Source organism: Ciconia boyciana, chromosome 1, assembly GCF_034638445.1.
Source record: "Ciconia boyciana chromosome 1, ASM3463844v1, whole genome shotgun sequence".
In the NCBI taxonomy this organism is placed as follows: Eukaryota; Metazoa; Chordata; class Aves; order Ciconiiformes; family Ciconiidae; genus Ciconia; species Ciconia boyciana.
Window position 1 is genome coordinate 98895389 of NC_132934.1, and position 274986 is coordinate 99170374.

The 274986-nt window shown below is 42.2% G+C and overlaps 6 protein-coding genes and 1 long non-coding RNA gene across 19 annotated transcripts; 6 read left to right on the forward strand and 1 right to left on the reverse strand.

The window, feature by feature from the left end:
- Positions 1-3303: 3303 nt before the first annotated feature.
- CD96 (CD96 molecule) lies at positions 3304-35686 on the forward strand. Its single transcript, XM_072852351.1, has 16 exons — positions 3304-3587; positions 7066-7202; positions 10214-10639; positions 14506-14615; positions 16102-16324; positions 20550-20605; positions 22935-23025; positions 23374-23550; positions 24776-24829; positions 26673-26717; positions 27596-27670; positions 30409-30486; positions 32254-32334; positions 32965-33054; positions 34183-34306; positions 35371-35686. Exons 1-16 carry the CDS (start codon positions 3304-3306, stop codon positions 35477-35479), a joined length of 2160 nt encoding a protein of 719 aa, XP_072708452.1. The 3' UTR covers positions 35480-35686.
- A 9521-nt stretch (positions 35687-45207) lies between these two features.
- Positions 45208-69222, forward strand: PLCXD2 (phosphatidylinositol specific phospholipase C X domain containing 2). The gene is made up of 4 exons (XM_072884795.1): positions 45208-45420; positions 58891-59351; positions 60540-60781; positions 63514-69222. The coding sequence occupies exons 1-4, from the start codon at positions 45282-45284 to the stop codon at positions 63674-63676; spliced, it is 1005 nt and encodes a 334-aa protein (XP_072740896.1). The 5' UTR covers positions 45208-45281; the 3' UTR covers positions 63677-69222.
- Positions 69223-83563: 14341 nt separating this feature from the next.
- PHLDB2 (pleckstrin homology like domain family B member 2) lies at positions 83564-194743 on the forward strand. 11 transcript variants are annotated; one of them, XM_072884807.1, is made up of 23 exons: positions 83564-83717; positions 85381-85702; positions 87899-88042; positions 130180-130354; positions 133551-133660; positions 137052-138400; positions 147291-147674; positions 149999-150142; positions 151019-151156; positions 161934-162062; positions 166436-166591; positions 167356-167466; positions 168200-168289; positions 171796-171939; positions 173653-173793; positions 174378-174477; positions 180197-180232; positions 182023-182230; positions 185323-185413; positions 185862-186008; positions 188560-188779; positions 191972-192057; positions 192801-194743. In XM_072884807.1, the coding sequence occupies exons 5-23, from the start codon at positions 133612-133614 to the stop codon at positions 192939-192941; spliced, it is 3864 nt and encodes a 1287-aa protein (XP_072740908.1). In that variant the 5' UTR covers positions 83564-83717; positions 85381-85702; positions 87899-88042; positions 130180-130354; positions 133551-133611; the 3' UTR covers positions 192942-194743. The 11 variants fall into 11 exon arrangements, with proteins under 11 accessions (XP_072740908.1, XP_072740961.1, XP_072740980.1 ...); XM_072884860.1 differs by lacking the exon at positions 180197-180232; XM_072884879.1 differs by lacking the exon at positions 171796-171939.
- On the reverse strand, positions 97150-102085 carry LOC140661974 (uncharacterized). 2 transcript variants are annotated; one of them, XR_012045955.1, is made up of 3 exons: positions 102002-102085; positions 101049-101219; positions 97150-100569 (listed from the first exon to the last, which is right to left on the reverse strand). It is a non-coding gene; the product is annotated as an uncharacterized lncRNA (long non-coding RNA). The 2 variants fall into 2 exon arrangements; XR_012045956.1 differs by having other exon boundaries at positions 101049-101222; positions 102002-102051.
- Positions 194744-196119: 1376 nt separating the features above from the next.
- ABHD10 (abhydrolase domain containing 10, depalmitoylase) lies at positions 196120-204146 on the forward strand. Of its 2 annotated transcripts, XM_072884920.1 has the most exons (6): positions 196162-196296; positions 198982-199105; positions 200034-200217; positions 201054-201165; positions 202081-202218; positions 203306-204146. In XM_072884920.1, exons 2-6 carry the CDS (start codon positions 199102-199104, stop codon positions 203645-203647), a joined length of 780 nt encoding a protein of 259 aa, XP_072741021.1. In that variant the 5' UTR covers positions 196162-196296; positions 198982-199101; the 3' UTR covers positions 203648-204146. The 2 variants fall into 2 exon arrangements, with proteins under 2 accessions (XP_072741015.1, XP_072741021.1); XM_072884914.1 differs by lacking the exon at positions 198982-199105 and having other exon boundaries at positions 196120-196296.
- Positions 204147-204281: 135 nt separating this feature from the next.
- Positions 204282-225400, forward strand: TAGLN3 (transgelin 3). Its single transcript, XM_072884934.1, has 7 exons — positions 204282-207108; positions 208290-208383; positions 209503-209562; positions 214249-214430; positions 215289-215463; positions 220579-220681; positions 224879-225400. The coding sequence occupies exons 1-7, from the start codon at positions 207106-207108 to the stop codon at positions 225018-225020; spliced, it is 759 nt and encodes a 252-aa protein (XP_072741035.1). The 5' UTR covers positions 204282-207105; the 3' UTR covers positions 225021-225400.
- A 16989-nt stretch (positions 225401-242389) lies between these two features.
- TMPRSS7 (transmembrane serine protease 7) lies at positions 242390-273468 on the forward strand. Its single transcript, XM_072851472.1, has 18 exons — positions 242390-242455; positions 246923-247121; positions 247991-248121; positions 250575-250642; positions 251443-251636; positions 252551-252589; positions 255955-256183; positions 257581-257711; positions 258949-259061; positions 260721-260827; positions 264878-265014; positions 266175-266282; positions 266926-267036; positions 268166-268282; positions 269810-269987; positions 270166-270434; positions 272303-272439; positions 273298-273468. Exons 1-18 carry the CDS (start codon positions 242405-242407, stop codon positions 273466-273468), a joined length of 2490 nt encoding a protein of 829 aa, XP_072707573.1. The 5' UTR covers positions 242390-242404.
- Positions 273469-274986: the final 1518 nt, after the last annotated feature.

Sequence of the window (274986 nt, forward strand, 5' to 3'; positions counted from 1 at the left end):
TCAGGCAGGAGGGAGAGCGGTGTTCATCTGAGTGGTGCCAGTGGGTTGGTAGATCAGGAGCAGGCTCCCAGGAGCGGGTAGGTCACACACCAGTGACTGGGATGGAAATACTATCTAGGACAAGGGGTCGAACTGGGAGGAGGTGACTACCAGCCTACTCTTGGTTCACAACCAGAACTCCAGGCCAGGTGACACCTGAGAATGATTTTTATGACAAGATCGTCCCTCCCTATACTTTGGACAATAAACATGTGATCAGTGACTCTCTTAAATCCCCACTAGTTGGGATACTGTGTTTCACTGAAACAAGGAGAAGTAGTGCGGGCCCTTCCTAGTATTGTTTCAGGAGGTGACAGACTCGGCTAGAAACTGAACATCTATTTTACATGGACAGTGACCCTTACAAACCAACCAAAAGCTAGAAATCTTTCTTAATTTTAGTGGTGGTTGAAACTTTACGAACTCATATTGAATGCTGAGAGAAGTGTTATCGGTTGAAAATTGTCTTAATTCCCTATCCTTTTCTTCAGCTACTTGGCCAAGAATGCCCTGGAAGGAGATGGGTGTGCAGCACACATTGCTGCGCTAACAAGTCCTCGCAGGCTCCTTAGGGTAGGTTCACATTATGCCTTGGCGCACAGATTGAACCAAAAGGATTCACATCTGAAGTAGCTAAATGTTAGTCCGCTTGTGGTATGGAAAATATTATTATGCAGAAATATCAGAGAAGTTTCCTATACACCGTTTTACCTTCTAGCTACTCCTGTGCTGTATTCATTCCACCTAACTGCAGGCTGTTAACTCTGTTGAGATACCTAGATTTAGGAATGCACTTGCTCTACACTGCCCAGCTCTGAGTTGCCTTCTGGAGGTGACCCCGCTCTTTCCAGGACCTGGGTGAGGTGTTCCGCTCTGCAAGGCTCCAGGTTAAAGCACCTCAGGAGCCCAGACGTGGGCTCCACCGACTTACAGTTTCTTCTCTGCAGAGTCAGGCTTAACACTAAAAACAACAGCTTTGCTTTTCTCATTTGTACTTCACCGCCTTTTCTAAAGAGACATGGAATTAGGATGTAGTGGACAATTTAATAGATCATGGATGTGATGGGAGAGATATCTCACTTCCCTGTGGTTGCTTCTGACAGGCTGATAGCATGAGAGGTATTTATAGGGCTAGAAAGATACTGCGTGCAAACAAACTCGTTAATGTCTGCTGCTTCCAAAGTATTCTGTCAAAAAAAAAATCCAAGTTATCGTTCTCAATGTCACTGTAACTTGGCCTTTTATTGCTGTAAATTATTTGATTTTTTTATAATGAAAAGGCAGCTGCTGCCCTCAAATTGTCACTGCTACTGTATCTGAAGTTACCTTTTACACCTTTAATCTTTTCTATTTGATGTATTTCTTCAGTGGTGAATTCTAACCAGTCTGCTGTGTTGAGCTCTGGCCAGGCGGCTGTGTGTCTGCGAGATGGTATTTGCATACAATAGTATGGAGGAATTTAAATTAATCAGGGAACAAAATCCATTAGAGACAGTCTGCACAGTGAAATGAGCTGCACAACCCATCTAGGTTTACAGCACTTTGGATGTGAACTTAAGCTTTTCATTTCTAATTGAGTGGTCTGTTGCTTGTCTTGATAACTCCCTCTTTCACGCAGACCCCAAGATAAAGCCCCACAAGCTGTGTTTATGAAAAGCCCTTTCTCAAGCAGAGTCCTGTTCTCTCTTGCTGGCATGATTCATGAAAGCTGCTCCAAGCATCGTCTCTGAAGCGCCTGCCAAAGTGACCAGGGGATGACATGGCCCTTCTGGGAAGTTTCATTGGAAACCTCACCCTGGTAGTCTAACATGAGCAGAAGTTTCCCAGCACTGGCAGTGGGTTACCCTTTCCTAACAAATGCCTTTTAAAGCTATGGGTGCCATTACATTTCCTTACAGAGTTATTAACCTAGTTAGAAACATTTTCTTACAAAATGTGGAGGATGAGATGTACAAATGAAAAGCCTTAGCTGATGCTGTGCAAAACAGGAGGAAGGCATGGTTTGTGCTGTAGCTGGAAAAGAGAGCAACCAGTGAAAGCAGGGCTGGTCTCACATGTGCCTTCCATTTTATTCTGAAAATAATGACTCTGTGAAGTCTTTAATTTTTTTTGAAAGGTCTGGCTGGCTTTCACACAGTGGTTTTTCATTGGTGTATAGTTGTTGGGTCAACGTGCTTTATATTTGTTTTGTTAGTTGGTTGTGCTTTTTATACTCTGCTTTTTCAGTAACTTGCACTTTGCACAATGCAATGTTCAACAGCTTACACTGACGGACCATCGTTGATCAGAAATGGCATTAAATGGGAGCAGAGGACCACAGGGACCTGTGGCTGGAATGGTATAGAAGGTGAGGGACCTGATTCTCTTCAATTTATCCCCAAACATACGCTCTCTCTGAAACATGACCTGTAAGTTAGGCCTTCTAATTAGAAGAACTACTGCCAGCTTTGGCAGTCCCTTTCTTATATCACAAAAATGGAGAGTCAGAGATGTGCACACAGAGGAACCCAGCACTAGATCACTCCCTGTGATCCTCCTGCTTTCCCAAAAGGCACCCTGTTGACTTATCTGAAAGGCTTTGTAAACATGAAGTGGTCACAAAGAGATTTTTCCTACAGACAGCAAGAAGAGAGGATTTAAGGGCTGTACTCCTTGTCTATCCTTGCCTATTTGACTCGTAGTCTTGGGCGAGACCACTCAAAAGCAAGTTCCCTGTTTACAAAGTGAAGAAAGCAGTATTTACCAGTGGGAAGAGCAAAAGGCATAATTAAAGAGTTGTCATCCAGTTGGATTTGGCTCCAAAATGTCTGCAGGACTTAACAGCAAATGGAATATTTGTAGAAAGGGACATCTTGAATCCTGCTGGTGTCGGCACCGAGAGCAGCGGCGGAGCTGGGGAAGGCGATGGAGCAGCCCTGGTGCCAGGGCAGGCCGGGACAGAGCAGGGGGGCAGCCGGGGCTGAGCATACTCTGAGCTCTCAGTGAGGGAGAAGGGATGAAAAGTCTGTTCAGATCTTTAAACATCTTTCAGCTGGAAAAATTGCTGTTGGGAGGGAAGAGTGTGCGCCTTTTGATGCTGCCTAAACACCCCAGCTGAAACCAGGGCTGCGTTATGTCAAACACAGCATGCGGACGTGTGCGTGTAGCCGTGAGAGAGGAGGAGGAGGAGAAGGAAGCAGAGTGAGAAACCCCCTTCCCCTCTCCTCCCCACATAGAAGAGAGTGCTGCAAGCAGGCAAGAGGCACAAGAGCTAAGGATGGGGAGATGAAGGAAGCAGGGGATCAGGGGATCCTACTGCTCCATTTGGTGTCAGGATCCCCACCAAAAGCCCGGTGGGGATCCTACCATCGCCTCAGTGCCCTGTCCCCTGCCACACTGTCCCCTGAGCCTGTGCCACCCACTCGTCTGCCCCCCGCCCCCCGTGAGATGCCGTGGGCAAAGTTGCCTGCTAGCTACAGAGTCATTAGTACAGTTTTCAAAGAAGTTCAAAACCAAAACACAATGACAAAGTGGCGGTTTCTGTGCCAAGTGCCAAGCGAACCTGAAAGGTTAGTTTACTCTTTAATGAAATTCCTGCTTCAAAGTCTCCATCTCTTTTTCACGGGGGAGCAGCGCTTTCTTTAAGCAATGTTTAGAGGACACCAGTCTGCAAGGGTAATCATCCTCGCCTCTGGCAGGAAGAGCTGGCGCACTAGCATTTCTGAAAAGGCTCTCTTTGTGAATAATTGAATTTTTCTCTGGAGTTCAAGTTTCTTTTTCTGTGGGACTGACTGCAGCTCCGCTTCTTCCTTAGGTGCAGCTTACTGTAATTGAGGCAGAAGAATTGTATTGCAGTCGAGGGTTTTGTGAGCATGACGCATAATAGGGGTGATTGCCAAGGAAAGTGTCATTTGTAGTGTTCAAAACACCTCCTCCAGTGGTGAATGGATCTACAGAAAATAATTAGAGGACCCCCCACTGCCACCCCCACTGCCACTCAAGGGGAAAAAATGAATGTCACATGTGGCAGCAGAGGTGTGCTTGAGCAGTGGGCAGAGCCCCACGTTGCAGTGCACTGCCGGGGCCCCCTCCCGGGGGATGCTCAGAGCCCCTCCATTCCTGCCAGCACTGCCACTGCCTGAGGCACAGGGGAGGACCAGCCAGGCCAACTGCTTGGCCAGCCCAAAAGAAAGCGTGGCGGTTCACATATCCCCTGACAATGTGTGTGTCTTGTCTGGGCAGAGCTTCTTTTCCTTTAAAGCCTCCCAGCCTTGCAATGGTTTCTGGGTCTCTCCAGAAAGGCACGTGTAGCATGATGGAAGAACATCCCTGCAGCTGCCCCACCAAGGAAAAGCCCATTACAGATATGTCCTCCCTCCAGCTACCAACGAGGTCCCCACCCCTGGGCATGTGTCAGTACCTCCTATCGTCCCCGCCATCCATAACCGGGTGGGTAACATCCCACCGTGGTGCCTACCAAGCTGCCTGTGAGTAACTTTTCAGGGAAGGGGTGGTGGGGGAGGAACCTCTCATAATAATCTGCACTGCTGTGAGTGGGACCTCGTGTCTGGCTCCAGGGAAGAGACAGCTCCCTGCCAGTAAGCTAAGTGGTGTGTCTCAGAAGGGTTTTTTGATGTCATATGGAGAGGCAGGGCTTTGCTGTTCACGCACATCAATGTCAGCAATGGGGTGGATGACTATTTCAGGCTTTGGGCTTAAGGTAGGAATTGGGGCAAAACACAGCTCTGAAGTGAACAAAAATCCATCAAGCCGGGAGGTTTCTTTCTTGTCTGTCTTTCATCGCTAAGCTCAGCAACAACGCTGGGTGGCTGCATTCAGCCAACACAATGTGACACGGCAGCAGTATATTTTTAGGATGTTATTTTGGGTGGGAAACAAATTCTGAGGGCAAGACATAGTGTTCTAGTTACCTCAAGCTGCGCAGGGATTTCCGTGGCTGTTGAATATACCACACGGCACTTGGGCTGTCTTGTTGAACTGTGGTGTATTTTTCAGATCGATAAAAAGGGTCATTTGAGATATTTTTTTTTCCCCCACGTTACACAAAATATATTCTCTCAGGGTACAAAGGTTGCATGAACTGATCAGCAGGAGAAGCTAAGGTAACTGCACTCATGAATGAAAGCCCAAATTCTAGATTGAAGTCCAATTTTCTTGGACTTTAGTGTCCGCAGATAATCTCTGGGTTCTTTGTGGTGTCTGCTCTGAACTGGAAACCAGAACATATACCTTTAATATTTTTACTCCCTTCTGTGGCTGTCAGTTACAATGGCTTGAATATTCTGTTCATCCTCAACTTCAGGACTTCTTGATCCTCCAAGACAGATATTTCTCTGTTAGGCTTCTGAGTGACAAGCAGATATTTCATCCCCAGAGAGTATTCCCTTAGCAGTAACCTGGGCATCCAGTGCATTTACCAAGACTGCTTTTAGTGTGTTTCCTTAGGTAGGGGAACAAGGCAAACAAAAAAGGAACCATGCAGCAGCACTTATCCTCCAAGACATGTCTGGAGGCCTGACCGTAGCCTGGCCAGCACTACCAGCTGTTCCAGCTGGAGACGTTAGCCTGCTTAAACGTGCTACCAAAAGATTGCACCTGCACAAATTAGGGAAGTGGTATAGATGTTGTTTGCATCTGGTAGTGCATAAAATAGGGAAATCATCAGTGAGGTCTTTCTTTATTACCTTGAACTCTCTGTGCCTTAGCTGGAGCCATGGGGAGCTCCACAGTTAGCAAAAGTCGATAGTTGGGGAGGAAATGGAAAACAGTTGGGAAGAAAATTGCAGGCGGTGACTGGCAGTTTCCGTCAGCCTTGCCTGAGCAGCAGAGAGGGCTGCCATAAAAGAAAGGGGCTGACAAAGGCACCAGGCCCCCTAGAAATGCTTTCAGGAGAGAAATGTCAGGACCAGGATCACCCAAAGATAGACCAGCCACCCGAGGGAGACCACTGCTGGTGGAGAGAGGTGTCCATTGAAGGGACTGTGTCATCCAGGCCACTCTCTTTCTCTGCTCTGGTGGATGGGCTGTAATAGGCTTTCCCTGGAGTCAAAGGGTGGGTTGTCCTCGGGCCCCCAGGGAGGGAGCTATCAGGGGCAACCAGACTCCTGCCCAGCTGCGCTTCCAAACACCCATCCTGTCTCGGGAAGAGCCAGCAGATAACATACGCTCATGTTGTGTATGTGAGGTGTCCTGCCTTGCTCTTTTAGTTTTGGGAAAAGAAGTGTGATAAGCAAGAACTCAAACCTGTTGTCTTTCTGAAAAGCCGGCAGCAGCAGGTCCAATTTGCATAAGACCTGTCTGCAATGAGATGCTTTGCTGACAGGTGTATGCCTAGTTTATGGAAATGCAATATGCTTTTGAGGACACTTCAGAAGGATTTACAGGTGACCTGCAATAAAGACAGGTCACGGGACTGGCTGGAGCCACATGCCAACACCAAAGCTAGCAGCTGAACAGAGTGAGGTATGGGGGTTAACCACACCAACTGATGTTGTCATGTGTGATGCTGTAATTCTTCATCCTGCAGGAAAATAACTAATGGTCTCCTTCTCAGAAAAAAATGGAGTCTGGAAAACTCTCAATTCACTCTATTTTAATTTAGGGGGATTGGTTCTGTGATCTTGCTGTTTTCTTAAAAGATAGCGAGTGTAGAGAGTCTGGAAATAGTATATTTGAGTATTTTGGAATAACATGTGAAGGAAATGAAGCAGGGGGAAAAAAAGGTCAGCTTTTTTGTACATTATGTACCAGATATTCAGCTTTAGACACCTGACAAATTTTCAAGAGAGTTTAACCCAGTAAACTGCTTACTCTGAGCTTATCTGAAAAGACAAAGGAAAAAAAAAAAAGAGTAGTCTTGAACATCGACTTGCAGTCTATTTAGTGTTTTCAACATGAAGGTTTCACAAGATGTACTAATTTTATTGCTCCGGCAGGAAACTGAGGCTTTTGCATTTAATGAAGCATTTCTTTGAAGTCACGCGAAAATGATGAGTGTGACTGTGTTGCACATCTGCCTGTCTGAAGAGGGCAGACCATTTTGACTTCCTTTTCCGAGGAGCAGGCCAAGAGAGCTACGTATTCACCAAAACTTCATCAAGCGAAGATGGAAAAAAGGTGGCTCTTCTCCCTCTTTTGCTTGCTCTCGGTGCCCAGTGTTGCAGGTAAGGGTGGGACGCCTTGACTCAGCTTACGACGGAGGGTGGAGAGGGGCAGGGCGGCATGTGCAGGCGGAGGTTGCTGTGTCTCGCTAAGGCAAGCTGTAGCTACTGGTAACGATTTTCTGTTTCCTGACAACTTTCTAACAACCCTAGTTATAACGTGCAGCTAGAAAGGAGTAAATGGCTTGTGCTGACTAGCAGATTAGTTTATTCAAAATGCCTAACCTGTTTTCACCAGAATAATCACTGAGACGAGCTCACTTGTATTTAGGGCAACATGTGCTCGTCTCCAATGGGCAAAAAGGAAAACTGTTTTCAAAGAGCAAGTAAAAAATATCAATCTCCCTCTCACACACACACATACCTGTGTATGCAGAGAGAGGAAGAGCTGAAACACTTAAAGGCAAGGATAAATTGTACAGCTGCAACCCCTTAAATAGATTCTTCCCTTCCTCTTCCCCACCCAGCCCTACATGCTGCATTAAAGGCTTGAGAAACAAATTTTTCGTTGGGAGTAAAACCTTCAGAAAAGTTGAGTAAAGAGAACTGCATCCCCATCAGAGGGAGTTTAAACCAAAAACGATCTGAGGAAAACCAAGAAAAAGCCTGATGCTCACAACCCTTCCTCCCACCCCCCCAACAGGCTGACCATACTGAATGCAGGAGTACTTATTACCAGCTAGGAAGACGAATTTTGTAGAATACACCTTTTTCCAGTTAAGAAAGGAAAAAGTTCGTGTATTTGACTGGCATGGTAAGATGCATCTCAAAATCTGGCATAGGCTGTTCCTATTTTCTACATCACTGAGGCAAACTGGATTTTAAAAGAAAGGAAAGTATTTCATATGTGTATTCATAGAAAATAAAAGTTCTCAAATGCAAAGAAAGAACTAGAAGCCTCAAAACATGCACATGCAGGAAAGTAATACTATTTAGGGAAAAATAGGACTGTTGTTTTTTTTCCCCTGAGGATGCAATCCTCACTGAAGTCACTCAAAGGTGAAAGTGGACACCACCATGCCCTTTGTGGAGATCAGACATCTAAATGTCTGGGAGTTACTCTATTAAATTTCAAATAGAGCACAAGTATGGGCTAATGAACAGCATTTGATTTGGAAAAATAAAGTTGGCATAAAATGAGACTAATTATATTGAGATGCTAACAAATAAGTTAAGAACACTTTTGCATGAAAGGGTTTCAGTTAAAATAACCTAAAGTGCTAGGCTACTAACAAACAACACAAATTAAAATGTTGTTTCTACATATGTAACTTTTTCATCTTGATATAAAATATTCAAGTAATTCTTGGCAGGCATTCTTTATGTGGTCCTTTGACCTCAGTATGAATGGCATCAGTATGAATATGAGAGATAACTTGCTAGGTGTCCCTTGCCTGCTGGTCTGATCACAAGATTGCTAATCGCTTTTTACTTAAGTTTTACTGATGCAAAACTTGCAGTGAAATCAGTGAGCATTTGCTATAATAAGCTCCCTCGACTGGCAAAAATAGTTTTCAGTGATTTTTCTCACAGCACTTGTCACTCAGGCTTATTTTTATTTACTCTCTTACATCATCCCATCTCTTGGAAGTCAATTAAAAGATGAACAGAGCATGCACAGCAATAAAAAACAGACATTAGTGTTGACCATGGCCATTCAGTAGCTTTGTTCTCCATGCACCTAGTCTCTACGTGTTCATGTCACACTTCAGTGGTTAGGTACCAAGTCTCAGCCAGCTCTGCGGGGATGTGGGACTCTGCCCTTGTTCTTCTTCCCTGTCAAACCGGAGCTGCGGGTGCGCCGGGTCCCTGTCTCGCTCCTGGCTGAGCTGGCAGAGCGCGGGGCATGCCATCCTCCCTGCAGGCGCCATCGAGTTGCCTGGCCCCTGGCAGGGCATCCCCTGGCTCAGGCGCCCCAGAGCCCCGTACCACACGGCAGAGCAGATGTCAAAGCAAAGAAATTGATACCCGCTTTTTTCAAGTAAAGAAGGTGAGCAGTATGCACTTGCTGCCCTGGGGAGTCAGCAGTATGGCTGGTGGAACTGTGGGGCGAGTTCCCAAAGCAAATTTACAGTGATGTTTTGATACACAGGGAGGATAAACTCCAATGGAGATGGTGGGTGACAAGTCTGTACTCAAGGACATCTGCACAAACTCATTTTTTCTGGGGACCCGCATGCCCTTTTGAAAAAGGGCCTTTTTGTGTATGGCTCTGTGGGTGTGATTGATTACTTGTCTCACTACGACTCCCCCATCCACAAATTCTTCATCTCCTTGAGTCTGTCAGTGCCCTGCACACAGGGGTTTGGGGACTGCGAGCCTCTTGTTCACAGGACGGAGAAAGGGAGAGAAATCAATTTTACTACCACAGCAGCAAAACCAAGTAGTACCGGCTCACACTGAAACCCCCTTCATTTCACTGATCCATTACTCCTTTATATGGCACACTAAGGACTGCTTTATGAAATTAATTGAGGAAGAAACCATACCTACCAGGGCAGGTTGCTCTGACACTGAAACAGACACTTGTTTAGGCCATGCAGAAGCTGTTTAATAACGTGGAGGTAAAAGAGCAGCTTTCTCTGTTGAAGCAGCAAAGGCAATGGCAGTGGGCAGGGGGAACAGTGCGGGGCAGAATTAGCCAGCAGGGATAACTCATTTGTTCTTGCAAAAAGAGCTGGGAAATAAGTGGGGCCAGCTTCTGCTTTATTTATATCACTTGAAATATTTCCATTTTCACAGAGGCCCTCAGAGTTCCCCTTTCTCCCCCGTGAGTGCAATGGGAGATCCCCACCCTCTTCCAGACAAGTACGCGTTTGCTCTCCTGGTTCTCTCTCTGCAGTTTGTACTGGTGGAGATCTGCTGTAAAGCTCCTCACTGGAAAGCTTGTTGTCACAGCTGTAGGATCTTCGTGGTTGTCTGTGGCTAAGGCACCAAAGCATGTCAAAGACGGCTTAGGGGAAAGCTTGGTTTAAACGTTACTTGCCCTGAAAACGGTCCTGTTTGTTTTTAAGGCCAGCCTGAAGACATCATTACACAAACAGAAGTGGTCCGTGCTTTGCCAGGTACTGACGTGACCCTGGTGTGCAGCTTCCCAAAACCACACACCACCTACATAATACAGACACAGTGGTCCAAGACTGATGACACCCAGCTTACCAAAATAGCTGTTTATCACCCCGATTATGGCACCCATTACTTCACATTTCCTGAGGCTTCTTACAACTTTTCGGTGTCCTTCAGCATGAGGAAGTGCTGCGACTGGGATGCTACAGAGGCTTTGTGTTCCCCCAATCCAAACATCACATATGAGTGCAATCAGTGGGCTCTGCATCTGAAAAACATTACCGTCTCCCTTAGCGGGCTGTACGAGTGCAGTTTTGCTACTTACCCGTATGGGACAAAGGCTGCAAAAATTCAACTTATTGTCAAGGCAGAAGGTAAGTGATTACGAATGAGATGCTGCTTTTTTGTAACTGGGGGGATGGGAGGGTAGAATAACAGGATAGATGACCATTTCTTGGTTGGTGATGGTGACTTTTTGGGGGTTTGCAATGGTGCCACTGAATGCCACTGTCTACACAGTTTCCTATTTACCAGGCACCCTTTAGCTGTTGTTATCCACCTCCTGCTTAGGAAACCTTATTTGTTTGGAGGAATACAAAGTTAGATAGCAAGGAAAAAAGGTAGTGAGACGGGCAGTTTCCAGATTTTTCATTTTGGAGGAAGATGATGCAGAGACTAGGCGAACGGCTCAGGAGATGGTAGGCCCAAGGATGCTGGGTCTCCAAACCATACTGTGCTGCTGCTATTAGCGTGCAGCACTGGGCACACGAAAGAGAAAACACCCTTGCCTGGCTGAGGCTGAGGGCTGGCATCTGCAGGGCCTGCTGAGTGTTAGCTCAATGGAGGGATGTGTGTCCCCACCGCCAAAACCGAACTGGAGTAAGGTGGGGGATTGCTTAGGACGACCACGGGAATGGAGACTTGGCTGCTTCTGTCTGCCATAAGGAAAGTGGAAAGCAGCTTGACTGCTTTTGGTAAGTAAGCCTCAGGGGAAAGTGTGAACTCCAGGGAGGATATTTAAATTATCCTGGCAAAGGAACAAATGGGTTTAAATAGGATGTGAATGGATTTGGCTACAAATTAAACAACAGTGGCAACCATTAGTGCAGCAACTTTGGGAACAGCTGTTTAATGCCAGCAGTGAGAGCAAAATTCCAAACTGCCATGAAGATGGAGCTGGGCGGGGATGCTGGGCAAGTTGGGCAAGCTTGTTGTTGTGCACGTGGGGGACTGGATTTGATGACCCCAGAAACCTCTTCCTGACCCAGGTTTCTGTTAACAAGCCAAGAAGGATTAAAGTAAATGCAACAAACCTGGCACGGTTTCAGTTCAGAGCTGCAAGGCCAGCATGCTCACCCTGCTTGTGCCCAGGGCTGTAGATGCAGCACATGTTCAAGGTTTAGAAGCAGGGTGGGTGCAGGTGATAGGGGGTAGCAGGGGCAGCAGCACTGGGGCAGCAGCATCCATGGGCACAGCATTCCCACCACCTCTTTGGCCTGTGTCGTGAGGCCAGACCAGTGGCAGGAGGGACATTGGTCCTCATGCTGGATCACATTGGCCCTGCAGCAGAAGGAGCCTTGACTCCATGGGGTCAGGGACAGGGCACGGCTCCTCAGCAGCCGCAGCAGTGGCCCCCCCCGAAGCAGGCTGGCAACTCTGGACAAACAAACTCCAGGTCCTATGCAAGCCTCATACACAGGGATGTTTAACCCAAGCTGCCGCCTCACTCCCTGATGGCCCCTGCATGGCAGTGGCTCCAAGCATTTCAATGCTGTTATCCCAGAGCCACATCTCGGGTGACCCAGCGGTACCTTCCTGCCCTGATGAACTTGTAAAGGCAAAATTATAGCCAGCATCTCTGCATGTCCCATAGAGGATGGGTGTGTTTAAACAGTACATGCTGGATAATTGTGTCAAGGATGAAGCTGCCGCTTTACCTGCTGTACAGGGGTGTGCTGCGGTAGTCTCCCCTTTGAGAATTTTCCTGCACTTCACAGGGCAGAGGGGCTGGATCAAGCAGAAAGCAGTGAGGCACAAACAGTGCTGGTAACTACGTGAAACCCTCCATGCTTCTTTCTTCATGGGATTTTTCCTCTGTTTCTTCCTTAATACAGTAATAGTGCTAATCAGGCATTGCTCCTTTTCTTTTGCTGGTGCCCTTAGTTGATACTAGCATGTTCAATGCCATTATTGCTATCTACATGTTAAACATGGGCAGCTCTTGTTTATATGAGCATCATTATGGCTTTTTTCAGCAACTGCATGATGTAGCAAGCTGTGCTACTGATAACTGTTTGCTAGAGAGAAATAAAAAATTACGTTTGCAACATACCTCTTGCAGATTTGTATTTTAAGGCACCCAGATCTTTTGCAATGAACTACTTCCACTCCAAAGAAGGCAAAAGACCTTAATCCAGCCTACGAATTGGATGGAGAAGGGTGCTAGTCATTAATGAAGTACAGCTCCCAACTACATCAAAGTAAAGTGAATCCAGATGGATTCAACTTGTAGATGCAAAAAGCCCGCAGAGCGGCAGGCCTACATAGGACTGACAAACACGGAGGACCTTAGCCAACAGGCTGTTAATGGAGATGGGAATCAAAGACGGGGGGGAAAATAAGCAGCTGGGACGTGACTGTGAGAACAGGCAGGGGCTGTTTGCAGGCTGAGCTCCTGGGGTGACTACTCATCTTCGTACTTCTCGTACACTGCACGGCACTTTTGCATGGTAGCTTGTCTCAGCAAAGTCTTCTGTGCAGTTTTCTTCCTGGGGAAGCTATAGATTTGCTTCCTTTGCCCTTTCTTTGTCCTTTCTGCACTATCCAGCCCCTTTAGGGCTTGTGCACTCTGTGTCCCACTGTGCTGGCTGACTCACAGCTCACTCTGCTGCTTCACTCTGGTGGAGAACCAGAGAACCTCAGCTGCTTGCTGAACCAGAACCTCTCTGGTGCTGAAGCTTGCTGAAACAGAACCTCTCCGGAACCAGAGAACCTCTCTGGTGGAGAGCCAGAGAACCTCAGCTGCTTCACTCTGGTGGAGAACGGAGATGAGCTGCTTCTGCCGCTGGGTCTTCTGGGCAGCGCTCTGGGCGCTGCCTTTCTTCGCGTCCCTGTGGCACAGGCTGCGTGCTGGCACTGGCACTCCGTGCTTGGGTGCCAGATATAAAGGAAGTTACAGTCACCAGGAAGTCCCCACTGCCAAATAACCTAATGGTCTGGGACTGCTAGATATTCTCCCTCCCCTCAAGATAAAAAATAAATAAACAAAATATATATCTATTCTATTTCAACATGCAAGCCAGAGCTACCAGGGGAGCAAATTTCAAGAGTTTCCCTGTGGTGTGGGCTCATGCATGCCCACCAGGAAGAGGGAAGGCAGGTCTGTGCAGCACAGCGGCGGCAGGCAGGCTGCAGCAGGGAGGCTGGCCGGCACGGCAGGCTGCATGGCACCAGCACCCGCTGCCAGGCTGAGGGTCGGAGCGATCAGCGCTCACCAAGGCACTCGTAGCATCTCCTGGCCATCACCACTGCTCTTCCTGTTTAAATGCACACACACACGCACGCAGAGCCGATGTTTGGACCGCAGCTGTGCTCTGTTCGGTGCATCTCTCTGCCCTGCCACAGCTGGGCTGGAGCCCTGGACTGGGAATGGGTAGGGTAGGAGGTGCTGAAATGCTTTTTTAAATCGATGAGAAAAGAAAGAGTGACAAGTTCTGTGCTTCTGGTAGCAGGCAGGTTGGAGAATAACAAAAGGAGCATTTACACTGAAAAACAGAGTTAATTTTAACCTGCCTGACATGCCGAACACCTTGTTTAGTGAAAAGAAGGTCTGCGGATATCTTCAGAGAAAAGGAAATACAGGAGCACAGAATGGATGTGAAGGTTTATTGCTACAGAAAAAAATTGTAAGAGAAAAATAGAAGCTTCAAATTATTCTCAGCTCCAAAAGAAGACATCTTGATCCTGCAGTTAAGCAAAGGTTTTTATGAATTGCCCAAAAACTCAGGTAAAGCCATCAATTAGAGTCATGAAACTGCATCTAGAATCGGATGCAGGGCTTTCACTTAACAAATGTGTCTATGGGTAATGGCTGAAAATTACAGTTCCCTTCTAATCAAAAAGTGCCTGTTCCTTGAACAGAAGACTAGTCAGCATTGGTTTTTAAAGCACAATGAACATCATGTTTCTGATTTTCCTTCCTGGGCTTTTGTTGTTGTTGTTGTTGTTGCAATGACAAAAGAGGAGCAGCACTACGTGAAGGAAGTATGGTTAAACCAGACTTTAGAAATTCCATGCCTTGAGGACACGACCTCAGAAAATTTGTCCAACTACCCTTTGAAATGGCTAGTGGTAAGTATTTTTCATCTCAGATATAAATTGCAGAAGGAACTACAGGGTATTTTTGCAGATTGAAATAGAAATGTTAGACTTTACTGTGCCCTGTAGAATCCACTAAACAAAAGGTATCAGTCATGTTGGATTGTGATAATAAAGGGAAAAAATACAAATATGGTTTTGCAACATAGACACCGCAAACAGTATCTGTTAAAGAAACAAAGAGGGAAAAATCCATCTTAATTGCTTTTAACTTTCAGTACATGTAGAGCAGGTCTGTGGAAAGTAGCAAATAACCTAGCAAATGTAACAACTAAAATATGCCTTGCATTGGATTTCTCAGGGATTTTTGCTATAGTGAAGCTTTAGTATCTCTGAAAAATACACGGCTACTGTGAAGGGTAGTGAGATATGAGGCCACTTCGAAACAGAAAAAAAAAGGGGCTGTCTGTAATGTTTTTTGTTTTGTTAACCTCTGTGTCACAGATGCACGCTGAAGACGTGCAAACCCAGTTATCTAGCTAACCACATAAAAACTGGTTTTAAGCAATTCACTGTGAGATATAAAGCTCGAAAGCTCATTATTTTTTTGTACTGCATCTCACTTTCTGGATAAATATTTGTATGCATGTTTTAATGTAACCTTTTAGCATTAATTTCAGTATGTAGAGATAAGTATCAGCCAGCAGTGTCCTCGAGCTTTGCCTGTTAGTTTCTACCTATTGTCACCGAGGAGCTGTAACTGTTGAGGGTTTTCTTAAATGTGGTTTTCAAATATTTTAGGTTTGTTAGTCTTTTGTCCCAGCTCATTATCTATGTAGATCTCCCCTTTGCAGTGCATTCCTAATATTAAAATTCTTAAAATTTTTGTAGGGAACAACCTTGTCCTTACTACTTCTTAATGTTGCTAGTTCACTCTACAAAGTAGCAGAGGAAGGGGGAAAAAAACCCCAAAGGTCAGCACAATGACATATGTGGGTTACCATGCGTCATTCAGAGTACAGCTTGCAAATATGTACCGAGGCACAGATGTCCAGAATGTGCCGGCTGCACCTATACCTAAGGGTGGCTGGCACACAGGCATTAAGAGGAGATGACTTTTAGCTATTATTACCAGGTTCTCGCTATTTAAAATCTAAAAAAGCAAGGATTTTCTTGGAATTTCAATCGTATTTAATACGTATGGGATGTTCAGCATAACTTAAAGATTGCTGCAGTGAGAAAGCAGCTCTGTTGCCCTCCCTGCAGGCTACAGAGATCAGGACTCACAAAACACAGCTATTTACTCCATGTTTATTAGTAAGATGATGACCGCTATTGGTTTTGAAGTTCTGGGAGAGAATGTATTTCGAAAAAAATAGATGTTGCAAATGTCCACTTACTACTACACGATGCTAGGGATTGCAAGGGAAGATTTTCACAGTGGGAATAGAGCTGTTGTACAAAAATATTTGGGGGGCTGTCTGGTCTTCACACGTTGTGTGGATTGCTCTTTTCCCAGGGGGAAAATGGCAGGAAAGAAGAACTTGTGACCAAGGAGCCCTCCTGTCCTGCAGTGTACAGAAACAGCAGCGCGCTGTACAGGCAAAGAGTCCGCCTGGGTTTGAATAACACTTTAAAGATTTTCCCCACCAAAATCACAGATGATGGCAGGGTGTTTTCCTGCCACGTGGTGTACCACCCGGAGAGAGTCCAGAAGAGCAGCACCACCGTGAGAGTATTCGGTAAGGGGCTTACGCCAGCTGTCTACTTGCTTGCACTTGGAAAGGTAACACTCCTGGCTGGTTCTGAAAGCAATAGCTTTAGAAATACACTGGGTTTTTTTATATATACATATTTACATTGTATTTTTTTCAGCTGCAATAAGTTAAAATGTTAGTAAATAACCCCATAGTTCTTAGGAAGAATTTGAGGCCATTCCTTCAATTTCTGGCATCAAAAATAGTAGATCCATTGCACATATATCAATGCCACTGGCACGCACATTGCCTCTACCTCACCCCGATGTGTAAGCTTGTGTTGGTACTTTGCAGGTTACAGGCAAATACCTTGGTCATCAAGATCTCCATGCCCCACCTACAAAATGACCACGCTGCCTGTATTTAGGAAATCATGGCCAAAATCTAGTAAGCAGCTAAAGCAGTTTGGAACTACCATTGTTGCAAAGTTGCATCCTTGATGGCGTGTGATGTTCAACTGCTGCCAAAGGCTCCGGTTCTGAAAATGAGGTCCTGCCTGGGGGTCTCAAACTGGTCAGGAGTGGCAGCACCTGTGTACTGCAAACATGTGAGCTGGTATTTCATGCTGGAAGCCTTCTCCATCTTTAGTTACTTGCTCTGTCCCCTTTCTAGTGGCTTAGGAACTACCCTACAATCACTGAGGTACCACCGAATCAGAGCAATGCTGCCCACTGAAAACCGGGCTGTATTTTCTGCTTATAGAGCAGTGGGTCTGGAAAACATATTTCCAATGCTCCTAAAATGAATGGGTATCAAACAGCGGGTCTGACAACAATCCCTTGACCGTAGCTGCTTGCCCGAGGAAGCCCATGGCTCAGGGACCAGCCATGTGAGGCTGATGCTTTGAATGCAAAGAAAGATTCAACAGGGAGCAGCACAAAAAAAAAAAGCAAAACCTGTGTCTGGGGGCTGTTGATCACTGACGCAAGAGAAATAAAAATAGAAGTTAATGATCTGAAATTTCCTCTTGCATGATTCAGACATGGGTCTTACTTTTAAAAATCAACATTTGTCAGATAGCTACAGTGTTACCTGGGTAATCGTTCAAGTATACTAACATACTCAAACTCTCATCCCCTCCATCCCTGCTGATGCTCTGGCCTTGGTTTGCATACCTGTTAGCCTAAGAGGTTGCTTTATTTGGCTTATTCTCTGAATTACTGTCACACATGTGGTTGTCTGTGCATGCACCCACATCAGCATATTGGTACAACAGGGGAGAGAGGCAAACAAGAGAAAGCAACCGTGGCCCTTGTTGGGGAACAGCCTGTGATGCTCCCAGTAAGTGCTGGCTGGCTTTGGACTGGGGTGCTGTGCCGTCTGCCTCTCTCGCAGGTGTCCTGAGGGCAGGGTTAGGTGGAGGGGCTCCCTGAGAGCTGGTTTGTGGTGGGTGCTGAGGAAGGTCTCCCAGATGTCAGGCCAATAGAGTCCAGATCTTGGAGGAAGTGCATTTTTGTGCTCTTAGCCCTTTCCCATCTGATATTTTGCAGGCAAAATAACTATTTTGCATGCTGTCTCACTCTTTTCTGTTACCATTCGCTGAAGCCACACTGCTTACGATTGCATCCTACCAGCTTTCCTCCATTTACCTCTCTTGAGCTGCAGCAGGAGGGTAGACCGAGAGCAGGCGGTCTGGAGCCGCCCCTGTGCCAGCCCACACGCCCATGCACTGGCAGGGCAGGAGCTGGCAGAGAACAGGCGGGGGCAGTGGCCAGAATAACCCAGCAATCTCCAGCTGACATCTGGGGACAGACAAACAGCCACTTCAGATGACAGCACCTCTCTTGTTCCTTGTGCCAAAGCTGACCAGGGAATGAAGAAATGAACATTTAGGTCCTAGCAGGTAGACCCAGCCTCAAATGGCCAGGGCAGGACCTAAAGCATGATAGTAAGAGTATACAATGTCAACAGCATATTATAATGGTTATATCTGTCGTTGTGGCCATTAGAAAGGACGTAGCTAGAGAACCAAGGCCAACTGACACCTGGGGAGACCTTCCCATCTCAGCAAGCCTGCATCTCCCCTGTCACCCAAACACTGGTGCAGTTGAACCCCACGGGCCGGGTGGCATGAAAGAAGGGCAGGGAGGGCAGGCAGCTAGTGCACCACGGTGCTGTAGGAGGCAGAAGGAGAGGAGGGAAAGGTACCGTTGCCTGGGGAAAGCTCCTTGCGCAGGATCCCTCTGACAAATGCGCCAGGGCTAAACAGAGCGGAGCCAGCCCAAGTCTGAGGGGCAGTGAGGGCTCCTCCCCACAGATGCTTTAGGTGGCCTAAGTATGACTGAGAGCTGGGCAGGAGAGGATGGAGAAGGCAGGAACAAGTCTCTCAATGAAGTTGAGAGTCTTGATAGGTTGAGTAAAAACAGACATTCAATCGAGAGAGCTTTTTTTAAGAGGGTACTTTTGGACTGAAATGCTTTAAAATATTTATTTTCTAGAACAGAGTTCTTCAGATACCAGTTTCTGAGAAAATGCATGGCCTTTTCACATCTAACTTCGCCAAATATTGATTTCTCCTTTTTGTAAGAGTAAAAGCTCAGCAGCAGAAACTACTATACTAAATATTGAATTTCTGCTAGACCCAAAACATTGGTAAATATCCTAGCAAGACAAATGAATGTCAAACTGTTAACAGGGGCTGAGATGTTAAATGGAAAAGATCTATTAGATCATTCAGAGCTGTGCTTGAGAGCTGCCTGCCAGGATAGTTACCCAGCAAACATGTCTTCTGAGAAAGCAGAAGACAGCATCCAATACGGACGTTGAAAAGCATACCCGTTCTCTTCAAAAAACAAAAGAAAGAGCAGGCACTAGACTAGATGTTATTTAGTCTCCCAGCCAACTTTTAGCTGCGATTAGAAGATCCAGTTTACCAGACTTTTTCTTATGTCTGAAAAAGTATGGGTGTCTTCTGCCAGCCTCACTACCATCTGTACAGTTTTGGCACGGCAGAAACAAGGATGAAATCTTAAGACATTCATTTTCTGATAGGAAGGATCCACCAAAAAAAACCCCAAACCAGAGGAAAAAAAAAAGAAATTCCACCCAAAAAGTACCCTAAGTCCAGAAAACCATAAGGCCATGATGATTAAATACAGGCCATTCCCTGGCATAATCCATCAGCAACACTAGGCAGAAAAATGGAAATTAAAAAAAAGAAGGCGGGAGAGGCCTTGGTGGATTCGCTATATAAAACAACACGGAAAGTTGAGCAGTTCATCTCAGAGGGGAATGTAATGAACTGAGGTGACCCTATACCAATTAACAGGGTTAGAAACAAAAGAAAAAAAAAGAAAAGAAAATTATCTTAATGGCAGAGATTAAAGTGAGGTTTAGGTTGGAAAGAGAAAGAATTACGAATCTCCTAAGTAACCCAGGGGCTGCACTTGTTTCCAGTCCAGTTTTAAAGCTCAGAAAGGGCCAGAAGCACAATTTATCCAAGGCTTTTGAGATTTGCTATATGTTAGCACAGTTTCAACAGTCCTTACTTAACGAGTCAGTTAATATTACTGCAAACCAGTGATCCCAATGGCTAATTTAGAAATGCCAACTTAGAGAGGCTAATGGTACCTGATAGCTTTGATCCACAGTCAGCTGCGCCTAGAACCAAAATGCTGTGAAAACAAAAGAAAACACTTTTTCCATTTCTTGTGGATGTGGTCATCGGAGACCCACTGCTCTGACGTGAAGGTGAGCTCTGGGCTTCCTGGCAAGGCAGGAAGCGTCTGTGGTGTGACACTGTCACACGTCTGCCCAGGCAACAGCATGTGGATAACTGGTACCCAAAACCAATCAATGTTTTTGGGGATGGCTGAAGCCTTTGCAGATGACTTTGACTGACAAGTACCCGGAGGAACCAACAACTGGGGAGTGTTTTATTTCAGCAGGCCCGGGAAGGGAGGCTTTGCTGCCGGAGCCACGACTGCAGGATGGCTTGAGCTCACTTCTCCAGCAAAGCCACCCAAGAGTAGTTTAGATAGGCAGTGAAATACATCACGGATCTTGCGGTAGTAGCTGCTGATACATGCTTGTAAACCACTTCCCTGACCTCAGATCGGAGCTGTGCAAGCTTTTATCTTGCTAGGTGTGTGGGTGGATGTAGGATTTAATTTTTACTCTTTTTATGAAACTAGGCTGTTAAGTCTCATTAGAAGCTGTTAGTGTGACCTTTGGTATCCATTTCACTAATACATTTCTGTTTGCTTTCCAGCCAACCCTGAGATCTCTGTTAGCCTGCAGGAGGGCTCAGCTGGCACCTCGCAGAAGGTGAGCAATTTTTGGAGTGAAGAGTAATGCCCATGACCGTCACCATGCCACCCCAGCAGGGCCGGGCAGGTGAATCAGACATAGGCGGGACCTCCAAACTGACCAAGCTCAGAGGGCGACAAGCGAGTCAACGAGTTAATGTCAGCTGTTCGTGCCCTTTCTTCTGAGCGATTCCCATCCCCGCAGCAGCAAGCTGCTTCAGTGAGCACAAACCAGAGCTAGCTAAGGGCTCCTCCATGGTGTGGGCAGAATCTGATTTTGCGCTAGCCCTAGGGAAGGCTCCGGGACAGGGTGGAGAGGCTGTGAGGAGCTGGTGCTGTTGCAAGGGGCTGCGACGCTCCCTTTGCTTCACCATCTGCTGGCTACCGCCCAGCAGCCTTGAGCTGCCCTCTCCACACTGCATAAAATCCCTCTCTGAAGAAGGCCACCCACTACCTGGGATGCTGCTCCGAGGGGTAGACAGTGGCAGCCCCCAGCTCCCCTGGGGACAGGGAGGAGCAGGTGCTGTGGGAGCGGTGCTTGGGCACCGACATGGTCTAGTGCGTCTATGGAAAGGTGATGATCTTGTCAGGCGTACTGTGTCATGCTCCAAGCAGAACTCAGCTGGAGCAACCAGATGCCGATGGAGGGACTGGATCTCAGTCTGAGGGCCCCTATTGAGAGCTGAGCACTTACACATGTGTTTTGGGGCCTTTGCTTTATCACCGGCTTGGCAATGGCAAAACCTAAAGGGAAAGTCTGCTGTACCACACAGGCCGTACTTGGCATAAAACGTATTTGTGGCCCATATGTCTGACTAGCAAGCCGCTCTGGCTACTAGCTATGACACTTTGCTTCCTGTTGCATCCATCCAGATTGAAGCTTTTGATCTGTGAGCATCCCAAATTAAGAAAGTTTTCCTTGGAATCAGCGCTTGTGGGCGGGCAGAACCTTGTGTTAACCGGTATTAACTGGTTAACTAACAATACCTGTTGTCAGACAAGCCATGAGTCAGTTGGTTCTGCAAAACCAATAACGTTTTCCTGGTGGCCTATTTCCAGGTGTGGTGTTGGACATTGCGGACTTTTGTCTGCACTGTCCTGCTGAGCAGAGCAAGGGGTGCTGCTATCATGGGACCAGGCAATAGAAACTCTTCCAAGAGCCTCTGTCCGTTCTTCACCTCCAAACAAACACTGACTCCTTTCCTTCTCTTTTCCACCCTTTCTTGCAGGGCTTAAATCTACTTTGGATATCAGATTTGTATTTCTTCATAGGAAGCATTTATAAAAATATTATGAACTAAAAATGGCTGAAAAAGAGGGGAATAATGAAGAGAAAAGAGGGGAAAGCAATTACACTATGAGTTCAGAGGTTATTTACCATGGCAAGGAAAGAGTTTCAGCTGGGTAGTTTCAGTCTTCATACTGAATGATTGACTTCTGCTGGCTGCAATACATCCAGCTTGCTTTCAACTAAATGTGTGAACCACTTTCTTCGAAAGTGGGAGCAAGAGGGTTTTGTGCTGCATGAGTAGCACATGCTTTTTTCTTTTTTTTTCTTTCTTTAAATGGACAAGGCAATTTCTCTTAATGCCATAAGCTGCTAAATAAACGTAATTGGGAACATCCCAGCAGCATGAGGATGAGATCTTCCACCCTGCTAGTGCCCAACCCTTCATCCAGCCTTGATTTTGAGATCCCTCCAGTCCTTCCTATCTATTGCTTGATGAGAAATTAAATTGAGCACAAACACAGATTTTGGGGGCAATTGGCATACAGCCAGGACTACTGCATCTAAAGCATGCAATTCTTTGTGACTTCTGGAAACCTCTTACATATCGTACCCTCTACAAAGGTAGCTAATTTTGATTATCAGCATATCATTGTGCTAGGCAGTCTTTTTCATGGGATTTGCCTCCTTCTCTGCCTAACAAGGGAAGGATTTACATGGCAATCAGTAGGTGTCTCATTCTCCCCACACTCACCGTGCCCATTACCAATGCCAGTGTTTCTCCATGCGGGTGTTTGCCCCCAAGGAGCTGGGCTGGGGGTGGGAGTGTGTGGGGGGTCACCTTATGTCTCTCCGGCCATGGCCACGGCACAGGACTGGAGGATGTTGGAGCCCCATCACCCTACACTTGGCCCAGGGCGATGGGAGTGTCCCTGGGCTCTCATGCAACAGTGTCTCCAGCCAGAAAAATGGGGGGGGAAGACATGCAACAAAGAGGAAGCCAGTGCTTCCTTCCCGAGCGGGACGGTGAGTAAATAAGCTCTGTCTGTAAGGGATTTTGGAAGCTGGCAGCTGGGCGAGAAATGCCAGAGGCTAACAACTAGCTTTTACTGCCCCATAGCCAAACGTGAGCTGCGTCGTGAGGAAGGCATTTCCCAAGCCGAGCCTCCTGTGGTATGTGGACGGAGCGAGCATGATGGAGCAGCCTGGAGGTAATGCAACCTGTCAATAGGACAACGGCGCAGCTGTAGAAGTGGTTCCCAGGAAAAGCGATGGTTGCTCATCCGCTCCTACTGTGGGGAGCCTGTAGGTGTCTGTCGGGGTGAAGGGGAGGATCAGACCTCAAAAGGCGAACAGCTGTGACCATCGCCCCCTGCATCGGCAGTGATGGGAACTTGGCATAACTGTGCTGTTCTTGCCAAATCTTTGATAGCGTCTCAGCAAAGAAACCTGCAGCCATATGAGCTTGCTTTTCAGTACCAATATTTTGCACAGCTCTGATTTATAGTTTGGAGTGTAATGAGAAGGTCTTGCAGCTTTTATTTTTTTCTTTCTTCAAGAAATTTCTGTTGAACAAGAAGACTCACAAGACAGTGAAGGTTTCTATCAGCTGAGATCAACGCTGATGTTGCAAGGGACCCACCAGACACATAAGACGTTCTCGTGTGCATGTCTGTTTTCCTCTTTCAGGAATGAAACATGGAATATTTCATCAGAAGAAATATTTATTTCCCTTGGTAGGTTTTTCATAGATAGGATGCATCTGAAACGTAAAGCGTTAAGAACATTGAACACATGTATTCTCTGTTATTTAAAATAGTGAAGAAATGTCAAGTGTATAGAAGGGTTTTTTTATACAAGTTCATCACACAGCTTGAACTTTCTCGCAGGTTTTTTAGCTCAAGTCTTTGCTCAAGACTTGAAATAATCTAAGAAACTCCTGCACAAACATAAGATGCTTGCTGTTTATTTAGGCAGTATCTTGCTGCAATTCCCATACCCAAAAATATACTAGCTTAGCCACATGGCACCAGTGAGCTATTATAATCATGCGTTTCTCACTGAGCACTCCTGGCAGAAAGTCTGCGAGCGTGCAATGAAGCTTTCTGGAAAATCAAACCCACAGAGTCAGGGATACATTGTACCTCTTCAGTGAAACCTGCAAAAGGCCCCTAAAACAGTTGAATCATTTTGGGCAATGGAGAACCTCCCCTATAACCTGTACTATAAGAGTTAGCTACACGATTAGGGACGTGTGAGGAAATACTATCTCAAGTAGTTGGTGAAAACAGGAGATGTGTCCAGATGCTTACGGCATTTCTGAGGATGCAGTGTGGGCGGCGAGAAGGGCAGACTGATTTCCTTTAGCACCCTCTTGTGCCTGCCTCATCTTCAGGCGCAAATGCACAGTTACACCTTTTTTTCTACCCCTTGCTGCACAGACAGTACAACTGAACTGCTGCCCCTTAGCAACCTCCACGGGCACGTCACGTACCGTGGTGACTACTTGCAGCTCAGCTGTGTTCACTTGTGGCTGTGGATACTCTTGTTCGTATGTTTTTCCACAAAGAAAGATTGCATCAAAAGCCAGAGCTTACTCCCCTGGAAATATAGCTTCAGAGGGAAGGGAGATAAATGATAATTTTTCTCCAAAATGACTCATTTCACCCAATTTGCAGTTTTGTAGAAATGTATTCAAATCAGAGAGCCGTCAATTAAAGAAGTATACATTCTTGCCTGCAGGGTATACTAACGCTAGGATAGATCCACTCTGTATAAAAATGTTAATGTATCTAGACATGACAGAAAGGAAAGAATTAAATTAATTCTCAGCTATGTTATGTGAAGGTGCCATACTCATGCACAGTATGACACAAACCCCAAACTAAATTTTCAGCCTTTATAACAAAAGCCTAACTACCTTTAAGAACTGCTTTCATCTTTCTTTTTTTTTCTTCACAGACAATAAGTCTAATGAAGCCTCATCTGAAGCTTTTACAACCACGGCTTCAGAAGGTAGGATAAATTAGAGAATGAAATAACTTGCGTTATGTTAGAGGTGCGTCTATAAATTCCTAAAGCTGTTGGAGAAATGGTTTTGCAAACTTGTTTCTGGATGGGTGGTAAAGTACCCCCTTCTGCACCTATGACTTCAGAGAAAATACAATAAACAGATATTTTGGTGATGTAATCTATCATAATTAAGCCCAAGCATAATTAAACTCCAGCCTTGAAGGGCACTTAATGTTATTTCTGATACTTCAGCTGGCATTTGTACATAGCTCTTTCAGCACTGAACTGATAATTAAAAATAACAGCCCTACTAATTGTTCTACCTTCTGCTTAAGTACACAGCCAAGATCCTCAACACTTTTGCCTAATTAAAGAACTGATGGAATGTTTCTTAACTTGTGTAAATTTGGTAAATCTGCGCTCTGCCCCTGCAAGTTTGTCTTATTATCAGCTTATTGCAGACAGATAAATCGTTCCCTCCACACCTCAGCTGAAGCCCTTTGGAGATGCCTCTCCTGGGGTGGCTTGCTCTGCTCCGCACAGGAGGCAGCTGCATTTCAGCGGTGGGTTACGTGAGTGCGTCAGAGAAATGCTGTAGACAAACGGCATGGAAAGAAGTGTGGTTTTCTGTGTAAGCTTGCTTCTGCGAGTGGAGGTTGTGGCAGACCCTGGGGCCACAATACCCTATTGGACACCAGAAAGTCATCCCAGGTTCTGGGGGTCCCTGAGGGAGATACTTTGTCCTCCACTGGCCTCTGCAAGGGGATCTCTCAAAGCAGCCCCTGCAGCTTGCGTCAGGCCACCACCCTGCTTCGCCTTGCACACTCTGCAGTAAGGTACAGGGACCTGGGCACACCTCGAGGTGCCCCACTACCCTGGTTTTAGACCCACTGCATCTTTGGTAAGGGATCCTCTTATGTCAGCCAGCTACTCGAAATCCCTGTTAGCACAGGTGAGGCTAAATGAAGTGCAAATGGAAGAGCAACATTCAAAACAGTCAAAGGAGGTACAAATGCTTGCAAAAGAAAGCAGCTGGAGAGTTGATGATTATCTACGTATGCTAAGATCCTGTCCACAGAGGGTCACTCCCCGTCCAACACCCTCCCAACATGCCTGACCACACAGGGGTACTTGGGCTGCCTTCCCAGACATGTTTTTCTAATGAGGTGTGTGAGCTTTCATGGTTCACCTCCTTCATGGAGCCCTTTGGGGAGATTTAATCCTTCCTCCTAACCTACTCAGGGGGCACTTTGCTTCACCTCCTGAGGAAAAAAAAAGTGAGACAACTCTTACTCAGGATGTAAATACTGCTTGGGCAGGGCGGTGTGTCTGCTGTGCTTGGCTAGCTGGTTAACAGTCCTTTAATTACAAGGAATAAATCCCTCTCTCTCCCTTTGAGGACTCAGCAAGCACTTTTTAGTGCAAAGTGTCCCTGAAATTTCTTGTCAGGGTTGCAGTCTCTGAAATGCCTCCGGATGGAGCTATGCAGGTGCCATCACCAGGTCATATATGTTATTTCAACCTGCATGCCAATAAGGTGCCTCTGTTTGTATGGGTAAAACCATGTAAATCACTTCTGCTTTTTGATTTGAGGTGCAGACTGGAGGTGCCCAGGGCTCCAAACCTTTTTCCCCCAAACCTTTATTTCCCTAGGGATTTCACAGCACAGTTACCTCAGGTGCTTCCTGTTTCTCACTGGACCACTTGGTTGGGTTGTGCATTGAAAGATTATTTAGAAATTAAGTGTGATGCACTCACTCTTGAACCCTTGAATGACCCACTTTTCTAAAGCAGAATAAACACCTTTCTCACCCTGAGTAAAAGTGTTTGCTTTGATTTGTTATAGACCTTGGAAATTCAGCACTTCCATCAGCTATCATGACTACCTCAGGTAAGGGGGGGGAAGAAAAAAGCCCTCTTTATTACTCAGTCAATAGATGTATGATCTCTGCTTGACCTGTGCTTAAATGTTGTGCACACAGTGCCAGAGGCGTGCCAGGGAAAGGTCAGTGCGCTGCTGGACAGGGATTTGCAAGTTATGAAGTTACCCAAGAAGAGATCTGACACAAATCCTGCTAAAACTGTCATGCTAGGACGGCATGTAAAATGGCATGCTGAATATCACATATCATTCTTATGCCTTTTTATAAAGTGGAATAAAAACCCCTATACAACTATGAATGAATTTGTCCTATTATGATAGTGAGGTGCATGTGATAGAAAAGTTAAAACCACCACTTTTCCTTGACCCTATAGCAGTGCATCATTCCCATTCATTAATAAGATAAATACCACTGCTTTACCAGAGCATGCATATGGATAACTATATAAAACTATCTTCAGCAATTGAGAGGAAAACCCGCAAGAGCAGGCAATCTCCTGGGCTTATACGGCTGTTGCGCGTTGCCAGAACCATTCCTGGCAAGGCCCTGGCTAGGTGGGGGAGCACCGCCATCAAGTGCATAATCCACCCCACAGCAGTTAAACTGAACCCTGAGCGTAAAAATGCAAATAAATAACACACACAGCTAGCCCATGTGAAAGGGTCTGCATCAATAAAGTCAGCTGTCTCTGATTTCCCCTTGAATTTGTGGGACGTGTTTTCAGCATTTAACCTTAACTCTGACAGTGGGATTTCTGCCCCAGAATCCGTATTAACCAAACAGCTACTGCAAGCTCTTTGATCCAGGTTGTTTTATGATTTATTAATATTATTTTTAAAAGACCCTACCGACTAAATGTGATACCGTGTAATCTGTTTGTCTTTAGAGCGTCAGTCGACATCTTTGGCCTCTCTAGATTTCACAAGTCAAGCAAGCTTGGCTCCTGCTTCCACCACACAAGGTAATCAATTCAGCCAAAATGTTTTCTCTATTGCTTCAAGAATGTACGAGAAAGATACATAAACACAATAACCATCTTGAATTTTCGGTAGCAAACCATTCAGTGTCCACTGAAGCCCTTTTCCTAGTGCATTATACACTAGGAATTCCACAGTTCAAAAATAAATATATGAGAAAATGCTGTCTTTATGTCACCTTTTTTAATGCTCTGTTCAGGATATATGCATTAATTTCAGCACGTGAATACACATCGAGCATACATTTTTACAATCCTTATTCCTTGTATCTCTTTAATTAAATATCATACACAAATAGAATGACATTAGAGCTAGAAAAAGTGCAACCCCAACATTGGAGCACAGGAGTACAAATACAAAGCACTGATAAACAAAATATTTACAGCAGATGACTCAACTCAGTGATTTCTTCTCCGGGCTGGTGACACTGAGGCCAGTGAAGGGCAGGGTTACTCACTTGGAAGGGTCTAACCTCGCTTCCCCAGGGACAGGTACGTGCACCAGCAGCCGGCACGCAGTGGACAGCGCGGCAGCAGCCTGAATCAAGAGCAGGTGAAGCTGTGAACCTCCTGCCTTCTGATCGCAAAATAAAGGGTTGATGCCCGCCAGTCCCAGTAGAGTGCATTTTCTCACAGCACAGCCTGCCTGCAAACACTTTTTAAACTCTCTTTCCATTTTGAAGCCCAGCTGTTGATCCCTGTAGGACTGGTAGGTTTTAAGCAGCAGTTAGAGGGGCGTTGGAGCTGCCCTCACCGGCAGCAAGGTGTGCGCTCACTGCCACGTGGCCTGGATAAATACAGGCATGGCACACACTCCTATTTCGGAGACAAAACAGCCCGTGCCAAACGGCAGTGCAGGCAGCACGAGGAAGAGGCAACATGGCAAGTCAAATGCTGTCTTCCCCTCCACAGCAGCACCAAAGCTTTGGCTCAGAAATGATCCACCATTGAGGTGGCAGCCGGCAAGAGTGAATTTGGCCCTTGGTATTTGCGGTAACCTTGTTCTCTCAAACAAAAAAAGTAAATTGCAACAGACTAACTTTCATGAGCCTGTGGGGCAATGAAGGTCCTCCTTAAGCTGTGTAATTCAATCCTGCAGTCTTCACTTAAAGTAACCTATATTATGCTATAGCAGTATTTACCCAGAGATGCGCAAGTAACGCGATGGGCAGTGTGTGGGGTAATACTGGAGGAAGACGCTGAACACAAGGCTTCATCCTGCCCCAGCAGAGTGCTGTCTGGGAGCTGAATTGCTTAATATAAAGCCCTGGGGCATGAAGAGGCTAAACCGAGATATGCCAGGGCAGGAACAGAGATTGCAGCGGCACTGAAATGGAAGTTTGCTGCTTCTCACGCTGCCTTTCCCATCCCCAAAGCAGAGACACTTGCCCAGCCTGGCTGACAGCAGGGCAGCAAAATGCTTGTCCAAGTGGACTGAAAGCCCTTCTGTCTCAACAAACAACTTCACGACAAAGCCTATAAATACACAATGTGAACAGAGAGGATTCTCCTTGCCGGATTGTACATCTTCACTGGCTGAGGAGGTACGAGGTCAAAGTCATACTGTAAGCCAAAGCTGAGCCATTTCTCTCCTGTAAATAGCCCAGGAAATATCTGTCTTTTAACCAATGCCCCTGACATGTGGCAGTCATGGCGTGCCGACCATGGGTTAGTGCTTCTCCTCTCTGCCTCAGTGCTGGTTCCCACACCAGTGCCACCATCAGCTTCTTGAGCAGATCCTTTGGGCTGCAGCTGAGTCAGGATGCCAAGTCCAAGTCTGTCTTTGTAAAAAGGGTTTGATTCAGTTCCTCTTATTTTGCAAGTTTTTAATGAAAATCCAAGAGACAGCTGGGGGTTGATCAGTGGGAAGAGTGCACAGATATAGACAGGAGAAGGAGGAGGGGATACAAAACCAAGGCTGTTAAAACTGCAGCCTGATCTTTGCTTAGCTTCCACGGTAGCTCCATCTCTGGGCCCAGAGATGCTCAGGCTTTGAGAGCTGCATTACAGCTGCATTTCACCTTCTCAGGTTTGTTCAGATAGCTTAATGGTACTTTTCCAAAAATGAGACAGGTGTTAGGAAAGATGGACTCTTTTTAGTAAATGTGAAATAGTACTCTTGGGAAAATAGAGGTCTACTTGCTAACCACCATCTGTCTGTGTTTGAATATCAGATAAATAGCTAGTTCAGCTCTAGAATACTTAGCACTTCAAAAAAAGATTAAAGGAAAATGTTAAATAAGTTGGTATTTGGCACCAGCCTTTGCAGGTGTGACTCCTGTACACTAACTTCTTAAAAACTTCTCTTTGCTAGTTGGGAAAACAGTTTTGTCTCATTGGAGCTGGTGCAACCCTGTCTAAATTCTGATTTATGTACGTTTGTTCATCGCACGCTATTGGCTTCAGGTCAAAACAAGCCAGTGCACTCAGAACTACTGAGTTTCAGCTGAAAGTCAGCTGAAATCCAAAAACACATGCTTAAATACCCCATATGTTTTCTCAAAGTTTATTCATCCATCTCACTAAACTACTCTTAAGTTTCTAGCTTGTGACAGACTAGACACAGAATTTTGTGGTGCTTGTCTGAGGGAAGCCAGCATCTCAGGTGGTAGGTTACAACTCTTTGACCTCTTTAGCTAGGAAACAGGAAAGAAAGAGGGAAAAATAAAGAACAAGTGATAGGGTCCTCTACAGCAATCTTTACAAGCTTGTGTGTTTTTCAGCAGAAGCGCTGATTTCTACTGCAGAGACAAAAAGCTATACCAGTGCCACAGCATTCAACAAGAGTTTGACAACAGCATGTGAGTAGATGATGTATCTCCTTTACTTCATAGGACTGTTAACAGGGGAGTTATGTAGCTAAATGTAGCTAAATACAGGTGCTGCAAATGCGGCACCAACTTAGGGAGTGTTGGGTTGCAAATCTGCAGTGATCAGGAGTATCTTGCAAAAAGTACAGCAGCAGGTACTCAGCTCTACGTGGTCCTCAGTTTGTGATGCCTTTGCCAAGAACATTAGCTCTGCGGTGCTTATTTTCAGCTGCTAGTTGATAGTCATCACATCGCCATGCAAAAATTATTACTAAACATGGAGAAGTTGTGTCTGAGCAGAGGCCAAAAGTCAGGTGGTGTAATCTGTACCAGCTTTTCAGTGCTTCACAGGAGCAATTCCCCTGCTGAGTTGCACTGAGTTAGAAGATAAAGACTTGAGTCTTCCAAGCCGTCAAGGATTTGCAACAGCAAAAGAGGAACGAAAAGCGTTTGAGTATCCTGGTTTTATTAGACTTATTTAATTTAATAATATTAAAATTGAGATAGTTGCTAGGCAAATGTAGTGAGTACTGAGGGTAGTTCATAGACAAAAGAAATTACTGGAGAAGCTAAATAAAATCACAGAGCAGCAATGAAATCATGAGATAATGTGGGGCAATAAATGCTGGCTAATAGAACATTGAAAGGCAGCCTCATTAAAGATCAATAAATCAATCAAAAAAACCCTAGGGGTGGACATTTTTTCACATATCTTTCCCTTTAGAAAATCTCTGCTCAGCAGTAGAAAGCCAGAAGTTACTTTCGTTTTTAACATCTTAGTTTGTCTTTGTGCTTTCGGAACAGGCAGGACCTGTCAATGCACTTTTGCATTTGTATGGCAGTCATCTTTTGGCTGAAGCACAAATGTAGCAGCCGCTTTCCATTTTCTGAATATATTTTTGGCAGCACTCTGGTGCTTATTTACCAGCATATAACCCACAACCACGCATTTAGACCGAAACCTTGTGATGACTTCTAAAGCTTCATGATCCTGCTTTTGCACAGCTTGCTGGTTTCAATTTTTGCTAAAAGCATGCTGAATTACACTACGATTTGCAGGAGGGCAATTTCAGAGTGCATGGACACCGGTGCACCTGCTGAGGCATACCAATGTGTTTCCCTGTGCCCTCCCAGGGCCACCGGGCTCGTACAACAGGGATTACCATTATCAGTTCAACCCTCTGAGGCTCTAACACAAGCCATTATGTAAATAATAATAAGTAGTACTCGTCGGCATGCTGTATAGAGCAGTGTTGCAGGATCTCTAAGTGTATGTCCTTTTTTTTAATATAACTTTTTAAAATACCAGATCTACCATGCTTATCCCCATAAAATTAAACACCTAATAAACACAGAGAAAAGAAGAACTAAATTGAATTAATGTCCAAAACTCTCAGTGAATTTTCAGAGTGCCCTAAAATTGGACTGATTTTGGTAGGGCTTTTTAATACATACATATATCTCTCTATATATATACACATGCTTGAGTGCTCAATTTCAATCAGAACCAGCATCTCAGGAGAAAGAGATTTTCCTGGCTCTGTCCAGTTACTCATTTACATCATTTAAACAATGGATTTTTTTTCTTGGGTTTATAAATCAGTAATTATACTAGAGACTTTCAGGTATCTCTGTTATTTCATTTGTTGTTCACATCAGAGAAAAACAAAGGGTATAAAATAGCCACAGTTAAACCTAATGAAGCAGTCACGTACAGGCTTGCAAGATAATTGAAGGATATTATTTCTTTTTGTCCAGATTTGAATGATTCCACCACCGAATCCCCACAAAGCCTCAGGAATGCCACGCGCTCCTCCGAGAATACAACCCTGCCGCATCGTAAGTGCCGTGGCAGCTCTGGGAAAGCTGTGCCCTTGTCTAGTGACATATTTTAGCTATTATTTCAGAAGATGCAAACACAGAGATGGCTAGAAAAAACAGGAATGTATCCTTAGGCGGCACTGATCTCATGTAGGTAGCTTAGCCGTATTAAGAAAGGGAAAATATCTGTCTACAAACAGATGAAAGATTATTTTTGTGGTTCAGACACAGTGCTTGACAGAGCAGACTGAGGTTTCACTCAGTCATGGCAGAGGCAGACTCTTTGTGTTGCTGCTAAGCCACTTAATATCTTTAGCTTTTTCACTACCATCAAAGAAGCTAAAAGCTTATCATTCTCCCAGACCACTGTGCAGCTCAATGCTGGCTTGCTGGAACATCTTAATAGATGTTTTCTAATAGATGTCTTTCTTTCTTCTAATAGTCTTTAATTTGATAAAAGCACATTTTTTTGTCTAACACCGGGTTGTATGCCAAAAATGCAGACGTCCCAAGTGAAGTTTGACCCCTGGGTTCTAGAATTTGATTTCCAGTCCTCAGCAGGGTGAATAATGGTGGCTTCTAAACACAACCTTCATTAAAAAACCCCAAATAAGTTACTAAAAATGTTCTGTGCCCATATCCTTTCAGGTAACCTGTCTTTCAGCATCACAGACCAGCCAATTTCAGCTACCAAGGGGAAAGATTTCTTTACTACCAGCAGTCTGCTCAATAGTACTGGTGAGACATCATCCTGCAAATGCCCTTCTTTCAGCGTGCTGTTGCAGTAAGCAAGAAAAGTAGAGAAGCACGAAACCTGGAGTATCATGTAAATCTGGGCAAGGAATTCCAAAAAAGGGAAAAGGGATGGAGTCACAGCAGCTGCATCCCTACATGGTGGGTTGTTGCAGGCTTTTGGCATTCCTGCCTTCTCCCTGCCTCTGCAAGCAACACCCCAGCAGAAGTTTTCTTCCAGCAGCAAAATTTGGCTGGTCACACTCCTGCACCCCAGGGGCCACTCATGGCTCATGCAGCGTGGTGGACTTGGCTGCCACTGTGGCTAAGGCTCAGGCTGGGTGACGTGCCAGTAGGACCAACCTTGCAAAGGGTCATGACACCAGCACAACAGGAGGTGACACTGGGGGGGTATTGCCTAGTGACACTTGTGCTCCAGCCCTCCCTGGCACCCAGCCCACTGCTGCATCCTCCTCAGCAGCTGAAGGAGGACCGTGCTCCTCCTCTCCTTCCTCCCCATAGCCAGGACCCCAAGGGCACCTCTTTCAGCCACCAGCACCCCCGAGGGTGGCTGCGCAGGAGGGGGCACTGGGGAGATCCCAGCACTGCGGTGGGGAGGGCAGCTGGGGCGAGGTGGGGATGCTGCGCCGCCAGCGAGAGCCCACTCCAAAAGGCGGCTGCGCCCTTGGCCAGGCATTTCGGCAGGGTTTGGTGTCAGCAGCATGAAAAAGAAGCTGGTGGGAAGGAGGGCTGGGGTGGGCAGCTGTGCCCGGGCTGCGCCACGCCACGCTTCCTCTTCTCGGAGCCCACGGGGGAACAGAGAAAACCAATGGTTTTCAGATGAAATGCTTGCTGGGCTGTGCCTGAATAATCTCGTTGTGTGAACCGATGAGTGGCTCATCGGTTCTGACATCAGCCCAGTCAGAACAAAAGTGGTTCAAGTCCACAAATTAGAGCTGCAATGCTCAGAGTTTGGGATCCTCAGCCTGGGAACCTGGCAGACTGGTATTGATTTGGGCCTGGGTTGTCACCAGTACTGTGCCTGGGAGGAGCGGCGAGCCACAGGCAGCAAGCACGGATTTCCCTCCTGCCCGCGGACGTTCGGCTGAGCTCTGTCTTGTGTGTCCCTTCCAGGCGGCACGAGGAACACGAAAGCCAGTCGCTTCCCCTGGCCGACAGTGGTAGCCGTCCTGCTCCTCTTCTGCAGTTTTCTAATAGCTTTAGGCATCAGGAAATGGTGCCAGTACCAGAAAGAGATGTAAGTACTAGGGAGGGGAACCGCAGGGGCGGGAGGGGTGGCACAGGGGACAGCACAAACTCTAACCCAGCTGTTTGGATTGATGCATTTTCATTTGAGACGACCCATAGCGCACAAGGCCTTTAAGTACATGGATCGCTAATGCTGTTTTTTTCATACAGAGGTATGAAATGTGGAGTGTTCTCAGTCCTTTCATCTGTTCTTTGGGTTATCTATAAAATAAACTTAAAAAAAAGAGCTGCAGTGCAGCTTCAGGGTGTGAGGGAAGAATACAAGTCAATTTTTTTCCCCAGAGCCGCCCACTTCTATTAGCCTCCCTGCCAGTTGCTTTTGCTCTCTCATTTTGCATGGTTACTTGAGGACATGTTTTAATGAAATTGTACTTCTAGAGCAATACAGACTATTTGAGTTGTGAATAATATATGTGAAAGTAGGCTACCTGAAACTTAATCCCAGTCAAAAAAGCATTGAGTTTGTAATTATTACCAAAGTTTAATTCCCTACTAAAGGACTCAGAGATCTACTGATGAAAGCAGTATCTAAGAGCCAATTATTTTTAATCTTACTAACATTACTAAAATGTTTGAAAAATCATGGTCATCATCAATCATTTGCAGTTCTAGAAGACCCTTTTGAAACATGACTGCGAATCCTGTATATCAAAAGTAAAAATGGGATTGATTTATTTCACTGATTTGGGATGGGACCTTCCTTTATCTTGGCCTATAAACTGACAAAAAAGTTATGAGTCTTTAAATATACCTTCAGAGAGCTGTGTGAGCAAAAGATCTCTGTGAGGGTTTGAATGGTTCACTAGGACCATGATCTGTTTTTTTGAAGCATGAATAAAGTAAAATTGTGAGGTGGGAGCTAGGAAAGCCAAATGAATACCGGCAGGTGCATTGGGGCTGTAGAACAGAAACAGGGAAGTTGCAGCATGTAAGAGCAGATGTCAGGTGCTCTCACCATGATTTAGTGGCCATCTACCTCCTCCTGCGAACATTTTACGACAGTCTTTTGTACAGCTTTTGTGTGATAGCGCATTTTTTTCTCTTCTGTTTCAGTATGAACAGACCTCCGTCTTTCAAGCCACCGCCACCGCCGATAAAGTACACCTCCATGGTGGAGTCTGATGGGACTCCCCCATCCTGCCACGAACTGGAAAATCTGTAACATGGCCTGCACCCCTTGTGTAGTGCGCAGAAGACTGACACAGTTCAAAGGCTCTGTCTTTAAAACAGTGATTCCAGGAGTTTGGTGTTAATGACCCACATTAAAATACAGAGCGCCTAAATGACATTCATGTTGGAAACCGAGCACTCCTGAGGACACTTACTTCATCCCGTCTATCTCTATGTATGCGTTACGTTAACACCGTTGTGAGTGTCACCGTGAGATTACACGTGCTTAATTTGAATTGGGTGATCAACTGGGAATTTGCTGTCTTGTTAATGGGAGCAGATTAACACATCACTCTGTCAGCCTGCCTGAAGAGTGTTGAAGCTTTTTGTTTTACTATGTGTATAGAGACGACAGCTCTGCCATATGGACACCACGATTACACGGGAAACGTTGGCTTAACACAAGCTTTTTAATACCTACATGAGCCATTCTTACAATTATTATTTTTTACTGTACAAATATTGACTAATATGACCCAATATATAATTTTCTATCACTGTGAAACTAAACAAAAAATAATGAGCACCTTACACGGAAATAAAATAGTCTGCATCTGTTGTCACCGGGGTTGCAGCACAAGATCGCACGGAGGCGTTCGTGAGATGAAAGGGCACTGTGCCAACCCGTTGGAAGTGTTTGTGAAGACTCAGTCGCTGTTGGTGAAGTCAGAAGAAAGAGTCAGCTTTGGGCTCATTTACAAGCCACCTGTGGACCAGACACTTAAGGACTGAAGTGAATAAGGACCTCAAAGATAACAGAAAGTGCCAGTCCTTCTGGAAGCACTGTGCCTTTGAAACAATAATTACTCCTGAGTCTGCTTTTCAGAAATTATATTTACAGTACACGTGAAGAAAAAAAAGGAATATAATAATTTTATGCTCCTTTGTCCTTAATGAGCTTCTGCCATTTGCTATCTTCACATTTTTCAAGACCTCAGGGGTAGTTTCCCAGGTGGCTTAAGTCTGTGGAAGGGACGGTCCGGACTTACCCCTATCCTGCCTGGGCTGCTTATTTCTTTGCATTGACACTAGCGATTAAATGACCGTGCCGAGGGTGGGATCAGCTCAGCCCGCCGCATGGGTCTCAGCCAGGTCAGCAGCTGTGTGCTCACTAATGCAAGGCACAAGAGATGCAGCAGGAGCACTGCTTTTGGCAGCAGTGTGGTCTTACATTACCTCCAGCCAGCCAAGAAGCTGTCCCTCCAAGCTTGTTTGAAAATGTATTGTTACCACAATGGTATTTCTGTAATTAATGCAAATCAACTAAAATTCAATCATATCAAGCTTAAAATTGGTATTCTGATTTAGGAATGGGATTTGCCTTATTTACTGCTAAACACTGCTTGATGAGTATCAGGGTTCAGAGCACTGTATTTCCTGGGACTTTAGACGAATTAATGACTTACTGGAAAGAATGATTTGACAGGCCTTTTTAAAGTATTTGGTAGTGTTATTTACCTTATAGCACAAGCAGTTCTAAATCCATCACCAAGGGAATATCTGTCCTCAGCAGAAAACATTTTCCTTCCCACAAAACTACACAGACTTTGCATGCACAGAAGGCTCAATATTAATTTGCGCGTTTCTTGTCCGTATGGATTTGTAGAAGCAAGGTAGTTTAACTTCTGTCATACTATCAGTCACTGCAAAAGGAGGCAGCTTTTTGTTCTTCAGAAAAAGAAATCAGAAAAAAACCCAGCTGGATAACCATTTTCCAAGGGATGCGGGGAGCCAGGACTTTCTTCCTTGTCATTCGATGAGGATGACTGTCCGTCGCATACCTGTCAAAGAGGGGTTATTTTATCTTCTCAGCTATTTTAATCCCCTCGGTTGCTTCGTGTCAGAGCTGTTCCCTCCGACACTAAGGTTTTGCAGGGCGTCTAGAGAAGCGTTCAGGCTTGGCGTGCCTTCCACCGCTACCTGCTGACGGAGCCAGACTGCAAGGAGAGCTACCGGCAGCTTTGTCCCGCTCCCTGACCCATCCACCCCATCCCCGAAGGGTGCTGCTGCTTCCACAACTCTGGATCAGCAATGGAAAGGTCTCCAGGCGACCCCAGCCTGGCTGAGGCACACTTTCAGCCTCTCCGGGGGGGTTCCTCGGCCCCCCGCCCCGATGGGGAAATACCGGCGGGCACGGCAGCCGCGCTCCCACCGCCCACCAGCAGGTGGCGCCGCAGCACCGCGGCCGGCGGCCAGCGCGGCGCGGGGGGTGCTGGGGGTGGCGGCCTCGCCCGCCCGCCCGTGGCTGAGCGGGGCTGGCGGGGGGGACGAGGAGGATTCGTGCCCGCCCCCGCCGGCTCCAGAGAAGAAACCGTGTGGGACCTGGGCGGAGGAAGAGGGAGAGAAAAGCCCCACCTGCCAGCCCCCATCCTTCCATTTTTCTGCAGCTAAATCGAGTGCAGAATCGTTTATATTTCTGCTCGACTTCGCCTGCTCCTCACCAGGATAAGCGTGTAGCATACGGTGGCTCAAGAATTGTGATTTGGTTCAAAATTATTCCCTGCTTTAATTTAAAGATGAAAAAAACCCCACCCCTTTCAAGCCATTATTTTTGACACCAGCCACCCCAGTATGTGGGCTTAAATCATTCAGCTTGGACTTCGGTCCTATCAAAAGAATTTGGCCCAGATTAGAGTTTAAGTTATCAGATGCTTGAAGATGGCTATGGGAGTGTCAGATACAAGCTCTTCTGTGTGAGTAAGGTGTTCAAAGCTTGCTGCGTGGATATAGAAAAGATTTTTTTAAAAAGAGACTTGAGCGTTACGTTGCTAAATGCAAATCCATGACACAATGAAACTTGTAAAGCAGACCCAAGTCAGAATCTGAGGTCACGTATAACACAAATGTAATACTGTGAATTTATCTGGGTCTGCTGTATGTGGTCTTTTAACATGTGCATTACGCAGCTGTAAAAGCAACACACTGGAAAGCTAAGCAGCAAGCTGGTTTTATGTACAAGTGGTCCTCACCTGCTTCTGGGGAGAGAGCAAATGGTCTGGGACGGGGGGGAGGAAAAAAGCAATAAACTTGTTTTCAGCTACTGCCATGCCAGTGAAGTCAGTGGCAGGGCCTGGGGACTTCAGTGGAGCGAGTGACTTTTCCCAGCGCTCCGCAGTTTGTATTCCTGCCTGTTGCATCCAGGTGATGCTGGGCCCTGCCAACTGGTGGGCAGGGGAAAGGCTGCCAGCCCGGAGCCCGTGGGGTGTGTGGGGCAGGCGGGTGTCCTCAGCCTCTGCCTGGTTTCCACCTCCATGACAGCAGAGGAGACAGCTGTGAGCTTAGAGGATGCCTTGGTACTGGCATGCCTGCATCTGTATCCCAAATTACCTTTTGCCTCTCTCCAAATCAAGTGTCTTCTTTTAAACAGCATTACAGTGGCTTTTCTTACAAGGCACCTTTTGGTCCTGCGAATTCATTAAACGTGGCTTGTTTATTTAAGAAGCACCCTTATAGTTTGCATGGTGGGCTCAAGTCATTGCCATGCAGGCGGTAGTGCGGCGGTGCCTGGGAGCAGGCTGTGGGAGAGCACGGGCTGCCTGGCAATCCCAGAGCCAGACTCATTAGTTAACAGTTGCTCATAATAGGCTTTGCCACCTGGGACTTCCTGGGGAGACAGCCAATCTTAATACAGACCCAAAGAGTTTTCTCTTTTTGGGAGATGTTTTCCTCATTGCAGCTGTGTTGAAAGCCTTGGGAAGTGCTCCGGCTTCATTTTAATGCATGTGTTTGTTTTAATAAGCTGTGTACAGAAGTTATACTTGCTAACCAGAACAGGGTATTAGTTACCTTACATAGTCGTTGTTGAATTTAAAGCCATCACTTATTGAAGCAGGCAAACATTAGAAAGATCTGTGTACACTAAAATTCCAAAAGAAGCCATGTAAGAAGGAGAAATTTTCTTTTATTTATTGTTTATGTTAGTAGGTAATTCTTCCTGACTCCGCAATTAACTTTGAGCAATAAGCCAAGGAAAGCTTCTAAAAAGCTCTGCAGGGGGATAATGATTACATAATCCTGTCTAAGGAGATTTTAATGGAAATAATATAAAATCATATTACATTTAAAATTATTCCTTATGGACAAGTCAAAGCTTGGGGAAGTCCCCAGCAAAGATTATTTGATTTCAGAGAACATCGGATTATGTCTTTAAAACTCCTCTTCCATCTGTTTCCTAGTGTATGATGTTTCCTCTCTTTCCTTTCAAAGTCTCCTGTACCAGGTTGCTCCAGTAAGATTTTTAATCAGTGGAAAAAAAAGTATCTGTTCACCCCTTGGTTCCTTTCCAAACAGGAGGACTTCCAAATTAACTCTGGCATCCTACACAGCTTGAAACACCCTCATGTGGTGTAAATGAAGTATTGAATAGCTGGCGATTGTCAAACAGGTCCCTCGCAGATGCCAGGACTTGGCTTAAAGAAACGAGCAGACAAAGGTGAGAGAGAGAAGCAGGTAATATATTGATATGAGCTGACACCGAGGCTATGAGCGGTGGACAGAGAAAGGGGAGGAAGTCAACATTACAGAGGGTATATTATATGATAGACATCCAAGTATTTGCAATGGACTTAGGAAATGCAGAAAGTGCTGTGATAGTCACGGTGTTTTTCTGACTCCATGTAAAATGGGAAATTGACACCGCTATTTGGTCTACTGCACTTGAAGAAGCAGCATTTTAAACGCAGTGATGGCTGCACAGCTTTGTGATTGAGTGTGTCTGATGGTTTTAAATGTTAAATAATTCCATTACAGTCAGGGTAAAAATGGTAATGAACAGCTTGGAAGAGTCTGAGTATACTTACATGAAATGTTGAGCAATTAGCTTCTCTCTGTGAGAGTGAATCCTGCAGTTTTCTTCCCATCAGTAGCAAAGTGACCTTTAGAATATGCGGATGACACAGAAGCCGTTTCAATAACTTATTTGATCTATTATCTGCTGATAAATTGCATGTAAGGATTTGGAATTTACATGGCACAGTAGATTTTGGACTGAAATGGAAGATTTTGAAAACATTAACTGAAAGCTTTTTAACAGCAGCAATGTGCCCTGTTGAATAATGGGACGTGTGTTGTTAGGGTATTCAACGTGGTAAGGAGAAGGAGGCTACGCTCCTTAGTGTAGCACTTATGTTATCAACTTGTTTTCAGTTGCTTTAAAGCACTTTTAAAAGTTCATTGTTCTGGCTTTATATTCTGTATATGGCAGCCTGAGAGCCACGTGTTAAAATTGAAATAAAACACATTTGTGTGTTTGGAATTGGCTAACAGCGAAACCCATATGCCTCTTAGTGCTTAAATAGCATCAGCCTGATCCGCACAGCTGATCTTTTTACTATGGATTTGAAAATAGGAGGGTTTGGGGTATAGGAATGGGATTTGAGCTGCTAGATTGTCTGGGCTGCCCATGACATTGGCTTGTACTCTGCACCGAGGCACAAGGGAATAGCTGAGCTCTTTCAGTAAATCCACATAAGGCATAAATATGGCTATATAATCCGTGGGGAAAAATGGATAGTAATGTTTTAGTCAGGCCATCCTCACTGCTGAATGTGCTTCATATGTGAATACTCCAGAAACATGGAAAAATACAACAACCTACTGACCTTGATATAGAATTTAAAAAAAAAAAGTCAATACTATGAGGTTTTTCCTGCCTGCTTAGGCATTCGTTTTTGCAGCCACTTAAACACATGCTTGAAGTGGAGCATTTGAACGGTCTCAAGTGACAAGACCCTAGATAATTTGTGGGTTTAGTCTGTGGAAAATAAAATTGTATTATTAATGCACATTTGTTCCCTCTGGCCATTGCAATTAATGTACATCATTGCAGGGTTTGGTACTGATTACAGAATGAAATTACAGAGTTTTGCAGAGATGGAAAGAGGTTGTAGAATAGAATCATAGAATCTTTAGGTTGGAAAAGACCTGTAAATCATCAAGTCTGACCATTAAGGTTCAAGTTTTGGGGAAGGGAACAGGCAATTTAATGCTCTTCTTTTCAAGAAAAGCACGAGAAGGATTTTTGGAGCATGAGAAAATTCTTCTAGCAGTTACTGACGGCAAGTGTCTGTGCATCGCATCTGATGCTCACAGCCGAAGTCTCACCCTGCAGTGCTGAAAGGATGCATCTCCTCATTCTCTCATGATTCTGTTTTCGAGCTGTTAGCGTCCCACATGGTCTAAATGTCTTTTGCCGCTTGGAGGTCTAGAAACCATCTTAACCACAAGAGCCAGGGTGTAGTCATGCTGCACGTCATAGCATGGGGATGCTGAAAGTAGCTGTGAACAAGTGAGAAAGTCGCTGTGCTGCAGGAGCACTGGAGTACCCTGATGCTGTCACATGCTCCAGTACTGTTAAAAAGTGATGGCAAAGGGTCAGAAACTTTTGGGAGGCTGTGAAGGGAGCGGGTTTGAGACTCTCCCCACTCCAGCTTTAGCCCCCCTCTTTTCTAGCTGATCTGATGGCAGAGGACTGCTAAGACCTATTCTCCTGGCAGAGGCTACTGCCCACGGTGGTGGCAATTAAACTCCTTTTCCCACACCACAGCACACCCTACCTGCTCCCCTTCAGCCTCTGCTGTCTGTCGTACGCATTCCATCTTCTTTATGTCATTTGAAAGATGGGAAATGCAGGATGGGGCCTGGCAAGAACACCAAGAGTACCATGTCAGCGCCCAGCCCTAATAGTTTTGGCTCTAGACTGGAGCTTCAGTGTTTAGTTTCAATGACCACAGTGAAGTACTGCCCCAAACGCACAAAGATGTCCTTGAGAACGTACCAACCTTGGTGAAATGGCTACCCCTGTGCTGCAAAGCTTTCCTGTCCTGGAAAGCTACGCTGTAAAACAGCCATGGTTGCCAACAGTATTTAAAAGAGCTCACATGTGCTGGGTGGTCCCAAGCTGCGATGGTGGGAATGTGAGAAAGAGAGTGAAGTAACGTAGTGATTTAAAGAAGATAGACTTGCAGGGATACAGACCAGTAGTGTCACCAATGAAAAATGTTGGAGCTCCCACATAACAATCCCCCTTTCAATTCAAGATATAAATTTAATTACAAGAGAAAATGTTTATGAACCCATACCTATGGCTTTGAATAGCGTGGCCTCATCTCTCCTACATCAGAGGCAAGCATACTAGGCGGTCTTAACAGGAAGGGGGAGCAGAGCTGCAGGACAGTGGAAAGCATGCCAAACCTGTCCTCCATGTTCTGCCTTGAGCGTGAGGAGTCCTAGGCCAGGAGTGCTTTGTGAAAAGCTAATACTGAAATTGCACTATTTTTAAGGTTGTTCAATATCAAAGCTCTAAAAGCAAAATGCCTTTGTACCCTTCCTTGAAAAGGAAAATGCAAATTTATGGAAGGAGACAGATTCTGGTTGTATGAGGTGAAAATACATACTTAACATATAAATATTTACAGATACATTAAGTTTATACATACTTTAAATATATAGTTCAGTTATCAGTTTTACTGTGTATTAATGAAAACATTATATGACTAATGTGCCAAATGAATACACCAAATGAAGAATACCTATTTATTTAAAAAATACTTCCTTACAGACAGAACAGAGGACTTCTGAAATATATATCCTTGGTATTTAGTATTCAGCCTTTAGTAATTTGACAGTGAAAAATTATCTTTCAGAGCAATGTTTGGGGGTTTTTTCACTAGCATATGAGGGAGTAGACTTCAGTGTTGTATACCTGGTCATCTCAGTGTTGTATACCTGTGTGAAGAGTATGGAAATAATATGTTTGTACTATTTGTAAGAAGCAGTTAAGAGAACTTGCTCACAAAGCGTTATCCTTCAAAGACATGTAATAACATGAGGGAGAAAAAATATCTCTTAGAGGATCCATTTTGTGTATCACAGCAAATCCAGAGATTGTTTTGGACAAAATGCTTTACCTGACAGCTAAATGCAGTGAAAGGCAGAGTGTGAGACTGCCGGGGAAAGGGAATTGCCGAAAGAGCAGGTGGAAGGGATTGAGGCTGCCGCATCTTGATCCTTAAGTCTTCCACTGTGGTGTTGACTCGTCAGGTGCAGTACATAAACTGCACCAGCTAATACACTTACTAACCAGTCGACATCGCGAAACCATGGTGTTGGCCCTCTGTATTGGGGGTAGCTTCTCTGGTGCTACAGTAGAGTGAATATCAGAATCCAGGCTCACAGCCGTTTCCTGGTGTATGTGGGGTAGCTGCATGTGTGTGTGTGAGTGCCCGCACATCCACGTGCACGCTGCACAGGTGAGCTCGTCCCCAACAGCGTATCACCACGCAGTGCGGTAGTAGAAAGTCATGGCTATGTGCAAAGCTTCACAGCTGGTGCCATCAACGGCAAAGGGAGAACCAGCTGGCTCAAAGGACTTTGAATTTCAGGTGACCCCGAAATTCAAAGAAGCCCTATGTGGTGCTGCCTCCGGCAAGAGGACATTTAGGCCCTTGGCTGACATGTCTCTAGTCCCAGATCGCACTGTTACTCTCCTCCTTCTCTGACCTGGTCAGACACTATGCCGGTTTCATTGGTCAGGTGGTACAGAAGGAGAAGAAAAATGATGGTGATGGTTACTTCAGTTGTTGCAGATGTACTGTGACAAGTACTTCCCACGACAGGGTCACAGAGAGGTGGTTTTACCTTTTCCCTCACAGGCAGACCCATACAATGACATCAGGATGTGCATCTGCAGGTGTCAAAATGTACGTGCCTGATGGGGTAGTACAGAGGAAGCCTGAAATGCAAAGTTCATTGTGCTTTACTTACAATTCCGTATGATAGCTCAAAACATTGGAACGTGTATGCAAAGCTGGTGTCGTGGTTTAACCCGGCAGGCAGCTAAACACCACACAGCCGTTTGCTCATTCCCCCCCGCAGTGGGATGGGCGAGAGAAATGGAAAAAAGATAAAACTCGTGGGTTGAGATAAAGACAATTTAATAGGTCAGAAAAGGAAGGGAAAATAATGATAAAAGGATATACAAAACAAGTGATGCACAATGCAATTGCTCACCACCGACTGATGCCCAGCCAGTTCCCGAGCAGCGGCCCTGCCCCCCAGCCAACTCCCCCCAGTTTTCTGTTCAGCATGATGTCATATGGTATGGAATAGCCCTTTGGCCAGTTGGGGTCAGCTGTCCTGGCTATGCCCCCTCCCAGCTTCTTGTGCACCCCCAGCCTCCTCGCTGGCAGGGCAGGATGAGAAGCTGAAAGTCCTTGACTTAGTACAAGCACTGCTCAGCAACAGCTAAACCATCAGTGTGTTATCACATTATTCTCATGCTAAATCCAAAACACAGCACTGTACCAGCTACTAGGAAGAAAACTAACTCTATGGCAGCCGAAACCAGGACAGCAGGTTATTGATGGGAAAAGTAAAGGTCCACTTCTTTCTTCCTGCGCGGCTTTCTTGCTCTGCCGGCTCCGCACCTGCAAACCCTTCTCCCGAGAGGAGAGCCGGATGTTGCCAACCCGCAGCTGCAGGAGCGTTTGCAGGCCCTCCTTCCAGGAGAGCGGTACGCCTCGCTATTTCCCGGGCCGCGCAGCCCGAGGAACCGCACCGAGACCGGGGCTGCCGCGGGAAAGCGGCCGACCCGCGCAGCCGCCGCGCAGCTGCCCGCCCGCCGCCGGGGCGGGGCGAACAGTGGGCAGCCAATGGCTGGCCGCCGGGCCTCTGTGACGGCGGCGCGCCTGGCCGCGCCGCACCTGTTACATAAGGGGGCGGGCAGCCGCTGCCGGCTCCCACCCCGCCGCCCCTCGCCGCTGCGGCCCGGCCCGGCCCGGCTCCCCAGGCCGGGGATGAGGCCGCCGGCCGGGAGGGAGGGCGGCCGGCGGCGGCGGCGGGCCGCGGGGGCCATGGCGGAGAGCAGCGCGGACTGGATGGGCTCGCTGCCGGCGGCGCTGCGCTCCTACCCGCTCTCCAACCTAGCCATCCCGGGTAGGGCGGCGGGGTGGGGAGGGGGGGGGCTGTTTGGGTGCCGGAGCTGCCGGGGCCTCTCCCTGCCGGCAGGGCCTGCGCCCGCCGGGGAGGCCCCTGGGGTGGCGGGGCCTGGCGCTGAGGGGAGACGCCTTTCGGCGGCGTCGTGTCGCCCCTTAGTAAAGCGCTTTCAGGTGCTTGGGCCAGGTCCTGTTGTGTCCGGTGCTGTCCCTGTAGGCTGGGCCCCGAGGTGTTTGCCCGGGCTTGGGAGCCGGAGGTTGGGTGTTCGCTTGAACTGTAGCAAGCGTGTGGAAAGTCTGTCTTGAGGCGTCAGAGCCCGGTTGGGCCTGAGCACCTGGCTGTGAATAAGGGCTGACATGAACCCCGTCCCTCGCAGGAGAGGAAGGAGGGCTTAATCTTCTGTACATACAGCTGTGAGTCTCTAACCTGTTGACCTGCTTGTTTTCTTTTCATTGGCTTTAAAAAAGGTAGCTGTGACCTCTGGAGGTCCTCTTTAAGGTTTCTCATGTTGTTTAAGCAAGGCTAAAAGCAGATAGGGAGAAAAGTTTGTTTATGTTGACCCTAACAACTGGAGGTTCATCAGATGGAAATGTCTTTTATGGCAGAACCTGTGTATGGCTTGTCAGAGGAAAAAGAGTACAGCGTGGTTATGAAATATCCCAATGTGTGATGTTACGCTGAAGATGCTAAAATACTGTACTTATACAATTTTCTCCCTTTCCAGCTGAACTTTAACTAACTCTAGCTCCTGCGCAGAGCTTCTAGTTTAATAAATTGGCAAGGGTAAGTGTCATTGCTTCTGGTTTACAGATAGATAAACTGACAAATGAGGAAGACAACAGATGACCCTAAAGTTACTTAGGAATGAGGCTGAATTTCTATCTGTAAATAGCAAAAAGTAATCTAGTATTGCTTGTAGATGTCAATGGGGAAGATTTTAGGGGCAGCTGCTGTAGCAGCCCATTCTGGTACTGGATATTAGACTCTGGTCATTACTGGTGCAGGTTTGATTTTCACGGTAGTGCCCTGGCTTGTCAAAACCCTTTGGGTATGTGTTATATAGAGGACATGTGGAGACACTTCCCTAGAAACAGAGTAACTTCTTTTGTGCCAGCAGAGATAGCCAAAGGACATTTGAAGCATGTAGAGAAGGGGCTATGCACCTCCTGTGGGGTACCACAGCACTCACTGCTGTATTACCTGAAGTAGAACAGCTCAACTGTCTTAAAGCCATGTTTTAATCAAAAGTGACACCCTTCCTGCTGTCGTCTGTGTCGTGTCCGTCCGTGTGTGTCCCCGCCCCCCCTCGACAGTAGCAAAGAGATTTTGTGTAACCCTGTTCATTTGAACAGGGAAGAGGGACAGAAGGGCAGTTCAATGTTCCTATAAAATTCAAGCAGCTGCAGATTTTGAAACTTCTGGCAAAGAAAACATTCTCTGTTTTAGTGAACAGTAATAAATCAGCTTTTTGTTGCTGTAGCAACTTAAGGGCTGTGAAACTTTGCAGGATGTTATGATGTAGATTGCATTAGGTGCATTGCCACTGTCAATCACTTACAATAGTGGTTGCATGATGTTTGTAGCAGAAGAACCAAGAAAATGAGTTGTTTCAGTAATACCATGGTGCTTTTAAAATGAGTAGTGTTTTTTTGAAAATGCTTGCAGTGTATGTTTATTTGAGGTTGAAGTTGGTGTATTTTCCCACCCCTTTCCTGCATGTACTTCATGCAACCTGTGAGCAGGGAAAAGACTTTTTGGGTAGATGTTCTGGGAATTTTTTTTTATTTTAGTCCAATGATTCTTTTGCTGAATTGAATTGTTTGTGTGGTGCTTGACAAAGCAACCTTTTTGGGAGCCAAGGTGATGTTACTAGCAGTGTGCAAGGAAAGGATTGTACAAAACAGGTTGCAGTTGAGGCATCTGTTTACAGGTGCTGAATAGCAATGAAAGCCAATGCAGTCTTCAAAAGAGAGATGAAAGGTAGGCTTCAGGTCAAATGAGAAGCATTTTTGTCTATGCTTAATACCTGTGTGTGCATGTGACAGGTGTGGCTTGTTTTTGTCCATCTCTGGATGCATTCGTTTTCACCACTGGAATGATGGACTCAACTGCTTTTTGGATTTTTTTGTTTCTCCCTCTTTCCTCCCAGTCACTCTTTGTAGGTAGGAATAGAGATGTAACTCTAGTGAAGGTGCTGGAGCAGTTGAAACCTTAAATAAAGTCAACACTCAAAATCTGAAACTGTTGTTTGGTTTTGATTTTTTTACCTAGTTGGACTTGGGAAAAATGCAGCATTTGAAGAATAAAAGATTCTACTTTTATTTTTTTTTAAAGGGAGAAAATGTTGGCATGATGGGGCTATTTAAAGTGAAAGAATTGATAGTATGCACAGGAAAGAAACTGCTTAGACTTAATTCATTGTATGGTATTGTAAGTGGGAAAGTCTTAATAACCTTCTTGTATGAACCTAAGGATGGCTGTATAGAGTTCTGCTTCTTTATCTGTTGCAAACAGTTGTGCTTTGAGATGCTTGTTTTCACTGGCTTTAAAAAAGGTAGCTGTGACCTCTGGGGGTCCTTTTTAACATATTCTATGATTCTCTGAGCTATTAAATGTCGTGTGAAGCATGCTACCTGAGGACAGACAAAGTCATTATTTGCTCAATCTTTAGAACTGACTGGTTACAAATAATGTTTAAGATGGGTGTTTCATGAGATATACTAGTTTGGTGTTTACATGCTGATTTAACTCTGTCCTCAAAACAGAGGAGAGACTTTGAAAAATTCAGAGTCATGCTCCAAGGCTTGGGTGCAATCAGTTCCAGAGTTCAGGCTTTTCCGTTTTTTCTATTGGAAAAACTCTAAATTCTAAACCAGTATAGTCTCATCCAAGGAAAAGTGATGAGGTTTCCTGTGCAATGTCATGAGAGAAGGAATCTTTTGCAATAAGAAACTGTGAAATATCAAGTAACTAAAGTGTCATCAACTTACATGCATACGATATAGTCAACAAAATTAACCACCTTCAACAAGTGGTGACCTTGTGTGACACTCTAGAGGGTTTTCTCTTAATTATACTCCAGACTAATCCTCTTTGAATGTGGGTTTAAAAATGAACTCTTAAACATTTTGATTGTGAGCATGACCCTTGGCAGGGTAATGTATTGTATATTATAGTATGTGTTTAATCTCAAGCTGGTTTACTTTAAACAATTTTATGGAATCATGTACAACTGTGACACTTACTACTTTCCTTGGTTGTCTCTTAATCTGCATCTGTTGGTTTTCTTCCCTGCCCCCCCAAGAAATGGAACATGAGAAAAAGCTGCAGTGCTGTCACTGGTCTGCTTTTGAAGTAAATAGGCTATTTAACGAATTTGCTGGAGAAGCCTAACCTGTTTCTTGTTTGTACTTGCATGCTGACAATTCATAGCACCATGACATGTCCAATTTGTACTGTTTCATTTTGACTATTTGCCTTTCTAAGTAATTTTTGCAGTATCACATTTACGTAGGTGCTAGAGTCTGAGAAGTGTCCCTGCTACTGAAGATACAGCACCACTTTCCAGTTTCATCGAGCCTTTACATGAATACTTGTATTAGAACAGCTGATTCAATTAGATCCACTTTCTGAGATCATGCTAAGCTTGTGCCAGTTATCTTGAAACAGCAAAGCAATCTAGCAGATGTTAACTGCCAGCTATCAGTGTTTGCTTATAGAGTGTTTTATTAGTCCAGCCTCCAAGGTGCTGGTTGAATGTGATGAGCAGAAGAGCAGGCAGTTCTGTATTACTTTGGGTCTTGGTGGTAATGCATTTACTTAATCCTGTCTGGGTTATTCCATCTTTGAATAATTAAGAGCTGTGACATAACTGGTAGGCATTCTTGATCAAACTGTATTCCTGGATTGGTTGCCCATTTTGGTCAGGACAGCTGTGAGTGTTTCCCCAGTGCTGATTTTCTTTCCTTATCTTCTAGAGGAAATTTATGATTACTTAGGTAAGGATCCACTGGATCCTGGGAGAGTACGCAAGCTCCTTCTTGCAGGAGCACCCAGAATAGTTATGGGTGCCATTTCATAATGCGAGTAAGCTAGTCAAATGCCTCTTCTGTCCCCTGCCTTCCCTCCTGCATTCCTTTGGTCTCCCATCACCTAAAAAAAAGACCAGGACTCCCATTTCCCTCCATTGGTGCTTGTTTGGTCCTACAAGTGTAAATGAGTGCATTTGGCAAGCTAACCTGATGGAAAGCTTTTCTGTGTTGATGATAATGGTTTGGGGGGGATTTTCTTGAGAGGTGGTTCCTGCCAGAAAAGCTTTCCAGAACAACTGTTCTTGTGCTTGGACAAACCCCAGGATGGGTGCTGGAGCATGCAGCTGTCCTGAGGGAGCATGGTGGTTAACCTGGTGTGTCACAGTGCTGCAGATGTAGGCAGGGAAGAAGAGGAGGAGGTAGCATGTCCGTATTTAGAAAACATGAGGGATTATATTTTCTTTCACATAGCTTTAGTGAACCTGCTATTGAGGAAAGAATGAAGCTTAGTGGGGAACAAATGAATTTGAATCTGAATTAAGTTCAGTTTGAATTGAGTCTCTAGAGAAGAGCTGAAAAAGCAAAAATTTGGAAAATAAAATGTTTTAGTTCAGTGCTTTGAAATGTGATATTAAAAAAAGTCATTTAACACCAATGTTCATGTCCTAGATTGTAAGGATTTTTAGTCTTGAAATATAAATGTGTCTGTAGGTCAAATTTTGTACATCTGAGTCTGATTTGAAATGCTGAAGAAGTTTTTTGCCACCAAATGTTAATTTTTCAGATACTGGTATGCCTAGAGCTGTACGTAATGCTAGGCAGGGTGTCCTGCTGGTGTGGAGCTTGCGGGCAGGGCAGCCTGCATCTGTGGGGAGAAGTAGGGCAGCTCTTCAGTCATGGCTTCTGGTACTGCACAGAGCCTTTTCTGTCATCATCTTATGTATTAGCTTGTCCTCTGAAGCTATGTGGAAGGATGGCCAGGATTTATTTCTAAGCAATGCAGAGTAGTTGTGACATGGTGCCATTCCTGCCTGCATCAGGCTGGACAACTGGTGGAGAGCTGCCAATGGGGTGCTGGGTTATAGGTAGCTAAAACTGATGGAAGAGCTGAGTTTTACAGTTCCAGAAGCATTTTTTAAACAGAAAATAATCTTGGCTGAAGTGGCCAAAATAAGACTCTATTGGAGAGCTGAAATAGTTGTTGTAATGTCTTTGTTTTTCACTGATCTTTGAGGAGACATGTGTCCCTGGCCTTCTAAAATAGTAAATGTTGGTCTTCTGCTCCAAACTACAGCACTTGTCAAGCTGCTCGATTCCCCCCTACAACATACACACCTTTTTAATTAACTTTCTGTAGTTTGTTCATGGTGGTGTTGGTATGACTGTAGCTGAAACTTTTGGTACTACAACATGCCACTGTTTCTGCCCTTCACCAAGAAGATCACCCCAAAAGCCTGAGGCAGAAACCTAATGGTTTTGATCTAAATTATCGAAGTCCTACAAAATGATCAGCCCTAGAAAACAGAGCTTTACAAATAAAGCTAGCAGGCAGTCTTACTGAGGAGCAGCCCTACCACCCAAGCCCATAGTTAAGCCTAAAGGGGGGATAGTGAGTGTGGAGGGGTGTTTCCTGTGATGACAAGCTACTGTGGGTGACTGCTGGGTGCTTGCTGTGCTCATGTCAGGCATGTGGGGAACGCCTGGAGCTGGTGGGGCCCTGAGCATCTTCTGCTCATCTCCCCACTCACTGGCTCCGGTCAGCTCTGCTGTCCTGACAGTGCAACTGCTCACCAAAAGCTCTATGGGCTGCTTACCTTTTAGTTGGCCAAGCAGAACTGAAATTGTCCTTAAAAGAAGGAGCAGCCCTGTCCAGTTAAGAACTGGCCACTAGGATCTTACTAGATTTGCCTTTTTTCTCTTTGCCTGTGTGACCCTGAGGCGAGCTGCTGAACTTGATAATGCTGTGGGATTTTTGGTTTTGTTCATGGGCTGGTGTGTGCTATGGATGTGGCTCCTGGGGGGAGAAGCAGTGGTGAGCTTGAGACTGCATCTTCCTTCCAAACAGTACTCCTTTGGAGTCCTAATTAAAAGGATTATTTAATCAGCTAAACTGGCCATCTGTTGGGTTAAAGCTCAAAGGGAGCAAATATATAAGGTTAATGTTCTGATTCACCAAGCTTTATTTTCCATTACAATTTAATTGGCATCTACCAATCAATGAGGTGGTAACCATTAGAAGAAAACATCTGCATAAGTGTGGTGGTGTTGGATTTGATGTGGTGGACTTGGCAGTGTTAGGTTTATGGTTGGACTGAATGATCTTAAAGGTCTTTTCCAACCTAAATGGTTCTATGGTTTTTAAATGCAGAATTTTCAGGATGAACTTTTCCTTTCACAAAAAGTTATTTTATTACCTTGGTCATCTACTTCATTGTAGCAGCAAATCTCAACTCTTGTTAGAGAGGGGCTATTAAACTATCTCCACTGCTATACTGATGAGAACATCTAATGGAAGTTGTTCCACTATTCCCAAGTAACAAAGTATTTCCTTTATTTATCCCTATGTGAGGAACTGGTGTGGGGGATAGTGAAATAACAGTACTGGGTCTGTGCAGGAGTTCCACTGAAAAGCCAGCCTCAGATCTTAGGGTTTCTGCTTTTTAAAGGACCACTGTCATCTGTTTAGCCAAAACTGACTTGTTCTGGAAACGCCACAAAGTTTTCTTAAGACAGCGTATGAAGATCCTCATTCTTTCATCAGGAAAACCTTTCTTCCTTTTTTTATTAAAATCTGTGTGCCCTAGAGAGTGACTTCACTGCCTGGTAAACGAGTGCAGAACATGCTTAAGTTTTACTTCAAACAGAAAAACAATCATAATGATGATATAAATGCTTGTTGCTCTCTTTCAGTGTTGTGTGAAAGTTCCGGTTTGCCTGCTCTTCCAGAAGAGATGTAAAAAGAGGGAAAAGTACTATGTAATGGAATCAAGTAAAAATTTCCCTAGGGCCTTCTCAGAAGAGAATGAGCCCTTGGTCCACACATTTCTGAGTGGTCACAAAGGAGGAATATAGGACTCTAAACAGAATTTTTTTCTTTTTGGGACAGGTGGATCTGTTCAGGCCTTGAAATGGTAGAGAAGTACTGCCACTTTCTGCTTTTCCACTGCAGACAGCTGAGGTTGCCGATAAATGGGAAGGCATTGCTAAATCACAAGAAAAACTTAATGGCAATAACTCCAACCAGTGTCAAATGGATTTCTCCTGGCTGGAAAGAAAAGCAAACTACCATGTGATATTGTGTCCGAGACAGTTTTAAGCAGTGCCTTTCTCCCTTTCTCTTTGTTACCCCTTTTATTCCTCTGCACTCTACCTCCCAACCTGAAAAAGGGGCAGTGCGGGGGGAAATCAGGGTAATTCTTTGATAGGGAGAGGAAGTTTTCCTAAGAGGATTTGGTCTGTACTAGGCTTTGTCCTCCCTAATGAGACTGCATTAAGAATACCTAAGGGATTCTTTTAGGACTCTATTAAAATAGAAATACTCATCTCAATAGTTTTAGATAATTATCAATAGGATGCTTGTTATTCCTGCTTCTCTTCCTTTTGCTTGGCAAGTTAATACAATCTATTTGATTTGCTTTTCATATAGTGAAGAGCTTTTAAGATGTTAATCTTTTGATTAGAAAATCTGGATTGTTAATGACCCGAATCCTGAGGACTTCTGGGCTTTGTGAGGCACTTTTGTTTATCCCATTTTTCCCTCAGTTGTGGCACACAGAGGACACTTGGTTTAGAAGAACATTTGTGGGAGAGCCTGAACTTGCTAGCACTTGCATCCTGTGTTTTTGGAACTTGATTACTGTCCTTCTAGGTATCTTGGCTATGTAATGCTTGCTATGCTATGTCATGTGTGGTGTTTTGTAATATATGGGGAATGTACTTCGTGTAGTGAGCAAAGCTTGCTCTAAGAAGTTTGGCGTCACTACAGCTAGGGTGATTCTTTGTCCATAAATGACCCTTTAATGCTTTTAGTGCGTTGGTACAGTATGTTGACCTTGCTTCTTACAGATGTTTAACATAACGGAAGAGGTTTTCTTGCATTTTTCATCCTGTTAATATTCCATTAATGTGAAGATCAAAACAAATTAGTCTGATCTAGTTAAACTTACTGACAGTGCACTTTCCTGCCTTTCTGCTTTGATTCTTGTTTCTTGGTAGACAGATGCAGAAAGTGTCTTTAACTGCTGCTCCTGACTAGTCTGCAGCCTTGCAACGAGGGAGACTAGCGATATAACTGTAGGCATGTTTGTATTTGAAAAAACAGGAGTTCTTCTTGTCTTTTCAAGTAATTGGCAGTGCACATGTATGTTCTGTGTTGGAAGATCTCTGCACTTTGCATGCCAGGTATTCATATTTTTAACAAACCTTGAAGGTAAAATTACAAGCTTGTGAAAGGATACCAGGGTTGGTGAGATGAGGATGATTCTATCCCCGTGCTGCAACTGTATATGGAGAAAGTACTGATGTGGAAACAAAAGATAATACAAAGCAATATAGCTAGTAATTGTTGAAATTCAAGGCTTAATAACATTCTGTTGATTAGTGTCATTTGTTTGAGCTGCACCATGGGTTAATTTGACTATCTGTGACTAAGTAGCATGACAAATAGACACACTGGAAAGTTAGACTTTGCTGCAGATGTGATGATAAAAGGCTGCTTTCTAACAATTAGCACAAAGGCTTCAACAAAAAAGTCATCCTGAATAGTGAAATACAATCTATTTAACATACAAATTGAATTGAGGAGTGATCTATTTAACATACAATTAACTTGAGAAATTAATGTAAGGAGAATAAAAAGGGGTTTAAAGATACGAATAAAAATTAATCCACAGTTGCACTTGCTGGGATAAAATTAAGAGGACTATCCATCATTTTAACAATCTGGCATCTGGATGATACCTCTTTAATACTATTCTAACCATATAGCCTTTGATAGTTAAATATCTGTGCATCTGATGGGATGTGACTGTTTTCCTTGAAGCTTCCAATCTTTGTCAGATGAAAGAAATGAAACCAAAATAGAGCAGCCATTGTCTGTTACTCTGTGAGAGCTGCCAGCTGATTAGCAGTCCCCTAATTTTTTTTCTTTGAATGTGCAGACATTCATGCTTAAATTTAATGCTTGCTGCTTCATGCTATGTATCTTTGGCCTATTGGAAACAATTGGCAGATCATCATCTCTTTTATTTCCTGTGCCTAACTTGGTTTCCGGAGGGGCTGAGCATGAGGTTGATGCCATGTCACTGGAGCAGCTCAGTAAGGTTTGCAATCTGAATGCTAATCTGTTCTCGGGTACAGTGACTCAAGTGTGCTGCATGTGCAAGAACATGCCATTGAGGCAGTTCAGACTGGGGTTCTGGCCTCTGTTTGCCTAAAGGACAACAAAGACTAAGTTTCTTGACTTTTCAGTGCCTTTTGATTTCTCAGTCTGTAAGATGGAAGTTATAAATATCTGGGTTTGTTAGTTGCTTTGTTCACAGTCAATGAGTTTAAGGAATGGATTTATTGAATCAATACAGGGTGTTAGTTATTTTTAAGGTGTCAGGTGTCATCTGAAATGTTTTGCTGGCAAGACTTCTTGAGGTTTTTTAACTTTCCTGAGAAAGTGGTCAGTATAATTTGGAGAGATGCACACCACTTGGAGTGGAGGGGAACACAGTCTGTAAAGGATTTCTTACACACAGGAAGGACTCTTCTGTGTATGTCACTATCAGAGTTTTGTGATTCTTGCTCTGTTCAGCAACTGCCAGTTCCGTTGCTGTTACTGCACAATGTTGCAGCATCTGAGCATCTTCACACATCTTTGTGTTAGACCTTAATTGACAATGTGATTAGCAGCTCTAACAGCTGATAACAAGATGGGGCTGGTCTGCTCCATTCTTCTGGTGTAGGCTTTTGTCTTTGAAACTGTATTGGTTTGGATTGCTTTTTCAAAAGCAATCATGCTGCATCAGCAACCAGCCTGGCTCATGCCATGGCTACAGAATGGCTAGGCCTTCCATGGAGTTTAGGGGTAGAGCGAAGGAGAGCAGGGATTACTTTGACATCATGATGCAATCAGCTTAGCATGTAGCTTAACATTGCAGCTAAGCTATACTAATAGCGAGTGGCTGAGCTGGTAACATAACACAGTGATCTTAAAGAAGGGCCTGGTGGATGATGTGGATCCTCACCTAGCTCTTACCTCTCAGCCCAACAAGTATCCAGTGCTGTTGCTTCAGGTTTTCAGTTTGCTTTTCTCTCTTACTGGATTAAAAATGTTCTGGGTCCAGGTTTGGCCTAGATATTTCTCACAGTTGGTGGCTGGCCTTCTGTGAATGACCACTGAAAATCTAACTGAACTTCTGCTGTGTCTTTCCAGCCTCAGTATTGATGATGGTCCCCTGTCCTTAGGAGGTGGTCTTCTACCAACTGTGAAAAGGAGAGCTTGTTCTTAGATGCTCCAGCTCATGTTCTACTTGGTTATATCTAGGTATACATGTTGACTGAATGAGAAGTCCAGTTTCCTAGCTTTTTAAGCAGAGTCACAGGGCAGGAGTTTTAAGGATCTTCTCTAACTATAGAAGCATGTCACATAGTTCAGTTTCTCAAGTAGCTGTCCTGTTAAGGAGAACAGTTCTTAAAGTGCGTGTTGAAAAAGTTGCAATGTGCTTGTGGCTTGTTTTCTTTCTTGTTGCTTTCTAGAGATAAAAATAGAACTTGGTTTGTGATAGTACAAGGAGAAATTTGCTCTTTGTATCCTTAAATGTGCCTTGTATGTGCCAATCTGCAAAGGAAAGGCTTTTGTAGCTGTAAAGTATGTGATCAGACTTAGGAAAACAAGCTGTTTCTCAGCTCAGATTTGCTTAGACAACTCTGAGTTGACAACAATATACTTGATGCCGGATAAAGTTGTAATTCCTTTGTAAGTCAGATTTATCAGTGATGCTGTCTGAGGGAGCATAATGGTGCAAGTGACTTCTGTAGACAGCTCTGTAGAGGCTGCTGCACAGTCTTAGTTAAGATGGAAAGAAAATGTTTCTTATGGCCTTACTCTAGCATGTTAAACAATTTTCTACAATGACCTAAATAGAGGAAGAAATTAAAATGGATAGAGTTGAGAACTTTAAAAAAACCAATAAAACCAACACCAAAAAGAAAAGACAAAGAAAAACAAAATCTACCATGACTTCTTTGTGCAAAGTGACTCATTCAGAGGCAGAAGACAAGCCCCTTGCAATTGAACCTTTCCAACTATTGTAGATGCTTGAAAGGCTCATTCTGCTGTATGGGGAGGTGTATGAAATTCAAACATCAGTGAGTTGCAGCTTGCAATATGAGCTAGGCCTTATATGGCTTCTTCTGAAATGTCTTCGCTAGATGTTTGATCCTGTGTTTTGTTTGGGGTTACACATTTGGAGGTGGGGAAAAAATCTAGGTGTAATTCCAAAACTGACAACTACTTTTTGATGTCGTTTACTGTGACAGGTACTAAATAGCTTCTTAAGCTGACATCTTTTAAAAACAGCTTTTTTTGTTACTTTTCACTTGTTTCTAGAAGACTGAATGGAAAGCCACATAAGAGGCATGTTTTTACAAAGACTGTGAAAAATCCATGAAGAGTTGATCAGAATTAGTTTTTAGTGTTAGTAAAGCCTGAAAACTAACCTTCACAGTTCCCTTTCAGTACTTTTGAACTAGTTGAAATTCATAGAGAAAGAGTGCATTTAAGGTTGTTGGGAACTGATGTTTGGTTTGTGCAGAGTCTGTACCTCCATCTGGATTAAAAAATCCTGACAAGATAATCCAGTTGAGATCATAATCTTGTTTATAGCTCTGACCTTGCATCACAGGAAATGCATCAGTGTTCAAGTGAGCACTGGGACACAAATAAAAGGTTTGGGTAAAGGAGGCTGTGGATGCCTCAAATGTCTTAAAATTGGAAATTACAAATTAGGAATTTTTTTAACAGTTGCAGACTGAGGTAGAGGAGGAAATTCTAGAAAAGTATAGTCCCAGAAGCAGGGACAAGAAAGGAAGGGAAGGGAAAATGCAGATGCCAGCAGCATGGTGCAGGGTCAGTGTATCCTGGAGGCAGCTGGCAAAGGAGCTGCTTGTGGTGACTGGGGGTGAAGATGCTTCCCCTGTACTTCAGCAAAGTGGGCATGCAGGAAGCTGGTGGGATTTGGCTCAATGGTGAACCTCTCATCTGCTGTCCTGAAGAAAAAAGGGAAGCAGGGCTGTTAGAGCTCCTGTAGTGTTTTTCCTGGCTGGGGCTTCACAGGGAAGTTGTGCCTGGAGCGGTTGCAGCTTCTTGGTCAGAATGCTGGTGTCTGGTGTAAATGGTTAGAAATCCCTGGTAAACCTTAGTCTTGTAGATCAGCTTCTGCCTGTTTTTGCTTTATGCTGCTCTGGTACAGTGTACACTGAGATACACTGCCCTATTACTCTTCATTCTGTTATTGACTTGGCTAAGCTAGGGATATTTCATTGACTCTGAAGCTGTTATTTAGAAGGAGTTTTGTTATTTCTCAGTTTTGTTTCCATTCTAGTAAGCACAAATTTTATACTGGAAATGCAGTTTCTCTGCCAAGGTACAGGTTGTGTTACAGGAGCTTTGTTGCATATGCATTATTTTGGCAGGGACTGGCGATTTTTATTGGTTGTCTTTTTTGGTGAATTTTGCATTCACTGTACCTGTGGTCACTCAAAGGCACTACCAGGCAAGACACGTTCATGAACTTGTTTAACATGAGCTTGGTATCTAACCACGTAGTAGCTGGTGGTGTACTCAGTTGTTCCACCTTTAAGTTCAGCCAGTCTTTGCCCACTGTTCAAACTACTAATAATTTATTTACCGTCTTGGGGCTAAAGTGAGATGTGCTGGTAAGGCATATGCATGTACAGATCCCTTGATCCACATGCAGAAAGATATCTGTTCCAGGAACTTTGGTGTATTGGGTCATGATTGGATGTACCAGGTAGAATGAAAATAAAGCCTCAGGTTTTCAATGAAGCTGGAGTCTCATCTGAAATCAGTGATGTACCAGGCTCTGGGAAAGCTTTGGAGGTAAATTGATAGTTTGTAAGTGAAGGAAGGTTAGAAAGAAGCTTCCCTTTACCACTGATGTTTGTCTTATGGTCATGACTTCCAGAGTGCATTGAAATTGGGAGCTCACACAAGATAACAGTTCAAACTGAGAACCTTCAGCATAGCTCTTGTTGTACAGTCAGGGAAAATTAAGGTGTAAAGGATAGTCTGAAAGACTCACACTTGAGCATAACTCTTCTGCTCCCCTGCCATGCATGTAGGACTTTTTCAGTTTGCGGGGCACATGGGTATATGTGTTTTGGGGGAGTCAGTTTTCTAAAATTAAATATTCTTGGCTTTTGTTTCTAGGGTCACATGATTCTTTCAGCTACTGGGTTGATGAGCAATCTCCTGTGGGACCAGACCAAGCCACAGCCATCAAACGTTTGGCCAGAATTTCTTTGGTTAAAAAGATCATGAAGAAATGGTCAGTGACTCAAAATCTGACTTTCAAAGAGCAGTTGGAAGGTGGGATCCGCTACTTTGATCTTCGTGTATCTTCCAAACCTGGGGAAATAGGACAAGAGATTTACTTCATACACGGCTTGTTTGGCATCAAAGTATGGGATGGGCTGAAGGAGATTAACACCTTCCTTGAGCAGCACCCCAAGGAAGTAATCTTCTTGGATTTCAATCACTTCTATGCCATGGATGACAGCCATCACTACTTCTTGATCAACAGGATCCACTCAGCATTTGGATCCAAACTTTGTTCTGTTGAATGTGTAGAATATGTGACATTACAGTACATGTGGGAGAAGAAACACCAGGTAGGGAAAGGCTGTGTAATGTTGTTCAAACCCAAAAGGTTAAGATTTAAACAGAGAAGCTGGGTGTGGTTCCCACTGAGGGGTATTGGACAAAGGATGCTGCTGACAGTCCTTTTAAAGCTTGCTAGGGACCTTTATGTAGTGTGCATGTTTCCCTCCATTTATGTGCAGCTGTGTAGCTGCTCCATCCGTGGTGTGGCTAGACTGTGTCCTGCTCCCAGGCATGTTTGTTAAATAATTAAATGATAGTATCCTTGGTATCAAATGGTTTTCTGTTCTGGAAGAGCATGTTATGCTGACTTGTGTTGGTGAGGATTTGACAAACTGTTGTTGTCTTGGCCAGTGTGAAGCATATAAGCTTTAACATGACTAAGGTATGGTACAGAATTTCTTCACTCCTTTGCAGCCATCCAAATCTACAGTGGCAAGATTAAATGCCTCTTCTCTGTGGTAACTGCTCCTGTGCATACATACAAACAGAGAATAGGGTTTCAGCAATGGCACGTAATGCTTAAACTGTAAAATACTTGAGGCTTTGAGGAATTCCTCAAATGATGCTGTCAGTGCTACGGTCCAGAATGAATCATTTGTAAGTTTGGGTGTTAATAAAAAGTGTTGCATCTTTGTGCTGTCCTGTTATAGAGAACCACCTTACAAGGCATAAAATACTGACTTTTGATTTAGAGATTTTGCTGACAGCAAGATTGACTTTGGCATCTCATGCAGTAAGTGCAAGTGGAATGCTGTTATGCCAGTCAGCCTGCTGCGCTTTAGCCACTTAATAGGAGTTATGCAGAAGATGGCAAGACTGCTAAAATTCTTAACTTCAAGTACAGATGTAATATTCTCTGACAGTCCTTTGAAATACTTTTAACCTGAATTCTTTGAATGACATTCCAATATATTTCTGGCAACTTTTTCATTTTAAACTGATGACCCTTAAAGCCTGAAGCAATCCTGTCCTTATAGCTAACCAAAATGATCTCCATCTTCTTTGTTGGCAATAGTGTAACAAATTTACTGACACTTATGACTCAGGAGCAGCTTCTTTTAGCTTGGTCCTCTTTTCGCTGCTATGCTAGCTGCAGCAGTACTGTATAAGCATAATCCAATGCAACATCCTGTTTAAATATAAATAACATAGTTGTAAATTTTTGTTTTTCTTCTCCTTTTTCTGTCTTCTGTTAGGTTCTCATATTCTACCACTACCCTTTGTATCGGGAATACCCCTTCCTGTGGCCAGGGAATAAAATGCCAGCACCATGGGCTAATACAACCAATGTGCACAAACTGTTACAGTTCCTGGAGACCACTCTTGAGGAACGAAGTCGTTATGGGACTTTTCATGTTTCTCAAGCAATTCTCACGCCTCGAGTGAAAACTATTGCACGGCATCTAATTCGTGGTCTGAAGAACACGCTTGTTCATAGGTAAGGACTTGTCTTGATTTGTCAGTTCTTTACTTACCACATTTCATGTTGAAAGAGGCACTGAGTAAGCAAGAAACTATGAAATCTTTGCTTAGAAGTAAGACTTGATGAAAGCATGCAGTTTTGCTTCATTACTATTACTCATGAGACATTTGCAGTCATTAAAAATAAAGAATTACTGAAAATAATAAAGTAACAGGGTGTATATGCAACTATAAGTGTGTTTCCTGGTAATTGGAGCTCTTTCTGAATGTGGTGTGATTTCATAAAACATGGGCTGGACCTGTTGTTTCAAACCAATAATTCATTCCAAATTGGCTGAACTTGAATTTAGGGGGAAAAAGCTTGTGCCACAGAAGAAAATTGCCTATTTGTGGGCTCAGTCTTCCATTTGCCTGTACAAATCTGTCTTGGTAATTTCAGTAATGGCCAAAGATGTATGGCCTGGGGCTGTATTTTTATCTTGGGGTGTTTTACCAAAAATTAGATTAACAATTTGACTTTTTTATACCACTGACTGTTGTACAATTAATTTGCCCATGAGTAAGATCATCAGAAGAGGGTTTTGGTTTGAGTAGTGCAGAGTGCCAGTGATTTTTAATAGTGTTAACAGCAAGACCAGGATAGGTTCCATGTGACTTTGTCATTAGCACCTTGTAGCCTGTTTGCTAAAAATTCCCAGAAATGTAACAGTCCTGGTGGGATCCGGTCTCCTGGCTCACTGTAATATTGCCTGTTTTGATGTCACTAACAGTTTATCTTCTCATAATGATATTAAGTTCTAAGTTATACTTGTATAGGTGGTCACAACTGGTCTAATTTGATCAGCAACTGAACTTAATATTAAGCAGCAAGATAAACATACATCTTCAGCAGCCAGTTCGTGTTCCCTTTAGGAGAAACATTGGTAACTTTAGAAATAATAACAGGATTGTTATTTTGAAGCCAAAGTCAATATAACTTATCTTCTTAAAAATCCTTTCTAAAAAGGAGTGTTGTGCTTTTGCAGTCCAAAAAGTTGTTGATGGAAGTAAGGAAATTCCAGGTGAGGTATAAATCATAAAGTTTTCAGTCTCCTTCCTGTTTACAGACGTTAATCTACCAAAAGATAATTAAATCCAATGACGCTTGCCACAATGTATTCAGGTCTCCACTGTGTTGCGCTTTGCCCACATCTGTGCAGTCAGCATTAGACGCTAGATGGTGCTCAGGAGCTTTAAGACTGGCATTTGCTGGCACAAGTTGCACAAATCTATATATGCTTGGTGGGGATACTTAACAGAAAGCACGGATGTAACTTATGTCTGCATACTATATATTAAATGTACTGTTGCCTCGTGATTAAAGGAAAGATTGTACTGAATTTCTATTTTTGAACTAGTAAAGGATCATCTAATTTCATGGAATGGGCGAGCAGTTTTGTTTCAAGTGGCTCATGGCACAGATCTGGGCTGTAAGCCACTGGTAGGCTGGAAGCTTGCCTTTGCTCCATCACGTTCCCTCAGCCCCATGGTTACCACTTGTTTGAAAGTAAACTGTGAAAATTTAAAATAGGTGCCACTGTTTGCTAAGGCATGATGGCTCATACACACTTATACATGCTAGCTGATTTGTATGTGTAAATCTGTCTTTGCAGTTCTGTGTAGATGTCTGCCTTCTCATATGGAAATTTTGCCTTGAATATGAATATTTAAGTGTTCTTGAGCTCTTGCTAAAGGAGAAATGTGCAACATTCACACTTAGCTGGCTAAAGTCTGGTGTGTCCCTTGACAGGGGCAGTAATTACGCCTTCACTCAAATTCCCTCTTCTTTTCATTCTTGACAAGACTTTTTTTTCTGGAACAAGAGCTGTGGGGTGTTCTTAGGATTTTTTTTCCTTCCCCATCCTGTTAGCTAATTTACTTGCCTACCATCTTGTATAATTTTGTATGCATATTATGGCATATTACTAATTTAAATAATTCTATTACATTTAGTCATTTGTCTCTAACTGTGCTGGCAACCCTGGTGTTTGCATGTTAGAGTGCAAAAAAGCTTGTACAGACTCCTGACTTGGACTCAGTCCAAGAAATGACTTGAAATTTCTCCCCACGGTAGAATTTCTAACTCCATTTAACTAAATTCCTGACACACCTCACCTTTCTCTGGCTAGTGATGTATGGTGGGATGTTCAACACCTATAGAGCTGAGGGCTTGATTCTGGATTTCCCTGATCCTGTTGCTCTGGGTGGGTCTGAAGGCTGAAAGGAGTTTGGTAGAAATACAGTGTGCTGCCCCCAACAACTTCTTTCCTGCCCACCCTAAGGCAGAAGTGGGCAGGGGAACATCTTGGGCCAGATATAGCCTTGCTTTGTGCTACACTGAAGTCTGCTGTGAAATTAAGCTTTTGGTTCAACTTTTACTTGGGTAAAAACAAACCAGGATGGAGGAAACTGTAGTGCAGCATTAAATCCTGAAGCACAGTCTGCTCAGTGAATACAGAGTTCACAAATGTTATGTTGTACGCATGGTAGTTTGGACTGATGGCTGACCAATATTTCTATTTGATAGCTAATGACTGCACGCTATGTTAAGCACTCTTTGGTTGCATTTTGGGTGGCAGTCAGGACCTGATCACAAATGTGAGATAATAACATAATTTGTAAACAGCATGTTGATTTGAAATAAGTAGAGTGTGTATAGAGAAGAGTCTCTTTTAAAGTGTTTAACTTTCTTTATTTCAATTTCTTTAGGAACCTGCCCATGATTTTGAATTGGGTGAAAGCACAGAAGCCAGGTGTTATGGGTGTTAACATAATTACATCAGACTTTGTGGAGCTGGTTGACTTTGCTGCTACAGTTATTGCATTAAATGACCTCCTTTTAGAAGAGGATGAATCTGCAACTAAATCCTGATTGCTGCATCTCACTCATGCTCCTCAGTGGACATCTTTGAACTATGCTAAATGTTTTATTTATTAAGTGAAACCTATTGTAATCTCTGTTTATTTAAAAGAAGTTTTCTAGAGGAAATGTGGTTAAACATCACATACAGGCGGGTCCCTTCTCCCAGTGATGTGTGGATCTGAGTGGAACAGAAAGTGCTGTCTGAGTGCTGCTGTGTGTCTGGCTACGTGTTTGACTAAGTTATGCACACATCTGTTGCAGTCCGGCGCGGTGTCTGCCTGCCAACAAGAGCCTGGCCTCCGGAGCAGATGTACCCGACTATGGTGCACGTATCCCTGGTGACTGGGCTCACCGTCCCCTTGTATGTGCATCCTGCGTATTTCTCAACATAAGGGCTCAAACCAAGGATCGCTGCTGACCCCTTAGCAGCAGTGTGACCAGGCTGGCTGAGACAGTATTGTTCTTGGGCCACCTCAGGCATAGCTGGGCTCAGCTGGAGGCTGCTGCCGTATTCATTATGCTGTTTTAGACACTACCTCTGACTTACTTGAAGAAACAATATTGCTGTTGTTCAGGGGGAAGCTGTTACACTGTGTTGAATATCCAAACTGTCCTTTGGGCCTGAGAGGTGAAGGCTTGGCATGCTCTGCCTCTTTTAGACTCCAAACTCTTTTTCTGGACCTCTTTATTTTACTTTAATACTTTAATACATTTATTGCAACTGTGTTTAAGCGTGTTTCTTTTGGCGTTAATTTGGAGAATATTTCAGTCTTCAAATTATGAGGATTATAACTCACAGGTCTGAATTTCTGTTGAGGCATTTGAGAAACCACAGCGCAACCTTTCTCTTTTGCTTGCTGGTCACTTGTTTTTTTTTCCATCCATCCAGTTTTCTTTGGGGAAAGTCTCTAAACAAGATGGCCTTTCTCTGGAAGGAGGTGGGCTAAGTGGGAGTTTGCTTGGTATTCAAAGAACTGGAGCTGACAGGGACTGCTCAAAACCCAAATACTGAATCTCTGATTTACAATGTGACAGTGAATTCTGAAATTGGACCCAAAAGTTGTGCTTGTCGTCAGAGCGCCACAGCTATGGGGGAGAAATTTCCCCAGCCTGCACCCTCTTGTGACAAAGTAAGCAATAGTCACACAAGCACAGGCAGGCATCAGTGCTGCTTCTTTCTGTAGTCATACTCATTTTTGTGTTGATTCACAACAAAATGTGACCATGCGTGCTTGAGCCAATGCAGTCACATGTTGGTACTTATCAGCACTTTAGGACTGCTATCAGCTAGTCAATTCAGTCTGATTTATCTTTGGTTAAAAAAAAGTGACTGATTAGCAGATACTTCTCTGCCCAATCATCTTCCTAAGGCAACTGTTGGTGCAGTAGTTATTCAGTGATTATGAATTTGTATTAATCTCTAAGTTATTTATAATAGAATGGATCATCTTTATAGATATTTCATTCAAATGAAAAGTGAATCTCCAGATTTATTTATTTTGTTATTGTAGCATGTGTCTGCCATCATGGTCTGACAGCCCAGAAAAATCCAAAACCTCTTTGCTTGTCACAAACTCTGACCTCAGGACAAGTTTAAAGGTTTGCAAACCTTCCATGTGAACCTTGGCCGAGTTCTGAGCAGACTGTAATCTGATTTATCTGTTTGTTGCATGGTTTTCATTTGAGTTCCTTGAATTTTTTTAACTGAACCCTTTTTCTAAGGGAGTTGGGGGGGTGTCTGTCTCAAGCTCTCTTTCCTTTCTTCTTGTGTTTCAGTGATGGGGGCAAGTCATGAAAACCAGTCTTTGGGACCTAAAGCTCAAATTTCTAGTTTAAAACTTCCTTTGAAAATGCCACCAGAAAGTTTTTATTATTTTTGGTGTATTTTTCTTGTTGATGAAACTGTTGGAATCTGTTTTGAACAGCACTATTTTGTTTGTAAAGTTATTTAAAATACCTGGATTTTCCTTAGCTGAATTTTGTGTTAACCTACTTTTCTCATGGCCCCAGCTGAAACTCCGTGATACTGTTAAACGTATGGGTTTGGCTTCGGTGGTCTTTTTAGCTGCAAATTGTCTTAGAGCTCAGAACTTGGAAAAACTTGGTTTGAATGCCGATGAGGCAGAAATAATACGTTTGCAAGGTTTCCTGCAGAGCTGGAGGACAAGGTGATGTGAATTGCATATGATGTTTGAATTTGACTCAACATATTTTGTACTGTATATATCTACCTCAAAAGAGTCTTATCAGGCTTAACCAATATTTATATTGTGTGTGCACAGTAATGACTGTGTTGTTAGTCCTTCTGTTGTATTCATTTGAATAGAGATGTGATGGTTGTAACTCAGGGCTTGGTTAGATATTTTTAAGTACAAATTCAGAAGTTTTTTCTAATATATTTGCTGTTAGCTCTTGCCTCTTGAAAGAGGACAAAGGCATGCTAGGTGTTAAGAGTGTTAGCAGAGGGAGAAGAAATGGAAAATAGCTTTAGGATTAATGATGAAGTGTGAGGGGGGAGAAAAAACCATTTCTGTAAGTTTAACCTGTCTGAAGAGACCCATGTGTCATTTCAGAGCAGTTCTTGGTGTTATGCCTCTATGTGAAGAACCTGACAGTCTCAATAGTGAGTTCGGCAATTGGCAGATGCAATTGCCTGCAACAGATACCTCCTGTGGATACTCTGGGCAACATTAATGCTGATGTCTAGAACTGATTTTAGGGTAGTCCTAAACCGTCCTAAGCTATATGAACTACCTTTCTTTTGTTACACATTATAGCCCATAACAAAGCTACCCATATAATAGGCTTATCTCTGACACAGCACCACAGCATATCCAGATCACCTCATGCTTTGCAAAACGGAGCTCATCTGGACTTGGACTTTGGGCTGCAGACTCTATTTTCCAGCATTATAAAAATAAAAAAGTGAGCTGGGCAGGAAGGGAGGATTAAGGAAGTAGGGCAGTAGTTTGCATCCAGTGCCCACATTGAAGGTGTGGCAGTGTTTAGCCGGGTTTCAGGCAGCACAGTGGAGCAGGTCTGGCAGGTGAGTGACAGTGGCCACAGCTCGTACTGAGGAACTTGCTGAGAGTCTAGCCTCTGAGTGAGCTGCAGCTGAGTAGAGTATGGAGCAGCTAACAGCCTGCAAGGTCATGTACATATGAGCTTGAGGAAAATAAAGATTGGCATGAATGCAGGAGAAGGCTGGGGGTTCCTTGCTGTTGATGTAAACCTGCATCTGTTGAATAGAGTGATTGTGTTGCTTCTGTCTTCCACAAGCAGTAGCGTTCACTTTTAAACAGTTCAGGTGGAAAACTTCCTCAGAAGAATTATTCTGAGGACTTGACCATTCTGTAGGTGCTGGGAGAGGAAAAGCCAGGAAACTAGTAGCTGCTTGAGGCAAAATATTTGAATTGCATATTCTTGAATAATTACTTGTATGGTTTGTTATTACAGATTCAGGTTACTTATACGTTGTGTTATGACTGTTTCTCTTCCTAATGTGCAATCACTGAACGCCGAGCACACTGGTGGTATGCCTGTTCTCCTGGCACTGATCACTGCCATGTCCAATTCAAGGGCATACCTGAGGCACAGGAGACCTCTGTATGTATTCCTGATGGGGAGCAGCAGAGAAGGTTGTTAGGAAGCATATATGAGTTTTTAGCATCTTACTGTGTGCTTGTAGGTGAAAACAAAGAGGAGTTACTACTAGATTTTGCAGACTATCAATCACTCAGCTCCTTATTTGGGAACTACTGTACTAAATATATTTAACTGTGGAGCTGGGAGTCATATGTTGATTTTTTTTTCTTAGAACAAAAGACAGATTCCTGCTGTCCAATTTTATCTAAAGAACTGAAGGGATACCAACTTGCATGTGCATTGCTGTGATGGAGAAGATCCCACTGGAGACAGTGCTGGCAAGGCAAGTTTCAGGGGTGCTGTTGTTAGAGAGATGTCAGACTGGGAGTCTTCAGAGCAGAAATGCTGATTGCAAAAAGGCCGCTGTTCTGCTAAACAGACTCTGGAGAAGAATGGAATAATGGGAAAATGGTGTCTTTGTTCCTGACACATGCTGTTTTCTGCTGCATTGGTAGAGTTAGTATGTTGGAGTTTAGAAAGCACCTGGGCTGTAAAGCTGAAGAAGCACTTTAGAGCAGGGATGTTGGCTCAAACAGAAGTAAGGCATCTGCCAAGATGCTTATCTATTCTTCTCATCTGGCTAAGCCTTTGGAAATATTTTCCTTGCATACCTGTCTAGGTGTCAGAGTTCATTGTCGTCATATCTAGCAGACCAGGGTTTAGGACTTCTATAGATAGAGGATCTATAGAGATAGAGACTCTATAGATAGATAGTGATAGAGGACATGCCATTTTGATTTAAAATTGGGTTACCCATGGAAGTCTGACAGAGCATGTGTGACTTGAGGTTTACTTGAATATACAATATTTAACACAGAGTCCATATGCAGTTTTAGTAAGACTTTCATCTAGACTTGAGCATATTGCTACCCATAAGTAAATTCTTCGGTCAGAGGACCACTGTTTGGGACAACTTTAGGCAAATTTTCGGTGGTTGTTTAAGCACAGAGAAATTGTCTAACATGAAGAATAGAACTGACCCAAAACTTCATTCAAAATTCAGATTGGGTCAAGATGTAGTCCCTTCAGCAGTGAAAAAGATGCTTTTGCTTTTCTGTGTCTGACAAATTCGTATTACAGCTTTGGTTTTTGACTCAACAGACAGGTAGAAGAGCCAGAGCATATGCTGAAGAGCGAATAAATTTTATGCTAAGGACATGTATGTGGGGCTAACTGTGGTAAGAGTATAGTGATTTACTTAGTCACACCTTCCAATGATAATCCTGTTAGCTGTTTGGTTTAGGTTGCTAAATCAGTCTCTATTTTGTATTAAAAAAAATCAGTTCCACCAATTCAATACATCTGTCTTGTTGAAGAAATGTGTGTACTTCTGTAAGCATATTTATTTCTCTACAAGTCTTATCAGGTAAACAAACTAACTTACTTGTAGGGACTGGAATCAGAATGTCAGCTTTAGAACTGTTTGCTGAATCTAATTATATTTTATATTCCTGAATATTTATGTATTGTGTTGTTCATTGAAACAGTACTTCTCTTACCCTTTGTTAGACCTGTGATAACTTTGTCTGTATCTCACAAATTGAACTGCAATGTATTCCTTATTCTGCAAGAAGTATTGATCAGTACATCCTATATAAAAATAAATTTGATGGTTCTTTGATTTTGCTCTGTCAAATGTATTTTGCAGTTGGATTTTTTTGTGCTATTTATACTGTGGAAGGTGGCAGAGGGAGCCAGGTGAAGAGGAGTTTCCTATTCTCAATTTATATTTTGTGCAGTTTCTTTTCTTTCTCTTGGCAGTTTGTGCTTTACCTATCCGTCCAATTCAGTTTTGTGAACCTAGGATGCCTCATTTGAACTGCAGATAAACTTGGGTTGACATCTGTTTCTTTCTGTTTTACTCTGCATCTGTATCATTGGGGTTTTTAATCCTGAAAATAAAAGTACCACTTGAGTTAATCATCTTTATGGTGTGTTCTGTACTGCTGACTGTTTTGATCCATGATGATTACATTTTGAGTCAATTAACATCAGTTGAGCTCAGTTACTTCTCTGGTGCAGAATGGTGTCATTGAAGGTTGTTTTTTGAGGTGCCACATCTTGCTGCACTTGTATCCCCTGGGTAGTCAGACCCTCGACAACATCCTTATTTTTAGGATGTGCTGAGAACTTCTCTGTGGAAGTAGTAGTGCAAAGTGATTAGAAAACTCTGTATGCTTGCACTCGCATGCATGCACAGTTGCATCTCTACCTGAACACACTGGGATAAAAGCATGCTAATGCATGGATCCAGTTGTATCTTGAAAGGCAAGTACAATTTTTGTGCAGCCTCTACACCTGCAATACAGGTGATGAAGCTCCATGGTAACACTCAATCAGGAAACAAAATATTTATAATGATTCCCAGAGCCTGGGCTAATGTCAGATGCTTGTAACCCAGCGAGATCAGGGAGACCCTTCTTTTGGGTTACTTTCAGCTTGCCTGTCTTGAGAATGTGGGAGTACCAGGGTGGGGAGAAAGGGAGAATGGATGACCCCGATTCCCTTGTGTCTTCAGACGCTGGTAACTGATGGGTGCTGTGTTTGTAGATTTTTTTTTTTTTAAATCCTAAAGGTAGAGCTGGGAGTTCAGAGCCTAATCACTGCAGTCCTTACCTGTAGTCTCAGACCTTGAGGTAGGTGTTTACAAGCCAGACTAGATTAACAGTGACTCACGTACATAGCTAGCCAATGGTTTCAGTAGTTTCTGAAATGTGCTGTAGGCAGGGAGTGTGCCACTAGTTTTTACAGAATATATACCTATGCAGCATGAGTTTAATGTGAGTAGCATAAGCTGCAAGTGTGTAAAAATGTTGATGGTTAAATAGTTTGCAGTAGCAGTGTAACTTTTTTTTCTCCTCCAGATACTGTTTCCCCAGGCCAGGAATCTTATACCTTAGAGGGGACTTTGGGCACAAGAGTGAGCATGATTTCATCATATTGCTTCCCTAGGGGGTTTAATAGATTTTTTTCAGTCTGTGTGCCTTTCAGCAATGCTGCACAAGGGCACATGTGCATATACATGCACATATATGCACAAGGTAGACACCTCTTATGAAGCATATAACGAGACTGCAAAAACTAGATGCATGTTCTGTGACAAATTTATGCATGCCCTTTATACCTAGTTTCGTTGTTGCCACAAACCTGTGATTAGCTGTTCAAACAGAGTAATTCCTGAATTGCATATGGCTTAGTATTTGCCTCGCAGGAGATACTGCTGAACCTACATGCAGCTTTTTAGCAGTGGAGGATAAACGCTTCCATGCTGTCTGAAGGAAAGCCAGCTTGAAATCCAGTGTATGCTGCCAAGTGCTCTCATTGCACGTGTAGCTGGAAGGTGAGCAAAATGCTGGCAGGCTCTGGAGCTGAGCAATGGTAATGTCACCGATTCTTCTGATCAGTTAGGTGACACACCAGTCGTTTGCATAGACTAGAAAAGCATTTGACCAAAAAGCTTCTCTCCAATTTAAATGCAGTAAGTGGGGTCAGTTTGTCAAGTTCTCAAGAAAGCGAGTGCTGGAAAAAGAAACCAAGTGATTTTTTTTTAACTACTACTGGTTAGTGAGTCCAGCTGCTCTCCTCAGGGATCCTGAGCTTGATGCTTGTTTCTGCTCTGCACAGCTGATAGCAGTGCTACTACCCGAGTCCAGACAAAGTGGAATCTTCTGGAGAAGACAGAGTGACCAGGATCATTAACAGGTAACTTGCTGTATGGATAAACTGTTAAGATAATCATGTTTAAAATCAACTTTCCCTCAGTTTAGAGATTTGCTTTAAATTAAAAGCAAAGGTTGCTTACAGTAGAAAACGGCTGGTTGTTTTTATGTCCTTTCTTGTATGTCTCTTGTCTGTAGTAGAAGTAAATATACCTTGGGGGAAGAACTGCAGGATGATGCAGGGTCTGCTTGAGGGAGAAGCTACTGTCAGACATGGAGCTGTGTAGGTTTATATCTACAGGTTCAACAAGAATTTGGCCTCAGTGAGTAGGTACCGGTCCTTTCAGTGACCAGTGAGAACACGCGCCTGTGGCAGAACTGTTTATATGGCCAAATCTGTGAATTAAAAATTTTTCAGCATAACCTATGGGCTGAAATTGCATACAGTTGTGAATTAGGTAGTACTTCAGAGAAGGGAATGCTTCTTTTGTCTACTTTGTAATTTTTTTGTTTTCAGTAGTTTAAAACTAAACCAAACTTGTTTGTTTGCAAGATATCATTGCTTAGCCTGGCATCTAATTTAGAAGCAGAATTGGTACAGGGGGGATTTTGTGCTGCCATATCTGTAGTGAGCAGTTTCTTGGTGGAAGAAGTGACCAGCAGCACCTTAGGCACTAGTGCATCAAGGTAGGGTAGTTGCAGAAAGTGGAAACTATGACACAATGTCAGTGCAGACTGTCCCTTTATAATTGAGGCAGACACCTTAGCTGCTGGATGAAGCTTTGAAAGAGTTCTGGTGACTCAGGAGATGCTGAACAACGAATGAGTTGGTCTTCATGCAAAGACTTGCAGGTTTCACTGAAATGGCCTAAAAGCTTGCCTGGTGCGTGCAAAGCCCAGATGTTGCCTCATGCTTGGGTTTGAAAGGGTAACTTCTGTGTTTGATCAGAGTTGTAGATGCCTTTGGCGTTTTGTCTCTGTTGTAATCACGAGGAAGTTTTGATGCTGCTAGTGGCAGATACTGTTTGGGTTGCTCAGCAGAGGGGCAGACAAATAGCAGGCCCAGTCATGTCCCCCCAGCCCCTCAACAGCACCTTGGTACTTCACATGTTTTCGTAATTCTAAGACCAGTTCCTCTTGGGTTGAAAATTTGGGAATGCAAACTACAGAAGAAATTGAGAGCTGAGTTGTTTTCTATCGTGTTGCTTCTTGCAAATACGCTTTAAGAAAAGGGAAATAAAGGAGTGCCTCAGGGAATGTTCCTCCCTGCATCAGTCGTCTGGCAGACTGGGTGGAGAAAAACATATATTGTTTGCTTGTAAGCTCTGTGTAAATGAGAATTAAAGATGGTAAAAATATTTTTCTTTAACTTTCTACTACTGAGCATTCACTTTTCTTTTTGCTCGTAGCAACTGAGCAAAGGGTTGGCTTTTGATATTCCTGGGTGTTGTGGTTTAGCCCCAGCCAGCAACTAAGCCCCACCCAGCCGCTCGCTCACTCCCCCCTGGTGGGATGGGGGAGAGAATCGGAAGGGTAAACGTGAGAAAACTCGTGGTAATGACAGTTTAATAGGGAAAGCAAAAGCCGAGTGCACAAGCAAAGCAAGGAATTAATTCACTACTTCGCATCAGCAGGCAGGTGTTCGGCCATCTCCAGGAAAGCAGGGCTCCATCATGTGTGACTTGGGAAGACAAACACCATCACTCCAAACATCCCCCCTTCCTTCTTCCCCAGCTTTACATGCTGAGCATGACTCCATATGGTATGGAATAGCCCTTTGGTCAGTTGGGGTCAGCTGTCCCAGCTGTGCCCCCTCCCAGCTTCTTGTGCACCCCCAGCCTCCTCGCTGGTGGGGTGGGGTGAGAAGCAGAAAAGCCCTTGACTCTGTGTAGGCACTGCTCAGCAGTAACTAAAACATCCCTGTGTTATCAACACTGTTTCCAGCACAAATCCATAGCCCCATACTAGCTACTATGAAGAAAATTAACTCTACCCCAGCCAAAACCAGGACACCAGGTTTTATTCCAGCTTGAAATTGCAAAACCTAAAATCACGAGTGTGAGAGAAGCAAAAAGCATCCTCAGAAAGAGACGCTGGAGCAGTGGAAAGGGAGGAGGAAAGGTATGCAGTAGAGATGGTGCTGCAACTTGCCCTTTGGAACAGAAAATAAAGCTCTTCTGGTTTGGGGCTTTTTTTTGAGACAGAACAAATTATTACACGAAGTTCACTCTTTGAATCACGTCCAGTACAAAGTTCATCTGATATGCTAAATGCAGTTCCACGTTTACAGAAGTGCTGAATTTGACTTGACTGTATCCTTTGAAAGACTACACTGGCAGCAAACAAAATACAACGTGCCAGGCATTTCTCCTGAGAAAAATAATAATTGCTAGTATTTCAACCTAAATATCTCAAATGCCAAGAGTTTTTCCTCTAATTTTGCATTTCTTAGAGGATTAATGATTTGAACTCTGAAGCATTAGAAGCAGCCAACTTATCCTGTGTGATAGTGGTTATTGCTGGAAAATGTTGCTTTGGTCATTGCCAAAACAAAAAAGTGTGTATCGCAAAGATAATCCTCTTCTGGCCCTCCATAAATCTGTCTTGAAAACTGCCCCTAGTAACAGGACTGTGTGAGGATGAATAACAAGCTGTCTCACCATGTTGCCGCCTTTGCACACCGCAAGCATGTTTATAGAGTGATGAACTGGTATTTCTCAAGACTGATTTTTCCCCTGTATGCTGGATATGTTCACTGGGCAGCCATGCGCAATGTTGACAATAACACTTGAAACCAGACAAATCTTTACAGACTTTAAGGTTCAAAATGAATCCAAAACTCAGCATAGGTTTGCTGAAATGGTATGTCCACAAGAGAAGAGCAAGGCTGCTGCAAGGATAGCTTACACCAGCAATAGCTAATGCAATTTGAAGGATCCTAGTAACTCCTACCAGGTCATAATTTGTTTTCATAGTACTACATCTGGAAAGAGATTTGGCAGTGCCATCTTCATGCCACCTGGATTTTGTGCACAAGGGGGATTGCTTCTCAGATGGTTATTTGGAGACTGCCACCTCCTGGAAAGAATTACTAAAAACTAGACTAGTAAAAAATTGTTCATTTATGACAATAAACTAGATAATTACAATCTTTTCTTCTTGCATTTATTGCCAAGAACAAGGACTTTTGAGTAGTTTAATTTCCCTTCTGCATTTAGTTCCTTCCTCCTGTCTTGGGGCTAGTTTTGTTCCCTTTCAAAGGCTGAAGGATAATGCAGGCAGTGTTAATAACATGCACCAGGGAACCGGCTTCGCAAGATCATGATTATAGTGAAATTCTGTTTACCCAAAAGTGAAATGAAAGAGAATTGGCTGGTGAATTTGTTCTCTGCTGTGTTACCATACTGCAACTCTTGGAGCAGAAGAGGCTGTAGAAGCTGTTACAGCAGTGCTTTTAGCAGAGAATGAGGGAAACAAGCTGAAAATCAAGCCTCCAGAGGACACTGGAGCTCCCACTAAATGTGTGTGCTTGTGTAGATGGCTAACAAGCAGTCAACTCCATCCTTGTTTTCCTGCTCCACTGGCTGTGAGCAGTTGGTTAGGGTACTTTAGAAAAGATGAGAAGGAAAATCCTTTTTACTGTTCTTATGTCCACTGAAATGTAATGTTTAATAGATGGGTGTGTACTGCTGTCCCCCCCTGCCTCCCAAGGGGCACTGGTCAGTAGATCCAGAGGCTCACCAGCATGGTGTCCCAGGTCTCTACCACATGCTTTCTCATTGTTAGAGATGTGTGGCTGCCCTGTCCTGTTCCCAGGATCTTGCTTTGCCTTGGGTCTGCATGGTTTTAATGGTCTTCATGCACCCTTTGTGCCTGTGGAACTGATCAGTGGGATTTCCTTTGTGGGTTTCAAGCCTTCCAAAATTAAGAAAAGTTCTGAAAGTGACAAATTGAAATAACCTGTGTTGTTATGTTTGTTTAGAAGGAAAATATGACTATCTTCTAATATGCTGAAAATGATGGTGGTAATCATTTTGCCTGCCCAGATCACAGAGGCATTGCACTACATTCATTAAAGCTTGAGAGATGCTCCTGCTGTGGTACCGAGGACTGCCAATATGTAGACTGACACGGGCTCTAGGCTAAGCAGACTGAAACCGAGCTCCCACGTACAGACTGGAGAATGCCTTCTGCGAAGTGCAGGGGTGCATGTCCCACCTGGCTCTCCCTGTGGGTGCGAGTGTGACACACCTCCCTGGGGAATGCGGACCCCCAGGGTCAAAGTTAGGCTCAAGCATACACTCCGAGATACCATCTCTGACATTTCAGGGCACCACACCTTATTCTTCTCTTCTTGAAGACTCTGTTGCGTGGTAGGACAGGAGAAGAGAGACAAGTTGGTAGCTTCTCATGTTAGGAATCTCAAGCCCACACTCAGACCTCTCTCTTGTCTCTGTCTTGCTGGATTCCTGTTGATCAGAACACATCTGCTCCGCCCAGTGGGCTCATCATTAATGCTGGTGCTGTTGTTTTCCTAACTCAGAGGTGGCTGGCATGTGTAGTTGTGTTCCCCAAGAGAGTTTAATTAGATTAGGTATGGCTTTCTGGCTCCAGGTTGAGACAGTGTTCAGACTCACTAGTTTTTTTCCAGAGCTGATTGGTCTAGGACTAGTGTTGAAAGCTGCCTTTTTGTTTCAAAAGCACTTAACAGTCCTACTAAATTATTAGCATTGGCAAGATGCCACTGAATGGGACAGAGTCCAGTTCTAGTGAGGTGGTAGAGCTGTTCTCTTACTCTGTTGCTCTTGAATAACAACCACAAAAGACCACCTAACATGCATCAAAGTTTTCCCTCCTGATCTGATGGGAGCAGGATATATTAGCATTGAGTCTGAGGGAAATGTGGGCTCTTGCTTCCTGTGCTTTTCTTTTGCGTGTGTCAAGTAAAGGAAAAGGAGAATTCAGAAAATGCAAGGAATTCTCATGTCACTTTTTCCCTGCTTGTTTTTAAGTGCCTGAGAGCAAGAAGCTGGTACCTTAGCAGGCTTTCCAGACTTCTATTCAGAATATAATTACACCATGAGATGTTTCACGCTGGTTTTGATACCTGGGGAGGAGGCATCCTCCCCCAGGGGTATTTTGGACTCCTGTTATCATCCTGCTGGATGACTCGATTTGCTGGTGTTGGTAAAACTCCATTTGCTGTCCTGTTAGCTGTTCTGTTTCGACACACCTTTAGCTGACCTGTGCTCTAGAGCACTGTTAAACATTGCAGGCATGCTAAAGGAAGGAAAACATTCTGCCTTTTAATGTGGAGTGCAGCACTTAAACCCACTGGTGTGGCAGCAGGAGCAGTATATGCGCTGTGGGTGGTGCTAAACTGGTTTGGAGAGAACTGGGAATGGCATAAACTATGAACTTTATACCATGGTGGGATGGATAAGTTAGCATCTACCTGCTGGCAGACCTTTTTTGGGGGGGCTATTAGAGCTTTAAAAGTATTGTGGGTTACAGAAGGAACATTTGGAAAGGGTTTGAGATTGAGCTCTGGTTGCCTTTGCCTTGCTCAAGGAGAAGGTCACCAGAGATGGTTAATAAAGCTTTAGCTGCTGAGCTCACTAAACATTCTTCCAGTTCAATGGCCTATACAGAATGATGTGTTTAGTCAATGTTTAATTCCTAAGCAACAAATGGTGATTGTCATACTAAAAGGCACTTGTGGTGTTGACTGAAGCAATGGAGGCCAAGGATTAAAAAGGTCATGCGGGGAGATCTCTTCTGCAGCCTCAAAGCTCTCTCCTCTAGGTCAGGTCCCTTCACAGCAGGAGAAAACAGGGAGAAGTTCATGTTGCCTTAAGGACAAAAAAATGCTTTCCAATAAGAAAACAAACCAGCCCTTGTTAAAAAAAAAAAATTGGCTGTAGGGGAAAAAAACAAAAGGAAATGTTAGCTGTGGGATGACTGAAGGAAGGCAGGGGAAAGCAGGAGTCGGGAGACATCTACACTTGCCCTGGTGACAGGAGAGGAGCATGTAGCTGCTGCTTTGGTGGGCAGGAGAGGCAGGCTGTGACTGACAGCAGGAGGGGAAAGGTGCAGCAGCTGTTAAGGAGGCTGAAGACTGCCTGTACAGCTCGGATCTGGGGAGGAAATGCAAAGAGAACTGCAAATGGTGTCCTCACAGAGTGGAGGAGACCTGGGTGGGATGTCAGGTAGAAAACTCAAGAAGCTTTCTTGTTGGATGAAGAGCCCTCTCTCCTCTCAGCTGAGAGCCTCCAACCCTGCCTCACCCTTCTCCAACATCTGGATATCCTGCCCAAATGGATATCCTACCTGCCCTTTTAGCAAATATTGTGTTCTTAAAAAGCCACAGCCCTTGCATCTGTGCAAAGCACAGACTTCAATGCATGTGTGATGCTTCCTGCAGAAAATAACATTACTACCACACATGCTAGAGTGCTTATCTTGTGTTGGATGACTCAGTGCTGAAGAACTGGCTGAAGTCACAGCCAGGCCTGTGGGCTCCGAGCAGTCACTAGGGCTGTTTATCCCTAAGTCTGGCCTGCTTTGTCTGAAGCTGCTTTTTCCAAGGACTCTGCTAGCTGGGGCTTCATGTGAGGGTGTGGCACTCCCACCTCCTATGAAACCAGCTCAAAGCATTTGAAGTTTACAAGTCTATAAAGTTTGGCCCAGGTCAATGGGACTGGCTTGACTGTTCTGGCATATGTACCAGAGGATCTACAGGGGTTCACTTCTGCATAGGTGCTAGGAGGACCAGTGTGATTTGTCCTTTATTTTCTATGTTTTATACATCAACATGTATAATAGTAATTATTTTGTGCTTTTCTAATTCCGTCGGGTAAAGTACAGTAGGATTTTTCTGATAAAGACAAAGAGCAAGTGCCGTTCAAACCACTGCACCTTGCAGATTATGCCTCGGTATTTGGGATGGCTTTGTCTTAAAGACAGGTAGAGATATTACTTTTTTTTTGTAGGCTGTGCTGAGCCTGGGCATGTGTAATACAGACCAGAGTTCTGCTTCAGTTTTAGAAGATTAAGGCAAGACTGAGTATCTACTCAGTACATCTGTACATCAGTACAGTACTTGGTACATCTTGGTACACAGTACAGTACTCAGTACATCAGTACTTGGTACATCTGTGATGTACCAAGACTTCCACTGCTTAACTACAAGGCTGCAAGCTAATGGCAGGGCTTACTTGTGGCCAGGACACACTACTCCTTCCATCCTAAATATTGACTTCAGCACTGATTTAGTGGGCACCAGGAATAAATTTTCACCCATGCAATTTCCAGCTGCAAGATAGGTTTAGTACTAGATTACTGATCTGTATTTCAGTCATGGCGGTGACTTTGCTGATGAGTTGATGCTCTTGTAAACATGTAGGGCAGCTGTGCGAAAGTCATCGTTTGAGGTCTTTGCTTTATTTTTTTTATTTCATGCTGTTTACCTTAAGAATGAAGAATGAATGCTGTATAAAAGTGGCATGTCCTATGAGCCAGTATTACTTCACTCGGTGTATCAGCAGGAGCGAGCTGTTCCAGCAGCCAGGGTGCACATTCCAAAGCAATTAGAACAGTTTCATGAATAAATACTGCTCAGCAGCTGATAAAATGCCTTTCAGATGTCTTCGTAAAACAGATTCAGGTGACCAGCAAAGAACTAATTTCTTTAATCTTTGCAATCAAATGAGAAAATACTTATTTTGATTTTAACAAGTTCTTAATTTTAAAATTGCTGTGAATTGAAAGTAGTTAATTTGTTTTTTTAGAATAGCCTGCAATTGAGTCACAGGGAAAAGAAAAGGTGATGATCACAGATTCCCCACCTCTGTCTGCTCCCCCAGGGTCCCTGCCCTCTTGGAGCATAACTACACATGCAACTCATTTGATGCTTGGCTCAACTGAGAGGATGAAAACTTCTAGGGAGGAGGAACAAGTGGGGGGATAGAAACCATAAAAGGAGGATTTCTTCTGCCTGTAAACTGGCATATATGTAAGTGCAATTCATCTGGGAAGCTCAGCAAACTCCAAAGCATGCCTGTTTGCTGCTCAGAAGGAGCATGGCTGCAAGCTGCAGCGCTGCTTCCCAAACTTCTTGGACCAGCAAACCCTGCCAGTCCTCAGCTTTTCCCCATGTTGTCTCCTGTCCCAGAGCTTTGAATTCCCAACCTCACAACTGTGGTGTGGTGGTCTCACAGGCCCACCAGCTCTCTGTATTCCCCAGCTGTGAGAACCCCTGACCCAGAGTACCCTTTGGGTACAAACGTAGGGAGTTGGCAATTATGTACTCCAAGCCCAAAGCTAAAGATCTTTTGTTCCCAAAACATGCTTTCAGAAACCAAACAAAACAGTCTTTTAGATGTGGGTTGGTTTTTTTTCTCGTCTCCCCTGTTTCCCTGGTTTTCTTTCTTTCCTATCTTCCGTACCTCTTGGCTAGTGTTATTACTTTCTCTGGATTGATTCCTTTCTCCACATTGCCTTGTTGAAGGAAGGATAGAAAACTATGGTGGGATAGTCTTCTTTCAAACATTTTTGCTTCTGGAGAGCGTTGCTGTGATGAGTTGCACAAGAAGGCAGGCAGTGGGGAAGTTACCCAGGGCACCCCCTGGAAACTCCCAACGCAAGGATGAAGGAGGCCAAGCATGTGAAGAGAGGAGCACAAGCCCTGTGAGCAAGGCTGAGTGCTGAGCCTGAAGAGCAATAGGGAATGGAGGTGGGCCTCGAGCAAAGCCAGCTGAAGTTCAGCCTGGACAGTAGTGTGTGAAGCCAAACCCCAAATCTGTTTGTTTTGACTGGGTAAATTAAGACCTGCACTTGGACGCTGTGGTCCAGGCCCTGGCCAAGCACATAGAGCATTAGCCTGCCTGAGTATGGGGAAGAAGTCATCAGAATTGTCAATCTACAACCCAAGCCTGTCATATAAGCACGCCCTGAACTTTAAGGGTGTGTGTAGCCCTGGTCCCAGTACAGCATTTGAAAATGTGTCCTCACTCCAGTCCTTCATCCTGATGAAGAGAACAAGATTTATAGATATTTTAAGCATAAAGTTGCCTTTTTGTTCTGCGCTGTACTGAAGCACACAGATAGAAAATGTACACAAAGATCTGTTTAATTTCATTCACTCCAGCTAGCAGAAGTAGGACTAGCATTGGTTTGGGTTTGTTTTGTGTTGGTCTTGTTCTGTTTTGATGTGGTTTTCCTGGGGAGGGTTGTATGTGATGTGGTAGCATGAGAAATGTAAGTCAAAGAACTGGGCTTGGCAGTTTTCTGCGGACACCCCATGGGGTTGCTGGTGGCACATACCTGGCGAGGTTCCAGATGTGACCAGCTATAGAAAGATATTTTTGCTGCTTCTTGCCGAAACACTTTCCACCCTGTGCTCCTCCTTCAAGCCTGCTTCCAGAACAGCAGCTCATGGTTGCACTTGGTGGAGCCCAGTTCTGCTGGAAACCTTGGCCAGCTCTGTCCTGGACCTGAAGCCTGATGTGATATCTGGATATGTACAATCTACTTTTCCTCTCCCTGTCTCCCAAGTCTATGTATAGAATCTGTATTTCTACATGGCCTTTTTTTTTTAAATCCTGAGTTGAACTAAATAGGGAAACAACTGTTGATTATGTTATGAAGCCTTATTTATGGCATAGTTGTCTTCCTCAGCGTGACTCAGTTTCAAAAAAAAAAAAAAACAAACCCAAACCAAATGCTTCCAGAATGAGGTGACTGTGGCTAAAGCTTTCCAACACCTTTGGGGCCTTCAGTTCACAAGAAGTGTCCTGGTTTTGGTTTGCTGTGAGTTGAAACCTAAACAAAATAATGAGCTCAACCTTATTTCCACCCCTGAGCTCCACTACATTAGAGGCAAACGTACAAATTTTACCCAGATGATTTGCAGAGCTTTTACAGGACCTTGCTCAGTTTTAAAACCTTGTGGAAAAGCAAGAGGAAGCTTCTGTAGTTTTATGTTTAGTTTCAAGCTCCCGTCAGAGCCTCCGTAGTATTTCCTTGCTTTGGCTTGGAGAGGGAGCTGCCTTGGCCATCAGCCAGCTGGCGGAGGTGTAGCTTTCAGGCCTCCCCATGGAGCCCTGCTCTCTACAGGTCAGCAGCCCAGCCGCGGGCAGGAGAGTTGGGTCCTGGCCAATTTGGCATGCTATGTCCCTGCTGGGTAAGGATGCAGCAGGCCAAGACCCAAAGCGTCCAGAAGCAGGGAGAGGGTCTCTATGACCCTTGGGACGTGGTGCTTCACACCAGCATTAGCTCAGAAGGAAGGAGGTGTCTCCATCAGGCAGGACTGGAGGGGGGGGATTTCTATGTCTGTTTTCTAATCCCACACTGAATGGAACAGTGCTGAAATCTGCTGCAAATTTAGCTCTGAGCCCTCCAACTCTCAAAATGATATTCAGACTCATAGCTTTATTAAAATCATTATAGTAATTGTTACCTAGAGAGCGTTACAGTACTCTTCAAACTGGGAAGTGTTTTGGCTGAGGAAGAGCCCAAAATCAGGCAGTGTTCAGATTGAGGACTTTCTCTGTTTTCACAATTTTGACTATTTAAAAAAAAAAATCACCTGTCATGCTTCTTAAAAATCTATTGGTTCCTACCTACTCCAAAGCTCTCGTGTTCGTGTGGCTGACAGAAGTCATGCAAGTGGGCCCACATGACACGCAATGCAATTTGCCCATAGAGAAAGAACTTCTGAATTCCTCTTATGTTGACTTATCCAAAAGTCATGAGTTTGGATTAGTTTTCTCTGGAGTCTTTTAATCACTTGAAACCTGGATGGTCCTGTTGCATCAACGTAGCTGTTCACTTCTTTGCTGTAGGCCACAGTCTCGGCTTCAGGTACAAAATAGTATGATGAGGTCTGCAGTTTTGGGAGTCTGAACCCAGTGACCCTGGATGAACCTGCACTATGTCCCTGGTGTCTTGTATGCTCTGTGGCAAAAGGTACATCTTTCTTGCTTTTAAACTTGTTGGGTTTCCACTTTGCTAAATCTTATTTTGAATCATTTCCTGGAAAAGAGAACCTTTAAGCTGCTCTTTCACCTTTAATTTGGGCAAGTAGGCTGAGTGCTGCTAATATGACAATGCTTAAAAGGATTAGTTAGCACATTAACAGTTTCAGTCGCTAATCTCCTGTAGAACATGGGTTTTTGGAAGTGAGTAACTGCTTCTTTTCCCTATTGACCTTTAACTGCTTGTTCTGCATGGATACAGGGTATTTCCTCAATATCTGCATGAGAGCAGCAAGCCGTGTGCTGAGATAATGCAAATGGTATGGTGCTTCCACAAAAATTAGTAGTCAGCTGAGGTGCTGAGTCAGCATTAAAGTCACCTTATGGAAGACTATGCTGATGATGATCAAAAAAGAAAACTGTTCATGGTATGACCATGTCTTTATTTCTCAGGGGTGCCAAGAGAAGCTTCTCAGTCACACAATGCCTAATCACTTCTCATAGCTCCTCACTTAGAACAAGTAGCAAAAAATCAATTTTTCTGAGTTTCTGCTTTCACTTCCAGCTTGTGGAGAAATTTATGCTTCTTCCACCCCCTTGAATGAAGATTTTGGTCCATGTATTCATTGTCTCCATGGTGCTTTTCTTGCACTTGTATGTAAAGCTGGGTAACTCCAGCATACATGTGCTTCAGCTGGAACGGTAGGAAGCTGCTTGCTTTTCCCATGTCCCAGATGCTTGTAGTTTCAATCCACATTCATAACAGGGATCTTAATCTCTGGGTTCCCATGAAACAGCTGCATGCTTCTCAGATGTGGAAGGTTGTGAAGCATAGAGTGCTGGAGGACAAGGGGTAATGTATTCGTGGTTGAAGAGGCACAGAGGAAAACCAAGTCCTCCTTAGGAAATGTTTGCAAAGAAGATATTTCACATGTAGTCACAGAATATTAATCCCATCTTTTCTCCTGTAAATGCCTAATAGTTTGTCCTATTGTCTGTCCCAGAGAGACAGACATCTCTGGCTACTCCTTCAGAAGGAAGGTAGTGAAGTTCAGTGAGAGGCTAGAATTAAAATCCTCAGGGACATTCAGTATGTTACATAGCCTACTGGATTCCCTCTTGTGTGCGTTTCAGAAGAGTGCTTGCCTTTAATCTGGAGAATGTCCTTTCAGTATCTGTTTGCAAATCACGCTACTTTTATTTCGGGTGAAACTCTAACACTCTTTTCTTCAGTATCACTTCCCATTGCTGCTCTCAGCCTTGGTCTCCCACCGCTTCATCTCCTTAAAGCTCACTTGTGTTCTAAAATATTTTTTTGGAAGTTAGGTATGCAGGGCAAAGTAATAAAAAGAACGCTTTGCAGCATCCTCTGTTTAACAAAAGGTTAACAAAACCAAAAATAGCTCCTCAAAGCTGCGGTCGATTTCAGGCCAGGTTTGCATTTTTCAAATTCTTGCTTTACCTTATTTGGCCATGCAAAATGGGATCCAGCAGTCCCTGGGGACTTGGCTGTGAGGAGATGGGGCTTTGTTAAGATGAAAGTACGTGCTTTTTACTTTGGAGACACATGGCTAAATATGGACTGTGTTAATAACAAATGAGTGTTTTCTGGCAGAGTTACAGCTTCCCAACATCCCTCAAGTTAAAAAGGCAAGCGCGCAGCAGCCCTTCGGCATCAAACTTTGTGACCTTGACAGCGACTATATTGGAAGGTGGGGAGAGTGGAGGGATTTGCCAACATTGACAGTGACGAAGCTTGTTTTCATTTCAGTAAGTAGTCTGGGTACAAGATAGCTAGAGTTGTCTAAAACAACAATTTAAAATGAAACCAAGCAGGGCAGAGAATGAGAGTTGAGTATTTTTTGTGAGCTGAGACTATATATTGTAATTTTTCTTTTTTGCTATATTTTTCCTGTTTTTTATAGTCTTTTTCCTGTGAACAACTATTCTCCATCTGCAAAATACAAGGAGACAAACCGTAAGATGGCCAAATAATATGCATACTTTTAGGGAATAAATATTGACTTAGGATCTGATGTTGGTCAAGTGCTATAATTGAGGTGTGCCTTATAAAATGTAGCTCTTGGGAAAGGGGCAGTATCAGATTAAAAAACCTCTGCTGGCTGCACACTTTATTTACCTATTCAGAAGTGTTGTCTAAAGTATTGCCCCTCAGTGCTTTGTTAGGTATGAAACCTGTTGATGCTGGTGCCGAGGTGAAGGGCGTAAAGTGGACAGCAATGAGAAGCACAGATGTATTAAAGCATGTGTTGCATAAAGCATTAACTGTATAACCACTTTTTAAAATCTAACAACAAGGTTGGGGAATTCTTGCAGGAGAAAGGGGAGGATATGGCCAGAGGCTGTCAGGGAGCCATCAGGCCCAGAACAGATGTAAGGAAAAAGGTGTAGGTAGTGAAACAGCTCCTACTGCTTGCTTGGCCGCTGCTGATGGGACAATATAAGCTAGATCCTCATGTTAGTTAAAGAGATTTAGCTCCTCAAAAATAATTGCAGGCCAAAATCCTTACAGACAGTTTTCTGCTCACAAAATAAAAATTTAGAAAAAACAGCAAAAGTTCAACTTCTCTATTAAGTAGGACTTCAGGTGAATCACAGAGGAAAGGCTGAGAGGGTAGGTCCCAGTGAGACTTTGATTAGGAACACATTATGTCTCAAGCTCAGTTGCTTCATGAGCTTACTATGCAGGTGATGAAAACGTGAATCTTCTAAAATGCTTTTTGGAGATGTTGAAAACAAGACAGCCACAAGAGCTTTCAGGCATGCCGATGACATGGTGCATGTCAGTGCAGCTGCGTCATGAACAGAAGCAGATGGGGTTCAGTTGCACCATGGCTGCCACCCCGTCTTGATATCTGTTCTTGAGAAAGTAATTTTAAACTTGCCACAGTCTCCTCATGTGTTTATATGTTACCACCTGGATTGTACAAATGTTTTGAGTAGAGCTGGTTGAAATTTTCTTGTGAGAAGAGTCTTGCAGAAAAGGATTTTACTGAAAAATAAAAATTTCACATGAAAAAGGAAAACTCGTCCTGGACAATTACTTTGGGGTTTTCTTGCTCTCTCCATTCAAAATATTTTCCATGAAAATAAGATATGGATTTTAAAGTTAAGGAGTCTTGCCTTTGGACTTCCTGTGAGTATTTGTACTTTGTGGTGGGATGGAGGAGAATATTGGTTCCCAAAGTGTTGTGTGGATTAAAGTCTTGGCAGACCTCTGAACATGTAAGTGTTACAAAATGTCTGTTATTTTTGATGTGAATGACATTCTCAGTCTTTTTGTAAATGGTTTCGAAAGCCAGAGAGCAAAGAGCTCAAAGCCAAGTGCTGGCATTCTTATTCTAATGCATTTTCATGTCCAAGGGCAACATAACTTTACTGGCCACTGATTTTTTCTTTTCTTTTTTTTCAGTGCCCAGGTTTGTACCTGAATATTTGTAGGAGTGAATGACTTTGGTTGGAGTTGCAGGTGGCTCAGGACTATCTCAAGTTACACTCAAGGCCTCTCAGGCTCTAAAGCAGGATTAGGAACTTTCTTCTGGAAGTTTTGCTGCAACTTTTCATCACAGCTGGTGATGTTTTCCCAACACTGTTGCATGGTGATGAGCTGATATTAGGAGAAGGTGACTGCTGAGGACTCATTTCACTTGTCTGTATGATGGTTATAACTTTGAAATGTGTGACCTGTTCAGGAGCCTGCTCTAGACTGAAGTCCTGAAGTTGCTGGAGAAGGGGTGAGTGAAGGACTGAGAGGTCAATATAATCAAAGTTCTCTTAAAATGGTGGTTCGTTTTGCTCCCTATGGCCAGGTATCCAAGGCTAGTGATTTTGACTAGTTCTTCTTCTGCATTATATCTAAAGACAAGCTATAGGATTTTGATCGGCTGTATCTTCTCATGCACTCAGACTGTCAAGAAACTATATATCTGTGCAAAGGTGGGGATGCAGCAGTCTTGTGGCATTTCACAGGGTAGGGCCTGGGTAGGAGCCAATCTATTCCTCTAGCTTGGGCAAAGTGTGCCACAGAAATGAAACTGCTCCTGCAGCCCCCATGGGCTTTTTAGTGAGTTTCAGTAATGTGGTTATCAGATTTCTGTAATACTAATGTTATCGCTGTTCATGCTGCCTCTGTTTTGATTCTGAGCACCACCCACGTTCTTAGAGCATGGAGATGGTTTGCGAGGCTTTCTCCGCGCTCACTGGTTGTGCCCACGTACCGAGGTACGTTGGGACAAGGCTGGGATTCATGCCTGAAATGCCTGGTGCATACCGACAAACCCACTCCTACTGCCCGTCTGTTTGGAGGAGGCACAGGCAGACCAAAGGGCTCTCATGGCCTCTGATAAGTTAATTACCAGTGGCTTAAATGTTTATGGGGTGGAATGTGCCTCCCATTCAGCATCTGACCTGTGCTGAGAAGCTGTCTTTGTCGTCGTGTTTCATGGGTGAATGGTTTAAAGTGTCTGTGCAAAGTCAAAAGTTGTTTGAATGATGTGTTATCAGCGCTCCTTTTTAACACTGAGGCTGCTTTACTGTCTGTTTTAAAATATTAATAAGCACAGTGCATTGGAGCTGAGCACATAAGGTGGGCTTATCAGGCATAAGGGTTTCTATGAAGCAGCCATGTAGCCCCCTCAAAACGAGTATTTTGTGTGTATAATTGCATTGCTGCTAATTACAAGGTAGTCATTGTTTATAACCTCAGCTACCCTTCTGGCTTCCTCTTGGAAGGATGGGCACGGCTCCGTCTCCCTGAGGCAACCGGAGGCAATGTGCCGTGGCTGATGGTGGCTGGCCCCACCAGCCAAAGCATGACACTTGAGAGGGGAATATCTGAGTTGGGACCCAACACTTGCTCTTCAGATAGTCCTAACTGAGAGTAGGACAGGGAGGAACAGCCCTTTATGTGGAAGGGGAGGCTTGCAGGATGAGGAGGAGACTGAGAGAATGGGGTCTTGCTCAACATACCAAAAAAATAAATTATTCTGTAGTAAAGTAGAATATGAACTCTAAGCAGAATAGTTAATTTGAAACAACTCCATGGATAAATGAGTGTTAGATTCTTGAATCAGGGAATAGGTTTTTTCAGGAAATAAGAAGAAAGAAGGGAAGCATGCTTTTCCTTTAGAAACAATAATGCGGGATTTGGATTATCAGATAGCAGCTGTATTGATGCAGACACAATAGCTGTCTGCCAAGACCATGCAGACAGCTTAAGGACAAAATTGCAATGCTCCCAGCAAACAGCGGTATCTGCAGTGGGAGGCATCACTGATGGCCGTGGATGAGGCCCTTCCCAAGTGGAAGGTTTCTCCAGCATTACAGTTCAATGTGCTTGGGAAAGTTTTGAAGAAAAGGTTTTCTGTAGGATAGAGAATGCAGTTTTATCAAAATTAAAACACTTCCTATGAAATTGTGGATCTTGAAAAAAATTATTTGGCAAAAATTGGAGTGATTAGTTTCCTCTATTTGACTTTAGCTGAATAAAATCAGAATATCTCATTTTGAAATGAAACGTCTATACTTAATCAATCAAGTTTTGGGAAAGTGGTATGTTTCATTTGGTTTGTTAGAGAGTAAACTTAACCCAAACTGTATTTGATATTTTAAGATGCATTTGAAAGTGAAGAAAGAATGTTTGAGACAGTTTCCCTTGACTGAAATCAGAAATTTTCATCTAAAAGAGATTTTTATTGGTCTTAACTTAAAATTGGGACTTTTTCAGCCTTTCATTCTTGTTAAGACTGAATTATTCTTAAACATCATGATGGTTTTTGAGAACAGAAACTGATTCTTGACTGGCTTATCTACAATAAAGTATTTAGTTCAAATATCTACCTGACTGCTAAAGAGCCTTCAGGACACTAGTCTTTTAATTATTTCATTTAGGCTGCTAACCTCTAAACTTTAAACAGCATCCCCCTCTCCAGTCACAGGGTTTCGCCAAGAGCGTATCGTACGATGTGGGAAGAAGGAACAGGCTGAGGAGACATAACCAGCCCAACGTCACCCAGCACATCCGAGCTTGACTTGGTTTAGCCTTCCAGGAAGAAAAAAAAAATGGTGCAGCACTGGTAAGCTGTGCAGGATCAAAATCCCCGTCTGTGTTAGTGACCACAGAGGGGCAGATGGGGGTGGCTTTTTGTCAGTGTGACTGTACTAATGCTTGGGTGTCCTGGGCCCCTCCTCTGCCATTGCTAGCTGGTAGATCGACCTGTTCTGCAATGCCTTTTAGGGCTGATTGATACGGTAGGCACAAAAGAGGGGAAGAGGGAAGGAGGTGGCTGTAAACACTGAAACACCACCTGCGGGAGACCCTGCAGGTCCGTGACTACCTTCTCTGCTCTTCTGTGAAAAATGACATTTGGAACAGGTTGATAGTTATGTTATCGTTATTGCAGGGCACCTGTGTACAGACCTCATGCTGCAGCTCCTGCTGGGTGGAACTGTTATTTTGGGCTTTGTGCACATCTTGCTGCTGAAAGCAGAGGGAGCAGCAACCTTAATGGAGAGCAGAGCCTCTTCCAGAGCTGAACCTCAGGGGAGCAATGCAAGCATCTGCTAGAGGTGTTGCTGGGGAAGAGGGAGGAGCGTGAATAGGACTCTCCTTAGTAGCTTCCTGCAATATAAGGGAACATACTTAAAAATTGTCACATTCATGCACACCTCTTTGTCTACTTGATATGCTCGTTGTCCTCAGAAACATAGGAAGGATAACGAGAATGCTGGTCTTCTCTTAAGCTGTAGTGGTCCAGGAGGATACCATGGTCAGATGGAAAAACCATGAGATGAAAAGATTCAAAGTATGTTTTGGGGGAAATGAAGTGAGAGACAAAGCAGGAGTGGAAATGAGAAATCCCTGACTGGCATACCTTGCTTTAGAAGGAGTCGGTGAAGCTCACCTCCCTGGTAGCAGGGCCACCGGCCTTCAGCAGGCTGGAAAATGATTATGGACTGAGTGTTAAGCAAAACACAGGGCCTGGGAAAGGGCATGTTCTTTGCTGGGGTTTGAGAGCTATGTCCCTCTGTCTATTCTTGTCTTGCATAAATATTCTAAACTGGCACCAGTCTGTAGCCAGTTGCAGCCAATGTTGCATATTTTAAATGTGACTTAGAATGGCTTAGATCTGAAATTTAGGTTTAATTTTAAAATGGGAGGGATGGCTTATAAGCCTTCATGTAAAAGGAAATGTTTTAGTACATGGTTATTTTTAAACGTGTTTTGGCATTGCAAAGTTATGAGAATCAAGCACTGATTCTCACGTTGTACCTAGAAATAGGAAAGGCTGTATGGAAGAGTCAAATAACACTGAAATTTAAAAGGCTAAACTAGCAGCAAAAAGAGGGTTAACACAAGTAAAAATATAACATGATTTCTAAGGATGCAGAGCTGTTTCATCAGACCTGCTACTGTGTCTGCGTGTCTTTTCCTGCCTGAAAACTCTTTGCATCTCTTGTCCAACTTTGGTTAAGTGTGATAGAAGGAAGAAGGTACTCAACATAATTAAATTTTGCCAAGGTTTATGAAAGCCAACGAAATGGTGGAGAAAAGCCATTGCTGTCCCCCAGAGAGAGCTTAGAAGTGATTGCAAGCTGTCACAGGCACCAGAGAATCCGGGGGAGCCCTTGTGAACACCTCCGCTCCAGAGAAAGCCAGGAGGTTGCTATCACCCCCTCAGGCTTCATCAGCCCCCGCTGCCTCGGGAACGGCTTCTAGTATAGCTAAGAGACCCCTGTGTAGTAAGAGAGGAGCACAGGCAGTGTTTGAAGAGATGTGGAGATGCCAGAAGGCTTTGTAAAAAGCAATTTAAAAAATTAAATAGAAGTAATAAAAAGCAAATAAAAAGAAGCAATTAGAAAGCAAGCAGCTATGTGTGCAGTCAGTCTGTCGCTCTCCCTGCCTGCCTCCCATGCGTCTGTGGCTGGTCGCTCCGCACTTGCCACCACCACTTTGTCACCCCACTGGTCAGGGGACAGAGAACTTCCACCTTTGTACTGGGGGTAGGCTCTACTCTTTTAGCGTATTTATGGAAAATATTTGTAGTGGGATGGTCACACAATGATGCGCTGAGCAGAGCCCTGTTTGTTGGAGAATGGAGATGGTAGAGTGTGGCAATGGTGATGGGCACTGTCCCCCCCATGCAAGCCCCAAGGTAATACATACCCAAACTGCTATGAACACAGAGCTAAGATTGCTCTGTTGTCTGAGCTCCTATCAGCAACATGGCAGGGGGGAAAAATTGTGCCTCTAGCAACAAATGTGAAGTCAAGATGTGCAAATTCCCACCCTGGGGATTGTTGCATCAGGATATGAAGCAGTTATTAAATTGCAGAGAACCTGCTGGACTCTCCACTGCTTGCTGTCTGCAATTACAGACACTTGTTATTAAGTTAATGAATATTATTAATAGTAATTCTGTGGCCCATCTTCTGGGGAAGAGGATAGATTTAAGACTACCTCTGTCTTTAAAGTTCTTTAAAGGTGTAAAAAATGGAAAGGAGGGGGGAAAAGAGAATGTGTAATTTATAAGGTTGCATTTCACAGACGCAAACTGTAACGCATTTCTGCACACTTTTCCTAGTACTGCTTACCCAGTACTAGATGGTGGAGTTGTTCACTGGACCAGCTAAGGACAGGTGCAATTTAGAGGTCCTGCATAACTTGACTCTCAAGCATCTCATTGCGGTGCTCGGTTTCAGAGCACTCATTCCTTCTTGACACGGGGATTGGCCGTGGTTGCTTTCAGGTGGCAGGCGTGACCACAGATTTTCAGTGGGAGAGGGCAACTCTTTGGGAGGGGTGAAAAATCACTCCTGCAAGCTCGTGGTGGTTTGTGTGGAGCAGGCTCAGTGTTGGATGATGAGCCTGGTGCTGGTACTTAGTCTTCCTTATGGCTGATCTAAGTCTCATCGTTGTGCTTACAGGGAAGAAACCTGCTCCAAAGTGTCCTGTAGCCTGTGTGAGGGTGGGATGTGAGCGCTGGGACAATGCTCAACAAGAGTGAACTTAGACACCATGGTGTGGGATACTTTGAGTTACGAAATGGCGTAAAGCCTGTTCTTTAGCAAGCAGAGCTTGCATATTCCTGATGATGGCCAAAATAGGAATATTTTGCTGTGGCAGGAAATCCTGCTAAAGCAGCAGTACGGTGTAAATGGCAGCTCTGCTGCTGACAGTTTTCGCTGTGGAAAAGCTGTGCTCTCTTAAAAGATTCTCATAAAGACCAAGTTACTGCTTTATAGTTCATTTCCTGTACTGTGGAAGTGATGTGCTAGCCATATTATTTTATGGAGTAATATGTAATGGTGTTAAATTTTTGGCTTTAGCAAAATAGTAAGATTTAGGAAACACTGAAGTTTATAAGTAAAGGAAAAAAATCACACGGAACTGCAGTAGGCAGCTTTTAAATCTCTTTGTACTGTTCTAAAAGTTTTCATGATGACAAGGTGCCTCTCTTGATTTCCAGCTTTAAATGCCTTTTGAAGGCAAAGATAATTGTTTTTCATGCAAATCAAATGACCATGCTTGCTTTGGTCTTCAAAGTGAAAGATCCACTGACCAGTGTTAATGAGAAATGGTGCTATTAGAGTCAACAAGGAATAGTTTCTGCAATGCCATGCTTGACTGTAGAAGAGAATAGTACAACTGTGAGCAGTAAAACAGAATTTTGCTGCAAAACGGTTTAATTTAGTAGTTTTGGAAATCCAGATTTTGAGTTTCTCTGAGATTCAGGTGATGGAATTTTTTGTGTGTGTCAAATAATAATTTTAGATCCAGGCCTCTTAGATCTCTGGTTTCATCATGCTATTGTATTCCCTTGGAAATTAATGGGAAATAAAACGGAGCATGTGCAGACCATGTTGATCATTGACACTATCAGATGATGTTTTTCAAATTAAGCTGCACTGTATTTTTGGCACTGTTCCTTTCCTGTTCTTTTTGGATCTTGGCTTTGTTGAAACTGGTTGGACCCTAAGCCTTTATACTTACGGGTGCAATTCTTCTTTCACTCTGCCTTCTGCAGGGTGCAGCAAGCAAAAATATGTTTTTGTTCCATCCAGCACAAACACCAGATATAGCCTGGCCGTGCATGTGTGAAGAGGAGCGGGATCTGGCATGCAAAGGAGCGGTGGCTGCCTATGAGGCTGGCTTGCTCCTCGTGAGCACTGTGGGCATGTCCTTGGTCTGCAGTTAGTATGGGCTTTGTCAGCCAAAATTCCTTAAACTGGGGAACAAAAGGAGGTTTTGTTTGATGCAGCAGCAAATCAAACCTCTCTGGTCCTCTTGAAGAATGGTGATTACGATGAGGGTGGTGAGACACATGAACAGGTTGCCCAGAGAAGTTGTGGGTGCCTCATCATTGGAAGTGTTCAAGATCAGGTTGGAGACGGGGCTTTGAGCAACCTGGTCTAGTGAAAGATGTCCCTGCCCATGGCAGGGGGGTTGACTAGATGATCCTCAAAGGACCCTTCCAACCCAAACCATTCTAGGATTCTGTAAGAACATCTTAGGGCCTGTTCTTCAAGGGGTGGTAGAAATAGCTGAGCAATGGCTAACCTAATTTGCTTCAGAGAGGGCCCAGGGACAGATATTAGGAGATCAGCTTTTGGAAGAGAGGGCAAAAGGTGGCTGCATGTTCAGAGAGGGAACACAGGACACTTGTCACTCTCTTCCTCTTCCACTTGGTAAATCTGTGCTTGCTGAAGATGTTTTAATCTGCTGTTTTCTGCCAGTCCTCTGCTGAGGGAAGGATTTTGACTGTCCCTTTTCAACACCAGAGTAGTTTAAATCAGTCTTTAAAAGATGATAAAGCCAGTGTGAATGTGTCCTTTATTAATCAAACCTTCTAACTAAATGTTGGTATTGTCTTGCTTGGTAAGTCTAGGGAAATACGATATAATAAAACAGTGGACCAGAAAAGTGCTCTTCAAGCAGTAGTCAGCGGATCATCATCCAAATGAAGGAAGGCATCAGAGAGGCCTGAAGTCAGTCAGTTTTCCCTGATGACTTGGATGATGGAACAGTGATTCATGATTAAATATATTTGATAAAGGAAAATTCGGGCTAGGGGGTGGGGCTCAGAAGTTTTAGGCAACAAGCTTCTGGTTCAAAATAACTGAGAGAAACTGGAAAAATTATTTGAAAATAGATTGTAGGGAAGACAAATGTGAATTTCTGCATTGTAACAAGCAATAATTGGTCAGTTGGTTACAAAGTGGGAAACAAATGGATAGGTTGCAGTTCTGCAGAAAAAGATCCAAAAATGACAGTGACTAAGACAATATACTATGTGGAATAACTGACTTTTTCACTAAGGTTAGACAGACAGAGGTGACAGGACATGCAAAGGGATTCTACTCCATGTGGAGATAATAGTGGTAATTCCTTGGCAAGACCAACTGGAGGGGCTTGAAAGGAATAAGAAGAAGGACCAGGGCCCTACACCATGAAGAGAAAGACATGGAGTTGTGTAATTTAGGGAAGGTAAGGCTGAAAGAAATCAAAGTTTTCAAATAAATGAATTTATTTGACAAAGACAAAAGCAATAATCTGTTCTCTAGTCCACAGTGGCCAGAACAGGCATTAAGATGATTTTGTTGAGAGTAACAGTAGTTGGGATAGGCAACCTGCAGAATCTCTGTTCAAACCATGTAGATCACGTCTGTCGGGGATGGCGTGGTGCAGCTGATCCTGCCTGGGGGCATGGCGATGTGGTGTGAACTCGTGAGGTCACCTGCAGTCTTGTGCGTCTGCGATGAAATGAGGGGGGCGGGAGGGGGAACCCTTAACTTGTGGTGATTCAACATTTTAGCCAGTGCTTTCTTCTGCCTTCCTTCAACCCTATGCTTCCAATTCCTGAACTCAGACTCTTCTTCTTTGGTCTGCCTGCTCGTTGACATAAATTATGCAGCAAGTCCTTTCAGGCAGGGGCTGTGTTTACCTGCCTATTTATCTGGCATCAGTGGGACTCCAGTTTTGACTGGAGCTTCAAGCATAAACAATAACCATTGTCAGAGTAGATTATTCAGAGCAGAGCGATCTGAAGTCATTTGGTTATGAAAGGCTCCCCAGAGCATAAGTCCTTGCTGTGACCTAGAAATGTTGGCGTGAAAATTGATTACATGGTAGGATTTATGTGGCAAACTTGCAGTTCTTCCTTGTGCAGGCAGGACACAGTGTCACAGAGATTACGCCTATTGTGTGAAATGTATGTGCAGCCTTCTTAAAGGGAGCACAAACTCTAGCCATGGGAAAGAGGGCTGAAGGAGCCTGTTTGTCAGGAGAAGGGGCAATGAAGCTGGAGAGAGAGTCTTTGGAGTTTCTGAAGTGAGATGACATGAACAATAATTGCTGGGGAGGGAGGGAGGGAGATATAGGGGCCAAAAATGCAGGGTATGAAGCAGAGTGACTGCCCTCGGACATGTTCTCCAAAGGGATGGCAGTTCTGTTGCTTGAGTGCTGATTAGACAAAGCACTGAAGAATACACAGCTGTTTGAAACGGGCCAAAAGCTCTTTTCCTCTTCCATTTCTCTGCTCTGCTGCTGTGTGCCTCTGATGAACGTTCCTGCCAAATCCTGCTTTCTTTTTGGTTGGTGGGGAGAAACTGGGCATAATTATTCATACCATCTGCCCTGTTTCAGACAGCTTTGCTGCTGTTACTGCTGCAGCCTGGCAGCAGTTGAAGGTATAGCATCTCTTGACTGGGGATTCAGGCCCTGGAAACCGCGGTTATATTCCCCATCAAAATTGTGGGAATTGTTGAGAAGGTTCCCAGCTGTTTTACATAGTGGGTCTCTTGGACCTGTTAAGGACAGCCACTTGGGCAGACACACTGTGGGGGCACTATGAAAAAATTCTTAAAACAAAATTTTGGATTTCTCTAAAGATAGTTTTAAAACGCAAAATTTGTGCTTCAAAAAAAAGAGGAAAAAAAAAGAAGCCAACCAAAACCCCCCAAATGGCTAAAGGTCTTAATGGGGATTGTGTTAAGTCTTAATCTGAAATGATAAATCTGCCCCAAACACTAAATGCAAGAGAACAGCTCTGAAGATGATCAAACCTACTCGTCCAGTGCATTTTAACTAGCACAGCAAGGGAATTTCCTAGCAAGTCATTATTAGTATGTGAAAGTGCAACGTGTTAAATATCTACAAAGTATGCTCAGCTCAGAGCAATGAAACTGTTGTCTAATTTCTGCTCTGGACAAGTTTCAAAAATACAGAGCTAGCGAAATAAAGCAGCAAGAAGATGATGTGTGTGTCCAGCATCCATGTCTCCAGCCATGGCAAATTCTCAATTCTTGAGACTACAGCAAAGAAACCACTAACAGAGCTATGAACTTGTGTGATAGTTTCATATGCAGTGAGACACAGTTTCTTTCCTAATCCATATGATGATCGGTTTAAACCATGAAGTGTGAAATGTGATTACCCTTGTCCAGTGTTTGAATTAGGGGGCTGTAAGGAAAGGCTCATTGCTCCGGCTTGCATGAGGGAGGGGGAAAACAGGCACAAAGACCAAGAGCTGCTTCTGCATATGTCACTGAGGCAGGGCAGAAATAGTCCTCTTCGATTTACTTGCTGAGATTAAGTATGATGAAATAGAAGCATTAAAATTCTCTCAGGAGGGGTTTAATGTGGATCTTCGGTATGGACAACAGCTGCTACGGAGGACAAATGAATGACCTGTTAGTCTTTCCCCACAAATTGGAAATCAGTTCTTGGGGAAAAACAAGACACTTGGAAATGAACATGTAGTAGTGCCAGGCTTTGTGCAGATCATAACCACTTATGTCATAGATATGTTCATAGTCTTATCTTAGCTTTACCTGAACATCTGTTAGTTGGCACAAAAGTCAGAGTGCAGCTGCCTATGAATTAACCTGCATTTGCAGATTATTTTTTTTCCCCTGGTAACCTCATCCATTTTGAGTGGGCCTGCTGGTTATATTAGGAGAGAAGTTGACGGGAACCTTTGTTTCATTTTTCAACAGTTGACAAGATACTGTGTCTGCTTTGGCACAGTTGTGACACTGCTGTATTTGAGTAGGAGCAGTGATGTGGAAAGACTACCACTTCTGTCTGCTGTAGGAAAGAATTGGGGATGCCTTATGGTATTGCTTTGAACTGACAAATAGGTGTCAGTTTTGCCCAAAAAAGTGTTTCACACCATGTCTAAATGAAACAGATACAGGTGTGGCTACAGAAGTACAGAAAATAGTACTGACAGGGGGCTTCAGTTTGCAATGCACTGACTTGGAGCCCCTTTCCCTACCCAGCCCTGAAAGGTTTCTAGTGCTAATTAATAGAAAACCTGATGCGCTTTGCTGTTGATCTAACAATTGTACTTTTCACACCACGAGGCTGGGAAATTCACTTTGGGATTGGATAACCTTTCTTTTGAGTCTGTGCTGCCATTTGAGCTGTTAGCTTCAAGGAGAAGCCATGGTATTCACTGAACTGTTTGTCAGGCTAGAACATGTAAATGAACAGCTGGAAGCTAGTGGTGGTTGTCATTGAAATACCAAGTGAAATTTCCTGTTGCTTCTTCACTTGCTTTTCTTTTCTAGACTGAATTTCCACAGTTATCTGCCCAGTTATGGTAGCTTTCTAGAGTCAGAAGAGTCGCTGCCCAGCTCTGGAAGCAGCTGTGTGAAATTTTTTATTTTAATAGTGTGGTTTCATCTTAGTGCACCGGCATCCTGCGATTGCCTTTAGAGAGACAAATCCCATAAATACCAATATTCATAGGTCTGTTTGCTGTGATTGACTGCTTGCAAGCACTTGATTCTGCTTGCAGCTGCTTGGGCTTGGACATGTTATATTTTCATGAGATATCGATGGTCCGTATCAAAGGAAAAAATCCATTTTGCTAGCCAAGCCTGGAAGCTAGACTTAAAGAAATCCACACAGTACAAAGAAAATCTCAGCTTTAGTTTGGTGGGCTGCTAATATGTGGTTGGTCTATCTGGGGACAGAATGATGTTCTCCACCTGCCTATAAAATGCTACACAACAAATACATAAGAGTAGTAAAGACTAATAGTCGTTACTCTTACTTTTTCTCAGAGACTTTCCACAGGCCTTTGAAAGCAAACTTATTTTTATCTTTTTCAATATTCACTTCACAGAAGCTATTGTGTAGACTATTGGCAAGCTACCTACAAAGAGATTCCATTCTGGTTGCATGTCTCCCTTTTCCATGATGTTATTGACATATTAATATCTTTTCAAGCATAAGTCTGTGCACTGAGATGTTTCAGGGCTTTTTTTTTCCCAGGCTGCTGTGTCCTTGAGGAAATTCTGGAGGGATGCTGGAGAGCTGTCATCATGCTGGGCGAGTCTCACCGCTGAGCACAGGGATTTTCACTCATGAGCCGAAGCCTCTGACCTGCCTCCTTGACCCAATTCAGTGGCTTTGCTGCTCAAAAAGAAAAGGCAGTGGAGGAAGCGGGTTGGCTTCAGGCTGGAAGCCAGGAGGGGTGGAGAGATCCCTGTGTTTGGCCCACTGTGGATTCGGCTGGGGTTCTGGGGTGCCTTTAGCAAGCCCCCTATTTAGCAGCAACAGCTTTTTTCATTCATGCCCTGTCCCAGGCTTGAAGTGCCAGCATGTAACTGCAAGGCTGTGGATCCCATGCCAGTTAGGCAGTATTTAAAAGGTCCATTATTTATTATAAAATAAGCAAGTACAGATAGGAAAGACATAGCTTGAGCTATGAATCATGTCTGACTCACATTAAAGGTTACAAGTCCAATTCTACTTTCATCTGTATCAAGTGCTGTTCTGCTATTGGTGCTAATACATGCAAAAACAGGCGTTAGTACAAGAAAGCTTTTAATATGAAGTATTCATCTTATCTTGTTTCAGACTAGGTATTTCAAGTGTGTCATCACTTGTATTTAACAGTTGTCAAAACAGTTGAATACGGCAGAGGGGTTGTTTCTCATCAGCAAACTTTGCAGCCTGCCTGACTTCAGATAATAAATCCCTTCATAGCATAAAATGTTTTCCTATGAAGAAACCAGTTATTAACTTTTGCCTTCGTCGAAGTTTTAGTAATATGCTGCATACAGGAGATATCTGTGGTTTGGATAGGAGAGAGACGAGAAGAAATGTAGCAATTTATATTTACATATTAGGCAATATGTCTGGATGATGGGGGATGTGATAGAATTAATTATGTAGAGCTGCAGTGACAGCTAAAAAATGGAGCATACAAATATGGACGTATCTTTTGACTGTTGCTAGTGCTGGCCACCACAAATAATAGTGACTGTGAAGTTGGCCCTGCCTGGTTCATTATTTTGAATTAACTCTAATTTCCTCCAGATGTATGTGACATTAGTAATTTTTGTATGCTATCTATAGGTTGTTTAATATTTTTTGGATTATTTGCTATTCTTACTCTGGGCTTGGTTTAGTAATCCTGACGATGCTATTTCTATTCTTCCCCTATATGACTGAAACACACTGGAGAGAGCATTAGGGGAGGAAAGGAAATGCACTTGGGCATTCTAAATTTCATAATCTTGTTAATATTGATCAATGTTTTAGGTGCCACAAATACTTGGCAGTCTCCAAATATTTGCAAGCAATTAATATTCTGGTCTGGTAAATGAACACAAACTAAGCTATGGGTTAATTTTTTTTAAGTTATGCTTTATTTTTAGCTTTCTTTTCTGCTCCCATGCTACTGTATTTGATGAAATTGCCACTAGCCACCAGGGTCTGTGTTTGTTGCAGGGTATCATTCACCACAGGAAGTTAAAAGCCTTTGGGTTCATGGGGCAGGGAGCTCTCTTACTGCGTTGCTGTACAGCACTTCGCTGTAGTGGTCTCCGCCATAAGCAAGGCCATGCTCACAATTGCTTTGCTGGCTTCTTTTTTTTGTTTGTGGGGTTTTTTTTAATTTCTATTCTATTTCTTGTTTGCATTTTTTGGCATTGGCAGTCGCTCTTATGGTCCTCGTGCTTACTGGCTGGTGCACAAAGCATAGGAAGCTCCTGACCAGTGCCTCCAGGCAGCTCTCACGCCTAGCATCAGCAAGCACCACCTTCCCACGTAAATCCTTTATCTTCCTGCTAGAACTCCCTCTGCCCTCCACCATCTCCTAAGTTTTCATCACTGATGCTAGATCTTCACTTAGAAGCATGGTTCCCAAAGCTAGTTTACACCAGTATTGCCACTGGTAACAGCAGCAGCTGGCAGCAGCTCTGGGCTCTGCGCTTTGTGCGTGAGCAGAAAGAGATGGTTGTCAGTTTGGGCAGTGTTTCAGTAACACGTGAAATATCTGGCATGCAACTTGTCTGGGAAACCCTGATTAAGACCATTCAGGTTCTGGTCATCTGTGGTCAGTTGCAGAAAGTTGGAGAGATGTCATGGACCTACACCTAGAGCCTCAGCTGTGAGCTCTCACTCTTGGTGCCAGAGCTCAAAATGCTCTCTGCTTTTCTTGAATCCTTGAAAAAAATTAAGAAACAAGTGACATCTGTCTTGCATGTCCCTTCTTGGCATGCAAGTAATGGATCTAATGACTACCAAAGGAGACTTTAAGAGTGGAACAGGCAACAGAGGCACAGGCTCAAAACTTTGCAAGAATTTTAACTGTGTAGCTTCTTGGGATGTTTGTTTCATTTGTGTGGCTTTTAAAATTTAGGGTTAATTATTTGAACTACAAGCTAAGCAGGATATAAAATTATGTAAGTCTCTTTGTAACCTTTGGAAATCAAAACTGTTTTGCTGTTAGGTCCTGCTAACCTGGGGAGGAAAATACAGCTTTATAATATCAGGCAATAAAATGAAACTTTACCCTAGCTGAGACCTCTTTGGATAGTTGTACAACTTTGCATGATGTTTTAGAAATGTCTGATGTACACGAGCATAATAAAACTCCTGCTGTGTCTCAGCTGTAGGCAAATGGCTCCATCTCTGAACGGTCCATGTAAATGGTTTGCTATACTTGAGGTATAAATTGTATGATTAGGCAATTAATAGTAAAAACTTTGCTCTTCCCCACTGGAGTGCAACAATATTCAGCTGAATGTATTGCTCATTTGCTCCTTGAAGTCCTTTTTTGCTTCTTAAACAGTCAGCACTGGTTGAGTAATCTTTTTTCATATAAGAAAAACAGCTCTGATTGCAGACTCACTGCTTTCTGTAGTCCCATCTGAATACATCTCACTCATTTCTGCTTTTGGGCCTACGTGTAGAGGAGTCATCAATACAAGCTACTTCGCAATTACCTCTGCTTGTTCAGAGAAGGCAATTAAGCATGTGATTCTTCATCGTATAAAGCGATGCTTTGTCTTAATGGATCATTTTTCAAACAAATTCTGATGATCCATTGAGCACACAGGTTAAAGTGCCACAGTCTCGTGCTGAATATTGCTGCAGCCACAGGTGGTCAATAAGGCAAAGGGATATACAGGCGGTAGCAGTCTTTCCGTGAGGGTATATGATGTGGTTGAGGGAGAAAATTATTAGCACAGGGAAAAAAGTAATCTTCCATCCCTCACAGAGTCACTGGTATCCAGAAGTAATTACATCACTGTCTCAATCTTTCCAATGTCATCATTCTGAAACTTAACGGTAAGTGGAAACCTATGTTTAAAAAACCAAAAAGCTGCTTATTGGAGAGGCATGGGTGCATCATACACCATTAATTAAATTTGTTTTAACAGCCTAGTTGCAGGCATGGAGCATTAGAAGTAGTAACCAGTGAAAAGGAAGACTTTAAATAAAAATGGTTATGGCAAAGTCTTATTTTGGATTAATCTCTAAAAGGACAACCTGCTAGTTAAAACCAAGTAGAAAAAGCTGCTATTCTTTTACCCCCCAAAAAAACAAAACCCCACCCCCCAAAAAACCAAAACCCAAACAACAAAAAAACCAACCCAAAAACCTGGTAAAATACTGGATGATTCTCCCATTACAACCCTTACAATGGTTCATAGAAAACGGGTTATTTGCTGCAAGCAAGTCCCTGATTGCACATATTCTCACTTTACCGAATTTCCCAGACCTAGCAGGATACACCTTGAGCTGATGTGCTGAGATAAAAGATAACATTTAAAATTCACCTAAGCCACATGGGATGTCAGCTCTTGCAAACTGAAGGCACTCTGTTGATGTTAACATTTCTCTGGGGCCAGTCCTTTGTGGCAGAATCCCTGCTTGGTTGTTTGCCCCTTTCTGAGCAGCAGCACAGCTGTTTGGGTGGTGTGCATCAAGGCTGTTTGTCTGAATGATTCCTGCTTGAAGATAAAAATCAGAGGTTTGCTGCTGGAGATACTAACATGGAACTTCATCCTTCTGAAATGCGACTAATGGACTCTGAACAAGCTAGGCAGTGTTAAAGTGTCATTAATTTGCCTTCTAGAAAGTGAATCTAAAAAATTTCCATGGTTTGCTTTTCTTTCTCATAGCAGCACTCAAAGTCCATCAAGAGCAGCAGACAAAACTAACTTGTTGGTCCTTGTGCTCTTTGGTATTTGGCCTAAAATGGTTTATCAAATTTGATCTGAATTTGTGCTTTTAGTTCTCACAAACCTGTGTATTTCTGTGAATACACTATATTACACTAATACTCATTTCTATTGCTAATACTGAGTAAGAAAAGAATTTTCTTTGTGCATCAAATTTCATGAAGCAGGAGTGCAGAGCATGCTCGAGGTTAAATTATTAAATATGGTGTATAATACAAATGACAGAAATAGGAGGGTAAAGCAATTTATGTATGGTATTTATTGTATGTTAAACAAGAAAAATACTTCAGTCATGATTAATACAGGAGAGAGAATAAAATCAAGAACCAGAGGAAAAAAGAACACAAGATCAGATTTTAAATATTAGGTTAAGTTAATGTTAAAGGAATATTAAATTCTTTAAATGCAAATCCAACCTCCTAAATCCCCTCCCCCCAATCAAAGGGACAAATTCAACATTAAAACCTTATCTTGTAAGGCAGAAGGTTTAGAGCTCTTCTCACCAGGCCCCCAGTTAGGTTCCTCCAACAACATAGCTATATGCCTACCTTTGCATGGGTGCTTTGAAGGCACAAAATCCATCACAGACTACTTTAGCTTCTGAAGAAATAATCAAATTGTGCAGAAGAAATGACAGTACTGAGTAAAGAAAAAGATGGAAAAATGTTTTTATTGGCCAGTGAAGCTCATTACACCTTCATTTCGAAATCACAGCACTTCTGTGATTTTGTGTTTTGACCTCCTTGTGGCATTGAGTCTGGGAACGTGCAAAGTGGAGAACTTCTGTGAGCCTGGTTTGCTAAAAGCATTCCTGCCTTTGGCAGAGGCTCTTCTGCTTGCTGCTTTCTGCAGCAGAAATAATGGGGCATTTGTTAAAATTGGGACCTGAAAGCAAAAAGCTGATAGGACTTGTACTGGTCACTGGCTGTCATTGGATCTTGAGAAGCCAAAATATGCTACTTAAAATTGTAAATATGCACACTGTAAATTAAATCCTACAATTATGATGAAAAACTCTGGTATGAGAAAGCAATACATCTTAGTCTTCCCCATTAAGGTGCAGGTAACTATTTTCAGCTAGATGAGCAGAGTGCCTGGTATCTTGTAGGGTGAACTCTAAGACATGCTGATAGTTTTAATTTTGCTATCATTTCACCTGGGGGCAATATATAATATGTTGATAACATAATTCATAACTTTCAGAGGGGGAATGGACATTTATTGGCATGTTCATTTTGCATTGTGAATAGATGGCTAGCTTTTTTGAATGACTGAGGTGACAGCACCTTCTTAGGATGTGTTGAGCAAAGGATGCTCTATTTTTTTCATTATTATTACCTCACTGCTATTATGTTACTGTTGAAACTGATTAAAAGTTAAAAAGAAAAAACCAAAACAAATGTCTGTGGAATAGGTCATGGTGGGAGAGGAAACCAGGTCACTGACAAATCAGCACAGTCTTAAGACTTACAGCCTATGGCTCCTGGTGTTCCAAAACTGATCTTTGGAAGGAACGAGTAAGGTCTTTCAGTGAAGCTGTGCTGGTTTCCCTGGGTCCTACAGGCTTGAGAGCTTCTGGAAATGTTTCCTGTCTTGGTGCTGTTTGGGTGCCTGTTACTCATGATTAGGTTTCCAGACCACTTTGTCATCATTCGTGTTTTGGTGAAATCTGAGAATAAAAACCAAATACCTCATCTTTTGTTTTTCACTTGAAATGTTTTTATAGAAACCAATGAGCCTGCTTTTCATTTTTAGCTATGGAAGAAGCTGGACTTCTCAGAGAGATGAAATAGGATAGTATGCGAAATGGCATGTTTTAGTATTTGCTTGTTTTACACTAGATAAAGATGACAGATATCGCTTGTTTTCATTTAGAAGCCTCCTTTGGTTAGAGCCACCCTTGTTTCAGTGTGGACTTTACCTTTACACAGCAACTTACTGCATGAAATTAATTCATTTAAAATACACAGTTTGTATTATGCCTGTACAGAATTTACAGCTTCAGGTAGATTTTCCTGTCTTAACAGGTTTTAACATAAATTTTCAAAGATTCTTTGACCTGGGCAGTCTCTCTCTTTCTTCTCCTCTTCTTTACATTCAGTCCAGTTTTCATTCCATTTACCTCACTGCCTCACACAGATACTAAAACACATACTATTCTTATTTACCTCACATACTATTCTTATTTACCTTGGGCTGTAATTTCTGTATCTGTGCTTTTTTTTTCCCCCCACCCCCAGCCAGGAAACAAAAAACAGGGTGTGCTTTTAAAGGCAGGAAAGTAGCTTTAAATATCCTGATGGCAGAGATGTGAGATCTTTTTTCTTTAAAAAAAAGCATGATTTTCTTGAAGACTTTCCAAATTTGTAGCTTTGTGAAATGTTTATTTTAGAGCCCCTTTCTGAGTCTAGAAGTGAAGCTTCTAACAACACAAGCAGGACTTCCTTTTCTCCTCTCGTCCCCCTGCCTTCCTTGGGCCTTACAAATAGCATTTTTCCTGTAGAATAAATAACTTCACTGAAATAGATATATAAACCCGCTGTAAAACTCAGTCTGTTTATAGCTGAAATCCAACTGTTATTTTGCAGCTGGTCTCCGTAGTTTATGCTGAACCTCACAGAAGGTTGTTAGTTTCTCTGAGATCTTTGTTTTGCAGGCTAGTTCCTTTTGAATGAGAAATCAGCCTTGTTCCTGACCTTTCTTAATGCTCATTTCTACAAGCAATAGGTACAGAAAGGCTCAATAAAACCAGCTGGGGCTTTGCTAAGGCTTAGAAACTGCTCACCACGTACACTTTCCTAACTGGAAGCTGCACCAGAGGCAGGAGCTGGTGTCAGGGCTGGATGCAGCTCTGGCAGCCATCAAGGGGAGCAGAGGAAGGTGATGACCAATGTGACTGTGTGACAGTCTGTCCTGGCAGTGGACCCCGGGAAGGTGGTGTGAGTCCTGCCAGCATGCCTCTGCTGCTTCCCTGCTCCTGGACAGCAAAGGAAGCAATTGAAATTGGGGTGAGCCAGAGGCTGGAAATTGCATCAGATGAGAGAGAGGTGTGTGGCACTTGTCCATGGTGTAACACCCGTGAGGCGCATATGTCCCTAGGCTGTGTCTTGTGCGAAGGTCATTAGTCATGTGCTTGGTAATGGAGTCCATAAAGAGTATCAGTAGCTCAGTACCAGACTTCCTTTGTAGCCTATTACTTAACTCATTTGAGACAGGTAGCTTAAGCCTATACAATTATGCTTGTGTTGCGTGGTCTCTTTTCGCCACGGAGCATGCAGAAGGGTTCAGCCAACAGAGCTGGTCCCCTGAAGACTCCTCACCTGTGAAGAGAGCTGGGGCCTTGCAGTGCTGAGATAATACAAACCAAGTCAAAGCTCCACATAATTATCATTATTCCTGCTCTACTAAGACATGTTGCTTTGCTTTTTGCATTTTTGAGGTGGGGGAAGAGAGACAGAGACAAGATTTAATGAAGTAATCTGTGCAGGACCTTTTGTGGGTGAGTTGAGGACAGAGTTAGTAACTTCATTTCATGATAAACTGTAATTTCCAAGCTATAGGTCATGGTCATAAAAGGTTCATGATCCTGGAGGTGATGTTATGTGCCTAGAAGCACAAATAAGAAATATATTTACAAAGCAAAAATTTTGGGAAGCAGCCCTCTCTTTTTGTCAGAGCTACTTTTAGGTTCTGACCACAAGAAAGCAAAGTGTGGAGACAACTGGAAAATTATGTTGCTGTTCCAGTTCGGGTGGTGGTATCAGAATATGCAAGACCTAACAAGATTAGAGCAGTTTTGCCCTTTAATTTGAACAGATGCAAGTTGGAGTCACTAGTAGATTTGCATCATAACTCTGGTTCAACCCTGAGTCATGGGATTATTTCATTCTGCTATATTCTTTTTTGATGAACCACTTTGCTCCTTTTTTTTGTGAGGGTGGGTTAAACAAATGCTAATTCCTCAATGAAGTACTTCTCCCTTGTTGAAACTTGAATGGGATATTTTCCAGAGTGCAAGATCAGAAACCACCCTTTACACAATAGCTGTGCCAGAAATGGCTTACCAGGAAAGCAGATTGCCAGGGGTAGGTAACATTAATGAAATGGGCAAGGGGTGCTTTTCAAGGAGTATTTGTATTTTGATGTTTCTTGTCTTGTGACATTAATCTAATTTTTTTGCACCGAATCAAGTTGGATGTCACACATTTCTTTGCAAGTTGTTAAAATTCCCAGCTCTTGCTCAAGCAGACTGTCGTTCCTGCTTTTCATTAAGGTTGTTTGACTATTTCATGTCCTAGAAAAAGTGGTTGTTCAGATCACAGCTTTCCTAGTCGTGAACAGCAGATGGGATCGTATCTACCTGACTGCTAAAGCAAGTCCAGGACCAGGTAGTGACTTTGGATTTTTACAGGAACCCATGGGGTCAAATGCCTACAAGGCGAAATGGGCAGGAGTGCAGGAGCACAGCACCTACCTCAGCCCAGCTGAGCAGCAGGCCTGGGACGTTTGCAAAGAATGAGTCATCTGTGCAGTTCCAGATTGCAGCTGCTACAGCATTATAGGAAAGCACCAAACTGGAGCTTAAAAACGAGGGGAAGGGACAAACTCAATGCACAAAGAAACTACAAGCTAGCTGAAGGACGCAAAGAGGTTTTTAAGAGAGACCTGTAAGATTTTCTTGTAACTCCAAGCCTTTAATGAAAAGAAGCATTTGTCCCAGGATGGAAAACAAGATACAGCTACATGTATAGTCAAGCTAGGCTTGACTGTGCTTGCTAATGTAAATGGAGAAGGGATTATTTTTTTTCAAGTCAGTGTATTTAAACCAGAGTTAAAATATCTGAAGAAAAAAGACCATCCTAGCCTAGCACTGATTTTTCTTTTACATTTTACCTACGTTTAAATCTGTTTTGCTTTTTTCCCCTAGAAATTTGATCCTCCCCAAAGTAGACTACGTAGCTATAGGAGCAAGACTGCACTGCTCTTGGAAAAATCTGCATGCCTTTGTGCTTAGATTTCCTTGCTTTTGCATCTGAGCTGAGCCCCTGACAATTGAAAATATTTAAAGAAGGAAAACTAAACCCTAATAAATGTGAAAGGCATTTATACAAAAACACAAGCCTTCTTCCCTCTGTCTTAATTGAAATACCTTAAAAGGCTTGCATAGGCTATACAAATAAATACAACTACTCATTCCCTCTATGCTCTTGTGTGCCAGTTTTGAATGTCTTTGTTTCTATTTTTGTCTCCTTATTCCTTACCCTAATAAAGATCTGTAAGTAAAATTTCTGTCTGCGTCTAAGCTCAGCAGCTACGTGGTCACATCTCCTCCGTATCATTTTTCCTGTGAACTTTCAGTTCCTTTTCCTTTACTTGGAATAAAATCAAGCACTCTGTTAATGGCCAGAAGCCTGCAGTGGGAGGCTCGTACCACAGCTCATCTGGGCCTCTGGATGCAATAGGTGAAATGCTGTCAATCTACTGGGACAGTGATGAGTATCTTTAAAGTCACTTTCCTATAATAGCAACTTAGTTTGAGAGCAGAAAAAGTGCTGGTCTGCTTCACGACTTCTCAAGACCTGTTTTTGCCATGTAAAGTCAATTGGCTGTAAGCTGTGGACCCAGCTTGGCTTCAAAGTGCGCCTGGCTCTTCATTCACAAACTAAATGCTCTAGAGCTGCCAAACTGGGGAGATTATTCTGTCTCGTTTTCTGGCAAGCTGCGACTGCGTGTATCACTTCATTTATATGCTAATTGAGGCCAAGCCTCCAAATAGACTCCATACAATATCAGTGTGACTTGGCTCGGTCTGCATGGTTATTCTGCCTTCCCGCAGCCTCAGTGTGTGTGCTTGGAGCCGGACAGGGTTTAGTACGTCTTCATCAATGAAGTCCTGCGTCCTGACCCCAGCTTTCAGAAAGTGATGATTAAACTTGACGAGCGCGGGTCACTCGCACCAAGGATTACCACGTCGCTGTGAAGGTGAGCTTACGCCATTTCTTGACTGGGACTCCCCACTTTTCAGCTCTGAGGAGATGCTGGTATTTCTTAGGCCAGCTGGCCTAATAAGAGGTTGCAGAGGGCATGGCTAATTATGGGGACAAGGTGCTGATGGGCCAGCTAGGTAGAACAGCTGGCTTTGTTCCCTCCTCTCCTCTGCCAGCTCGTGTGTGACTGAATGGCAAAAGCTCACTCTCCTCTAGACTGCCCATTTTTAAAGTGTAGTAAGGATCCATGCTTTGTCAGACATTCCTTGAGGAGCAGTGTATTGTTATAGAAAGAGCAGGTACAAATATATGCATTCAGGGCTATTTTAAAATATATACACTAAGGGCTCCGTTTGTTTAGGATGTTATGAATTTCAAAAGCCAAGGATGAACTATTCAGTAAATGGATGCATGCCTCACGCTGAATTTTATGGGATGTTTCACCGAAGGCTACTGAACTTAAGTTGGGAAATGCACGTGCTTGTGATACAAATTCTTTGAACCTTTTAGAGGGAAGTATTAGTACCTTGTGCTTTAAAGCAGAGATGTGACATTGGCTCACAAGCGTATTTTACCATTAACCCCAGGGATTAGAGGTCCGTACTAAGTTCTGAAATATCTATGTGATACCATTTCCATACTTTTTTTAAACTTTCTTTTAGAAACATATCAAGGTGTGTTTTTAAAATCTTGTTAAAAGAGAACTGAGCACTTGAAAGTTAGAAAATTCCCAGCTGGCAGTCACCTGCGTGAAGCCTGTTCGGGTCTGCACTGCAGTGCAAGCTGTTACAGACAACAGCAGCTCAGGCATGGGAACACTGAGCTACAACATGCCTAACTTTTAAAAAGCCAGGGCTTGTACTGCGATTCCCAGTCCTGGTCCAGGTGCCCAAAAAGGGCCTTCGTAGCCTACTGGAGAGAGCAAATGGCCAAGGAAAGGCTGTTGACAAGAACAAAAATTCCTGTGCTCTCCCAGGCTGATTGCATGCTCACAGCTTTGAAATAAGGAATTACTTGAAATCAGGATTCATGGCTTGGGCTCAGGCACCTGCGTTGTCTCTATACAGGGTGTTACCTCCTCTCCTCTGCCAGCTCGTGTGTGACTGAATGGCAAAAGCTCACTCTCCTCTAGACTGCCCATTTTTAAAGTGTAGTAAGGATCCATGCTTTGTCGGCCATTCCTTGAGGAGGTAATCTCTATAGGGTGATTTGCTGTTCTCTTCTGAGTTGCGGCAGTGCCTACCTCTCATCCGGCAGGTGAGGACTATCAATTCAGCATGAGCTTCCTCCCCTGCCTGAGGCAGCTCAAATGTACCCCTCGTGTGCAGGATAATTGGCTTATCCAGTAAACTAATTGGCACAGAGCCACTTTCCACCTCACCTGTGGATGCGGAGTCATGATCTGGCCAGGAAAGGAAGAAAGACTCATCAAGCCACAGAGAAAAAAGCAAGAGGTAGCATGACCCTTTTGCCTAATGATGAGGCAATTTCCTGGGATGGAGCAGTTATGGGATCTGGTACTTCCCAGAAGTACTTAAGCATTTTTGCAATCTGCTCATCACTCATCAGATAAAACTTCCATGGGATTTCCAAAGCCTGCCCATGCATTCAGTTTTCTTTGTTCCTGTGAACAGCTTGTGTCTGTTCTCAACAGTGTGTTGCCTCTGGGTTACGACCTGTTGGTTGACAAAAATAGGTGCCAGGTGAGGTTCCTGCCAGGGCATGACCGCCAGGCTGAAGAATACCGCCGTGCTTGTGCAAGGAAGCGGCTCATTTATTTCCATGACACTGTGCTCCTTTGTGTGCTCTGTGGAGCAGGTCTTGGCAAGCGGCGTTCACGCAAGCCTCTCTGTTTTAAGTGGAAAAGCTCCAAAGCTGATAAATTTCCCGTGTCAAATGGGTCAGAGAAAGGACATCCCTGTTCTAGGCCAGGATGGTGTCGTTAGGTAAACGGGGGTTGTTCCTCGGCCTGGGAACTGGCCCAGTCTAGACATGAGCATTCGGAAGCCGTGCTAAAGGAGATGATTGCAAAGGGCAGGATCGTGGTGGGGGATCAGCCGCACTACGAGGGCACGTGGCCCAGGGAGGAGAGCTGGCTGCTGCGCTCAGAGCACCGTCCTGCGCTTTGCGAAGTTCTGCAAGGGGCAGCGGTCCTCATTCCATCACCTGTCGGCCTCTGCCCAGGAAGCAAAGGCAGTAGAAAGACCTGAACGAGGTGGGGAGTGCCAAGTTGGCAGAAGTCAGTTCCTAGGAGACTCATATCTGAAGCACCATCCAAAAGTCTGGAAATACCATATGAAGAGTGGAAGCCTAAAGGTTTCTGCCTGAACTCCGTTGCTACCAGTGCTGTGGTTCTGTTGCTGCTGGAGCACAATGCTTGTTCCTTAGCAGTGCTGGAGCTTTGAAATTTGTTTATTCCATGCTGGAGTGAAAGGAGAACTGCTTGAAATGTTACTCTGTTTTACATATATATTTTTCTTGTTAACTCAGTTGTGTTAATGTCTGCTTTAGGATGCTAATGGGATGTTTTAATTTGTGAAAATTTTTTTGTGGTATCAGACACTGACCTGACACAGGATGCATCCCACTTTAAAGTGGTAGTTCTGCCTAACTTGGAGCAGAGGTTTTTTACTCCAGACCTTCTCAGACGAACACAGCAGGAACTTGGACGTGGGTGTCCTATTGTCAAGAGCTCTCCAGAGTACGAAAACAGCTGCTACTCATTGCCAAAAATGCCAGCTTTGACTGAAAGGTAAAAATGCCTTCCCCCCCCCAGATATTCTGGCTACGCTGTGTCTTACCACATTGAGGCTAGCTGACAATACAGGTTAATTTTGAAATGTGTAGAGCTGTGTTTCACAAAGTTATGAATCTACGGTAAGGGAAAATCCTGCTCTTGCAGCAAAGAGAACAGCCCGTTGGCAGATTTAATTGGAAAAGGGAATTAGCTGGGAAGAGGAGAGTGATTTAAAGGGCAGGAGGAAGAGTGGAATAGGCCATCTTCCTGCGGTACTCAGATTCTACCTTTGTCAAAGAAAAGGGAGCTGCTGCATTTAAATACAGGGCTTCTTTACTCTAGGAAGATAGAAGAAGGTGGTCTGCAGCTCTGGAAGTTTTATGGGAAGAGATTTGTGTGTCTGAGAAAACTTGTTGTCAGTGGTTAGTGTCCTGTTGAGTAGTTCTGAGGGACATAAATGCAATGGCTTGCCTGGGTACTAAAAATGCACATCTTGTGGTGCTGGCAGTTGCATGAAGTCTTGCTGAAGGTAGTGGGTGTAACAACCACCCTTCATTTGAGTCAAATGCAAAGTGCAATTAAGCTTTATGGAATAGATAGCTGAAACAATAGGAGCCACCACCCCAAAAATGAGGGTACGTACAAAGCTGTTTAAGAATGTGTTGTGTAGGTGGAGGGTTTGATAACAGGCTGAGTTAACATGCAGGTGGATGAATGTTGTTTATGTGAAAGAGAAACCAGAAAGACATCGGAGCAGCACGCAGAGAAGGCATCAAGAAAGTCCCAGCAAAATAAATACTTGCTGCCTGACTGAATAAAAGGTGAGTTTTCAGAAGTCAGGCACCTGGAGCTCCAAGCAAGCAAGGTGTTACCTGCTCTGAAGTTCTCACTGATATGTGAGAACTTGTGTTTAAGGAGTTGCTCTGAAATCAGAAGGCTTTGTATCAGAAAAATGCAGTACCAGGCTCCAACATCTGTCCATCTGCCAGAGAGAAATGATGCAGAAATATTGACCAGCTCAGAACGTGGTAACACTCTGATGGATCTCCTCATTATTGCAGTGGCAAAGAAGCAGGTATCTCTGCTTCTAGCTGCAGTTAAGCAAGTGAATCTTTTATAGGGCATGCAACTTCAGATTTCAGTGTGGAAAATATAAATGAACATCAATGAAAAGGGAAAGGCCAGGTGAGAATAAAACACAAACCAGGCCCACCTGGCCTAAGTAGATTCTACTGGAGCTTTCCACATAGAAATAATTACTTGCTACAGAGTTGAATTTGGCAAAGTGAGACTTGCACTTGGGTTTGGAGGGTTTTTTTCTTCTCTTTATTGTACGGTCAGCTTGATCACAGTTAACCTTTACTCATCTTTCTGGTTACTACAGTCTCCTCCATGCTCTCTCCCTTGAATGAGCTTTATTTCATTATTCACCTATCTCATCGCTTAGAAGAAACCAGATTTTTTTCACAATGTTTGCTTTGTTGACAAGATTTAGCACGTGAATGGGTTGTCTGGCTGTGACAGGAAGGTTGTCCTTTATGTCTTTATTTGAAAAAGACTATTGACAGTCTATTTATAAGCATGACCTTAAGAGATTTCTTACTTTATGAGTTTGGGCTGCAACCGAGACAAAGTTCGAGACCATCTAAACAGTGCCTTCCACAGATAGTTCCTCTGGTTTTAAAGTATCTGCAGGCTCCACATAATTTCCCCTACAACTGAGTCTGACTTTTATTAAAGCACTGTCTGAATCTGACTTTCATTAGTCCCATGAATGATCACTAAGTTTAGATTCAGATTCTTCTTACACTTAGATTGCAGAAAATGCAAAGCGAATGGGCTTAAGGTAAAACTGAAGCAAGGCTGTACATAATTCTGCTGCATTCTTCTGAACCCCAGCTAGCTCTCTGGTGGATGCACTGGCCAGAGGACTGGCTTTTCTGAGCCTTCCTGAATGCATTACCCAGAGTTCAACCTCTAGACTTTTGTACACGAAAATCCTTTCATATGTAATAAAGAAGTTTTTAGTCAACTTTCAAAGTGAAAATACAATGAAGGCAATTATTTATTTCTCACAAAATAGTGAGCAGTGTGAGATACCACACACCGTACATGGAATAAGCCACCAGAGTCATCCTATCCAGTGCCTCACAAGCACAGGGGTAATAGCTGGTTAGACCCAAAAGGTCTACAAATCACCCATTCTGCATATACCACAAGCCACAAAACACTCCCCAATGCTCTATAACAGCTTTAAGATATATAGTACAACCCATTCAAAGCCACAGACTGTTGTTTGCCACAGTCAGGCTATTGGAATCACGGCGATCTAGTATCTCTTATAGCGTACCACAAGAGGATAGCAAAGAGGTCTAAGGCATTTTCAACATCCTAAGCACCAAACGCCCTGAAGATCTCTAAATGAAAACGCACTAAGCAATATATCCTACCACATTCTTTAGCCAGACTTTTGCACTCTGCTGGTATTACATTTACTCAATACAGCATGCGCACCTTGTACTTGAGCATGCATGCGCATAAACACATTCCCCGGTGATCTTCCAGAAATGACTTTTCTGTCTTTACAGCACAATTGTGTTATGTCTTCTGGCCTCTGCAGAGCCAGAGAAGAGAGGTGGCACCTCTGTCCTTCCCAAGCACTTCCAAAGCCTGTCAGCAAGCTGCCTGGGAGCTCAGCACCCTTGGCCATGATCCAGCCCAGAGGCTAAAGGTTTGCTGGTCTCTTTGGTCACTGGGGAAAGACAAAAGTTCTAACCTGTGTTTGAGGTGAAGCAAGTTTTGGGTCCCAACCATCTGAGCAGACACGTCTCCTGGGACTTTTGCTGCTCAGATGCAGAGCTTTTTTCCTCCCATGTCCTACTGGTGGCTTTCATTTCCGTGAATAATTAGGTGTGAATTGCCAGGAAGATTTCCCCCCTCATGAAAAACCACCTTCTGTAATTTCAGAAACATCTGCATATGTTTAATATCACCATATCTGGATGCTTCTGTCAGAGTCGCTGTGCCCTGCTCTCTGTACATGTGCTGAAGACATACAGAGTATTCTCCCTTGCTTTTCTCCCCCTCTCAGACCAAACCCTCAAATACAGTAATCAAAAAGATATGTGCTATGCAGGACCCTATAGAAAGTAGGTATGTTTTCAAAATGTTTGATGTTTGGTTTTAATTTTGAGATTTAGTCCAGTTTAGGTCCTGTTTTACCCAAAACAGTTGCATCCATCTTAATTTACTACATGGAAATAGCAGCTCTACTAGGGACGAGAAAGCTAGTTCTCTAAAATGAGTTCCAAATAAAATGGGTCAGGAAAAAAGTAATCTGAGGGCAGTACTATTCTGATACCACGTAGATGAGAGCTTTTCTTCACATGGAGGATAGACTTGGTCTATTGGCATCCAAAGAGATCAGCAGTGTGACATTTGTTTCTCACAGGAAAATCCTTTCCCTAGGGTGCAGACAGGAAATCCAAAATGAGAGGAGGTAAATACCAAAGGACCGCTGAGGAAAGGGGAGGAGAAAGAGCAGAAAGAACAGTGTTCGCTTGTTGTGTCAGCTAAGGAAAGACTCAGGAAAGAAAACTGCATGAGAAATAAGTGCTTATTTTGACATTATATGAAGTGCTCTGATTGCAGGATGAACCACTTCCGTGCTGTGAAGCCGTAGTGCAGATTGCTGTGCCGCCTGGTGAAGTCTTTATTTACTGTGTTCTCTGTTTCCTTAAAAAGCACTGAATTCCTTTGGGGAAAAAATGTCAAAATTCATCTTATCCAACTAATGCATGAGATAGACCCTTAAATTTGTTCGCAGCACCTGTTTTTCTGACTACTGACCACTGTGAACCAGCAGCTTCTGTGAATTCCTCGACTCTTTCATGTTAGAAATTTTGGTGCAAACTCAGTGATCCGGTAGTGGGCTCGGACTTACAGCAGCACACGCGTATTTAACTTGGGGACCTTTTGCTGACCGTACGTCGTCTAGGCTAACACAGCCCTCTCAAGCTGCTTCCCTCTAAGTACAGGATGCCACGTTACAGGCGTAACGAGGGGTGGGAGAGGCAGGAGCCGATCCACTGAGCCTTGTAATTGCTCCTTGAACCCACTGATGGGAGCTTCGTTTTGGACCGATGCTGTCGCATCAGCCTCCCCCAGAGCTCAGCGTGCAAACGCTGGGCAGCAACGGGTGGGTAACAAGAGCTAATTACTGAAGTAAAAGGACCAGAGTAAGGATGATTCACCTTGTACAGAAGGCCGTGCAAGGCTCTTCTGTGTGGTGCTATTGAGATGCTCCGTGACAGGGAGACTGTGAAATGGGGGCTCTGAAAAGGACATTCTTCCCATTGGATTTGCTGACTTGAGGTTTTTGTCAGCTGGATCTTTGGGCTTCTTGCCAGCCCAGAAAAAACTAACAAAGGCCGTTTCTTCAGTTGCATATGATCAGGGAAGAAGGAGAGGAGGAAGAAAAGAAATGAGGGACTGTAATATTTTTTAAAAGAGAAACATTTTTTCCAGAGAAGTAAAAATGCTTTATTTATATAGATACTCAGCCTCTGGTTACTGTGAGACCCAGCATAATCCTTAAATCTCTGCAAAGTGGCACGGATCACATTGCTTTAATGTCGTACAGATGCCATTTGGCACTACATGGAAAGTTAGGACAGTCTTGAAACTGAACCTACAATCCTACTGTGGTCAAAAATTAGAAAAGAAAAGATGCAACATTAAGACTGAGCTGGAATTGTTTGAAATTGATTTGTCCATCAAAGGCAAATTTATAATTTGATATATCAAGTTATCATTTAAAGGCTTATTTCCACTTACTCCACATTTTTTCACTCAGTTTCCTAGGTTCTTCGGAGTGTTCATGCTCTTAAGACAATGTTTATCAGGGTTGGGTGATTTCTGTGCCTTTAAATAAAGAAATAGGCAGGGTATACATATATCCCTCTTTTTCAAAGCTCCCATTTCAGTTTTTCAGTCATTTAAAAGCTGTCCGACTGAGCTCAGTCATTTCATGGTGCTCGTAGCCCCTGGCCACGGCATATTTGATGAAAGTTGAGCTGTTAGATAACCTTTCCCAAACAAATTCCAGTACAGCTACATTTTCACATTCTTTTCCTGAGTTGCGACCAGATACAAGTGGCACCATTTTAAGCACTGCCAAATTCTATCCAACTTCTCTTAAAAAAGAGAGAGGTGAAAACAACATTTTTAATAGTGAAGTATAAGTAACTGTTGCTGTTTTTTCTCTGTATAAGCTGTTATCAAGTCTTTGAAGTTTTGCCAGCTTGTTTCCATTACAAGGAAAACCTGATACCAGCTGGAATTTTTTGAGTACAGAGGGAGTGATGGCAATGGTCTTGTTGCCTTACAAACTATGCATAATGTCCTGTTTTATTACGAACACAGAATAAAGAAACTGGAAACAGGTTTCTTTTTAGACGTCTCTGCCTTTTCAGCAGTACTGCACCCCTAAGAAGCTCCATCTCTTTAAACTTATTTCTCATGCGATACCCCCAGCAACTTTTCTCATTCTCTCACTTGTTTTCAAGGCTTTTATTTTTCGTGTCTCTCCTGCCCATCAGTACTTCAAGCTATCAAATGTTCCAGCCCTGTGTTTATCTGCCCCGCAAGAAGCCCGCTGGCTCACATAGCGTAGCTTCTACTTCATGTTTTGGGTGTTAGCTGCTGGGGTTTTTCTGCCATCGCTACCCCCGAGAGTCTTTGAGTCTTCCAGTTTGCTTAATGCAAGCCTGGGACTGATGAAAATGGTTATTAACACTTTCAGTCTAACAGCTGGCTGCAGCTAGTGACATAAAAACCAGCTGCCATGTTCTGTTGATTGCAGGCATCAGTGGGCAGGTAAAGCTTTATAATCAAGATAATCTGCGGTAAGGAACTTTCCTAGTATACACAGCATGCACAAACAAGCTATAGCCCTGCTTTATCTACAAAACAGGGTTCAGTTTCAGCATGTGTACTGTATTAAGCTTTCTTTGCATCAATGTAAAAAAAATCTTCTGCAATATGTCGTGATTTGAGCCATATGGCGTGTGAGGAACAGGTGGAGCAAAGGCTGAGCAAAAAGCATGAAAGGAGGAAAAAAACATTTTTTAATAGTCAAGATAAAGGACTACACTTGTGGCCATCACCCTCCCAACAATTATTATCAGAAAAAATAGTCAAGCCCTTCCTAATAAAGAACTTATGCAGAGAATGGAGGCTGAATATAAGAAGTTATCCACCAGCACACTGCATGCTTGAGAGAGATGCTGCTAACAGTTCTTTGGTGTATGTTATATATACGGCCATGAACTGCTACAGGACTGTTGTCTCTGACTTGTATGTTGAGTGTTTGCAATCTGCTCTTTTTGCTATGATTTTTTCACCTCCACCGGGGAGTTTTATTTCAATGTCCCGATTGTGTGATTCTCAAACCCGCTAAGACTCTTTTCAAAGTGGTTGCTGGAGCACTTCCCAAGTAAATATTTGCTGAAGTGCTTATTAGCAAGCCGATTTCCTTGTATATTTTCTGTTTCCATGAACATTCTTATTAGAAATGTTAACAGAAATGAGAGGCAATTTGTAAAATGTGTTGATATTTCTAGCATAGTTGAATAGGATGGTTTAATCAGGGTACTTACAACTGCAAGCCTTCTTTTTATTTTGCCTTCTGCTTGACGTCTGTTTTCTTTTTATAACAAAAAAAAGTATGCAGTTGCATGTTCCTATGGCATGTAAAAGCCAAAGCAGCCATCCAGCTGTTAAAATTAGTGTTAGATCTGAATTTTCTATGGATTTCCCACTGCATGGCAGGAAATCAGCTTTCATTGCCGCTTCCCCCTCCTCCCCATCTAGCCTCCTATTAGATTAATACCAGAAGCATGAAGTAACGTTTAACAGAAAGTTGTTGCTTTTAGCTCTGGGAAAACTTGGCAGCCTCTCCAGAAATGAAGGGGGGAGGGGGAACCTGAAACCTCTGTTAACTAAAGAGGAGATCTGAGGCATAGAGAAACATTTTTCTCCTGTTAAACTTCTGAGGTTTAAAAAAGCACGCTAATGACAAACTGTTCCTAAGTCTAATGAGGATCCGCTGTCAGCCCTTTCCTCTCTTTATGCATTAATCGCCTGGCTCCTACGGGCTACTTTTGTGTCCCATTTCATATTGCTGCCTAATTTATGTCCTGTCAGCAAAGTGTATCACTAAAATAGTGCATTTCTCTTCTTGGTTAGAATGGGTTTCTAGTATACAGGATGGTCCGGGGAGCTTGCAACCAAAATGAAGGTTGTTGCTCACGAACGCTGGGATGCCTCCCCAACTGTTTTAAGGATTCAGTAGTACAAAGAGGAAGGAAAAAAGAATGCAATGTGCAAACAAGGCATTATGAAAAAGCAGCGAGACCACCCCCAGCTGCCTATCTCAGATTTCACAGTGGTCTTTAAACTACAGTACAAAATTATAATTTATTAAAACAATGTGTTAAAGATTGTCATATGTTAATTTCCTGTGATACTCCGGGATCAGCAAGCATATTTTATTGCTTCCTGTGGGCCTAATCCTACATCAGTCAGTGGGAAGTTCATTGGAAGCACGTGGTGCCGTGGCCGCAGCAGTGCAAGCCCAGACTGAAGAGCTTGTCTAGAGCTTCTTCGCAAACAGGCTACCCAGGCTGCTGGGAGCAGCGCTGCAGGATGGAGACGGATGCTCTCAGGTGAGCAATGGAGACAAGAGTACGTGCATAAATCGGCAGGCTTTACATGGTCCAGCTCCTGTAAAACAGTGTTTCCAAAGTTTTCATACTCCCCGAATAGCTGAGTTGGTTTGCTTTTCAGTTTACCTTCATGCCATCAGCTGAGGTGTTGCCCCGTAAAGCTCCAGCTTCTGGTTAAAATGCAGGGGCTCTAGCCACCGCAGGCTGGGCAGGTGGAGAGATGCGGAGCTTTGAATCCGAAGTACCCACGTGCTTTACTTTCTTTAGAGTAAGCTGACGGCACCAACAGCTCTTCCAGCAGTTTGTGGCCTCCCGGCAGGTGTGGAGGGCAAGGTCATCCAGAGCCTTCCCATGGTTTCAGCCCCTGCCCTGCCTGCCGGAGGCCCCTCCTGTTACAGGCATGCCAACAGACCCCATGACAGAGGTGGCAGATCCAACAGCGGGCACAAGGAAACAGCATTACCGGTAGGATGGTCCCCCGTTATTCCCCAGGGTAACCCAAAATGGGCCTGACATAAGGAGGAAAGGGAAGAACAGGATATGGATTAATCTGGCACTGGACATATGCGAGGTTTATGTGCCATACCGTGCCTTGCATGCCAGCAAGCTGCCTGATACAGAAGCTGTCCTGGCCTCAGGAGCCAGATTCGTACAGTACCTATCAGTTAAAAACCTGCAGGGAGATGCTGGTCCATCTCCCCCCTTCCCTTGCACAGTCTGACAGGACCTGAACGTATTTGATTCTGCGACCCTCTCCCCCACCCTGCTATATTTTTTAGATTTTGTTGAAGGGGGTGCAAGTGCAGTGGGAAGGTTAGATGGTGGGTTGTACCTTGAATACTATTTTGGTTTAGATTGATTTTGCATTGGGCATTAGTGCATCTTCAGGTTGTTTATCTTTGGGGTTTGTATATTTTGTCTAAGCACGAAAGGCAGTTTTGAGTAAGGGCTACATAGGGAGAAAACTGTTATAATTTATATTTTTCAGTTGCTTTTCATCCCACTCCTATTTGGAGAAAAACCCCAGAAAGCTGAGGCAAAAATATATCTCTGCATCTTATTCTGTCTCTATTAGTGCAGGAAAGTAGTAGCGATACTGTGTCATCCTTTGTGCTGCTAATGGGACTTAATTCCACATTTGGGGGCCATCTGCTGAGAAAAAAACCTCTACAACCCTTCTCAATGCACATATAAAAACTTGTCAGCAAACGCAGCTTCATGAATCAGTTGTGAGGATATATTTTATCTAAACTATGTTAGGTGGAGCTTTTTCCTTTATGAAAGCCACTACATCAAGTCCAGCCCAAATGACTCCGAACATGATGAAGTAAGTTTTGGCGACCATCTTTCCTTTTGGTAGAAATGTGTTGTTTTACCTTTTTTGACTCTGTACGAATTAATTGAGTTTCACCTGAAGGGGCAGAATATTTTTTTGCAGGAGGAAGAAACCAAATGAGTATTTATTTCAACACAGAGATCTATCTTTACACAGGTTAACTGTGAAATTAAAGTAGTATCTTGGGTTCTTGCATTTAAAGCCTTGGTCCTGCTGAGATTTCTTGTATAACCTTGGACAAGCGGCTTAAACACTTTTAGATGTCTTCTAATTTCCTACTAAAGAAGGTACTGTCTCACTGACATGACCCACCACATTGTAGACATATAAAAGACTTCTGCATGCAGATTTGATAGAGACCAAAGGAGAACAGAAAAGTTCCCTGGCTTGGCTCCAGAGGCAAATCATAAGGCCCTAAACTAAGTGCATATCGGAACTTATGAATCAGCTTATTGCTTGCTGGGAAAAAGATAAGTCTAGAAGGGGCAACTGTAGGATGAAGATACCCTTGTATCCAACCACTGTGTACAAAATGAGTTGCTGCCCTAATCTGTGGCTGTAATTGTAAACCAGCGTAGCTACGGCATTTGCACCATGTCTTCTGCCAACCATTTGCCTACTGACTTAACATCTATGAGGTGCATGGACCAAGGTTTTGCCTGTAGACCTGCTGCTTGGAGTTTTCAACATGTTTGCTCACAGATCATACATCAAAAAGGTACTTGTGTACAGAAAAACTTCAGTAGCACTGTAGTGAGATTAGCTGCAGTATCAGAGTTGGCTAATTAAGCCCTAAGCCACTCCCATTCACAGAAGCATGCTGATTCTAGCAAAGGGAAGCAATTAATCATCTGCAAAGACAGATAGCCATACACAAGCCAATAGGGTAGTGCTCTTGTGATTTGAAGCAGAGCAATGTCTGGCCTGTGTTAGCAAAAATCCTTTTGATTACTAAAATGTTCTATTTAAAGAAGAAATAGCATGATCTTTTATTGCACTAAATGGTCTAGTTGCTTTAATAAAAATGGTTACCTTTCCAACAAATCTTGTCTTGTTTATATCTTTAGGCCATTATGGCTACAACATTGCTGCTACTTAAATGAGTCATTATGAGTTGTGCAGTTTATTAATAGAGCCATTTTTAAGGTAGCTAGTTATTATTAACAGAAAACTAACCGCCTAAATCAGTTGAGTCCTCACTTTAATGATAGTTCTGCAATGCAGCCGTACTCTGAGCTAAGCAGTCAGCGTCAAAGGAAGAGCAGACCTCACAACTGCACTGCAAATCCAGGCAAAGCCTCACAGAAGTGCAACAGAACGCACAGTACCAGACCCATCTCTTAAGCTCTGAGTTCAGCTGCAAAAGCAGCCAGCACTTGATGATTCAGAGGAATGCAAAATGTAACCGCTTTCTTGCCTTGCAATTAAAACCCAGTTAATTGTGTACAACTGTGCAAAGGAAGAGAGTGAGGAAATTCCTTTCTTGACCCTTCCAGCAATTGACTTGTGCCCTGGAGCATGAGATTTGATTACTCATGTAACTTTTTCCCCAGGCAGTTTCTTCTTGATAGCTCTTGTGTGACAGTTTAAGAAAGTTTCAGGCCAAGTCACAAGAACACTCCACTGGTTGAACCTCAGTTTACATCATTTTATTATTGTTTGATATACCTCTGTACTTGTGTGCTGCATTAATAGATTTTTCGATTTTAACTTGGATGACCAGTGTAACTATTGGGTGTGGTTTTTTTCATGGGAATGGTACTGATTAATGCAGTCATGCTCCAGGTTGCCTTTTTATTTTGCAGAGATTCCCAACGAGCCTTAAAAACCAAGTTTCTTTCAGTACCTAGAATCCAGACTCAAAATGTCTTTGATGAAGTCACAACAGAAGAATCACTGCTCACTTTGAAGTTTCACCAGAAGTTCTGGTTGTGACCATTGTTATTATTTTTGAGCTATAAATAATTGTGTAGTTTTATTCTGCAATAGCAAGCAATAGCTGGGTTTCTTCACCGAGGCAGTGGTTCAAAATGTTCTGGGTACATGCTGCAAAGCATTGAATCCTTACAAGCTCATTTGTTGCCGCATGTTTGTTCAAAAACAGTGCAATTTAATAATCCATTGGTGTATTGGTGATGCCCGTTCAAGAAACAGGCTTGGTCTCAAGCACAGCTGCTCAGATCTATGTTGTTCCTCTTCTCATCAACCACTCCACTACTTGTTGGACCTTTTTCAGAACGGGGAGAGGTGCAGGGATGGAAGAGGTTTCACCTGGACCATTTTCTTGATCTGGTGTTCACAAATAACTGCGTCAGTCCACCAAACCAGGTCACAAACTATAGATTGGGAATCCAAATGAATAGTTAAGGCAGGAAAAGGAAGAAACTAGACCAGTTTTGCCACCAAAAAAAAGACTGGGTGTAACTAGAACCAGTCATCAATGGACAGCTTTATCTCAACTGACTTTGTCAGGCTGGGTATTGTCTCTCTTCCTGCAGGCAGCATAAAGCCTGAACCAACTCCCCGCTGTGGGCTCTGTCTCATTTGACAGAAATGCAGTTATGTCTGCACCTGATGTGGATAAAATCTGTAAAAGTGAGAGACCAGGCAATGTAGAGGTTGTGGTTGCAGGTGCCTGCTCAGAGGTGACTTCAGTTCTGAAGGGGCTGAAGAGATATCTCCTTCCCTGTTGGCACTGAAGTATTTTTTTACCATTTTCAATGCTCCTGATTAAAGCATACTTTTTGCAAACATTCCAACATTTGATTTCTACTTATATGAATTACCATGGAAACTAAACTTTTGTTGGGCATGCTTGCATACTCAGGGGTGGAGAATTTTAAAAGCCGCTATGATATGCAATACAGTTGATGTAGCCATGCAACTGCCATGAAAACAGTTAAAGCTAGGTGGACTGTTGAACCCACCTACAACTTGTAGCTCTCGTGCAAGTTTCCATACCTTTTTTCCTGACTTTCTTTAATAGTAGTGTTGCTTTTGTTCCAAAAAGAGTTTTCAGCTCTTTGGCTTTTGTAGTTTCACTTGTTTGCTAATTTTTAAATATTTCCTACTCATAAAATGTCCAAGAGAGCATTTTTTTGTTTGTTTTTAAATTGCCAGACTCTTGTCTGTTAGACATTCCAACTTATCAAGTTATTTTAGGGCCTCAGCTATGGCTGGTTTTGAGTACCTCTTGTTATTTTAGAAATAAGCTTTATTCCTTATTTTTCTCTCCTTTGCTGCCAAGAAACAGATGGCACTGACTCGGATAAAATTTTCCCAGCATACAGGTATGAGGGGAAACACATGAGGGAAAACACATGTTCTACCTGACCCAGCTTTGCTGCCACCTCACCTACTGTGTAGGAGCCAAATAAAGGAACATTTCAGCCAGCATACCGAAAGTCCTTCAGAGCAACAGTTTAACCACAAGGGCAAAGTTACTCCTTTCCGTACTATTAGGCATCATTTTCCCTAGGGAGATTTTTGCAGACTATTACTTACAGTTTTCCCACTTGAAAGGAAAAGGAAGATCACATGAGATGAAGGGAAGGCTGGCTGCTTTTGGGTCTGGCTGTGGCAGGGTTAAAAGTCATTCTCGCCTCTTCCAGCTGTGAGCACGTCCTGAACTCTGCATTCGTTACACATATATGCCTGCATTTTTTTAACTGCGTGTACTCCTTTTTGCTTGTTCAGTGGACAAAACAGAAGGGCCAGGTTCAACACTAGTAGTAAATGAAGCACTCGGACGTTTGTGGAGGCATCACAGAAGAAGAGCTCATCTAGGTTCTGGCCTATTAATTAGTCTCAAAAGATTGTCTTTTTATACGTAAACTACAGTAGACACCAGGACAGCCAAGGCCATTTCTTTTTTTTTTTTTTTTTTTTTTTTAATATTCTCTGGTACTGTGGGTGTTACTATAGAGATTCCAGATTTTAATGAGTTATTACAAAGTTTATATTGTGGTAAAGTAGCGGTTTTAGCCAAGTAAAATATCCCCTGGAATACGCAAGGTAGGAACTGAATCACAACGAACCCCATTTCCCCACGGCGGATGGGAACAGTCAGCGATCGCGGTAGCGGTTTACATCTGCCGAGTGCCGTGTGAGCTTCGACTCATCCCACAGGACCCCTGCGCAGCAGGTACGTGCTGCGATCCCCAAATTTCCTCTTTGGGAAACAAACAGGGAAGGGCACAGTGAGGAGGCCACACAGCACGGAACAAGATGGCTATGCAGGATACTCTGGCTCGCTGCCCTGAGCACAGCCCTCCAGGCTGGCTCGCATCTCTCATCGCTGGAGTTTTCCTCATCAAGCTGACGCTGTATGTGTGCTCAGGAAGAGAAGGTTCGTTATACCCCCTGGGCTCCCAGCACCCACTGATCCCAGGGGTGGGACGACACCTCCCCGGAGGCTCTTCACCCTTTTTGTTTTTCTCGGTAACAGCTGCAACCCAGCGGTTAGCCTCGCTGCCTCTGGCACTGAGCAGCCTCCTGAGCAGGGACCTCCGAAGGGGTCTGGATCGGCACGCCCAGCCACTTGCCAAACACGGGACAGGCGAGGCGCGGTGCTTGGGCAAACACGCTTCGCCGAGCCGGTGTTGGTTTGTACGCTTGCTTTGGTTTGAAAGCCCCGCCAGCGAGGCCCGGCGAGGCTCACTGGCCTGCTCCCCGCTTTGGGACAGCAAAATGTTGGTGGTGGCAGCTGCCACCTGCGTGCAGCCTTCGCTGATGCCACCTGCGTGCAGCCTTCGCTGATGCATGGGGTCCGGACAGGGGTCCTTCGGGGGCCCTGTGTGTGTATACACATATATAAATGTATACACACATACAGGCACACGTGTATTTTTTCCAGGTAAGACTACATTGCAGGCAGGCTTCTGGCAGGCGGCAGCAGGGTGTGACCCCCGGGCCGGCGTGAGCGGCACCAGGGCACGGAGGCAACCCGGCTCCCCTCCGGAGCTGGGAGGGCGGAGGGCAGCCCCCTCTCCACCACGGCTCCCCCGGGGAGGAGGAGGAGGAAGCAGGGAGGGCGCAGGTAAACGCACCCCCAGCCCCAGGCAAGGAAAACCGGGCCCGCGCCCTCCCAGAGCCGCCCTGTTTGCTCAGCTAATCTCGCGGGCAGGAAATTGCCTGGCGATTCACATTTATGGATCGTGAAGCGCCCGCGGCGGCTCCTCCGCCGGCTGTCGCCCCGCGGCGGCCCCGGCAAGACCCCGCCACCCCGTCAGCCGAGCCCCCCCCCCGCGCTATGGGTATCCCTGTGCGTGTTTCCCCCTTTCGGCCCGTCCACCTTCCGCCCCCCGCCCCCATTCCGCCTCCCCTTCGGCCGCCCCGCTCCCGCGACCCCGGCCTGAGGGGAGCGAACCATTCCGCCCGCGGGGGTGCCCCACGCCCCACTCCCGCCGGGGGGCGGGCGCGCCCCTGCGCGGGGCGGCGCTGGCTGCCGTGCGGGGGGCGGCTCCCGGCGGCGGGGGGCGGCGGCGCTCGCAGCGGCGGCCGGGCGGGCAGCGGGATGCGCGGGGCAGCGGCGGCAGGAGGCGGCGGTGAGTGCGGGGCCGGGGGAGCGCCGTCCGGCGGCGGGGGGGCGGGGGATAGCGCTCCCGGGCGGCGGCGGCGGCTCCGGAGCCCGAGCCCTGCGGGGCTGCCCGCGGGGATGGGGAGAGGGTCCCCCCCGGGCACGCAGAGCCCGAGCTGCCGCCGGCTCAGCTGCTCACAGCTGTCCCCGCGTTTTGGCTACTTTTAGGGGAGTTTGTGCCCAACCCTTCCGCCCCCTCCCGTTTCTGACGGGTGGGGGCGGCGGGGTCCCCCCCTCGCCGCCCGGCTCGGCGGAGACCTTGCAGCTCAAAGGGACGGGGCTCCCCCCGTGTCCCTTTCGGCGCCAGTCGCCTCTCCCTCTTTGTCCGGGTGTTTCCCCCGGTGCTGGCGGGCGCTGCCGCGTCCCCGCCGGCGAACAAAGCCTCTGCCCCGGGCGGGGGCGTCCGTCCCCGCGCGTCCGTGGGCGGAGGGGGCAAGGGAGGAACGGCGGGGCTGGGCTTGGTTTGGTTTTCCATCGTCAGTAAATCTACCTGGTGGAGGGAAGGACAGGACTCTTTGTCCGCGCTTCTTTGTTAGGCTGGTGGCTTTTGAAGCCTCCTGCGGCTGTGCGAAGGCTGCTGTGCCCAGCGGAGATGGGTTTCTCCCAGGGCTGAGCTGGTGATGGATGCCGTCTCGGCATCGCTGGAGTTTAGCAGCAGGAATCTGGCATTACGTCTGACTGGCCTGCGGGAATCAAGGCGTTTGGGCTCGGTCTCCCCTGACAGATTGAGAGCTCCGAAGTCGCCCCTCCTGTAGCCCGGTCAGCAGCCGGGGCCGGCGTGTGCTGCCGCGACGGCCGGGGCCGCACGCTGGGCGGTGAATTGCGCTTGGAGATGAGAGCCGTGTCCGAAAGCTCCCCGCTGCCGACAGCGAAAGGAGGGACGGGCTGGATACTAACAGAGCCCGCTCCGTCTGCTCCTGCCCCAGCGCCGCCTGAGGAATTTCCCGGTGTGCAGAAGTGTAAATAGACGGGCGGTGCTTACGTAAAGGCTCCAGAGACGGGCTTTCTGCGCCTGCCACCTTAAACACGTGGCTCTCGTCACCGGGTCCTTTTCCCCCAAGCGCTCGTCTTGTCAAGGTGTCACCTTGTCCGCGTGCCTTGGCTCTGCACGTGCCCGAATCCTCCGTGTCCGCATCTCCAGGGCAGCTGGGTGGACACGTTGCCAGTCAGAACGAGGTGAATATTTCATCTTTGTGCCGCGCTTTCCCTCTCTTTTGGGGGAAGAGGGAGACGAGAGAGGCAGGTTTGCAAGTTCTTGCATTTGGTGAACTCGTCAATTTTTCCTCTCTCTATTTTCTCATAGATAAGGTCCCCAAAGATAAGGTGTTAACATGGGAAAGCAAGAGAGATGGGTGGAGGTAAGGCATGGTAGTGCCACATGGAATCGCAAAGGGCGAGGATGGGCTTGCTTTCCCACAGCAGAAGGAAGCGACGTAGGAGAGAAAGGAGATGAAGTAACCAGAAGATGGAGGAGTGCCTACCTTTGCTGTCGAGGGGAGGGATAGCCTGAACCAAGAGGGTAACAGAGAAAGAGATACTTTTAGGGCAGTCAAGTAGTAACACCATGTCATTTCCAGAGCCAATAGTCGCATTTTTGTTCATTTCACACAGTTCCTGTTCCACACCAGAAACGTATTTCCCTTCCATTTTGACAAATGCTAAATTGACTCTTTTGTGTGTCCATGTTTTTACTGAGGGAATGGAAATCTTTGGCAGCAACCAGGACAGGAGGAGTCGTCATTTTTTCCATTTTTTCCATATCAGTTACTGTCTATGCTTATCAGATACAATTAGCAACCAGCTCCTTGAAAGTATGCAAAGACACCAGATGACCATTGTTGGGAAGGAACAAAGTCCATCGTGAAAAATTTGGAGTATTTTGTTGTTAGATAGGAAGCAGGGGATGGGTGAGGTAAAGATTGCAGGTCCACCTTGAGGCTGGAGTTGGATCAGAAGGACTAAAGGGGTTTGGATGGGAAGATCTTGTCTGTCTTTTCCACTTGAAGATCCAGAGAGAAGCTGAAATAATGAAAGTGGGGGGGGGGAAGTGCTGGTGATTGTTTATGAAGGAATTAATGCTGTGTTCACTGCACGTGGAGTGTATTCTCTCCATTTTCATTTGTTAAAACAAACAGTTAATTCTGATGTGTAGTAAGCGTCAGTATAGCAAACAGTGCTTCCCATCGAATTAACTAAACAGCTATAAGATGATGCCCTGTTTTGGTGTTCAGAGCAGATGCTGTTCATTTAGGTTTTGTTTTTGACTGGTGGGGCACATCCAAGATGCCACGGAAATCCAAGGGGAGTTTTCCCCTGTAGAAGGTCCTCCAGAGATTGCAGTATATGTGTGAACTCCATCAATGTGACCAGGCTTGTTTTTTCTTACTCAAATCTCATGCAGGTGGGATCAGTTTTTAAGTGTGCCATTTTATTTAACTTCCTTAATTATATTAAATGGTGTAACCGCAGGTATAGTACCTGTATTCCTCGCTTGAGGGAACGCAGTCCTGGGACTTGCTGATAAATGCTGCCCTGTATTTGTGCAGGCAGGCCCATGGCTTGGTAGCACAACAGCCACGGCGGATGCCACTTGAGCTGTCGCTGTCATGATGTGGTTTGCCAAGCAAGCGTGATGAGGAGCATTTAGTCTGGGGGCATGCTCGCTGCCCTGAGAGTGCTGGAAAATGAAGAAGCGTTAAAGAGCTAGAGGGGACATTTGGAAATATGGGGCAAGCATCTCGGGAAGGAGACAAATTGAGGAGAAATGGACAAATGAAACAAGAGAGACAGAAACTGTCAGAGTAAGTGGGCACTGGAGGGAACTGATTAACGAAAGGAAGTGACAGGCACAAAGTGGCAGTGAAAGAAATCAGCACAGAGGAAAGCAGATTGTGGGCAAAGGTTGCCTGAGAGAGTGGGAAAATGCAGTAGGCAGGAAAAAAATGGTCAGGACATCCAAGAAGGCCCTCCACAAAAAAAAGAAGAAGGGAGTAGATGATTTTTGAAGCTGTTCTGAGTAGTTTTTCTAGCTGCTTAGATTTTCTGGCACGCACTTACCTGCTGTGTATGGCAAGCTCTCATTGAATTTGTTAGGGGTATCCTAGAGGCAAGTTTATCATGTCAGGTAGGATGGGAAAGGAGAAACTTTTCTTTAGGGTCTTTCTGTTCTTGTACAGTGAGAATTTCTGCTCCTGTATAGTGTGAATTTGGATTCATAATTGTTTTTCACCCAGTCCGCTTCCTGAAATTTTAGATGAAGAAAGTCTGTATTTCCTGGGCTTCAGGAGTGAGAATTATATTGGTCTAGAATATTTATGTACATTTATTACTACACCAGCTGTGTTGTTTGTTTTGGGTTTTGTTAGTCTGCACAATGAGACATAAGCAATCACAGTCCACCAGCAGAGCTTTCTATTTGCCATGTCTGTGTGAATTTTTTAAGTCTCGGTTTGCAAATCTTTTGAGCATGCTCAAATTTTCAATAGGAAAGGAGTTAATGAAATAGTGTCAGAATAATACCAGGGAGCTTGTTACTGGCGTGAGATGAATCGGGCATTGGGTCAGATAACTGACTCTTAAGCTTACCTACCAGAAAGGTAACGAGATAGAAAAGAGGAGTATGACTTCAGGTTGGCTTGTCCTCTGCCAGCCTGTTGTTCTGCATTAAGAAAGGAGTTCATTGTTTTAACAGCAATCTCTTGTAATACGTTTCTACCTGTCAGTGGCTTTTGTTTGGGCAGAAAAGACTTAACTCTCCTTCTCACCTCAACTTAAATCGGTGAGCTAGTCCAGATGAAGCAGGGGTTTGTGTGACTGCAAAATAAGGAGGAGGCAGTGATGTCTACTAAAATAATGCGGTTTGAGTAGGTGGTCTAATTTCTTGTCCTACCAAATGCATAGGAATGAGATTAGATTCATTGAAATGTGTACTTTAACAGTTTCAGTTTCAGGTAAGAGTAGTTATTATGGCACAAAAGTTATAAAGCCTTGACATTTTCACTGTAATTTTTATTTGGACACACTCAGCAGTTGGTGTCTCCTATGTCAATGGTTTAAATCTCAATTTGTAGTCACCAAACTATAGTATTTATATGGTAATGAATGTTTTCATTTTTGATGTGCATTTAAAATTCTCAGTTGTCATGACCTGATTAAAATGATTACGTGGTTTCCGTCTACTGGAAAGAGCAATTGATTTGACAATGCCTACACATCAATTCTTATCAAGTAGGAGAGAATCATGCTTATACAGTAGGACAGAATAATTTCGTATTTGGGTGCAATTTTCGGAGTAGTTGGGGTAGTTATCCCAGTAAAATAGATGTGGTTTATGAGGGGAATAAAGTTACTTAGGGTGTTTTCTGTTGTTGTTGCATTGCCCTTTTTCTGCTCCTTCTCCAATATCCAACACAATAATTTCTCAGAGGAAGAGATAAGCTGTAAGAGCGACTTCCTCTGCCGCTCCCTTTTCCCCATCGGAAACCTGCAGGATTACGAGGGAGTGACTTAGTCAAATCTGATTCACAGATATTTGATTTTTAATTTATTTAGTGTTGGTGAAGGTGCCAAGCTGTGAGCTTTGGGAACTAAAACACGCTATGGCTGTAACCAGACCTTGTGCTCACTTGCACCGCAGGGACCAATGTATTGCAGGACCTATATCGTGAAAAGCCAGGGACCGAGCAGATTTCAGGGCTATGCTGGCAGGAAATTAGCTGTAGTTTAGGGTCTAGTATATTGTGTTGCGGGGGAGGAGGAGGAGGAAATGAAGAAGGACGTTTAAGGCGACCTTTGGATAACAGCCTTGCCGAGTTGCTTAGTTTTTGGCAGAGGTGGCTGTGCTCTCTCTTAAGGACGCGTCCATTCGCTAGTTTATGGGTACAGAATCTCCACCAAATTATGCAGGTGCCTTTCTGTGAATATACTGTTTTACTTTGACAGCAGGTTTTAAGGGGTTGGGGAAAGCTAGACTTACACTTAAGTGTTTTTGGAGGTAAACTGTACATCCCGGTGAGTTTTACTTTCCCATCAGTTTGAGCCTATCAAGACTATTGTTTGTAAATAAGCAAAGTAAGTCAGGGGGGAAAAAAACAGCTTGATTTAATCAGGAGCAAGTACATTGTCCTCAGATGATGCAGGAAAAAGGTAAATCAACTTGGTAATGGAGCAGTCCATTTATGCACGGAGGTGTGCTATACTGTGGGAAAGTTAAATCTCCAGGCACCAAAGCTACCAGCACTCATTCACCACATTTTCTTCAGGGTGTAAAAATTTAAGAGGCTTTCTTGCTTCCAAAGCAGTGTTTGTTTTATTGGGATGGTTGAAACAGATCCTAATCATTTGAAAACCTTCTTGTTTCAGAACAAATCAAACTCTAATGATGTTGTGCAGACGGTGGCAATGACGGGTTTTTGTCCTCACCCTCCATCGCTTGGGGTTTCATCTGTTTTCCATGGGTGGCTGTACACTGCTGTAGGAGTTTCTGAAGAGAAGTGTCAGAGACAGGAGAGAGGACAGGAGCTGACGGGAACCACTGGTAATGTTTTGTGAGAAACTGAAAATGAAGAAACAATGAAGAGCAGAAAAGCCTTAAAGAGATGGCCAAATTTGAGAGCTTTGTTTAAAATTGACTGTTTATTTTCAGTCAGAGGAGCACTTTAGCAATGCCTGAGGCATTGCAACCCACTCGGTTGGTAATGTAAGAGCAAAGTGGGTGCCACAGCAGACTCTGCTAAAAGGAGGTGGGTATCAGCCCAGGCAGAGAAGTAAAGGAAAGGAGGATAAACTATGTTCTGAGAAAACATCGCCCTAAATCTATGGACTAAATGCTGGGTAGAGCTGTACCTGGGGCTTGGTTGAGCTGCAGCTCTAGGCTCCTACGCCAAGGGAAAGGAGTTTTTACTGTAAAGCCACCCTGTGTTATAATATCTTAAAACTGGAATCCTTTGTTTGACTCGCCGCCTGTTTGAGTCATGAATCACTGTTTCTTCTGGTCGTTAGTGAAACAAAACTTAAATTTGGCCTGGGCACTGTAGAGATGAAACATGATTGGTAATGCTGGATACATTCACTGCAGATGACTTTATAAATCCCAGATGAAATCATTTTGCTTCGTTCCAGCCAAGGCAGAATGTGGCATGTGCTCTGTAACGAGAGTCAGCCTCGCTGGTTGTTGCATGAGGCCCTGCATAACCCTCATCTGAAATAATATGATTTCATGAGAACTGTGGATTTGAGCTGTTCATTAGCTTAGCTCATTAATTCATTAATTGCTTCTTGTTTATGCTCACAGTGGAGAGTTTTAGAAAGTTCTTCTCCCCCCAAAATCCGGTTATTGCTAGGTGACAACTTCTCTGATCTCTCATCCTCTGAGAGAGATGTGTAATGAGTTCTCAAACTTGAACTGAAACGATATAAATATTTAACCTTAAAAAAGACATTTTTCCTTTCGGCTATTAGCAAACCCCGGTATTCACCAAACTGAATTGAAGATTGAATTTTCAATTACATAGAAACCCTTCCCTCTCTGTTCTCTCCTTAATGTTTGTCACATTGATTAAGTGGTAGCCATCATCTTATGAGCTAGAAAGGATGGGGTTTTTGGTGATCTTACCAATGACTTTAACCATAAAGCAGCAATGTTAGAGACACAGGAAAGCCAATTATACCTTTTCCTTTCTTTTAAAGCAACCCTTTCTTCTGTCTTTTAATTCCAAGTTGTCCTTATTTTAGTTTTCTGTACGATGATGTAATTATACTTTTGTTACAGAACAGTGTGAAATGTTGAGAGTCACTAGTTTTCTGTGTCAAGTTGAACATGTCCTGAAAAGTTAAATTTTTGGTTCTTTTCTGGGGAGCTCTGGGCTTGAAGTGCAGTATATTTAACAGAGATTACACAAGCGGTATGCCAAGATGGCAATGTAGCGGCAGTTTTAACAGGATTTCTGTCCTAGTCCTTCACGTTTCGTAGGCAGGCAAAAGGCAGAGAGCCAGTTTGACAAGTGGGAGAGCCGCTGTTAACTCTTGCCAGGGTCAGCTGCCTGTCGGCCGCAGCCCTGCCGGGGGGTCCGCAGGCAGCCCCCCAGCCCCACTCCTGGCAAGGACGGTGCCTGGGATGCTACGCAGGTTCTGAGTTTGGAGGATGCGAAGCAAGCTGGAAGGAATTAGGGAAGGAGTCTCTCTGTGGGGTGGAATATCCAGTGGGGTGAAAAGGACGGTAAATGTTCCATGTCAACAAAATAACCTGTTGAGCATGGAACTTGGGTTGAAAAGCTATCTGCTGTCCAGGCTGTTTCCCACCATCTGCTCTGGAGAACTTCAGTCCTGTGGTGCTGGAGAGGGCAGACGTGGTGGGTGAGTCCCCCCAGGAGGTACGGCACTCCGAGGGTCTCCTTCCTCACCCTGGCTCCTTGGAGAGCAGTGCTGGTTTTGGGGAATGGTGGATTGCGTGCTCTTGGAGGAGGCTGTCAGGGTGAAGCCCACCTCCTGCTGTGAGGGGGGGAGAGGTACCCGATGGGTGGAAACTCTCTCCTTAGGAGAGAGAAATGACTTCTGCAGAGAAGGAAAAGGCACTGCGAAGTGAAAGCAGTGCAGGGGGATTCCTGGGGGAGCAGAGGGGAGGGACAGAGCCTGGCCCCCTGTGGGAGAGCATCATGGGGGGAGCAGGTGAGGCAGAAGCCAGAGGTCACGGCAAAAGAGCCTCCCTCTTCAGGGATTAGCAGCCAGCTCCCTTATCCCAGGGCTGTCCTCCCAGGAGAATAATGTGAAAAAGCACGGCACGAAAAGTCTGTGCAACGGGGACCTGAAACGTTGCGGCGGTGACGACTGCGGTTAATTAAATAGGTGGCTCGTCTCTAGACAGCCCCAGACATCTGTCTCCATTCTTCACTTGTTTTTCTGCCGCATTTCTATTTGCTTGTTCAGAGATAAAGCCCAGAGGACTTACAGATGGTCACCATTAATTTTGTCACTTGATGCCATTTTTTTTAAAGCTTTTTTGTCGACCTTTTAAAAACAGATGTGTATATAAAAAAATAAATCTTTTAATAGAGCAACTCGCTAGAGATCTTCTATTTGGATTTAGATTTAATTTTAGTCTTTAGTGGCTGAGATTTAATTTTGGCATTTCTTTTAAGCCAAGTCTCTCTTGTAGCCATATCAATTTTTTTTTGTATTTTTTTCTAAATAAACTTTAAAGAATCTCTTTACATTCCTAGTCTGGCTTCTTTGGAACCTCAGAAATCATTGCATGCCAAAACATTTTCTGTGTTTTGGATCGCATACCTGTTTTTGCATAGGTTTCGTTGTGATTGCAGGATGCTGGTGTTGTGTGGGCTGAAACTGGGCTATAGGCTTTCAAAAATAAAATCTTCAGCAGAAAAGTCCAACCTTGTTAATGATTTCTTAAGGAAGCCACAGAATCACAGACAAAACTCAGGAGCTGTGACTAGTAACTGCCTGCACAGAGTCAGGATCCTAGATAATAGCTGATTATCAAATGAAATTATATGGACTTTTAAACTGATAAAACAACTGCAGACAGTTTTTTTTACAATCTCCACATTAAACATGGACTGCCCTTTCCAAATATCTTTTAACATATTTCTTTTTGAGTTGTCTCTGGGAATTTTACCATAAGAAAAGCCAATTTTGGTCTATATTATAGACTTGAAAAATGTTCTCAGCGTACACTTCTTAACACAACTTTTTTTCTTTTGTTATTTTATTTGCAGGTCAAAATTTATCTGGTTTACTCAAATTAGCATTGTTTTAACCACCCTGTAGAAGACGAATATGATGCCGAACCGAAGTAACCTCTCCTCCTTTCAGAATGTTGGATCAGGTAATCAATTAATAAAAATGAACTTTGTTTGTAAATATACTGAGATCTTTCAGAATTTGTTACTGATTTTGGTCCTTTAATTCTCCTGACACATGGATAAGATCAGGGCTCTGTTCTTATTCCATGTCTAACTCCATTTACCAGCCAAAATAAGACCACAGCTGGATACATTGCAGACAGCCAACCCTCCCTAATCATTTTAATGCCTGGCTGGAAGAGATACCAGTGACCCCCAGCTAAACAACTCCGGAAAGGAAGAAAAGGAATGAGGGGGGAAAAAAAGAAAATAAAAAAAATGGAAGAATTTCCTTCTGTATAGCTCCAGGCAGCGAATACTTTGCTAAACAGAAGAGCCTTGTGCTGTGTGCTGAAGGTTGCCAAGCAAAAACTGGAGCTGACCTGGTTGCAGGATGGGTGCTGACCTGGGATGCATGGATGCTGGATGCAGGGCACGCCACGTGCCGGAGCTACCGGCCTCAGTCCCTATAGCTGCATGCGAAGGCAGCATGAGCCAGGATGTGTAACGCATCCTGGCATATTCATAAAGTCTCATCCCAAACATTACCCTAAAAATAAACAGAACAAACAAGGTCTGGTTTGTGGGAAGTAGCTACGGTTCAGCTAAACGTGCTGTCGTCCAGTTGGGATTTAACTGTATGATTGCGGGCACTGTGGTGGTGGAACCAAAAACGCAGAAGAACTGGCATAAGGTACAGTAGAGAAAAGTTGAATCCGAGTGGCTACATGAAGGTATCATGACCTTTTCTTACTGTACTCGTCTGGATTTCAAGTACAATGAACCCTTCATTGCTGTGGTGAACAGGCCTGAAAGTTTCCATGAGCTAACTTGTTTTTTGGCAAAAGCATCCAGTCTTTGTAGGATTAAATGTGCCCTACTGGTGTTGCAAGGGAGTAATAAACAATTATTAATGTCCCATTAATGTGTCTGCTAAGCTATTTATACAGGAGCCAGTGCAATTTAGTGAAAAACGTTTGAACTTCAGCTCTGTTCAAGTTATGATTTGGACAGTACAATTTTGACATGAGATTAGCTTTCAAGACAGATTTGGAAGAGGGAAGGAGAAAGAGCGAGGAGGATGGAAATTAGGTTCCGTTCCACAATGGAAGGCTAAGTATACAAGGCATATACATTGTGCTTTATACCTGTGCTCCTAAATAACTTTTACATCTTGTTCTTCTTCCTTATAGCACCACTAATATGATGAATGCTTGATCTTTTCCAGATGATTTTGTCTTGTCCTGACAAGAGTTCTGTTGAACGTGGGTCACATTCCTCCTTTTGTTCATTTGAACTTCATCATTGCTGTTGATCAAAAGTTGTGAAAATAGCTAAAAAATGTCAAGTAAAATGTCAAATTATAAGAAACTGCAGTTTCACTGCTCACAGCAGTGATGGTCTGACGGAAAGCTCTGTGAACTTACTGGTTCAAAGGCAACTTAGTTGTATCATCATAACAAATGTGTTAAAATTACAGCAAATAAAATCACAGTCAGCGTAAAAATATTGAATTCTGTGTAGTAGTAAGCCTGAGGCTTGGTTTTGAAGCTGCAAGTTAATGTTTTTGGCCACTACCAGAGCTTGTAATTAACACATGCTTAGCCAGGTCCACTATGCTCAAGAAGGTGTTTGGTTTGTTTGTTTGTTTGTTCCCTGCCCCCCCCCCCCCATAACGCTAACTCCTTTTATCTTCTGCCTATTCAATTACATTATTAATGATGGTTACCTTTGTTTGTTCTTAAACTTATGGGTTTGTTCCTTAAGAATTGAGGAGAATGTGTTGTTACACACTTAGCCTTACCATAGTTTGTGTAGAGGAAGCCTGTGCAACAGAGGACTATTGAATGTATGTGTAATGGACAGTAATGAATTCCAGGGTTTTTTGCCATGTTAGCAAGGGAGGTCCCAGAAATGAGGACCCGCTCAAAGAATGCATTGCACCTTCCACTAGATATCTGAACCTAGTGATCCTCAATGAAACCAGATCATATCAGCTCTGGTGGGGGGCGGGAATCCAAGTTTTGTGTCTAGGTCCATGTAATTGTCTGAAGTGGTACTTGGAAGAGGATTAAAGTATTGCCTCCAAGGATTTTAAAGGCACTTCATGCATTTGGATGTTAGGTTTTCCTCCCGAGTGACAAGCTGAGATTAGGTTTCTCATGAGGTGGCTGAAGTCACAGGTGAAATGTGACTGAGCCAAGAGCAAATCCCAGATTTGACCCTTATTTTGAGAAGCAACACTCACTGGCACTGCAGGAACTGACACTGAAGAGTGCTTTATTAGTTCGAAGCACAGCCTAGCACATCCAAGGAGCTGCTGTACATGTTAATGGTGCCATTTTTACATCAACTGAGGTCTAAGTGCAAGCCTCCTGGGGGTCCTCTTTATCTCCAGCAGTGACTGACACTCAGGAGCTGAATTCCTTCCTTTGCTTTTGGCAAAGCGGGGCTCAGAACTGTAGGCTGGAGCTTGACGCATCGTTGAACAATAACATCCACCACAGCAAAGGCTTTTTTGGTTGGTGTCCTCTTCCAGAATATAAATTATAATTCTGAACAAGTGTTGGAACCTTAAACCCCTGTCAGTGTTTTTAATCATCATGTGAGTCTGTTGTTGTTTTGAATGAAGTCACGGAGCCTAGCATTATACTTCCTTATGGTTATCTTTTAACCAAAGTGCTCTTTGCAGATGTAGTTACAGCTTTGTATTTTAAGAGCACTGAGCTGAAACACCTGGAAAAATGGGCATAGGTTTTGTACTTTTCCATGAAGCTTTGCATGACAATCAACAGAGTAAGCAGAAAGGTGACAAACTCCTACTGAGCTTTGAGTTGAGCTCATTAGTATATTGGGGCTTGGATGCACTAGCTGCACAGCTTAAAAGAAGTGGTTGGGAGCAGCATCTTATGTTCTGTATCCTGAGCCCTGGGAGACCTGTCTTCAGTTACTTACTCTGCTGTCTGCTTTGCATCTTCTCTCTGAACCTCAGTTCCTCAGCTGTAAAACATCAGGACAGTAATGCTTCCTTGCTTCATGGACAACCTAGGAGGCTCAGCATTATAAAGGCTGAGCCACAGGTGCCTGCAATGGATAGGACACCAAAGAGAGGGTCTAGCCTCTTTCTAACTGTGTTGCTGATTTGTAGTATGAATTTGGTGATGTCCCTCTACCCCTTCTTTTTAGTCTCCATCTTTTGCAAAAATAGAGATGGGAAAGTTTGTGCATCCCCTTCTTTGCTTAATGATCTGAGACACATTTATTACAAGCACAGTAATTATTACAAAAAGTGTTCTTTTCAAGTTAATCTGCAGGCATGCACATGCAAGAGGCTACTTGCTAAAAACTTTTTTTCTTATTTTCTCTTCCTTACAGATTCCAGTAAGATTATGGGAGAGTATAGCCACACGCAAAACCAGATGGAATTACAAAATGCTAGTTTGGGAAAGGGTTCTGTGGCAAATTCCCTTGAAAATGGTCTCCAGGATATTATGGAAAACCTCAACCCAAAGAAATATTCATCAAGTCTCAAATTTAAAACAAACGGGGACTATGCTGGCTCGTATTTAACCCTTTCACAACCTATGCCAGTTAAACCTAATCCTTCCTCCAGTGTTAAAAATACACACTCTATTACCAAAATTCAAGGAGGCAAGCAGTTCCCCTGTGAAAGCCCATATCTTCCAGATAAAAGCATCTCTGTAAAGCATTTGGGTTCCGTATCGGGCACGTCTCCATCCCTCAGCACGTACAGTTTAGGAAGGACAGACTTTGATATTCATGCCAGCAGAGAAAATGAAAAATCCCTTGGACACATGGATAAGTTTCACTACTCAAAGTACAGTCAGAAAAACAAATCGTATGACAACGTCTACTTCCCAGGAATGCTGGAGACAAAGAAGATCTCGGGCTCTCTTCTGACCATGTGGAATGGAAGCTCGGGGAACGAGCTGATGCTTTCACCTGCTAGCAATTCGGGGGCGGCCAGCATGCCTTCTAGCCCAAAGCAAGGCAGGAGGATGAATATTGAAGACAGCCTGGCCCTTCACATAAAACCAGTTAAGCACAAGGATGTGATGATGGAGACTCTGGGTTCACGGCCTAGGAAATACTCTGGTGGATCTCTAAGTCATATGGGAATGTACAGTCGTTCCCTACCCAGACTTTATAAATCAACAGAAAGCCAGCTGGTGCCATTAAGTTTGCCGCCCAGAAGCTCTCTGGGTAATACTAAAAGGAAAAAACTTGGAGAAAAAGATCTACCTCAGAATGCTTTAGATGCTGATAATTACCTGAATTTTTCTTCTTGCAGCTCAGGGGTTTCACCACATGCAAACTCTGTCTCTGGGAATAATCCCTATGTCAGTTCAACTCTTAGTGTTCCTGCAAGCCCTCGAATTGCTAAAAAGATGCTTTTAGCACCTTCTTCCCCATATCTTTCTGATGATTTCGATAGACTTGGACTCTCAGGAACAAGTCCCAGTAGTTCTTTCTCCCCACTGGATTTTGATAGGTCATTCTCTGTCCGAAGAAACCTTTCCACCAGTTCCGTGGAACTTGATGACCCAGATCTGGAAAGTTACAGGCAGACGCCAAACTCACTGCAAACGTCCATGCGAGAGCGGAAGAACAGCATTAGCTCCATTTCGGGAAGAGAAGACCTCATGGACTATCACAGGAGGCAGAGGGAAGAGCGGCTTCGGGAGCAGGAGATGGAACGGCTGGTAATTTTTTCTCTTCCTCTTAGTTTTTTGTGGCAGTTAGCATTTGCAAAACGTCCATCCCAGATCTAGCCATCAGGAGGGTACAGTAAAGCATAAGCTGCCGTGTTTTGAAAGTCAAATGTTGCCTGCTTCAGATGCCTTGTTTATTATCACAGTCCATGAAGCTAATGCTTAAATAGCATGCTGCTGTAACAGCTCAGATAGACAGTACCATTCAGCCATCTTAAAAAAATGTTGGAACCCATGTAAATTGTATTCAGTCATCCTGCGGGCTCTGTTAAAATGTCTACGTACATAAAACCCACAAATTGCGCTGCAGGGATCCAGCACTTTTTGTTTTAGATGATGGCACTGTTTTGTGGTAAGTGGGTAAAAAAAAAAAGAGACTGCACTATAAGCTGCTCAGCCATGTGTGCTGTGGAGTCAGGTATGCATTGGTGTGGGTTCGACATCCAGCATCAGAGCTTTCCCTGCTTGGTCGTGTTTTTTCCTTCTGAGTATTTTCATTAAAATATAGGCCTCCTTGCTTCCTCCTCTCCCAAAATGGAGAGTAACAGAAGGGGACAGAGTTTTTCCTCTTTGTCTCTAGTCAATGTAAAGCAGTGCATACTGCTTCATCTTGGGATTAAATTTGGGAATAAAATGTAATTTATGTATTATTGAAACAACTTTTGGGTAGAAAAAAAAGGTCTTCAGAACACATGAAGATGGTTGAAGCAGTTTCTTATAGAAACTCGCTGAAAGGATACTTAGTATTTATTTGAAAAAAGTTTTCTCAGTGGCTACAAGAGTCTCTGAACCCTATTAACATGCATTCATATTGTACTGATTTTATTGTCCACGTAGAAAGGGAGGTCGTTAGATGGGCCAGTTTGTATTACTGAGTCTTAGATTTGAGACATTAACTTTGCATTTGTGTACTTTAATTCAAATCTTTATGGATTTGAGCAAAATGGGGATAGGATATTCTTAAACCTGTCTAGTTTGCGTGCAGACAGCGAGCCTGCAGGGGAGTTCACTTCCCGGGCAGGCCAGGATGAAAAGCCGTGGGGATGCGGGAGCAGCGGGATGCGGGAGCAGGGGCTGCCCCTCCGGGACCACTAGCAATGGCCTGTGCGAGGCCACCGCTCCCATTTCGAGCCGCACCTGCGAGCACCCGTTCAGATGTCTCCCTGTAACCCGTGCAGATGTCTCCCTCCCGTCTCACCTACGTCCTTGATGCAAGTTGGTGAGGAACCTGTTACCCGGGCAGGAGCCTGCCTTTTCATCCCTAATCCGCTCGGCACTGTAGTCTGTAAGATACACGCTGTTGGTTTGCAAGATGTGAAAATGTTCATCTCTGCCTGCTTAGAGCCAGGGCTGTAGAGTCGAGGCGCGGGTGTGAGGGGTGCAGGCACTGTCCCTCTCCCCCTCGGTGAGCGGCAGGGCGTCCGTGCCCCTGCCCTGCCTTGCTCCCTTTGCCCCCCGAAACCTCTGCCGGCTCCCCTTGAAGCTACGGCTTCTCGGGAGCAGGGGCTGGGCTCCACGGGGCGAGGAGGGCCAGCTGCGAGTGGAAATGTCTGGGCGGCTTAGGAAAGGTGGTTGTGCTTATGCACGCAAAAGTGGGAAGCATCAGCAGAAATGCTGGCAGATTGTTTCTTCCTGCTGCCTTCTCCCTCCACTCCCTTTGGAAATCTCCTCTCTTCTCCCTAGTCCTGGTGTTTTGTGTGTGCAAAGTGGTGTTTGCTTCTTATCGGAGGGTTTTCCAGACAGTCATGCTGTAAAACCTGAGATAATCAGTCATAAAAGACAACATAGTAGAGCGTATTTGTATTTCAAAGAGAACAGTTTTTGTTTGTTTTTTTTTTGTGGTGGGGGATGGAAGATATGGGATTGTTTCATTACTCAGTAATACTAAAAATTGTTCTGGTTTTATATTTGAATGTAATGACTACATTATTTTTTTCTTCACTATTTCTTTTGTCGCTGGACAATACTTCTGTCAAGTCCTGATTTTTTAAAAAGGGAATTTGCAAGCTGTTTTTCCAAGCATGTTAAAGCTTTTGAAAAAAGATAATGTTTTGTGTGTTGCATATAATTTGAACATGAAGGAACGTCTTCCTGCTTGAGTTCATCTTCTGTTCAGGCTCCTGCTCAATAATTTTTTCCCCTCTTGTTTTGAGCTATCTGGTGGAAGAGTTGAATATCAGGAGAGTGCCTCCTTCCAATGGTTTGAGGGTCTGAAAAATGCCATAAATAGGCTTTAAGATATCTGAGAGGAAGGAATATATTTGTGTTTTTAAAAAAATATTAAATAAATCCCCACATCAGCTCTTTGTACATTAGGGCCTATCCTGTTTGGTTTATTCTTGTCCTTCTGAGTGGATGGGTCTATCCAAACAGGGTCTTTATATATCCAGCCTGAGTTTCCAAAGAGCAGCTTTGTCTGCCCCTTGTGAAATGTGAGATGGACAAAGGTTAGAGATCAGGTCTGCTCAGGTCTCTTCTTTTTTGGGGGGTGGGGGAAGGTGCGAATAAAAAAACCCCAACCAAACAAGCACCCATGGATAGCAAAACTGTGTGCTTTGGGTTCCCGGCACCGAGTAAAAGTCCAGATTGAGTGGCTGGTAGGTAAATGGCAGGGGAAACGTAGTCCCTCTTTGCACAAGTACTAGACTATTACATACTGTGGTTTTTGAAGCAAGGTAGAGGGAAGAAAAATGTAGGACTACTCAGAGAACTTCATCAGAAACATAAGCCTCCTCTTTAGAGCATCAGACTGCTCGACAGCCTAGGTACTGAAGCGGGGAGCATCTTCATTTGCACCAGCACTGCCCCTGTAGCTATCCTGCTGGCACAGAGCCGTTTTGGGGTGTTGTGTTTGATAGCTGCTATTCACCTCTGCTTTGGTTTTCTTTTTAGTAAAACCTGTGCACACATCGTAGTCTGTCCTAGTATCTGTCCTTGGTCCCTTTGATTTACTTACAATTTTTTTTTTTCTTTTCCATATAAATTATTCTATGAGTTTTACTTGTGCTTAGTTCACTTTTTAAGTGACAGAGGCTCCTCTGGAAGTTTGCATTTTGAGTTGCTGCTATGGCCTGCATATGAAACCAAATGATCTGCTGTCATTGCCCAAAGAAATAAACTGAGAATTTAAAAAATGGTGCAAGCAGTAAAAATAAGCATTGCAGGGTTTTTTTGAATGATTTAAACATCTGAGTTTTAATGTGTTCCCATGCACCAAGCAGAAAAGACATATATGTACTTATGTAGGATTTGGTGTTTCTCCTTCTCTCTTTCTTTTGATTTGCCTTTTATGGCTGGTTTCACCCAAACTAGCTGAAGACTGGTGCCACTTCTGTTTTGACAGCCTCTTCCTCTGTGACTTGAGGAGCGGGAGGAACCGTAATTCCCATTGCTGCCATCCGTCCGGTGTTACTGCTGAGTGCCGGGGACCGGTGGGCTGTGGGAGTGGGTGGGAGGGCGCGAGGTTGCTCCTGGAGCTTGCACAGTCAGCAGGCTGGTGGGTCACCATCTGCTTCTGCTTCCTCTCCAGCCCAGCTGACCGGACATTGCGTCTTGGTGTAGGGATATTTATACAAGCTTTACAGAAGTAGAAGTCAGAGTTAGCTATTGCTGAAGCTAGCCCAGGAGCCTTATAAACAAGGAAAAAATTTATCACTGTGATCTAAGAATATTCAATGAGATTCAGTTAGCTATTGAACTTTTAATTTTTTTTTTCTTTTAAAGAGGAAATTTCATTCTTTTTTTCCTATCTGAGATAAAAGCCCAATGGTGGTAGCTGCTGGAACTGAAAGGCAGTCTTTCTCTTCAGCCTGTGGGGAAGTCAGGATGAGCAACGTAGTCAGACAGATATTAAGGCCATCTGTTTTGTTTGATACCCGCTCATTTGAATAGCACCAAACTTGATTTTCTACAGCTGGTTTTTAGGCAGTACAATGTATTTCCTCTAGATGGTGGTAGGTACTAAAAAATGACATGTGCAGTGTCTGCGTCATACCTTCCATAGTCCAGCTGTCTGTACAGATCTGTAAACTTGTGCTTGTTACTGAAGTTTTACTAGATGCAGGAATTGTGCTGGGAGAGATTTCAGCTTATATGACCGATGCCCAAATGAGCAATAATAAAATTCAAGGAGCTTATTCCGTAGTCCACTTTTCACAGTCAGAAGAGCGTTGAATTTCATTAAGTTTATTCAGCAAGTAGGGAATAATACAGAATATCCCTGTGCCTGGTTTGCATTGACATATTACAATTTAGTAAGATGTGCTCATGTAAGGGAAAATTAAATGAAAAACTTTGGGAATTTTCAAGGTGGTACTGCTTTAAATTTATGGTTAGTAGAGCTTATTTAAACCTCCCATACAGCTTGGAGAAACCTCGTATACATGTTTTATAGATGTATTTTGGCACTGTGTCTTTTTATAGATCCTTTAAACATAAAAGTACCCAAGCTGTACATAAAAAGTGTGACTTACCTCTTACAGGAACCCCAGCCAAGTAGACAAAGGCTAGATCAAGGTAATTTTTCCCACCACTAGTATTTGACAGTCTCTGTAGTGTTACAGAATAGCTACTTAACATCAATTTGGTTTACTAAATGAACAAGTGCCATGTAAGAGGATAAAAAAACCCTGCAGCATATAAGTAACACTGACAACTGAGTAAATTTTCAGGAGCATTCAGGTTTAATTGTTCCAAAACATTTCTGTGGGATTTTTAATAATCCAAAGTGTGGATTACATCTACTTAATTCTTGCAGCTATACGTTCTATGCAAATGAACAATATGGGCCAGGAAGAAATCAATTTCAGGAGACCTGTTGTCATTTACAGACCTTAAGTACTGCACTGGAGCTCCTTCAGGCTCCTGCTCTCAGTGTAACTTGGAAAGGAGCATCTGCATAGGTACTGTAGGGGCAAAAGGGCACTGGTCTGAACAGCGCTGTTATTTTGGAAGCTGATGGCATTTCCTCAGGAGCCGAATACGTGCCTGCAGATACAGGAGCTAATTCTGCAGAAAGTCATCTGCTCGGTTCCTCCCTGGAGGCCGGCTCTACTCCGTGCCCCTGATTTCTCCTGCTTTTACCAGTCCGTTTCTTCTGTGCCTGTACCGGGAAGGTAAGGACGAGGCATGCCAGCCTGGTCCCTGCACCCGGTCCTCTGCTGGGAGCTGAGGTGGTCTCTGCAGCGCTTCTGCGTCCAGGTGCCTCCGCTGTGTGAGGCAGAGGCAGGAAATACCAGCGCTTTTTCCAAATTCTGTGCTGCGAGTGGTAACCTCAGAGCCAAAAGACTAACTAGGGCAAAACAAGGGCTGAAAATGAGAAAATAAATAAGGCTGGAGTGAGAAACTGGTGCAAACTGGAGGGAAGGGGAAGAACAGTTGGCGAGCTGTTCTCAGGCCCAGTAGTTAAAGTCTACCTTTGAAATAAGCTTCTTGGCATCTGACAGGTGTGAAATCACCAGCTCCTTGGAAATGGAGGAAGGAGAGAGAAACCCTTCCTCCTGCCTCTTGTCCGTGGGGTACTGAATGTATTTGTAAAAAAGAAAGTTTGGGGAGTTTCTGCTGCTCTCTTTCTCCGATCTCTCTGCCTCTCCCCCCCCCCCCCCCTCCTTTTTGACTAGCTGCTGCTCCAGTCTTTTTCTGTGAAGCTGGTTGTTTGCCTGCCCGTGAGGTTTTTAAAGAGCAACAGTGGAAAACTGCTGTTCTTCAGTAGCTGAAAAGAGCAACAGCCTCTCCTTCAGGCAAAGGGAGCCCTGGCTGCATGGACTAGCCATAATTCTCGTTAGCGTCGGTCACAAAGGATAGACTGCACATGTATTTTTAATGAAATCTGGAGTTATTCAGTTGCTAATGGCACTTATCTAAAAAGCTTCCTGCTTGCCACAGCTGATTAACTAAGTCTTGCCTTCATATCTAGATATAGCATCACCTCTATGCATTTGTTAAATTCATATACGTGACATGCAGCAGATGAACAAATCCAGGAATCACTGGCATGGTTGCTGTTGGGAGGCATTTATCTCTGCTATTTTGGAATATTTTTCTTTACAGTGTGCCAGGGATGTCTCTTAATGTCATTGTTAATTGATAACAGAGGAGTGTTATTATCCCCTTATCCCACCCTTCTCCTTCAGCAGATAAATTTGCAGCCATCCATAGGTGGTGTGTAGCTTTGTCAAAGTCAGGACTGCTCAGGCAGAAAGTGCACAAGACCTGTCTACCCCTTTTTGCAGTAGGTAAGAAATCCACTGAAAATACATGGAGATGTTTTAGTCAGTTAAAAAGAACATTTTATGGGGAAATACACTGAAAGGCTTACAAAGCTTGATTCAACACCCCTCCCTCCTGCCAGAGCCAATTTTAAACCAGTTTCCTTCTTTTGACATACCTTTTTTTCCCTCTGCTGTGTTCAGCGTCACAAATAACTTGTGTGGTATTTCTTGCAAAATTATTGACTGGATTTTCCACATGCTACTGCTTTTGCACTTTTCATTGCAGGGGTGCTTTCCTAGCTCGCTGCTTGACTCAGAAATTTATGCTGGAAACAGTTAAATGCAGGTGTGCTGGAGCGGGAATGAGTTGGCCGAGATGAAATTATGAGAATAGAGCGTATAAAATAACCACAGAGCTTCCTGTCCGTAAGCCTCTCGGCACATGTCAAAATAGAAGTGAGAGATGTCGGTATTTCTGTAATGTGTCTGAAAGTTCATCAGCATTTTTTTGAAGACTGGCAGAGGCTTTCCTGCATTTTTTAAGCTTTCCTGAGCATCTGAGCCTTGGGGAAAAAAGAATCTCTTCCCCACCCCCCCGCCTCGCTGCTCAGCAAAGGGCAGGTTTGCAGTTGAGAGCCCCTTACCTGAGCGCTTAGGCTCGGATGAGCAGCATCTGCGCTTTGAAATTTGCCATTTGCTATTATTATGGAAGGGACGGAGGCTTGGCACGGGGTAACCTGATATACCCTGTTGTTGCAGGGAAGGATGGGACTTCATGTCCTGATGCCGTGTTTCCCATCTATAACCATTACGATGACTGTATGAAAGGGCCAGGCCCGGTGCCGTCACAACAGGGAGAGCTGCATAATTACCGGCGATCCCAGCCAGCACTTGCACAGCGCTTTAGGAATTGGGTTGCGTGGCCAAAAGGCTTAGTAAGAGGGAGGATAGCGGCCTTGGAGGGGTAAGGGAAGAGACTTAGGGTCTGGCAGTGGTTGCCTGGAGGGAACAAGGCTTTGGGGAGTTATAATTATGTCGATCATTTGGGGTTGAAGGATGTCTGCAGAATCTGCTGGACCCATTTGCTGGAAAATACAAGCTAGCAATTGCTGCCCTGCAGCTGCCCAGGGCTCCGTTATTTCAGCGGCCCATCTCTGCCGATGCTGTTACAGGAGGCTTCAGAGGAAACTTGCAATGGGAACCTGGGAATAAGCTACCTGAAGGCAAAATCTCCGTCTTGCGGCGCTCTCTCGGTTGGGTAGTGCTTGGAAACGGATGGGTTCAGATGGGTTTTCCAGCTCAGAAATGCAGCTCTTAACTGCGGGTGATACGGGGTGATGTGAACATGTAGTCCCTACACGTGGGTGTATAAAAAGCTGGGTGCTTGTAAAGCAGTGTTAAATTTTCATAAAACTCCAGTGGCTTGCTGCAGGGAAAGAGCAGGCAATGCATGGCCTGAAATGCTTTGCTTGATTCTTGCTATCCCTTGCTGTTGGGCATAGACAATGCTAGGACTGTCAGAAATAGCTGCTTTGCAAATCCTGTTTGCAAATGTCATGCCAGGTAGAGCTTGGAAAGTGAATATGTCTGCAGTGGTTCCTGGGGAGGGAGGCCAAGGATTTTGGGGGTTTTTGGCTTTCTTTTTAAATATGACTAAAAATAAGAAGGATTTCCTAGAAATCAGAAATTGGATCATTAGTGCAGGTATTAATGCCAAGCCTCTCATAGTGGTCTTTTTTTCCAACAGAATTTTCAATAGGCTTATGGTAAGCAATTTTTTATTTACATTATTTTTCTTCTTTAGCAAAAGAAACATGAAATTACATAAAAGCATCACCTCTTAATATAGTAAAAGAAAACAAATATAGCTTTCTGATCCTTTTTATAAAGCATCATAAAGATTTAGAAATCTTTCAGGAATTAAATGTTTATAGCAACTTGAAGCACGTGAGGTCAAACTGGCACAGCTATTCAGCTTCTCAAGTTTGAAATGTTGTTATGAATCCATATGGTAGTTGAGTTAACTGGTGAATAAAGATTTCCCCCACTTCTGTGCATTTGACATCTGTTGTATTTTAGATGTGATGCCTCGTTTTTCTGTTAATCTTCCTAAAACGGTGTGCTTCAAAATGTAGACTAATTCTCTCCCAAAGAAGGGAATCAAAGTTAACAAAACAAAAGCCAAAAAAGTTAGGAATGAGTGAGTTCATGGAAAATCTGTGCAATATTTTGCAGCTTGGTAGGAGTACAGCATCAGTGTAAAGTGGAACTATAAGTGATTTATACAGTCAGCTCACTGGACGTGTGTACACACAAACGGGGTATAGTTACAACAACCTGAGTAAACTATTAATATTAAAATTTTCTACATTGGAAAGATAATAAGTGTCAGGACATCTTATTTAAGTAGCTATTCATTTCTTTGAAATGTACTTTTAATTTTTTAAGTTCTTCTTCCATGTTAACTTTGATTCTTCATCTTGCACTGTAATTTATTTATGTGTAGCTGTTTATTATCTCTAAGTGTTAGACATACATGGAACTGGAGGACTTTAATCGTTCACTGTAAAAAAAAAAAAAAAAAAATTAAAAATAACCAGCAAACTTTTTTAACTTCGTCTTTACTTTAGCTCACATGTGATGCTTAGTGCTATTACCTTTTTTTAAACTAGGAACGACAGCGGCTGGAGACAATCCTCAATCTGTGTGCAGAATACTCTAAATCTGACAGCGACTCCGCTGCAGCTACAACAGTTGCTGATGTTCAAAAAATTAACAAAGAACTTGAAAAACTTCAGCTCTCCGATGAGGATTCAGTGTTTGAGGACTCGCAGATGAGTCTGGAAACGAGGTTCAGGAGCCACTTGAAATCATCTGCAAGCGATTCGGACTTCTCGGAGCTGAGCAACCACAGTCGCAGCACTGCTGCTTTCCTCTCCTCTAGAGGGTTGAGAGCCGACGAGCACTTCAACGAAAGTGCGAAGCCTCCACCCTTCGCTGCTCCCGGCTTCCTGAAGGATGCCACCGAATCGTCCTACCTAAGCATCACACCAAAGGTAACGCTGAAGCAGTACACTACAGGTTCGACTGCTTGAAATCCTCCTCTAGGAGCTGGTTGTCCTGGCAGGGCTTACAGTTAGGGTGGCTCACGTGTGAGAATGAATCTTGGAGCTCACACAATTTATGTGAGCCAGCAAATGATTATTTCATTTTCTGCAGAAGCTGTTGGTACTGGAAGGTTGTTTTTTTTTTTTCAGAGGCATGTACAGCTCGGGAAGAGTTTTAAGATTTTTCTGAGAGAGAAGGATTTGCTTGAACAATTATAGCTACTTAAATAAGGAAGGTTTCAGGAACCCTGCTTAGCACCACGCTGGGATGTAGGAGGGAAGGGAAGCTCTGCCGTCTTCTCCCAGCCCGAGGCTCCTGTCTTCTGTAAGAGGAGGATGTTTTCTCGTGGGCAAACCAGAGCAGTTGCACGGGAGGTGAAGAGGAGTTGCCTGAGCTGAATTTACTGCCCTGTCTCCTTTCCTGGGGTTGGACCTGAGCCACTTGTCAAGTCAGCTGTTGCCTCTCATGGGGCGCGCGGTGGCAGCCAGCCTCCTGCCGCTCTCACCCAGCTCCCGCGTTTAATAAGCTGCAGCTCCTGTCCTGCGTACTTCACACTGCTGTTTCGTTACTGACGGGAAATTGTCCTTTAAAAAATGAGCTAACAGCATTCCTAACAATTTCCTTCAGCTAGGGCAGCAGCAGCCTCCTCCGGGCAGGGGCTTTGCGTCGTCTTGGTTCAGTGCTTAGGCTCTGGTGTGCCAGACCAGCAGTGCCCTAAATCCTGGTCGCAGGCAGTGTGTTAAATAACTCTATTCAAGAGTTAGAATCAGAAGCATAATAAGACCAAGCAAAGCCATAAAAGCAGGTTCCTGTTTAACAAATTCACACCTTCAAAATACTTTGCGTCTCTCCTTTTTACTATTTACACACTGTATAAGCTTCAGTACGTTTATATGCCTAACATGAATTGTATTTAACCTCTGCTTAACTTACGTACGTCTTTATAGTCAATAGAAGAGTGCATGTGTAAAAGAAGAGAGAGGTGTGATAGAAAAACATTTTATCTTATAAAGGGGTATCTGTCTGGAAATCTGTCTGCTGACACTTTCGGTGTGAAATTATGTCGAACACAAATGTGCTATTATGGCTTTACTAGGTCTTACCAGGTCTTTCTGTGTTGAAAAGGTAGTAAGACATTTCGTTTACAAGTTACTGTGGTCTTGCATTTCTTTCCCATTCGTTGCTTTCTTCATGCAAGTCAGAGATCCTATTTTAAATCCTTATTAGGAAGTTGAAATCGAAGATGTTATGTCAGCATTATCCGAACAGGATACCGGACAAAAAGAGGCTTTCCTGCTAGGATTACTAATGCTAATCAAGGAATACCATTCATTCATTCATTGTAAAGGGTGTTCTGCTAAGCCCTGAGAAAAGCAGTAACAAGCAACTGCGTTAATGAAACACAGCTCATTGTTTTAAAATATCGAGATGAGATTTGTCCTGGATAACATGCCTGCTCTCAGAATAGCCATTCAGTAGCTGAGCTGAGCCGAGCCTCTTCTAAGCAAGGCTGTGTGGTCCAGTGGTTAACATGAAGCCCTGCGCACAGCCCACTTCTAATTCTGATTGGGGACAATGAGTGAGCAGCCTTACCAGAGTAATTGGATCGCAAGCCCCTGGGGTCAGATGAACATGAAGAATACATTTGAAACTCAATACTCTTTGATCTAGCCTTTGCTGGTATAAGATCACAGATGTTTTCTTAATAATGTTTAATTCTTGGCAGAGTTATCTAGTAAGTAAATGGCAATGAAAAGAGCAATGTTAAGGGTACTACTTCCTCAGTGCTAACTGGGGAGACAGAACCAACTTTTGTCCTTATTTTACAGAAGCTGCCCATCTTAATGGCTGGTTACAAAAGTGTCCTCTCCTACCTCCTGGCTTTTATTATATGAACAGCTGAAATTTACATAAAAAGCATCTTCAACTATCTGTGTTATTTTTATAGGGGAAAAATTGGATTTTTACAACCTAAATAGCACAGCATGTAAAGTATTCTCAAAGGTTAGGTTTTAATAATTCCTGTAGCATGAATAGTATTTACTGTTAAGTGTAGTAGTTACTTCCAATGCCTGGAAGTAAAGTATCATGTTTGTTTCTCTTGTACACCTTCTAAATATAGAAATAGCAATATAGTAGATATGAAATATATAATGGGTTCAAAACCAGCAGTACAGTACTTTTCTAAAATGAACACAACATGAAAGGGGGAATGAAAGACAGTGTTTAACTCTTTTTTTTCTAATGAACCTCTTGTAACATGCAACTGCAGATACCCGAATGCACAAGTGATGAGCAAAGAGGGCAGGAGCTTGGTCGACTGGAGGAGGAGCGCATAGTAATACTAAATAACTTGGAAGAACTTGAGCAGAAGATCAAAGATTTAAATGACCAGATGGATGAATCCTCGAGAGAGGTATGAAATATGTTTTGGTTTTAAATGTCTTGCTTGTTAGGTATGTCTACATAGCATAAGTCTGATGGGTTCAGCAAGTACATAGGGAACTCATGGATGTATGTAGCCTTCATATTCTGTCCTTTTTCACCAGAATTAGGCACAGAATCACGGACCTGGCAGTCTCCTACTATGAAGGTTATTTTTTCCCAGCAGGGAAGTGGATGTGATGCTCGGATTAGCCTTTCCCAGCTGTAACCATTATAGTCCTAAGTGGAATTAGAACAATCTTGCTTGTTGAATGGTCACTCAATTGATCTAAATACCTTGTGTCACTTGGGAGTTTTATGGTGGTATCTCCTGTGACCGTTTAAAGAGACAGGAAGTGAGACAACTTCCTTTTAAACCTCCTTGGCTTTATGGTGGCAAGGTTATGTTGGCACTCTCTTGACTTCTGGAATCTCACAGTTGCAGACTAAGCTGGCCAGGCATTTGGGTTGTGCTTGCTCCAATTATCAGCGACAGGAAAGAAACAGCTGTTCCAGAAGGGTTTCCTACGGACCCTGGGCACAGAGAGTCGGTACAGTATCACAACAGGAGGAAGCACAGAGGAGAAGTGTTAGAAAAGAAAAAGTTTTGGAAAAAAGAATCTTCAAACTGAAGTTGGTTTGGACTTTACTTTGCAGTATTTTAAGTTGCAGTTTTAATTTTTCTCAGATTTGTGATCTCTTTTTTTAACATTCTTTTGTGGGAGTAAAACTTAATTTTCTTTTTTCTTTTTAAAATGTTTCTTTGTTGTGAATAATCACAAACTCACTCCCCTCCCCCCAGAAAATAATGTGTATCAAGATTTCTTCTTAATCTGGACTGCTTCTGAAAAATGTTTTGTGTTCCTAGTTGGATATGGAATGTGCCCTTTTGGATGGGGAACAGAAATCTGAAACAACAGAGCTGCTGAAAGAGAAGGAAATATTGGATCATCTAAACAGAAAAATAGCTGAGCTGGAAAGAAATGTTATTGGTGAAAAGACAAAGGTAATTGAGTTATCTTAGCTAGCTGTGTGCTCTGTTCCCCTTGATCTTCAAAATACATTTATAAGATTAACATATTGATGGAGGTTATTTTACGAAGTACTGTCTGTAAGGAAATTTACTTGATAAATATGGAAGAAAAAAATAGTTGCCTCACCATCATCTCCCTGTAACAGTCTTGTTTCCCAAGGTATGATTGACAAGCAAAATATGGTACACTGAAGTAAAAAGACCTGACCTACTGTGAAGATATTTTTGATTAATAAAAAATCGATATAAGGCTTGGATTTGGGTTATCTGTTGTTTAAAAGAACAGTATTAATTGAACTGTTTCACTGTTCTCCATTGTAGGTTATATATTTTGAATTTAAAAAAAAAAAAATCGATCCTTTCTCAGCAAAGGAATAGAATGAAAGGCGGCTGCGGTTTCAGAAGGTGGCTTTATCTATTATTGTGTAGAATGATACATAAGACATCTGTCAAGTACGTAGTTTTAAAGCAATTATGTTGGTTTATTTTGTTTGCTGACTGACAATTTTAGTACTGCAGAACATTCTCCCTGGGATTAAGTCAAGGGAATTAATTAGTTCTCCTATACAGTCAGATACTTACTTAGTTGCTGTCAAATACACAGCAAATATATATAGGCATATATTTGCAAAATAAGATAGCACTATAATAAGATTTTGAGTACAGAAATGGAAAGGGCCTGCAAGATGAGGCTGTCCCCCTCAAGCCAGGGAGAGCTCCTTCCCTCCAGCAGCCTCTCTGCTGGCCTCTCCAGGCGGGCAGTTCCCTTCTCCGCGGGCATGTGCCACGGCCAATAACATCTCAAGGTCAGGAAGTTTTTCCAGGGCTTTCAGCCAGTAATGTTTCCTTTTTAAATTTCATCCTCTACCTCATAATTTAAACCTGTCACTTGTGGAAATACTCTAGATAGTCTCTCCCCCTCTCTTTTTAAGCTTTCCAGAAATATCTGGAAGTCTTCTGCATTATTTGCTTTTGCTTAGACAAGCTGCACATTTTTAGCTCTTTCACAGTTCCCATTTAAATCCCACCTTACAGCTTGCATTGTTTTATTCGGAGCTTTTTGTCTTCAATTTCTGCCTACCCTGTCGTGAGCCTGAACGCTGTTTTGCAGCTGTACTCATCAAGCCTGTGTCCGAGAAGGAATGGTGCTCCCACCCCTCTGCCCTGTGGAGTGACAACACACATCCAGTTTAAGCTTGAACTTTCATGGACTTCCCTCCCTGCGTTTTTCCTTGTTCTCGTGTACCCCTCAGTGATCCTTCAGCTTTCAGTGTTGCCTGCCATCACGTTTTAAGTTGTCCATGGAACGTCTTTCATACTTGTTTTTTAGTATAAAGATGAGGCTTAAAGTTGGTAACGGCAGATAGGGTGGTGCAAGCAGATACCCTCCAAAAGGATGCTGCTAGAAGTTTTGGTTGGTAGGTGGTAACAAATAACGTATCCAGAAATTCAAGAGATCTTGTGCCTTTTATATATGTTCTCTAGCAGCCTCAAAGTTCAACAAAACTAATGGAAATTATTCTAAAACTTGTAGGTTGTTTAAATTTCCTTGCAATCATATGATGGAACATTAGTGTGTAGCAGTCAGAAAATTAAAATGCGAGGTCTAGTTTAAATTTTCAGTTGAACTGAAACATGGAAAGCAGCCTAGAAAAAGCACTTTTGTTATTTAAAAGGCAAGTTCACTCAAAACATTTTTTTTCAGTATGAAGCATGCCACTAGTCAGATCAGTTACAATATTTTAGTTTTCTTTTCTTTTGTGTTCCCTTTTTTTTTTTTTAAACAAACAAACAAAAAACCCAGCTGTGAATGCATGCTCTAGACTTAAAGCCATGGCTCGGTTAATACTGAAATTATCTTTGTAGAAATAAACTCTAAGAGAGCCCACAGGTTTTGTTCTGGAAGATGTCTGAAAGCATTGCATAAAAGTGAAAGTTTAAAAAAGAAATGGGAGACAAGCTTCTGCAAACAGGCAAAATATAAAGTGACAGCTGAAGTCTTCTGGAGAAAGTAGTGTCAGCCAGCAAAACAGATGGCACTGATCATGTCAACAAATAAAAGTTCTGGTTGACTCGAAACAGCAGCATTTTTTAAAGCTTGATTTGTGTGTCTGTGCATTTAAGGTTGCAGCCCTGCAGATCTGATCCAAGATAGGCAATGTCTTGGCTCTCTAGTAGTATAGGACCAGAAAAGGGGGAAGAGCTAGGTGGTTCTTGTTGCTGAAATAATTTGAAGCTTACGACCTCCTCAACAAAATTAAGGCTCAGGTTTTGCTGGTAGTTGCTACCCTGCTGATGGGACTTTTTGTGTTGTTTCTTGCAAGTGTCCCAGTGTCCACACGGTGGTCACAGTTTCTTCTAGTTGCCTGAATATTTCACCCCTAATAATACCAGTGGTCTCGGTTTTGGTGGTGCTTCCTGGCGAGAAGCTGTCGGGTGTGATATCTGAATACGCTGCATGGGGTCGTCTTGAGGCGAGAGGGAGAGTTAATTTCACTCATGAAACGATGCTGGGGTGTTAGTGCTGTACATGATGGCACTTGTCTCTGGAGTGACTTGAGCGTCTCCTGGAATTTGCCACTGATCTCGGCACCTGTTTGACAGGAAACCCCTGCCTGGTTGTATTTCATCCTTACCCGTGCACCTGTTTGAAAAACTTGTGAAATTCTTGAAAAGAGAGATCATAAACTACAGCCTAATTATTGTGCCATCCTAAGTGCTTTAAATAGACTGTAGGTGAAATTTTTTGTGCTACTTTCTACCTGATTTTTTTTAATGCCCTGTGCACAATTCATTTAGATGAGGACACAACGTTTTGCCAACTTTTGCACAGTTTTAAAGCCACAATTTAAAAAGAAGTTTCTAGCCCTTGTGAGGCAAGAGAATTGACTGGAAAATGTACTCAAAGGCAGAAGGCAAAGAGAGTTGTGAGTTCAGTTTTGGGCTGTGCCAGTGTGCTCTTTGCTGTGGTACCACGTCTCTGTGTCCCAACACCTTGCTTCTAAGTCAGGAATGGATTTTGCAAGTGGGTTTGTGCGTTATATGGTACGCTGCATTCTGATCTCGCTCGAGTCCTGTGCTCAGCCCTACCTGAACATGTGGCAGGACTAATGGTGAGGAAGAACGAATGAATCGGTGGGGAAGATAATGTAGCGCACGCTCTGTGGCGAGTTGAAAGCGTTTCCCTTGCTTTTGTGAGTATGCCATCACACGCATTGTAGCGAACGAAGCAATTGATGTCAATTTGCTTAGGTTTTGGAAATAAGAGCTATGAGCGGTTGCTGTTTTGAAAAGAAGATGACAGAGCCTTTCAGCACTGTTGCAGAACTCGGCGTAATTCTGGCTGGGGTGCATCTCTGCCAGGTACAAGTGCTGACAGGACTCTGCTGTCCTGGCTGGGGTAGCTACTTCCAGAGCTGGGGAATGGGAATGCTGTTTGGCATGGCCTGTGCTTTCAGCTATGCTGGAAATTGTGTTAGTGTATGGAGGAAGGTCTAGCTTTGCCTCCATGGTTGTGCTTCTTGAGCACAGCTTACAATCTTCTCATTCTTTCTTTTTTTTAACTACCGTGCACTGCATATTGATTTTATCCACAGAAAAAGATGACCAACTATGTATTTGAATAGCAGCATTTAAGCTATTAATTCCAAGTTCCAGTTATGCAGGGACAGCCCTGATAAGTCCCTAGTAACACAATTTGACAGAAGTAGCTTGAAGCTCTCCAGGAAAGAGCTTTGCTACAGATATTGACAAAATTACTTTGAGCGCAGCCTGCTCTGGAGGGAGCCGGACTGGGCAGTACCCAGAAACAAGCAAGCAGGTGAGCCAGTCTCCCTTTTCCCTGCCATCCGGGCCTGGCTCCCTGTAATTACCGCGGCAGTCATTCATGTTACTGTACTGCAGGTGTACAATAATGATGCTATTGTTTCAAGTGGAATAGCACCTCAGGTCCACGGTGCTATTTACAGTTACGACTTCCTCCCGATGACCCTTTGCTCATGAGACTTAGTTCAGGATTGACGTTTGTCTGTAAGGAAGCTGGACAAAATTGTATTTGCCCTATTGGATTTTATCCAGATTTGAAAAGTACTTTCTTTTTGTACAGTACTTCCGTAGTTTTAAAACATGCAGTCCAGCCTATGTGGAGAAGGATGCTCAATGATTCGCCATGCCTGGTGTCTCCGAGTTAAAGCATAAGGTTGAAAGTAACAACATAGCCAGGGGAAGAAAGAATAGATCAGTGAGCATGAATAAACAGGAATAACTGAAAATGAGTAATGAATTCAGCATAAGTGCTGTGGGAGGTAATCATAGCTAAATGGGAATTTTGGCAGAGAGTTTCAAAACAATTATTTATGCAAAAGTTTAGACTGCTTTTTAAGAGAGGGACGTTATTCCTTTTCGTCTGGAGGACCTTTGCCTTATGTCATGGTGGAAATGCATACTCTTGGGACTCTTTTATCAACCCAGGTTTCCTCTCCCTCTTCAAGAGCAGAAATCAGGAGCAGCTGGCAGTGGATAACTCATCTTTTTTTGGAATAAATTTAATTTTGTCCACATGCTTTTGTGGAAATATTTTTCAGTCATTAACAGAATATCCCAGACATGCCAAAACATTTGAAGCTCGACCTCTTTGCTGAATTAGTACTGCAAAGACTTGCAAGAACTGAGTCAAGGAAAGAGCAGCTGTCTGATGAGCCACCAGCAATCAAAGTTAAATATACTGGTGGTCTCTCCTCAATCCTTTCTCTTCTGGATTCAAAATTCCTGCTGTCGTGTTTTATCCTGATGAATCTGACAAATGTATGCCTCATAGCATAGCCTTTTGAATCTTTCCTGGTGAGACTCCAGTTCAGCAAGATGTAAGCAAGTGTTTTAAATGGATAAGATATCGTGTCTATAACATTATTAACCTCCTTAAGACACGATACACAAGATTAAGTATTTGGAGGAATACTTGGATCCGCTGGATATATCCACATAAAGATATCCTGTAGAGAGAACACTAATGAGGAAAAAGATTATTATGAAGACTCAAGGAGAAAAATATGAATTCACAAGCTTTCTTTTAAAACAGTCATGAGGGAAATAGCAGAATGGGTTGTATCACTAAGGGAAATCCTCTTACTGTCCTCTAGACGTTGAAGACTATACAGAATTTTAATTTTCTCACTTGAAATTTTTTTCTTCTGGTTTGGATGATTATTTCCTCCTCTTCTACATTCATGAAGGAACAGTGGTCTAGAATCAGGGATTTTCTTTCGCCTCCCCTTCTGTTCACTAGGACAACACATTGCAATGGTCAGAGAATGAGCTTAGAATTTAAAAAAAACTTGAGTTGTCTTAGGAGCAAGTTAATGTGTGCAGCTATTGCGATTTTTTTTACTTACAGCAGAGGGATTGCTTACGCTGATTTGAAATGCTTTTTAACATTATGTTTATACATGCATGTGAAACAAAACCATTGAGATCTCTCATACAGATGCCATCACTGTATACAGTCTGTTATTATATAATAAATTAGTTACCACTCATACAGGAAAAAGAACTATTGTGAAATACCTTCTTCTGTCATATTATGCTCCTTTTCATATGCGTGGCATACTTTTTTTTTTTTCCCCACCCTCTTAATGGCATCTTTCATGAAACCCACAGGGATTTAGCGACAAATAACTAATCATGACGATTTTTATGCTTCTGTCCTGAAAGAGATCAAGGAATGCAGGAAAGAGTAGTCTGAAAAATATAAAAGAGGAGCATGTACAGTTTGTGCACAGGAGGATCTGTTTCATTTCAACAGTATTTTTTTAATCAGTTGTATGTGGTCTGATTTTTATCACCCATAGCATTGGAAATGCTTTCAATTTGCAAGAGTGCTGGAAGAGTTGGTAGACCTCAGGTTTAACACTTTCCCCAAATGTACCATTTGCCCCTTTCAGAGGGGAACCACTGAAGAGCAGATAACATTTCCTAGCCTGCTTTCTGTTAGGGACTAGACTATTTTCTTACAAATTCATGGCAAGGATTAGGCCAATTTCATCAGTGAGTTGTTAAAGTAAAATTTGCTTGCTCTTCCACTTACTCTCCAAAATGTTTTACTGAATGGACAAACTCTGTAGCATCACACCACTTCCAAGTAAAAAGGAATCGTTTCTGTAGTCTGCTCTTTCTCCTCTGCTTCTAGTTTTTGCAGTAGATTATTTTGGCGAAGGGGAGGAATGTTCTTTGGAGTGTAAAAGAATGAAGTTTGGCTAGAGGTGAAAGCATGAAGATGCGATGGAGAAGCTTTTCAGAACAAAGAACTGCATGTGCTTCTCTTTACTTCTCAGAAACCTGTGAGAGCTGTGAGACTAGCCAGTTCCATACTGAGAGACAGAGCATGCATGTGTGAACCTTGGTGTGGGTAATGAGATGTTGCTACCTTAAAACATGATGAGTTGCAGGTGAGTTGGACTGAGGAAGATCCTGGAGAACTTAGACTGGAACATTTAAAATATAAGAGCCTGTTGGATGGGAAGGCATTCAGTAGTTTTCTTTGTTTATGGCTTGTAGGTTTCTTTGCAGTTTCTCTTTCTTTCTGAAATAACACATACCTTGTTTTTTTGTTGGGGTTGTTTTTTTTGGGGGGAGGAGGGGGACGGGGTGGGGTTGGAAGGTTGTAGAGTGAGACCAATTCACCTAGCCATACAATCCATTTCACAGTGACCTGGTAAAAATGATAGGTTTCTTGCTTTGTTTTTTTCCAATTTTTATCTGGATTTTTGAGACGCTTTCTCTTCATCCACGTTTACTCTGACTCATTTTTGCAGAGTCTGCCAGTTTACGCAGGAAGGTTGGTTCAGAAGGCACATACACATGCAGACACATGCCGCTCTACAATTTTAGCCTGCCTGCCTGCAGTAGCAGAATGTAATGAATGACAAATTGAAAAGTAGGATGAATTCTCTGCAGAAGGGGTGTGGAGACCTGCCAGGGTTTTAAGTAGCAGTATTTATCAGGCATAGGGCATCCCTAACCACAGGAGACAACACTGAAGCAATTGCTCTCTCTTTATTTCTGTTGTTCCCATTCTTCTAGGGGCTATGATTGTCTTTAATACTGTCCTTTTATCTCCTCTGTGTCCTCATCATCTATGAGATGTGTTGGATACATATTCTTTTTTTTCTCTCTTTGCCCTAAAATCAATTCTACTAGATCTAAAGGTTGATTTCCTTTTGTGACCGATGATGATCAGTTACGGTCTGTGTCCATACCACGGGTGCTCTGCTGACATCCTGTGTCCGTGCTCTTGGGGAACAGCGTCACACATCAATTCTTTCTGCTGTCATCCTTCACAATATTCAGATATCCTTCGAAACTGATCCAAGCATCATCAAAAACCAAGTCAGTCCTGCTCTGTATCCTGGCTGACCCCAAGTTCATTTAACATGTGTCTAGAGGCAGATCATAGGGCAAGTTGGGCAGCAGGCTAAGACCAGATGTTACGCTTCACCGAGGTGTACTTCATTTCTCTGGAAACAGGATGTTAAGAATTCAGCCAGACTACAGTTAACGTGACTCCGGAGTCAAGGCTGGGGCTGGGAAGCCGTTGTCTGCAGAGAAATGTTTAACAAGTACCAGCTCATGCGGTTAAGATGAGGATGAGCAGCTGGAGCACGTGGGTTCTGTTCACAGCCCGGCCGCGGGCTGCTCTTGAGCAAACAGCTCGTGGAGTCAGCGCAGGCCTGCCTCAGCTGCATCTTGCCCTTATTGATCTTTTCCCTTCTAAAAGAACTTGCCTTGATCCATTTATAGAAGAGACTGTATGAAAAAATTCTGATTATTCACTTATTTCTCAAATTACTTTTGTGAATTAAATCGACTTTACCAATGCGCAGTCAGAGATGTCAGCGAACCTAACTCCACAGCTGCAAAACATATAATGCCTCTCATTGCTGAAAGTGGTATTTCCTGCTAAGACTGCTCATTTTGAAGGGAGCCAGTTTGGAGGGATGTTAGCACTTCCTATGCTATAAATAGACCAGATGAGTATCACTTTCAATCTCAAAGGAATACATTTCTCATTTCTTGAGGGAAGTAACAGTATCTCTGGCAGGATTCTCAGGGAGTTTTATACTTGCTGATGATGTCTCCTCACACTTGAGATTCGACTTGCTTGTTAATGAATGAGCGTGCTTATTGCAGCGTGTTGACATTTAGAGAGCTATTAATAGCTTCAGAGGCACCATGCTGCAGCTAATGTCAGAGAAGTCCTTGCTGCTTTAGCTTGCTAGGTGGGCAGAAAAGGAAGGCGAGAAACAATGTGACAGACTGTAGGCTGAATGTTAAATGGACAGCAAGGTTTGTGAGGAGGGGAACTACCAGTTTATTCACAGATTTCCTTCCGTGTTGGAAGTAAGGATGACTCAGCAAACAGGGTTCCCTGGGGACAGAGCACTAGAGGTAACCTCTCAAGAGTTGCATGCTTCTCGCTACAAGAAAGACGCTGAGGTGCGGGAGCGTGTCCAGAGAAGGGCACCGAAGCTGGTGAAGGGTCTAGAGCACAAGTCTTATGAGGAGCGGCTGAGGGAACTGGGGTCGTTTAGCCCAGAGGAAAGGAGGCTGAGGGGAGACCTTCTCGCTCTCTACAGCCACCTGAAAGGAGGCTGTAGCCAGGAGGGGCTCGGTCTCTTCTCCCAGGTAACAAGTGATAGGATGAGAGGAAACGGCCTCAGGTTGTGCCAGGGGAGGTTTCCATTGGATATTAGGAAAAATTTCTTCACCAAAGGGGTTGTTAAGCATTGGAACAGGCTGCCCAGGAAGTGGTGGAGTCACCATCCCTGGAGGTATTTAAAAGACGTGTAGTTGTGGTGCTTAAGGCCGTGGTATAGTGAGGACTTGGCAGTGCTAGGTTAACGGTTGGACTCAATTATCTTAAAGGTCCTAAATAATTCTATGATTCTGTGATTCTCCCTCATTGTGCAGCTTGCACATGCTACCTCCTCTGTATTTCTGAGCCCTGCTGCTGCTGTTGTAAGACAGAGGCTAGTACAGGAAGTCCAGGTAATTGAATATGCTGGCTCAGTTGCTCATTTTTACAAGCTTAAAAAAAAAAAAAAAAAAAGATCTTTTGTGTTCAGCGTTTTGTTCATCTGATTATATGAGCTGAGAAGCTGCACATGTAAATGAAAATAACAGAGCTGGGAATTTGGTTGACATTGGGCTTGAATGAGAATGCTTCCTGTTGGTGTTTTTAAATACTGGGAAAATGAAACCTCAGCCCCTTATCCCACTCAGGTTTAGAGATAAAACCATAAAGAAAGCAGGCAGCTAATACATGTTTGTTATTGTGCCTCTACCATGTGTGAGGGTTTGAGAACCTTGTCAGGAATAACAAAGAGAAGGTTTTGGCAAAAGACCATCCCACAGTTTGAAATGGTAAGTACTGTATACTAAAAGAAGTTTCTTCTCTATGGCATGTACCGTCAGGGTGCTGCAGTGTCTGATCATACAGCACCTGCTGAGCCATGCATTTGATTTTAAAATTAAATAATAGTTGGGACTGGAAAGAGGACAAATGAGTGGATGCCATGACAGAATTCAGATGTTCTTGGAGCATCCAAAAGAAGCTGAAATTTTGGGGCTGATACTGTTAATTTTTAAGTATCAAGGAGAGTTAGAGACCATCTGAGAGGACATGCATAACTATAGAACAAGAAGTAGGAAAAGGGCACTATACCAGTGTGACTCTAGAAGGTAGCCGAGCACTGGGCTTCAGGGACTCACTTGATTATTTATGCCTGGCATATCAGGCATATTGGTTTTTTCCAGTTAGCTGCTCAGCTGAAGAAAATATATCTGCTGTTGGCCAGTGTAGACGCAAGTAAAAGGCATTGAAAAAACTCTTCGCGCTCTGATTTATTCGTTCCCAAACTTTGGTCCATAGATAAATAATAGTCTACAAGGTAGTTTTAAGTGATCTGCAGCCAGTCTTGAGAGCAGTGCGGCACAGTAATTCATGTAGTATTTTATTACAAAGGTTTAAAGGTTAAAGGCTTTTGAGGGTGAGAAGCAGTGTGTCGAGTACTGCTGCTCGAGTGGAATGAGAGGAAAGCTGAACTAGTTGGAGACCAGGGAGGTTGAGCAGTCCCCTTTGATCCCTGAGAACAGGTCACAGTTCCTGTACCCTGAAGCACGTGAATTAATTTGCTAAATCACTTGGTGTTTCTGCTGCAACAGGATTTCCTGGCCAAGTTACTTCTTTATAAAGCTCTGTCTCGTTCTGGTTTTTCACTGCTCGCTAAATGTACTCATCTGTACAGAGGCACATAGGCATGTAATTCATTCTCCTGGGAAGATCCATTTTCCCCTCACTGCCAGAGTACGCTCATTTTCCATCCATTTTGCTTCCTGAAAGCTACTCTTTTCTCTCTCCTTCATCAGTTACCTCACTAACATGGCTACCATTTCCTCACTATTATTTTTTTTGTATTAGGTGAGACAGGTCTTTGGGCAGTGAGCTTTAACGGCATCATCCAGGCACGGGTACAAAACACAGCGATGAGGGAGAGAATTAGTCACCGCACTAAAATGATTAATGTTTTGTTTTGATCATTTTGCATCCCACCATTGCATTTCAACTAACAAGAGGTTTCTGTCTTTGACCTACGTAATTCAACTGTTCGTTAAGGTTTTGCCACACGCTGTCATAATCACTAACAACTGCTTGGGTTTGAAGGTAATTGTGTTTATTTTCTGGTTCATGCTTCAGGAAAAATTAAAACTTGATGCTGAGAGGGAAAAACTAGAGAGGCTTCAGGAGCTTTACTCCGAGCAGAAGACGCAGCTTGATAATTGCCCTGAGTCCATGAGGGAACAATTACAGCAGCAGCTGAAGAGGGTCAGTAGCAAGTTTCAAGATTGTTCAAGATTGCACTATTTTTTTTTTTGTTGATTTTTTTTTTTTTAGAGTTAAGTGTAACATATTCTGTTTCAAGTATTCAAGAAAGTGTCTGAACATATTTGCAACTTATACTTGTTAATAGTTAACAAGGGTTATGGGTTTTTGTGGAATGCTTGTAATAGATGATGTGAACGGTGGCAAACGAATAGAGTGCAAATGGGCGGATTAGAAATCATTTTGTGTTGAATGTTTTTGAAGCGTTGGGCTACTTGCCTGTAATTAGTACGTGAGGCCTGCTGCGTGGTGTGGAAGCTGTTGTGATGTTTAGATGGATGGTGGAGCATTGCTCTGTACCTGTGTGAGCAAAGACAGGAATTGAACTTTGGTCAGCGGGATCAGCCATTTTAGCAGCGCTTTCCTGCCGCTATTGTTTGATCCTGTTGTGCACTCCTCCTTTGCAATGCTGTAAATGGCTGCCTCAGTGAAGCCATGGATAACTTCTTTTTTTCAGTATATAACTTAGCTGTTAGCCTGAACTGTGCTTTGAAAAATTCATTTTGAAGGTTATACCACTTGTTAAAATAGCTTTATTTTTTCCTACGTTTCCAACAATTGCACATTGGTATAATAACCTTTGCATAAAGTCTAATTGCAACTTGGTTTTGTTTTGTATTATTTGTAACTGGAAAAGCTACAATATTGTCTGTGACGGTGCAGTTATTTTCTGTGGAAAGATTTTAGTATTCATTAATGTTAAGTGGGTTCTACAGCACACATAGCTAGCTTTAGTGGGGGGAGAAATCATTTTCAAAGCATCAGTATGACAAGGTCAAGAGGCCATCTGAAAGTCAAACTAGGTTGTGGAGGGTTTTTTGGGCTTTTTGTTTCTTTGGTTTTGTTTTTCGTTTTTTTTTCTTTTTTTCCCTGGCTTGAAGGCTTGAATGTTTATATGAGGAATAAGGTCTGTAATAGCAGTGACCAAAAAAGGGCTTTTTTGCTTTATAGGAAATATTCTTTAGACTTTGGTTTATTTGCAGAATTCTGTTTTATTTTTTCAAGGAGCAAAAAGGAAAAAAGTCCAGCTTTGCAAACAACAATGTTATATTCTTCTGTAGTAACTGAGAAGTTTGCTGGTTTTGAGACACTTAAGGATTTTTGTAAGTTACCTTTAAAAAAAAAATGTTTTTAAAATCAGTATTATGTAATCTCTCATCATATTAAAAGGAAAGGAAGCCTTTCCTGTGCAGTCATGTACTTGAAGGTATAAATTCATGAGAAGTTGCAGTCTTGTTGCTGTGGGATGGTAGTAAATCCTTTTTCACTATTGACCACCATGAAGCTTCTAGAAATCTGTCTGGTTATTTTTTTTTTTTTTTTCCCTTTCCAGTTGGCTTAATAACAATTTTGGATTTGAAAGTGGGACGAAACTTGAAATGTGGGGGTGCAGTTAAATGTACAGTTGGTCCTATTGCATTATTCACAGGCCAATTGTAGTGAAAGTTAGCTGTGGCTGCTGTGGTTGAAGCAGTAGAAGTTATCACTGAATTAGTGCACAGTATCTGCCAAACGGATATCAAGTGTAAGAGCAGTTACGAAATTACTGTGAGTATCGTACCCAAAATATAGAACATCTCTTCTTCCCCCAAATCAGCTCAGCCCAGGACTAAATACCTGAGTTTGCAGCAGGTTATGTTGTGCTACTTTTCTGCCAACGCGGTAGGTGTGAAGGTGACTAATTCCCTTATTGCTTCATCTCTGGGACTTCAGTAACTTCGTAAATTGTGCCTGGGGGAGCGGGCAGCCACTTTCCCTGTAGCAGTGGGCTGCAGGGTGGGTCTGGAGTTTGGGTTAGGGTTGGCAGTGGGCAGCTGGCACACTCTGTATGCTTCCCGGTGTCCGTAAGGAATATATGCTCCCTGTTGGGCAGGGAAGACGCTTCATCAGAGACTGGTGAAACCTGTGGGCTTGTGGAAGGCACTGAGGGAAAGCATTGATCTTCCTGATGGCTTATTTAAAGTTAATTAGCACGCTTCATCCTTCACTGTTAATATGAAAGCACCAAAGCTTGTTTGTTCTCATGTGCGTGGGTTTATAGAGGTACGCATAAAAGGAGTATGAGAATAGATGCCTGGATTCCTGCAGAGACCTGAAAAGACACTGTCCAGTGCTAGGAAATGCCTTGCTCTTCAGATAAAATTCTCCTAATTTTTGCAGGTGATGTGGGCCTATGGACCTCCCACCACATCCTGAAGTAAGGGCCAGGTTCTCTTCCATCAAATTTTCTCCAGTGCCATTACAGAAGTAATGGAGATGCCACAGAAAGTTATGGTTTTGAAATCCAATATGGAAACATCGTGTCTGTTGTTTGTTAATAGATTATAAGTTACAATATTTTGATGTCACTTGTTTTAATAAAAGGGAGGGATTACACTTACTACTTGGTTCAGGAAGCCATTACCTACCGCAACAATTATCCTCCTGCAAATCCTACGCTGCTGAGTAGGATCCTTGTGAAGGTTATGGCGAGGACTCTGGACACATCTCTGAGCCAGACCTCGTGCCCCTGCCGCTGTGCCCTGCTCCCGCAGGCTGCCCGGGGTCTCGGTCCCCGTGGGTCTGCCTGGCTGGTGATCTCGCTGCAATGCACTTGCAACCACGGGTAGAGCTAAGGTACTGCCGCTTACCCATTGGAGGGTTTTTAAGTTGAAAATGGTCTTGGTTTCAAATTAGGTACGTTTATTTTTCCCCAGCAGACATAGTGGTACAAAATGTGGTGAAATTCTTGTTCCATAGTGCATCTCACAAAGAATATAGGTTTTGTCAGCTCAAGTGGCTACCAGTTGCCTTTCTGGCTATTAGTTGCCCTCTCTGAAGTCTGTTCTTCTGCCTCATAGAAATTAATGTGGTATGAAATAGGCTGAATTTGTTGACTTTCATGGCCCAGGCAAAGCCCTTCTCTTTGTTTTGAATGCTGGTATTGTAGGTAACCAATTCCTTGTAATTTTTAGCCCACATCTTTGCTTTTGATCTCTTCACTATGTCCTACAAGTGAAAGGCACATCTGTGCAGAATAATGGTAAGATGTTGGTATTTCGTATAGTCACTTGGGTTCTTCAGCTTCTGCATTCCGTGTCTTTCCCTGGTACACTGGAGGCTGGTTTTGAATGCCTTTACAGTGACCCATCTGCCTATCTCAGTAACCTTTAGGTCGAAACAAGAAAAGGACTAAGTTTTCATTTCTCTAAAATGATAAATAGCTTACAGGATATAGGTTTTCTTATGTAACAAGTTATGTCCAATGTGCCTACTTTCAAGAGCTTTAGCATTTAATAATACTGTGATTATTTAAAATCCCTTTTTCTTCAGAAGCCTGGAACTTGTAAGTAGGGATTCATGTTATGAATACACAGAAGTTGCAGGCGAAAGATTAGCGTTCAGTTCTTGTGCTGTAAGTTTTATCTCGTCATCCCTAAGTGGAAGGCAGGTGTGTTCTTATTTCTTGGGTCTTTTCTGCAGCATTCAACCTCTTTTCCTGACAAAATCTGGTGTTGGCCCAGGGGGATGCATAAAAGCGGGCTGATGCCCTTTCTGAAGTAATGCACCTACTGGCTAGGGTGATGACTAGAGTCCTTAATTGTGTGTTTGCACAGGGAGCAATTGTCAGCTCCAATTCGGTGGTCCACGAGCAGCCTGTGGCTGAGCAACTGGCATGGTTGGACATTGCTGCTGAGGCGATGGCAGTGTGCTGATGGCACACAGCTCCACGTACCTTACATCTTATCTGACTGTACGTCTGTTATTAAAAACAGGGGTGGTACTTGGGCTAGACCTAAAGAAATTCTAACTGCAGTCCAGACTCCTCCATTTGAGCATGTATTCCTGTAGTTAATCCAGTGTGCAGTTCTCCGGTGTTACTGGGATGATACTTTCTGTCCTTTTTGGTTGGTAAGCAGATGCTGTCCCAGTTTGGCATGTGACAACCTCACCAAATGGGTTCAGGCTTTGGCAGTGTCGCAGCTAGGCTACAGCAGAGTGATCTGCCCAGCCAGGGGTGCTCATGGCTTAAGAGGCTCCAGCTTGATCTGAACCCTGCAAAACAGCTCCCTCACCATGCAGGTGCTTTGTCTTTCTCAGCGGGGAGGACAGCAGGAGTGATGGAGAAAGCAACATCAAAATAATGATTAGCCCTATTTGCTCTCTCATTATGACAGTCGGTCATTAAAAGTGTTGAGCTCCTGTTTGAACATGTTGTACAAGATACATAAATAACATTTTAGATTGTGATTTTTGTGTTTGTTTGTAAGTATATCTACTCCGGTGTCAGTGAAAGCATGATTACTATTTTTTTTTCTTTTTTTCTTTTGTTTAAGGATGCTGATCTATTGGACATAGAAAGCAAACACTTTGAAGACCTGGAATTTCAGCAGCTTGAACATGAAAGCAGGTTAGATGAAGAGAAAGAAAATCTGACACAACAGCTCCTGCGTGAAGTAGCTGAATATCAGCGTAGCATTGTCAGTAGAAAGGTAAAAGCACTAACACTCCATTCCTTTGTTCTTTGTTGTTGAGCTTAAAGGAGATGAAATGGATCTACAACCTGCTTATCTGTAAGAAATAATGCAAAACTTACCTCTTTGAAAAAGCTTTTGCAGCAGAGCAAAGGTGATGGCCCAGTAACATCCCACAAATATCAAATCATGCACTTCTCCAAAAGGAAATAAATCAATAAGATTCCATGCCTTGTTTGTATATTTGCATATGAAAATTAAACCCTTAAACTTGCTACAAAAATTACCAAAGTGTTGTTTTTTCTTCATTAAGAAAGGAAATTCATACACTCCGGACAAAACTACAGTTATTTTATGCTCATGATAGGTGTTGATTTTAAGTGATTTTGTTAAAATAACAATAGAACACCAAATTAAGAAAATATCTTAATTACTAAAATAAGTTGTAAAAGTCCTGTATCAAGCAATTAAATGCCAGTTTTTCAGAGATCAGAAGTTGCATCTCTAAACCAGTTCTGTTTGGTATGTGAAAGCTAGTCACCATATTATCAAAGAACATGTGCAATTATTCCTTTGTTTTGTCTCTTGAAGAAATTCTCTTTACTGCCTAAAACTTATTTAATTATCTCCTTCAGAGGAGTGAGCTGTCTTGTAAAAACTCTTTTTCCTACTGCTTCACTCCTATGAATGAGTGAACTCTCATGAATAGGATCCTCAGCGCAGGTTGTCTTGTGCTTTGAAAATAAAACATGTAAATTGTGATTATCTTCTTTTTATATTAGGAAAAGATATCTGCTCTCAAAAAACAAGCCAATCATATTGTTCAACAAGCACAAAGAGAACAAGATCATTTTGTAAAAGAGAAAAACAACTTAATAATGATGCTGCAAAGGGTAAGTATGTATTGTCTTTCAAATATTTTTAGCGTGTAATAAAAGAGCGTTTCATAGAATAAAAAAACGTAGAGCACGAGAAAAGCATCAGTTGTGCAGAAGCTAGCAAGAAGGTATTAATGTGATAGACATCTTTTGTATCCGTTAACCTTTAAAAAAAAAAATTTTTGTAATTAATCAGCAGATTTCCTAAGATAAAATGCTAGTGGCATTTCATAATTGAGAGGGTTTTAGAGGTGTCCCCCTTCCAAGGACTCAACCAGAGGCACCTGGTAGAAGCCTGTGCTCCCTCTGGGCCTGCTGGAAGTGTGCTCAGACAGCAGGTTTTTGACTTGTAATAGCCCATACTAGGCCACAAGATGAGGTACTTAACATCAGCTAACATCTGCTTAGTAAGAAGCTGGCATGAACCCTTCACATCCATTTTATGTTTTGCTTTTAATTGTGAGAAAAATGATGATTAGTTCATTAAGCAGAAGCAGCATTTTCAAAATGCTGAAGGAAAAACCTTTTGGTTTGGCTGTGGTTATTAAATAAAATCTTTTGCTAGCTTTTCATTCTGTACCTCCGTTTTTTGTTCAGTTCTGCTGTAAGTGGATGAAGCTGAAGCTTTGCTGTGCAGCTTCTAGCCTTCTGTCCCAGCATGTTTCTTTACACGCTTAAGAAAACAGCTAGCATTTATTTTCACTACATGGCTGTTGGTATTTAATATAAAATGTCTGTTTTTCAACAGGAAAAAGAGAATCTCTGTAATCTGGAAAAGAAATATTCCACGCTTTCCGGAGGAAACGGATTTCCTGTCAGTCCCAATAGTCTAAAAGAGGTAAAGGGATTCACTGCTTTTTACTTTACCATAAATGACTTTTAATAACACTTCATACAAAAGCACTATAGTATTTAGTGAAGTCCTATTCATACAATTTTTTTTGAGATGTGATGAAATTACTTTGTAAAGCTATTCATAGAAGTCCAAATGCGTGGTTGAGCAAAAATAGCTTCTCTTGACATTTTCCCAGATGTGACTGGTATCGCCTTAATCTCTTGCCCTGGAAAAATGATCATTTTTATGTGGGGGAAAGGGTGTGTGGAGGGGGGTATATAATTTTCTCAAAATAGACAATTAAACCTCATTGAAGTGATGAAGAATGAGGCCCAGGAATAACTCTGTTCATTACAAATACAGTTCAGTCTTATTTTTGCGCTGTAGATTTTACCATTGCCTCCCATCCTTTATTCTAAGGCTCCGCAGTAAAGCATGACAACTGTACATTTTGATCTTTTCAAAAAGCATTGAATTGAAGACTTCAAGCTATTTTGTTTGTAAGATACCTGTTGAGCTATTTATTTAACTGTTTTGAATAGTTAGAGTAAAGGTGTCAAATATTTCTTGCTGAAAAAACTGAGTTAGTTTGGGTAATGCATGATGAGACCCAGAGCTTACCTGCAGCTGTCAAGCCTTCATAGCTTTGAGGGTACCGCTTTAAGCCTCAAGGTCCGCAAGCAAGGTCAGTGTAAGGTAAGCCACAGCCCATTGCAAAGATTCAGTCAGCACGTACGATATTAGCATTAACTCCCCATATTTATCTTCTTGACTTGACTTGATGAATCTGCAAATTGCAGATAAACATGAAGTTATAAATGCAGAAGCAGAAAATCTGGCATTTAAAATACACTGACAGGTACCTATGGCTGCTTCATTAACTTCTGCTTAAGAGGTCTGACTGGACTTGCCGGATCTGCTTGTATCGAAGCCCTGAACAAGGTCTGCTCCATCTAATGATGTAGGTGTCTCTGTGGGAAGCTGGGCTCTTGCAGTCTAAAGCAACCACGTGTCCTCTCAGCACCTGGGAAATGTGATCTTGCTTATTTGGCCCCCAAGTTCCTGGTGAACCCGGGTGGCCTCCAGCACATGCCAGTGGGGTCGAGCACCCTTCTTCACTGCAAGCCATGTTGCAGATGCTTAGACTTTCAGTGTCCTAGGTTGTGCTCTGACCTGGACATCTGACCTCCCACCAGAACATCTGGCAAGTCTAAGCTTCATTGTTGCTCTTCTGAGATGGACCTGTTCATTGTCTCGCTAGAGAGTGGGTGCTATCTCTGATTTTTGTCTTTGTATCCACATAATGGTTTGTTTAATCACAGATATTTCAAAATGCAACTACATTAAGTGAGCCTGACACTCTTTTTATTGAAATCGATTATTCAGCAGTGTTGTTCTGTTCACTGTAATGAAGTCAGTTAGGACTTACCCTAAGGTAAATGAGAGAAGGAACAGCATGGGCTATCTGTTTTAAGCTCAGTGTCCCCATAGGCTCTCTCCTATAAAAGAAATGCCTTTCCTTGCCAGACGTTATGTTTGTCTTGCTTCAGTTTTATTTTTCTCTGACTGTTCAGGCACCTTTAAAAAGCAGGCTTAAACAGACTCCCTGCACACAGAAGCTAATTTCACCACGCAGTTGCTCACGTATCAGTTGAGTCTGTGGTCCCACATTTCCCAGCCCCTCCTCACCAAGCACACGTCCGTGACTCTCCCATCCATCGTGAAGCTTACTCCCTGCATGCACAGCAAGAGAGAGCAGCACGGCCTCACGTAAAGAGGCAGGATGCTTATCCTAGTACTTAAACAACTGAGGAAAATCAATGCTGTTTAAAAGTTAAGCGTTGACAAAGATGCCTCATCTGACTTGAAACCATTTATTTAATCTAATATAATAGAGGCCTGAGCTAATGCACAGTGAAGTCATTTGTTGTTTGCTTTTTTTTTAACCCCATGGTGGATCCCCATTGGGGTTGTGAGTCTGAACTGAATGTTTTTCATATAATGGTGAGGGTGCTTTTATCTTCTACACAAATGAATGCAATATTGCATTCATAGACTTGCCAAGTTTTGGTTACTGATATACTGCTACTACAAGATGGTTAAGCAAGTTTTATGTTTAATCACACTATTTTACTGTAATATGGCCACGCACTTTGAGAAGGGAACTTTAGTATCTTACCCAGTCTCCTTCTCATTTAATAGTTCATCACATGGTATCTGAGTCAAGATTTGCCTCCTATTTCTAGAGTGCTGTGTTTACAGTATGATACTTAATTTTCCAGAATTGTGTATCTGCTTGAAATAGCTGATAAAATACATGGAGAATTATGCTAATAGATAACACGGTTGGGTTTTTTTTCAACCTGCCTTCTATGATCATTGCTAAATTTATGCATTTTTTTAAAAGAAGAAATAGTATAGCAGTCTGTGGTTTCTCTTACTGAATTGCCGAAGTATACATACTGGCACGTCAGTGTGCTGGTATAGTAATAGAAACATAGCCCCTTCAATACCTTCTCAATTTAAAAGCAGCTTACCATCTTGATTTAAAAAATAAGCATATTTCTACCTCATTTTTATGACATTGCTTCAACAGTGATTTACTCTTTCTTTTGCATAGCTTAGTTTTCTATGGATAAGAAGTTAGGACATGAGACTTTTTACAGTCTGGCATCCTCTACACTATGGATTAGAATCTATATTTTATTTTTAAAATAACATTTATTCAGTTAACACCAGAATACATGCAATAATTGTATTCTGCCATTATATCTCAAATCTGCCTGCATAAATCTTAACTGCAGGCAGAAGCACACTCTGATGTCCATGCCTTTCCTCAGTCCGTCACCTCCTGTATGATTGTTTAAAAAAAAAAAAAAAAAAAAGAGGCAAATCGTAATGGCTATGGGGTAACACTAACAGCATCTTACCTGAGTCTCCTGGTAACACCTAAAAGTTAGAATTGACTTCCAGACAATGCAAATGGAAGGTGTTGTGTCAGCAGAATTTATAGAGTAGCGATGGCTTGTCCTTATGCAAATTCTTCCCAGTTCTGTTAGTCATTTGGTTTACTCAGACTAGCTTAATTGTTAGGCAAGAAACAAATCAGGGTAAGTTATTTTATTTAAACATGGACCAAAAAAAAATTAAGAAATAAAAAGATGGGTGAATAAGGCTTGTTCTTCCTTTTCCCCCAGTCTGCTTTCCCGAGAAAGAGCTACATAATTTCTAAAGGGTATTGACATTTTAGTAAAGTCTTTTGGTCACTTAATGTACGTTTGCTTTTTGATCACGCAAATGTATTTGTTTAAATGAAGAACAATTCTCAGAATTCAACATTTGATAAGCTTGACATAAATATAATTTTATTTTATTTATGATGAATATTTCAATGATAACAAATATTTGGCTGTATCACTCTAAACTAACTTTCATCGTACTGGATACATTAATACTCTTGCACGTCTTTTGGCTTTTGCTCCTTTTAACTTCTGAATTCCTCCTTTTAGGGCTATATCAGTGTAAGTGAAATTAGTGAGCTGTATGGCAATTCCACGAATATATCCCCTTCCACTCAGCCCCCCACAGATGCTGAAGCAGTTGCCACTGAGCCTTCCACGGCTGTGCTGACCAGCCAGCCACAAAATAAAGAGGTTTGTTTGAGAGACATTTCCCTTTGTTTGCATTGTTCTTTCATGGCTGCCTTTTTATTTTCTTTTTATTTTTTTTTATTTTTTGGTAATTCAACATGTAACAAATTAACCCTAAGGCAAACTGCCGTCTGCCAGTTACCGAGTCAGATAATGATTTAGTCGTAAAGCTGAACGACTGCTCTAGTTGTAAACTGTCTTTGATGACGTAGATGGGACTTTGAAGGCCAAAAAACCTGAATGCTTATGACCCAAGCAGCAATAAGTGACAATCTTTGCCTGTCAAACACTATAATGTAATGCACCTTTGGAGAAACAGTCTGTGGACACATTTAATGATTACTCGTTCAATGGTGCTTAGGTGTTAATTTTGTATGTTTTGTAGCTTTTTTTCCTTTTCCTGTGAGGTGGTAGAAGAAGTATATCTTGAATATTTGGGGGAGATGGGTAGCTTCTACTTATCTTAGCTATTTCATGGAGTCTGTCCAATGTGTGTCTTCTAGCTTACTCTCTCTTTTCCTCATTCTTTGTGATGTTTTTGCCTTTGTAATGACAATAGCAAATTTTGAATAAATCCCCCTTTAAAGGAATGGAATAATCTTATGAGTGTAAAGCCACCTGTCTTTGTGTTGCAATAAGGCAGCAACGGGTTTAAAATTTGGCATTTTTGTACTGCCAGTTAAAGTATGCTGCCAGTAGTTAAATATGCCTTGAGTTGCAATACAACACATCTCTCTCCTGCTAAACGCTCCAACAAACACAGTGCTAAAAATGCAGCTTGTATGTGCCGTATCTTTTGAGCAATTCCAAAAAGAAAACTCTGTGTGTAATTTCTCTTTTTTCTATAAAGCTAAGATCACCTCTCTGTTCTGGATTTGTGTTTCCTCACTCTCTTTCTCCTCGCTCTATTGCTCAACTTCCATCAGTCCATTGGCCTGAGGTCATGGCTACTCATGTAGATCCTATTCCTTTATCTGATACACCTCCACCTCTCCCAGCTAAGAAACACCGCAGGCAACAACAGGTAACAGATTCAAAGCTGATAATTTGGGATTGTTATTTTGTTTTGTTTTGTTATGGTAGCCATGAAGTTGATTTGTGTGTGAAGTTCTTAGAGTGATATGACAGATCATTAGTTGATTGTGCTTGCAGAATGTTGCACTTCAAGGCTTTGCTCATTTAAAAATCAACACAATGCGTTATAGACTATTACTGAACAAAAATAAACAATACAGAGGCAAATACTAATATTTAGGAGCCATTGTAACTGTCAGACGACTTGCAGCAGTGAAGTACAGGTGGCTGCATCTGAAGTCCTAAATTAATTTTTCATATACATTTGAACAATGCCTCTCAAAAGCTGTATCAGTTTTAAGCCACCAATTCATTAAAATAACTTGTAAATAAATGTTTTTCTGTGTAATTGGATTCCACTTGTACACTAGAGATCAGTTTTTAAAAAAAAAAAATGGTACAGGGACATGTACACAAAAAGTGCACGTGAATTTAATGTATTTTCTTAACCAGCATGATTTTAATGTGATATTTGTAGAAATCCTGGAAAGCATTGTGAAGCAGGAGGTACTCTGTATTTTAGATTTTGTTCTTTCCAGTGAAGTTCCCAGACTATCACCTTCAGTATATTCCATATAGAGCATAACTGAGCAAGTAGGTCAATTCATTTTGTCAAAACTGTGTAACAAATTACATTTGAAGCATTTCAGAAATCTGGAAGAGCGAAAGAAGCAGCACAGGGAATGCATGTATATGAGCGATACCTTACCTCGCAAGAAAACGACTCCGTCTGTATCACCGCACTTCAACAGCGCTACGCTTGGACGAAGCATTGCATCTAAAGTACGTAGTTGCATGCTATTAATAGCCTTCCAACGTCTGTATAAAAACCTATATTATGTTAGAGGTAAGGGTGGGTAGCACTGTAAGCATTACATAACCCCCTAAATTCACCTTGAAATTGACTTTGAAAGAAATTCAGGTTTATACGGGAATATCCGTGAAGGCTTCCATACTCCCAGCCTTTATTCTGACCTCTGGAAATGCCGTGCTGTAACAGTAATCTTGCATTTTGATTAATATATCTCAAGGATTGTATTTAGTTAGTTTAGTTTAAATTCACTGTAGAGACTCAACAGGTTATTTTCCTTCCTACATAAGGCCTCTAAATGGTAAAGATAAAGTTGTGTATAAAACAAAAATACTCTTTATTTTTGACATGGTAAATCAACAAACAGCAGCAAGGTGGAGATATTACTTTGAAAACATTTTGGTCTAATACAGACTGTGCACAACTAAAATATCCATGGCTGATCGATATGATGTGACACTGATACCCATGATAAAGCAAGTTTTACCATTAGTTGCTGATACAAAAAAAGTCTTGAAGTGTAGTTTTAAGCACATGTTTACAAAATTTCCTGCAGGGACATTTACCATTAGGACAGAGCAACAGCTGTGGCAGCGTACTTCCCCACTGCCTGGCAACCATGACCAAAGAGTCAGAGTCGAGAAGGATGCACAAAGGTAAGACCTTTTTGTTTGATTCATTGCTGTTAAAAGTCAGTGTTCAATTTTTCAGAAAATAAGTCTGAAACGGGTGTTGCTATAATCAACAGGGCTGTAAAATAAAAGTTTCCTTCTTGGTGAAAAAAGCAATTTGCAGATATCAGATGTTAAGATGATGACATAGGCGCACATGTAGTTTTGAAGTACGTGGTCACCAAATATAATCAAGTAAACAAGCAAAGTATATTGAAAAATACACATTGGGTTAACTGGGTAATTTCTGTGAGTGATTTTGAGGCAACATATTAAAGATATTACATGTTGCTTTCTTTTTTCTTCCTTTTTTTTTTTCCTGGACAAAGTAATTCCCCAGACAGAGATTCAGTATCATGACTTACCTTTGAGAATCTGAAACTGTGTTATTGTCACCAGTCTTAAATATCTGGGCTACAAAATAGGAAAGGAGAGGGGTGTTTTATCATGGACAGATAGCTGTATTTTTGTCATAGGGACATGACAGTTCTGGATCCAAAAGGAAGTTTGATCTTTGAAACATGAGCTTTTAAGCTATAGCGTTCTGTGTCTGTTGTTTGTTGACTTGAGTCAATACACTTAATTTCTGCTGTAACAAGATGCATTATTCATAAGTGTCCCATCTTGAAATGGAGTTGCTTCAGTGCCATCTGTTAGCTCCTTTTCTTTCCGGCATCTGCAGCATCATTATCAATAAAAGTGCCAGAGGTCCTTATGTAGAATCTCACTGACTAAGCCTGAGCTGAGATAGGATCCATCCTGTTGTTATAGGACTTGTCAGAGCTAGCAGCTGTTAAAGGTCAAAGAGCTTGACTGAGGTCAGCCATATGCACCAAGATGACTCAATACAGGGATGGAACAAGCTTGCTGAGAAGGGATCATGACTTACTACATTAACTTTATAGAGCTGATCCAGTTTGATTTGGGTTTTTTTGAGCTTTAGTTATGCAGCAAGCCTTCCACAAACCTGCTGTGTTGTGGCTAACTTATCTTGAAGTATTTCGGATGTGATAAAAAAGGAGCTTCATGCTCAGCTTGGAAAGCTGCTTTGATGTAATGTGTTTGCAAGGGTAGAATTGCTTGCAGGTACGTTCATATTCATCATTATGCCATTGTGCAGAAAACACTTTGTTTCAGTTTGAAAATCAGTAAGGATGGTTTGGCTAAACTTTGATGACAAGAGATCACGTGTTTAAAATTGGAAATATTTCTGTAAAATGGTTGCAAAAGAGCATTAGTGTGTGACCTAAAACACAATTACAAAGTGTTACCAAGCCTAATATAGGCAAATACTAAGTTTTAAAAATAAATTGATCAGTTTTAATGTTCCTTCTTTTTGTCAGCATGCAATTAAGAAAATCCTAAGAGTATAGGCAGATTTCTTGACTTAAGAGTGAGAAAAAAACCACACAAACCAAAACTGAATTATGGCCTGACAAAGAAGAGAGGCAGGGGAGAGCGAGAGATGTATTTGTTAAGGCACTTGGCACAGTACTTGTCATATGCCATGAAGAATCATGTGTGCTATACTGCCTGCCATACTAGAAGATGACCGTTATTCTTTGCAAGATCCAACAGTCTGAATGGAAATACTAAGTTATGAGGAGAGCCTTACAGGATTAATTTGTACTAGGAAAGAGGAAAGTTCTAGGTGGCCTATTCTGAAACATCAGCTTTGTCAAAGGGAAATGATGCTGCTGACAGGTGCTTTACTTGAACTCTCACAGGATTTGCAAAGTAAGAGAGAGAGTTAAAACACGAAGGATATAGGAATGCAAGGATTATTTGTGGCTTGACTACCTCTCTTAGTAATTAGTGAAGAGTTTATTCCCTTTGCGTTCAACGCGGAGCTCCGTGACTTTCTTGCTGTTGGAAGAGCTTGAAGAGTATAACTGCTTTCTCTTGCTCTTAAGTGCTGTTGTTTCTAGGTTTCTTTGTCTCAGTAACACACCACAGAAGTTTTTGCATGGCTTTTTCTGCTGGTATGTGGGTATCCCACTGCAGTGCAGAACGCAGCAAGGAAAGAGACATCCAAGTCGGGCGTCTAGAATCAGATCCTAGAGCATTTCTGTCCAGCTATACAAAAGGGCCAGGGTGTGCTGGACACACGTGATCATCCACACTGCGTAACTGCCTGTCCACATCCCTCCCCTGGACTGCTCTGGGCTGCTCTGACTAGCTTGCTCCATGACAACCGGTTTTGAAGAGGGACAGCCCTACGCCATGAGATAGCCGCCAGCCCAGCCTGTGTCAGCTCAGGCTGGAGGAACAATCCTTGGGCATCTTTCACTGAGCCTTACAGGCATGGCCTTAATCAGTGTGGTGGTACGAGCAGGGAAGGGTCTGTGTTCAACTTGGTGTGATTTCTGGTTTCCCCTAGCACCTCATACCCACACTCAGCACACGGAGGAAAAACAAGCTTTTCTTCCAAGTCATGAGTAAAGGGCATGCATTTCTGTGGGACAGGGAGATTTCGGCAATGTTTTGAACATGGTGTAGTATTTAAATATACCACACAGTACAACTGAAATGGAATACTATTGTCAATTAAAATTCTGAAATCTTATGTGGCTTCCACTAAAATCAGTGAGACTTGGGTCTGTGTAACTAAGATTAATTTCAGCAGACATCCTTAAATACATCATTGAAAACAAAACCAAATGTCATGTCGGTGGATATCCTTGGCGACGTTCTTTTATTCCATCACTCTATGATAAATACACTGTATTTCTCACAAAAACATTCTTGAGGTAGATCAGATTTGCCTTTTCAGACTAAGTGAATATTTTGGAGGAGCAAGATTTTCTGCCAAATCAGTGGAACTCTGCAAATGTACAGATACTGCTTATACTGATAAATATGTGCTCACTTCTCTTCCCCCTCCAAAAATTAGTTGTTCATCTAAAATAGGTGATGAATAGATAAAAAGTATTCTTGACTTGTCATGTGTATTGAACCACTGCTTGCTTTCTTTGCCTTTCTTTTCCCACTTGACAGGTTTTTCACTCCGTCAGTTTTCTGTGTTCAAGGTGATGTATTGCAAATGACATGGGGGACTCGAGTTACTGATACCTTGCGCATATAGCTGCACCAAGTGCATTGGAGCTGGGTGTGCTCAGCTCAGTGGAGATCCAGGGTCTCGCATGATAAATACCACTTCATCCACGCTGGAACACTGGCTATCGTGCAGTGTCCCACAGACTGCTATACAAAGAGGATGATGCACTCCTGAAGCAGTATTAGTAGCTTACCACGTTCCTTAGGGCTTAAAAGCATTGAGTAAACTTCTAGGCCAGGTGTTTTGGCATGTTCATATAGATCTGAAAGAAAGTATATTCAACAGTGCCTGGAGGAAGAAGTGGCAGCTCAGCTAGTGTGAAGATATTATCTGAGAATCATCACTAAATTAGTAATGGCATAAAATGAGTTTTCTCTAATTTGCTTTCTCCAGTTTTTCTAATTTCAGTCCAAGAAGGTAAATGTAAAAGTCTGAGATGAAAAAATTGAAAGTAAAAAATGAAGTCAGAAAATTAAGAACAACCACTTGAGTTTGAACCTGGATTTCAATCTCTTTGTCTTTGCGCAGGAACAAGTAATGTCTATGAATACATTTTAGGTCAGATCCAGTAGGAAATATTTTAGGAAAGATTTTAAAGTACTAAATAGTCTTTATTGTAGGATTACCAAAACTGTGTTTAGTCAGTCACATGAGTTCAAGAACTGTTCTTGAAAGAAACAATCACTGTCAGTAATCATAGCCTGATTTAAGAGCAACTTATAAAATGTTTAAGAGGATGCATCTTTGATATAAGTCATTAGTGGAAAAAGCTATTTCTTAGCAGCCATTCATGAGGTATTTTTGAAGGACTATATTTATAAATTCACCTCCTGTGTACATGCCTTTGTAAGCAAACCATGTGCAACAAAAAGAACAAAGCAGCTGCTCTTTGGTACAATCTAGAGACCTCACTCTGCACAGGTCACAACTTGGTCCCAGGAAGCTCCCATGGGGTGCTGGGTGCCAAAAGCCTGTGCAAGGACAGGCAGGAGTGAGGAGGGAGGGTTAGACAATTCAGTCCTGTTGACTGCAGGCTAGACTCCAGAGGGAAGAGGCAACGGTTAGCTGGGAGCTGAGATGTTCCCAGTGCTGTGTCTGGTCTTACAAAACTGTTGGGACAGAGAAGTTATGTACCAGCAAGATGATTATTTGTATTCTTTCTAAGCTCTACAGAAAAAAATATACTGAGGGCAAGGTATATATGTACAAACAAATTATAAGCTTTTCAAAGCAGTTTGCTTTTTTGTTTTTTGTTGTTTTTTTTTTTTTTACTCTTATCGAACTCAGGAAAAGCCAGAAAAGGTATGAAAACATCCCTTCACCTGGCTGTATCTATTTTGTCATGTTTTGGCAAAACTACCAATTGCATCAGCACTGTCAAGTTGTTCCCAAAATCTTGGAAAACTTTTAAATAATTGTTAAATAATGATAGCACTTCAAAAATTCTTTTTTCCTGCTGTCAAATAACCTGTCACAACAAAACTTCTGATTAATGCTAATATCTGCAGAGCTGCAGCTTTGTGCAGGCCTAATTTTTTGCTTCTTTGCTCATAGCCAAACAAGTAGAGCAGAAAATTTAGAACTCTTTGCAGATCTGTGGGTGACAATGACAAGGTAGACAGACTTGGGCTTCCTACTTTGGCATGTTTCCATACAAAAAATGTATCTTGACATGTTAATGTCAGTCTTTAAAAAAAGGAGAAAGAATGGAAATAAAATAATATGTTGTACCATGTTTTTTATGAAGTACTATTTTTTTAACATACTTGACAGTGCCACTTTTAATAACAGCTTTCACCTATAGTTCTGACCTCACCATAATTTTGTGGTGGTATATCTGTTTTTTGTGATTCTGCAATAACTCTTTTGGATTTTTTTTTTTAATGAAATGGCTTTATGGATATTTGCAATATTTTGCTCAACAGTATGGCTGTTAACAGTGTTAAGTTTACTGTGTTACTACAGAGAATACAAGCCAATGCAACAAGACACATTTCAGTTCTGTATCAGCTTAGACTTGGCTGATACAAGCCTTGGCTTGTGGGAAACTTTTAGTGAAGTGCTGGATCTTACGAGGAGTCTAATATTTTAAGTGCATGTTCTGTGAAGAGGCACCTGAGCAGTTAAAAATTCCTTAAGTGATAGATTGTGCCTGTGTGATGTGTAAGTGGGGCTGTAATGGAGGCAGGTTTGTTGTGAGGCTTCTTGGTGTCAGTACGACACCGATCCTGAGCTTTGAACTGCCCTGTTGCTTACAGCATGGGGAGAAAATGAGAACATCGCGTTATGCTTTGTTTCTGTGAATGTGTCTCATTTTGCGACCTAACAACTGTATACTTCTTGCAGTGTTTAGTTACGTTTGCATGATTACATAAATTTAACTGATAAATGTTTTACTTAAAAATGGGTCTTTATCATCATGGAAGTTGACTTTCCTTTAGGAGAGCATTTGTAAAACAGCTATGTTTCTCTATGCCTTTTAGTTGCATTTATTTTTCAGTGAAATATAAGATATGGAATAAAGATTTCTGAGTAGTCAAGGTTTTGCAAAAGTCTCAATAGAAAAACCTGCATATGAATAAAGTTCTTTCAGTAATTTATTTTTTTCTCTCTTTCCATAATGAATAATTGATAACCATTTCACAGGAGCAATTAGTCATTCCAAAGGTTCGAGTATGAAAGGTAATTGCTTATCTGCAATAACAGCAGCATTTGCCATAATAATGGGAAAAAAACCAAACTGCACATGTGAATCAGTAACACCTGTGTTGCGCGATGCTTTTATCTATGACTGCTGAGGTGTATCTGTCCCTTTTGTTTCTTTTACTAATCAGTGCAATTGAACTTTTATTGAAATTTAGTGTTCTTTCAAATGGCAAGTGAAGTCCTATTAGTTCCTTAGAAAACAGCTTTAATTGTCTGTGAGAAACCTTTGTATGGTACAGAGGGAAGTGAGGAGGAAAGAGGAAACTATCTGCCTTGGAAATGCTTGTTAGGGCATGATTTCCTTAATAATATGCTTTAATTATGCAGCTTCAGTCACGCTTTTCAGATACCTTTTGGAGAATATTATAACCTTTCCAAGGTAGAGCTGCAGTTGTTGGCTCCCTGAACTGGGACTCTCCCCACTCCAGCATGGCAGAGAAAATACCAGGCCGTAACCTTGTATGTGCAGATCGAGAATGAGAATAAGGCAGGAAAATATTCTCACTTTAAGCATGTTTTCCTAACATCTGTGTCTTAATGGTGTCTAGTAAAAAATTTTATCTGGACTTTGCTGCATTTGAACATTTGTCTGCATTTTTCCTGTTTGTTGATCTTAAATTTGTGGAATGTCAGTGGTTGGTTTCCTGTACGAATGGGAGGTTTTCATGTAGTCTAACAGTCCTTCCTAATCTCCAACTCTGCCACCAGCTCACATTTTGGGTCAGGAATGTGCAGAGACTATTATAAACTTGACTGAGCATCAGAGCTGTGGGAAAGTCTCACTTCGTGCATTGATTGAAGGAAAAGATGAGCAGTGCAGTTGCATTTGTAATCACATGGATTAAACAAACCTTAAAAGGGCACTGTAAAATAACTTCAGCAGTTAAAATGACAACTGTAATTATACTCTCCTCTTCATCAGGCAAGCTCAACAACCTCTCTGTAAGTCTGCATAAATACTGCTGCATTATTTACAAAGAGCAATGGAGACATGAGATAAAAATAATTCTGAAGAAGTATTTTTTAAAGGAGACATAGCCAAACAAAGTTCCCTGTGCTCAAGAAGGATGGCTTTTCAGAAAGGATGATATTGTGGAAAAATAACAGCGCAAAGAACTTAAATGTTGCATAAACCATATTTTTCTTTACAGTCATTGAGCTACAGGGATCTGCTTCAATCATGTAGGGTGAACTGCAGTTTCAAAACTCCAGGAAAGTACCCCTACACTAGTAACTATGATGACGTGACAAGTAGCCCATATTAATTCAGCTGAAACTAAAAGCCCAACTTGCAGTTACCAGAAGGCAAAGTTCCCCAAACAGAAAAAAATAATCCACATTCAGTAAAATCAACCAAACAAGTACTCAAGACCATTGAATAGCAGGACTTTTTTTTCTTTTCTTTAATCAGTTCCAATTCTTCTAGATCACTGAATTTAGCTGCATTACTTTCCAGATTAGGCCTAATTTTCATTTTAAAATGAAAATGTCATTCATTCAAATTAGATTTTCAAAAATTCATAAATACACATACAAGAATATATATTGAAAAGTCAGCCATACTAATCTGCATATATTAGTGTAGATCATAGATAAAACCTTTAAATACCTGTTTTATCTCAGTTATGATTAACTTTTGAAATTAACTGTAATATTGTAGTACCTTGGTCAATGGTGCAGGTAAGACTGAGGTGATGTTCAAAATACTTGTGTTGCTATCACGTTATATTTCTGTGTAAAAGAAATGTTTCCTCTGTACTCTGTAGGATATAATCATCAACGTATATGTGAAAACCAAAGGCAGAAGTCTCCTGAATTCTACAGCAGAACAGCATCCGAATCAAATGTGTATTTGAATAGTTTCCATTATCCAGATCGTAGTTACAAAGACCATGCATTTGATACACTAAGCTTAGACAGTTCTGACAGTATGGAGACAAGCATATCGGCATGCTCACCAGATAACATTTCCAGGTAAATCATCTTTGTTTCTGATGTTGTAATGGTCATAGGGTTACAATGAAAAAAAGAGAATATGTACATGTTGATGTTATGGTAATGTGAATGCTGCTAACTGGTTAAGAAAATATAAGATCATTAGACAGGCATAATATTTAGTATTTGTGTAGCCCTTCATCATCAGGTTTAACTATCATGTCGCCTCTTTATTTAAAGATGGAAAATAAAAATACGGAGAGGCTAAGTGATAATGTTGAAGGCCTCAGAGAAATCAGTGTCAGTCCTGAACTGAAATCACGAAGTCGTCGATGCTCTTTGCAGAGTGGGTAATACCTGAGCTTCCTTCCCTGGTCACTAGAGACTTCCTGTGATAGGAAACTTCTCAAAGGCATCTGTCGATGATAAAGTACTCTTGTTCTGCATGTCCAGCATGTTAACGTACTAGAGCCTTATGCCGAAGCACTTAGGGCTCCTCTGGCGATCTATTTTTGTCCTTTCCCCTCCCTTTTTCAGGTCAGTAAAAACAAAGAGATGACACTGCAAGGCTTAGAGCCCTCGGCTGCTTTTCTCATCCTCACAGGCTGCCAGCTCAGACACCGTGCCTCAGATAAAAGGAACATCAATGATCTGTGTTAAAAGTACAGCTGAGTCTCAAAACTGTGTGCAAAAAATTTTCTTCTGACAGTCTGGTTTTAATGATAGAGCTTTCCTTTCTGCTCACAGTCCTGCCCCAGCAGCTTAACAAGCATAAGTGCAGGCTGATAATTAAGTACAACATTGTCACAGGATTAAGAATCCCTTGTGAACACAAGGACAGCTTTTTTGGCTAGCATGTTGAGTTTTATTCAGCATCTGTTTCCTGTAACAGGGTATCAGCCCACTGATTTCCTCTTGTAGTCTTTATCACTGCCATGTTAAGGGTTTCAAAAAATACCAGTGGCACTGATTCTGCTGGCTGGGCGTTTGTTTTGTTTGGTCTTTTTTTAAAGTAAAAACATTAGGACTCGGGTTTTGAGGATTTTTGTTTTAAATAGATGCATAGTCAGCAAGTTTCTGATAGCTGGAGACAGGCTAGGAATTAACTGTTATCTCTGCAGTAATCTAACATGGCAGCGGTATGAAATCTGTCTCTTTGACTTGCTGCTCTGACCATTTTGGAGGAAGATGGTGTCTGTCTGAGCTACCTCGAGGCCATCTCCTGGAATCTCCAGCCCAGGACTGGGGAGCCCCGAGAGCTGTTGAATTTCACTGGTGCTGTTTGCCTGTCTGGCGCTCTCTGGCTCTTCTGCAGCTTCCAGCCAATGCCAGAAGGAAAAGGAAAAAAAAAAAGCAAAACCAACAACAAACCCCCCCCCAAACAATCAAAAAAACAGAAAAGGACCCATTACAACAGACATTTCAGTTTCTCACAAGGCAAAGATTGGTGAGGGGAGAAAAGAATGTGGGCTGATTTTGTTAAGTCTTGGAAGACAGGCAGTTAATTTTCCTTGACAAAACTTCCCTTAAGCAAAATGAATTCAGATTGTTTTAGATTGTGTCTGAGAATCTTTTCTAGCCATATCAGACTTTAAAGGAAAACAATTTATCTTGCTTTGTTCTGACACATTTAAAATATATAAGGTATATATTACCTTGTATAACATGAGAGAGACTTTTTTTTTTTTCCTGGAAATGAATAAAACCTGTCTGTTCTCAAACTACAGAAGAAACGGAACCGCTATAGTCATTCATCAACTCACCAAACAGCAGTTGTTTCAAGATTCGTTAGCAACTTATTTTTTTGTGGTTGAGGTTTCAGAGATTACAATCTTCTGCTATGCATTGATTTCTGTAAGCAGGATAAGCAAATCAAGGATGAAAGAATTTAACTAAGCTGAAGTACTGACAAGTTTTCTATGGGAAAACCTAATGCAATTGACTATCTACCGGGTTGCTCAAATGACTTAATTTATGGCCCCATTGTTTTTTACTAAAGTTATTTGACCCAGATTCTCTAGGCCCATCAACTAAACACAGTGTGGCCAAACTAGGCTTAGGCATGCAAGTCAGTGGCCCCCTTCTTTTCAGAGACAATAAGCTTTTAGAGCTCAGCTGGATTTCGGATGGATTATACCTTTTCTGCAAGCTTGGGTTAAATGAGGTATGTTATTTTGGTATTGTATTGTATTCTCTCATGAAACATATCCCCAGTATCAGACAGAAATGTCTTCTGAAGACTGTGACACTCCTGACAAAAATCCTGGTCTTACAGACATAACCGTTAGAGGCGTGCTCAGAAAATGAAGGATGTTGTTCTTACTTTTTTCTTTTCCTTGCCCAGGACATATATTTGGACTACCTCCATTCTACCTGTGTCCCTTCACAGTTGGTCTGCATGCTGTTAAGTAGCATGAATAAACCTGCCATCTGACATCCTCTTCCATTTGAGTGGTCAGATAGTGTTTTCAGTACAATCCCAGGCCAAGTGTCTCTTTGCCCTAAACATGTGAATCCATTCTATTTCTTCACATTGTGCTTTAGTCTAATGGCATTATTAATGGTAATACAGTAATATTTAACATCAACTGTTTTTCTTGAACAGCATAAGATGAAAAATAAAATAGAGAGCATGCCATGGAAATGCCACAGTTGAAATGGCTGTTAAATTGAGGTGAAACAAATAAATTTTATTGGAGAAAAGAAACAAAATAAAAAAGGACAGGCAAAGGTGATAGCTGTACTGTGCTGGGCCAGGATCTAGCACTCTTTGTGATTCCCCTTGTTTGTTTGGCTTGCCCGTTACTTTAACTAGTAGATCCTTCCTGACACTGCTCTGTCACTGAATGGCCACTATGCATACCTCTTAATCCTCCTTATTTTTATCGACAGATCACAGGGGACTGACAAGATGTATTTTTAGGCACTTGAATCTGCATTTTTCACAACTCTGCATGGGGAATGTATACATTGAGAGCATACCATATACTTTAAAATTTTTTGTTAGTGCCTACTGCACTGAATTGGATCAGAACAGTATCAACTCCATTCTTAAACTGTCTAATGTTGGACTGTAAAATGCATCTTTAAATACCAAGTATTCTTTTAAATAACTGATTTTTTTTGTGCAGTGCTAGCACTTCAAATGTTGCAAGAATAGAAGAGATGGAGAGACTTCTGAAACAAGCGCATGCTGAAAAGACCAGGCTGCTTGAGACCAGGGTAAGCATAGTTTTATGAGTAAAACTAAGAGTGGGCATGTTAGTTAGATAACATCCTCCTAAATGCAACATTGGACCCTAAATAGTTTACACCTAATGGACACTTAAAAAATTACCTCTCCCCCTTTAGTTTGGTCTGTTTGCACCATCATACTACATCTTTGAGCCCATATGCCATAGCTGCTATCTCTGTGGGTGAGTTGATGGCAAAATCCCATCAGAGGCTAGGTCAGCATTGCTCCTATACCTGCTAGGAGAGCTGCTTAAGAAGAAACTTAATTTTTAGAGTGGTAATGTTTGCAATTCTGATTCCAATTCTCGGTCCACTTTGCTGAATGTATATTTCTGCCTACTTAAGAGGCAAAAAGGGATTGAGTCCTAGCTAGAAATTACATTATCAGCTATAGTTTCACATGTAATTGAAGTTCTGCATGTGCTTTGGTATTTAGGAACGGGAGATGGAAGCTAAAAAGCGAGCTCTGGAAGAAGAGAAGCGCCGCAGAGAGCAACTGGAGAAAAGATTGGAAGAAGAAACTAGCCAGAGGCAAAAATTAATTGAAAAGGAAGTCAAAATACGTGAGAAACAAAGAGCACAGGTGAGATACATTGACATGAAATGGTTTTTAAGTGCAAGACCTCCCCTTGATATACAGAAGGGACTAACTGTATTTCTGCCAATGGTAAACAGAACTGCTTTCAGTCGAATAGATGGATTTAGTATTTCTGAGGCGTAACTGTGCCGCTAAAAGTGTGTTTGGGCTCTTGGAGCCTTAGATAGATGTCTGGGTATTCATTTAAAGTTAAATAATAGCATAGATATCTATTTAGCATCTTATATGTAAAGTATAAATAGTAATCCTATAAGGTTTGTTACTGAGTGTGGGCAGAGCAGAATTTTTTAGCCTGAACAACAGAAATTTGTGAGTGTGTTAATTTTATAAACCCCTGGTGGTTTTTTGTTTTCCTTTCTTTTAATACATAAAATACCTTGGAATGTGAATCGTAACTTCCAAATATTTGGCTGAAAAAAACAGATAAAGAAGGTTTTCCAGCTCCACATCTACTCTACAGAGGAAATAGTATTTTTCCTAATGTTACTGGGACTATACAACACAGGAAACATTATTTAACTAAAACAGTGTTACCTCCTACATCTTCTTGCTTCTTGTGAGGAATCAGAGGTATCTTGAGCTTTCTTTAGGCTCAGAGGTCTTACCTATTTGTTTATTCCACCACAACTAATAAGATCTACATGGTATAGCAAATAGACTAGGCAGTCATTTTATCGTTAGTATAGTATAGCAAGACAATGTCTCCATCTTAATATATGTATCTGAGTGCAGAAGATTCCATATCATATTTGAATATCTTTCTGCTTTTATCTGTGCTACCTTTGCTAAATCTTTGTTTCACAAGTTGCTATTATATTTTTTTATGAACATTCCTACATAACTTGCCTTTTTAATTGATATTTTTAATACTAAATCAGAACAATAGGAAAGCCCCAGAGGAACTTTAAGCTGTTTCTGGTTAAATATATCCATTTCTTTGTTTTTATATGAAAAGTAATTACCAAATGTCAAGTTTTATGCATACTTTACTTGATTGCCACTTTTTTTTTCTAAGAAATTTTAATGACAGCTCAAGTATGGCGTAATCAACAACGCCATGCTTGTATCTTTATCCCAAATTGGAGCGTGCATGTGTTGTAATAGAATGCGCTATCAGTTACTGCTAATTGGCAAGCTTGGCAGAGAGGCTGAAGACTGAATTGGCAGGAAGACAAAACATATCTGTCAAAAATAACTATGATTTTTTTGTTAAATTTTTTCTTTCCTTTGTACAGTGAGACCCAATTTTTAATTTTTTTTCCAGCACTTTCTGACACTTAGAAACGTGAACTAGGGGAAGGAACTCCATCTTTGCACTTGCCAAAGCTGGTGGCAGCTTGTATCATACAGGACTGCATAATTTGAGATGGGTGCTAAAGAGTTCTTGCGGGCAACACAGCTCCCATTGCGCCAAGAGGTTCTTGAGAATGCAATGAGGGAAAGTCCCTTTGATTTGTGACTCACAGTGGGATTTAACAGGCTAACTTTAGGCATGGAGCAGGGGCAGGTTAGATTCTCCAGGTCACTGATTTCTCTGGAGCCAGGGGGGGAGAGAGAGAGGGAGATGTTCCTTTCACAGGTCATTCAAAGCACCTAAATTCAGGTTCTGTTCTGAATCGCCCTGTGATGTAGCCTCTGTCTGCCTTGACTGCAGCAGGAGCCTTGGGAGACTTGTATTCTGCGTTTAAAATGGGGGGGAGGGGGGTGCATAGACCCTTCAGGCTCAGAAAACAAGCATATTCCCTCAGCTGGCAGAGGTCCCAAATAGCTACCTCCTCCTACTTGTTCTCCCAACTGATGCTATCCAGGCTTGATGCAGAGTCTTGAACTGCAATCAAGAATGAGGCACCATTTCCTGTGCTGCTTTGCTGCCTCTTGCAGAGGGGTGCGCTTCAGCTCTCTGTACCGTATTGCTGACTGTGAACTAGATACCACATTTAATTCGTTCAGAAGAAAATAATTCTATTTTGTTCACAGCAATCTCTGTGAAACTAACTAGTCATTAATTATTATTATATTACTAGTAGTAGTACTCTCCTTATTAATTTTTCCTGTAATAGTATGTTCTTATTATTTATAGTATACTTTGCATGAAAATACCTGTAGCAGTAAAATATTAATGAGTGAGAGATGTGTCATGAGTATCTAGCCCAGAGAAATAAAGGGTTTGCTTAACATCGTGCAAACGAAGTTCTCACACTTCATCTAAAGCACCAACACACTTTTACGTGTAATTAATGTTTTAATTCTAAAACAACCTTTCTATGCTGTGGCTCCTGTTTTACCAGCTTATCAGCTGATGATTTCAAGAAACTCCTATGCTCTAATCTCACTTTTATAAAAGTTGTGCAACACTTCGTAAAGTTACAAGATTTTTCTTTTAAAGCAAATTAGGGCTGCACCAAAAGCTCTTTATTTTTCTTATGTTCATTCTTAGAATCTGTGGGCGGTTTGCAGTTATGTCCTTGCAGCAGAAAGAGTGAAGAAGTTAAGACTTCTGTTAAAAATAATATCATTTTATTTTCTTTTACTGTAGGCCCGTCCCTTGACTCGCTATTTGCCTGTTAGAAAGGAAGACTTTGACCTACGAAGTCACATCGAAACAGCCGGTCACAACATAGAGACCTGTTACCATGTCTCCCTCACAGAGAAGACCTGCCGAGGCTTTCTGATTAAAATGGGAGGAAAAATTAAAACATGGAAAAAACGATGGTTTGTTTTTGACAGAAATAAGAGAACTTTTACTTATTATGCAGGTAGGTTGCAGGATCACTACTAGGGTACACCTGTCCCTCTATTTTTCTATCAACCTCAGCTGAGTTATGAACGTGTAGGGAGTCCTGAGTAAAACTTACATTTCCATTTAATTGGGTGTTTTACACACGCAATCAGAGCTCATGCAATCCCGTCCCTATAGTGTTCAATCCTAACACCAGGTTAGACAGAAATGAGCATAACGGACAAAGGGAGAGATGTGGATAGGCAAGAGGAAAAAATGGAAAATCATCAGGTTCCTCGTACACACAATAATGGCTCCACATAATTTATTTTTACATATTATATACTTCTCCCAATGACAGAATGATTTCTTGTGCCCTTCATACAAGAATATAATTTACTATACTTACCATTAAATTAAATTGAATGCTTCTGCAGTCCCATTGCTTGATGTGCTGAAAAGTCTTTCAGGAAATTAAATATACAGGAGTAGACTTTGAGAGTTTGCCATATTTTGAGAGTCTAAGGAATTTCAAATGAACAATATGCAATACTCTAAAGAGGTTTCTGTATGCTAAGTTGTTATACGGTATCTGGAGCCATCATAAGCATTACGTGAATTTGTTATCTTGGGGTAAACCCAGAAATTTGGAATTTAAGAACATGTATGTCTCTCTTATTGCTGTGCAAATCTACACATGGTTTGACTTTGAAGTTTCAGAGAAAGCCAGAAAAATGACTTCGTGTTCTGAATATTTATTGTTAGGATAGGGGAGACAGGGGGCATATGTAGGATGGTCATTGCTAAGAAGCAGAAGAAAACATCAAGTACAAAAAACCACCCAAACAGCTCCATTCCCTTTTATAACATTACTGCTTTCCAGCAACTCATAAGGAACTTAAAATTGATGGTAGGGTTATGCATTGCTCAGTCCATCTTTTTTAAAATACATATTTCAATTCATTACAGTCATTCATTACATAGCCACTGAATATTTCTTACTAGTTTGCAGTAATACTATGAAGAACATAACAAACATTTCTTATTTTGTTCTTAATATCTGGTTTATTGGTTAGCAAGGCCTGTAACATACAGCAGTGTTCCTATCTGGTATGATTTTTTTTTTTTTTTAGTAGTAGTTATGTTAACTATTAACAGTTTCGGTTTTGAGTACAGTACAGTTGTCATAATGCAATTTGAATTACCAAAGAAAACTTTTCGTAATGTCTGAAGGACTCCAGCCAACAGACGTAGTTTCATGAGAATTCTGTACCAGCCGCATACAAATGCAGCTGCATGTATGAGTGAGGATCCGTCTAGATCTTTAAATATATAGTAGACTTCAAAAATAAATATTGATGCTGTAAATTCAGAGTAACTGAACTCTAAGCGAATATACTGGTATATTGTTTTAGTTCTGCAAATGTACTGAACAAAGAACTTACCCTAAAGTCTGACAATTTAGCGCAGCGACTGAAGCATATGCACTTTCTGACCTGAAGTACCCAGGGAACTCTACGAAGACTGTTGTGATGGGAGCTTGTGGGTACCTGAAATGCTCTTGTAACCAAGACCCCAGGTGGGGCTTGAAAGGAGAGTGCATCACTGTTCGCTTGTACTGCACAGACAGTATACTTTGTATGGTATTGCATTTAGCTTAGTATAATGTGTGCTATAATGTCATAATCTTATACCTCTGTACTTCTACCGGTCCCCTGGGGGCTGGCAGGGAGATTCCCAAGGCTGTATCATTTGGTCTCTGGGATTTCTTTTTGCCATCATGTGAAGCTTTGGAAACTGCCTGCAGCTACTGATAGGATGTAAGCTGAGTTTCCTGAGTGTTCAAAATGACAGCAGAATCTCTCATGGGACCGATAAAGATGTTCTGCATGACTGTTCAGTGTCAAGGTGATACTAACTTGGGGTCAGAAGGCATTATATTCCCCTAATATAAAAGTACTGGGAGTGGAAGGAAGTTTGCCCTTCAGTGTCGTATGCAGTTGCGATGCTTCTTAACACCATCCAGGATTATTTAACAATTTCTCTTCTGTTGCAGGAAAATGGAGGGTACTGTAGATGCTTATCTGCCCTGTTGCTTTTTCTTGTGAAACATTATAGTTGTGACTGTTAAGATGTTAAGTTCACAGTCTGTATCCCCCTTGCCCTAGTGATTCACTAGCTAACACTGGGACAGAAGGCACTATCAGAAGATGTCTAAAATAGTTTAGAACTGACCCCTGGCAAGTGTCTGCTTCTTTCCATTGCCTTTAAAGGGAGATTAAGTCAGCTGTATCTCCATTGTAGATATCAAAACTTAAGCGAGAAGACTCCCACTGTGTTTTTCAGCTTTGCTGCAGTGGAATATTGGTACCAGAAACACAGTACCACTGGATAACAACCTACTCCTTGTTAGCAGCCTCCCTGGACTAACTATCCATTCAGGCGTTCTTACCTCAGGTGCTCTGAAGCAAATGGGGAGGTCTCTCTCACAACAGGGGCAAACTGCATCTAATTAATTTGGCTTTTACCTTGGGTGTCAGAGTAGGAGAGTGCAAACAGACAATTATGATGCTGCAGCTGGTGCCCAGGAACTTTTAACTTCCTGTAAACTTTTCCATGTGTCAGAGCTCATAGAAACTTGCCTACAGTCTGCTAACCTCACATGTGAATAATAAATATTAGCTTGAGACTGAGGGAGATTATAATAAATGGGAAGAAGCATTTTTTTAATAAGTAAAAGCACAAGTGATGTTCTAATATAAAGCTTTTGCTATCAAACTGTATTTCAAATTTGCTTATCATAACAGTTTTCCTTTGAAGGCAAACTGTAGGTCTTAGCCTGCGAGCTATGTGAAGTCTGTCTGGCTTTCATGGAATTGGAGGATCAGATGTATCTCAGAGACATCTGTCCTTCTGTTCGCTAATACCGGCCATAATGTTTAGATGCTTCAGTGAAGGAAGTGACTTGCAAATAGATGAGGAAATTGCAAAAGCTTTATTTCCTTGGAAACCAGGTGGAAAAGAAAACATATTAAAGTAGGAAATGCAGCTTTCAACAAAACCGACCAACTAGTAAGAAAGGTTGAAGATTTCTATGGGATTTCACAAGCTGAAGTGTTAATCCAGTTAGTTATCAGCTGAACATACATGGAAATGCAAATTAAGCTTTTGCTTCTTGAAGTACCGTTCATTTCAGTTCTCAAAAGTTATTCTCTCTTTTCCATTTTAGACAAACACGAAACTAAATTAAAAGGCGTAATATATTTTCAAGCTATTGAAGAAGTCTATTATGATCACCTAAAGAATGCATATAAGGTAAACCTTGTTATTGTTGTTTTAACTGAGTATCATATGGCAGTACCCAAAGTACGGTAGCTGCTGTAAAGTCAAAGGGAGAGCTGACATTATTAAACAAACAAAAAACCCCAGAGTGGATGAAAAGGAAGATGAAGTCAGATCAGTGATTAGCACTGGGGTTTTTTTATACTGATGAAAGCAGAGATAAGAGAGAGTCTACCTGCCAAGTGATGGTCCCACATGGGATTTGCTGTGAGGAATTCCTTAGTCCAGTGGCGAGACCACTAAAATCAGTGGCTTTGGCAAATCAAGGGATGGCTGTATGCATCTATCACAGGGAGGGAGTTAACTGGTGCCTGCAGTTCGTGGCACCCCCTGCCTCTCACCTGTAATTTATATGAGCTGTGAACAAGCTGAATATATCCTTGGCAAGTGGATTTGTGAAAGCCAGGGTGGTATTTACCACTGGACAGAGTGGGGGAGTTAGCTGTTTGGGCATGAAACAACAATTTGGAGCCCGGTACTGTTGTGTAATAGTCTAGTGGAAGTTATGTCGTAGAAAGTATTTATGCTGGATGCAAACACTTTAAACACATCTCTGCTTCCAGTGCTGCAATGTAGGATGCAGTGCTACAGCATTTTGCGTTTTATCTTTCTCCTTAACCCTACTGTAAATCTCCCTGTAAGTAATTTTACTTCTGGTGCCAATATATGACTTTTGATTGAATTCTTTTGCTATCCCTCTTTCTGTTTTGTTTTAGAGTCCCAACCCGTTGCTCACTTTCAGTGTTAAGACACATGACCGGATATACTATATGGTTGCTCCGTCACCAGAAGCCATGAGGATATGGATGGATGTTATTGTTACAGGCGCAGAAGGCTACACCCACTTCATGTTATAATAAAAGGGGGCAATAGGGCATACTGCAATAACGCAACATATGAAGTTAGCCATATGTAGTGAAACCTGAAAAGCCAGTGAAAACTCTGAAATGTCTCCTTATGATGTGCACCCGAAACCTCAGAATGAGACGGTTCTACAAATGCATGGAAAAGGGGGGCTTGTTACTTGTTGTAGTTGATCTTTATAGGAATGAAAGAGCTAAAGCTGTTCAGAGAATCATAGTGCTCCAAAATGGATAATCGGGCAATTTAAATTACAGCATCTTGATTCAATGATAATTTTCTACAAATTCTCCTATATGGAGAACATCTTCATAAACTCATACTAAACAGTTTACAGTGTGTGTGTTCTCATCAGTATGCAAAAATTCTAGTAATGGAACAAAAAGGTGTAATAAGCATATATTTTAATATGCAGCATTTGACATTTAGAGATGATTAGGTGACTTTTTAAAACTTTTAGTCAAGTATTTTATAAACATATAAACAAAAAAGCAACCCTAGGGTACATGCAGTTCTTGCCTTTGTAGTTAAGTATTACAACACAGCCAAAGAGTTTTATGATTCTCTTATCATAGTGTCAAACTGTTAGTTGTACCTAACTATCTGTAAGGGGACAGTGCCAAAACTCTTGAAGACTTTTAAAGAAATTAAATTGTTATGTATTCTGTGTGTTCAAACACCCAGTGACACCAACTGTATGTTTAAAGTTTGCATCTATGGAGCTCAACAAAAAAAGAGAAGGATAGCTTTATAAAGATGCATTTTTCCACAAGGATATGAAATGGAAATACATGTATTAACTTCCTCATAAGGAGGGGTTTTTTTAATCTTCCCTGTTGAATAGAATGAGCTGATTCTAGACCCTATGGCAATTTTCTTTTATGTAGTAAGGTCCCAGCATGGTTCTACCCTTACTCTGTGCCAAGTGAAAGCTCTACAGAAACCTCTCAAACATTGGTCCCCTTGAAGCCAGCATCAAAATCTCTACCTATCTAAATTCTTTGGAGACAAGTTTTCAGCCCCATGCATTTTTTAAAATGCATATCTGCACAGAATAATACTGTCAAATAGAATAAAAAGAGAGAGGCAAGTTCTAAGAGATTATGCTAAGCAGTGCATGAATAAAAACCCCTGAAAATTTTAAGTACCAGAGACTGAGATTCCTAAAACAACAAAAATACTGAGGGTGCAGTGGTCCCCCATTTTAAAATCACTTCCAAGTCCTTGAGTCATATTGCAAAAACATAAATTATTTAATTGAACTGAACTTCAAAAAAGTCTCTTATAATATGACTTTAAAGAGGTTCTATTTCAGTAATCAAACTTATGTGCTATGTTGTTTGTGTAATAGAAGAAAGCACATTAGCCTTTTTTTTTCTTGATGAAAAGTTAATGGCTTTTGATGGAACAAATAAAAAACTGAAAGCAGAATAGAAGTATGCTGGCAGAATATTTTTGTTATGCTTTTTAAACCCTGTATCTGTAATGAAAGGGTTGAATTTTTTGTGGTATACACAGGTGATATGGTTGCTCTAGCATGACGAACATCCGTTTTGACTTGAATCACAAAAGAAGCGACTGTCATCGCAAGATAATTGTTATCATCTGTGCAGATCACAGCTTGTAATCTAATGATTTACAAAACTATCAGAAATAAATTGCTTTGGTTTATATAATTATTATTTTTCCCTGATGTATCTTGATTTTACTCCGAAGTATGGTTATAAAGGTTTTCTAATAATTTTTGTATCCTGCATGATGCAATGAAGGTGTTTCAATAAACATTTTTAAAAATACATTTGTTTTAAATATTCACCTGCTGCTTCATCTTGAGACATTTCTGCTTGTCTTTTAAATAGTCGTATACAGTTTTGCAAGCAATTTTATATTTCTTAGTAATGCTTAATCTAACCATTCCATGTGTTTCCCCATAAAAGAGCTATGCAAAATAATCTTTCAGATAGCAGTGAAATTAGGAGCGTAATCCATTTACTGCATGTACGTAATATAATACCTTTCTCATTTTTTATAACCCTGTTTGGAAAATTTATCACCAGCCTTTGATGTAGACAATTTTTTTGTTCAACTGCAAAACAGAAATTGCTGAAGTTTAAGGGTTTCCCAGTTTTCCCAATACTTGACTTAGACATGACTTAAATTGTAGGAAGGATTAGCTCACTATAGAAGCCCATGCCGTTTTATGACTTTTTCACTAAGTTTGCTATCACCATCATAAAACATGGTGGGTTTTGTAGTAGTGGACATCAAAACAATGTAAGCAAAGCATGCCGGTAGGCAGCATCTTTTATGATCAGCCTGCCAGCCCTCCAGGCTTACCCCCATGGGAGTCAAGTACCCACTTACTCTGAAGGACCTCGGGCAATTGCAAACCACATAGGCTGTGTCTTAAAAACCTCACCTGCTGTGTCACAGGCATTGACCTCTCTTAGCGTCATTTTCTTCCTTTCTGCGTGGCCTGTATCATAAAAGGCACAATGCATAAAGGCCTTCTGGAAGGAAAACCTTGTTTTAGCTACCGTGTCTGTGTGGTAGCTATATAAAGAAGGGCAAGTAGAGATGGTAACGAGGCATGGGCTGGTTCAAATGTCCTGTAGGCTATGAAATGGGCTGGTTCAAATGTCCTTTAGGCTATGAAATGCCCAAGCCCCGACACTGCTGGAAAGGTGACCAAGAGAGGGATGATGGGTTTTAAAATGCCTTTTCTGGCCATCTGTAAGGGCCAAGTAGCTATGTGCATTACACTATGCACATACGACAAAATGTGTATTTTATAACAATTTATACCCACGTACCTACAGGCTACCTGAAGCATGGGGGTTTCCAGACTGCATCCAACCAGGCTTGTCTGGTAGATAGGCCTTCAAGGAAGAGGGTCCCTTCTCCAGAATACATACGAAGCTAGGGAAATGCTCAGTAACTGTTTTTATTGACCAAACTTTGTTTTCTACTTCACAAATAAGCATACAGCATTAATTACACTGACCAAAGTCAGCCTGCAGCGCAGCCGTTAGCCTCCGGCACACACAACTGCGCATGCGCCCTGCTATCCCCTCCCCACCCGCCCCGGCGAGCGCCGGTTCACGCGCACGGCGGCGCCACGCCAGCCGGGGAAGGCGGGAGGTTGTGCGGCGCATGCGTGTGGCCAAGGCGCCGCAGATGGCGCGTGCGCAGTGAGGCACCTGGCCGCCGCCAGCCGTGAGGGGCGCGTACGGCGCGGGGCAGTGGCCATGGCGGCGGCGGGCGCGCTGCGGCGCTTGGCGTGGGCCGGCGGCCGTGCCTCGGCCACGGTGGTATTGCTGTCGCCGCCGAGGGCGGCCCTGGGGCTCCCGGGTAAGGGAAGGGCCTCGGGGCACCTCTGCTGGCACTCCCGCGCTGCTCCTCCGCCGCCGGCCTGGGAACCCGGGGGAGAAGGGGGTATCAGTTAGTCAGAGAGGAGAGGATACGTGGCCGTGGCGGGTGTATGTACCCTGTGTAATGGCCGTGGGGAGGTGTGTTTGCTCTCGGCAGAGCGCGGGGCGGGCAGCAGGAAGTGGCACCCCCTCCTCCCCTTCGGTGCGTGTCTCGATCGGGAACGGCCAGGGCGCGTACCCTGGGGCGGGGATATTAAACTCCGCTCCTCTCCGAGGGAGGGGGTTTCTGTCAGGCTTGTCCTCCCCTGCCGAGCCTGAGGGGGGTGGTTCGGTGTGTGTGCACAGGGGAGGGCAGGTACTGCGCCAGCCTGTGCGTGCCGAGAGAGCAGCTGCTTGCCCACGTGTGCTTAGTTCGCTGTAAGGCCCTCCTGCTGCTGCTGCTTTCTGAGGAACTGGAGATAGGAGGCGGTGGGCCAGTTCAGTTGCTGGCCTGTGAAGCATGCCTATATGTGGGGCTTCACCAGGCACCTGAAAAGCTTTGCTGGCATCCACTTTTGAGTGAGATCACCCTCTGCCCAAACAGATAGTGCCCCTTCTTGGCGTTCTAGACTCAGTGCTTGTCTGACTTCTTCAGTTTATTAATTGCCTGAAATTTGACAGACAACTGCTCTTCTTGATGAGGTAATGAACCTCATCTGAGGTTGCTCGATGTAGAAGTGAGTAAAATGTGTTTACCACTAAGGGTGCGCATTTTGTATCTGCATAAAAACATGAATACAGTGTTTTTCTGTTGATGTTTTTTCTTTCTTTGTGCGTGTTTAGAGTGATAGTGTGATCAGAATAGCTGGTTATTGACTGTGCTGTTAGGTGCCCAGAGACTGGGCTAAGCAGCACTTCCTGCTGGTGGAATTGGTGGCCTTCTTACTCCTGTAGTATAGGCGACTGCATGAAACGAAATGTGGACAGTGTCGAGTCCGTTATCTGCCAGAGCTGTGTTAATCTGCTGCTGCCGTTGGCAGTGGGTAGGTCACAGTACTGGAGCATTCCCAAGGTGGTTTGGAGGATTTATTTGGCTTTGACATGTAGCGCTGGTCTCAATCAGAGTTTCTGTTGGTCATAACACAATTAAAATTGCACAGTGATTCTGATATGAAGAGAGTTCTGTAGCATCAGGCAAGGGTCCTGTGGTCTTCCTGTAGCTAGTTCCTGCTGTCTGTAACTTGCTTTTATAAATACTAAGTACCACCTTGCACCCTTCAGAAGTGCTTTCCTGCTCTTAGCAAGGTCTTTTACTGAAAATAGGAGGATAAATTACCAGGTAGCTGTTCAGTTATTGATGTTTTTGACTGTCTAAAGGGAAGTCTGAGAGAATGACTCCTCCAGTGAGCCTTGGTTTTGGATTGGCTGGGGTGGTTGCTTTAGGGTTTTGCATTATTCAGGTTAGGATTGCTGCTGGTGCACTTACAGTAAGTTGTTAAATGGAGAATACTGGTTTGTGGAATAGCTTTGACAGTGGTTGTGTCTTGTAGCTGCAGTTTAAAGCCTGCCCAGTGTCAAAATGGTTTGAGGGCACCTCCAGAGTGCTGCAGGATAGAAAACCAATGACTTCAGAGATGGTTATCAGGGCTTAAGGGAGAGAAAAATACTCCTAATTCTTTTTCAATCAAGTTTAGCACTTCTTGGTGTATCTCCTCTGTACTGGCAGGTGAAGAAGTGACTGGCTTACTGATAGAGACACACACACACACACCCCAAAAGCCATAGCATGGATGCATCTGAATAAATACACCTTTACTGTGGCATTTATTCCCCTTTATAATAATTGATGCATCAATAGGATAAAGAACTGTCCCATTGTTTCAGGAAAGATTTAATGATTTTAATCTGTAGTTCAAATGGTTAATTTCTGTTAGACTGTAGGAAAGTGCTGAAAACTAGCTGCATCCTGCATCTTCTATGCATCCACATTTACTCATGCATGTACAAGTTTAAAAACAAACAAAACCCCCAAAACCTCTTGAATGTAATCTCTCTGATAGTGAGAGAACAGAACTCAAAGCTGTGGAACAGTTAAGTGGTGTGATACTGTCACGGCCTGTTTTTGCAGTATTTATCCGGTTAAGAAGCCCCAATGTATTTGGGGTTGCATAGTTTTTGTACCCCACTATTGATTTACAGTATTGAAGAACCAGTCGTCTTCTGATCTAAGAATTAAGAGTATCAAAGCCTTAGAAATCTCGACCAAGCTTTCAGTTTAACAAATTATCTTGCTGAGTGGGATAATAGAGTGGCTTAAGTCTCCGTAACACCTCTCTACGAATCACTTGCCCTCACCCACAGCAGAGGTACAATTGACTGCTACACTTAGATTGAATACTGTAGCAGCTGTTGAGATTCAGCATACTTATTCATTAGTTAGAATTTCCTTTGTTAATCTTTTTTCCTTGTTTGAAACCAACTCGATTTTTTTAATGGTTATTAATGTGAATAACAGAGTCCAACCTAATGTTTGCTTTCCAAATGTGTCTGGTTTGTTATCTTGAACTAAAACAAAACAAAATAATTTTAAGTTTATGCAGATAGGAGAACTTCTCTCTCATGTAATATGTTGCAGATCACTTTGACAGAAGTTGTGCTAAGTGATCTTTCATTTTTAAATATTTAGGTTTGCAAAGTGCTATTTCATTCTGGATAAACATAGAACAATCTGAATACTGGAATAATGTAACCTCTCCACCAAGAATACACCAAACCATGTAATGGGACATATGTGCCTCTTTTGGAGATGCGTAAGAAAATCATAGCTCTGCAATGGTCAACTCTGTTTCTTCTTATGGGATGTGTTTAATGTATTGCTCTGTATTTAGAGAAAATGTAGCTTTATTTTGTTTTTTTACCTTCTGTGCTTCTTATCTGAGGAAAAAGACTGATGTTAAGATGGCATAGTGTTAAAACAAACCTTTTTTCGGTGTTCCTGGCAATAATCTTTAACTTAAGCAGAAATAGCTGTTGATGATATGATGAAAAAGGCTAGATGTTATTTATTTCATTTGGTTTTAAACAATACTAATGTTGTTTTATGTTCATCATGTTGAAAAAGTTAGTCACAAGATTCTTTCTCAATTCCCACTTTTAAACTTCCCCATTGTACATCTCCTTCATAGATCTTCTGGATCTGGGGGTTTGATGCAGATGAATTTTTGACCTTGAGTTTTACTTTTTAATCAAAAACTTGTCACCTCATGTACTTGTAAACTTACCATTGCGCACAGTACTTTAGGCCCAAAATAACATTTTTTGAAATTTAGTCTGGAAAAACAAAAAGGAAAAATAAAAAGTTAAACTAAACAGATGAAAAATCTTGTTTCATGTGAAATGAGTAAATATATTCAAGATGGTATAAAACATGAGGACAAATGAAGTATGGGAAATCTTAGCATTTGGCTTCAGTTGGCCACTTTGCTAATTGCTGAGTGAACTCCTTACATGGTTGGCATTTAATCATTTGATAATTAATTACAATCAGCTTTCCCTACCAGGTTGATCAATACTAGTTAGTCATTGAAGAGTATAGGAGATACTTTAGCTCAAGAAAAAAGAAAAAAGTATCTTATTTTCACATAATACGCCCATATTTCCTGAATCCTAATTTTAGAAAATATTAGTATTTCTGCCAAGGTTCTCACGATGCTTATACTAAATAGCTCTTTTTATTAGTTTGCAGGCTGAAATCATCGGTCAGCTTTCTTACTCGACCAGATCGACCAAATCTTGCTTATCATAAACTAAAAGGCAGGAATCCAGGGGTTATTTTCCTTCCAGGCCTTAATTCAAATATGAATGGTCGGAAAGCAACTGCCCTTGAAGATTTCTGCAACTCTCTAGGTCATGCCTTCATCAGGTACATTCAGAGCGTAATTCTTGAGAAAATGGAACAAGTGTCATGGGTTGGGGAAGGGGTTTTAAGAAAAATATGTACACTTTGGCATTTGGTTTGGAATGTGTGCTGTACTGTACACAAGTTAAGTGTCTTTCTTCCATTTCATATGTAGGCTTTCTGTCTGTAGAGAGACTGAGGTAAATCAGGAGAATGTATTCTGAAAGTAATTCAGAAAATCCTCTAAATTTCTGTAATCTGGCCAATGCTATGTGTTACATTAGGACTATAGGCGCAAAAATGAAAAAGAAAGGAAAGAAAACCTTAGAAATTTTAGGTTTAGGACCTGGAGTTGTAGTTTCTGTAAATTATCACTATAAGTGTGCTTCTTAACTGCCAAAGCTTATGAAGCTATGCAGTGCCTTCTGTGGGTTTAGAGGAACATGCACGTGCTTGGTGATATTCTCTTTTGATAGACTAGGTTGAATGCTGAGTTTCATAAATCTTTGTAGTTGTGAATAGCATTTGAAAGAGAGTTTGTACATTTTAAAAGTACCTTTAAAATTCAAGTATGTTGCATTTTGGCTGTAAGGGGAATTCTTTGTCTGGGAAATATCCTGGTAAATTTGGGTATTGTTATATCAAATGGTAAGAGAACGCTGCATCACTCAATTGTATCTGTTGTATTTAAACCTTTTTTTCATGTGATTTCTGGTGCTAGTGGTATGCAGGACCAAGTAAGAGAATACCCAATGTAATATCTTGTCCCCTGCTTAATTTGATTAAATGGTACTGTTTAGTTAGCTTCTCTGTTGCTGCAGACAGTACTGTGAGTTTCATTCTGATGGTTACTTTTTCAGATTTGATTATACAGGATGTGGAAGTTCAGATGGTAACTTTGAGGAGTGTACAATTGGGAAGTGGAGAAAAGATGTTCTGTCTATACTGGATGAACTTACAGATGGACCACAGGTTATATTTTATTTTTAAATACAGAGTGCTTTTTGTCCTCAAGGTAGAACATTAATCGAAAATATGCCATAATAGCTCTGGTCAACAGTAGCTTCTATTTAACAGCTTATACCTGCTCACTTTCAAGCTGAATCATTTGAGAGGTCATATTCGTAGGACCTCTTTGGCAAGCAGGTAGATCACAAAATCACGGAAACATGGTTTGGTAGGACCTCCTGGAGGTCATTTATTAGAGCCCCCTGCTCAGAGCAGGACTGTCATCCCGGGGAGTCTGAGAAACCCTCATGGAGGAGGTTCCACCTGACAGGGAACTGTTCCAGTGCAGCGCAGCCCTCTTCATGAAAAAGTGTGTCACCGTCCCAATGCTGATGCATTAATTAAAGGATTTGCAGGAATGTTACAAGTTAATATACTCTATGTGATAAAATAGCTTAAAAAAATCGGCAGAAGTAGCATTTGACTTTTTCAGTTACTTTAGAAATGACTGTGAGAAACTTGAAATCTCCTGCAACCTGGAAATAACTAGTATTGTGTTTAAAATAATTTTGTATTATGAATTGCTTTTGTTGACCTCTTTCACTGCACTGAGCCTTTACCATGTGCATTTATTTTAAGGAGGAGACATAAAGTATGCATGTGATACTGAATTATTTCAACTCTCATTTTGTTTACAGTGTTTCAGTCTCAGACAGCAATAACCAGCCATGCCAAACAAAAAGAATAATAAAATACCAGATCCTGTGGTGCTTACTCAGGCAAAATTTCCACTGGAGGTGACAACAGTTCTGCCTGGGTAAGGACAGCAGGATTATGCCCAAGGTTTAAGTAGTTAAACAAAATGAAAACTGATGCTTTGTAAAAGAAAAAAAAATAGCTGTTTCCTGTAAAATAATATCTTATTTTCTCTCTTTTAAGATTCTAGTAGGCTCCAGCTTGGGTGGATGGCTGATGCTTCATGCTGCAATAGCACGCCCAGATAAGGTAGCTGCTCTAGTTGGAGTAGCTGTAGCAGCAGACCATCTTGTAACAACTTTTAAGAAGCTTCCCATTGAGGTAAATGCTGATGGTTGGCTTTTGTGTAATCCAAAAATATCTATCAAGCATTTAAGAAATTCTCTTGTTCAAACTGTACTTTTCCTCCAAGTCTTCCGGTAATTTTTCTGTGTTTGTGGTGGAGATAAGCTGAAAACTTACATTAATCTACAAGTCTGCAAAATACTGTGCTTCTGGTATGAAGCTAGTGTGAACGCTACCTAGAATGTGTTTGTTATTACTGTGGCTTATAGAACATGAAGTCAGATCCCTGCACTTCAGCAGTCCATTAAATTTCAGTGTTGAATATCTTATATTTGCATTCAGATTGGATCCTTGTGCTTTCAAGGGTGTAGAAGTAGCTGCTAAAGCAATTGAGGTGACATTGGATGAGATGAATCTGACACAGGTTGTATGTGTAGAAGGGGAATTCTTCAGATCAGTGTGTTCATGAAGACTGTAAGATTTAGGTGGTGGGAAGTCTTTCTGAGTTGCTTCCTTGATGATGATGATGTCCAGTCTTCAGGAAAGAAAATCAGGTGTTATAATGTGACAAACATGGCAATAAATAGCTCATACTTTAGAATAATTAAAATATTTTCCTGAATTATTGGGGTTTTTTGTAAGGTACTGTGTCGTGTCAGTATTGCTACTTAAGACTAAGGTAAGATTCTGGAAATACAGTATTTAGACACAGCTGTTGTGGCAGAGACTGAAAAGAATGATCACTGGAAAATTCCTTTTTCTTAGGATTCTCCTTGTTTGATTTCAGTGAACTGACTGAAGCCAGAGAGACTTACTGTGTATTGTGGCTATACATCTTTTTATTACTGGTAGATTCTGGCTGAGAAACAGTTTTGTTGGCGAACCCTAACTAGATTAATTTGCAGGAGAGATGTGCAGAGTAGCTTTTGTGACATGGTAGGGGTTTTGTTTTCTCAGATGCTGGAAGGCAAAGAAGAATATATCTTCTCTGCTAATAAAAGTGGACAAAGTGAAATTTTATGCCTGGGGAAGTTTTACTGCATTTCGAACAGAAATAGGTTGAGGCACTGTAAAGAACTCGTAACATCTGTCTTGTCTATTCTTTGCTCTCTTTTTTTTATAGGCACAAAAAGAAATAGAAGAAAAAGGTGAATGGAAGTTTCCAACAAAGCATAATGAGGAAGGGTATTACTCCCTGACATACGACTTTATCAGAGAAGCAGAAAATCACTGTGTGCTAAATACTCCTATTCCTATAACATGTCCCATACGACTCATTCATGGCATGAAGGATGGTGATGTCCCTTGGCAGATCTCTATGCAAGTTGCTGATCGTGTTTTGAGCAAAGATGTGGATGTTATCCTCCGCAAAATTGGCCAACATCGTATGAGTGAGAAGGAGGATACAAAACTTCTTGTGAATACCGTTGATGATTTAATTGACAAGCTGGCAACACTAGCATAAGCTGCAGAGTAGTATACGTGCATGAACTCTACACTCAACTCTTTTCCATGAGTAGCAGAAACCCTGTTCTTAACAAGATGATGCCAGGCCTGTGACTCTCACAGTAGGAACTGAGCTTTATCTGCTGTTTCCTTACCTCTGTTTCATAAATACAGGTATTGTGTTAATGCTGCATTTGCACAGACAGTCCAAAATGTGAAGGAGTGCTGCTGTTGTGTTCAGAACCTCTCCTTTACCACTTAAACCTTTTTTTGCAAGCTTCCTACAATTTTGTACTGAAATGTTGATTCATTTTTGTTACTATTGGCCTGTACAGTAAAACTGTAATTTCCCATGTCTTTGACACCTTTTCAGTATTGTCCTTTTGCTGTAACATTCTTGTATCTTATGTCTGAAACCATCTGTGCAAAGCAAAACACAACTTCAGTGATTACTGAAGTTATTGTTCTTAGAAATAGTGAATAACTTGAAACATAATAAACACATTTCAGATATATTATTATATTGTTCTTAAGTACTGTTAAAATTGAAAAGTGGAAGGCACACCCTGATGGTGTGCTTGGGGTACTACATAAGGAAGAAGTTAACTTCTAAGAACACAGGGCTTCAAAGTGCAGATTGAGCTCTCTTATCTATGCTTATCAGTAGGGTTTATGTCCTCTGCTCCAGGCTGTCTTTTTGTAATAGTTAATTTGGGGGTCTACTGTTAAGGGCACAATATATAATCTTGGTGTAAACTGAAACTGTATCAATACAGTGATTCTTTTATAGTAACCTCTTTAAAGTGGAGAGTACAGGGCCATAGAGCATCACTGCTTCTTTTCTATGACTTGAGAACTGTAGTTTATTAGGAATAGTGTCTTCCAGAGTTAGGAATTTGAGGTATACGATTGGAGGACTGAAAACTTGTAACTGAAACTTGATAGTTGGATAATTCTTGTAACGTAAATCCTTAGAATTTACTAGTAAATGGATTTAATTGCAAATGTGACTATTACCTCTTTTTTGTCCAAAAATATGGTGCCATTCATACACTTGAGAGAGAGAGGAACTTAACTTAGGTGAGAGGCTGGAATTAGTTCAGGCTGGCCTTAATGTGAAACTTCAGTCAAAAGTATATAGTTGTTTCTTGCTTTACTATTTTAAGTAGTAAATGGCATCGCTATTGCTACCTTAAAAGACTAAAGCTCCTGGGGGTAAGGTACTTCTAGAGGGTTTGTTGTTTTCAGCGTTATCATTGTTGGTAGAAGTACATTGTCAGTAGAAGTACATTGTATAGAGCTTTGCTGAGATAGTGGGTTTTAATTAAAAAAAAAAAAAAAACTAAAAAACCCAAAACCAATAACAAAACAAAAAACCCCTAAATTTCAGATGAGTTCCTCTGAAGTACAGTTTTATTTAGACTTCAATACTGCAAAAAACAAGAAGCTGTGATGTAAAAAAAATTGAATTCTGGTATAAGAGTAAAAAAGATGGCTCTAGTTTAGATGCAAACCTTCTAATTCAAGTGTAGTAATTTCCTAATTCAACTAATCTAGCTCAGAATACTTGTTTGAGGAATTACAACATTCCATGAAATCTTGTTTCCAAGGTATTTCTGTTTCTGAATGGAGCAGACTTTTTTCTGTCTGTATGAATATGCAGTTCACTACTTTTTGAAGCTTTAAAACCTCTTGAATAGGTATTTTATTTTTCAGAAAAATTAATTCAGATAATTTATGCTCAACCACTTCCATTCCTGAAGGTTGAGCTGTGTTCATGTTTATGTACTGTTAAACAGTTGTCCTCTTTATATGTATTAATGTGACTTGCATATAATAAAACCTGAAAAATAGATTTTGTGAGTTTTAAAGACACAGTCAAATCAAAATTAAGTTACTTCAAAACTTTCTGCTCTTAGCTTACCTATGACAATTTTTTTAATCCACTTTTGTCACATCTCTTTAGATTGCTTTGTCTCAATGGAAGAAAAAGTTGAAAAAAGTAGACTGCAGTAATTCCAAAGTACTTAATTTTAATTAAGGCCCAAAGTTACCAGTTGTGATACATGTGAACAAAATTAGATCTATTACAGTTATTTCAGTAACTGAAAAGTTTTGAGCTATTTTTTTAAATTGGGAGTTATACCTATAAACATTCAATTGAACTGTAGTTCTTCAGACAAGGAAAAGTCTTTATATGTCTGCGTAAACTGTAGCTGTGTATTCCTCTTGAAAGAATTGCATTGTATTCATTTAGAGCTTCACTTTAGCTTTTATTAAATAATTCGTATTTCATGGGAAAGGTCTTTTTGTTACAATGCCTTAAAGCAAGATAGCTGAAAACAAATGTGAAGGGGAGCAGTAGTGTTGAGTAGTTTTCAGGTTGGTTGGTTGGTTTGGTGGTGTTTTTTGTTGTTTTTTTTCCTCATTATTCTGCTGTATTATATTTTTTTCCCCCATTATTCTGCTTCTCCACCCATTAGGTGGGAGAAGGCAGCATAACTGGGTTGACACAATTGTTGAGGATGCAAAACTGCGGCATTGGTTGCTCAAATCACAGCATTACTGAAACTTAATCCTGGGGGGGGGGGGGGTGCCACTTCTTTTGTAGTTCTTTTTGTTTTCCTTCTCTGCTTGCTAAATGGAGATTAGTGGTAGCATTTACATTACAGGTACACCCAAAATTTGCTACATACAGAGTAAATGCGATGGCAGAGATGATACTTTCTTTACAGAGACAGTATTCCAGATAGTATTTTGAGATTCAGTGAATGCTAGTGCCCTTCTCTCTGTGTTCACTTACCATTCACTAAATTCAGTCTATATTCCTTAAATATGAAGAAGTGCCTGTGAAGTAGACCTTATACAGACATTTTCCTCTGATTTTGCCACAGTAGTTCCATTGGTATTTCTCTTTGCAAGCATAGCATTTTCCTTGTGTTCGTGCTGGAAATTACAATCATTTTGATTACTGTCAACTTGGCATGTTCAAATGCCTGAAAGAAGGGATAGATGATAACCAGGGAGATTTACATCCTACCCGTGACTAGCTCTTGACCTATCAGGAAGTTTTGACAATCCTGAATAATGTAATATTCACTGTAATGACACTGCTGTCACAGTACAAGGAAGCTCTGGACACTAACGGAGCAACTCAGCTGCTTGTGTTGTTGATTTTGATCAAACAATACTAGTTGAATAACTACCTTGAGGTATTTGTCTTGTATGTAATGCTTAAACTCACAACATTAACTCCTGCTGAGGAGTTACAGTCATTCAAGTTTCATGAGTCAATAACTAAAAGCTTTTATAGCTAGGCAGGAAGCTCGATTAGCATATAATACCAGTGAAGAAGGTAATAGTTTTCATTAAAAAGAATGTCCTTACCAACATTTTCATTTCAGATCTGTTGCAAAATCAAGCTGCTTGAGACTTGACTTGAGAAACAAACTATTCTGCCTTCTAAAAAGGAAGAAAATGGTGAGGCATGCTTTCCCATGTTTGGGATTAAACTCTGCAATAGACCACTATGTGTTGAAAGAGTCTCTAAAGCTTATTCAAATTGCTTCCTAATAAACAAGTGCTCTTATTGTGTGTATATTGAGGTGTAATAATGCAGTTTTATATACATGTATTTTTATCTTGTCAAGTACTCGTTCTGTCTCTTCTGTTGTTTGGCTTTGTATTACACACTTCAGTTGGTTTTTGGGGTTTATTTGGCTGCGGTTTGGGGTTTTTTTTTTGGAGTGAAATGGTATTGTTTCATGTAGTTTCAGTTTAGCTAACTTATTTTCTCTTGCATCAACACTAAATGCAAACAAAGCAGCGTTCACAAAAAACCCTAGTGGGATAGGCCTTAGAAGAACTGCCTCCTGCTGTTTCATTTTTATGTTAATTTTGATTACGTGCTCTCTTGGACACACTGTTATTCAATGGGACTAAGAGATTTATGGTGCCATACTTTACATATCAAATTAAAACGTGCTTAGAGAGAAACTTTCAACCAGCTATGCGTCTGCAGCTGCTCAAATGTTTTCAATGCTCTGGTTGTACTGCAATACAGAGTTACGACATTTTCTGAACCAGTGCCTTGGTCAGAGTCATTACACTAGGTCTGTGCTTGTCATTTCTCCTTGGCCCCTATCCCGCCCGGGGCAGGTGGGGGGGGTGGGAGTACGGATGGGATGGACACCAACAAGTGGGAGGGAAAATCATGTACTGGGGGGATAATGAGATTTGAACTTCCTTGTTTTTTAAGTTACTCAATTGTGCTATTACAGAGAGGCCTACGTTACCCTTTCAGATTTTTTTTTTTAAGGTGCTAAAAAGTTATGTTAAAGATAAAGGCTTCCCTGGAAATAAGAGTTATGTGTTTCACCTGTCTCTAAGATCAGTGATCTCTGCTTTGAGCTGATGTACAAATTCAGTCAGATGTGTGAGAATGCAGAATTTCACTAAAGCTTAGTGAAAATTTGACAACTGTGTAAGGAACGCATACAGAAATATAAAAAATCAGTGCACGCTCTTGCTCTTCCGCCCTTGTTCTCAAGCCCAGCAGGGATGGGAAAAGCAGAGGGAACTTGGCTATTCTGTTTAATCACAGGCAGCTTGCTGCATACATGGTTTTAATGCCACTGTGCATGTTGCTTTTCTCCTGGCAGGTGTTTTCTAGGGGAAGAGATTATTGTAACGGTTGGGAAGAAGAGACAGAGATGAAGAACAAAAATACACTGCTCACAGATTTACTGCTCATAGGTCAGTTTTTATAGCTGAGATTTACTTTGTGACTGTAGGACCTCATCTCTCTTAGATATGTACTTGCCTAGAACAGAAAAATGTTAGTTACAGCCTTGGCCATGTTATGCATAAATCTAAATTACAGGACCTATTGCAGTCTAGTTGTAGACTTGACCTTGTATTTTTTTTTTCAAGTCCTGCATATGTATGTTATATGGTCCAATGCTTCTATTCCATTAAAGAGAAATGGGCGTCCTCCATATGATGCAGTAATTGTAGCTTGTGATCTGTTCATGGGTGAGGAATAGACATGTTCTCAGCCTGCTACTGTGTCTTGATTTGTGTTTGGCAAGGAGCTTTGACTAGCTCTGCATTTATATTTGGAAAGAAAAGCAAATGACACCTGCTAAAACTTCCAGTCACTTGGTTCTGAAACTAAAATACAAATTTAAAATGTTTTTAGGCTAGCACGTGAAAGGTTGTGTTCTTTTTGGGCCTTCTGAGCTGCACCATGTTGTCTGCTTGCCTCCCACATGGCAACATGAGAAGGTCACTGCTGCCTGTCAGGGTGGAAGCAGGTGCTCGTATCTGTGGCAAAGGTATGCTGAACAGTAGCACGCTTAAAGGTTGGAGTGGTGTAAATGGCCTGCCCAGACTTTGGTCCTGGAAAAGCAATCCCTGAAGGGCACAGGCTGCCTGGGATCAGGTCTGGGCCTTATGAGAATCCTCTCCTTTGCTTCTGTATTGAATATGGTTTGCTGGCAGAAAGTATGCCAGAGTGTGCTAGTACTTAGGACAGTAACTCTTGAAAAAGTCCCTGACAGCAAGGCTAAAGACCTAATCATAAGAAGCAGCATTTATTTAGTTAGGGGATTTGATCTTGTTTGTAATTCTTGCTGTCTGTTTTGACCTATGTTTCAGTGAAATAAAGATGTTACTTCTTTTCTGTTCTTCTGGTAAACGCATATCGCAATGTGTTATTTTTAAAGCAAGGTAGTTCTCAGAAGGTATTGTTTTTGTTGGGGACAGATAAAAAATTGGTATGATGAAATGTGTTAGTTTTCTTTCAAGGAGTCTGTCAATGCAGCACAAGACTTAAAAGATCCTGAGAATTAAAATGCACAATTTACCTCCAAGGTCATCTTGAATATCAGGAATGCTGGCAGCAATTATATCCACAGGAGTTGGTTTCCAGTGGTAAGTAGTAACTGTTTCTGCTGGCAAGCTGCCTGGAAGGTGGTCAATGACTTAGGAATCCCAGAAACACTTCTGGTCATGGCAGCCTTAGGAGGTGCCTTGTTCTGCAGACCGGAGTGTCAGTGTTCTGTCCCACAAATAGGAAGGTCCTTCCTTCCTCAATTACTTTGCTTTTAATCCCAAATTTGAGGTATTCAAACTACACACTTGCTTGGGGCTTAACATCTTCAGAGCTGGCAAAGAAACCCTTTTACAGGTGAAAGAGAAGATACTTGCTTAAGTTAGCACTTTTTGCCTTTGGGGCTCTCTAGATTTTTAGATCTGGAATTAATGGGGAAGTTAGAATTTTTAAAATTAATGTTGTCCCCCAGTTCCCGTATCTCTGCCAGCCAGTTTGCACAGTTAAAAAGATGGCAATATTCCAATAGGTTCTTTTTTCCCCTAGTCTGACTTGTTCTTTTCTGTAGAACATCTCCAGGTATCTTATGACAAAGCAAGGCCATGAATAAAACCAAGGGTCTTCAGAGCACTTACTGGCCTTGCAGCTCCCTGAAAAAGGCCCTGTACTTACTTGTATTGAACCTTAGCATCCTCTCTTGAAAATGTGACATCACATCATGGGCATATATGCAGAGTGCATCTTTCAGCAGCCCTTCAGAAGTTTCCTTGTGAAGAGAAGTGCTGTAAACTGTTTTACAGCTTTGGAAAATTTCCTGATTTTTTTTTTTTTTAAAAATTAGTTACGAAAGGTCCGTTATTGCACAGTGGCAGACCTGGGAAATAGAGCCTGGACTTCCCAGTTATTCTAATTGCTGGATAGCTTTGTGTGATGGGAATTGACCCATCATACTTTGAAAGATAGTGCTTTGGGATGGCTGAAATACCAGGCTCTTTCTAAGGAGTGAATTGCCAAACAGCAAACCTAGCAAAGGTTATGGGTTGCTCTGTAGCAGGGTAAGTTTTACTTTTTCCTCTGTGTTTCAGTTGGAAGACATTAAAGCTATCGAGTTACCCTGCATCTAAACATGTGTAGTGAGCTAATTAATGTTGGTTTTGTTGTTGTTGGCAGCATTTGTTTACTGATTAACAAAGATTTTTAAATTTATTAGGGTAATATTGTGATTATCTGAAAGCATAAGATGAGCCATAGTGCTTACAGGCATGAAGTCCTACTTCAGCTATTCAAGCTTCATCTCTATTTTTAGTTACAAGTTCCAATCTTGTGTTACCAAGGAAAATAAGAGGACAAAATCCATCGGAAGCAGTAGCTGAAGTCTTCTAATGGTAGCACCTTTGCTGCTGAAAACCTGTCCCTTTCTTCCACATCACATTTCTAGCCATCAGGCTTTAATATGCTTGTGCCCAACAGAAGGAACTCAGGTTCCTTCAGTTCTTCTTTGCTTTGTAGCCACACATGCTTGCCATTTCTTAATTTCTGGTTTTGGTGAGCTAAACATATAATCCTTCTGAAGTGATTACTGAAAGGCTCTAATTTTCAATCCTCTGGTTACTGGAGTGACTATTTGAATTTACTCCATTCTTTCACCACTTTTTCTGGAGAGTGATTGTCAGAACTGGACATGATATTCCCATTGCAGTTGCACCTCCCACGCTTTATTCAGCCAAGCCCTTCGGTCACAGTGTCTTACCCAGCGTCTGTGGCCACCTGCTTATCTTCCATCACCCTCTGCATTTTTTTTAACATCTGCTTTTTCATAGGACAGAGTGCTACATTCCGAAAAGCACTTTTCTGACGATGGCTAGACCTTGGCTGCAATGAGACACATTTTTGCCTGCTTCCAGGTAGACTGCTTTCAAGGAGTTTTCTTTGTCTTTGTTGTTTACTCATCACATCTTGCATGAGCTGGGATCTTCTTAGGAGTCTGGGCTTTTTTTGTGACTTCTAATAACATATTTAATAGTTCAGGCCTGGGAACACATTCTTGTACAAACTGAATAAAAATACACACAATCATTAATTATTTTTCAGTTACAGTCATATTATAGGACCTACTAGTTAGCCAGCTTTAATCTCTTTAATGTGTCATGTTGTTTTGGAATTGGTTTAGTTCCCTAATCAACGTGTCATGCAGTAGCCAACTCTAATGTATTACAGAGCTTTTAGTAAATTGCATCAACACTATCGCTTTCAAAAAAAACATTCATTCCATTGTTTTTCCCAGGATTGATGGCACAGAAGCAGGCTTATGATTTGAGTACTCGTACTTTGGAAATATTGGTGGGGGGCTGGCATTTTTCCAATCCTCTGCAGCTTTCCTGGTTTTCAAAGCCTTATTAAAAATTGATCTTGATGGACAAGCTTGCTTTTCAGCTTTCACAGTATGGAACAGTCCCTCGAGAACAGGTTGCATCGCCAACATCTGTGAAGGGGGAGGCCTCTGCCCTGCAGCTTAGGAGAGTTAAATTACCCATCCCTGCCCCCAAGTTAGGAGAGGGGGTCAGAGGCTGATGGAAAGGTAAGTGGCTTTAATGAAAATTCATTGCCAGTGAGCACTGAACACCCTGGTGTGACCAGAAACAGTCAAGCAACCTAGGTAGCTCCCTTCTAAACAGAAGAACGCAAAAAGATCTGAAAGTGCAAAATAAAGCTTCTTACTCTTTGTGGGACTGGCCCTTAACAGTTGCTTGAATGGGAAGGACATCAAATTCATGTGCTGCCTTTTACTGTTGCAGCTGCAGTTTACTCGTTCTCTGATCTCCAGGCTTGGTTTGCAGACTTGGTTCCTGCGCATTTGCTGTGCCTTCAACAGCATGTTCACTGGGATGGGAAGTGCTCAAGTGGTGGCCCTGTCACGTAGCATGCTCTGAGTTACGTAATCAAATATTTCGTAGGGTTTTAAAACTACCAGTGCAGAGAAGAGAAAGCACTAAATGAATGCCTGTGGAGGACAACAGTGAATTAGGTCATCTATTAAATTTTTCATCTCTTGAGTCTTCTCAAGCCCAGCAGCATCCAAAGCAGTATAAATCTGAGAATTCATGGTCTTAAAATGAGAAAGTAATGGATGAAGAGACCATTATGAGATAGATATACAAGGAGCTGTATTTCTTTCCCCCTCTTTTTTCTTCTTAAATGCAGCAGAAGGACTTTTGTTGGCAAAGCTGATTGTGAATCCACCTCAGGTTTATCAACCTCCTTTCATATCAAGCTGAACATGAATCATTTGCCAAAAGGGAACTATGTCGTAGCAGGGTGGATAGTACAGCATGGATGGAAGACATTTGGCAAAGTCTGGTGCAACTCGGAGAGGAGCAAAATGATTTTATTTAATAAAGGATAAATCTGTACAAATCAGACCAGAAGAAAAGTCTCTTGTCTTACCTTTCCCTCTTTCCCCTCCCACCACTGCAGTGGTGGTTTTAGCTCATGGGCATAGCTCCCTTGCTATTACTGGAGGTATGCTGACTCATACCAGCAGAAAAGACGATCCTTGTGCTTTATAGTAGGTTTACTAGTTTTCAGTGATTTCCCCTTTTTTTTTAGTCGTTCAAGTTGTTTTCTCAGGACACTGTTGCACTATTTGATAGCCTAATATATACTAATGATAGGGTGATAATAATATTCTACTACCTGCCTTCTCTTCCTTGACTTTTCATCCTATTGTCCCCTTGTTGAAACTTTTTATCAGCACTTGAACAGGGCAGAGGACAAATTCTTTTTCACACTCTAAGCCTGTTAGCATTGTGATGCAGAACAGGGAGAAAAAGGTTTTGCTTCTGCTTTGCGATTAAAAATAAACGAGATGCGTAGTAATTTCTGTTACCTTCGTTTAACAGTGAAGTCTGGTGAAGTCCCTCTGTTTATATTTCTAACTATCTGGCACTGGGATGCTTGGTGCAGTTTGGGTTGATGCAGACTAGGTGGAGTAAAACTGAGCCTGTAGGGTGAACAGCGCAAGGCTGAGGAAACATGCATGAAAACAGACTGCAGATGGGCGAGATAAACAGGATCCCCAGGCTGTGACCGAGTAGGCAGGCCTCTTTAATGGCTCTTAGCAACGCCCCTGCTTTGACCCTCCTCATATGTGAGGAAAATCAAATCAATACACTGTTCTTCAAACCACGATGCTGCAGCAGCAGCAGGGCATTGTGGCAGCCTTCGTCTCTTAAAGTCATCAACGCTTTTCAGTTTGCTGATCTCTGGATATCCATCCCCGCATCTCTGCGAAGAAGACCCTGACTGCATCTTTAATCGGATTGCTCGAGCTCCCATGTACAGCCTTCTTATTAGCAAGTATTAGGTAGGCAATTTTAAAGTGCTTTTGGATTTGCAGGCAGCTTTAACATTGATCTGAGAACTCTGTTGTATTCTCTGTAAGCATAGCAGAAGCCTCTCTTTAAAACCTACTCTGTTTTAAATCTTGCTTTTCTTCTGGTTTTGTGGTTGGGCAGGGGGGATTTCTGGTCTTTCCTTCTTTTTTTTGAAAAAATGTTGTAGCCGATTTGTGCTTTTGGAAAAGGATATTCCCTCGTCGATCCCTCCCCTGTTCTGCAGAATAGCTGTAACTGGTGCCATACAGTTACTTTCAGTGTTGATGAACATCTGTTCAACTGTCTAACGTATAGGGCAGGCTGCTCAGTCTTTTATTCTTTAATTTTCCGGTGCATACTTCAAAGCTGCAGATCAGGACTCTACGCACTAAATACGTTCTGCTTTGGTTCCAGAGATGGCTAACAGAGGACCAAGCTATGGCTTAAGCCGAGAAGTTCAGGAAAAGATTGAACAGAAATATGATCCGGAATTAGAGTCTAGGCTGGTGAACTGGATTATTGTACAGTGTGGAGAACAGATAGAGCACCCTCCTCCTGGAAGACAACATTTTCAGACCTGGTTGATGGATGGAACGGTAAGTGTTTTGTCCAATTATATACTTGCATGGGTTTGTATGCACGGCGTACTTATTTGCTGTCTTCATCTAGCTAAATTGGTCAGAGCTCATGGCCAGTGCATAAATATATATCTTAGCATCTGATTTATTTCCTTTTGACCAGGAATCTTAATCTCAGAAGATAATTATTCTACTAGTGCACTGGGATTAGCACAGTACTTATGATTCTTATGAGTCATGCGTGTTATATATGAGTATGACTCATTCCTTCAGCACCTTTTCTAATACAGTTAAATGAGATCTGTTTTAAAATCAGATGTACACTTTTCTCTTTAAGAAATAATCAATGTTGACAGGGAGAGGTGAAGAGATATAGAAAATTTGAAGGAATGGATTATGTCATAACTGTTTTCTTCTTGGGAATAATTCTGTAGCTAAAACATTGTATTCCATTGGTTTATTGAACAACAGGCAGATGCTGCTGTTTGCAGTGGGCTGTAAGAATACGCTAATCATTGAATCTCTGCCAAAGTGACTTTAACAATATTTCAATTGACATTGCTTATTTTTTTGGCTCAGGCATGTGGTTTCTTCTCTGTCAGTTGTTACATAACCTTTACCAGTGATTGCTTTGTTGTTTCTAGCAGATTAGGATTTACATGGTCAGGCTATTGCCATCAGTTAATGAAAGCTTTAATGCGTCTCTAATATACTTTGATTATTATCAATTCACTTTTTTTTTTTTTAATTGAAGAAATTATGTCCCTGACAGAAACTGGCCAGGTCAAAAGCATTTTGCAGCATCATTTCATGTGCAGAAATTGCCTTCTAGTTTAGTGACTGCTTTCTAATTTTCTTTCTGTATTTATCTCTCAGCTGTTATGCAAGTTAATAAACAGTTTACATCCGAAGGGAAATGAGCCCATTGCAAAGATCTCTGAATCAAAAATGGCTTTCAAGCAGATGGAACAAATTTCTCAGTTCTTAAAAGCTGCTGAAATCTACGGAGTAAGAACAACAGATATTTTCCAGACAGTGGATTTATGGGAAGGTAAAAATAATAAACTGGAAGTCAGCATGCAGTCTTCATTTTACTTTGATGTGTTGTAATGGTGCATTTTGTCTAAGGCATATTCTCTAATGTAATTATCTTTTGTTTCTGTTTGCCCTACCTCATTACCATGTTCTTCCAGTGGTGCATTATCTCCTCTGAGGGATTTGTATTGCCCTGAGGGCATAACGGAGCCTTTCCAAGCTCATGTGTTATCCAAAAGCCCATCATTCTGATAGAGATTCACAGACCTAATAAAACAAATGTTTTCTATGCTAATTATTTCCAAGTAAATAGCTTCTAATAGCAACTATGGAAAACCTTTATTTTCTGCTGACAAAATTTTATTGTCGTTTTCAAATTATAAGCAAAGCTTAAATTAGAGCTATAAAATGCATTCCCAGGAGCATCTATGCCTCTGTGGAGCTTATGAGGGCTCATTTATGACTAGTGAGAAGCAAAACTCACTGCTAACACCATGTTAGCTGAACATCTCTCTCTAAGGATACAGTCTTTTTTTAGAGAGGTCACTATGGCAACAGCAAAAAAATTCAGAGTGCCCCTGTGGTTTTGCAGTAACCCAGGTGAAGGCTACCTCCATCCCATGCTGGAAGTGAAAACTGCGTGTTCTAGTTCCTGAAGAGCTGAGTCATTTGTGCATTTGCAGGGCTGGCTTTGCCCACTTCTGTGGTGATGCCTCTCTTCCTGGTGCTCGAACCAAATACACTGTATATCCTGCATCTCTCTGGACAAGGTGATGCAAAACCCTTTGTGTGAGGGCTCAAAACAAGGACAGCTGCAGGGTAGTGAAAGGGTCAAAAATCTGCCATGAGAATGAAACAGTGGAAAGAGGAAAGCAATCCATTGAGAAAGATGGTTTGTGTAGGAACACACATGAAGCAAAAAAAGTGGGGTCTATTTTCACAGGCTGTCAGGATATGTGGAAGAGATCACTCCTCTGAAGGACAGTTTGAGGAATGAAAGACTAGGAAGCTCTTTGTGGCTAGGTTAGAAGGGAAGGATATACTGACAGCTGGAGTTACTGGGATCTGTCATGTTCTCAGGGTGCCAGATTTGCTTGACAAATCCTACCTTTGGGCACAAGGGCAGGATTGTTTCTTCCAGTTCAGTCTTTAGTGTGTCATCCAATCTACCTTTAAATGTCTTAAATGAAGGGATTTTCACTTCCCTGGAGTAAGACCCTCCCCCTCCTCAGCCTAGCAGGCTGTTGAAAGAGAAGCTCCATCTATCTTGTAAGGGATGATAATAGCTCATTTCAGATGCTGTTCTTTGCAGTCTTTTGCATCTCATAATGGCTTCACACCATGCAAATGAAATTACGGTACATTGATCCTTCCGATGAAAAGGACTTGCTTTGAAGACAAAAAGCTCCTGATGATGGTGGCTCTCTCCTCATTTCTCTTCCTTTCACTCATCACCTTTTCTCAACAGATGTAAGGAAAAAAGCTAGTAACTTCCAGAGGACAGGAAGTCAAAACACAACTCACAACCTAGGAGGGAGACATACAAGACTTTTCTCCACTGTTATTTTAGGACTTCCCAAAACTAATCTGTGTCTCCTCGCTTTCTCACTCCCTTTTCATCCCTCCTGCTGCTCATTTTAGTGCTGAGATGAAACAGTATGTCTCTTCAGGAGTGAGTCACTGCAAGCTTTTTGTGTCTAACCGTAACTCTGACCTCTAGCATCTGTGCTGCTTCAGGGCTGAATCGTCTGAACCTGGATGCATTAGCTGGACAGAAAGGACAGACTCTCTTTCACTATTTCATAATTATAGCGCTCCTACACTTCAGGCCATAACCTCTTCAGAAAGAGAGGAGATGACAATGTATGTTTACAGGGAAAGAAAAGTATGTGTGACTGAAAAACAGCTTTTCTCTGGCACTAATTGTTTTCCCGAGAGCTTTTGCTTTGAAATTCTTAGTAATGATTAATGAAAATGTTTTAGGATGCAATCTGCTGTTGGCTGTTTCAAACTCACTCAGTCCATCTGGTGCATTTTTCTTCATCTCTGCGACTTCTTGGTCCAGAAGAAGTATGGCCTCTCTTTTGGTCCTTTCTTACATAAATGTACTGTGCTGAGCAGCTTTCCCAAATCCATGCCCAAGATATTACGTTCACTGTTTTTTACAGATACCTCCCCAGTATATTTTCCAGGCAGGCAAGAGGCAGCTGTACCTCTGGGTACTTGCTCAGCCTTTACAGAACAGCATTTCAGGAATACTATGCAGAGCAGTTCTCTGTCTTTGGGTCCGAACCTTCCCCTTTCTGGACCTGGAGAAGGCGGCCTTCCAGCCAGGTTACCCCCAAAGAGAAAGGCTTAGCATAAGAAGTGACCTCCTTGCACGGGCAGTGCCAAGTTCTTCTACGGGGCCGTGCTGTTGAAAGCACCCTGCAGAGGACACTGAAGATGCAGAAGAAATGCCATCGGCGTGGGTCCCTGCAGCATGATTCAGGGAGGCTGAGGCTGGGGGCCGGGCAGGCGGCCCACGTGGCTGTCAATGAGCAAGTGCTGGAGCTGAGGGAGGGCACTGACCGCAATTTTCTGCAATGCCAGAGTCAAGCCTGGCTTCAGAGAATGCGTATGATCTGTCAGGTGGCTTCTGTCAGGTGGCTGCAGTGTTAGGTGACTTTCTCAGTGGAGGTTTAAAATTTTTCACAGCCCTTTTTATACTGACCACCGAGCCCCTTGTGTCCTTTGGTGGAAGAGGGCAAATGTCACAACACCACATGGATTTGGGGGTCTTCCCTCGCCCGCAGCATCCTTCATATGCAGCAAGGAAGCTCTGCAAAGCAGGGCCCTGGCCATGGCTTTGTTTTGTCACGTGGCACTGGGCTCCCACTCAAGTCTGTTTTTCCCCTGCAGCGTCTCCCACTCACCTCTGACAAATAAAGCGGAGCTGAGTGCAGAGCGTGGGGGGCTGCCAGATGGCTCCGCGAGGCTGATAATCATATTTTGCTACCCGCCTTTTGTTTCTTTTGCTTTTTTTCTGCGCTTGCTGTCATTATTCAGCTCATTCACTTTTAAATCCTTCTTCACATCCCTCTTCATCCCAGTCCGTCACCGCGCTCCCTGTTATATGGGAGGCATCCCAAGGACGTTGTATGTGGCATCTGTTGCAGCATATGGTACATCTGCTGCTTCGGGGAGCTCTGAGTGTTCCTGCCTCGCGCTCCTCCACGTGCGCCTGTGTACGTGTGCGTGGGGGATGTCGGCTCTTCAGCTGCCCTCTCTGAAGCAAGGACCCCATCTGATGCAGTTTGCGTTAAAAAATACAGTAAAATGAGGATTCTGGATGGCTGACAATTTATTTTCTGAGCAAATGGTCCCCTGCAGATAGGATTGCTATAAACTTTAATAGCCTGCATGACAGCCACAGTTGGAAGCTGCTAGACGTTTTTAGCTTTAGGGTGTCTTCGTCACCTCAGCCAGTGCGTTACTCATTTAGGTTTGTATGAACCAGAGCCCTGAACTTCACCTACCTATAGGCAGGGCGATGCATAGCATAAACACAGAATGTGCAACGCTCGCTTCCCTCTACGCTCCAGCTGGTCTACAGTGATTTTCATTAATATTGGTCCATTGGAGGTATTTCTGAAATCTGTTATCATCATCATGTCTCTGGTATCTCATGTTTTTATGAATTACTTATTTTCCCGTGTGAAGAACTTACAGTCAAAACCAGATCTGTTAACTAGATAAATTATTTTAGGAAAGAGAAAGAACTGGAACAGAAAGAAAGGGAGCGGAGTCATAGAAACACTTATGGAAGGCTTTCAGAAGAAGGGAGAGGCAAAAGGCACCTCACACAATTGGAAATACATGCTGCAACTCATTTTTGATAGAAAGTTTTCCAAAAGTTACCATGTCTGGATTAGGTAATGAGTTAGAGTCTGACTCTGATATTTTATGTTCCCTGCTCATTTTATACCAAGTGACAAAGTGCAGAGGAAGAACTAAGAAAAAAGGAGTAATCTTAATTTTTAAAAAAATTCAGTGTCTTTTTTTTTTTTAATTCACTGGAGGAATCAACACAAGATGTTGACCAAAAAGGAAAATATATTTATTATCCTAATTTTGGAAGGAGAGACAGGAGGAGGGGATACCATTTTTAAAATGTAAACCTCTATTGAAAATGAGCCTTATATTTCAAAGGTGTAAGGTACCCTCTTGGAAACCTGGTGAATTTTCAGCTAGGTGGAAGGTGTGCCTCTAGGCAAGTGATAGGCAAGTTCATCCCTCCCAATACAGATGGGATAAATTATCCCCTGAGAAGCTTTTCTCTCACTGTTGTTTATGGAGGGAACCTAAAGAACTAGTGATGACCAGATATGTAACTTTTACTTGGCTAAAGATGAGATAAGCCCTGACTTTTTGAAATGAGGAATGAACTGAGATAACATAGGGAGGGAGAAAGTGGAAGAAGGGTGGACTGGATGGCAGGAACTGAAGGTACGGAACTGCAGAGCATCGATTTTTGGCAGCCTGAGAAAGGAAGCCTGTAGGAAGGATCTGGGAGGTGATTTGATGAGTAAATTGGGAAGGACTGATGGGAGTTATCCGCACAGGACCTCTCCAGGACTGCCGTGAGCTCTGTTAGCACAGGGACTGTCTGGAATTGGCAGGGGTTAAAGGGTGGGATCAGTCTTGCCAGTTTACAGGTGAAGAAACTGAGACACAGCACATTTATTTATCACATTGTTCTCCTTCAGACACGTTTTACTGAGTATATTACTGTTCTTCGTACACCAAACTGATCTCTTCTTAAGAGATAATTTTCCCAAAAGGACTATCCAGAAGGACTTAAAATAGTATGGGGGAAGGCATTCAAATAGCCAGAGGACTGGAAACCTGGAAATGTCTGAATTGTTAAGTTTCACTTTAATGCTGTCCCTTTGATGACTTTTAATAAGCTCTTGCGTGCCAGTACCTCCATTTCAGCAACTGTAAAGTAGCGTTTGTAATGCTATTAATGCACTTTTTTCAGGGGAGCTGAGGGAATTAGTTAATACAGTGGATAAAAGTGTTTATCAGTGTGCGAAGCTCTTTGTTGTGCAAGGATTTCTTATATTAATTTCACTGTCTGGCTTTCTAGGGAAGGACATGGCAGCAGTGCAGAGAACCTTAATGGCTCTAGGCAGTTTGGCAGTCACCAAGGATGACGGCTGCTACAAAGGGGATCCATCCTGGTTTCACAGGTAAAGTCCCAAGCACAGCTGCCAAGAGCTGTCTTCCCCAGGAAGCTGGTAATATCGTCTGCCTTTAGTCTTTATTGGGAAGGGAAGGGAAGAATCTTTCCAAAGTTTCCTTGTAACAGAGAGATTTTCTCTCCGGAGTCTAGAGGAGGGAAGCAAATACCCAACCAGACAGCAACATTTTCTACCCTTCACTGGTTCCCAGCTTTATCAGCATCACTGCTAGGCCCACGTCTTACCATACCTTGTCAGCCTAAAGTTACACCAGGGCTGCTGAGGAGGAGCCCTGTGGGTGCTGTGTAGCACAGCCACACTGCTGCCTTTTCTTATGTAGCCCCCCGCCACCACACCTTACATGTCCCTCCTTCCCCAGAGCTGGGAAAGCACTACTGGGACTGGACAAAGGAGCACATCACCCATGGCTCCAGCTCTGGTTTCCTCCTGGAGGCACCCCTTTTGAATGAGGCTGTTATAGGCTGTGTTGTGTGAACGTGTGTGTGTGCACGCGTGGGGACCCTACTGGATGGCTGGCTTTTGGTTGCACACACAGGGAGGAATGCAGCATCCTGCTCCAGGCACCTTCGTCGCATATCCATCTTGCTGTGTGAGGGGCCCACACTGATCACTGAAGAAGAGACTTAATTTTCTTGTCCACTGACATTATCCCTGAGTCTTACTCCCTAGAAGAGCAATGATACTTAGGAAATTCAGCCACCAGTTTTGATGACATTCATCTATTTAGCAGCTTCAGCTAATCCTCTATATCCATTTATGAAGAAAAGGGAACGAAAATGGCAGCAGCCATGCAGATATGTGTGTCCTAAGAGTAGCTGGCAGGAAAAGTGTACTTCTGCCTCACGTCAGATAGCAGACAGAAAGACTAATGAAGACAAGGCTGTCATGGATATCTGCAAACCCCCATATAGTGACCCCTTTACAGAGCAAAGAGCAGGCATGAAGCCTCTTTCCATTTTTCATCAAACCAAAAATGATTTCATTTCCTAGTCACCTTTTTTCTTGGGGAGTACCACTTATCTGTGAAGAATTCTCTGTCGTGGCAAAGCTGTTTGTTTGCTCTAAAACTCCGTTTGTTTTGGCTAGGGAGGCTGAGAAGCAGGGACAGGAAGAAAAGGAAATCCTCCCACGGTTAGCCCTCCTGCCCCACAGGCATATTATTGACATGAGATTCTGCCATCCAAGAGTATTTCTTACGCCAAAATGTCTGAGGCATGTTAGCAAAAAGAGTGCTGGCTGCTTGTCTTTGGTTTCCTTGAATTTTCTGATGTCTAGGTGAGGCTCAGCAAAAGTAAAGCAAACTTCACTGGGTTTGTCTTAAACCTTGAGCTGGTTTAACTGAGGCTAAGGGAGACTTGAATTTTAGGTGAATAAGTGCAAACTCCTATGCATTATTTATATGAAATTATAATTTCATACAGTGCACAAATAGATTTGTATTTATGGAATATAATTGGATTTAAGATTGGGTTCAAATCCAGTTATATAAACCAGACATGAAATCACTATGACCCAGACAGGCTTATTTTTTATGTTACTAAAACAAAGTCCTACACGGAAAAATTAATTTTCATCTGGACTCTTAATTGTGGGCGGGAACAGTTTTCATTGGCATAAATGAAGATGTGATCACCTCCCTTCTCCCCTAGCTGTCTGACCTGCCCGTACTGCTTAGATAGCCAATCCATATCTATTGCAGCCCCTGAAATACCATTTTATAGCCACTGCCTTAAGGAAAACCGGTGTTATTTCTATAAGGAAATAACATATTGCAGAGCAGGAGCTGTTTTCTGAGTAGCTTACCCATCCCTTCAGGCAGATCAAGCCCCCTCACTGCCACCCAGTGTTAGTCATGAGTCGGGGCTTTCAGGCTGGTTCTTAATCGTCTTAAGTTAAATTGAAAGAAGTCAAGATTAAATGGAATAAGGGTATCCATGCAGGGATCCACAGTGATTAAGATACCCCCACACTTGAGCCAAAGCGTTTAACTTTCCATTGCCGGTGTCTCACACACCCAGTCCCACCAGGCGTGATTCCCCCTTCCATGTGTGCCCTAGCAAGGTTCATGGATCCATGGCTGTTTGTTGTCTTGCGGTTTAGCAACCACAAGCACTGGTGCAAAGTCGGCACAACAAGTTAGCAGATCCGGTGGGCTGGGTGTGCAGTAGGGGTGATGCCAGACAGGCCAAACAGAACTTGACGTAGTGTGAGACACTGAGGGGAATAGACTTGCCCTCCCCTCTTTTTCTACAGTCTCAGTTAAGGCCATTTCCACCAACCTAAAAGCAAAACGTAAGTACATGTTGTTATCTGTAAGACCATCATATGCTAAATGTGGTGCTTAGGATGGTAAAAACAACACTATATGATCCAAACTGTGTAGGTAATTAAGTTTTATTAGCATATCCAGGCTCCCCTTTAGTTTCTCTTTTTATTTCTTCTTTGCAGTTCTCATTTTTTTCCCCGTTCAGAGTTACTTTTCAACTTTCTGTGGAATTACTCCACAACACAGCTGAAAATTCTAGGAGGAAAGAGAAAAAAATAATAGAATGTGTTCCTGGGATTTTAATTAAAATAAAGGCAGACACAGTGAACCTGAGATTCAATTAGGTAATAGGAGTAGTTCTAAAAACATCCTCTCGTGGAGATCCTGGCAGTAGTTCGGTGGCTGTGTAAGTATTCTGGAAAAGAAATTAAGCAGCAGTGAGAGGGGTTGCTTTCTGAGGCGCCCGCAGTTCTGCGTGTCTCCCTCCAAAGCGGCATGCTTTCTGGCAAGAGCTGGGGGGTCTGAGAGCCTGTGATGGGCTTCTATAAGCCCTCTTACTAGTCTATACGTTAACACTGGAGACCCATTCTGAAAAATGACAGGTCAGTACTGGTTCCTGTGGGTCTTTCTCACCTTTCTGCTTTGCTGGGCTTTCATGCCGACCTGGGTTCTTCACCCGCAATGTCCTGAACACCCTGAGCCTAGCAAAGAGTTTAAGTGCTTTTTTGGACTTGAGCCAGGGTGCTCAGCACAGTACAGGATCAGACCCTCACAGAGAGGATCGTGTTGATGGTTTTCAATCACAGCAGGCACCTAATCTAGCATTCACATCTAGTGGTGGGGTGGGGAGAAAAGGGGAATTGTAACGCGATGCCATATTGCAGAGTAACCTGATCCCAGGACAAACAGACACAGCAGGGAGAGGGATTGTACCTGGGTGGGAGCAGAGGCTGGTTGATTGAAAGCCTCACTCAGTCTGGGGCTCTGCCGATGCATACGGCTCATTGGGTACCAACAGACTGATCCTTATCCCTTGTAAATTACTTGTTTTCCCCACCTTGTATAAAGGAAAGATTAATCCAAGATGAACGGTTTCTCGCAAGGCAGCCGTACAAACTTTTGTGCTGCTTCTTAACTGCCACTTTTGCCCTCAGTCCTGTTTTCAGGGAGAAGAGTCTCCTTTTAAACTCCAACAAAGGTTCATTGATCCAAAGGGCTTTTGAGACCAGGGACACCGAAAAAAAGTGGTCAGGATGTTTTGACAGAAGATAAAGGACTGTCATACAGTTAAGACACAGGTGCAGAGGGCAAAGTCTATTGCTTAGAGGAGAGAGATCTGGAAATGGCAACAGAGCAATTGTTCTGTCCTGCGGGCAACCATCATCCGCTCTGCGAAGATGAGAAGGTCACTTCTCTGCCCCATTGTTTCTGTGGGCACATTCAGCTCTTATTTACTGCACTGAGTTAAATTATACCAATTTGTACTGTTGCTCTAGATGGGTATCAACTTGCATTAGAGCTCAGGTAAGTGTCTCGTTGATCAGATCCCATGGACTACAGCTTTTAAGAGCTGTAGAGTTTAACACAAATTAATCCTACCATGAGTGTTATATACAGCACTACATAAATATTTTACCTGACATAGCTGCTGGGGACGTCCCTTGGGGTTCTTGAATAAGTGCTACAGTGAAAGTCTGAAGTGTTGTAGGTTTGACTAGAGCATTATTTCTAACTGCAGGAAAGCAATTAGCCCAGCCAGCATTGTCCAGCCCACGGGATGGTGCAAATTAAATATTGCATTACGGGGGGAGCATCTGTTAACGTGAGCCAATTTCAGATTGCTTTTCATGATCCTCTTTCTGGGCATACGCAGAATGACGGTATGTCTGTATGTTGCTTTTTTGTGTGTATCTGGACAGGAAAGCACAGCAGAATCGACGAGGATTTTCAGAAGAGCAGCTTCGTCAGGGACAGAACGTAATAGGCCTTCAGATGGGCAGCAACAAAGGAGCATCACAGTCGGGTATGACAGGCTATGGGATGCCAAGGCAGATTATCTAAAAGCATCTCTGTCTGTAGAGAAAACACTCCTTCTGCAGCATGGTCTGTTAAAAAAAAAAAAAAAAAGGAAAAAAAAAAAGCGCTCATTAGTTCCCTTTCTGCCTCGTTTTTAATAGTTAGCGCTCTCTGAGATTTGGGGTATTTTTGGTTTGGTTTGTTTTATTTGCAGCTGCAAGAGTTCATCTAGGCACTTGGGTTTTTGTGGTGGTGTGTGTCAGTTCACAGCACGTGCGCACTGCTGCCTCCTACTTTTCACTTCTGAACTATGCAAAGACAATTATTCTGTATTAATTTATTTGCAAAGTGTTATCTCCCATATTTGTCTCACACTGCACTTGTATTTCAACCAGTAACCTCGTTCTTCAATTCAGTGATGATATTGTTTGACCTAAGAATAAAGACAAATTAAAGTCACCTCTTAGACTCATTATTTAAAGGCGGTAAAAGCAATTAAAACCAACAAACATATGGTACAGTGTTGAGGAGTTAAATGTTTTGAAGGTTGTTCTGTCTCATCTCTAACCCAGAGCCCTCTCTGAGTGAATCCTTGCTATAGTGTTTACAGTCTGTGTTACTTGTTCAATTTAGTGTTTGTCTAAAGGCACACCCAAATATTTTCCTAAAACGAAGAAAAGATATATTAGCCGTTGAGTCTGATTCATGTAGTCCCACCCAATTTAGCTCAGATTTCCCTTGACCTAGTGTGCTGGGTTGACTGCAGCTGGCAAACTTGTGGATCGAGATAAAAACAGTTTAACAGGGAAAGCAAAAGCTGTGCGTGAAAACAAAGCAAAATAAGGACTTAATTCACTACTTCTCATTGGCAGGCAGACATTTAGCCACTTCCTGGAAAGCACGGCCTCAGCATGCATGATGGTTACTTGTTACCACAGGCATCCCCGCTTCCTCTCCTTTTCCCTAAGCTTTTGTTGCTGACCACTGCACCGTATGTATGGGATGTCCCTTTGGTCAGCTGGGGCCAGCTGTCCCAGCTGTGTCCCCTCCCAGCTTCTTGCCCACCCCCAGCTGTGGGGACAGAATGAGAAAGGGACAAGACCTTGACACGGTGCAGGCACTGTTTAGCTATACTGGTGTGTTACCAACACTGCTTTAGTCACAAACCCAAAGCACAGCACCCTACAGGCTGCTGGGGAGAAGGTTAACTCCATCCCAGCCAGACTCAGTACACCCAGCAGCAGGTGAGTCTCCAAACTCAGGGAATTCATCACCATGAAAGGGCAATCTGTCAGACAGAGGTGAGAACAGGCTTTACCTTCTGACAGCTGATCCTATATCAAACAAAACGCAAAACAAGGGGTGTTTTAAATGCAAAGGAAGAAACAGAAGAAAAGTGCCAGAATGCTTCTTACCTGAAAAACACCCACAGTTCAAATTCAAATAATCTGTTATGCTCACGTGATGGGCTAAAATGAGGCTGGTAGTTCGTTTTGGGACAGTTTGCTGGAGAGTCAATGGAAGAACTTGCTGACATAGTCATCTGGCCACAGAAGCTTACCAGAGCAGGTTGACCTGCTAGTCAGCGCATGTTGCCTTGGGGCTGTATGGCACACACACTTGGGAAATGCACACTATTTTCTCTGCAGGGTTTTCTTGCTGTTAACTATCTCTGCTGGCTTCACTTGCAAAGCCCAATACTTCTTCCCCACAGGCGAATGGGAAGAGAAACATGATAATTGAACTCTGTGGGCTTTTTTTTTAAATTTATGACAGACTTCCAAGAAGGCCTACAAATGTAATATCTGGGCAGGTAACAAATGAAGGGTAGTCTGTTCTGACAGCTATCCCAGTGCCTGCATACATAGGTAGGGGTGACTTCTGTCTGGGTTTGAACCTAGTGACACATAGTGGCAGCTAGTTGTCCACTAGGTAGCCCTGGAGCCAGTGACACACAGATTGATGTGGCTTCAGAAGTTTCTACCACTGAGTAGACTGAAGGGATGAAGCCCCCAGCTCAGATGAAGCGCTATCCTCCCTGTCAGCAGAAGGATGGGAATAACACCTCCCCGCTTCAGTCAAGCTTTGCTGAAGCACCGCGGAGCACAGCAAAGGAGGAGTGACGTAAAGGTCACGTTACATGGTTGGGACTGAGGGGATCTATAGCAGCTGCCACTGAAAAGGTCCTGCCCCCACTTGTACCTCCTCTTATACCTGCCAGGGCATCTTGGCTCCTCCACTGTGCTCTTGTCAAGCACTTTTTTGTGTTTAGTACCTGTTTAGGGCTATTTTTCTGTTATTTAGGTGAATTGCTCAGCAGATGGTGCATCTGGCGTAGGAGCTCACCTTTCAGCTGTGGTGCGGTGTTAGCTCAGTGCAAAGTGTAACACGTGACTTTCGCCTAGATATTACATTATGTGTAACGTGAAGAGAATAGCAGTTTTTCTTACTAAAAGCAAATAAGCTCATTAAGAAAACTTGGGCTGATAGCAAGACAAATGACTGCCACCAGAAATTTCACCTTTGTGAATGTGAAGAGCAACCACCTTCCCCTAATAGAAACTAGAAAGTCACAGCCCCAGCAGACAAAACGCCTGAATGAGAGGAGCTGGAAGAATTGCCTTGCAGGTAAGAGGTCTGAGAGGTCACACCCTGACCCCGCTGCCCCACACCACCTGCATGGGGGGCACAGCCTGCGGGAGCCAGACCTCAGCTTGGTGACCTGGGTCTCCTCCCTCCATTTGGCTGCAGAATTGCCATTCTATATGTCTGGAAACACCATTTTTAAGTGCCATGTACCAGTTGCATTCCCAAGGTATGTTACTGATTTTCTGTATCCCTGATGCCACGCTTGTCTGTCAAATTTTCTCCCTGACCTTACAGCCAGCAGAGGGGACCTGGGCAAATTCAGGTCCCAGCCATTAGCACAGCTGACTCAGAAGAGCAGGCCGACCTACTGGTTGGAGCAGTGGTTCATCTAGCCTGGTGCTCTGCCTCTGGCAGCAGCAAAAGAAGAGGCTACTTAGAGAGAGCACTTCAGCCCAGCTGCTTTCTGCAGTCCCTGCCCTTCCTTCTCCATCAGCATCTGCGATTGTTGCAGTAGGGTACATCCCAGCAGAAGAAAGACCATGCCCCAATTAAATGTTCTTTCATCAAAGCTACATTCCCTAATTAAATATGCTTTCTTTAGGTTTGGCATTCTAATAGCCTCATTGCAGTTATAGAAAACATTGTGTGCTTGCACAGCAAAAAAAACCCACCCCTGGTGACTTTAACAAACCATATTAGCAACAACAGCTAAGTGCTCCAGGAAAGAAAATCTATACCCTGTGGCTGCAGGTGCAGGACCTGGTTAGTGTGGGAACAACAGCAAAAAAAGACTGATTCCCTGGGACCTTATTTTTGGTACCACCTCCCCAGGCTCACAACACATTCTTTCATTACCTTAAACCATCAAATTAATCTAGCTGTTAATATCTCCCAGTAGATCCTGCAAAGTATACTTTATTCTGTGGGTTAACCTTATTCTTCCATATTCCCATATGATGGATATAGAAATATTAATGTTATTATTGATTAAATATTAACACACTCTGGCCTACTAATGTTCTCCTATTAAAGCATCCTTACTACTAAGTATACAAACATCTTAAGCTAAGAAGTAGATTAATATAGTACAAGGCTAGTTTAGTAACCAAGTTCACAGGAAACATCGCTTTTCTTACATTAACAATAAACTATTGTAAGTTTGCTTCTACTGCATCAAAAACACTTACGCAGGTCTCCCAGAAGCCTAATTAATTTCTATGACAACCTTCTGCATCGTTACTACTAAAAGCCTTGATATACATTAGAACAGAGACATACAGGAGCTTTGAACACTACTGAAGGGAATGCCGTAAGTGGGTGCTTGCAGGGGGTGTCCTAGCTATTGAGCTCTCTAATGCTTAGGGGAGGGTTCCCTCCGCAGATGATGAACAACATCTCACTTAAGGCTGTGGACTCAGTTTGACATCGAGTATAAGCTCAGGTAAGACCCCTCACACACTGCCTAGAACCCTTCTTGAAGCCTGGCTGTAACTTGGTCCACTATCCCAGCTTAAAACCAAAATAAAATATTTTTGTGAGAAAGTGCTTTAAATATCCTCCCTCCCCAAGAGCTGTACCAGAGAAAGCCCCATCATAGCAGGCGGGACCAGAAACACCTTAAACGTTGTCGCCCTTGTGCTTCACTTTGCCATACCTGTAAAATGCAAATGACATTTATCTGCCTCTATGAAGGTTTTGTGACCATGACCTTGTTATTGCTTAGTAACTTCTTTTCAACATTAAGGTGATATCTAATGGCCTTCTGAAAAGATGCTGTATAGGTGTGTGAGTGAGGAAGAACCACGTACATGAGCATGGAAGCCAAGTTTATTCCCACTTACAAGGAGAGCAGAAAGAAAATGCAATGAGCAGAAAGTCAATATTAAGTTCATCCAGTTCAATTAAGCTGGAGCTTGAGGACTATTAGGCTAACATAACACGGCGTCCTTTAAATAAAAACTGAGGGTGAACGGCATGAAGAGGCTTTGCTCTTCAGCAAATTTGTCCGTAGCATCACTCTGCAACATGCCTCTGCTGAACAGCATCCCTGCGCTCAGCAGGGGTGCGGGGAGAAGGCGCTGCTGGCAGCGGCGGGCGCCAGCCAACCCTTCCCTTCTGCCTGGGAGCTGCCAGCGTGGGCTGCTCGCACTCCAGCCACAGCACGTTCAGGCCAGGCTGACTTGTTTTACTAACTGCTTAGGCCAAACCAGAGCCACCAGGGAGGAAGGGTGAGGACTCAGGACATCGGGACAAGGTGAGGATTACGGACAGAGTTTCATTTCTCTGTCCGTAATCGATTGCGTTTGGCTCTGGCTGCATTGTTTGGCTTTGCTGTTTCTCTGGTATGAAAGCAGGGCTAATACTCACTTAATAGTGATGGCTTAAACAGCTCGGGCATTAATAGGATCAGTGGTAAGGTAATGTCTCCTAACTAGAAATAAGCTTTAAATATGTTGAGAAGGGAAGGGAGCACCTTTAGATGAAAGAAACTCAGCCATTGACTCTAAGCCCCTTCTGTGACTGCCATGGTAGTCCCTGAGCCAGGGAGTGAGGAGCCACCAAGGCTGCAGATGAGCATGTGTACACAGACCCCCCCTCCAGCTATTTTGTCTTCTATAAACTTAAAAAGAAACATAAAAGCTGATTTTGTAATGCATGCATAAACTACTAAGGCAAACAATCTGCAACACCCTAAATTTAAGGCGATCCCCAAATAGATGGGGAAAGGAACAGACGGTTTTGTCAGCATGTGTTTTGCACACAGTATGCTCTTGACTGGAAATACGTGTTTTCCCTCTCTGTGGGGCTTGATGTCCTGCAGAAAAGGCAAGTGACATGGGCACGAAGATAGCACAAGCAACTGCTATGAAAACATGCGCAGGCAGCCACCTGTCCCCACCCTAACAAACAGATTTACCTATTTAAACTTCACTGAGGTTGTTCTTCCCACCTGAATCTCCAAAATAAACCCACCACAGTTCTGTGACTAAGCTCAAGCAATAGAAAACCATGAGGTAAAATGGGAGGAGGGGGGTGAAAAAAAGATATTAACTACTACTATGGGGGAAAATCACAGCCTTGGCTGGAAGGAAATTTTTCTGCTCTCATCTTGCAGTGTTCATGTGACAGCAGAGTACACGATGCTGTGACATTCAAGTAAAGTTATAATGCCATTTCTCAGATGCAGAAATACATTTATCTGTAGTCCTATTGGATTTATAGAGGAAATTAGAGAGGTGACCTTCCTCCCTAATGAAATTTCTGTTAAATGGCTCGCTTTGGTAGAAATGTTACTCTGTTATTGGGCAGGAGTAAATCCTATGCTCTAGTGAGTCAGTGCTCTGCAGCCCACGTGGCAAGTTTAATGCTTATGTCAAGGTTCAGAAGAAGTGATGTCCAGAAATGCAGGAGCAGGCTCTGCTCTGGTCTGAGGATCTGCAGGGCGAGGGGAGAGGCAGCACTAGAGGGGAGGAGCAGGCACCCCCAGGCACGTGGCTTGCGGGGCCTCAAAGCAGCACAACATGTCTGAGAGACCGATGGCTGCCGGATATTTCCAAACTGGATTTTAAGAAAGGGTGTGCATTGTCATCTTGTCAATAAAGATGTGAGGTGGATGAAAGCTTTTGTGTTTGCACAAAAATCAGCTAAATGCTCCGTTTCTCTCATTTCTTGTTAAGGTACAGAAAAAGAGAAGGAAAAAATGAGCAGGGATTGTTTTTAGGAGCAGGTTTTGCATTAGTGTCATTATGAGTCAACACTTCATTCTAAGTTTCTTTGTATTAGCTCCCACACATAATGTAGATGGAAGGGTAGCTCTGCTGCTTCCAGCTCCTTCCAACATGCAACCCAAGAGATGTTGTTTTGACCAGGTTCTTAAAGATGCTGGAGCACCTCTCCCCATGGATGTGCCCCAGAGCTGCTGAGCACCTGACCTGGTCTCTGGGGCTTTGGCCCTGGGCAAAAGGGGGACAAAACCACTTCCCCATCTTGCAGGAAAACAGTCACATAAATGCAGGTCTGGCTTTAAAGTGCTTGGATACCATGGCAACATTGGTTTTCCAAGTGAATAGAAAAAGCTTTCAATGCAAGGAGGAAAAAGCAATACTTCAGGTACAGTCTGGAAGGCTTAAGTGGGATATCAAGGGAGTCTGTGCATCTGCCAGGAGTGATCACCATCTCCTGGTATCCTCTGAAGAGACCTTTTCCCCTGATCTGCCACGACAGTTCAGATGAATCAAGCGTTGTGCCACAATTGTGGCAGTGGTGTCTGATTTGACACACTTTTCTTGCAACATTTCTTGCATTCCCCTTGCCTCAGAAAGGTATTTAGGAATATGGTTAATGGTTGGACTTGATGATCTTAAGGGTCTTTTCCAAACTAAATGATGCTATGATTCTATGAAGATGGGCTACAGCTGCGTCCCCACACAAGTAGCAGCTGGAGAAGGTTTTACTACTGAAAAGCAAGAGTTTGAGCTGTAGCCAGGTGGATTTGGTTGCTAGATTGCAGGAAGGAACTGTAGTGAAAGGTTTAGGCCTTGCCTGAGGAAAGATAAGGTGAGGTAAACAAAACTCAAACTCATGTGCATAACTTGAAGCTCACTTTGCTTTCCTGTTGTGGGAGCTTTTGCTCTGAAGCAGCGTCCCTAAAGTGGCTCAGCATTGGCAGGGGCTGCTGGGAAGGAATGTAACGAAGCAGCTATTAATCCTTCTTGGCTGTTTGTTATTAAGTGGGTTTTATTGCTGGATGTTGATGGAGCCGTTATTAACCAGGGGCACCATGGCCACAGCTGAAAGTGAACCACGTAGGAGTGTGGCTGTATGAAGGCATCTGTCTCCTGAGCACCCATGGTCCTTGCAGGAGCTGCTGGGGGCAGAGGACAGCTGGCTCACTTGAGAAGGGCTTGCAGCGAAGATGGGCTGACTGCCACCGTGAAGGTCAATGTAGTGAGTTCTAAGGAACAGACCTGCAGTTCCTGAGTCCTGGGCATTATTTTTCAGACTCCTGTGCACTCAGTTTAGTTCTCTACCATTTGTATCAGAGATCTATTCTTCAGGATTTCTTAGTGTAATTAAAAAGCATTTGTGCTCGGGTCTCAAAAAGACACCCACTGAAATCCTAGTGTGTGTTTTGTAAGAGATTTACTTGGCCCTGGAGGTCTTGCTTAAAAACAAAAGTTGTTTTTTTTCCTGCTGTGAAATGTTAAACTATGTGAATCCTTCTCCCAGAAGCATTACCATAATCCAAGCTGTTTTATAAGTGCCAAGTACAATGGCTGGAACAGATAATGATTTGTGTGTGTGTGTGTATTAATAAGTCAAGCTATTGCTACAACCTTTCAAGAGAGAATACAAGGAGAAGTATTATGTGAAGGTGATTGCTGTGGTAGGTTTCTCTGTTTTCTGGATGTGAAACACCTGTAACCAGTTGAGTCAAACTAAGCAGAAAAAAAAGTAGTGCATTTTTAGTAATTGGCTGTTTTTCTTTTTTCCTATTACTTCTATGTCTTTTTCTCTTTCTTTTTATATACTTGGTGTAGGATGAGGATCAAAAGGAAAATTATTGTTTACAGCCAGGTTCAGCAGTCTCTGTATTCTGTAAAATGAATCCATGAAAGATTAAACAGTTTTTGTGCTGTTTGCTTTTTAAGTGGGAGTTGTGAAATAAAAGCAAGCCATAGTACTGCAGCGTCACTGAAGCAGGCTGCATGAGTGAACCTCACTTTGGCAGAATATGTTCTGCATTTAAAATGTCTGTCTCCATGTAACATGATGAGTCCCTTAAGAACCACCTTCTGCAGTTGCTCTGTGAATTGCACTCCCACTGGAGTCAAGTACGTCCAGGCAAAGTGGATTATTAGCTGGAGATAAATGGGCCCAGGGAGCACTTAACTGAAGCAGCGATGATGCTCGTGCCCTTCAACTAAGTATAAATGCTGTCTCTTACAAAAGCGGGAGGTATGGAAGAAAGAGGTTTCAGTTCTGAATGCTATCTGCTTTCTTTAAGAGGCTGTGTACTAGCTATAATGGGATGAATCATAAACCTCAGCATTCATCTAGAATGAATCTTTAGTTTTGAAGACAATGAATTTCAGGAAATGTTACCTTCTTCACAATAATTTTGAAATAAAAGGAGAGATTTAGCTTTCTGTATAGGACAATCTTCTTAAAACTATGTTGTTAGTTTAATCTGTACTGTGGGTATAACATGCATGATTAAGGCCAGCTGAGAACAGTTAGGGTGCTTTAAACTTCAAAACCTTTCCTTGCAGTGATATTTTTAGAGTACCAGAATTGGAAAAGGGAGGATGGAAACAGCTGGATTTCTTTGTTCTCTTGCAATGTCATGGTGGTGAGTTGTCAGCCCCAAACAGAGCACTGTGCGGTCAGCAACGTCTGCAAGGGACTGAGCTGCAGTGGTCATGCCTGGCGTAAGCGGGGGATGATGCATGCAATGCCCCGTAATGGGCAGAGAAAACAGAGGGGTTTTTTTTTGATTCCTGGACTCCTTATTTAAACCTGAAAAGAAGGATGGGGCGGGGGGGGCATACAGTCTGATAGAAAAGAAAAACTGAAAGCAAACACTTCCTACCTGCTACTGACTTCCCTGTTTTATACATGTGCTGGGTCTTTAGGAAAAAATGCAAATTAGAAAGTAAATGAGTTAGAAGAATAGCTAGATGAACAGCTTGAAATAACACATGAAATAAAGGGAAAGATGGACAGAATAAAAGGTGTTTTCAGAACAAGAAGACTAGAGTGGAAGGGATCCCTAGGAGGGGGAACTAGCTGCTCTATTAGAAAAAGGAGGATCCCCTCATTTGGGAGGAAAAGCAGATGAATAACCTCTACAAATGGAAACATAAACCAGTCAGACTTAATGTCATCAGTACCACTCCTGTCATCACAGCTCACCAAGGGTCTTGAATTTTAGTTGTCTCTCTCTTTGGTCAATGTTTGTATATTCTTAGCTAATATTGCTAATTTAAACCTATATATAGCAAGTGAAGGTGAAAGTCCTGTCATCTTGACTGGGAACGAGGGAAGGTGGATCTTTATTCGCATTAGTGGGAAGCTGTTCCTAGCAGAGACCGGTAATGTACATTGCTTAAAGAGAACTGGCATTTGCTTGTTTATTTGGCTGTCTAAAAATACGACTGAATACACAGCAAAACGCATGTGATCTCTCCAGAACCTCACCTCTGTGCAGGCAAAGCTGCTGCACTGGGATGAGCTGTTCCTGCAGGAGCTACTGATCTGAAGACATGAAAGACAGTGTTCCTGCTGAATTCTTTTTATTCTGAGATGGAGGAGTGTCTATCCATCGAAAGGAAACCAGGACCTCCAAAAGAACAGGATTTTTTTTTTAAAACTGTTTTGCTCCTTGGAGTGAGGAAAATTAACTCCAAAAATAGCTCTTTATAGAACATTACTTATGAGCTGGGCACTTGTAACTATGCTTTGTCCTTTGAGATAAAGGCTGTGGCTATTGCCGTTTGCTTGGTGTTTTACAGAATGAATCATGTTTCCTCCCCCGGGATTCATTACAAATGCAAAACACTTCTGAGACTTATCATGGTGTCTGGGAGTCCTTTAAAATCCTCAGGAGGAGGGCTGCACTGAAAATGCAATGTATTATGAAGACTTGTTGAAAAATACAATTTCTATAACCAGTTTAAACCAGAGGAATCATGTAATACATACAGTGTGTCCATCCCCGCCCCCCCCGAAAGAAACATGGGGAAATTGGAATCTAAATCCATTCTTTAAAATGTTACTAGAAAAAAGTTTGAGAAATGATCAGGCTGAGACAAGTTCAGAAATTTGGTCTCTTGAACAGGATCCCAACAGTGTGAAGGGTTCGGCATAAGTGTGTAGGGGTAGCAGGGCCCTTACAGCTGCCTCCCTCCTGGTAATGGTTCCAGAGGAGAAATATTGACAGCCCTACATGTCACTGGCAAGACTGAGAGCCAAGACACCATGAGGCTGCACAAGATCCTAAGCTATGTGAGGAGGGGTCCAGGCTGTCCACATAAAAGTGTAGGCATTTTTTCCTTGTTTGTATTGTTCTGTGGCCATGGAAGTAACAACTCTTAGGAGGGTGGCTCTGCCAGCATCTCAGATGATCCTAAATTAGCTCTCCCCTCCTTTTGACTTAACGAAAGACCACGAGGAATCCATCTCACCTGTTAAAATAAATCCACTACAAGTTTGGACAGGCAAAAGGTAGGAAGATGACCAGCCAACATAGAAGTGGATATAGGGAGCTCCCTGTGTCTGAAGGTCAAGGACACACAGACATTCAGCTCTGCTCCGATACACAGAGGAAGCGCAGAGTCTTGGCAGACTCTGACATTACTGTACACAAAGGATATAGTGTGGGGATCTTGTCCCATGCTTTCCAGACAACAAAGGATGCTGAAATTTCGCTGCAGTAGGCAAGTGCACCTTACGCGACCAGCTATCTTTACTAGGCACTGTACTCATACCCATGTGATCAGCTTCTGCTTGCTGTGATAACCTCCTGGTCCTCAAGTACTGATCCTTAAACAAATCTCAGGTGGCTTCCCCTGTTTGGCAAATTGCCAATCAGACTGATTTCCCCAATGGTCTTGGTTAGCTTCATTTTATCTTTTGTGAGGTGATTGGCTCTAACATTGAGAGGGTCTAACCCACTGAGATAGGACTGTTTATTTGAAAGAATATGGAGTAGGGCCTGCTTGTAGAAAAAATGCAGTGTTTAAATCTCAGATGAAGCTTTTGGCCACAGAGCTGCCTCAGGGGGTGTTGCTGTGAGATGTCTACTGATGGAGCTGGATAACGTGACAGTGCTGGAGGAAGGTTCAAAAGCTCTTTGAGTTGAGTCTGTATGGAGACCCAAGGGTTGGAAAGGGTGCTTCTCTCTGCTGAACTTCAACACAGCAGACACAAAAGGCAAAAAGAAAACAAAAACTCCTCAGCTGTAGTTCAAACTATGGTAACATTTTTTAGTCAGGGCCTTGTCATGACATTGCAAATTGAGCCAACAGAGCTGTACCTCTCTCCTGTTAACAGTTCTTCAGTTCTTCCAATTTCATCATGCGGCAGTGAATGCGTACAGACACTGCCATATGCAGATCACGACCATGTCCAACGCTTTGAAGTCCTGCTGCTCTTACCAACATACAAACAGCAATGTCTTTAATGCAGAACCTAGAAGCAGGCGGGAGAAACAAATGCAGTTTATGTGGATCAGAGTAAGAAGTTTTATATTTAGACTTCCATTTTTGTTTCCATCGGTCCAGTCTTAACTCCTGCCTGTTATTTCACTGCACTCAGCCCAAGGGCACAAGTAGATATTCAAGCTGGTGATCAACCCCTAATGAAGATTAGTGTCCCTGCAGCTAAGATAGAGCAGTTGCCTGCAACTACTCAAAGATATCAAGGTCAGAGGGGACTGCAATGATCTAGCTAGAACATCAGGAGCATCTCTGAAAAAAATTTGAACAGGGGACCGTGCAATTTGGTGAACAGGAGTCAGTGCAATTCTTGGTCAGTTGTATTCATGGCTAACAACCCTCACTAGTGGGTCATCTTACCTGATTTGTCTGTGCTTGTGTGTGGTTTTTTTTCTGAACATCAGATTTTCCTTTAAGTTATCTAGTTGCACTGCCCAGCCTCTGCAGGCACTTACAATTTTCTTTGTCTTGGTGGGAAGCCTGCCAATAACAGAGCTCCCTGCCATACATAGCTGTCCAGTTTCATATAAGCAAGAGAGAAACTGAGAGTAAAATTAGCTAGTGGCCCCAATAAGAGGCGAGTGGTGCAAGACTATTAACTGATGGAATAGCAGGGCTTGTCTGTCCCTAAAATGCCACAGACTGATAAATGGATGCTGTGGCCAAAAGATGTGCTCGCTTAGCCTTTTTGTTTTAATTTAAATTGATGGGGATACAAATAACTAAGCTGTTTTCAGTCTGCATAGGCGAGGCAAAATAGCTCTATTAGTGCTCAGAGAAGCTGCTATGCAAGACGGTCAGCTGCTTCATTTCCAATGATATGCTCTGTCAATGGCAGTTACATGTTGCGTCTGAATCTTTGAAGACAGCTCAATTGCCTGTAATTTCCAAGATTGTTTTCTCTGTTGGAAATTATTTTGCTACATTGGAGGCCTCTAGTGCATGGTCAAGCATTGTCAGGAATCAGGAATTAAATAAGAGCTCAGGGAGAAGAAAAATAAATACGAGCACTGTGATTTGAAGCTGCATCTCCAGATGACAAAGATGTCGAAAGCAAGCAGCATGGTATTCATTCAGTGGAGGAGGAGAAAGAGGTTCAAAGTTGATACTGAAACGTATGTTAGCAGGCAATTATTAATAATTTAGTATTTAGTAATCAATTGCCATCCAATTCCATACTTTGGTAAGAGCCTCATTTCAACTTGCTTACAATTTCAACTTCCAAAAAATTAAAGAAACAGCTATTCTGTGCAGGTTCTGTCTCCTGAATGGAAAAGATGTATCCAAAATGTTAATGACTTGCCTGTGTGTATGCAGATCTCTGCAGACTATTAATACCATACCAGTTGTTATTATTAGTACGTGCTTATTGAAGACATAGGTATTTGACCTCTAGGTTCAAACTGAAGCTGAATTACAAATTCAGCTGTGTTATTAGGAAGGACAGCCAAAACCTTTTCTTCCTCTATTGGAAGAAATCTTGGCTGTAATTTGAAGAAATTATTCAAGGGACAAAATGTGCAATTGTACAATGTTAGTCTGCGTCAGCTCTGATGAAAATTGATGGACTCAAGAAGCGTTATGAATGCCTTCTCAAATATTATCATAAATCATCATTTAAACCCTTGCTTAGTTTTCACAGGCATGTTAAGATCTGTTCTTTGCCTGAGTTTTGATTAAAGAAAAACAGATACAAGCAATATGCAAGACAAATCTTATAGATACTAAACCCAGGTTTTAGTAGAATTAACTTTGCATTGTGTAGGGACTCTTCTTCCTCCCAGGTTTTTGTGCAGCTTGTTAGACTTTGTTGCTTAGCAAAGGGAGACCCTGAAATACCAGCAAACTCTGTCACTTTTTGATGTTCAGTCTAGGAAAAAATGACATCCTGAGGTTAGTAGGTCTCTAGAGCACCCTGATATGTTACTGGGCTGATGCTGGCAAGTTGGTTCTAGGCTCCTATGAGTTAAAGGAGCAAGAAGGATTGCCTCTGAACTGATCATGAAGGCAGCTTTGGTCAGAAGGGAAGGACTTCTATTATACAGAGAGGATTTTGTAGATGATAGGTTTGTTCAAGCCTAAGATAATTGCCTCTTTTCTGTTTGTACTCAGTGGTGAAAGTGTGATTCATCTTCTCTGTCTTCAATGCTTCTCTGTCACCATTGCGTATAGACTGAGTCTAGAAAGCAAACTTGGATGTATAGGCCTAAATTCTAGACAGCCTGAGACAGGTGAGATGAACCCCACCTCTCTTCTAGCATAGCACTAGGTTTGTGCAGTGCAGGACAAGCTTTTTCTGCTAGAGAGCTGAATCGTTGGTATCCTGGCTTCCTCCATGATATCTATGTAGTAGAGGCAGACAACTCAGCTGTGGCTTGAGGCTGTTGCATAGATCTGCTGCAGCCTTTCCCTTAATCAGGGACTCAGTGGGCTTGGGGGGGGTCACAGATTAGACTAACAGGCTGCCCCTGGTTGTGTGTGGGTCTTGGAGAGAGAGGGAACAGAAAATCAGGCTGCCAAACAGATGTGCATGAGGAAACCACAGCCCTAAGAGAGAATGATGCAAGTAAAACCAAGCGTCACCGTCATTGTGTGAATAAACTGAGAAGTCTGTGATTTGTGACAGCGGGTTTTGTCGTAGTAGGAAAGCATGAGGAGGTGGAACTGGTCTGGAAGCCATGACAAGGGCAAGAAAATAGGATGCTTCTGAAACTGATCAGTATACATGTTATGTTGATTTGGGTCAAAAAGAGATAAGAGGCATGTTTTGATATGCATTACTTGCAGGAGATAAAATCAAGCTGCTTAATACCAGTTCATGTATACCAAGTAATAGCTCAAAGCCAGTGGCCCTTTCAGATGGACCTATGTGAAAGCATATTTCTTCACAGAGCTCAGAAATTGAATAATTGGCTCATATTAACTTTGCAAGCTGACCTGGAATCACTCGTATCTACCAGGGGAACCTGAGAGTAAGCCTATGATTGCATTGGCTTTAGATTTTTTTAATCTTCCAACTTTTTTTATAGAGGAAACATGCAATTAATGAAACAGAAGGAAACAGCAGTGCTTGCTTTCATAAGATAATTTTATTTCTAACGTGTTTCATGTCTTATTTCAGTTTGCCAACCTCTTTATTCTTAGCTTTACTTGGAAAGAGAATGCACTTACCTTGAAAAAAAACTCAAATCTTGATTTTGCATTTTAAAAGGAGGAGAGGGGGAAGTAAAAACCAGGTAGTACAACATTTTTGTGGGTTAGCCGTGGCTATCAGCCAAACTCCCTCCCTCCCCCCCTCAGCAGGATGGGGGAAGAAAATGGGAAGAACAGGAAGGAGAGAAAAATAATGGTTTGAGATGAAGACAGGGAGATTACTTGCCAATCACTGTCACAGGCAAAACAGACTCAATTTGGGGAAAATTAACTTAATTTATTGCCAATTAAAATAAAAATGTAACTACTAATTTGGGTAGTGGGAAACAAAAAGGAAAACGTTGAAACGACACTGTTCCTCCCCACTTTCCCAGGCTCAACTTCATTTCTTCTCTCACGACTCCTCTACTTGCCCACCCCCCTCCACCCCTCGAACCCTGAGTAGCGCAGTGGGATGGGGGTTATGGTCAGTATACAATGGTTTCTCTCTGCTGCTCCTTCTTTCTCATTCTCTTCCTCTGCTCCAGCATGGGCTTTCCATGGCCTGCAGTCCCTCAAGAATATCCATCTGCTGCAGAGTGTTCTCCTCCATGGGCTGCAGCGTGGATCTCTGCTCTGGCACCTGGAGGACATCCTCCACCTCTTCCTTTGCCATCATTTTATTTTTTGCTTCATTTATTTATTTCATACAAGTGGCCCGTATACACCTTAGGTATGTGAAAGGTGCATAATAAAGTTATTTACCTCGTTGAAGGAATGGAAATAACTTCCACCTTGGCCTTTCTGTGTAATCTAGAGAAAATGGCATATAATTTTCTCACCAGGTTTAAAGAACACATTTAATACTATACCTTTTGATTGACTCTTGTTGCTACTTCAATAACAAACACAATAGTTATTTTTATCTTCTCAGGAGAAAATATGTGAAGCTAAATGGCTGAAGAAAATTTAAATCTGGAGATAACAACTGTGCTTCCTCAGAGCATAAAGGACTTATTGAATAAACATGCAAAAGACTTTGATACTGACAAAGAGAAAGTATTTTTATGTACAATGCTCTTTTAATCTATGGACCAGCTTCTGAAACACCATTTGTATCATAGTAACTCCCTGTGCACAGGATAGTGGAAGGCTTTTGGGAATTACATGAACACTTTAAGAGACCACAGTAGTCCCCCAAAAATTAAGTGTAATTAAAAAAAAAAGTGGGAGTTCGAAGTAATTATATATAGTAATATGGAATAAATTAATAGAATTTCCTATGCTACTAAAGCATTAATAAGGCTCAGAGCTTAAAGTACCTCTTTATATAGTTAAAATATGTTGCAGTTCTAGAACAAATAACAAACAAATGTCTGAGGACATCAATATTGTGCTTCAGGGCATAAGCTAAAAACTAATACACAGACAAGGAATTTTTAGTTTACAAGTATATTATCGAACTGTAGGATTTTTTTGCCTTGCAATTGAAGTCATCTGTTGCTGGTTACACCAATGGAGCATAGACCACACCTGGAGCTGGCCTGTTATGAGGTCAGGCTACATCTTTTCTATTCTATACCTCTACACTACTGTGTTGCTAAAGTTTTTATGATTGTTAGTTCAGGTTTTGTATCTTCAAAGATAAATTTATAGAAGGTGTATTTTATTACAATAAAAAGCTGGCATTTCTCCAGTGCCATTTTTGAAGTTGACCCAAGGAAGGCATTGAGATTGTTAATCACTTAAAAGTAAAGACAGCTCTATAGTTAGTATCCATTGAGGAAAGTACTGGTTTACATCCTCTATAAATATTTAATTATCAAAGAAAATAGGATGGAACTGTTATGGTACAAGTGACTTCCTGCATCTGATTACAAAAAGGATTCTCAGTTTGAAGCCTGATCTATTTTAACAATACAAAATATGTTGCCTGGAGCAGCTTATTTCTTGGCTACAATAAAATAACCAAATTTGAGTGTTCAAAAGGCACATTAAAAAATTCTAGAAAAGAGTCAAAATGCTCTTCTTGCTTTGGAATGGTTATCTGCTATTTGCAGCACTCTAACTCAAGGTCCTTAAACTTATTTTCCTTCTTCTAGATGCATGATTTTGCTCTCACATTTTACTTGCTACTTTTCTTGTTTATCACAACTAATTTTATGAAGTTTTAATGACATATAGATTTTAACATTCTGATTTTGTTTTAACAAGTTGCAGTCTATTTCAGCTTAAAAAGACTATGAAAGGTCTATTTATTCAGTCCAACTTTGATGTCTAAAGTTACTTGATAGCATCCTTCTAATATTCACAAAAGAGCAAGAGGGCAGATGAGATTACAATTGGAAACTCATCAAAGTAAATTGATGCCTCTCTTGGTCCTGGACATTCCTGTTAGCTGTCTTTAGCTTCAGAAGTAGAAGTGGTGCCTGAGAAAAGGTGGAAGGCTCTTTTTCAGCTGGGACAAGCAATAAAATTAATTCTGCTTGAATGGATGAAAAAAACGATCACCCAGCAGCTAAACCTGAAGAAGACCTAAGTGTAAGTAGGTGACTTAAGCATTCTTGATTTCATACACTTCTGGACACTATTAGATCTCTTATGATCTAATTCTCAAGTATTAAACTTCACATCCCAGTTAGATTTGTCATAACTTTCTATTTTATAGCTCAGCCTGAAAATGCCGACATATGTTTGTATACCTTCAGATTACTAGTAACATGTATTTTCAGACAACTGAAATAATGAGAATGTCAGTGTGACAATAGGAAAAGCTTATATTGGTGTCATGGCAGCACGTTTTTCAAAAAGAAATAAATTCTAGGCAAGAAAGGCAACATTAAAGTAGGTAAAGTGTTTTGCTTTTCTCTGAGAAGATACAGAAGGGGATTATTGCATGAACATTAACTCATGACAAAGAAGCAATTAAATAATTCAGTGTATGGTGATAGTCAAATTGCAAGTTTAGCTGGAAACCAATTCTAGAGTACAAGAACTAAGTTGCAGTTGCAGTAGAGAGGAAAGCTGAATTAAGAGTTGTGATCCTTATTGAGGGAAGGGAACAGCTTAACTTTGCCTTTGTTTTTCTTACTATAAAGTGTTTATGGTAAACTAATATAACCTAGGGAAATATTTAAAATGTAGAGCATAGCATTCAATATTCCTATGAATCCTGTGTAATAGAGAGCTTTGCCATGCAAGCCTTGATACATGAAATGCATTTTTCAAAATAAGATTAGAATTACGGTGAATGCAACGAAGGCATTAGTTGTTTAAGTGCTTACTTATAGTCCAGTGATGTCAATCTTGAGTAGTCTTTAATGATCCTTGACAGGAACTTTGTATCTAATTTTTAAGAATAAATCTGTTTCATTAGTTCTACAGTTACAAAAATGAATTACATGGGAAAAGTTAAATATAAAATATTCTTGGGGGAGCTTTGATGAAAGTGGCCCAAATTTCAGATGTCAGAACTGAGCATTCATTCAGCTGTCTCAAGCTGTCCTGTTGAGCACCTGAGGGTATAAGGGAACTTTACATGACAGAGCAGAGCTTCAAACAAAAAGATAGACAATTTGGTTTTCATCCTTAAGCAGAATTGTACTCAATAAGGTTTTTAAAAAATATAGAAGACGGGCAGATTGAGTCCTTCCTGAGAACATACAAAGCAAGTGCAGTTAATTACCTAGATAGAAGATAAGAGTCTGAAATCTTCCAGTTCAGTGTTTTCACGTGTTGTTTGAGGAAATTACAAAGTGTCTTACCTGATCTTATTACTCTACTCATTATTACTTATTACTAATTTCTCTTCTCGACTCTGAGGTCAAAGGTTGCTAGCCATTGTATTTGACTGTGGGACTGTCAGGATATTTGTGATGATGTTGCTTATGCTCTCTCTGTGAGGATACGCAGAGCTCTCTTACTGAAAGCATTACTAGGGCATACTATCAGAGAATCAGAAAAATTTACATTGGTGGGGACTTTTGAAGGTGATCTACCAACCATTTTTTAAAAACAGGGCTAACATCAAAGCCAGAACAGATTTCTTGGGACCTTGTCCCACTGAGTTTTGAACATCTCCAGGGATGGAGGTTCCCTGACCTCTCTGGGCATGGCTCAGGTGTGTGACCCTAATGGTGAAATACTTTTCTCTTCCCCCCTCCTCCCCCCACCCCCCTGTTTGTCCAGCTGGACTTTCCCCTGCTGCTATGCGTGACTGTCGTGGCTGTCTCTTCACTGTGCATCAGCACGAAAAGTATGGCTCTGTTTTCTCCATAACTCACTTTAGGTAGGGAAATCTATAATTAGATTTACTCACACTGACTTTGCCTTCTTCTCTCCAGCTAAACAATGCCAGGGCTCTCAGCTTTTGATGTAGTCACATCCTCCAGCCCCTCGCCTCTTGGTGGCCCTCCCCTGGAATCGCTCCAGTTTATCAATATCTCTGTTATACTGATGGGCCCAAAACTAGAGACAGTACTTCACATGTGGTTCTACTAGTGTTGGACAGAAGGAAACACACACTTCTTGTAGATTATTTCACAGCATTGCTTTTGCAAATGTCTAGTAGTTACGCTTGGCATTTCCTGGGTGTCAAGCTCTATCAGCACATAGTTTTTGTAGCCCCTGTATTAAACTTAGCATCCCACATTGATAACTTGGAGTGCGGTTCTTAGCTGGGTACTTCCTGACTTTCATACTTCTCCCTCCTCAAGTGAAATAGAGTTAGTAAGGATGAAAAATGAGTCTTGTGCCCACAACTTTTAGTCTACCACAGGCCACACTCTTGCAGTGTACCCCTTCTGAGAGGCTTCAAAGAATGAAATGATGGCAAATAGCCTGGCAGATTATTGCAGCCTTTTTCCTTGCTGCCTACCCCTTGTAGCTCTGCAGAGGCTAAGAAGGGTCTATTGAGCATAGGGAACAGCCAGATCTGCCCAAGTTAAGGTCCATGCTGTTGTATGCGCATCTGTTGTAGTGTGACTGTGAATTCTTCAGTGTATTTCTGTGTGGGCACAGAAGGGGATAGGTGATGGGACAGGAGTTTGTCCCTCAGCAGAGTGAGGCTATCTGCACCTTGAGCAAATCATAGACCAGTTATCATTGGTCTTTGGACAGAAATTCTTGATTTGCGTTGCTGAGAGATAATGTACCTCTGAGTAGGTCCTAGCCCGCAAGTGGCATAAAATCAGCTGTGAGGTGGGGGGCACCCACTTTGAAAATGCCCTTAAAATAAATCAAGCTATTCCAAAGGCAAGGAACAAGATCTTTTCTTGTTTTGGTCTTCATCTTTAAAATGGTGAAGTTCAGTTTCATCTTTGTATATATGGGCTCCTGAGCCAGGTCTTTTTGTCTTACAGGCTGTTTTGTGCTTCATAGAAGGCTTCCCACTAAAACTCTTGCTGCTCATTGCTGAGTGGTGTTTGTCAACACCTCCAGTCACGGAGAATCCACAGCTTCCTAAGGCAGCCTCTTGAGACCTTCCTTCTCACTAGCATCAGCATGTTTTTGGAATATTTTTCCTGAGTGTTCCTTATTGATGTGGCAATATTATGTAACTTATGTTATAGTTGTGATATGAGCAGGAAATTCAAGGTTTTTCATAGTTCTAATTCTGGTGCAGCTGGGTATCACAGCTATGCCTGTGTTCATACCCAGTGCACTTGGTCATTACTGCCCTGAGTGGTCCAGGGACTCACCAGCTAACCTCTGTATAGATAAGACAATGAATTGACTTGAGAAAAGGTGATTGAACCTCTTGCTTATCTCACAACAAAGTGTTTGACTGTCACAGGAGCTCTCCAAGTGGGAATTTTATGAAGTCCCAGAGATTTCTGCACACAGCTCTTGCTGTGCCTGCAGCAACTCATAGACATTATTTGTATGCTTAAATGCGTTGATGATCTCCTGCAGAGGAAAATGCCTGGGGGGGTGTCTGGTACAAACCAGTTTTCCAGAACAGACCAAACTGTAGATAGATAACATACTTATAGGAAGTAGAAACTGCTCCTGCAAATGCAGAAATGGTCACATAGTAGTCTTTTGTACCTAGATAAGATGGTCAGGAGATATTTTGAATCTAGCTTTAGAAAATCTGGGACTGTAGTTCAAAATAAACTGTCAAGGGGCTGGATATCCAGGTGATGACCTTGTCCAGGTCCCAGCAAGACCTGTGCTGTGTCATCCTGTTCACTGGAGGGAGTTGGACATGCAGGAGGATGTCTGTACCCACTGCTCCTCATCCTGAAAGGAAGCAGAGACTTTTTTCTGAGGAATGAATGGGTTGATCCCACTTGTATTGAGATAGTTCTCGTCTGTGAAGAAAGTGGCTTTTTTTCAAAGCAGTGACATTTTGACCATGGGCTGGGAGAAAGCAATGATAGTGTGCCTGTCTCTTAGTTTTTTAGCAGGGGAATGACAAGCCATAGTATTGGAAAGAGGATTGACTATTTGAATATCATGCTAACCCCACATAAAGGGAATGAATGACTGAATGTGTGGGGTGTCTGCTTCCGCACCAAACTTGCATAAGCATAGCAACTATTTGGGTCATGAGACACCTTGCTAGGTTATGTCACCAAGCTGTTGGTGAAAAGCTGCTGCTCTGCAGTACTTGTCTGTGTATACATCTCAGCTGCAGACAGTGCAAGGTAATTTAGCATTGTCTACCCTTTGGACTAACGAGGATTAATTTACACTAATAAGGGATGCACAAGGATATTAGCATTCATTCAGATGGTTAATGTTGGGTAGCTGTTGCATGGTGAGCTGTTATTCTAGGGTACATTGTGTTTTTACATGCTTATGCAATAGGGACTGACAGTTATATCAGCAAGTGTCTGGAAGAAAAGGACCTTACTTTCTGACTGGAGTTTTAAACTGCTACTAAGTTATAGTTGTGTATATGCAGTAACAGACAAATATGTGTGGGGATCTGTTCTAGTCATTGGTCAGTCAATCACTGTTAGTAATGTTCCATGTTTTTTATTGTCTTTCACCTTATTTTAGGTAGCCAACATCTCAATCCAAATGGTAGCTGCAGAAGATAAATTGGTAAAGAGGATTTTGGCAAGGAAAAAACATGGCAAATTGAAATTGAAGAAAAAAGATAAGTTGCTGTGGAATCTTCAAAACAAAATAATTCTCTTTACCCTCATTCTATTCATTTTAGGAGTTGTAACCTGGACACTACTGTGGCTTTTCATTGGTGAGTTACTGGAAGCTCATGCTAATTTCATACATCACTATCCCCAATAGCACTTTCAGTTGGTTTTCAGATCTCACTTGTCCTGAAGGCTCTTTCTAAAATAAACAGGAAACTTATTTAAAATGGGGCCTGAAAGACTTTTGAGCATCTTTGTTAAGACTTCAGACAGTTGAATTAACAAATAATTATAAAAGCAGGCATAGCTGCTGGCTTTAGGAAGTGCGACTTTTTATTTTTTTAATATGTGCTATCACACATTTTTTTAATATGTGCTATCTAATTGCACAGACGCAACAGTTCCTGTGAACTTGATTCCTCAAATTTTGACTTCCACTGTGTTTCTTGACCTGCTGAAAGCTGGGTAATTTCTTTGTCTCTCATGCAGGATAGATGTAAAGAAATTAAAGAGGAGTAAAATATAGAAGGCAAATATTGATTTTAAGACCTGTAAAAGCACTGGACAGGACAAGAAATTATCACTTCTGTGGAGTGTTTCCTTCTTGCTTGATGTGTCTAAGTGGGCAGTAAAAGCTATGCTCTCCTCTTTAAACCCCCAACGCTAATTTTACCTAAGATTCCTTAGGGATGCTCCAGAATCTGGATGTTGATATTGCCTTCATTATGCTGGTTCATTTGTATGGTGGTATCTTATCTTGCATGTAGGGAACAGGTGCTCAATTAACTTTCATGTTGTGGTACTCATCTAGAACAGTTTGGCTTTGAAAACGTAATGTTCATTTGGTAGTCCTTTCCACTGTAAGGCTGAATAGATTAATTTGGCTTAGAATATAATCAGAAAAAAATTCTCATTGTTATTAAAAAAAAAAAAAAAAAAAAAGGAGGCTAACCGTCTTCTTTGTTTCTTGCAGTTCAGGCAGAAAACAAAGATGCATTGTATTTTGTTGGACTGTTTCGTGTTGCCAACATAGAGTTTCTCCCAGAATATAGGCAGAAGGAGTCGAAAGAATTCCTCTCTGTGGCACAGAATGTGCAGCATGTGGTAAGATGAGTGGGCTGCTTGGCTAGCAAAAAGATCAGAGCTGTGAGCAAGAGGTGCAACTTTCAGGTGCCATTGAGTCTGCTGTGGTGTTCTGCTTTTTTTTTTTTTTCTTTTCTCCCCACTGAAAGACTGTGTACAAAGGGTGGCTATCTGGAGGCAAGAAGGAACTGAGTGCTTTCAGCTTGTTAATCAAAAACCGAGTTTTGAAAAGGTCTGTTTGACTTCTACATTTACTAAAAATTTTACATGTTTCCCCCCATAAATCGGAGTCTATGAATAGAACTCTACACAAGCCCTTCAAAACTTAATTGCCACTTTTAAGACATTAGACCAATGAAGTCTTTGGCATTTAAATTGGTATCTGCTGCCAGTCTTCTGCCTTAGAGCATCTATAATTACCCTAGAGCTCTCAGACATATTTACATTTACATTTCCTTCTGATGCCAGGTATTCTAAAGACAATTATTCTTCCCAAACACCTTGCATCAGTCAAAGCAGAAGTAGCACTCTGTTGTAGGCAATTAAGGCTGCTCTACAGTGGGAAGAGAGGGGTGAGAATCTTGGTTAAAAGTGAATTTGACTTTAAAGTGTGTGAGGAGGAAAAAGACATTAACATCAGGAAATGTAGGACTGTCCACATAAGGATTCAAGCAATAATAATAAAACTGCTATGCAAACAAACAAACAAAAACTCAGATGCAACTAAGAGATTTTTGGATAATTGCTAAGTTTTTGTCATCTTATAATATGAACTCATGTTCCTGTTTTCCAGCACTATCTTTGATAAGACTGATGACTCTTCCCTGCCCCCCCCCCCCCCCCAAAAAAAAGGTGGATGACAAAAGACTTGAAAGCAGACAGTCTAGTTTTCCTAGTCCCACACATTAGCGACTGAAGTGCTTTCAGGCAGGGGGGACAGACAACCAGCGCAGGACAGGTACTTTCCACATTGTCCATGGAGCAGCTCTAACCTGCTGTGAGCCCTGTGTCTTGCTCTTGCCCCAGAGCATCCTGCCGTTGTCACACATAGTGGAGAGAGGTGACAGCAGGTGTGAACTGCCAGTGTCACCACCTCCTACTTAAACATAACTTGGAAATCACTTTTTTGTCTGTAAACTTTGTCTGAACTTACCAACCGATTTTACATTGCCGAAACTGCACTTCTTGGTGATATGACTATTGACTAAAATTGCTAGTAGGGATGTGGGGGATTTGGGTGTTTTTTTGTTTTTCTCCTTGAAACCCTTTTGTTCGTGGCTCCTGGCCCAGAGACCCCCAGGGAGGTAGTGGAAGAACCTCTCAAGGTAGGCTCCTTTCCCCTTCAATAGTAACAGTAATATATAAAATCCCTTGTAGCCTAACCTGGAGAAAGATTGAGCTCCACCCATTTTATTTAGGCCCTTAAAATAATTGTTCAAACTTCCTGTGTCAAACACTAAAAGTTAGGGACTAATACTAATGTGATTTTTACAGCCTTTGCTTCAAAATAATCCGTGTTACAGTCCCTTGGGCATTAATTTTAACCATTAAGCAGCAGGATGAGGTCTGAACAGCTTGAGGTACATGCCACCTTGTGGCTTTAGAAGTGTGCCTCTTTGAACAAGAGGAATGAAGGTTATTGTCACACTGGTATCATCGCACACATACAAAGAACTGGTGGAATTCAGAGCTTGCTTTCCCCAAAGGCAGTCCCACAGCGTGAAATGAGCAAAGTTTTTCCTTCTCCACATATATTACACTGTGTATTCAAAAGAAATATGTTAATACTAAGCTGTTAGTGAAGAAAATAGACACAAACTGAATTGAAATGCAAGCAAATTCCACATAAACATTAGAAAAAACTGTTTAACTGTGAAGGTAATCAAACACTGGAGCAGGTTGTCCAGAGAGGCCGTGGAGTCTCCATTCTCGGAGATATTCAACTGGACGTGGCCATGATGTAGTTGATCCTGCTTTGAGTAGAAGGGTTGAACTACCCCTTCCAATCTCAGTCTTTCTGTGATTCTGTGGAAAAAGCTCTGAGATGCGCTGTTAACTGCACCTTAGTACCAACACTCAAAATGTTATGAGTACGTGCTTATTTCCTGAAGACTGGCCCTAAGTTTCAGCATCAGGATAGGGAAGCCCTCTGTGTTTGGGATTTGCTGGGCAAAGAAGGTGCACTCTTTTCAAAACTCATTTATTTGGAAAAAACATTGCTCTTCACATCAGCTGGTCATGGGCAGAAGGTTCGATGTTTCCTGGGAATATCGGACTTGTTAGGGGTGCATTGCAGAGCTGGTCTGTTCATGTCTGCTGCTCTGCTTAGCTTGTATGTCTGGAAATGTGTGCAGATTGCATGTTCTTGGTGGAAAAAAGGATGTTCCTAGGAAAACCTAGGCATATAACATCTCTAGGTATGGCTGATTTTCAGAAATGCTAAATCTTCACTGGCTTAATACTTTCTCTTTCAGATTAACTTGGTCTACACAACCTCCTCTTTCTCCAAATTTTATAAGCAGTCCACAGTTTCAGAAGTCAGGTAAAACTGTGGTTAATGTAATTGTATTTCTGCTGGTAGTATATAATGTAATAAGCCCACAAGAGAAACCTTTTTTTGATGGTTATGATTTAATCTCTTTGCTATGCACTTGTACTGATAGCAAAATACATTTATAACCTGGACTAATTCATTTCACAAAAGTAAGGGCAAACTAAAGTCATATAAGCAGTTCCTTGTCTGCCAGGAGTATAATCTAAGGTAATCAGTAATAACATCCCTAAAGAGGTTTGGTGATGCTTTGGCTGATAGGTCACACATAAGTTTAACCACTTAGTCATGCTGTTAGAGCACAGTTCTGTATTACTGGTCAAGTTACACATATTTTATAAGTAACTTTGGTATAAAACTGTTTTCTACTGACAGAAGAAGGGGTAAATCCCTATACTGCAATAAAGTGCATTTACTCTAATATTATGTATGCAATTAATGCTAGAGGATTAGTATTCCAATCCAATGATCTTCACGAGATAATCCAGCTCTGATTCAAGTACATATGATGATTCCCGTAGATCTCAAAAGTCAGGAGCCCTCAGGAAGTCAGCCTAGTGAAGGTCCCCAACGGGGTGTGAGGAGTGTGTTCTGGCATTTTGGGCTTTTTTTTTTTTTAATTTATTTATTTTACTTGTAGGAGAGAAAATACATTCAGTGTGTCAAAGCAACAAGGCAAGATGGAAATAAGCCATACTCTTCTAACTTTGTACTTCAGAAGCTTGTGTTGAGAGTCTAGTCTTCAGAAAACTTTCAACATGATAGTAATCTGTAGGACCTTTTTATTTCAGTAACAACAACAATGGAGGCCTCCTTATTCATTTCTGGATCGTATTTGTGGTACCACAGGCAAAAGGCCAAGTGCTGTGTGAGGATTGTGTGGCGGCCATTTTAAAGGATTCCATTCAGACAAGTATCAATAACCGGACCTCGGTGGGAAGTCTTCAGGGCCTTGCGGTCGACATGGACTCCATTGTACTAAGTGGTTAGTGTTAGCATATACCCATATCCTTGAGGAAATACTTCGTTAAGCAAACATTTTTATCTTGGAGTAGCAAATTGTATAAATAAACCAAAATCTTTATCCAGCATCTTAAGCTTCTAATACTAAAATCATTATAGAAAAAAATTAAAAGGAAAAGGAAAATCAAAACCAGATTTGAGGTCAAATCAAGGTACAAAGTATCCCTGTGAATGCTGATTGCAAAACTTCCTTTACATGGAGTGCTTATGTTCAAATTCAGGAGCTAAGCCTGACACCTTGTAGCCAGCTCAGATTTGGGTTAGTCTGTGACTTGAAAAGTATAAAAAGATGAAGCGTTAAGGTTTCCACATGGGTCAAATTTTGGCCCCTCCATTGAAAATGAGATTCTTGTCACCCCTTTATTAAAGATTAAGAAAAGGATTATAAAGCTGCCCATTCATTAAACAATTCCTGTGCCATTCCTGTCTGGGGAAGAAATTAGCAACGTAGGATTCAAGTATCTGTTTAACGTAATTAGCTACAAAATGTTGTATGACTTTCAGCTCTATGAACAAAGGACAGAACAAGCTTCATTTGAACAACTCTGTCCAGCTGAAACCTGAAAAAGACTTTCTGGCCAAGGGTGAGAAAATGACCTCCTGGGTACCTCTGTCTCAGTCCTTCAATTAAATTTGACTGCTTAATTGACATACAGCCTCTTCTTGCCTCAGGCGCTAAGATGTCTGGGGAGATGATACCTCCAAAGCTGCTTGCAGAATTTGCAGAGATGAAGGGAGATTGGGCAGCCCCCCTTGTTGAGATAGCTGTTTTGTCCTGTGTGTTTAGTGTTATATTAAAGAAGTGTGATTGAATTAAACCCTGAATTCTGGATTTTGGGCAAATGAGAAGACTCACACAACTCTCTTTCTGTGCAGCAGGTCTCCGGTCAGATTACTGGTCAACAACGGCAACAGGTAATTCACCATTTTGGCAGCTTCCTGGCAGAGGAGAGGTGAAGAACAAAGCTTTTAGTTTGTGTCTTAGACTCAAAGATACTGTTCAGTGTTAATTTAAGAGGGTTACATTCAGCCTTGGCATTTATGTCCTGAGTTGCTATAAGAGTGACCAAGAGTCTTGCATGTGACAGATACAGAAACTATCTGCCTTCATTCTGACTGGTAAATTTTTTAGAGGTACCTGGTGGCACGGTAGGAAATAAACTCAGTTAGTTGTTCGCTATTCACTCTGTGTTGAAGAGAAGATTAAGCTTTTCTAAACTGGGCAGTACTGAATTTAAATCTATTCATTGGCTTTTGAGATAAACAATAGCAATGCTTTTGTCCATCCTTTATCCTCCTTTACTCCCTTTTCTCCAAGGTTAATGATGAGTTTTTCTTTTGAGTGAATTCCCTAACAGAAATTAGTTTAAGCCATTCAGTTTTGCCAGTGTTATGGGAGACACTACTTATACACCTGCTTGGTTTCTTGTTGTAAACCTTCCAGTAGGGTTCTTTGACAATGTGCAGAGACTTTACAAGCAGTTTAAAAGTACAGTGCATCTATGTTCACTAGTATGTGGAGTAGGTACCTAGAAAAAATGTGCTACCAGGCTAAGCAATAGTATGCTAATCACTTTTGATGCAGGCACCTGATAAGTCTCTGGGCCAGCAGCTGTCAATCAGGTAGGGATGTGTTGGCCTCCCTTGTTCCTTAATACAGGCTTACTTTTAATCTTGTGAAGTTACACCCTTTCAGTTTTTTAAGGGCTTTATACCTTTCCATGTCTGTATTTGTCTTTTCTGAGACATTAACTTGTACTATTTCAACAATTACATTTCTATCCGTGATTTCCACTTCTGTTTTCTTGCAAGTTTTTAGCTTGCATACTTTCTCAGAATTAACAATCATTTTTGTCAGTGCAGCCAAGTCAAGGTCTCCTGGTACTGCTGTCCACAGGTGGACTTTGGGTCACAGACCCTGGGCCATGGTTTGCAATGCTTAGATTGATATCAGCCCATAATTTCTCAAAATTCAAGTCAAGTTTGCTACAGCATTCATTTGCTCAAAACCTTTCCTGACTTAAACTGCAAAGCATAGCAATATCAGCTTTTGTCACATCTCCTTATATGCATTTTAATTATATAAAAGAATTTTGTGCATTGGTTCTTACTTGTATAGCAATTTCATCTCCCAGTTCAGTGTTCCAGGGCAGAGGAATTAGTACAGTCAGCCAATTTATTCCAGAGTGCATTTCCTAAAGGAGAAGAAAATAAGAACAGTGCAACACAAATATTTATTCTAAGGCTTTTTTAGGATGACCTGCCATATTCTAGGCATCTTTCAGAGACTTACAATGTAGTCAACCACAGGTGCCAATTGGTATCTATGAGAAGCGTAGTGCTGGTATGCAATGAAGTTGCAGGGGAACAACAACATTGATTGCCACAGGAGTTGAGAAAGTCTTCTATTGGTGCAGTTTCATTTGTTGGGGTACCTTGAGTGTGTCTGCTAGTCCTATAGAATATGGTGCAGAGGTTAAAGTGTTAATGCAGCAGCATACAAGGAAGGTGAATGGCCTGGTTGTATTTTGAGAGCAATGGAGTTACTTTGGCATGAAGATGCGCCTAGTTATAAGTTCAGGCACAGCACTGGAGTGCAGATTTATTGAAGAATGGGTTGGAGAAGCAACTTGTCACTTGCATCAACTGAATCTCTACTTGTTTTGCCGTGGTATCTATCTGTGCAGGGTCTGCTTGGGTAGAGACTGTATCCAGCTTTGGTTTCAAACCGGTATGCTTGCATTACTTCTAGTTCCAGAGCCAGCTCTGAAATATCTGCACCATCCTCCTCACCAGCAGTGAGCTCGTCACATTATTAACTACTTAGTAGAAATAACGGTAGTCACATAATTCTAAAGACTATTATCAAAGCTGGCTCTATTAGGGGTGAGTAAATAAGCACAACTAACTATTATAAAAAAGAACATTACTGGGAAGAGATAAGAACAAGAAGGAAGAAGGAAGAACAATGGCTCAACCAAAGCTTTAAATAGTTGTAACTGTAATTCAGCTGAACGGTATGTGACCCTTACAGATTGTTCATGAACATTCATAGCATTAGTTTCAAGATTGTAAATTAGAAGTGGAAGTCAGACAAAGCCTGCCACTTCCTGTCTTGATTAACTGCTGGTTGAAAGGCCAACGTTTGAGTCAACAATTGATAGTGAACTTTCACAGGGCTCTAACTGGTGTTCCATGATAGTAACTGTTTCAGAGATTTGTCTTTTTAATAGGCAGAAATTAATGCAAATATTTACTTTGGATCTTATTCTCCCTAATTTGCATTTTTCTCCTTCTCACCTTTCAAAGAGCTATGTTAAGAGTTTTTGATATGACCAAACAAAAAAAATCCCTAAGCTTTATGCTGAATGGGAGCTGCAATATTGAATTGAAATAAAGACCTCCAATATGTTTGACTTGAAAGCAACAATTGTTTCAGCTTAATTGGAAAATTGGATGCAAGTAGGGTAATTTTCTGGTGATTCTTATCTAAATTATGGCACAGCCTTTTTTTTTTTTTTTATAAGTGTTTTGTAGGCTAGGCTGTATCTTTTACATTTCACAGTATTTCCATTTCTAACAGTGACTTTTAATGCTGGAAAAGTTTTCAAGACTTGACAGGACAAACTCCTGGTCTGAATTAATTTTGACCCTGCTTTGAGCAGGGTGTTGAGCAAGAAAGGTCCTACCATCCCTTCAAACCTGAATGAATTGATGAATCTGAATTTAGTGGTAGCACTTACAGCTCATTTCACAATAAAACATTGAGAATCCTGATGTTTGAACAATAATCTAAAAAAACCCAGAGCAATACAAAAATGTAGCTTGATTTTTATTTTGTTTTTATTTTATTTATTATAAATATCTTAATATCTGTAGAGGTGAGCAGTTGATTTCTGCCTTGATGAACACTTCTCAGTGAAAAATTATTTGATCTAAGTACTTTATCCTCTGGGAGCTCCACAGTTCTTTGTTAACTGCAAATACCTGTTGTACAAAATGGCAGCGCTTTTGTGCAAATACCTTACAAGGACTTATTTACAGCACTGTTTGCAATGTTCTGTGGTGTTATGAATAGAGTTTCCTTGACCACAGACTTGTAACTAAGATGCAATTAAGAGTGGCATAGACTACTTTGTTTTCACGTTTAGCTATGCTTTCATATGTTGTTTTAGTTTTAAATTATTTTTAGGGTTGGTTTTTTTTTTTTTTTTGTACTCCATGAGGATTGAACAGTTTTGTAACGAGCGTCCGGTGTTGAAAATGTGACATTTCCACAGGAACAAATTGTATGTATGATCTGTATGCTGATCGCCTGCATGAGCACTTTCCTCTGGATATCCATGCTACCTCAGGGGGAACAATCTGCTATTTTAAGCTGATTGCATCAGTGGGCCATCTTCTTCGTCTTTCAATAGTATCCCTTCAGATTGAAGCAGATAACTGCATCACTGACTCGCTAACCATTTATGACTCTTTGATGCCAATCAAACATAAGATACTGTACCGGTAAGTATAAATTTTCATTGAGAATTCATTGACAATCATTTGTTTGGGTTTTTTTCTGTAGATTTGTCAACTGAATTTTTGGTGGGTTTGTTTTGTTTTGTTAAAAATACTTTGATCCTCAAGCGTTATGCACACAACACCTGGCAAAATACTTTTTTTTTTTTTTTTTCCAAAAGTGGAAAAGTTGATCTTGCTAATAAAAGAAAGTTAAATATTCTTTAAATTCTTCTTTATTTTTCAACTGGAGTGCATCTTCACCTAACTGCAGAACCATGAGTAGTTCACACATTACTGGATGTATTTTTCTCTTTCTTATCAGGAAACAGATGCTAACTAAAAGAGAATGTCAAAAATTCCTCCCCTAAGCAAACTCTTCTTCCATATGAAGATTAGTGCTCTTCATATGAGACTGAAGTTCTTAAACTAAGTCTTGTGATTCTTTGGATACTTACCGTCACTCACCAGTTCCGCGCTTTTTTTAGCTGCTCTATTTGAGTAGTTTAGAGGGTTGTTAAAATCTAGAGTTGAAGCTCTGATGGGTTGAGGGATGTGGAGAATTTTTTTTTAAATTATTTTTTTATTTTTTTTCTCTCTAATGATCCAGTAGGCTTGTTCGGGGATTTTTTGTTTGAAATTCCTGGTAACTAGTTCCATAGGGCTCTGTCATACCAAAAGGTGAAGACAGCACCTCCACCAAGTAGAGGAAGAGCTCAGTGTTTTGACCCCTGAAATCCTTTTCTCTGGCTTGTCAGTGTGTGTATAAGCCTCAAAAAAGAGCACTGGCTTTTCAGTCCTCTTCAAGAGCTGTCCTCCAGTAATTTGAATCACTCACTGACTTTTCTATAAAACAGCAGATGGTGTTCACTTGTTAGTATCTGTAGAGGACTGAGGATATTTGCTAGGTAATGCATATGGAAAGTAACATATTTTTTTTTTATGAGACTAGTTCATTGGCTCAGGTTCTTCATTTCTGACTTGAAGAATAACTTTCTTGTCTTTCCCACTCCCCAACCCCAAGCTAAATCTGTTGGTCTAATAAAATAAATTTTCTCTTTCTACAAGCCTTTCTTTACTATTGGCTCCATTCATTTTTGCTTGGAGTGAAGGCTGAAAGTCAGTATTATCTCCTAGAGCTAACCATTCCATCTTCCTTTTCATGTTTGCAATTTCTTTCTTTTTTGTAAGTAACTTTCCAATACTGGGTTTCTTACTGGCCTTGTAACGTGTACTTTTTGTGTTTAAGAGCATGGAGTTTTTACTAGGCTTTGAAGTAGGTAAGCTCTGCACCAGCAGAAAATTTATGCACAGAATGAGAGCAATGTGTTGGGGTTTTGTTTTGGGTTTTGTTTGTTTTTTACCGATTGCTTACGTATGTACTCTCCTTTCTTCCCCCTCAGAGCCTGTGAACCAGTCGCTTCATTGGTGTCACTTGTGTCCACAAATAATCTCATGCTGGTAATGTTTAAGGCAGCACAAATAAAGGAACGGAAGGAATTCCATGGCTATTTCGAGGTCATTACACAAGAAAGTAGGTTTGTTCTGTGTTTGGAAATGTGTTTATTGTATTGTTTCTCAGATCCCAAAGTGGTTGTCATGTTCCTGACTATGGATAAATGACTCCTGTATCTCAGTTTCTTTTTTTTCTACATGCCTGTCTCTCTCCTTCATCTCCTCTGCATTACTGAGTGTCTGCCTTCCTCCTGGTTAATTTAATCTGTGCAGACAGCTGTCCCTAAGTGAAATATGGAGGGAGAAGGCTGAAACCAGCACTGACTGAATTCGGTTGGTCAGGACTGCAATGTGCCAGTAGATGGAGTTGTTATTCCAGGTGTAGCACTGCTCTGGCCTCTCTCCTGGTTTGGGACTCCGTGATGATGTTAAAGGTGGAAGCAGTTCAGCACTAAAAACTACTTTGAGAAAATAAAACTTCAGTAGCTTTGTCTGCATTTTCTATTGGACCCTGCCTCCTCATTAACAAAAAGGCGACAGTTATGTTTGTGCAACAAGCCTGTCATCTGCTTTTTATTGCTTTAAGCTTTAAGAAGTTGTTAGATCATAATCACAAATAGTACAAAGAACATCATGCTAAGTAGTACAAAGAGAAAAATCTAACACAATCCAATGCTCAAAAAGGTGCTGCATACTTTCCATGTTGAGAGTAATTAAGCATTAAAATACCACCATAAAAGCATGTGATAAATTCTCCATCATAAGTAACTTTAAATTCAGGGCTGTTATTTTTGTTTGGTTGTTTGGTTTAAATTCAGGGTTGGGTTTTCTTTGTTGGTCTCTGTGTGTGTGTTGTTTTTAATGAATTCTCCAACTCCATTGAGCCATCGTAAAAGGAAGTTTTGGCTTCCAGAAGGCTGATTAGATTAGCACATTGTCCATTTCTCTTCTAACTGGCTGCATTTGAAGACTAGACATCCTCATGTACTACTGCAGCGTGGATGTATTTATGTGCAACACTGTTCACTGAGACTTGTTTGCAGAACTGCCTTCAGTGAAATAACCGATATAAAACTTCACAATGTTTTCTCCTGGTCCTGGAGACCCCAGCAAACGTTCCTAGATTTTTACATCCCTTGTCTGTCTGCATCATTGGGAAGAGTATCTTTTTACAGCTTGAACCCAGATAAATATAATTCCTAAGCTGCCCTGTTTTGCAGTGGAAGAATCCTGATAAATTTGGATGCTTAGCCCACTGAATAGCTTTTCTGGAAATATATTAAGGTTTACCAACTTCTGCCTCCTTTTTTCCCTAGGATGTGGAAAAGCAATAGTGACAAAAGAGAAAATTAGCTATGAAGGGAAAATCACAAGTCCCTATTACCCAAGCTATTATCCTCCAAAATGTCTTTGTGCGTGGAACTTCCAGGTAACATTAATCTCTTTCTCTCTTAGGCACTGTTGTGTGTTTTGGGCACACCGAACCTGTAAGTATAGCATAAACAATTGTGTAGGGAGTAACCTGCATCCTTACAGATGTGGCAGTTTATAGAAATGACATAGCTGAATAGCTGGCTGTACTCAGGTTTTTTGTGTTGTTTTTTTTTTTCTTTTTTTTTTTTCTGTGCACTTATTCTTAACGAAGAGAACATAGTTCCTAAGCTGTCCTATTATAAAGGTGAAGAGCTGAGATAAGTTTTGATGTTTAGCCTGCAGAATTGCTTCACGGCAGAGAATGTAAGACTTTACTGTTTTTAATTCCCCTCTTCCCACCCCCAAAAATTTGGAAAAAAAGTATGTACAAAAGAGTCATCTAACCTAGTTATTACTAACACCTCTCTGATATGTCTTCTCAGTCTATTTTGTTATGCTTAATAAATTGAATTTTTGTCTCCTAAGATGTTCTGTCCTATCAACACAATCCCACAGACTTTTTTCTTGATATTCTTTTTCTGCATCTTTTCCGGTACTTTCCTGAAAGCAAATGACTGAAAGTTTACATCTGTTTAAAATAGTTTTGTCATGCCTTGTTTGATGACATTAGTATTTCCCTATTGATGCTGCTAAAATATGATCTTTGACTTATGGTTTGCCCTTACTGTTTTCCTCTCTGAAGAATCTGGCTGTAGATACAATGCAGTCCGCTGGTTACCCATCTTTCTGCTTATGCTACTCATATCTGGTTAAGCTAGTGGTTGCCCATGTTGAATCACACTGATCTGAATGGAGTCCAGCTAGCCATGATCTACAGCCTCTTGCTCTTCTAGAAAGCTAAGGCAATTACTTTTTTGCTAAACTTCAGGTCTTCAGTTCACCCTGGACTTCTGAGGGAAAAGTTTCTGGACACTTAACATGGGCAATCCCCAAGACTTATTTCTCAAAACAGTTTAATTTTCCAGTAGGTCAATGCTGAGACTTTCCTCATTTCCCAAATCATGTTTTCTGTAAGAGAGAAGGAGAAAATCTCCATTTCTGGATTCTTGTCCTGAACCAGCTCTTGAATGTAAAGGAACATTGCCTTGTCTTGCAAAAAGGTTCTGTTCCTTTTAATAAAGGAAATTCTAATTAATTATTAGCCCTCGTGATACTGCTGGCCTTAAAAATCTTTTGTAAAATGCTAAAGAATGCTTGGCTGAGCAGGTGCTAGCAGAAGACTACAATATTGTGGTAGAAATAACTCCTAGCATTACAAAGGTGACACAGGTATTCAGTGCAGTATCTTAATTAACAATCTGCTGGGGATGTGTGTTCCTGCACAAGTAAATTTGGATGTGTTTGAGTGCTTTGATCTTGATACAAAAGCTGCTTTCTATGGCTAGTGGCCTTTTGAAGATGAAAGGACTGTTGGCTAGAGGGGGAGAAAGCCTGCAGCTGTGGCGGGGCTCTGCCAACCTTTGTTTTTACTCAAGACTGAATAGCTGGCAGGTGTCTCAAGTGCTGGCTGTGGAGCTGGCGAAGTCAGCACAGCTCCTAGACCATGGCATTGACAAGCACAGTAATTGCTGAGACAAGTCTAAAGACTTTCGTGTACTATGTCCACAAAAGGAAACAACAAGACTGCTTGCACTGTCTTTCTTGCTCACAACAGACTCCACAGAAGAGCCTTGGTATAGCTCTGAAGTTTCATAACTATACCATCAGTGAGAAGAATATTAAAGGCTGTGAGCGAGGATGGTGGAAAATTAATGAACACATGTAAGTACTTCTGCATGGGTTATTAAACTAACACTACCAAAATAAACCTTCCCATCACTACTGCAGCTCACTTGGAGAATTTCCACAAAGGCAGAGATACTTCACTGGTGTCTCTTACCATTCTTTCACTTTGGCTGATGATGTAACCGAATCTTTGTAAAACATATATACATATACAAAAATTTTCTATTGAAAAGTACCAGAAAGATGAAAATGAGAGCCTTTGGTATGCTTTGGAGAGAAAGAAATAGGAAGAGTTGGGTGAAGGCGGATGTTCTGTGAACCCAAAAATAATTCTGGGTTTTCTGGGATCATTGAACAAGGTCTGTTAAAACCCTTTTAAGTGTAACTTAATTCTATGATTGCTCAGAGGACACCAAACCTAATTAACTTCTCAGTGAAAGCTATTACAATAAGATTATTGGGAATAGAAGAGTAACTGCTTCTGCATTCCAGTCACTGGCTCTTGAAAGAGAAACCACACAGGATGGCTGCCAAGGTACCACTGTATTTCTTAAGTGTTTGTTATTAAATTATTGCTGCTATTTTTTTTATTAAAATACTGCTGCTTTCCCATGCACACTGTCCACCCATTTTTTTCTCAATTTTTTAAGTCGTCTTTCAATCCCTGGATGATGAGACAAGGTTAGATTTAGGATGTTGGATTTTTTTTTTTTAAACTTTGTTCAAATTGAAATCTCAGTAAGAGCAGACTGGAAACTGAATTTCTGAACTCACTACTGAAACTAAGCAAAGTCAGTCAGGCCTTTAAGAGTGTAACTGAAAGAATTGTAGAGAGGAGAAAAAACTTCCTCTATTCTTTGATACCATGTTGTACTTATATAGAGAAAATTCAGTTTGTCTGAAGCTCCTAAAATTGTGCCTTGATGGGAATTGGTTGCTGGACAGGATGGGCACATAAAAACACCGGCCAAAAAAGATATTTGGTGTATTTGTGGGGTTTTTTGGTGTTCTTTTTATGACACAATTGGAAAGATTTGAGATATTAGGGATGGCTGAGATATGAATCAAATAAAGGCAAAATCTGGAGAAAAAAAAAAATGATGATGGGTTCATATTGTAAGGATTCTCTATATGAAAGAGCACCTTTTAAATAAGCCTACCAATTATACATTCCACAGAATCAAATGTCAGAGCATGACCCTTAGAAATGCACTTGGGGTTACTTTTGAAGTACTGCACTAGAACACATGCTCCTGATTTCTGTTGCAAGTTGCTCATGATACAAGTAGACCAAGACAAGTTTTCCTTTGAAAGTGTCTTTTTCACTGAAAACAAGGCTTTTGAACCTCTATGATTTTCTGTTCTATGTCTACTTTCCATGGAAAAAAAATATGATTTAAAGCGTGAAACACTTTGATATTTGATTTTTTTGTTTGGTTTGTTTTCCCCAAATTTTAATGGTTAATGAAATGGGGGGGGACGCACCCCACCTTTTCAGCTTCCTGCAATTGCAGCTTATAGCATGCATATTCTGCTATCTTACGTAAAAAGGGTTAACAAGCTTCAGGAGACTGATCTTGATAAATAAAGACTGCTACCGTGAAGATGGTGCAGATAAGGTTCCTTTTAACCTCTAGGGCCAGCTTTATCTAACCAGAAACACTGAACACAACCATGCAGTTCTTCCTTGTCTTTCTTCCAGTGGACATGCAAATGTTCCTCTGTCTAGTCAGAGGAGTTACAGCTGATAAACTGCTTTTGCTGAAATTGTCATAGGCAGAAATATCAATGAGTCTCCGTGAGCAGACCGTTAGAGGTTTATGTGAACAAAGAGGTTGCCAGTGTTTTATTTTTCTTAGTCGTTGGTGCAACATCCCATTGTCTCTGCTGCAGGATGCATGTATCTACTCATCCCCTGAAAAGGTATCGCACTCCCTGCTTCGACATATGGGACAGGATCCCTTTAATTAGTTTCTCTCTGTAGCAATGGCACAGTTACAGATAGTGCCTTGCAATGTCCATTTGTCCCAGACTTGGAAAAATGGCTAGTAAAACACCAGCAGAAGGCTCCCAAGGATCTGTAGCTCTGTCTTACAAATCCTACAAGCATATGGCATTTCTCACTGTGTACAGGAGATAGCTTCCTTGATGCAGCTCTCTCAGCTCTTCCACAGATGGGCAGGAGCTTCCTCTACTTCTGGCAAGATGAGGTGGTTTTATGTGGCTGAGAAGTGGTCAATGCAGCCTGCAATATTTATTTTTTTTTTTTGAATGGTGCTAAGGTTTGTTGGAGGGAAGTTGTCTAAGTCATTGACAGAAGGAGAAATGTAGAAAATGTCTGTGGGCTAATTGAGGGGAATCAGATGATTAGGTGGCATTTTGCTATGCACTTTGGCAGGCTGTTTTAGGTTGGGAACATTGATGACAGAGATACTAAAATGAGTGAGAATGAGACTTCCTGTAGCAGGAATTCTTCACTCTTAGCCCTGATAGATTTTTTTTTTTTTTTTTTTTTTGACAATTAACTTTACTGTAGTAGAAGGCTGTTAAATTAACTCTCTTTGCATCTGTTTTCAGGATTTGTAAGAGGAGTCTATTTTTTAAATTGTTTTGTTCATTTATTTTTCTCATTGCTGGAACAGAATCTCTTAGGTCTATTAAAAGGATGTTTCATTTTCATAGGGTGAAACAAAGCAGATATGGAAACATATGAATGAGCATGGCTATTCCCTATGGCATGCTTCAGTGGGGTGCACAGGACACCAGGCAACATCTATCCACATGGAAATCACTGCCCAATTTCCCTTCATTCATTGACATGAAGAGTGGTCCTGGTGCAATGCCTGGTGTTTCCAAAATAAACAAAGGAAATATTTACCTCTGGATCACAGTCCATTAGTCTGTTTAACAATAGAGTAATCCATTTTCATGTTCTTCAAGTTCATTCTAACTGCAGTGTGTGACCTTGCACTGCTGTCAGGCAAGCGTGTGTGCCAAGTGTGCTAAGAATCAATACAGCTGCTTCTGCTCTTAAATGTACTTAGACTGATAAGTACTTTTCTTGACAGGAGTCTTAAAGCCGGATGTTTTTCTCCTAAGTGCTGCATTTTTGGGGAGTTTTAGTGGAACAGAAGAGAGGGTCCTTATTTCTACTTCTAGAACAACCTGTGCTGTCAATATTCACTGGTTGACTACATTTAAAACACTTTCCTTTTTTTTTTTTTTTTTTAAAGCACAATGCAGCAACCTTTCCCTGTTAAAGAGGTTTTTTTGTTTTGTTTTAGGTTATTTTTTTTCAGCTAGAGTAGCATCTAAATGCCAGTTGCAACATCTTTGGCATCTTTGATGAAAGGGGCAATAGAAATGCATTAGCAATGGGTGGATTAAATGTTTGCTGACATCAGGGAGCATTTAGGTTTCTCTGAGTTAAGTGGCACCTAGGCAGAAGTCCAAGGGACCTCTTTGCCAAAATGGCAGCTTAAAGTAGATGCATGCCCAAGGGATTATTTTTTTTCATCTAGACTAGTTATTTGAAGACATGACTTTCAAAGGTAAATTTCAGGAATGTTAATGGTGGATGAAGGCTGTGTGACTACTTAGAAATATTTTCAGTTTCACTAAATCTATTCCCCTCTGCCTCCAAAGTAGTGGGACCAATTTTATCCCAATGCCTTTGTGCACTCTTCTTTAGGGGCAATCCTCAAAATCAAGAACACCTAAAGTTGCTCTCCACTGTGCTGACATTTCCCCTCCCACCAAATTTACTTAAGTCTTCCCAAAAATCTGAATCTTTTGAAAACAGGTATCAGAAGTGGTGACAAAAGTACCCATGTTTGTCTTGACATATTTCTTCATTACATTTCCATTCCTCTAGACTTTCTGGCAAAACATTCTGCTTGCATGTGTGTGCTCATGTAGGATTATGACCAGCATTTTGGGGAATTTGGGTACTGTTTGAGATTCTGGTTTTTAATTAAAGTATGGCAGCTGACTGTATTGCTGAATTTCAGTGATGTTGACAATTAAATTGTATGTAAGGTAATTTTGATGTGAAGGCTGCTCTAGAACTCCATTGAACACTTTTAGGTACTGCGGTTACTATGTTGATCACCAAACAGTCTTCCACATTGCAAGTTCTTCTGTCAACATCGAGCTTCAGTGCAGTTCAAAAGTCTCAGAGAAGCCACTTCTGGTGGAGTACGGCAGCTATAACATCAGCCAGCGTAAGATGGATTTTATCTTTTTCAACCCATCTTTGCATTTCAGACCTGTGAAGCAGCATTTTTCAGGTCCAGTAGGGTTTAATTAGGTTTACACAGGAAATTCTCTGTTGGGTTTTTGTTTAATTTCTTTTCTAATCTTGCTAAGTCAGATCACTAGCAAACAAAGAGCCTTTTCTAGCTCATCAAGGCTATGCAGCTAAGAATTGTGGGCATGTGCAGCATGCTCTGGTTTCCTGTATGCACCCAGTCTGCTCTCTTCTGCACAGTCCTTAAAGCTTCCTGCGTGGCTACGACCACCGTGCAGTCAAACAGTCTGCTGTTCCTGTTTGTTTTCATCCCCAAGGTTTTGTTTGCAATGTTTCTATTACTACAAAGACTTCCAGGTAATAAACAGAGGATACCAAATAACCAACTGTTTATTCCAGTGTTTCCATCAGTTTAAATACTTTGTGTGCAAGCAGAAACCTGAGCTGAAAAAAAAATCACAAAAAGTTGATAAAATAGTCTACTGACTGTGAGTTTTTTCAAGTCCTGAAACAGACAACTGTATACTAATACTTTTTCCCCATGTTAATCTTATGTATTCATGCTGTTAAAGTAGTAGAGAAGCAATGGTTTACAGCCATAGCTACTTGTCATATTAGAGCAATTTTATGCATTGCATATATGTGGAGTATGTAAAAATATGGTAACTTCATGATTTTATTTTAAAAGGCAAACATTTATTTAATTCATAAGTCACCTCAATACAGGTTACTAACTGAAGTTGCAAAGTGCTGCAAATTTTGGTTATTGAAAGTGAGACTATCCTTTAAAAGAAGATGGCATTCTAAGCTGTCTTGCGTTGCACCATAAAACACTGGCTGATCCGGTCCAGTCCCAGTGTAGAGCCTGCAGTACATATTGCAGTAACAGCTGAATTGGAACTTTAGAGATGTTTTTTCTTCTTTTTTAAATCCCAGTTGTCAACATCTGAACTCAATTTAAGTGCTGGCAATGCATACCAACTATTAAATTTAGATCAACTTTATCATTCCTTGGAACAGCTTAGTGACTGTAAATTGAAATGAGCTGGCAATATTTGGGAAAAAGAAACTTTTAAGTTGTTTTGGTTTTTTGGTTTTTTGTTTTGTTTTGGTTTTGTTTTGTTTTATCTCCAGCATGTCCACCTGGACATTTCAAGTGTTCTACTGGCTTATGCATCCAGCAGATGCAGCGCTGTGATGGGATAAACAACTGCTTTGATGAAAGCGATGAACTCTTTTGTGGTTTGTATTCACTTACTAGAGATCTTGACTGGAAAACCTGATGAATGTACTCTCTCATCTTAGAAGGCAGCTGGAACAAGGTGAAAATCTTTTTAGGGGGGAGAAAAAAAAAAAGATGTTTCCAGCTTCCTTTGTATCTCCAGGTACAGACTATCAGTCAGTCTCCTGAGTGCTTAATTCACAGTTAATTAACAAGGGACGAAACTAAGAATGAAGAAGGTATGATACTGGAAAGAATGAGGAAGAAAGTTAGATGTGCAAAAATAGCTGTAATAGGCTATATTTTAGTTTTTCCTCATGTGATAAATGCTGCTAATTATAAAGTTCTGTTCTATTTTGAGATTAGTTATTTTATTTTTGGGGGTGAATGACAAATTGTGGTGCATAGAGTAGATGAGAGTGATAATAAATGTCCATAGTGAAAGAGGGTTAGAACTTGGACCACTCCACTTGGGACAATGTGTGAACTGGGATAGGACACTGAACTCTTTTGTGCTCCATTTTCTCCATGCATAATGTAGCACTCGTACTCATCCTTGTACCATGCAGTAAAGCTGTGAAAGTGGTACCTGGGCATAGTCAGAAGGGTAGTGTCAGCACTACAAGCATGTTTCTGTAGCTGATTTGACTTATGTTTTTAAAGTTTTCCCTGAGTGGAACTGTAACTCCAGCTTCGCAATGCAGGATAACCTGCTTGTCTGCAATGGAGTAAGTGACTGTGAGAATGGAAAAGATGAGCAGAACTGCACTCACAGTAAGGCTACTCTCTCAATTTTAATTTTTTTTTCCTCTCTTCTATCATCTGTCCAATCCTGACTTGAATAGTGGATGCTGTATTCAAAGAGTTAAGAGGCACTATCAAATCTAACTCAGGCTATATAATTCTGTTGAGTTTTCTGATATGCTTATAAACAAGCTGTTATTGATTTAAAACTCTTTCTTTTTAATGAGCTCATGAACATCTGTTTCAGCAAAATACTGGCAGAATAATTAAGTACTCTGGGTGCAGGATGAGGATCTGGAGATTTAAAGCCTGAATCCCAGATTTTAGCTCTTTAAAGAATAATCTGTGCAAATTATTTCCTGGATCTGTTTTACCATCTGTAAAATAACTATAAAAATGATAGTTTCTCTGGAGCAGTGTTCAGGGTTACAAGGTTAATGTGTTTAAAATGCTATGGAAGCTATAAATTTAGCATTAGGCACACTAAAGTTTTGAGTCAGCCATTTCTTTAACTTTTTAGAATAAATGGACACCATGACATATAAAAGGGAGCACAACTGGGAAGTGCTGCATGTAACTTTTTTAAAGAAAAGTAATGGTTTTTGACCTGCTTGACTAGACAGTCTGTGTAAACGGTTACAGGATACTTCTGTGTGTTGACAAGAATAGATTGGGTTTGAGTGGCCTCATTTATTGCGAGCCACAGGGAAATAGGAAAATGCCAAGGTTGGGGTTGCAGTTTAACTGAATACAATTAGTAAGACTGCTTTCACTACTATCTTTCATTTCATACTTAATACTGAAATATAAAGGAGGGCTTCTTTCCAGACTACTGGATGTTTTATCTTTCTAGCCTAACACTTGCTCTACAGCTAAGTTTTCGCTACTATATCCATGTTCATTAGTGCTATGGGAAAGGATGGGAGGAAATCTTTGTTCAGACTCGGCCAACTTGATTCAAGCCTTAGTATAGATGCAGTTCTACTTGAATAGTTTATTCTACTTAGAGATTAGTTTAAGCCATCCCAGTCAAAGTGCTCTTTTGCTATGCTCCCTCCTATCTATTAATACATGTATGAATCTTTTATCTGTTCAGACATGTCTTCACGTGTTAAGCTGAGCCAAGTCTTTCCCCCCCCCCCCCCCCCAACTATTTCAGGTGTCCCTTGCAACAACCACACGTTTAAGTGCAGGAATAACATTTGCATTAGGAAACAAAATGCAAAGTGTGATGGGACTGTGGACTGTATTGATCGAAGTGATGAAAGCAGCTGCAGTAAGTCCCTCTCAAACGTTCATCTTTTTGAACTGTGAACTTTTTACACAATAAACCCTTTATTTCTTCCTGCTTTGGAGTGGGTACAACTCATGCAGCGCGTATTGAGTTTTTATTGCATCCTCTCAGTGATAGTGGGGTAATGATCAGCTACTAGTTTACTTCAGGTCTGGTTGCAGAATTTCCTAAGTTCTTTAGGAGGGTGAGCTTACTGTTATGGGGAGACTTAGTCAGCTGTAATGCTTATTGTAACTATGTTAAGGAGCAGGGAAGCAGCGTTAATTGCAGAGTGAACTTGGCTAGCTGGTAAGACAGCATTTTTGTTGCCTGCAGCAGTGTCAGGCAACAAAGTGTACTTCTGTTGGAGTCAGACTTTATTTGGACTTCAGGAGTGACACAACTGCAATGAGATAAAAACCACAAACTTTTCACTTCTCTGGCTATTCTGCATTGTGAAGACCCCAATATTTCATAGTATCAAGCTGGGTTCTAGTCTCAAATCTTCCTAAAGTAACCTCTGTACAAGCTTTTCAGGTTTTTTTTGCTGTAAAGTGAACAGGTGATTGTTACTGCAGTAGCAATAAAAGTGGGGTTAAGATTAGTTGCTTAAACTGAATATTCTCGGGTATTTTGTCCGGCCATCAGCTATTTCTGGCATGCTACCTGTATGTCAAATCTACCAGCATCTGCCTTGGATCCAGTAGGACATCTTAAAAGACCAGCCATATGCCTACTTGTGTTTGGAAACATTAATGCTGCTTTCAATTCTTTGGCTGAGTGCTGGAAAGTGCCCAGAAGTGTTAACACCTGAGTGTGGGACTAAAACTCCTGAGCAGAGGCTTTATGTGCATGCACTAGGGATGGGCACGAAGGCCTACAGAGGGGTCTTTCTCTGTTGCTTTTCAAATTACAGTGTTCAGCTTTTTGTGCTGAGACATGACTTCTTCATCTGTGAGTTAGTAATATACAACATTTTCAGACTTTCAGTTGTTTCCATGCAAATTATTGATTGGACCGCCTGGTTTCTGAAATAATAAATTACCAAACTCCACATATGTGGCTGCTACTATAAACATTTTTCTTGTATTGTTCCCACTGTTTTGGCAAGAAATAAGTGTCCTGATGATGCTGAACTTCCTTCCTTCCTGATGGACTCCTTTCAGTTCAGGGCTGACAGTATTAAAAAGAGATGAGGGATTGTCCATTTTTATATATTCATTTTGATGCCTGTTAAATCAATGGATCCTTTGACATTTCTGACACAAGAAGTATTTAGAGGCCAATTTCTGTAGCAGAGCTAGAAAATAAACTTATTAAATTTCCCAGGCCAGTGCCTTTTTTTATGAAGTCGCCTCTTGTTTCAGGAACAGAGTAGCCAAATACAGAAGTTTTCTGATTAGAGTGGGGCAAGGAAATAGATTTCAAAACATTTCAAAGTGCAAGATTCTTTCATGCCCTATGTGGGAAGCACTTTCATTAAAGGAAAGCACTGGGGATGGAGATTCTAACATGAAATATCCCTTGCAGGTTGTGGCAGCAGCAAGAGCAGCAATCCCATCTCTCGGATTGTAGGCGGTACGAACACTGAGGAAGGTGAATGGCCCTGGCAGGTCAGCCTCCATTTTGTGGGAGCTGCTTACTGCGGGGCATCAGTGATATCGAAAGAATGGCTTGTGTCTGCAGCTCACTGCTTTCAAGGGAGCAAGTAAGCAGTCTTCCCCCTAACTCTGTCCCAAACATCGCCAGCATCCCCAAACACCTTTATCATCCAGAGTGTGAACCACACTGAGGCGGGATGTGCCCTCATCTTTTACCTGCCCTGCTCTTGGGGGGTGTTTTGGGGTACTTTTAAAGAGGTGGCTTGTTTTTTTGCTCCCGACCAGGCTGGCTGACCCCAGAGCGTGGCGTGCTCACCTGGGAATGCAAACGCAAGGCCGTGCAAAGTTTGTATCTAAGGTGAGACGGATCATCGTCCACGAATATTACAACAGCAGGAACTACGACTATGACATTGCACTGCTGCAGCTGAGCAAGCCATGGCCGGACACAATGAGCCACGTCATTCAGCCGATCTGCGTGCCTCCCTTTTCGCACAAAGTCCGTAGTGGTGACAAGTGCTGGATAACAGGTTGGGGCCAAAAGCAGGAAATGGGTGAGTTTTATAGCTTCAGTCAAGCTAATTTTGTTCCCAGGTAAACAGCAGCCTTCACAGCTGTGGGTGTGTGTGCCGGACACCTGCTTTTGTTCAATGGCTGAGTTGTGCAGAAAATCATGTTTTGAATTTGCTGTCCTATGGAAGTAGGTTCCTGCATGCACATACCTTCATATGCTCAGGAAAACTGGCTGCTGGTCCTGTGGATCTGGAAGTCCCGTGTGCTCGTGCTGTTAGCTAAGACTTGCAGGGAGCTACACTTACTCTGAAATAACACAGTATTGTTTTTCCCCTGTGTTATTCTTGGAGGTGTGGTAGCACACCTAAATGGACCTTCTGCTGCTTGCCGCAGGAGGATGAAACTGCTGTCTCCCTCCTCCTGCCTCCAGCCTCTGTAGGCAGAACAGCCCTGTGGCACCCTGTGGCGCAGAACAGCCCTGTGGCGCCTTGACAAAATGGCCACCCCATTGACAAAATGGCCGCCCCAGTAATGGTGGGTTGCCCCAGGGCAGGGGTAGGCCTGGCCCTCCCACTACCTTGTCCTGAGCTGCCTCTTCCCTGGTACGAATGCTGGTACCTTCTGCCCCTCTTGTGGCTGCTTTCCTAAAGCCCTTCCAGTGTAACTGTAGGTGTGATGGCTTCTCTCGGCGTAAATCGTGTAACCGCCACCGTGCCAAGCCCCGGGTCTGCCAGCACAGGCCTGGCCCAGGTGGTTTGTCTGCACCTGCAGGGCTGCCCTCTCGGGGCTGCCAGCACCATGCCAGCCTGGACACTCCGCCAGAGAGGCACATGTGTGGTGCAAGGCAGCGACAGGTAGTTAACCTCCAGTATTTTGACTTGGTGTTCACAGCCAGAATTACCACCTGCCAAAGCACATTTAGCCTCTCTATAAATAGCTGTGAGAGAATATATGGTTGCGAACCAAGTGCAACCACCTTACCAGGAAAGGATGGTGGTTACAGACGTGTGGTGTGGTGCAGTGTCTCTCTTTGGCCTACTGGTTAGTCACCCGTACAATTTAAAAGCTGATTATTTGAAAGATAAATGTGATGCCTCAAAAAAGAGATTTCTTTTCCCTGTTCCCCTCTTTTCCCTTCATTGGTTTATACAATTTGATTGCCAAATCAGTCTTTTAAGTATTTTTTGAGTATACTTTATTACATACCAGCTTCATCAAATTCTGCAACAAAGTTTCATGATGTAAACCAGCGCTTGCATATTTGAATATGTTGGTGAAGTTTCTTTGGCTATATCCAGATCTCGAGAAGATCACCTGGTGATATTATTAGAGCTGTTGTATTGAAAGGAGGGGACAATTCAGTTTAATTCTGTTTTTCCAGAAGTATGTGTTTTACAGAAAAGAGGTATTTTAGCAAATTGTCAGACAGATGGGGCCAAATTTGAGATATGTTCAAGTTCTTTATGCTACCAAAAGAGCAATTTGTATTCTGTAACTCTGACTCATTTTAATTTTGGATCCAGCCCCTTCAGAGACACCACTCTAATTGCAAATCTGTCTTGTGATGATCCAAATACCTTTGTAAAATCCTATTTCCTTTTAAAAATAAGAAGAGAATAAATTAAGAAATCTTGAGACATTTTGCAAAAGGCATTAGAAAAAGCTTTTTGGCAAGCCCTAGTGGTTATGCCATTGTATCTGGTGTGGCCAAAGGACCAAGCTCACATTACATAAATACCTGATACTTAAGTGGTTTTCTGTGCTGTTGCAGTTAGTTGTTTGGAATCTGGAATAACTTGGATGTCAAAAGTGTCTGTGGATATTTTCTGAAGATTCTTGTTTTGCCTTTCAATAGATGAGTAAAATGCTAAGCTCTGTTGAATCATCCTTCTTTCAATTTTTTTTCCAGATAATGAAGGTTCGGCAATACTTCAGAAAGCAGAGGTAGAAATTATTGACCAAACGTTATGTCATTCCACATACGGGATTATCACAGCTAGGATGTTTTGTGCTGGACTAATGTCTGGGAAAAGAGATGGATGCAAAGTATGTATCTTAGCACACCTTGCGTAGAGTTTATCTCGTCTTTCACTGTTGCATGATGAGGTGTAAGAACTGACTGGCAAACCACTTTATGGTCCATACACTTTGGTTCTGAAAAACAGCAATGTAAGAGTTATCTATCAGCAAATCTGTCATCTGGGTGTTTTCAGAGTTTTGCTGCATTATGTATATGAACAGCATCACTAAGTTTTGGCTGCAGGCCATGGGCCGGTCAATTTGCAAGTCCCAGTAACAAGTCGAAGTCAGGCAATTTTTGGTACAAGAGTCTCTCAGTTGAAGAAAAAACTGAGAAACTAGCTTGTCTCTTTTCAGGACCCCTCCCAACTTGGAACTACAGGGCTATCTGATAAGATGCAGACAACTCGGCATAAATTTTCAAATGTATGATAAATCTGATCTGGAAATGCTGAAAGATAATAAAAGTGAAGTTCTGAATTTACTTCTAGTGAATAGTAATAAAACTATATATATACACACATGATATATATTTGTATAATATATTTTATATTACATATGTTATATAATATATACTGTATTATATTATATAAAATTTATATAAACCATATATATTTACTACTAAAATAGTAGTAAATGTACTGCTAAAATACTAGTGAAAGTACTTTTTTTTATAATGGAGATCTGGAATCTTCAAGATGCTCTAGCTTTCACTGAAAAAAAACCCTGTTGACTATCTGATGGTTTGAACTGTGTGAATGTGAAAATATATGTGAAAATATAATAACTGTTGGAATTACTCAGGCAAAATGTCTTCTGTGGAATGTTGTCCCAGTTTTAATAATCTGTATTGTAAACATATACAACTCAATATATTCTTTTTAGGGTGATTCTGGTGGACCATTGTCATGTCAAAGCAATGGAGATGGAAAATGGTTTTTGACTGGCATTGTTAGCTGGGGTTATGGATGTGGAAGACCAAATTTCCCTGGTGTCTACACAAAAGTGTCAAATTTTGCATCATGGATTCATAAATATGCACCTTCAGTCTTGTAACTTGAAAACTGTTTTGCTGGAATAAAACATGTCCTGGATATCTTCATTAAAAATCATATTTGGTAAAACTGTTCAGTGGTGGAGCTTCTTTGTATGTCTCCCTGCTGACTCAATATTTGATTCTGGAGTACACATATGGAAGTAACAAATACCCTTTCGTCAAACGTTGGTGAAAGAGGAAGAGACTGATCCTGCGGTGGTTGTTCTATGCAGATGTCTGGAGACACAGCAGGAGGTGTAATAATAAACTTCTGGCACTTTGTATTCATTTTCCAGGCACCAGCTAAGTGCCTGTGCAATCTGTCGGGAATCTGAAGAAACAACTGACCAGCCAGAGACAGAGCTCAAGTCTCAGTCATTTCCTCTGAGATGTGTATGGCCCAATACAGTCGTGACTGTGAAATAGCAATCAACTGTTAGTACTCTTTGCAAATACTACTTTCCCTACCTCCTCCAGCAAGAACAGCTGATAGAGAGAGGGAGGGAGAGGAGGGTTTGGAGAAAGTGAACTCAATCCTCTCAAATCCATAGAGGTCTCATTTTTGGAGATCAGAAGTTCTGTGCTTAAGCACTGAAGAAAACATTAGTCTTATTCCTTCTCCAACTTCCATTTTAATTAACTGCATGGTTTAGAGCTACTAACTCTTTTATTTCCTGCCTTAATTTCCCCATATTCAAGATTATTCACAGTTCATCCACTTGAGAATTTGAATTCTTTATCTGCAGGCAACATTAACAAGATGAGTAACTATGGTGATGTGTGTTATTGCAATAATCTTGCCCTTGCCCAAATAAAGCCAATGCTTCTACCCTCTGCGAGGTATTTTAAACTACTATGGAATTAGGTTCTCTGACTGTATATAGTTTAAAAGAAAATTGTGGTATAATTGTTAGAGATGATACAAAAGAGGTTTTATTTCCCCTAGGCTTTTTCTGTGGGTTACTTTTCCATGAAGGATGGGACAAATTATTAGTCAATCAGCAGGTTGTGTGTGTAGTGGAGATAGGCTGTTGAAAAAAGGACTTGAACAAAGCAGTCTGTCTACAGTTGTAGTCTGCATTCCTGAGCTGTGAGGATTGCCTTCCAATTAATCCCTTTTGTAGTCTCCATGTGATTGGTGTTGGGATTTGTTTGTTCCCTTTTTATTTTCTGGAGCTGAGGTTTCTTGGGCCTGTTTTGTTTTTCCAGGTTTTGTTCTTCGTGGATCTGTGCTCTGTATCTCTCTCGCCATGTATAAAATATGTTATTTCCCCACACACATCCTTGATTTTCTTATTTTACATGCGGAATACCTTGAACTTGTTGTCTTGCTGACTTAAAACTCTTTTAAATTACAAATGGGAAATGTGAACATGAATTGCTTTGCAATTACATTTATTCTATGGTACCAGCTTGAGGCTGGAAAATTCAGGTGGTCTGTGGAATCACGGATTTCTTCTCTCTCATAAATATTTCTGTGGATTCCAGAAGGTGTTCATTAGAAGTTGCCTCATTTACCTTGCTCTGGGACTTTTTAT

Bases quoted from the DNA above. Each gene is read 5' to 3' on its own strand.
- CD96 (XM_072852351.1), top strand. From the start codon at position 3,304: ATGAAGGAAGCAGGGGATCAGGGGATCCTACTGCTCCATTTGGTGTCA. The intron at 23,551-24,775 runs GTAGGTTTTTCA...TTTTCTTCACAG, and splicing joins AGAAATATTTATTTCCCTTG to ACAATAAGTCTAATGAAGCC. The intron at 32,335-32,964 runs GTAAGTGCCGTG...ATATCCTTTCAG, and splicing joins GAATACAACCCTGCCGCATC to GTAACCTGTCTTTCAGCATC.
- PLCXD2 (XM_072884795.1), top strand. From the start codon at position 45,282: ATGAGGCCGCCGGCCGGGAGGGAGGGCGGCCGGCGGCGGCGGCGGGCC. The intron at 45,421-58,890 runs GTAGGGCGGCGG...TTTTGTTTCTAG, and splicing joins CTCCAACCTAGCCATCCCGG to GGTCACATGATTCTTTCAGC. The intron at 60,782-63,513 runs GTAAGGACTTGT...CAATTTCTTTAG, and splicing joins AAGAACACGCTTGTTCATAG to GAACCTGCCCATGATTTTGA.
- PHLDB2 (XM_072884807.1), top strand. From the start codon at position 133,612: ATGATGCCGAACCGAAGTAACCTCTCCTCCTTTCAGAATGTTGGATCA. The intron at 147,675-149,998 runs GTAACGCTGAAG...ATGCAACTGCAG, and splicing joins ACCTAAGCATCACACCAAAG to ATACCCGAATGCACAAGTGA. The intron at 180,233-182,022 runs GTAATTGCTTAT...TGTACTCTGTAG, and splicing joins CAAAGGTTCGAGTATGAAAG to GATATAATCATCAACGTATA.
- ABHD10 (XM_072884914.1), top strand. From the start codon at position 196,194: ATGGCGGCGGCGGGCGCGCTGCGGCGCTTGGCGTGGGCCGGCGGCCGT. The intron at 196,297-200,033 runs GTAAGGGAAGGG...TCTTTTTATTAG, and splicing joins GGCGGCCCTGGGGCTCCCGG to TTTGCAGGCTGAAATCATCG. The intron at 202,219-203,305 runs GTAAATGCTGAT...TTTTTTTTATAG, and splicing joins TTAAGAAGCTTCCCATTGAG to GCACAAAAAGAAATAGAAGA.
- TAGLN3 (XM_072884934.1), top strand. The intron at 214,431-215,288 runs GTAAGTGTTTTG...TTTATCTCTCAG, and splicing joins CCTGGTTGATGGATGGAACG to CTGTTATGCAAGTTAATAAA. The intron at 220,682-224,878 runs GTAAAGTCCCAA...GTATCTGGACAG, and splicing joins GATCCATCCTGGTTTCACAG to GAAAGCACAGCAGAATCGAC.
- TMPRSS7 (XM_072851472.1), top strand. From the start codon at position 242,405: ATGGATGAAAAAAACGATCACCCAGCAGCTAAACCTGAAGAAGACCTA. The intron at 247,122-247,990 runs GTGAGTTACTGG...TGTTTCTTGCAG, and splicing joins ACTACTGTGGCTTTTCATTG to TTCAGGCAGAAAACAAAGAT. The intron at 250,643-251,442 runs GTAAAACTGTGG...TTTTTATTTCAG, and splicing joins TCCACAGTTTCAGAAGTCAG to TAACAACAACAATGGAGGCC.